The following is a 288,358-nucleotide window of genomic DNA, read 5'->3' on the forward strand; positions in this document are numbered from 1 at the left end:
ACAGAGGTAGTAAGCATCCAGCCAAAGGCACGAATGCTGGTCTAAGGTGAGATGTGATTTGGCATGCCCTGGCTCTGGGCTACACCCACTACACTGTACCAGGCCTCAAGCAGAGAGAGGAAATGGACCAAGTTGATGTCACAAAGCCATTGCAGGGTGCTCCAGCATGAGAGGCAGGAAGTGTCCCCAGACCCACATTAATTTTACACTAGCTCTTGGGGGGCATCAACTTTTCTAATCTAGAGGCAGGGTGATGAGAAGGGCATGAGCTCTGAGGTCCGACAGACCTGGTTTTGAAACTTCCGTTTTCCTAGGCAAAGTTACTTAGCTTTTGGAGTCTTGGTTTCTTATCTACAAAAGGGGGCTTCTGTGACCTCTCCCAGCGTTTTGTGAAGATGAAAAAAAAATACGAGACCTGCTCAGCAGAATGCCTGGTGATGGAAGCACAGAAAGTGCCTTATTAACAAGGGCTATTTAAAGTGTTTCCTTGTTATAAGATGCAGGGAGAAAGCGTCAGGCATTTGGACAGTCATTCTGGCCTCCCTGGACACAGTTCATACATATGGAATAGTTAGTCTGGACTGGCTGAGGGCAGCTCCGTCCCTGAGCCAGTCTACCCTACAGATTCAGCAGACTGGTTGCTTCCTGCCCCCACACATGGCCAGCAATCTGAGTAAGTGCTTGGCTTACACAGTTTGAGTCAAGACGTGCTCTCTAAGACTGTGCGTGCCCACTTGTCATGATCATCCACCTGTTTCTGGAAAGCTTGCTTTTCCAGAACTCGGAGCCTAGCTCCTTGTACCAGATGAAATTCCCATTCAGCGCACCTCTCACTCCAGCTCCCTAGAAGGGCCCTGGAATCAACATCCTCTTCTGATACAGCCCTCAAAGGAGGGCTGCCAGCTTCTCACTTCTTTCATGGACCTCCTCCCATTGGAAAGCTCGAGCGTCTGCTCTGTAAGCTCAGATCAAAGTGTTCACCACAGGCTCAAGGTGGCATCAGAGACACTTAATAAATACTAACAACTCTGATGGCCTAAGATGATTACACGTGAGTCTGAGCTGGAATTCTGGCCTATAGCATTCTCTACTCAGCTGATACTGAATGAAATCAAGAATTCTTTTCAGAAGTACACTGAAAAATCCACGAGGGATAGAAAGGAAGGAAGATATCTCAGAATACAATCCAACAGGCACTGGGACATAGGCTTTGGGGGTACACTGCACATTCAACGTCATCAGCTTTTCTTCAATAGCTCTTCCAGAGAAAATAAAAACGATGTAACATAGTTTTCCCGCCCCATCACTAGCTGCCTCCTGGGTGCCACAGTGTTTTAGTGGTGGACGTCATTAACAAGCACTGAGAGGGAGCAGGTAACTGCTCCTGGGGACAAGTGAGAATGCACAGTGGTTACTCTATTACCCACTGGTACACCCTCCCACCACACACACATCCACATGGTGTCGGCAGCCTCCACTGCACGGTCTCTCTGCTCCTGTAGAAATTACAAGGGCCGAAGATGAAATCCCCACCTTTTGAAATGCATGGCAAGATAGATGATGGTGTGATGGAAGGAAAGAGTACACTGAGTGCCTTATCGATCTACCTGCCAGCCCATGAATGGTGGGTAATAAAAATTTATTGAAAATTAGAAAAAAAAAGCCACTTATTCTAATCTTTCTGAAAAACAGTATGGATGTTCCATATAAATAAATCTCTCCTTCCCCAAAACTAAACCACCATCCTCCCAACCAGCCAACCCCCCAAACAGCACAGATTTAAAAATCTTGCAATTTTATTTGCATATAAAGGCCGCTAGATATAGAATATCACAATAAATTTAAAGAAACAACTGCTTTCCTAAACTTCATTAACAAGATAACATAAAATAGAATAAAGCTCAACAGCATTTACAATGGGAAAACAGAAATGACTATTAGCGACAATATTTTGTGCTAGTGAAGATTGCATCGACACACAGTGCAAAATGGGGGAGGGGAGAGGAAGTAAGAAGACAATTCAGGGTATTTAAATATAAAGGACAACTAAGCCTTATTTTAGTTAGCTTCCATTGCATCCACTTATATGTCTACACGCCTGTAACTGTACCTAGATTTTCCTCAAGCTCTTTAAGACCTTGAGTTCTGAGAGACGGCATCAGCTCCGATGGACTTCTGATGCCCTGCTGTGAAGCATCGCTTTGCAGGTGTACCGTCCTTGGCAATAGTAAACTCCTAACTTAGCCAAATACACACAAAATATTTATATATAGAAACCCATATTGAAAAGGAGTCTGTAAGCTGGTTTTTTTTTTAACTGCATGAAATTCCTGCTCTTGACAGATTCCTTTTCCACATTTTTAAAGCTAAAATAATTTAAAAGAAACAAACAAACAATGAGACCTTGTATAGCCACAATAAGTATCTCACTAGCTAAGCCATCCTTTAAGTGAGGGCCATTTTCTTCCCTTGACACAGCTTTCTTTACAGTGAGAGCGTGAAGAGAAGTCTTTTCCACTCCTACTTTTGTTGAAATGATTGCAATAATTCCAGGCCACTGCTGCAAAATAGAAGCATTACCAGGAAAACAACAAGAACGACAATAAAACATCAAAAAAAAAAATACTTCAAACAATACTCTAAAACAGTTGTGCAAATTTGGGTAGTTTTTAAAACACTGCCTACCTGTTTCTCTTTTTCTTTCTTTTTCTTCTAGCTTAAAGCATATTAAAATAAGACTTTTATCACCTTTTAAAAAGAAAGCTGGGCTGTCCTTTGGCGAACACTAACAATTTACAATGGCGTGGCCTTTGAGACGACAGAAGTCATTTTACAAATTCACAATGCTCCTTTAATTTTGAATGGCTGCCGCATTTAAGAAAAATAATAATAAGGAGAAGCGCAATATCTAGCATCATTTGTGTCCCAGTAAGTTACAAAAAGAACTCACAGGATTTGGAAATAAACAAGTAAGAGAATGTAAGTTTATAATTAGAAAAATGGCAGTTTATAGACCTTCCCTCACATTCCAATTGGGCATTTAGAGCTTCAGGAACCCTGTGGGTTTGGAAGGTCAAATATAATTGGTGGGTTGGTTGGTTGAAAGCTGACTGTACACGTTGAGGCATTGATGTATGTTGTGTACCCATCGGTCATGATGCCGTAACCTGTGGAGAGAGAGAGAGAGTCGCACTTAACTGTAATATATACAAATGGAAGTGATTCAATGCAGGGCTGTCAGGCAAGGAAAACAAAAAAAATCTTTGCCAGGAGGCAGCGAGATGAAATTCAGGGGAGCCTCTGTAGATATAACAGCTTTCAGAATTTATTTTATTCTGCCTCCTGATTTTACTCTATTTTCTTTGAAGGGAGAATCCTTTACTTCAAAGAAAGTGATTCTTTTTTCCCTTATTTAACCACTAGATTTGTAAGGGAAAGTCTGTGACTTATTACTACTGAGAATAAAGAAAACACACCTTTCCCCTCTTTTTAAAATGTGATTCTCATTTCACAGCCCTGTACTAACTACTGAGTTCTAAGGAACAGAAGCAGTAACGTAAGAACCTCCTCAGGGGCACACGCACCCAAGCCTTGCATGGAATTTGGGACAGGTGAGTGGGGAAAGAATATGGCACTGGGGGTTGGGAGAGGTGGATGCTCAGCTTATGTATGAAATATCTCTACATGGCTTCAAAGAAAGTTAACAGTAAGTGATTTTATCTAACTCGAATTGTGTGGCTTTGATGCTTAGTTCCATTTCATTCAAAAGAGTCACGTAGGTCACATAGGACACTGCTTCCTAAGGTTTCCTGGACAGTGGATCAAGCAAAAACACTTCCTGTATGCAGTATAAGCCTTGTGTGACCAACTGGAAGAAAGCTAAGAAAGTTTCTCTGGGTCTTCAGTATGTATGTTCCTTTTATAATTTTTAATTTGTTGAAATTCTGTGTGTTTGCAAAGGTGCCCGCTTCCCTGGATGCCTTAAATTTGCCTTAGAGCCTCTGCAATTCAATCTGTAATTCTATGTTGGTACCAGGCTCTTATGGCATAGAAAGGTTTGTCTGTGAAAAAAGAAAATTACCAGGACTTATAGAAATAACTGATAAGGGTTCTTTTTTTTCCATTTGCTAAAATTTCTTCAGTAAGCCTGTGGAGAGCTTAATGAGGGTCAATGGAAAAATCTCTTAAGAAAAGAAAAGAGGCATTTAAAATGTGCACTGTTTAGTTCTGGGGTCATAAAGTCTTGTTATCTCTCTCTATCAAGAGGTTGGTATTTGCCCTCTCTCTGCCCTCTTCAGCTGTCTTAAGCGAATAAAAGTGAGACAAGTTTATTTGAATATGATCTCTTCCCTTTTAAGCAAGTTTATTATTTTGGGACTTCAGTGGAATTCCCCAATTGTCTGGCTAGTTTAAAGCTAAGTAATGATTTTAAAGAAAGGGATGAAATACAAACTCAGAGGCATGCTGCAGGAATTCAAACCTGATAGCTGCTCTCCAGAAATGCTGTTTAGACATGAGCTCCCATCTCCACCCAAATCCTGTATCATGCCTTAGGAAATGCCCTCCCTTCCATGGAGTACAGTTCAAAGAACGGGATGACATCCACGCTTGGGGAGCTGCACTCCTGCTTCCCAACCACTCGGCTGGTGCCTGCACTTGGAGGGAGCTGAATTTTCTCTGGCCTTAGTGGGGTGATTTTTCAGTATGCTTTTTATTCTCTGCCTCACCTGGAAGTGGGTGGATTTGCAGGCTTTGAAAAGCAAACTTTGTATTTTTTTGTTGCTTTTGTTGGGCACATGGACCTAAACACCTAGGTCTGTAGACTTGTAAACTTGTAAATAACTCTGGAGAGAACAGCTGTAAGCAGGGTACCCAGAATATGGTGGTATGTCCAGGTAAATGCACCTACAGCACACAAGCCAGTGCAATCGGGAGCATCCAGCAGGGCCTGAGAGTCCAGGGCCTGCTGGAAGCTGGCTTTTTGTTGTCCTAAGGGCCCAGTCACCCATGTCTAAAGGCAGGACAGATGAAGCCTTCAGCTCTGCAGGTTCCTGCGAGGCTTTCAGAGTCTCTGACCTCGACTCCAGCTCACCTTGGAAGGCAGAAAACAGCACCTGGGCCAGTTCCCATTTAGGGGAGATTTAATCATTGTGTTTAACCTCAGCTCCAGCTAATAGTGCTGATTTCTGAGAAGTCTAAAATGGTTTTCTGAGGTTAGTAAGGAAGTATCTACCTGCAAAAGGGCTGGTTCCTGCCATTTCTGTTATGTATATTTCATGGCATGTCCTGAGTTATTTTTCAAAGAATGCCTTGTCTCCCTGGGTCTGTGTGTGCATTCCGTATTTCTTTATCCCACAGTATTTATAGGTAGGAAGAGGCCACAGAAGTTATGTAGTCTCACAATTAAGCCATTTCTTCCATCTTAAAGAGACCATTTGTCCTTTTTTACCTCATGGCTGCTCTACAGTGGTGGTTACCAGCTCAGCAGAGCCCTGAGATGCCAGAAGTTGCCTGGGGGAGTTCTGGGTTTTCGTGTGATGTGGGCCAGACTGGCTCCTGCTCTCTACTCTGCTTAAAAGAGAGCAGCTCCAAATAAAATATTTATCAGTTTTATATGTAGATGTTTCTTCTAACAATTCATTTTACAAAAGGGTTCCACTGGTAAAAAGAGTCTGAAAACCACGGCTCCGTTATTTCCAGGGAACTGAGGTCTCTGTAGAACGAGATCATGGGCAATGACACAACATCCTATGAACCCCTTTCTTCTGGTCTTACCTTCATGGATTCCACCAAATACATGGAGTTTGGGCCGGACTCGCCTCTGGACTGTGTTTAAAAGCTCCACACAGCCCACCCTTTGAAGCTCCTTTGGAACCCAGTCTCGAAAACCTAAGGGCAAAATGCAATCAATACTCTTAATTTTCTTCCTTCAGGTAAGGTTTCATTTAGACTTTCAGGAAACCATAACTCACAGAAGGTTTATTACATTATCTGTAATCCTAGCCTCTCCATTAAAGCTCACAATGGCTTTTAAGGAACTTTTCACTTGTCACTTTGTCTTCTTTAGGTTCTTGAAATTTTTTTTTTTGGTTTCCATTTTTTTTTTATTTCCTGTTAATTAACATCTTTTTTTTTTTTTCTGTAAGGAATTTGATTTATTCAGCCCCAGGTTTCAAATCTTCTTCATGAGCTCAGTGACATTTATTCCCGGCAGTCCCATAATATTTCTTTTTCTCTCAGTTCAGTTACTTTCTCTCTCTCTCTTTCTCTCTTTTATTATATCTTTCTTACAGTGGTTTTATTTCCAAGATGGTCCAAAGAAGGTCTAGGAGAAGCTGCCTGTAAATTGGACACAAAGAACTTTGCTTTCCTTAGATACATGAATTCTTCACCCTGGGTGGTTCCTGATGACCGAAGCTTGGGGACCCCAAGTTTGTCTCATTTCCTCTCTAGCAAATGACCTCATGGTGGTATCCAGTAAGCTGGGGCTAACTGACCATCTTTAGAGTAAAAGCCACTTAGTTCTATGCTTAATGCAGAAAACCCATAAAAACTGACATCAATTATAGCAAAAGTCAGCTCTCTAGATGATTATGCCTCTAAATGGAATCTATCTGCCTCAGCAGGATGGGGTGTAAAGAAGGTAGGTGGGACAAAAGGCTAAATCATAATCAGTGGGAATCCACTTCATAGCCCCATTAGGTGACTACTACTATTTAGAAATGATTTGGGAGAAAGGGACACAAAAACTTATTCCACTTTGTTTAGTGAAATCGTAGAAATGAAGGTTCGTTATCTCTGTAGACATGTTAGCTGGGGTGTGAAATTGGTCAGAGAGTTTGGGAAGAAAATAACATGAAAGTGGGGGTCCTATAAAAATCCAATGAGGGATTTGAAAACTTTGTTAATTAGAGGAAAAAATCCTTAATCCCCAGTGACTGGCTTCCCTTCCCAGCAGTAGAGGATTGAAGGCCAATCCCCCCCCACTCCAATCAAGCATTTTCATAAGAATCCTAACATTGGTACTGATTAAAGTTGACTTTACCTTATGAAAACTTTGCCTGACTTTTTGTTTTAGAACTTGGCATAGAACTTATTCTGCCATATGTCCAGCCACTCTCTGGATCACTCCATCTTCACTACAAAGGAGGGATAGTAGCCTCCCTAATAAGAGTTTCTGGGGTGTCTGAATTCTTTGGAGGCTGGAACTCAGGCTTAACTATTACAGCCACTTGCTGTTGTACTAACATTAATGATTTGATGAGTCTGTGAATCAACTGTTCTGTTCAAAGTTCCAGTACAAATAAAATTGTAGTCATGTAAATGCTGAGGCTATCCAAGTCCTGTTTACAATAAACAGCCTGAAGGAATCATGCCTGCTCCCAAGGTGGCTGCCCAGGGAAAGGATCAAGTTGGCTGGGATGCTACCTCGGCAGGGTCTCCAAGTAACTCAGCCTGATCAGAACATTTAGCTAGCAATTAATGGTGTGGTCCCTAATGATCACAAAATAGGGAAATTAATTATGACTGGATAAAGGTTGTTGATAAGTACAATCTTTCAGAACATGTGATGGATTGTACAGAGTAGGGAAAGAAACACTGGGGATGGTGATTCTGAAGTGTTGAAAAAGTCAGGAACTACTGATCTTGTGCACATCTGTACAATTGTCCTACCTGCAGCTGAACTGGTTCTTCTTCTCTTGCTTCCCCCTGTCATTAAGATGTGCTACCACGGCTCATGCCCTGGTCCCTTCTGCTGTTTCTATATGAAACCAGAGCACTTCCCTTATAAGGGAAGGAAAGCAACCCTAAGTGGCTTGGAGGGGAAAATATCTCCACTGATTAAATGCACATTAGGGGATGCTGGTTAGATTTTATATTTTTCAGGCTGACAGAGGAAGGAAGTGGCATGAGAAAACAACCCCAAACCACAGAAAAAAATCATGAAACTCATTTATTTTTGTATTAAGTGTTTTTCCCCTCTCTCCGAACCAGATGATCAAGAAAACTTTGCTAGTCCTATACATTAAAAAGTGTGTTAAGAGGGTAGATTTCACGTTATGTGTTTTTTTACCCAATTTAAAAAAAAAGAGAGAAAGAAAACTCTCCGATTAAAAATGAAACAACTGAATTTTCTGAGTACACCCTGGTTTCACAGGAAGGGTCCTGGCATAATAGATACCCCGTATAGATGGGGGATCAAGGTGGTAGTCCTGTATGAAAAATGTTCTGTGCCTCAGCTAAATAGATAACAAGTTCAGAATTATTAGAAGAAATTGTATAATCATCTAATAATCAAATAATCCATAATCTGGGTAACTAAAGGCAGCTTTGAAGCACACCGGCACAGGCTCAATGTGGCTGTAAGATGAGTATCTGTAAATAACTTTCAATGTTAAGTCCTTACTTAACACCTTAAGTTAACAAACAAAGAAAAAAAAAAGGATTCTTTTCTCATATAATCGGCTCAAATGTTAAACTTTAAAGATCTCCCAGATTCCACTATTATATGGAAAGGGAAAATAAGTTTCTTTGACCAGAAGTTTCCATCATTCCATTGCCATTCAAAAGCCCTGCAATTGGGATGTCTGTGTCTTCTTTCCCTTCCTTAGCCCACCTTCTTCACTCCAAAATGAAGACAGTTCTTCAAATAAACTATCTGGCTCAAGAGGCTGTGGTGCTCCAAACTCATTTGATTTTTCCTGACTTGAATAAATAAAAAAAATTTAATTTCAAGAACACTTGTAGGCCCAGCAGAACTGCTGAGTTTAATTACTATACTGGTTTCTTTAAAGACATTGACTTTCCTTTTTTTATTCACTTTTTTTTTTTGAGGAAAATGATTATGTCCCTGAAGCATTATGCTCAGGGAAAAAAAGGCATTTCATATGAAAAAGGACAACCTTTGCTTCACTTACCTAGAGGAGGTCCGTGTGTCATGAGTATGTCGATGCCCTCAGGGATGAGATTCCACTTGTCCAGCAGAGACTGACCTCTGGGTAGGTTAAAGCCCCATCCATTAAACCACGGGGTCCTTTGGGGGAGATAATGCACATGGTATTAGGCCCGCAAAGCCATGTTTCTGCTCTGCAATATTTCTCTCTCGCACATTCCCCCACGGTTTACATTGCTCTCTTCTCTTTTTGATGGTTGGCCCTGGCAGCAGGATGCTTTTTTGTTGACTGCTTCAAAACCAAGGCATTTGAAACCAAGTGTGGAGCCTGTGAATTGTTCAACTAGAAAGGGGCGCAAGAGCCTTTACAGTGGAGACTTTCCCAGCAGACCTGTATCAAAATCTTAACAATGCTTTGCTTCCCCCAAATCTCAGTGCTTCCTAAGATGCTAGGCCTGGATCCAAAGCACTTCCACCCTTCCTATAATGTCTCAGCAAAGAAATTCCATCAATCCTCCTTTCTCCCCTGACCTTGGAACTACTACTTCCCTAGAAAGATTCTTACTAAAGTCCTTGGAGAGAAGCACAAGTACTCTGAAGGCAGAAACTTCTACCTGACGTTGTTCTGAATACCCTTGACTGAGAATGCTAAGAAAGTATGGGCTCTGAAAAGTGAGAAGGGATGCAAGAACAAAAAGCAAACGTGAACTTCTCTTCCTGTCACCAAAGGGAAGAGTTGGGGGATGTCCCTGGTCACTCTGAATCTTCTCGTGACAGTGACTGTGGGTATTATACTCTCACAGGAACCTCCGCTCCGGGAATGAGTTTCTGAGGTCAGCGTCGCATGTGGAAATGAATGGGGTCTCTGTCCATCCAGTGAGCATTGCTAATTGGCACTGACAATGTCCCTACCACTTATAGTAATGGGAGAATGATCAATTTTTCTCTACAAACACTACAAGCTAAATCACATCAGAACAAAGCAGTCCCCAGGGCCGTTCTATTCCCAGGCTTTTATGTATAATAACCATTATTTTTTGAAACCAGCTCTTTTACTCAGTAGGAAAATTTGGATTTGCTACAGCATAAATGCAAAAGACAAGTTGGTCAACTTTGTGGCTAAGCCCAACTCTCCTCTACAACTTAAGCTGCTCTTCTATGCCTGCTGAAAAGAGGTTATCCAGTGTACCAGGTAACCTGGTCAGGCACAGATAAACCAATGGGGTGCATTCTTATTTAAAGCCAGTCGTGGGCCAGATTAGTAAGACTCTCTCTGGACCCTGAACTCAGGCACACCAACCCAGCATCCTTCCAGTGGAGGCCAGGTACCATGAAGGCCAGAGAGGGAGGGATTGCAGATGAAAACCATGTGAAAATCCTCCTTACAGATGAGAACTGCACTTACCACTGTGCTGGTTAAGAGAGAAAGTTCTAGAGATAAGAGATTATGTAGCCCCAGCTAGAAAAAGAGAAACCAAGAAAGTATCTGACTTGATTCCTATGACCACTTATCAAATTTCTAAGCCAACCTCCAGGGGCTCACTTGTAATAACAACAATAGTAGAATAAGAACAGTAATTATTAAAGCTATTAATTATTGAGTGCTTACTCTGTGTCAAGGTGCTATTCTAAACATTTTCTTTGTATTAACACATTTAAGCTCTAAGCTCATAAGGTGGGTACTACTACTAACCCCATTTTAAAGATGGGGAAACAAAGGCACAAAGGCGTCATGGGTTTCTCTCTAGGATCCTGAGTCTTGAGAACTACGTAAGCCTGGAATTGCCCAGGAACTTATTAGCCAACACGCAAATAACCTATGCTTCTGAGAATCAAACCATCACAAAGAAAGCGGACCTGAGAAACAGTGCCCCTTGAAGGCCAAGGGGATCTGCTTGTGCTTAAGTCAATCTCACTTTTCCTTCCAAGAATATAAACCCATTAAATCCCTTTTATTGGCTTGAGTTAGGTCCTATTTCTGCAGCTGGAAGGGCCCCAGTATATACAATTCTTGTACTTAGTGTAAAAGGGACCTATGTACTTAGAATAGGCAATAATGTGCCCCCCACCCCCACCCCACCAAAGATGTCCGTGTCCTAATCCCTGAAACCTGTAAATATATTACCTCACATGGCAAAGGGGAATGAAGGATGCTGATGGAGTTCAGGAGCTAATCGGCAGACCTTAAAATAGAGAGATTATTCTGTGTTACATGGTGGGCCCAGTGTAGTTACATGGGTCCCTAAGAGTATAGGAGGAGGGCAGAGCAGAGACAGGAGTGATGTGGTGGAAGGCCTCGATCTGTTGCTGGCTTTGAAGGTAAAGGAAGAGAAACAGCCCAGGACCATGCAGAGCCTCTGGAAGCTAGTAAAGGTAACGGAAGAAAATGAATTTTCTGAGCCTCCAGAAAGGAACACAGCGCTGCTGACGACACCTGGATTTTAGCCCAGGGAGACTCGTGTTAGGCTTCTGACCAACAGACTGTAAGGTAATAAATACGTGTTTTCGTAAGCCACTAAATTGGTGTTGATTTGTTACAGCAGCAACAACAAATGGATGCAGTACCTAGAATGTCTGCGCTGGCTGTAAATGCAGGGCCTGTGAGTGGCACTGGGCCTTACCTGGTACCCAGCATATGTTCAATCAGCGCAGGCTTTCCACAGCCAAACGCAATGCATTGGGTTTCCTCTGAGGGAAAGGCAGTGTTTTCTCAACCCCGTCTGCCGGGGAGACACCAGGCCTCACGGGCTGGGGAGAATGCCAGGTGGACCCATTCAGAGTCCAGTTGGTCTATCACGCTGTCTCTTGTCTACTAGGACTCCCGCCTCCCCGCCTCCAGGTTCTTAAGCATTTCCATCTGAGTCTAACATAGATCTTTCTCAGGTTGAGATGCCTCTCCTTCCCCTTCATTTTACAATGACCCTTTCCCAAGATGTGTCTTCAAAGTAAGAAGAAAAAAAAAATTGGCACATTCAGAACCTAATGAAAGCTCAGTGAGCATGTTGGCATGAGAGAGAGAAAAATAAGCAAAAACATCTGTTTTCCTAGATTTTGAAAACAAGCTTCTGGGCCTATGGTTCCTGTCTGAATGGCAAATAAAGAAGGGTTTGAAAGAGTCCCAAGCACACCCAAGTGGTTGGTACAATGAGGGGCTCTGATTTCACTGCCAGAATCTGTCTGAGGGCAGTCAGCCTCTGGACCCCCAGGGTACCCCAGGGACTTCCAGAGTCCAAAGAATAGGACTTAATTTTTTTCAGTCTTCCTGGTTTTCTCCCACAGAATTTTCTCTTAGAAACCCACAGTTCTATTCCCCTGGAAATGTTCATTATTGTAAGTGCTCTGTAAAAGATTAAGACAAGCCCATTTTCTATAGATACTCTAATTTCATTTGGTTAATGTTAAGCTTGTGACAAAATCCAGAAGTTTTCATGTTAAGGGCAAATTAAAAAAATATCTGGCTTTTATTTTGGCTCAAACCTGCATGTGTATGAGAGGGAGACAGAGGTTAAGTTATAGGAAAAGGAACACATATCAAATCCCAGATTTACCTAGGGGTTTACACGGGGATTTTACATAGACTAATACATTTAATTCCTCATGACAATTCTTCAGTTAGGTATTATTAGCTCCATTTTTAGATAAAAAAGGCTGAAGGTCTGTAACATCAAGTACCTCGTCCATGTTGCCCAGACTGGTGAGTAGTGGAGCCCAAATTTGAACCCAGATCTACTGTCTCCAAAGCCTGTGTTCTTCCCGCACAATGCTGAGCTGAAACATTTTAACCCAGTTTTGGTTTTGGCTCTCACATACGTGAAGTAAAAGTTGGGCTGCTCCATACAGTCTCTTGGCTGTGTGCTCCACAACTCCAGAAGATGCTGTGGCTCTGTGTGACTGAGGTGGCCATTAGTAAAAACAGAATGTGAACAATCTTACTATGGCTTTTCTGGGATGTTTTTTCTGTTTTCTCCAGATCCTCCAGACAAGGCCTTTTCCAGAAGACAGTGGCCAGGCAATCAAAGCATGACACAGAAAATGGGGGCATACAGAAGTTGGGAGACCCATGTGCTAGTTCTCATTCATGCATCAATTCACTAACTCACAGGAACCTTTGACAAGAAAGAACCCTCAGGTGGCTAGTTTCTTCATCTGAGAAATGAATTGAGTAGAAATGATTCGATTTGTAGATTTCAGGATTGCTTGTAGGTTGCAGAAAACTGCAGAGTGCCTTACCCAGAACAATCAGGGGCACTCTCACTCGGGGGCTGGGAGGAATGGCTCTGAACCTGCTCACTCACCCAGCCCCTCTTCCCTTCTGACCTTGTCTCTGCATCCAGCTGGTAAAACTTGGCACTTGATCTGTGATCTAGAAATCCTAACATTCTTTAATTCCGTGCAGACCCTCAATGTTCCGGGTAAATGCTGCAAATTGCTCTCTATGAATTACCTAAATTGCGTGTAAGGAATCAAGTCCAGTGTGAGAAGAATAACTGCACAGAGTGGAGACTGAGTGTGTCAGTATCGATGAATAACGCTTTATCCAGTTGAGTTTCAACCTGAAACATGAAACCCCAGCAATAAGTCCATCAGGGGTTCACTGGAAAATATGTGCACAGTCAACCTCCAGAGCCCCACAATGGATTTTGTTCTGTAGGGGGTGGGGGGCGAGGGGAGTGAGCAGGAGGGAAGAATCCAAGGGAACAATGTCTATTGCCTCAGCCAGGGACTTAATAATTAGCTGTGACTAACAAATACCACATGGGAACCAAGTTGTAAGAAAATGTCCCACAAAGCACCCTACTGCCAGTAGGCCAACTGGAGCCAGTAACCCATCCTCTGACAGAGAGGGAGTAGAAAACGGAGGAGGGGAGCATGTCAGCTGCTGCAAGCCACTAGACAGAGACTCACATGGATGGAAGCCGGGGATGTTGTCAAGGTACCCTTCCCCTTGCTGAAATTAGGGGTGCTTGGCCTCTGGGCTGCAAGTCAGGGGCAGGAAGAAGGGAGTTAGCATAGACAGAACTGGCTCTGAACAATGTCAATACAAAACAGGTTTTCTATATGGAAGCAGGGTGAGATGAAATCAGTGCACAGGGCATCTGTGTTTGCAGTACACAGTGCAGTCGTGGTGCGGGCAGAAGGAAGCTGCCAGACCATAAATCTGAGGTTTGGACAGGTGAATGGCTGTTTACTCTCCTACCAACTTCAGTGTGGGCTGGGCGCACCCCAGGAAAGCAGGATTTGGTAAAGAGAAGTTGCTACTTGTTCCACTCTGACCTGCTGCCCATGTTCACAGCCCTGGTGCTGGTCAGTGCCTACAAACCCCCGGGGACAGAGGGTCCTGAACTGGCTGTGTCACAAAAACGTGGGATTCTTGTTAATCACAGTCCCTGACACGCGAAGATGCAGGCTGGGAAGGCCCACCGACATTCTGTGTAGAAGCCGTGAAGTAGAAAGCGCACTTCGGGTTTCTGGGAAAGTTAGCCATTTCATGTTTTGGAGGAGGTAGGTAGGAGCATGGATTACGAAGTCAAACAGATCCATGTTCAAGTCCCAGGTCTGCTACTTACTGGCTTCTCTAAGCCTCAGTCTCCTCACCTTTTAAACAGAAACAGAACATCTGCCTATGTGGATCAAGTAAGATAATTTATGTAAATTTTTGGTAGAATACTGGTACAAAGTGCTAATGTGCAGTTTTTAATTTATATATGATATATATTAACAATATATGTGTACACACACACACACACACACACACATACATACACATACACAGTTGCTCATGTTATTTTTCCTCTAGAATTTCCTAAGCTACAGCTCATCAAATCATAGACCCTCCTGCTCCAGACTTTTGAAAAGTCTCCAATGAACAGGCAAGCATTACTAGATGGCTAGATAGAGCCTGATTTCCTCTGGCTGATTACTTATTAAAAGGCACTTCCTCAGCTCACTTTTGAGTGGAAGTTTTTCAAAAAGGCACTCGCTCGCTTGCTTGCTCAGTCTTGCAAAGACAATCCTGTGGCATGTGAGAGCACAGGGCAAAACGGTTAGTCAAGGCTACTTAACTGGCTAGTACAGGTGGTTAGATTTTGACAGGGTCTTAAATTGGGCAAGTTTGAGGAAGAGGGTTACTTTGGGTCCTGGGATATTAATAACAGGGACTCAGAGAGGTTCACTGGAGGAATCGACAAGCTACTGATGAACAGCCATCACTACTGCCTGGCACCTCCATTAAGCAAAATTCAAAAGCCAGGCACCAGTTTCCGCAAATGCTTTATTTTCTATATGGTGGTGCTTCAGAATCACAGACCTCCTCATGCCTGGCATTCCCACCTGCCATTGCCCCTCCGACTGCACCTCACACCAGATCCAAGAGAAGCTATTAAACCACTGCTGGTTAAAATCATACCGCACTTCACAGCCCTTTCACATGCTATGAAGCTGTCACAGTAATTCTTGATCTCTAGCTCACCTGACAGCTCAGCCCTCCCCTGACTGCAAAGCTTCCCGTCAGTTAGAAAGAGCAGTTTCGCTGGCACCAGATGTGTCATCCTGAGTACCCAGATGAAAGGCAGCCACCTGCCCTGCTCCCCTCTTTGCCTCCTTTCCTCTTCTTAGCTCTGGAGTTTAAGAAGCCAGGCTTCTCCCCTCAAGTACCTCCACTTGGCAGCCTGGAAGTTACTCTTCTGTGCAATTAAAAAGATATCTTGCATTAATCCATGGAGGAACTTTGCATCTTGTGCAGCAAAGAGACACATGTGCCAATTGACATGGCTGGGAGGGAGGCACAACTTAACTTCAGGGCAAGATTTACAGCCCTGTGCAGCTGCCTGAGAAGCAGCCTGCCTTGCCCAAACCATGGGCTCAGCTGCCTCTGAAGGGCAGTGCTGGCTTCTTTCAAACCAGCTGTCTAGTCCCATCTCTTCACTGTGTCTTTCATTCTGAGGTCCTTGGAATGAAAAGAGAGACTGTTTTGATAAAGGGCAGGCCTGAGTGGACAATGCAGTCTGTGTGCTGTGGGCAGGATAGGAACAAACCATACCTGAGGGAGTCACCTGAGGCCATGAGAGCCATGGGCAGGGGCTTCGCAAACCAAGGCAGTTCACACTGCAGTCTTCACAAACATGCCAACTGTGTCCCTTGGGTAACCAGGAAGGAACAATTAAGCCTCTGTTACCCATTTTCTTTTCCCTTGCTGGAGAGGAGATGGTGTAAGCAGAGTTTGCTTTAGGAACCAATAGAAAAGAAACAACTATGACCTGTTTTCAAACCTGGTATGTCTTGATTTATTAAAAATAATGTTACAGTGTCTGCCCTGGCCTTCCAAGCATACCTGCATTTAATCTTATAAACAAGTTCATAGCAGGAAGAGGAAGATTTTTCAATCTATTTCCTTCTCATAGGGCCATGAGAAAGACTATGCCCATCAATCACGCAAAGCGTCTGTCAGGGTACAGGACTTCGGCTTCGTGGGCAGGCTGAGGGCATGTGGGACACACCCGGGTGCTGCCGGGAAGGGGCTTTTTGTTCTGTGGCTGAGAAATCAGAGGGCCAGCCCCAGGGGACCCTGGCCAGAGGATGGGTCCTGAACTGAGCAGTCCCGATGGGACCTGCATTCATGTCTAACCCCCGCAGGGAAAACTACTCAGAGAGGGCTATCCCAGCATCCATCACCCAGGTTGGAAAGAAAAAGGGAGGCTCAGTAGATGGAGAGAAGTAAAAAAAGAAAAGCAGCATCCACCTTTGTTTCTCTGGAGTTTTTTTTTATTGTGCTAAACTATATATATCATGAAATTTACCATTTTAACCATTTTAAAGTATATAATTCAGTAATAGTATTAAGTATACTTACAATGTTGTGCAACCATCATACTATTCAGCTCCAGAACTTTTTCAAAATCCAAAATAGAAGTTCTATACCCATCAAACAATAGCCCCCATTCCTAACCTCCTCCCAGCCCCTGGGAGCCACTATTCTACTTGTTGTCCCTGTGAATATGACTACTCAGGTGCCTTGTGTCAGTGGGATCATACCCTATTTGTCCTTTTGGGCTTGGTTTACTTCACTAAACATAATGTGTTCAAGGTTCATCCACACTGTAGCATGTGTCAGGAAGTCACTCCTTTTAATGGCTGAATAATATTCTGCTGTAAGGGTATACAACATAAATTTTTTCATCTAGGGTTTCTGAAGGTCTAGGATATTCCAGGCACTCAGCCAGGCTACAGGGAGAAATGGATGATAAATTTGGGTCCCTTTTGTCATGAAGTGTGCAAGTTTCTGGTTGAAAGCCCAGTAAGAATGGGCTCAGTCTGGTACTTCTGGGGAATCTACTAAATTCAATAGCTATAATCCAGATGCATGTTTCAAGCCATGTTCTGGCCAGGTAGGTGCTGGGAACACAAAATAGAACTCAGCTCACCATTTCCTACATAAAGTTGCCTTGGACATAAGTCTTTAAACTCTGGCTTTTATTTCTAATTAACCTAATTTCAAAGTAACTTGGGAGCCATCAGAATGATCTGAGAATGAACCCAGCAATTCTAAGTGAAGACTGGGGAGGCCAGCAGATGACCTAGAGCACATGTGACAGAACTTTTCTGGGGTGGGGGATCTCTTCTCCTTCCATTTCCTCCTGCACACTCCATAATGAAGTTCTGTAGCTGAAACCAGGACCCCAAGACACAAAACCCCATCCTACTAGCGACTGAGTGTGCAAGGGTGGCATATGCCACAGGCCTGGTTGGCTGCAAAGCACTGGACGAATAGGACAGGGGAGGAGGTAGGAAGACCGCCAAGTATTCAGGCAACTTGGCAGAGAACACCTGACCCGCCCTCTCCCCCATTCCTCCCCTGTAAACACATCACAGAAACCTAGCAGTAGACAGTGTTTCTCTAAAAGATTTCCCAGAAGAATAAGAGAGAGAGGAAAGGTGGGTTCAGGATTAGCAAGATTTTGTCTTGTTACCTAGTAAACTCTTAAGAGTTGATGTTAACAGACAGGGGCAGACTGATGAAATCTGTGCTCTCAAATAGAGGATGGTAATATAATTTTATTTAGTTTAGATGTGTCTGTGTGTGTATGTGCTGTTACATTTATGTTGCTAGTACTGGTTTCTTTTTATGTTAACCTCATCTTCCACAGCACCAGGGGGTATAGCTGGGAGGACTGCGCTGGTGAGAAAGCTACCACCAGAAAAACAGACCTGAAAAGAGTATGGGGTAAGTGGCCAATGAAATACTATGCAGCCATTCATTCAATACAGCAAGGAAGCCTAGGAGCTCACTGACTTCAGTCCGGTTCACCACGCACCCCCAGCACCTGGCACAGAGTAAATGCTTTAAGTATTTGTCAGCTGAGTTAAGAATGAGTGTTCAGGAAGAGTTTGTGAACTTCATGAGAAAATGTGTATTCCTTGATGGTCAATGTTTTGAAAAGCAAAGTATTAATTTGCATGTCAGTATGAATCCAAGTATGTAAAAAAATGCTTTAAAAAGAAGAACCAGACCAACAAATTGAATGGTTATCTTGGGGGCAGGAGGAGGATTAGGGATGATTTTTTGTCCATTTGTCTATCATTTTCTACTTTTTCTATGCTAGTATATATCATTTGGAAAAAAAGAATTATTCAGTGTAAAAATCTCCATACACCCCAATGCAAGCTGCTTGTGGATGAAGAGATTTGAATAATTCATTGTCTACTTTGAGAGTCTACTCTTTGACTGCAAGGCAGTTTCCCCAGGGGGATGGAGAAATTGGTGGATTTGGTTTTTTTTTTTTCTCAGACAACTGAGAAGGCTTGTCTTCTTTCTCTCCCCTCCCCATTATCATATCTGGGCCTAGAAAGTTGTCTTCAGCAGCAAAAGCCTTTTATTCATTCAAGTAACTCAATACATGTTTGCTGAGTACCTAAACTACATGCCAGGTACCACTCTGTTGGTGATGGTTCATCATTCATTTTACTGAGGAATTTCAGTTTAAAGGTAGATGACATTATAGATCTGCATAGTACTTTCCTTATGACAAATCATTCTCATATTTATTAATTCACAAAAACCCCAAATGGTGGGCAAGGTATGGATTTTGAGAAAACAGTATACAGAAATAGGAATTTTTGTGACTTGCTCACAGTCACCTGCAACTGAGATGGCATGAACATAACTTTGCTGTATAATGATTACACACATAGGGTTAAAAGTTAGATGGGTCTGAGTTCAAATTCTGACTGCTTTCTACTTAGCAGTGTGGACCCTGGGCAAGGTTCTTCCATCTGATCTGTTTTCCCCTCTATAATGTGGAGATAATACTGCCAATAATACCAAATTGTGAGGATTAGATGTGATACAATAGGTAATGCACTTAGCAGAGTGTTTACCCTAAAGAATTAAATGATAGCTTTGTCATCATCATTATGAATGCTACTATTATAAACAGTAATATCATCAACCCTTTGATTTTTGTTTTCTAGTTTATCTTCATATCAGCACAAAGTATACCTGTACTGCTGTCACTCAGATTGAGTACGTGTCTAGAAATTGAGTAGATCCATCTTAAAGCAATGAGTGATGTCATTCAAATACAGGAGGGCCAGTTTCAGATAATGAGAAGGCAGTGACTTGGAGTTACAAGACATGGGTTTCAGTTCTAGCTACTCCAGCTTACTTGCCTTATAACCCTGGGCAACGAACTTGTGTTTCCTTAACTGTGCAATGGGGATAACAGTTCCTATGAATTTTGTAAGGCTGCCAACAAAGGCCTGTATAAGCAAGTTGCAACTAAAGGGACAGTGCCTTCTGATGACATGTCTTCTAATTCCCATGTCACTGGCTGTCTGTGTTGCCTGTGTGTGCTGTTTGAAAAGCTCCCAGGAGACAGAATAAGTGACAAGCAGGTCAGATGTAACTTACAGTGCTGGCTCCTGTGTATCTACCATTTTGGCTCTAAATGACCAGTTTCAGTCCAGGCCGATTTAGTCAAGTGAGAAAAGTGTAACTGCACACTGGAGTACCCACAAGCAGAGGGATGAGTGAGAAGCTTAAGCTGCCCCCTCAGTTCAGAGGTTAAAGCAAGCAGACAGACCCTGGTGTCTCCCTCACTGTGCCAGCCAACCATATATTATTAATTGGGCTCAGCAAACATAACCGAGCATCTTTCACAGCAAGGCTCTATCTGGCAAGGTGCTCCAGGGAGATCTAAATACAACACGGGACCATCCCAGCCTGCCATCTGGTTGGGATAACGAGCCAGTCATGGGCCAAATTTTCTCCTCTCTCTCTGTCCATTAAAATTCTACAGAACCCTTAAGGCTCAACTCATACTGTCCCCAAGAAGCTTTCTCCATCGCCTCAGCACTATGTTTAATTGTCATCTGTGGAATTTATTGTACTCTGCATTATTACTGGGTTGTGTGTGTGTATGTGTGTGTTTTAACTTACTCCCCATCTCATTCCAACAAACATTTGAGTCAAAATTATGTTACGGGTATGTGTGTCTTCCCCAATGGACTGTGAACCATGCCCTATGCATACTGGTGTTCCCAAGACCCAGCACAGTGCCTGATGCATAACAGATGTGAAGAAAATATTCATAATAATGAAAAAAGCAAGAGAGTTCAGAATAGGCATTACTGAGCACTCAAAACATGACTTGTCTGAATCGAGATCTATTATAGTTGTGAAATACACCCCATATTTTAGATACTTAACAAAAAAGAAAAATGTAAAAATACCTTACTTTTACACTGGTTACTTGTTGTGATGATAGTATTTTGGCTATGCTGACTTAAAAAAATATATTACTAAAATGACTTTCACTTTTTTCCACTTTTTAATGAGGCATATGTAAAAATTACATATTTGGTTCATGTTATATTTATTGGACAACACTGTCACAGGCCACACAAAATGTTTATACTATGATTCAGAAATCCTTGTTTAGGGATTATATCCAAATGAAATAATGCAAAGTAAGTAAAAATACTACACATAAAGTTGTTCACTGCAGTGTTATTTATAAGAAGAGCAAAATATTGGAAACAAGTTCAGCTGACCCTTGAATAACACCAGTTTGAACTATGTGGGTGTTTATATTCAAAATTTTTTTCAATAAAATAAATCAGAATTTTTGTTGGAGATTTGCAACAATTTGAAAAAATATTTTCTTCTCTCTAACTTACTTTATTGTAAGAATGCAGTATATAATACATAAACATACCAAATATGTGTAATTGTTAAGTGTTAAGACTTCAGGTCAACAGTAGCGTATTAGCAGTTAAGTTTTGTGGGAATCAAAATCACATGCAGATTTTTGACTGCATGGGAGTCAGCGTCCCTAACCGCTGTGTTGTTCAAGAGTCAATCATAAATCTTAGACTCTGCATAAAAATAAGAATGGTTAAGAAAATTACTGTCTTTGGAATTACAACAAAATGTATATTATGCAAGCACTAGGTAGCAACACAGATTTTAAAGACATAACATGGCTTGAGCATGCCCCAGTGCAGGATCTGAATCCACGCATGATCTGCACATAGGCCCATTCTTTAATTTGATCATCATACATTTGCTGAGCTATTCCTGCACCCCAGGTTCTGGATTATGGGGTGATCAGAAGTGGAGATGAAAAGGGGTGGGGAGACAGCCAGGTAAACAGACAACTGTGTGTGCAAATGGAAAGCTATACCAGGTGAAAAGGCCATCTGAAGGTCACATGTAAGCATTCCTGGTATTAGCAGGGACTGGGAAAAATGTGAATAAAAACAAGAAAGCCATTCTTTTGGTCAGGGTTTCCTTGGATTCCCAAGCTTCCCTGGATTTTTACCATGAAGCAGCAGAATGCATCTGACAGCCCCTGGCCCTGAGCAGGTGTGCACTGCTGACTCAAAGGGCACCAGGCAGCCCTTCAAGCCTGGCTCTGGGGCCTGGCCTGTGTCCTGACCGGTACAAGCACCTCGCAGGCACCTCCCTTCATCTCCCCTCTGTAAAATGTAGTAATTAAAGTATCTACCTCACTGATACAATGTTGAGAAAAATGTAATGATCTATGTGAAGTTCTTAGCAGGGTGCTTCTCCACATAATCTACATTAAATAAATGTTATCTTTATTAGTATTGTACAGATTAGAGGAATAGCGTGAAATAATTGATGAGGAAGATAAAGTAGAAGGGTAGGACCCCACCTGCTCCCAACACAACGTTTTAGTGGTACTGGTTCACTTACTTTGAGTTTCTAGAATCTTTTATAGCCCGAATTTACTCAACCAAGGTTTCTTCTTCATTTTTTCTAATGCCTTGAAGGATGATGAAATTATAAATGCTCTATATAATGTGATAGTGGGATAATTTAGCCAGAGAATTATTTAGGTCTGCTGTCTCTCACTCTGCAGCATAACTCTGATATGAGCCAGACTGCAGACTCTCATTTCAAATCCCACATATTTTTCCTCTAGCACATTACTCATTCGATTCCAATCTACTCAGTCAGAATATTGAGCACAATTTATCAGTCTCTAGGTGACCTCCCATTAGCCAAAAACAAACCCAGGTCAATTGTTGCTTCTTAAAGAGTTACCGACAAACATTTCAATTTTCTGATACTCCGTCTTGGCCTTTCTCTAATAAAGAGACTAAGCAAGTTTGTGTGAAAACATACTCTTTGTTTTATACATAGAACAGTGTTCAAGGTGTTTTAGCTGGTGTCTGCTAAAAACAAAGAGGGTTATGGTTCAGATCTTTATACCTTTCAAAACAAAAACAAAAACAAAAGAGCCTGAGCTTAACTAAATGTATTTCTATTGGGAAAGGTATCTTTATGTGAGCCAGGGCTGCTTTTTTTAAATGAAATTCCCCAGAAATTAGATTTCCTGTGTTTATGCAAGGTGTGCCTATGTCAATAATGACACGATAGTGTTTTGGTTTTTTTTAACATATGCCCCAGAATAAACACAAGTAAATGTTATACTTACATCCTACAAAGTAATCACACAATTCCTCTTGGAAAATTGCTTACTTTGAGGAGTGTAATAACCATGTCCAAGCATGAATTCTAGGTCTTCTGTTCCCGAATCATCAGCATTACTTTGAAGCTGACCCCACTGGTCCCCAAACGGTGAATTGTGTTCCAAATGTCCCTAGGTTGCCTGGTTGGCACTTGTCACAGGTCATGGTGGGGGAACAATGCCTGATTTCCAGTCAAGTCTCCAGGAGCAAAGCTAATTCACATGACAACTAACATACACAATGAAGATGACAGTGTTGGAGCCCCACCGCTGCTGAGAACAATGGACCTGAAGACAGGCCTACTTTTCAGGGCTGGGTGCCCGGGACACATCTCTTCTTGCCCTGGTGGAATAGGGGCTCCCCAGTCTCCAGTTCCATGGTAGGCCTGGGGCCAGGGGCAGGACACTACAAATTGGACTGAAGTGAACTGGTGTACCTTCCCAGGGCAGGATTTCTCATACTCTGTCTAATAGATCTGATCTGCTTAGACTGTTGTGGGTCACAAAGGGTTCTGTGGTTAAATAAGTTGGAGAAATGACACTGCATTTCCCTTCCACTTTGGGAGTATAAAGAGAACATTACCACAGTAAAGACTTTGAGAAACCCTGCAGAAAAGAAATCTGTTTAACTTGACATAACTGAACATGTTCCAAATATATTAGATCCTTATGAATCCTGCCCCACCTTTTTCTATAATGCCTATTAACAATAGTTAACATTAAAATGAGGCTTATGCTGTGGCAGGTACCGATGTAAGCACTTGAAATCATACAGGAAACCATTTAATGCCCATGATATCTCTCTGAGGTAGAAGTTAAGGTTAACCTTATTTTAGAGATGTGGAAACTGAGGCAAAGAGTGGTTAAGGATTTCCAGAGGCACACAGAGACCTGTACTTCATCATCATGCCAAAATAAACCCTGGAAACCATCTCCTTGAAAGTTACTTTAGGAAACACTGTCTAATAGGCAGGTCCAAGCCTGATCCAAATGGTCCCTGTCACCCCCTTCTCACCCTTGGTCCCTCACTCTCATGTCCCTGCCCATGAGTTTTTCGAAGCTAAAATTTTGGAAATTTTCTAAAGGTTGCAAGTTTCTCTCTTTTGCAACAAAGAAAGACAAAGTCAATAATGGGTCTTTTTTTCACAGAAGATTGCAGAAAGATTCATCCACACTTCAGAGGAAATCAGGCTTACTTCACTCTGTGTTGGTTTCCTGTTATTGGCTGCTATAACAAACTACCAAAAACTCAGTGGCTTAATACAACTCAAATTTATTGTCTTTCAGGTCTGGCAGTCAGAAGTACAAAATCAATCTCACTAGACTAAAATTAAGCTGTTGGCAGGGTTGGTTCCTTTCAGAGGCTGTAGGAGAGAATATTTCCTCGCCTGTGTCAGCTTCTAGAGGCTGCCACATTCTTGGCTTCTGGCTCTGCATTACTCTGACTTCTGCTTCTGTAGTCACATCTCCTTCTCTCACTGTGACCCTCCTGCTTCTCTCTTATAAGGACCCTTGTGATTATATTGGTCCCACCCAGATAATCCAGGATTATTTGCCCATTTCTCAAGGCCCTTAGTCATAACTGCAAAATCAATTTTGCTTTGTAAATTAACATTCGCAAGGTTAGGGATTAGAATGTGGACCTTTCTGGGGAGTCCATTATTCTGGCCACCACACCGGCATTCCACTGTTGACCTGAAGAGCAGATGGGCAGAAACCTGGAACTGGCGGGAGTGGGAAGGAGGAGAGGAAGTTTCCAGGGACCCCAACTTCCACTGTAAGGGGAGGCGGAAGAGATCATGGGGCTTCTCCCTCACCTGCCCCTTTATCATTGTCAGCTCAGCTATCATGGTCCCTGAACAAGGCAGATGAGATGCAAATGGTAGGGATGGCTGTAATTCTCATACCATGTGTATTTACCCCCAAGAGGCATAGTTCTATATTGGGGATGCCTGAATCCATAGGTCATCCTGATTTATCATCCTAGAGCAAAATTTTCCTTAAAGGTGGTTAGATTTTAAAAATTGAAATAACTTCTTTTCATATTAATACAAGCCCTGTTATATTTCTGGTTCTGCTTCAAAACAACACTCTTGAAATCTTCCTGGCTGTCAGGGGGCATGGAGGTAACACAGTCTACCTCCGAGGATAATAGTGATGTATATGTAAATGAATACCTATGAAATGCACTGGTCAGTGTGGGCGCGCAGGAAGCTAAATGTCACTGTTAGGTTTCAATTTGGTTGTCGTTCCCCCCCCCCCACTACCAATGCAGTTATGTAGTCACTTTCCAGGTGCTTTCCATGTACTAGCTGCTATTAGCTTCACAACAATCCTATGAGATAAAAGTATTATTTTCCTCATTTTACAGATGATCAAATGAGAAGAGGTCTACAGTGTTTAAACCACTTGATGGGGTCACACATCTGACTGTTTGGGATCCAAACTGTTTACTCCAGAGCCCGCAGCTTCAGCGTTTTCATTTCTTCTTACCATATGCTGCTCAGGCTCTTCTGGGACCGGCGGAGCATGTCACAGTCCTGGATTAGGCCAGGGCTAGCAGACCTTCTGAGCAAGCTCCTAAGGGGCTCTTGTGGGTAGGCTCTCTGAGTTACTAACTCTGTGAAGAACAGATTTCTGCTTGCTTCCTTGTTGGTGGCAGCATTTTAGAAAGTGAGGGAAATGGAATTTGTATCCCCCACTTTTCCCTGTCACCTTTACTCTTTTTCTGGTGACACACCCTCTCTTGTGTGAAATGCCCATAGTCTCTAGCTCATCAAGCAGCTTCTTCTCAAAGCCTTCGAATGAAGAGCATCAAAAGTGGTGCTGACTTTTTCAACAACTGGGCATTTCTAGGAGTCAGATTTTTGCTGTCTCTCCTTAAGACAGAAAAAACTTTAACCTGTGGCAGTGACGTTCATTCACAGTGATTCTCGTTTGGAAGAACACCTAATATACACAGGCTTTGTGCCACTTCTGAGGATTCTGGTCAAGCATACCACTGGGAGAAACCTCCACACAGGTAAAGAACAGGAGGCTTTGGGAGTCCATGAGCAGTGACACTACTGACCAGCAAAGGCTGACCACCCATCATTCCTATCTTGGCCCTACACTGGAGTCTTTCTTGGTTTTGTGAGCTAGAAGTAACTGGAGGATTGGATTTCCAGCTCTACCTCTATGGACAGCTGTCAATCCATAGGGAATAAACGTGCAAATGGCTGAGTGGGGATTTGGTCTCAGGTCAGCCTGTCTGTAAACTTCAGGTTTTTTTTTTTTCCCCTGAGAAGATGCAGGGCAAAGGAGCTTGGGAAAGCAGGTTCAGCATAGCACAGTAGGAAGACACTGTGGTTTTAGAAGACACTGGATTTTAAGCCTGTCTTGGAATTATACACAGTTGTGTCATCTGAGCTAAGTTACTAATAAACTCCTTCATGCAACTGTTCCTTATTTGCCCATAAGTGGATAGACGGCTGAGGTTTGGCATATTTTTTCCTCCCACTAACTCACAACATAACCTGCCAACCTGAGATAACAGAGCTTGGTACCTAAATCACTTCATTTCCTTTAGTGTCTGTCTCACTGTCAAAGCTGTAAGTTCCATGAGGGAAGGCATTTTTGGCTTTGCAGTATCTCACATGGGGCCTGCCCCTTAAAAAGCACATGATAAATACTTATGGAATGCAAGAAAAATTCTGGAGAGGTAGCATGGTGTAGTGCAGGGGTTCTCAAACTTGAGAGTGCATCCGAATCCCCGAAAGGCCCACCTCAAAGTTCCATAGGTCTAGGGTGGGACCTGAGAATGTGCATTCTCTAACAAGGTCTCCAGAGCTGGTGCCAGGACCAGAGTCAAGGAAGCACTGGCATCTGTGGCAGGCATCCTTAGTTCACATCCTGGCTTTGAATTTACCTCTCTGTGCATCTCTCATTTATTAAGTTACACATAACAACAAAACATACCTTGCAAGATTCCAGTATGTAAAACATTTTGAGCAGGGCCTGATCTTTTAGAAACCTTGGGTTGGCTGTTATTATCAGGAGATTTTTTCTCCTGCTTTGATGTTTTAGTCTGTGTTTATGTTAGTTTTTCCAACAATGAAACTGAGTATGTGTGATCTGGAAATCCTGGATCTCACCCCTATACTCTGGACACAGCTGGGGCTCAGATTTTTCCCATTAAGATCTATGTGGTTTGGGTCCTTGCTGAGTAACAGAATGAGATTTCTCAGTTAATAAGTCAATGTACCTTTCGGTTTCTAAGATGAGCACTTATATTTCCCCAATCAGGCAACACATAGGTTCCAGCAATAATTAAAGACGTCACCTCCTGCCTAGAGTGTGGCCAGGACGGTCATCTCTGGATGGCCAAGGCTGAAATGAAGAGCACTCTCTGAGACCACCTGTGCTGGCTGTGGGAGGTGCAGAGAGCTTCCTCCAGTTAAGCAGAAGGAAATTAGCAGTGGAACAAATTAAAACAACAATCAGATTTAAGTGGCCTCTATCAGGAAATTAACTTTAATGGATATTGTCATCACCAGGCCTACCTCAGAGCTGCTGGGCTCCCAGTGTTGGTATGCAATAAAGAACTAGTGCCTAAACACTGAGTTACCCACCCACAACTCAGAATGGATTCTCTTTTTACTACCTTATGTTTGCTTTTATATGTTCTTTTCCCTGTTCATTCAAGCTTTTCCATGATTCTATTAAACTGATTACACACCTCTGCAAATGATTGCACATCTTACCTGAGACAGAAGCTCAAATGGGGTCTGGGAGATGGATTCCTTGTTTTGTCATTTGCTTTTAAGTGCTTTCTGAAAGCTTCTCTTTTCCCCATCAAATTCCAATCCAAGAATAACAGGAAGCTTGGAAGGGACTGCTTTCTAAATCCTTTCCTTATAGGAGAATAAGAAGCTGCCTTGTTATATAGGCATGGCTCTGTGATCTGGGGCTCTTCTGCATCAACACTTACTTGAATTCTAGACTGAGTCTAGGCTCCCTCCCTGCCTTCCCCTACCCAGCTGACCTGTGAGCAACCTTCCTTCTTCACTGAAAACGCGTCTAGATTTTTGCCCTGAAATTTAGGCCTAGGGTTCAGATGTCATCTTCACTTGCTACTTCAGGATTCAGAGATCAAGATCAAGATCAAAAGATCAGTGCAAGGGAAGCAGGTAGAGGGAACCTAACCTCATGAGAGAACCCTCTGACTTGTTAACAAAATAAGCTTCCAGGACCAAGGAACAGGAATCTTGGGGGAAACAGAGCCAAGGGGCCTGGCCACCCAGTCCACCTGATAGCAGCACATGATTGGGAAAAGCATGGACTCTGGAGCTGGACAACTGGATTTGAATCCTTCTTCCACCACTTACTAGCTGGGTGGACTCGGCAAATTTCCCCATGCCTCAGTTTCCACATTCATGTATTCTTATACATCAAGGGATTATCACGAAATTTAGTTAAAACATGTAAAAGACAGTGCCTTACATTAAGTGCTAGGTGTTTGTTAAATGAGGAAATATATTAAGCCCTACTATGTGTCAGAGCTGATCAAGACATGGTTCATGGTCCAGTAAAGGAGACAGAATTGAGAAGAAATAAGTATGTGAGATCATGTGGAATGATGAGCTCTAGGTGAAATATAATTATAACAAGTTTCCTTTTATTCAACACCTACTAGGTGCTTTCCACATTTGTCCTCTATCTAATCTCTGTAAGAGTTCTGCAAGGTCTGTATTACAGTCTCAAGTTATCTATGAAGAGTAAGATTAAGAAAATTTAAGTAAATTGCTGACCAAAGAGTTACAGCCAAGTGGCAGATCTGGGATTTGGACCCCAAGACTTCAACATTCACGCTCTTTACCCAGACGAGATAAAGGGATAGGATGCTTAGGAAACCATGAGCCATGTGCCAAGCATCCCCACTAGACACTGGGGTGGGGGGCAACAGAGCAGGAGACTAGGTTTTTGGTTTTTTTTTTACCCCACAGATAACTGTGTGGCACTGAGGAAATCACCAAACTCCCTTGTGCTTCAGCTTGTTCAGGTGTTAGATGGTACTGATCTCGGGTTCCTACCTACACAGCCTCTGAGTTGTTGGGAGATCAACAGAGATAACCAGGGTAGCCCTCGGAAGCATGGAGAGTGAAAGAAAAGTTAGATACTCCAACTCCGAACAGGACAGCACAACAGCCTTCGCTGACGGATCTGCCACCATATCTTTCTTGAGCTCTTACCATGTGGGGCTGTCTCCTCACCCAGACCAACAGCTCTTCGAGGGCAGGGACAGCATCTTGCCCTCTTCCGGTGGTGTTACCATGGCATTTTCCCTTTGTTAGCCACAGAGAAGAAACCCACTAAACAGGTGTTGGCAAACAAGACTCTATACAGGAAAAAGACTGAAGTAGAAAGTGACAGAAGTGGCTGACATTCTAACAGAAGGATGTGGCATTTGGCGGAACAAGGCAAGTAGGACTAGAACAAACAAACGGGAAGGGATGGGGCCTGGTCTCGACATATCCTGGTTCAGATAAACTCAGGTTAGGCCCTTGTACTTCCAGATTCAGAAAAGAACAAACCCTTCAAACCTCTGAAGGCTTGCCAATCACTAATTATATGCCAATTATTCTATTTTGGGCTTTTGCTAATGAGATCTGGGAAGTGTCTTAATTACCCAAAATTATGAAAATAATTTCCAACTTGACTCTAGGGCTAGTTTTACTCCACTTAGGAAGAAAAATATAAATGAATGTACACAGGGTTATTTTTCATTAAGAAATCATCTGAATTTGCTTGAACTCTAAGCTCCTGTTAAAAACACAAATCTATACCTTTAATGTTTGAAGGTTCACTATTATGTTCAATAGATGGCTGGCACATTTGGGTAATTTTCAGAAAGAGGTGAGCTCTTTAAACTGTGGTGCCCTAGAAACCCCAGTCATTGTTGAAAGAGGAGAAAGAGAATAATACTCTGTGCTCAAGGAGGGGGCCTGTGTGTGGCATAGTGTAGAAGAGTAGAGATGACAAGAGGAAGCTGTAAGCTTATTATATTCTTTCCCTCAAGAGTTTCCTCCTAAAGCCCAAGTAAATAGGAATTTCCTCAGATAATACTACATCTTATTCATATATATCTTTGTAATTTACAACGTGTTTTGGTGATGTCACAAGGGAAGGAAGTTTAGTATGGAAGGTAAAAGCGTAATTCTTGGTACTACTTGTTAACTGTATTGCCTTAAGCAAGCTCCTTAACATCTTTTGCCTCTGTTTCCTTGTGTATAAATTGAGGCATTAATTGTAGCACCGCACAGGGTTAATTAGAGGTAATATATATGAAAAGCCTTCAACATACCCTAGACTAGGAGGGGTCAGGTCCTTTTTTATATGTCTTTATTCTTTTGGGTCCTGTGGGCCAAGCCTGGCTTGCTGAATTTATTTTTGCAAATGAAGTTTTATTGGGACATAGCCCTACCTACTCATTTGTGTATTGTCTGTGGCTGCTTCCATGCTGCAATAGCAGAGGACACCTAACAGATACTCTACAAGCTGCAGAGTCTAGTGTATATACTGTAGGGCCCTTTACAGAAGAAGCCTCACTACTCCTGTTCAATGCTCTAGATCCCTGAGTGAGTGATAGCTATTAGGGCCTAGTAGAGTGGGCACTGTTGCAGCATTTTATAGATAAATGAAGGAAAGCTCAATACATAGCAAAGCTAGTAAATGCCAGGCCAAGACTAGGCCCCAACTGTCTAACTCCATGCCCAGGGTTTTTTTCCACCACACTCTCCTGATGCACTCCTATTACTCAATAAACGGTCAGGGCTGAGTTGGCACTGCCAGCAAATCAGTGGCCGAAGCCTTTGACTTGTGTATGAAGTATGCCTACTTTTAAGTCCTGTCAACTCAGAATCACCATAAGGATGCATCCAGAGGATGCTAAGAAATCCCACTACAACCACATTTCCAAAGTGTGTTATGCGGAATGCTAATAGGTCTTGGGTTAAAAGCAGGGCTGAAGCCAAACACACTGGTGAAGAGCTGAGTTAAAGTAAAGAGGTTTCTTTACTGCAGGACCTAGAGCCATCAGTGTTGTAGCGCACACTGTGACTCTCCAAGAGGACATTGTGAGCAGCACTTTCCAAATCAATCCCCCCACCTCTGCCCTCATTCCATTAATTGACCAGCAGGTCTTGTGGTCTTCAGAATGCTCTTTAGGAAATACTGCTTTCTGGTCTCAGAAATAGTATTCCCCCATTTCTAGGAGGGACTATACCACCCCATACTCAGATGACATATTTTCTAATTAATTAAAAGAAATTAAAACCAAAGAACTGCCCTTTTAATTACAGCTATAGCATTTACTGACCAACTAGTTCCCAGGAGTTATCACTAGAAACACATGCTTTCCATTGCTGCTGAGGGAAGATTCAAGTAGCAGTTTATGCTCCTTTTAATCTTCCCAGACATACATAATTCAGGGTTGACCATGAGACAATCGAGATCATCTGCTCCATGTGGAAAATCAGAAATGGAACAAGAGATTACATTTTTATACAACATTTGCCACAATCACCCTTAGAAGCATCTACAATGTACAAAATTCTTAAAATTGACTAAAATCTTGCAGTAATCACTTAATTATGCTTCCAAAAACTGTTCCCTCATTCTAGGAGCCTGGCAACAGATCTTTGATTCTGTGGTTTAGTCTCATATTTCTCTCCCATTCTGTCCTTTAATTCAATCCCAACTATGAAAGTGGGAAACACTTCTAAAGGGTTGGTACCCAGCACCACGCCTGCATTTTTTCTTGGTCCCCTTTCTTTTTCACATTCTATTTCCCCATTCCTGAGACCCAGTGGGAACAAGTGCTGCAGCTCCATCAGAGCCTTCAGAGCCCCACCCCCAGCTAGGACAGGCAGCCCTCTTATTCCCAGCTCATCACTGCAAAACACTCAGGTTGAATCGCTTGTTTACTGGAGCGTCTGTCCCATGTGGCATGTCTTCTGGACCACAGTATCTTTACAACATGGCCGAGTGCCTGGCACCTAGTAGATTTAAAATAAATATTTGTGTTTGATGATCTCTGGCTCACTGGTATAATGGTTCAAAGAGGGCAAGAAGGGAGAACTTCATATACGTTCAAGATACCTAATTTAAGTAGAAATGTAAAAATTGGTGGGACATTGTAGAAGGAGGTGGGAAGAATCTGAAAAACAGAGAAACCCCCTCAAGCACAGTAGTTTAAGAAGAAAATCTTGAGACTCTAGGAGGAGAGAAAGTAGAGTCATCTTCAGACAGAAAGATTCTGGGGACGTTTTCGAAAAAAAAGGAATGGAGCCCAGCAATTTAAGATCTAGGATGCAGGGGTACTTAATTAGTCACATGAAATGCATGAGTGTGGCAGGATTGTCTCTGGCAGGAAAAGAGTCTAGAGAAGCATTTGCTGGCTGCCTACTATGTGTGAAGAAGTCAGTCAGGGCAGCAGGGGCAAAGGGGAAGAGATGACACACCGCTCCACATCCAACCCATTTCACAGGAACCAGATAGGAAAATATTTTTAAACAACGTGGTGAGTGTTGACATTCATTCATTAATTCATTCACGTGGCCATGCAACAAAAGTCACTAAGTGCTCACTCTGAGCTTAGGCTGAAGCGACCACCTCCACCTGCGAGGGACATGCAACGTGACATTTCAGCTGACGATTCATTAGGGCTTCATTAAAAACAAAAGTTATCACTACGAAGCTTTGATTTTAATCTGCTGTGGATCAATCACATGAGAAATTTCTCGGAGGCAATATTAATATATCCCTTTGCTCACAGAAACACAAAGTCTCCAGAAACCAATCCTCCCCACCTGCTTCCCTATTCACTCTGCTGGGGACCCAATAGGAAATGATCTATTTTGAAAAGTCACAAATTAGAAACAGCATCTATGATGAGAAGATAGTAAAGATAAGAGGGGTTACCATTAATGAGAGGTCTTCTGTGTCAAGCACGAGGCAGACAGGCTGCTTTACATGCTAGAGCTTACGATTACTACTTTTAAGTATCAGTATCATCTATTTTCAGCTGATGCACCTGAGACTTACAAAGTCAAATAACCTGTCCAAGGTCACCCAGTACAGGTGGGAAGCAAGCTTGGCTCAGCCTGACTTTAGGGTCAGTGTCCTGTCACAGAGCTCCTTTCACAGGATAGGATGGAAGGGAGAAAAAGGGGCACAAGGTGGGAAGGGAAAGAGAAGGTTGAGGAGAGACAGGGTGAAAGGAGGCAGACGAGAGAGAGGCTAAACATGTCCACAAGGTGATGTGGTAAAGTGGAAAGTACCCAGACTTTGTAGCCAGCCAGATCTGGTTCAAGTATTGGCTCTGCAGGGAATGTAGGGAACAGGTAACACTTTACATGCCTGGTAATAGTAGGCACCTTCTGTCTCAAGAGGATAACCAGTACCTAGTATGATGGGGTCCTGCCTGTGTGAAAAAGCATGAATCAGTGACATTTCTCATTAGAAGAAAGACTGCCTAAGTAAATAGTGAACTCTCGTAAGCAGGAATGAGCCCACCTTATGCTTCTGCTTAGCATCTGCGTGCTTGGAACTGTGCATTGCTCTCAGACTACATTTTATATGTGGATGAATGCAACTGCTAAGGGCGCAAGATTTTTCTGGAAAAGGCACTACTTTCAAAGCAGAATAAACGGCGTTTTGTGTTCTTGTTGGCTTCTGAGAGTTAAAGTAAAAGCAATATTTTGAAAGAAATTTGATTAAAGCTTTGGTGATGAATTCAAACACAGGTGCAAAAACAAATGGCTATTTACTGGGAAAGTCAAAAGGAAACCAAACAAGATAGAATCAAGGTGTTAGGTGAAAAGTATGCCCTTAAAGTGCAGAAAGGTGGAATATATGAAATTGAGAGAGGCAACTGATGAGAGGCATGATTTGCATTCCACCTGCATTGCCAAGTAATAAAAATAAAGCCACGTGCTTGGGGCAGAACTGTCACTTCCAATTGCTCCAAATTGTTTTGCTTGTCTTACAAAGTGCTTCAAACATATCAAATGCACTTGCCTTCCTGAAGAAGTGGTCCATAACAAGATTGGAAATTAATAGTGGTTTCTGAATTACTCTCAAACAGATGAAATGCCATTTTTTTTTAAGTGGGACACATTTTTCCAAGATGACCTAACTCCATAATGGCTAATCCATTACAAATAAACATTCCAAATAAATTCACCTCAGGCTGGCACAAAAATAAAACGCACATTTACTGGGATCCCAAATAACATTACAAGTTAAAAAAATAAATAAATCCAGTCATTTTAGAAAGCTATTGGTTGTAATTTTGCTCCATTCTACTTTTCCTTTTGGCTTTATGTCTGTATTTTTAGGCTGTGCTGGTTTGTTGGGGTTTTCCCCACTTGTTTAATTTACTCTCATTAAAAAAATGTTTAAACTATTCAGTAGCATGTTGAAGTATTAAAAAATCTTAGATGCAACTCATGACAGCATTCATTTCTTAAATTCCGATAGCTGTGTATGACAGGGAACCAATCCTACCTTAATTAAATAAATTTCAGCATGTCCTCTGACTTTGTCAGGATTTTTGGGAGTCAGTGATCACCACATTGGGATCAAAGAACAGGACACACAGCAATTTCCTAAAAGCAACTATATTAATTTTTTTCCCCTCTTTGGGAATTGTGAAATTAAGTTTGGGGGAGATGAACAGTCCCTCTAAAGCTTCTGTCTTCTCTTTCTCTCTCAGGTTCCCCTGATAACACTTAGCCTAGGTATTCAGTCTTTGCCCGAGTGACCTGTGACAAAGAGAAAATACAGAGAGCAAAAAGCAGGCTGTCCCCATAAGACGCCTGGTGGGAGTATTCAATAGATGAGGAAGGGCTCTGGGTGTGTAGGCTGGCATAATGGGAATACTGCTCAACCCCTTCATATCATACATAGGAACGAAGGCTCAAATGCTGGGATGGTGTGTCAGAAGAACTTTGACTAATACATAGAACGAAACTCCATACTTTCTAACTCCAAAACCAAACATCCTTCTACCCCACTACTGGACTGAGAACAGGGACCCAAGTTCTGGTCCAATCTGTCACTAACTACATATTCTTATTGTGGTGAAATACATATAACGTACAATTTACCATTGCAGCCTTTTTAAATACATAGTTCTATGGCATTAATTATATTCACACTGTTGTGTAAGCATCACCACCTTCCACACTCAGATTTTTTTTTTATCTTCCTCAACTGAAAGTCTGTAACCATTAAATGGTAACTCCTGATTCCTCCCTCCCCTATCTCTGGCAAACACCATTCTATTTCCCACCTCTCTACATCTAACTACTCTAAGCACTTCATATAAACAGAAGCACATAATACAATCTTTGTCTTTCTGTCTGGCTTGTTTCATTTAGTATTAAGTTTTCAAGATGCATCTATGTTATAGCATGTGTCAGAAAGTCCTTCCTTTTTAAGGCTGAATAATATTTCATTGTATGTGCATTTGTTTATTCATTCATCTGTTGAGGAATACTTGGCTTGCTCCCACACTTTGGTGATTGTAAATAATGCTGCTATGAGCATAGATGTACAAGTATCTGCTTGAGCTAACATAACCTCTAATCAAGCAATTTCTCCCTTCATAAGCATCACTATTATCATCTCCAGAATGATGGTGGAGGGATATGTACTTTCTTGAGCATCCCATTTTCTACTGATACGATCATTTCTCATGAACCATCCAGTGTTTCACTAAGCTGGTTGCAGACAGCTGTCAACCCAACCCAAATTTAGTTCGATACAAAATGAATAGCTTTGCAGTCAAGGTCAAAGGTTTCAAGTTCCTTCCTGGCCCTGGGAAATCCAAGACTACAGAAAACGGGATATGCTAGGGGATACTGGCAAGTTCCCTCTCCCACTCTCTCCTCCTATTGTTTCACTCACTGAGAATCATCCTGAGCAAAGACTCCTAATTGAGCTCAACCTCACAACTATTTCCTGAGTGCCTAAGCAAGCAGGGAGCTCTGTGCTAGGTATTCACTGGCTTGATCTTGGCATCACTAAAACTGCATTTTTTTGGAGGACACTGATGGGTGGGATGTTTTTTAAAGTGCTAGCTGTTATGTGGGGTGACTTAAGAAGAACAACTTACTATGAATGAAAAAAAAACAACTCAACAACAATATAAGTAAGGAGAAGAAACAAACAACTTTTCATCTTCTGGCACCTTTGTCCACATCTGCTTGCCTGTGGCAGCCTCCACACTCTGCCAGGCTGTTCCATTTTTTCTTGCAGGCAGGATTTAAAATATCTACAGAGCCTGCTAGGCAAAGCAATTAGAGAGCCCTTTGTATATTTCAATCTGGCTAATGGCTTCCCAAGCCATTCCCTCTCTGAAGAAGTGCCTAACAGCAAAGCAGCCAGGGAGCCCCCCTCCGACTACACATTCCCGTAATGGAAACAAGCAGCCCAATTTGTTTGCCAAGACGGTCAGAGCCTCCCCACCACGCCAAGTTCCCATCTAAAATGACTTTTGATGTCCAAGTTGCTGATTTCTCTGAAAAAAGTGACTTACAATAGAAATGTGGACATTTAACTCAAGTGCTCTTTTGTAATGGTTTTGCATTAGTGTTCTGAGGCAAAGCAGCCACAAAGTGAACGTATGTGTTTTCTAACAGGGAGAGATGGGAGGAGGGGAAGAAAATCTGTTGAAAACAAAGGGTCATTTTATTTGATAACGTGAAAAGAGCACTAGATTTGTACTCTGTGAACTGGGCTGCATAAACAAAGGGTCGTTCTGGGCAGACAGGGTGCTGTTTGTCAGGTGGGCTGTCCCCGCCCTGGGGCACCTGGCAGCAGGTCCGATTTGTATGTGACAGAGTCCACTGGACCAGAAGCCGTTCTTCTGGGCTGCTACACGCCATGGAATTTTATACAAGTTCGGAACTTGTGACAGTCTGCTTTGATAAAAATCCCAAACCCACAGTAGCCCATTATGTGGGCAAACTATTCATTTTATATTCACCTCCTTGTCGTGCTAGTGCAGAGGTCATCTAAAGAGGAGGCCTAATTAATCAAACTGTCAGAGGCAATGAGGAGGAGCATGTTAATAGGACTTTTATTTCACCCAGGAAAGCGGCAGCCTGACAGGGACCAGAAAATACGGCCTTGGTGTTGCTGTTTATTAGTAATTCTGAGATCAGTGGTAATGGGAGCCAAGCAGTGTGTGGCTGATAAAGTGCAGGGTGTCCAGAAGCAGCAGCAACTCAGAATTAGACTGACAAGAGCCAGCATGCGCTGGATATTGATAGCTGATAAATAGGAAGCCCAGCGCAGAGGGCATGTCCAGGAGGCTGGCACAGCCAAGGAGGGTGTGTGCAGTCAGGTGGAGGCAAGGGAGGAAAAAGGCAGAGTTTAGGTCCTGTCCTTTGCGGAGAGCTTAAGGGTTTGCTTCAAAACAAGCCTTTGCATCAGTCAACAGCATTCTTCAGAGCTGCTCTGCACCAATCCTGCACCAGGTGCTGGGGAAACCAGGATGTAGGAGACACCATCCCTAAAGGCTACAGGGAAATGGATTAAATTAATTTAGACAACTTTCTTCAGCAAGCATGAAATGCCAGGGGTCAACCTTTTTGTTTTTAGAAGGCATTCCCTGACAGTCCAATAAAGCATTTCCCCATCAATTTTTTAACTCCCTCTTTTTGTTTTCTTCATGGCATTTATTCTAATTCATAAGTGGATTTATTTGTTTTACTCATCTGTTTACTTGCTTGTTCTTCAGGCTCTCTGGTTGGACTTTAAGGTTACCACAGCAGAATCTGTGCCTATTTTATGCCTAATATATACCCATTGTCAAGCACAGCGCCTGGCAAGTGATAGGTGCTCCATAAACATTTGTGGAATGAATGAATGAGGGACTGCCCTTAAGTACAGCCCAAAATGAAATGAAACAGAATATCATGAATCTTAAAGTTCTGATGTGTTCAATTATGATCTCATCACTTCACTCCCAAATATTCATTGAGCATCTCTTACTGTCAGCTCTGTCTTTCTCCTCCTGAGGCCGGCTCAGGCTGGAAGATTCTCTCTTGTCAGACCTGCAGATTCAGCTAACAAGAAAGTATTGACCCTACCTTCATGGGGCTCTACTGTCTCACTTCTTGTCCAGATCAGAATAAACAATAAATACAATGGCTGAAACACTGTCAGTGGTAATAGGGGTCAGATTATTCTGCTATTTCAGGCTGCACTAAGTAATTTGCACATATGATCTATGTTCACCAACTCTCTTATATATTAAATGCTGTTTTTTGTGGCACTTTACAGATGAAAATCTGAGCTCTGGTGAGGTGAAGGGAGCTACCAATGAGCAGCAGTGGGCAAATGGGGGAGCTGGGATTTGACAACAGCGAAATCTGACTCCAAAGCCTAGATTTGTGGGATCAGCAATAGGGTCAGGCACTTCTGAAACACCCAGAAAACAGACACAGAAAAATGATAGCTACAGATACTATGGATGTGAACTTTCTGCCATCATGTTCTGCACCAGGGTTGGGCAGCCAAGAGTTTAATGGCATATCTCATAACGGGGATTTTCAGTGTGCAAAGAATTTCTATATAAAATGACACAATTCACTCTCAGACAAACTCTGCAAGAGGGCAGAATGAGAATATTGGCTCCTTTCCTCAGAAGAGGTAACAAGCTTGGAGAAAGTCTGGCTCAGGACCACATAGCTGGTAAGCAGTAGAGATGAGTCCTGAACCTGGTCTCATAGGCATTTTGGCTTCCCAAGATTATATTTTCATTTTTGCATTTAAAGGACTCATAAACTATCCTGATGGGTCCCTGGAAAATAATCTGTGGGTAGCGCGGTATTGTAAGACAAGAGAGTGGCAGCTTAGCATGGTAGGAGAGTCCCCCGGGCTTGTCATTCCAGCCTCGGCACTAACCAGCTGTGGGGGTCTGAGCAAACTCCTTCCCCTCTCTGGGCCTCCACTTCTTGTCTTGAAAGGCGGAGATGGGGATCTTGATGGCATGATCTATGTTACTTTGTAGCTCTGAAACCCAGTGTGAAACTCCATCTCATCCCCTGGTTCCTTCCCCCCCTTTTTTTTTGGCTTTCTTTTTTCATCTTTTAGCCACTTTGAGGACATTTGGGAATTTGATGTGACAGTGGTTGGCCGTCATGACTAAGGACCTTGGCTGTAAAGTCTCAGAAACACCATTTCACTGCTGACCTGACCCACATGCAGTGTGATTTTGGGGCTCAGAGTGAGGGAGGTAGTCTTTGCCAGCAGGCAGCATGTGTTATGATGGATAAAGGGGGCTCTGAATGCTCAATGTCCTCATATTTAGCATTTAAACCTAGCTGACTCTCAGGGACTTTGCTACTAAGGATTCTTTACCTTAGGACCAGAAATTTACTCTATTTAGAATCTTACCAGGGACCCCCTAAGGCCCCCAAACTCCATGGGGGATGCTGTTATTTTAATATGAAAAGCCTGTTATCACAAATGTCTGTTCAACTTTCAGTTACTTATATGTTCTAACAATGTCAGAGCAAACTTCAAAAGAACACCATTGCTTTGTACAGTGGGTCTCATTATCACAGGATTCAAAGGGGTAGGGTGGGACATTTCCAGCCACCTGACTGAGGGCTGCAGTGGGAGATCCAGCTGGAGATCTGGAGGCAGGAGACCTGTGCCCTAGTTCCTTCTCGCCACGTAACTCATGTAATCATGGGCAAGTCGTTTAACCTTGATTTCTTAAATTGAAAGTGGAATCACACCAATTAAGCCTGCCTCAGAGGAACTCGGGGAGTAGAAGGGAGCCATGAGATGCTTCCCATTTCCTGCCTCCTCTCATTTTGCCCTTTCTGCTCATTCAGTGCTGCTCAAAACCACCTCAACTGGTTACTATAGGACAAAAGCAGAAATTGTGTTGTCTCACCTCTCAGTTTAAAAAATCTTCAAAAGCTTTTCACTGCTTAGGAATAAACCTGGAATTCCTGAGCTCCTCTGGAGTCCTGATCTGCACTCTGTGCTCTGGCAGCACTGACCCCTCTGTGCCTTTTAGCCTAAAACCTCAGTCTTCCAGTCTTATTTCTTGTTCTGGAAGGCCTTCTCTGCTTAGCATAGTCCAGTGGCCATGGTTGGGTCACTCTTCGAGGTCTGGCTTAAAGATAATAATGCCTAGGGGTCTATGAATCTGTCCTGGCGTGAGTCTCTTCTTCTCTGTTCCTACAGCACTCCATGAGGGCTTTCATTCAGGTAGCTTTTGCAATACTGGAAATAAGGAAGTATCTATGTCTTACGCCCTCATTTTACCAGTATTTCTCTTGTGGTCCTTGCATCAGGATTACCTGTGGTGCTTGTCAAAGTGAAGATGCTTGGGTTCCACTCAAACTCATCAAATCACAACTCCTAGAGGTGGGGGATGACTTGGGCACCCTGAAGTCTGAGACTCACTTGTGTGTGAGCTCTCACCTGGCAGGCATCACATCTGATGTACACCGTGGGTCTCCAAAGCACAGTACCCTACGTGTAACAGGCCTCAACAAACATCTGTGAATGAGTAACTAACTTATGCTCTGGTGACAGGCAAGTGGAGTTCTTGTCCTGAGGGTTTGACTTGAAGATGAATTCTAGAAACACATTTTGTCCAGCAGTGTGGGGCTACACGAACCTGTTAGGAAGGAAGGGCTGAGAGAGCATGGCCATGTTTCTTTGCCAACGTTATTTTATGTGGCTCTGCTAAAAGGGTGGTGGGAACTTACAACAAATGCAGGGTCTGGGAAAGAAGGGCTTTAGAGGGCCTCTGCAGATGGAAACACAGCAGAGTCAACCCTCCTGGCTGAGGAGGCCCAGCATGTGCCACGCCTGGTCCGCTTGCGGCTTCTTGGTGAAGTCAGCAGGCATTCCCTGCAAGTATGTACAACCCAGTTACATGCTCTGGGCACTGAAGGGAAACAGTCCTTTGAGCTTCTTTTTCTACTCTTAATATTAATATTAAATAAATATAAAAGGCTGAACTCCCAGCAGCAAAAATTAAGCCTCTGGTGATCACCAAAATAGAAGCAATGGAGTCTCTAGGACATTTCCATTGAGAAGAAATTTGGGGTCCAAGCCTAAAAGGGGTACGATTGCCATGTCAAGCTGCAGACTCAGTATGGGAAGCCACCACACCCCTAAGGTATTCCAGGTCCAGAACGACTTGGAACCGCAGAGGTGAATGAACTGCCTCTCTTACCCAATGACCCTCAGGCATCCCTTAATTTAGTCTTCTTCAAAACAATCTCTTTGAATTGAGGCTTTGCAGGGGCCCTAGCAAAATGAAGATGGAGACCACTTTATTTTATTTCTGGGACAATCAAATTTCTCTCCAACAGGGCAATTTTGAGACTGGCTATTTTTGTAAATAGTGTACTGCAGCCCCAACAGCAATGCTGCAGAACCCTCACACTTGTTTCTAGCTGCGTATGGGGACATTTTCACTGAATTCGTTTCCTTAGATGTTAGGAAAGTAACCGATTTTCCCTTCTTATGGGGAAAATTGAGTGCACCAAAATTTCTGGTCATTTTCTACAGTTTGCTCTCTGATTTTGAAATGGCAGATTTCACTGGACACTGATAAGACCAAGCAAAGAGGATGTTTTCTTCTATTCAGGTTCCCCACTTGGCTCAAAAGGGCAGATGCCCTTCTGCTATGTCTTTAACTTAATTATTCCCTTCAAAGGCTGACCAGGAATCTCAGACTTGGTCTCTCTGTGACTGGCTTTGCCCTCCCTAAGGTGGGGCTGGGAGAGCATCTGAATAGTATTTGCATCCACAGGAGTCAACAGGGAAACTCTGGGGCTCTCCAGGCCGCTGTAGTACACAGAAGAGGTCAAGGAGTGTCATTTCTTTCCCAAAGAGGTCATCCCAATCTTGTCTCCGTGCCTGCCACATACCTTTGTTTCACGCATTTCTTTGAGCAAGCAATAACTTCTTCAAAAGACTCCTTTTAAGGGGAAGGGGCTTCTTTTTATCTTGGCAAGGAGACTATCGTTGCTTGAAAACAAAAGGAATCTGCACCTTAATCCTGATGACATTGCTATAGGAACCTTATTTACAGTATGACAAAAACCCGTTCCATTCTTACAGCCTCATTAAATCTAAGCCTCATTTAACTAGTAGGACATTTTTACAATGGGTTTACTGGCGTACTGTGATAAATGGCTGTCTAACATCCTTCAACAATAGCCGGGCTGCAGCCATAACCACGATGTGTATAAACACAGCATCATTTTAACAATGCACAGTGCTGAATAGCAGGAAATGAAGGCAAACATTTTCCCTGAGCGTTTTTGTATGTGTTGGTGGGGTTAGAGGGTGGGAGGGTAGGGGTAGGAAAAATTCACTAGAGGGGAAATTTGTAAAAAAATTTTTTTTTTATAAGTTTAATGTTTCTGCTGAGGAGAGCAAAGATGACCTTTGAAACTCATGACCCAGTTTAAAAAAACATGTTCCCTGAAATTTGATTATTTAATCCCTGGAAGATAAAAAGGGTTGGCAATAGAATGAAAATAACCCTGTCCTCTCTTAAAAAAAATCCTGTATTTGAAAAATGAACAGAATGGCTTGTGAATATATACAGCTCACCCTTCTGGAAGATGAAGTCCAGCTTGCTTATTCAAGAATATGGGTTAGGTTGCTGGGCAAATTAAAACAACCAGTGCCAGGCCAGATCCTGGAGACGGAAGCTCTATTTTTCTTGTTAAATAAATTTTGTGTGTTTTCTCTGTGATAGAGAACCTAACCATCACATTCATATTGAAGACTGTTGGGACCTCTTCCGGGTACCTGTGGGTGCCAAAGGGTGGAGACGCATAAGGTTTCCTAAATTAGGGGAGAAATTTAAACGTACTCAACACATTTAGACCCTACCTGGATTTTCACTGGCCTCTGATTTAATTTCACACCAAATGCTATTGCATAACTGGACAGAGCAAAGCCCCTAGTATTTACACTGGAGACTATGGTCTGACATTCTGTCTAAAAGAAATTTCCCAGTTGTCCCAGGCAGTTTTTACCTTGTTTCTACGCTAGCAGTTTGAAATGTCACTACATATGGCTGCAATGACAGGTGAGCAAAAGCCAAACTGGTGTGGCTGGCGTTCGGAGCAGAGGCCTGGGAACCAGCCTCTCAGGTCCTCAGCCCCACTCCTCGCACGGGTGCTGGCCCACGCTCGGTCCCATCGTGGCACTGCAAAGGGGAGCCCAAAAGCTCTGCCAGTGACCTCAGGAGGCTACTTAGGAGGCACTGTGGACAATTACCCCTGAAAAGAAGGACTATTGATCTCTCTTTGCCTCATTCCCTCCCTGTGCTTGAAGAATAGAAGCCTGCTTTTGGAATGAATTTTGGCAACAGTTCTATTTTTATTATTAGAATATACATGCAAAACAAACAAACAAACAAACAAACCCCTATCTTTCCATAAAACTAGTTATAGTAGTATTAAAAAAATAAAAAGCTGAATACACATCCTTTGGGGGCTCCAGGGCCTTGTGTTTTCTTCTTTTTTAATACCAAAAGGCAGCTTCCACAGCCCACGCTTTCCTCCCCATATGGGATGGGAGATAATCAGATGGCATGGCTGTGTGCTTCATCAACAGTGCAAATCAATTAAGCACTGCAATCCCCCCAGGAAGCTGCCTCTTTGCAGATCGGCCTGGCCCCACCTGATGAGGTATGGGAACTCCCCACTCACAGTGTAAAGGTTCCTCACCTGGCCAGACCTGCCAATATCAGAACAGCCTTTGAGCATATCTAGAACTTAATGTGCCAGTTTTTGATGGTGACAAACTGATGCTCTGACCAAACTGTGACTCAGTTTCCCCACTGTAGCAAAGATAGGCTGCTGGTCTCCCATCCTGAGCTCAAAGCCTGTATGTCTTACCTTTGAAGTAGAGTATCATTTGTAAGGACCTAAAACTCTCTCCAGACATAACTTCGGCTGTTCTTTGTAAGTACTGTTTCTCCATAGAAAACCTGCACTAGTACGAATAATTGAGGAGACCTCGTAGCAGTTCCTTTAGTTTTGCTTCTTATTCCCAGTTGTGAAGAGCAAATAAGGAATCTGGAGAAAATTCACTGGGAGAACAGTCAGCTCAGGAAAACATCAAAGTCCCTGTGAATATCTGAGGAGCTGTCTGACCTGGGGAGTAAGGTTTGGAGGGATATGGGTTTAACCACAGGTTTGAGGAGGACATACAGCCTTCCTTGATGAATGGCACATCAGCCAAGAGGCACAAAAGCATGGCGGTGTGAGAGGAAGGGGCCCAGCTAGCACCCAGCCAGCAAAATCAATCCCGACCATTTACGGGGTGACAGGTGTTCTGGCCACATTCCTTGTGCTTCTTGAGCAGTTAAGCTGAGAGTGGATGAATTAATTCATTCTCATTCTCTCTCTTTCTCTCTCTCTCTCTCGTGTATGTGTGTGTGTGTGTATGTGTAGTAAAGGACTGTTGTACAGGTACTGGAGGACTATCAACTTTAAGGAATGTGCAATCACAATATTCTATAATCCTAAAAATCAAATGGAAATAGGAATGAAAAAGAAATGGCCTAGTCTTCACTTCCAATTTTTTTTAGCCCACCTTGTTTCATAGGCACAGCACATCTACTTTGAGCCTTTCCAGGTTCTTGGACAGTGTCATACAGTTTCATATATAAAACCCTTCTCACCAGCACTCTTTGCAGGAAGTTTAGGCCCTTAAAGCACTATGTGAGTAGTAATTATTCATGCTCAGCCACATTACTAGCAATATGAACAAACACTGTTTAGACTGACAGATACATAGCAACAGGAACTAATTCACACCTGGGAAAAAGTGATCTATACCCCTGTTAAAAATTAATACTCATCTAGAGGAGTAAGCTGTAGTAAAAAGAAAATTCAGTTCCTGGTAGGGGTCAATTTTCTTCTTGGTCTTTGTTTAATAAATTTTCTCCTCTGTCCTTTAATGAGAGGGAGTTCACTCATCTCATTTCAGTCTGCCTGTGAAAAAGACTCATCAGCATTTGTGGAGTAAACCAACATGCTTTGAGAATGGGCACCCAGGCCTGCTCCCTGGAGATGTTCTAAAGGAATGCTGAGAACAAGAAAAAGTAGGAACCAGGTGAGGGTTTTTGTCTTGGTCTGGAAGAGGATTCCCTCAGGGGCTGGATCCTTACTGATGATGTAAACCTATGAAAAGAAAGCTCAGGAGTTTCTCACTCATATGTTAGTCTGGCATTTTGACCTAATGCTTCAAGACAGTCTTTTCTTTTTAAATTTCTGAAAGCCAATATCCTCCTCAAATCACATGCGAAGCTTAAAATTACCCTTTAGTATTTTCAAATGTTTGCCCTAAGTTTGTAAAGTTTCAAAACCTAATAATATCAGAAAGTAAATAAAAGTCCATAGAAGAAAGCTAGCGTTACTCAGTGCCCACTAAATTCCAGGAATCTTTACATATGTGGTCGCATTCAATCAGCAAACCAGCTATTTTACAACCTTTATACTGATGAGGCTCAGAAAGGTAATATAAGTTGCTCAGGGTTCCTCCAGTTAGTAAACGATGGAACCAAGCAGGGTTTAAACACAGCTCTAAGTCCAAAAGCTATGCTCTTCCCAATACACCAGATGATCACAATTAAATTTACAGGATATGCTGTCTTGGCATTTTGGAGTGAGTAGCAAGAGCCATCTGAGGTTAACTTTTGGACCGCCATATTCATCTGTGGGTCTTAATTCATGTTTGGGTTTCCCCAGAATCTATGCGCTCAGAGTAAGGGCACAATTTGATGACACAAATGAACGACTCTGCATTGAATTCCTGATTTCCAAATGTCCAAGGAAGCCTCTGATGCCACAGCGCCTAATGCCTATGGCAAATTCCTGGAATGTAAGAAGTGAAGCCCTTTCCACAGCACACTGCACCACAGTGCAGGGAGCCCCAGCTTGAGAACTAATGCCCTGGGCTCTTGTTCTGGCTGTTCCAAGGCAGCACCTCCCATCTGCTTCTCAGTCTGTTTTGTCTTGTGCTAAATGAGAGAGGAAGATTCTATAAAATCAGCAGTCCTTTCCAGTTCCAAGCATGAGAAAATGTTTTGGAATTGAAAGAGAGAACAGTAAAATACAAAGTAAGGATCCATTAAATAGTAGAGATGGAAAGAACCTAAGAGATCAATTAGTACAATATTTCACTTTCTGCCTGAAGAAGTAAAGACCGAAGGGACAGGGTGTATGCAAATTCACACACCGAGGAAGTGACCCATGTATGTCACTGAGGTTCTGTGAGTTTCATGTCAACGGTCCTTCTGTACATAGCAGAATGAGCTTTAAATGAACCACATAATTAAGGGGAAAATATTTCAAAGTCAGTAAAAATCACAAATATACATATCACAACCAACACAGTTTCTGACTTAACTGGATTTTTATCTATTTTGCCCTCCACTTCTACAGCAAAGAGGTCAAAAGATGTCCCCATCAACAGTTAATTCATAAGGAGTGACTCTGGAATAAATACTCAGTCGACTCAAATACCTATAGCTTCAAAGCCAGGTGTTCTCACATTTTCGTGGTCATAAAAATCAGCCTGCTAAATCACACTGCTGAAGTGCAGATCTCCTGCATCCCTACCAATGGCTCGGATTTGTGTCCAGCCAGGGTCCAGGCACTGGATTAGCAAGAACTGAGATCAAGGCTGAGACCTATTCAGGAACCACATGTTCTAAAGCTGGATGAGTGGGGCCAATAAAATTTTGTTAATTATGGTCACCTGGAGGCACTAGCCAACACTGACTTAAAATTCCTAGGGCAATTTTGAACACGTATTAAAATACAAGTGTTTTCTGTTTAATCCTCAACAATTTAAAACTTACCTAAATACTCCCTCTATTAAAGATGCCTAATTTACTAGGCAACTTTCTGTGTACAATGTTAACACATTCATAAATCCAATTCCCTAAAGTGAGATTTTTTTTTGGAGTGTGGGCTATCTACTTTGAAATAGACCAAGTCACTATGGAAACTCTAATTTTACAATAAGAAAACCCACAAACATCCCAGGAGAGAAAATAAAAAGCTAAACTATGGCTTTGGAAACATTGCATCTTTGAGTTTTTTTCTGCAATTGGAAATGTCCAAGTCTTCTTACAAAAGAAGCTGTGGCAGGCCCTTTAGGTCACATTCTAAGGAGAGGCCTTGACAAGGCAATCATAAAATATTCAGTACAGCTGTTTTCAAATCCACAAGTTTCATACAGAAGCTCTTTCTCTGGGTCCTATTATTCCAGATGTATCATGAGACTTACATGAAATTGGAAGTAAGTAATTAAATTCACCCCAAACCTTGCTCTACATGTAGTTAGAGTGGATGACATATATCAGTATCAAACACTTCTATCTCTCTGGAAATCCTGAGCAGACCCATATATTGTGACAATTAGTTTTGCCTAAGGGTGGCAACTGTTTACAGAAAGCCAGGCTGACACTCTTTTTCCAGAAATGAAAGGACATGGTTTGAACTGTCTAGAGGCACACAGCAAGCAGCAAGGAGCCTATCTGAGAGTCAGCCTGGCATCTGTTCAACTTTGCAGCCCACATGGATACTGGCGTAGGAAAGAGAAAACACTGGAGGTTTGGCCATTACAGAGGCACACAGGACATTTCGCACTTGCCACAGCAAGGCCAGGTGTGCCCTAAAATGAAACAGTGATGGACAGACAAGAGTTTCATATGCTGCTTACAGCATTTTCAGTTTAAATCCAGAGGATCCTGTAGTCTTTGTGAAAGCTGGATTTCATCCTCTGCCTTTGTTATGCCACAGTTTCCACTTTTTAATTCTTATATTCTTTTTATACATTTCTACTTTTCTTGGCCACAATATAAATGTGGAGTAAAATTCCTCCCATACCCCCAAAATGGAGAAAAACCTTTTCGGATAAGAATCAGTAGTCTACCAGTCCCATATTTGTGGGTGGAGGTGGGGTAGAGCAAGGAATTATGTCCGCTAAAAGGAACCTGAGAGACTGTAGGTGGGAATGGAAAATGGTGCAGCCACTGTGGTAACTAGTATGACGATTCCTCATGATATTAAACAGAATTATTATATAATCCAGCAATTCCACTCCTGGCTATACACCTCAAAGAAGAGACTCATTCAGGTATCTGTGCATCCATGCTCAGAGAAGCTTTATTCACAATATTCAATAGCTGGGAGCAACCTAAGTGCTTATCAATGGATGAATGAATAAGTCAAATGAATATATATAATGGAATATTATTCAGCCTTAAAAAGGGAGGAAACTGGCACATATTAAACAACGTGCATGCTGAGGATGTTAAGTGAAAAAGTCAGACACAGAAGGACACATACTACATGATTCTACTCACATGAGGCAAGTAGAATAGCCAAATTCACTAGATGCAAAGTAGAATGATAGTTGTCAGGGCCTGTAGGGATGGTAAATGGCAACTATTGTTTAATGGGTACAGAGTTGCAGTGCAGGATGATGGAAAAGTACGGTGATAGTAGTGGGTAATGACTGCACAACAATGTAAGAATATTTAATGCCACTGAACTGTACCCTTAAAAATGGTTACAATGATAAATTTCATGTTATGTATATTTTACCACACACACACACAAAAGATAGGAAAATGGTGATGTTACATCAGAGATACTATTGAATGGAATTTGGTTAGCATTTCATTTGTGCTGCAACAAAACTGAGAGCCAGAAAGTCTACCCTTGCTGGAGTGGAAAGAATGCTTTAACTTCTGCAAAAGTACAAAATCCAGCACCCTGAGGCAGGCATCTGATGATTAGGACCTCAAAGAAGAGAAAGTTTTCCTTGGGAGTTGACTATAATGGCTAAATCTTCTTTATGAAGAGTAAATGTTCTTTTGGCCTTCACATATTTAAGCAAAAATCATTTGACAATTTAATCTCTAGAATTTTTCCCAAGTCCTATTTCAGATTCTGAAGGTAAGCACCATATATTTGATATCACACATGGAAACTTAGCTATATTTCAGGAGATTATTCTGTGTAAACATTCAAGCAGAGATTCTGGGCACTCACTGTCTTGCACAAATTCATCGCTTCAACTTATCAATTATAATTCAACAAGTTTGTATGCTTCTTTCAAGTATTGTCAGACTCAGAGATATGAAAAGTGGGGGTTTCTGGGGGACCAGGGGAAACACTGTGGTTACCCATACAGTGATGTGTGCTAAACAACTCGGACAGCTTTGCCTGATTCTGGGCACCCTTTGAGAACTGCAAACTGAAAGCTGACATCTAACCCCTGTTCTTCATTACCCCGTTTTCCAGGCTTAATGTCCCTGTTACCAGGGAGTAACCAAAGTTACAAATATTCCTTTCATTTAACAATAAACTGAAAACAGTGAAAGCAGAATGCAAAAAAAGCTATAAGCACAGACCCCAGCATGAATTCATTCATGTTATTCTATGACCCATACAGAAAGAAAGAAGAAATCACCTGTAACCTACAGATTCAACTTGGATATGAAGGAATAACAAGACTTTAATATATGTTCTGCATAAAAATCACTGCATAGATAATGAAAATAACTTAATGTAATGATACCAAGGGTCCTTTAAGAGTATGTTCAGAAATATTAAAAGGAAAGGGGAAATTAGTCTCTAAGTATTATTTTAAACAATGACTTCCTTCATTTGGGGGGAAAAAATTCTGTTTCTATTTCTGGCCCTCAATCTATTTTCTTGGACTGAATCTCCAAGAGAAGTTTACTAACGTCCAAATAATTGCAAACAAGAGTCCAATAATATCCCATTCCCATCCATTCTAACTTACAGATAACTGATTTAAAATAAAATAAAATAGCCAGTATGTTTAATTGATGGAAACTTAAAAATATAGATGTATTTATTACCCACATCTCAAAAAATATGGAAAAGGGCACAGTCCCTATCATCTGGTATTTATTTGATGGATGGAAAGTTTAATATGAAATCTAAAAAGGCACATATGAAGAGATTTTAAATCTGGAAAGAAAAGGGTCATACAGAAGGGAGCCGGTTGGGGGAAAATGACTTAACTGTTGGAGAGATGAAAGATGGACTTGCTCAAAGAACCTGTGGTTTAGAAAAAAAGGAAATAAATTGGTAAGAATAGTTGAGTGACTTTGGAATGGAATCTTTCAATTTTTATTCAAATTGTAAACTTATAAAAGAGAGAGGACGTTAAAAATCCCTAATACCTTTTCTTTGAACAGAAACACCTCATTTTATTCCAATTCCCAGATATGCATTATTTTACAAATTAAATGTTTGTGGCAACCCTGCATTGAAAAGTCTATTGGCACCATTCTTCCAACAGCATTTGCTCACTTTGTGTCTCTGTGCATCATATTTTGGTAATTCTTGCCATACTTGAAACTTTTTCAAATTATATTTCAAATATAATTATTATATTTATTATGGTGATCTGTGATCTTGGATATTACTATTTGTTTGGGAGTGCCATGAACCGTGCCCATATGCAACAGTGAACCTAATAAATGTATGTGTTCTTACTGCTCCACTGACTGACCATCTCTCTCCCTCTCCTCTGGCCTCCCTATCCCCTGAGACTCAAAAAAATTGAAATTAGGTCAATTAATAACCCTACAATGACCTTTAAGTGTTCAAGTGAAAGGAAGAATCACGTGTCTCTCACTTTATATCAAAAGCTAGGAACGATTAAGCTTAGTAAGGAAGGCAGGTTGAAAGCCAAGATAGGCCAAAAGCTAATCCTTTTGGGCCAGTTAGCCAAGGTGTGAACACAAAGGTAAAACTTCTGAGGAAAATTAGAAGTGCTACTCCAGGGAACATGTGAATGGTAAAAGCACAACAGTCTTACTGCTGATACAGAGAAAGTTTTAGTGGTCTTAAGTAGAAGACCAAATCAGGAACAACATTCCCTTATATCAAAGCCTAATCCAGAGCAAGGCCATACTTCTCTAATTCTATGAAGGCTGAGAGGTGAGGAAGCTGCAGAAGAAAAACTTGAGAGCTAGTGGAGGTTGGTTCATGAGGTTTAAGGAAAGAAGCCATCTCTAGAGCCGGTAAGTGCAGGTGAAGCACAAATGCTGATGTAAAAGCTGCAGCAAGTTCCCCAGGAGATCTAGCTGAGAGAATCAATGAAGGCAGCCACACTAAATGCCACCAAACAAATCAGTGTAGATGAAACAGCCTTCTGTTGCAAGAAGATGCCATCTAGGCATCTTTTATAGCTAGTGAGAAGTCAATGCCTGACTTCAAAGCTTCCAGGGGCAGGCTGACTCTGTTAGGGGCTAATGCTGCAGGTGACTGTAAGTTGAAAACAATGCTTATCTACTGTCCTGAAAATCCTTGGGCCCTTAGTAATTATGCCAAATCTCTTCTGCCTGTGCTCTGTAAATAAGGAACAATAAAGGCTGGATTTGTTTATGACACGGTTTACTAACTATTCTAAGCCCACTATTGAGACCTACTTCTCAGAAAAAGATTCCTTTCAAATATTACTGCTCATTGACAATGCACCTGGTCACCCAAGAGCTCTGATGGACATGGACAATAAGGTTAATATTTTCATGCCTGCTAACATAATATCCATTCCACAGCTCATTGATCAAGGAGTCATTTCAAGTCTTATTATTGAAGAAACACATTTTGTAAGGTTATAGCTGCCATAGATAGTATGATTCTTCTGATGGTTCTTGGCAAAGCCAATTGCAAACCTTCTGGAAAGGGTCACCATTCTAAATGCCATTAAGAACATTCATGATTCATGGAAAGAGGTCAGAATATCAACATTAACAAGAGTTTGGAAGAAGTTAATTTCACCCTTACTGATGACTTTGAAGGGTTCAAGACTGCACTTGTGGAAATAGCAAGAGAACTAGAGTTATAAGTAGACCCTGAAGATGGGACTGAATTGCCTGCATCTCATGACACAATTGAATGGATGAGGAGTTGCTTCTTATGGATGGGCAAAGAAAGTGGGTTCTTGAGATGGAGTCTATTCCCGGTGAAGATGCTATGAAAACTGTTGAAATGACAAAAAAGGATTTAGAAAATTGCATAAACTTAGTTGATAAAGCAGCAGCAGGGTTAGACTCCAATTCTGAAAGCAGTTCTTCCATGGTTGAAATGCTCTCCAACAGCACTGCATGCTAAGAGAAATTGTTCATGAAAGGGAGAGTCAACTGATGTGGCCAACTTCACTGTTGCCTTATTTTAAGAAATTACCACAGCCACCCCAACCTTCAACAATGAAAGGATGCTAAAGCACAAATATACACAAGACACTCATAAAATGCACACACACTTTAATATCTATTACATTTCATTAAAAGTATTTTTAAAGACCAAAATGTAGGATGAACATAAATTCAGAATAAAGGATAGCTTTTCCCAAGAAAAGGAAGTTGATCACATACAGTGAAAACACAATACACATACATTCTTTTTTCCTCACTTTGTCATGCTAATACTGTGAAAGTTAACTTTCAGTTTCTTGATGCACTTGAGTACAATAAACCATTTTGAAATAGCCTTTCCACTAATTCAGACTGGCTATTTCTCCATCATCTGGATAACTGTACTTTGTGCTACTAGGCAGTAACCTGTTAATCTGAGGCTATTTTGTCTATGAGTGGAGTCTCTGATCAAGATCAAAGAAAAATATAGGAATCTGCAAAGCTGTTTCTTATTGCTCATCTTCAATCAAATTTTGTAATTTAGAACTTTATAAAATTATCATTTTATCACTTACTTTATGTTTTAGTTTCGACTGGAAGAGCACAAGGGTTTAAAGGAAGCCAATCCTAATGCCCGTGAGACACTTGGGTAACTCTCAGGCTCTATGGTTCAATCCTACTCTGCTTAGGACTCAGCTTTGGTATTAAGCAAACAGTCTGATTCGCTGATTCCTATCTCTACTGCTAGCTATGTGAAGAGGCAAGTCACCTCTGGGTCTGGCTGTGTGGTCCACAGGATGAAGGTTTGTATACTTTCTTCATGAGGTTGTGAAGATGAAACAAAATGTTCAGCACAGTGTCTGTCTGGCACAGGGTAATTTATCAGTCAAACAGGAAGGGTGATACTATGTAGATTAGAAGGATCTCAAGTCTTCTGGCTGGAATTGCATTTATTGTTCATGTAGGTATGTTAACTGGGTGAAGCTGGAATATTAAAGCAACTGGGAACAGTGGTGGGGTCTGGCACACTGGAACATGCATGAATACCTTTAAACTCAGTTGTTTATTTATTTGCTTAAATCAAACACTCCACATGGAAAACAACAATTTGGGGTCCAAATGTAGCCTTAATTCCTTGTTTGTCGCCTTTGCCAGGCAGAATCTGAAGAGACAGCCAAGAATAGAGAATGTGAGACAGCCAAGAATAGAGAATGTGAGTGGATGGAGTATCTTTGAAAGCTACACTAAAGCTTGTAGTAACTATAATGTCCTCCCTAAAGTAGCCACTTGTGAACATGCCACTATTTTATTCCTGTGCACAGCACTTACTAGTACCTGATATTCTTCTTTTACATTAGAATTCTTTTTGGTCTGTCTATTTTTTTGCTAGAATGGAAGCTCTGTGAGAGCACAGACTTCACTCCTAAGCTTAGTAAAATGTTTTTCCGTACATACTTGTTGAATGACTAAAGGAAAGTTTTAATTATTTGGTCCTGTGAATTTCTACACAGAATCACTACTTTCAAATTAGGAATTTTAGGTTCTGAAATTTAACAGATTTATCTTCCTGTCTGAATAAGATCCCAGTTAGGACAGCAACATTTAGTATCCAGGTAATTCAATGAAGGTATTAACATTAATTTGAAGAATTAGTTTCAAAGGTGATAGAAAAGGAAGGAACTTGGATTTAGTAGCTGTAGGATGCCACTGTCTTTCATGGGGCCGTAATAACAAAGGCAAGAGGTTCTGTTGCCAGAAGTCATGACCAGGACAGCTGGGGCCATGACAGCCCACCCTGATGAAAGGGCTCTCGAGGGAAGTCAGACTCCAGAGCCGCGCCAGAGGCCAGCTGGCAAAGGAGCCTGAGAGTCCGAGCTGGCAGAGTTGGTCTGCCCTGTGACACAGAGAGGAGCAGTGGAAGGGTACGTAGTGGATCTGAACGCAAAGTGCAAAAGATCAGTGCAGCCTCTGACTTTTCAAACACTGATACTGAATGGGCAAGAATGCCAGCGGATCTAAGAATGGGCCAGCGGCCGAGTGGTGCTCTGTTATCTTCCCCGACTTCAAATACCTTTGTGAATTCAACTGAAACAATACTTTTGAGCCCCAAATACCTACTGAGTTTTTAGATAAAATGCATTTTGAAGAGATAATTATTAAGGCCTACATAACCATGTCATTCTTATTCTCTAATTCTTAGCTGAGTCTATTTGGTAAGAATGGGAAACCGTGTATAATACTATACCTACTTGAACACACTTCGAAGCCTCTGAATTGAAAGAGAGTGTGTGTAGTATTATAACAGATATTTCTAAGTATGCATACATATTTCAAATTTTTACCTTCACTCATGACAGAACAGTTAACAGCAATATTAATCTCTGCTTGGTTTTCCTCTCCCTTATTCCAAGAAGGCCTTTGTGTTCCTTTGCCTCAGGGTGTTTGTATACCACCATTTAAGCAGAAGTTCCCAGAAACATCTCCTACCCCCACCCTTCCTGGCTTTTGTTTTCACTGTGGGCAAGAAGCTAGGTCAACACGCTGAGGAGGGGAGCGAGCAGAGTGCCCTTGGGGACAGGGGTTGGGGTGAAGGTTGCCAGAAGCAGTCAAGTAGCAGGAGGGGGAACTCCTCTACAGGGCCAGTGGAAGGACTGTCTGGAGGGAGTAGTGAGGGCTGGCTGGAATTCCTGGCAAGGGGGTGGGGTGGGCGGGAGTGAGGAGTGACAAGCCCAGAGCAGGAACAGCCCTATAATGGCCTTCAGGAGGGCAAAAGGTCCCGCTCTCCCAGCTTGGGCAGCCATCTCTCAGGCCACCGCAGGGAAAACTGACACATCTTGCTTGCAAGAGACCCTGGAATGGCAACAAAGGACCCATGAGCAGTTAACCGAAGTCCAGAGGGCCTCGTCCAAATGGCCTGGATCTGTCTGGGAGCCAGGGTAGAGGGAGACTGAATCATGAATGAGATCTAATTTTTTCCTATACTAAGGGGGAAGGACTCAGATTTAGATTAATTTCAACCTAAAAGCAAGCAAATAAGATGACGTGAAATTTCTTGCATCTGTGTGTCACAGTGGAATAACATTCACACCTGCTACACATGTTTAAATGTTTAAAAACTCAAGTTGCTGGTGGAGAGGTACTGTTCCTGCCTTAGGCTTTCATCAGCAGATGCAGCTGTGAATTGCTGGGACTGCAAGGGGCTTGGTTATATTCGGAATCCTTACCTCAGTGATAGATGTGCTGATGGGATGACAGAAGCATGGTATGATGGCATGGAAGTCTCTTAGACCACGTGGAACAGACCAATCTCACACGCTACAGAGAAGGCAACAGAGCTCCCCAGAGGCCCCAGATTGAAGTCAAAGATGCCATCTATTACAACAGTGTTTCCCAAGCTTCAGTCCTCATGTACTGGAGTCATGATTCATTTGCCACATCTGTGTACCACCTGTACTAATATTTACTAAATATTTCTCTACATATGGACTCACTTTTATTACTTAACTTCATCCTTACCCTAAACAATAATATCCATGAAATAACAAGCTTGGTATGCTACATATATATCCACACACACACACTCTTCAATATGTATGCAATAAACACAAAATTACTCCAGAACAATGTTCATCTGTGCACCACCTAAGATTACGTCATGCTTTGTTAAGTGGCATAACTTCGCACAGTTTGGGAAATTGCAACATATGCATTCTGATCACATTTGATCCTCCCTTTGACAATCCCAGTTTCCAGACTTTGATAACCTTTTGATGGTGATTGGTCTGAATATAAAATGGTACTGAGAGAGTGTGAGGTAGGGGGAAGAAAGGAAGGGCAGAAGAGGTAGAAGAGATGAAATAATGAGTGAAGTAGAAAAACAGAGGAGAGAAAAGAAAGAGGAAGAACAGATGTCTGAAGAGAGATACAAACAAAAGTATCAATGGCACGGAAACCTGTGTATGTGTGTATGAGGATTGCATGTATGAGCAAGTCTGTTTATCAAAAACATGGTTATCTCATGAGGGGCGAAAATGCGTAAACAATCACACAAAGTTGCTTCCAAGCATTACCCTCGCAATAGGATGCATTTATACTACAATCCTCCAGATTCTCCCAGGGCTTCTTGGAGTTCACCCTGCCACTTGATCTTTACCTTTTCACTCTATGGAGACTTTGAGCTAGATGCACAGTTAGCCCTCCCTCTTCGCCTTTCCCACTTACCTTCCTCATCAGCTCAGGAAGAAATTTCTGCAAAACTCTTCCTCTGGTCACTCGTATCTCTGGGAACCAAATCCATTAAGATATTTTTGATCCTTACTCATGCTATTTTGAATGTCTGGTGCACAGGAAGGAACTGATAAAAATAGAATTACAATGCCCTTACTGCCAAAGTAGCAAAGGGGCTGATTAAGATTGATGTCTGAATAAATATATAATAGCAGGACCTACATTTTAATAGCTTTTGATTCAAGCAGAAAAGGAGTGCAGTTTTCACTGTATGTATACACATTTCTGTTCCCTTACCATGTACTTCTTAAAATATGGCCCCTCTTTTTTCATAATATCAGGCTAATGTTCATTGCACACTCAGTAGATGACAGGCATAGTTCTAGAAGTTTAATGCATCCGATTTCCACAACAGATGACCTAGTATGGATGCATGGATACTGTTATTCCTTTTTGACAGACAAGAAAATTCAGAATCCGAGACGTAGGAATAGTACAGCAGTGATCCAAGTCTGACTCTGTTTCTCCAAATAATTGTATTAGCAAGGGAGTTAGTTAATCTCTCTTTATCCCAGCCTTCTCTGTAGTTAGAGGTATCAAAGATGCAGGTTGCTGTGAGGACAAGAGGCAGGTTCCTTGTGTACTTCAGGCAGTGCCTGCCATAAAATAAGGCCTCAATGCAATGTGACCACCACCACCATCCTCATCATGATTATTCCTTTTCCATATTCTCCACTGATGAGGAGGAAAATTCTTTCCCTCTCTCTCTTTCTAATTATGAATCTGACAATATAAAATGAGCACATTTCAACTGAAGGGGCATGGACCCCTTTGACCTCTCCAAGGAAAGAACCGAGGGTTCATTGTCATTGTGTCCTGGAGGGTATCCAGAGAACTCCCTGGGGACCACCTTCAGTCCAGCTAGCACCATGTCCTAGCACCTAGCTAGCAACATTCAATATCGGTTTGCAGTTCCTTCAGCACAGAGAGTCTTGCTTGCCTGTGAGTGGTTATGCTAGTGTTGGGTGACTGAATTCTTATGGCTGTCTGTCTTAATGATTTTATCCACTTTTATTTTAGCATGTTCTTTAATGTAATTTTATTATTTAATTTCATTTAACATTTTACTTCCCAAGGATAAATAGAATGGCCTACCATGAAGTGGACAACTGGGTAGACAGTTCGTGATTCAAATACAAGACAATGTTCTCCCTTCAGTTATGCCCTACCCTATGGGTCCAGCATGGACCTTCCAGCAAGCCAGCCCCATGATGAGCAGCAGGCACCACTTAAAAGTAGACTGCCCACATTTTCATATCATATAGTCTTATTTAAATCATCTGTGCACTGAGTTACTTGTATCCATACTCCAAAAACCTCCCACCCCTCCCAGCTGAGGATTACTACTTTAGCCCAATGCTTGGACCCCAGTGCCTAGTTTCGATAGCTCCTTTTCCTTGTTTCTTCCCCTTCCTCATTTGCCTCAAGTCATCCTGTAGAAGTCTAGAACCTCTAAGACTACATGAATATGACTTCAAGGACAATGAAAGGATGCGCCACCTAAGAAGGATGCCTACACCTATATCCTAGGCAAGTAATCAAACATCTCTCACAATAAGTGCCCTTTGGAAAGACTTTCAGTCAATGGTCCATTATCGGGTTCCTGGAATCATTTAACACCAATCAGCAAACCAGAAATATAATCTTAATTTGTCCCTTACCCTCAGCCCATCAGTCCTAAGTCTTTCGATTCTATCCTCTCAACCTTTCTTGAGTCCTTCTCCCTTCTCCATCTCCCTTGACAATGTTTTAAGGAAGACCCTCAACATCGTGTTTCTGGTCTAATTTCCTTCTCCACTACCTTCATTTTAGTCTACAGTGCTGCTAGTGTTCTTTCCAAAAGATAAAAAAGCCAAATAAGTCTCCTACATCAAACCTTTCCATGGCTTACCAGCACCAGAAAACAAAGACCAAAGTCTTATACCTGGTACATCACACCCTTTATGGCCTTCCTGTCCTACTACATCCTGCATTCTGAAGCAATGGAATTGTTTGCAGATCCTAAATTTCTAGTTGATTCTATTCATTGTACATGCAGCTCTTTCTGCCTGAAATATTCTCTTCCACCTTCTTCTTAGTCTTCCTGAAGGCTTTCCTTATCCACCCAAGCTGAATTGGGTGCTCATCATTTCTAGAGTAATCTTACAAAATTAGCTGTAGCACTTGTGACAGTCTGTCAACTTACCCTTTCTTCAGTAAGAGACTTACGAAGTCCTCTAGGGTCCATATTTCATTTTGTTCTATCATATACTCCTCAAAAAAGCCTTTTCATGTTTTGCATACAGCTTTTTGGTACTGCCACTAAGATGCAACCATAACTTTTTTTCATTAAACACTCTTACAATTAGTTTTTTTTTCAGCTGAGAATTGTGTCTCATTAGTAGGTTATGAAAGGAATTTAGTGACTATAATTAAAAAAATGAAATACACAATGAGATGCTACTTCACATTCATTTGGATGGCTGTTATAAAAAAACGTGTTAGCAAGAATATGGAGAAATTCCAACTCTTGTACATTGTTGGTGGGAATGGAAAATAGTGTAGCCACTGTGGAAAATGGTATGGCAATTTCTTAAAAAATTAAACACAGCATAATCCAACAATTCCAATTGTGGCTACATACCCAAAAGAACTGAAAGCAGAGACTTAAACAGATATTTGTACACCATGTTCACAGCAGCAGTATTCACAATAGCCAAACAATGGAAGCAACCCAAATGTCCTTTGACCAATGAATAGATAAACTAAATGTGGTATATACATAAAATGGGATATTATTCAGCCTTAGAAAGAAAGGAAATTCTGACACATGCTACAAAATTTCCATGAACTTAGAAGACATCACACTAGTGAAGTGAAGTAAGCCATCACAAAAGGACAAATATTATATGATTCCACTATTTTAGTTATGTTATATAAATAGTATTTCAATGTATGGATATATCATACTTGCTTATCTGTTCACTTATTGATGGATATATGGGTTGTTTCCTGGTTTTGGTTATTGTGAAAAAAAGTGGCTATGAACACTTGTGTGCAAATCTTTATGCAGACATATATTTTCTTTTGTTTTGGATAAATATCTAGAAGCAGAATGGCCAGGTTGTAATGGTAGATGTGGGTTACCTTTCCAAGGAATTGCCAAAAAGTTTTCCCAAGAGGCTATACCATTTCACATTCACATCTGCAGTATTTAAGAGTTCTGTTGCTCCATACTTGTCACTCCTGATACCATTAGTTTTTACAATTTTAGTCCTTCTAAAGGGTGTTTAACAGTATCCTATTGTGGCTCTTGTTTGTATGTCAGATATGACTAATGATGTTGAATATCTTTCTGTATGTATCAGATGTATGGCCATTAGTTTATGTCCCTTTTTGAACAGTCAATTCCAACTTTTGACTATTTTTTATTAGGGTGTTTGTCTTTTTATTCTTAGTTGCTAGCATCCTTTAGATAGTCTGGATACAGATTTACATAACTTTCAGATTTACGTATCAAGAATTTGATCTCCCAGATTGTGGGCAGCCTTTTTAATGGTATTTTAGGAATACCTTTGTAATGGTATCTTAGGAAAAGTTTTTAATTTTGATAAAGTACAATTTGTCATATTTTTTCTCTTAATGTTCAGTGTTTTTATGGGTCTTAAGAATCTTTGCCTACCTGACAACTGAATATATTTTTCTTAAGTTTTCTTCTAGAAGTTTTATAGGAATAGTTTTATATTTCAGTGTACAAATCTATTTTAAGTATTTATTTTTGCATATGGTGTGAGGTATAGGCAAAGTTTTCCATAGTGACATTTATTTGTCTACCATTTATTGAAGACTATTATTGTCTCTCCCTTTTAAATTTGCTTGATCTGTGTCAAAATTCATTTACCCAAGTACATGTAGGTCTGTTTCTGGACTCGTAAGTCTGGAAATCAGACATATTAATGTAAATCCAACACAACTTTTATGTTTTAAGTTGCTTTTGGTTATTTCTAGATCTTTTTCATTCCAAATAAATATTAGAATCAGATTATTTCCAAAAATCAAGAGCCTACGAAGATTTTGACTCAGTTGGTAGACTAAGTTGAATATACAGATAAATTTGAGAACTCAATGGTCTGCAAACATAGCATACCTTTAAGTCTTAATTTATTTCAGCAATACTGTGTAATTTCAGTGAAGAGATACTCCACATCTTTTCTTATTTTTACTCTTAGCATTTTGTTTTTGGTGCTCTTGTGATTAATATTTTTAAAAATTCATTTTCAATTTTATGCTGCGAGGACACAAACACACCATTGATTTTTGTACATTAGCCCTGTATACTGGAATTTTGCTGAACTCTTATTAACTTCTAGTCTTATATTAAGAATTTTGTTTTTGAAATTTGCTAAATTAACAACTATATCATATGCAAGAAAAGACTATTTTGCTTCTTCATACCATTTATCTGTCTATCTATCTATCTATCTATCTATCTATCTATCTATCTATCTATCTATCTATCTATTTATGTGCTTTATTAAGCTGTTTAGGACCTCCAAAAAACTGGTAAATAGAAAATGTATGCCCAGGAATCTTTATGTTGCTCCACTCTTAGTGTGAAAACATTTAATACTTACCATTACCCAGGATGCTACCTATAGGCTGTGGCCCTCTATTAGACTGATGAAGTCCCTTCTACTACTAATTGCTTAGAGTTTTTATTATGACTGAGTATTAAGTTTATTCAATGTTTCTTCTGTATCTGTTGAAATGATAAAGAAAACAAAAAACTAGGTACACTTAGTTTGCCTCTTTTATTCTGTTAATAGGGTAAATTACATCCATTATTTTATATTAAATCTATCTTGAATTATTGGAATAAACCCAAATTAGTTATAATACATTAATATTTCTGTATGATGTTGGATTTGATTTGCTAAATTCTGTCAAATATTTTTATGTCTGTTCTTGAGACATATTATTATGTAATTTTTTTGGTGAGGATGGACAATGTCTTAGATTTTGGTATTAATGTCATGCTGGCCATAAAATTAATTTGGGAAGTATTTCCTTTTCTAATTTCTGAAAGAGTTTGTACAAGATCTTGATATTTCTTCTTTGAATATTTGATACAATTCACAAGTAAAGCCATCTGGACCTGGAGTTTTCTTGTGAGAAGGTTTTTGAAAATGAATTCCATTTCATTGTTATATAAAAGGCTGTTTAATTTTTATGTTTTATTTTGCCTGTTTAGTAAATTGTATTCATGCTTTTAATTTGTCCATTTCATCTACATTTATTAGCATAAAGTTGTTCATAATGTTCTTATTTTTTAATGTTTCTAAGATCTGTACTTCTAACACCTCTTTCACTCTTGATATCAAGTGAAACATATTCTCTGTATTCTTGATTGTTTTAGCGTTATCAATTTTGCTGGTGTTTTCAAAGAACAAGTTTTAGCTTTGCCATTTTCTGTTTTCTGTTTCACTGATTTCTGGTCTTAGCTTTTGTAGACTCTTAATTTACCTACTTTGGAGTTGTTTTTGCTTCTGCTAGGCTCCTGAGATGAAACCTGAAGTAACTGGCTTTAAGGTCTTGATTTTTTTCTAATATAAACATTAGAGCTAGAAATTCTCCTCTATGCCATGCTTTGGCTGTACTCCACAAATAGTACTGTGTTGTATTTTTATTACTATTCAATTTGAAATCATTTCTAAATCTGGAGATCTTTTCTTTGACTTATTTAGAAGGATGTTGCTTAGTTTCCAAATATTTGGAGTTTTCAAATTTCTTGTTTTCATTGATTTCTAACTAAATTCCATTGTGCTGAGGAAATATATTCTGTACGATTTCAATCCTTTTAGATTCACTGAAATTTGTTTTATGGTCCAGCTTGTGGTATACCTTGGTGAAAGTACCATATGTACTTGAGAAGAGTGTATATCCTGCAGTTGTTGGGTAAAGGGTTCTACAAATATAAATTAGGTTAAGGTGATATGTAATATTGTTCAGATCCTCTGTTTTACTGATTTTTTTTTTGGACGAGTTTTACAATCAATTAATGACAAAGATGTGTTAAAATCATGATTGTGAAATAGTCTAATTTTTTTCTCTTTATTTGCTTTATGTATTTTATAAGTTCAGGGTTAACACATACACCTTTATGACTATTATGTCTTTCTGATGAATTGATTCTTCCATCATTATGAATCTGCTTTATCTATAGTAATACTCTTCTTAAAATCTATTTTATCTGATACTAACATAGCCATTTTAGCTTTCTTAAGCCTACCATTTTGCCTGATACATCTTTCCCATCCACTTATATCAACTTGTATATTTAAAGTGTGCCTTTTGTAAATAGCATATAGTTTTTTTCTAATCTATTCAGATAATCTCTGCCTTTTAGGTTTATTCAATTTAATTATTTATGTGAGTTAGAGGTAGGTCAACTCTTATTTTCTGTTTGTCCTCTTTGTTTTCTGTTTACACTTCTTGGCTTCTGTATTACTTAGGCTTTTAAAAAATAATTCCATCATATCAAGTGGCTTTTAAGCTATACTGCTTTACATTATATTTTCAGGGGTTGCTCTAGGGTTACATTATACATCCTTAACATTTAACAGCCTACTTAGAGTTAATATTGTACCATGTCACATAAAACATAAAAGTCTTGCAACTTGTAAGCCGCCTCACCTTGGTTACACAGTTGTCTATAAATGTCATGAGCACAAGATATTACAGTGTTCTAATAAATGCATATGTATTTTTTTTAAAAATCAGTGGGAAAAACAGGTTTTATATTTGCCCACATATTTTGGATGCTCTTCATTTTTCCTGAAGATCTGAGTTCCCCTCTAGTCTCTTTTGCCTAAGAATTTTTTTTAGCATTTCTTGTGGTGTGCATTTGGTAGCAATACATTTTCTTGATTTTCTTTAACTGAACATGTTGTTATTTTGCTTTTGGTCTTCAAGGACATTTTCGTTGGCTGTAGAATTATGGGTTCACATTTTTTTTCTTTCAGCTCTTTGAAGAAACCATTCCACTGTCTTCTGACCTTCCTGATGAGAAATCTGAAGTCATCTTAATCATTGTTCCCTATGTATACAGTGTAGTTTTTTATCTGGCTGCCTTAACTATTACCACATTATTTTTGGTCTTCAGCAATTTGACTATGTTATTCCTAGGCACAGTTTGCTTGGTATTTTCCCTGTTTGGGTTCACTGAGCTTCTTAATCTGTAAATTTATGTCTCTCACCAAATCTGGGGGCTATAAGGGCATTATTTCCTCATATAACTTTTTTGGTTCTATTCTTTCTCTCCTTTCCTATGGGTCTCAAATTAACCACATATTAGACTTTGCTATTATTCCACAGATCCCTGAAGCTGTTAATTTTTTTCAATAAATTTTCATATTGTCTTCTTTACATTGTATAATTTCTATTAATCTACCATCAAGTTCACTCACACTTTTCTCTATTAGTCCATCTGCTATTAGGCACCATGTAGTGAATGATGCATTCAAGTATTATATTTTTTCAGTTCCAAAATTTCCACTTGGTTCATTATTTTTTATTTCCCTTATGATATTTCCTATCTTTTTATTACTTACAAATATATTTTCTTTATCCTCACTTAGCATAATTATAATAGCTGCTTTAAAATGTTTACCTGATAATTTCTAATATCTGATTCATTTCAAAGTTGTCTTCTGTTGGTTGCCTTTTCCTTTGACAAAGGGTCACATTTTTGGCTCTTCACATGTCAAGTAATACAGGATATTTTAAAGTTATGTTGTGGAGACTCTAAATTCTGTTGTAATTCTCAGAAGAGTATTCATGATTTGTTCTAACAAGCAATGAACTTCATTGGAATCAAACTTTAAACTCTGTCACATCTATAGTGGGCAGTAGCTTAGATCTTAGCTCAGAAGGCTTTCAACTGGCCCATCATGCATAGCTTAGGAATCAGCCAGAGACTTGGGCAGCATTTATCATACACAGAATTTGGTGTTCCTCTTATGTGGCTCTCATTTTGCTGGCCTTCCCCCTCACTCTCTGGTGGGTCTGGTTCCTCTGAACTTCTTCAGATGGCTCCTCCTACCAAAAACAGTGCAGACTTTCTGTTGAATTTTAGCCACCCTGTGCCATAACTCTACTCAACTGTGGCTACTCTTAGGACAAGACCACAGAAATGGAAAACTCACTCTGTGCCAGCTGCTTCTTCCAAGTTTCTATTGCCCTCTAAAAATCTACCCACTTGTGTTTACTCTCCAAAGCCCTTAGGTAGTTATTTTTTGTTTTTCCAGAGTTTATAGTTATTTGTTGGAGGTTCAATCCATGAGGAGCTTATTCTACCATAACAAAAGCAGAACTCCGTATCTTTTTTATAAAGTTCAAAACCAATAACCACATATTGTTTAGATGTGTGTGTATATGTGTGGGTGTTAAGACAAATATAAATAAGCAAAAGAATGATAAAGACAAAATTCAAATTAATGTATACATGGAAAAGAAGGCAGAAGGATGAGAGGGGAAAACACATCGACAAATACACAGTATTGGACATGTTGCCAAGAACTCTTGGGCTGCATGTGGGCAAATGGATGTTCACTACATTATTCATAAATGGATAAATAACATGACACTAAGGGCTTGCACATACCAGAGATGGCAGTATGTTATGCACCAAGGACTTTAATTTTGTCTGTCTGAACACAAATGTTCAGAGTCCTCACCTTGATTCTAGACTTCTGAAAAGTCTCAATAACAACAAGATTCTGAGAAGCTCTAGTCTCAGGATCTATGAAATGACTAAGGATTTACAACATCCATTTACAGGTAAAATTTACTGATTATTCAATTTTAGGCACATCTTAGACACATGGTTAATAAAGAGAAAACTTCCTAAATTATGTTGTCATTTTGAATGAGAAGGATAAAAAGACAATTGTTTCTTTGTTCACAATAGCTGGTTCTTTGAGACAGGAAAAGTTCCTGAGTGTTTAAAAACAAGGAATAAGAAAGAGAGACTGAATGTAAGAAAGCTGAAGCATTTTCAAAGCAGGAGAAAACCAGCTTGCATGCCTACAGGCATATCCACATGTCAAGGACCAGTGGGACATTTTCCCACAGGAGACAGGACAAGAAGCCTCTCTGGTCTAGTGATCTTAAAGTAGGCTGAAAGGCACACCAGGGAATATCCGGAGGGAGGGAGCTCACACTGGCCCAAGAGGTGGAAAGAGTGATGCAGTGAGAGGGCTCTTTCCCACCTCTAATTTTATGACTCATTTAAAAGGAAGGAGAATTCAAACCGCTTCCAAATAAGATCACCGGAGACCTAGCTTGGAAGACTGGATCCGATGAGAAAGAAGTTTATAGAGATTTATTTTTCTGGTTGCTTATCCCATACCATGACAAAAGATACCTCCATCTGACTACTGTTTCATAGCAAATATAGGGTAAATTTTTAAACAAACAGAATAATTTCTCTGGGACCTGGGAACAGTAGGGAAGAATCTACAAACAGTATCACTGAAAAATAAAGGCTTTTCTTCCTGATAACAAAAACCTTGACAAATAACACCAACATTTTATTTCTCAAGATATTTATAGGAGCACAACAAACAGAAAGTTCATTTCTATGTGGTTTGATTTTTAAGGGGAGTATTCCCAAAGACAAACCTCTAAAGAAGAAAATAAAACACATTAGATTGTCTTTTTTCTTATTTGAAGCCATTAATAATAAATTGTCTGTATTTTCCCAAGTCAAGAAAAAAACACTTTTTGTTGTTTTCACTGAAACAGCCATAAACACACATTTAAAAAGCTATGCCTTATAAAAGTACATTTTTTACAAAAGCGGGCAGAAATTTGCCAAGTGCTTTAAAATTTATGCAGAACATCCTCTGGGGTGTGAGGAACTGGGGCCTCTCTATGGGGGAAGCTAACCCTGGTTACATGGCATGCTAGAGAAGCACCCAAGTTTGTCAGGAGCAGATGCTGATAAGGTATGTACCAAAGGAATCAGGTCTGGACTGTTTCAACTGGGAGGGTGTTGGAGTAATGTTGGTATTTAGCTGTGATCTAGAGGCCAATAAAGGGCAGGCTGGACAAAGCAGAGCCTAATGAAGCTGCTAGTGTCTGGGGTGAAGGAGCCACAAAGCCTTTCAAATTAGCAGCTGAATCCTGACACTCATTAGTGATTATATATGCAAGGGCTGCAACTTAAGCCCCAACCAGTGAAACAGCTCAATGCTCTGCATACACACAAAGGAAATAGTATGCACAAAAATAAAGAACTAGGGGCTTTTAAATGTCTTCCCTTTCACATTTTGACATTTTTCTTTTTCTTTACCTCCTTTTTTTTATATTAATGACAAGACTGCAGTGTGCTTACCTTCCAATTTAACACTAAAATAATTACCACTGTGACTAAAGCGAGACTTTTTTTTTAATCAAGGAAAGTCTAGTCAGAAATTGCTTCTGCTAAGTTCTGTACAAGACATAATATACTCTTGTTAACTAACAAAACCAATAAAGCAAGCCAGAGCAGTTATTAAAGTATCTTACAGCACTAAATTTATCACTGATGACAAATTTAATTTGGAACTCTGACAGTTTGCTCCTCACATTTACTTCAACAGATTTCTTTATTGTGGGGTGGGGAGGGGGGAATGCGGTCTTTTCACGAGTAATGACTGCTGAGATGTACTAGAAATTTTTAGAAACGTAGAAGATGACTGCCCATAGAGAACTGTTGTCTTTCCCACAGCGTCGTTGTCACTGGGAAAAGTTATGCATTAACATTCTTTTCCAGTGATTCTATCCTTTGTACATTAGAGTTAGAAGAATTTCTGAAACGGTGATAATGAGCACTTTATGAAGCAATTTATAATCATCACTTAGTTAACCCATACTCTGTGTCTCCTCAGTGAGGTCAGTGCTTCTCCCTTGATAATAAAGGTAAGAAAATTGAGATACAGTTTCCCCTATCTTACAGGTAGAATAATTTTAATCTGTGGCAAGGTCGTTTGGTACAAGGGAGGAGGAAGATAAAGAAATTCACAAAATTGTGTTAGGTCTTCCTGTAATTACTCACTACTGCAGCTAAAAGGATGATATTCCCATTTTAAGTATCCAAAGAGAATTAGATTTCAAATATACATAAAATTATTATTAATAGGCAACTTTTGCTCAACCTTTGCTGGACTATGTAATATGAATAATTTATTTTCTGTTCCAGTCAACTGCACTACATAGTTTATTATACACTAAAACCAGGCTACACAAGTTATATTTTCTATAAACTTTTTCTTCTTCTAGAATAACACTTGTACGATTCTACATTAGCATTTGCTTGTTGTCAGTTCCAGTGATAGTTTCTTTCTGGACAATGCCATCAGCATATAAAACCCAAATTTCACTGCCTGGTTCCGTTTTAAGGCAAATTTAGCAGCTTGAACCACAGTCTGACAAGGAGAATGCATTAAGCTCTGGAACAAAAGCATCCAAGTCGACCTGTTTTGCAGACTGATTAATAGAAACAAGCTCCAAGGACTAATCACAAGTCGAGCCCCGTTTTGCAGATTAATAGAACAAAGACACACGAGAGAAGGCGAGGTTACAGCACTGGAATATAAATAAGCAAAGGTAGGCACTGGGCTTTCCTCTGCCTGAGTCACGTCCTGTCAAGCAGGCCTCACAGAGCCCAGTCCCAGAGGGTCATTTTCAGGGACAAGTCAAAATGCAGCCCCACAGAGGTCTGGGGTCTGTCAGTCACCTCAGCCCCAAAGGGGTCACCTAGGTTCCACCTTCTTCGTGGAGATTCTGATTTAAAAGAGGAAACAAATTTTTTCAGCAGAACCAAGCATGGGTCTGGGGACTGTCAGGGACACCCTCCTCAGGCAGGCAGACCACAGCACTTGTTGATCAGCACAGACATTTCCACCTCCCCACCTTTTGCAAGGGCCTGTCACACAGGTAATCTGTGAAGTGTGTGTGTACGTGCAGGTCCACAAATACACATGAATTATGTCCAAAAGAGCAGCAGAAAGTTGGAATAAGAGAGTCAATTTCCAAATTACCACTTAGACACAGGTGGCCTTTTTCCTGACTGTGAAAATATAATTTATCCACTAAAAATGTACAAAATCCCAGGAAAGTAGAAAGTAAATAAAGGAAAAAAAGAACAATCGTTAAGAGGAAATCCTGTCATATTTGTGGTATATTTCGCATATGATTTTTATACTATTATGATCCATCTGTATTGTAATCTCTTTTGGTGGAGATATGGCTCTTGAAATGTTTACTGCTAAATATAAGAAGAAAAATATACCATTGATCTCTGATGGCTGATGCTAATTCTTAAGTGACTAAACCCAGGTGAATGCATGAACTTGCACTGAAGTTGTACAATTTTCATATACGTAGATCTGGTTAGCTGAAGAAAATCTACACAGCTTAGGACACAATCTATAGAAATTGAGATGTCTATGTTTTGCATGATTTCCATCCATGTGATTTTCTGCAGTAACTGTTTTCCTTCTGTCTTTTTTCTGTGTGTGTGTATTCTTATTTGTAGAAATTAAAAAGACAAAAGCTTTTTTAGTCTCATTTGGAAGAATATTTGATTTAATGAACAAAGAGAAAGGATTTTCTCTGGACTATTTGTACTCTGCTTTATCAATAATCCAATTATTCTGTTTACTGCAGAAATCAACAAAGTAAAAACACATTTATAAAGAAAATCATAAATATCAACAGTTAAAAATCTCAGAACTGACTTGACAGCACAGTTAAGCCTGTGGTTTACAGGTTAGCCAAACTTCAAAATTTCCAAAGACGTAATCCTGTTAATCCTGTTTCTTGGGCTTTTCAGAACAGAGTTTGAACTCTGCAGAAATTCCTATAGCAAATAACCTTAAAACCCAATACACCCTCTTTGGTATCAGATTTTCCCCTTAATAGCAATATTGAACGGTACATACAATAGATTTGAATGGAGAAAGGCACACACTACCCTGCCAGGGCCTTAGCTTTTCCTGGGCCTGCCTCTCAAGCTGCTGGGCAAGCCAGCAACCACATGGAATTGGCCTCCGGTAAGAGCTATTTAAAAGCACAAAGGTCAGGGCCAGCATTTGATACACACTCTTAGGTTTCCCATTTTTCTTACTTTTTCTGCTGGACCTACAGGTAAGTACTTCTTACAGAATTCTATCTTTATAAGAGGGAGAGACTGAATTTGGGTAAGAAAAGAAACCTCTTTACTATTTCATCTGAAAAAACTGGAATCAGTAAAGAATGTTTATTAACAAAGATATCATAAGCATTGCCTAAAATCCTCATTCTCAAATGCTTCCTATTAATTAATTAATTTAAACAATGTAAAAGCAAATCCCACAAATTGGATATGTTAAATTTCTTTTCCCAATTTTTTCCTTAAGTCTTAATACCAAAGGAAAAAAAAATAGTGGGGAGGTGGCAAGTAACAGCCCAACAGCATATTTTCAACTAGTTTTGCCATCAGCAATTTTTTATTAGGTTTCCGTGTCGCTTCCTTTATTTTTTTCTGAAAAGATCAAAGCCAGAAAGGTTTTTTCTATTGATTCTTGATTCAAAATAAAAATAGAGACCCAACTACAGCTAGTAATTTGAGGCTGGACTTTCAAATCATTAAGACAATAAAACCAATTTTCTTCTAGTTTCTGTCTTCAATAATCCTTTTTCTAGAACCATGTACTCCAAGCCACCTGCCATTTCTCATGAAGCCTCATGTGCCATGGAAAGTCAATACATCTTATTTGGATTCAGTGTTAAGATCAGTATGTCCCATAATTTCAGAACATACAGTAGCTTGAAATGTAGTGAGAAAAAACAGTAATCTCTAGACATTAAGACAGGTGGGCATCAGAGGCACTTAGTTTTATGTGCCATCATTTTGTACATAATATATAAAAGATGTGCATAACCAATTTTAGGGAAGAAGAGAAAATCAATGTGTTGATTCTGACCTTTTTTTCCTTTACAAACATATCACTGGTTTTACTTAGTTTTCAATGTTGATTTACTGTTGGTTTATATGAAATTTTAGCACCATTTTTTTAAAGGTATCATTGATATACAATCTAATGCTCAGGTTTCAAATGGTCAACCCTGTGGTTACCTCATTCCCCCCCTATTATCAAGTCCCCACTACATACCCCATTACAGTCACCAACCATCAGCATAGTAAGATGCTAAGAGTCACTACTTGTCTTCTCTGTTCTATAGCCCCACCTCTTTTTAAATGCGGTCCACCCTAAACCCACTATGCCAAACATGACACCTGAAAATATGTAAATTACCCAATAAATATCACCAGCACCTTCAGATGCTGTCTTGGGAAATTTGATCTTGAGAGGAATCTGATTTTGGCTAGTTCTTAATCACTTCCTCTAATTTGCCTTTACATACCAGGTGCTTCTGTTTGTGGCCTTTCATTTTTTACTGCTTCATACTGGATTTCATACTTGGACATTATTCATCATAGTTACTATATTTACACTTTAACCAAGCAGATCTTTTCTAATATTTGAGCAAAACAGTCTTTCTCTGTCCTCTCCTGTTAATGCAGATTTGTAACTCATCTTTTCTGCTCTTTACAAAATGCATACACATTCCAGCAACCCCAGAGGCTTTCAAATTTGCCACTAACTTCCCATTTGAGCAGCCCTCACGGAACATTCCACATTCAATTTATACTCTCCATCCAAGATTACCTTTATTTTTCCTGGGTGAAAATGCACTACCAAGCGTTGCTCATACATCTAAAATGATACTCCATGTAAGTGACCTTAAAAGTGCCCCATATGTCTTCATTTAACAGACATCTATTCACTCTTCCACGTCTTTTCGCCAAATGTAGCCGATCTATGGGGTTCCTTTCCTAAACAGTTTCCACTTATTCAGCTCATAAGCAACTTGCCATGCAGAGAAATTATATAATATTTGCTTTTTAAAATTCTCTCACATCCTTGTGCATGCACATGTGCACACGTGCACACACACACACACACACACACACACACACACACACACACACACAGGTGTAACCATCCTCCTAGACTAAGTTTCATTTTCACCTCATGTTGCCCTTTCTGCTTCTCCCCTTCTATCTTGGTATACACATACCAAAAACGAAAAGAAATATAAAAATAGCAAAAGGACAAGAAGATAAAAATCAAACAAAAACACAAAAAAATGAACAGCCATTACGACACTACACAATTGTCACTTTTCAGGAAAGAAAATGCTGAGCATTTTCTGAATGCCATGATCTTAACATACATCATCACATTTTAATCCCATGAAAAATATACTGACTACTGAAAACAATAAATACTTTGGGGCTGACTTCCAGTTCTGCTACTTAGGAAGTGAGTGTTCCCAAGTGAGTTAATTAATTTCTCTAACCTTCAATTCTACCATCTCCCAAATGGAGGTAGTATAACTTTATAGGGTTGCTGTGAGGCTTAGACACAATATTCCGTAAGATACCTGTAAGTGGGTGATGCTCAATAAATAGTAGTTATTATTTGCATACCCATTGACAGATGATCAAACTGAGACTAAGCTTGCTGGGGAGAGCTGTTTCTAAAGGTCAAAGCCTGAGGCTTCTATACTTCACATTCCATGCCCTCTTAGGTAGATAGGGCAGGGTTGCACCTGTTTAAGCTACATCCAGTCTGGGAGTCAGACTTTCTCCTGGGTATGTCTTCCTGCTGGGAGGTCCTGCTGGAAGTTTATTAACCTGAAGAAACGATGGTTTAAACAAGACTAAGGTGTCAGCGAGAAGAGCTCAGGCCAATTTCAACGAAGTCTGCTCTGTCAGAGAGTTGTCCTGAGCAAAACTTGGTTTGGCCTGTCACCCAACAAGCTCCCATGGGCTCATAGGTGAATTCTTAGAAGGTTAAGTGACACTGTACCTTGATAAGCTCTTGCAGAGCAGCCTGAAATAGCAGAGGGCTTCTCCCCTGTGGGCACAGAGCAACACGGTTTGATTATCATGCCTCTTCTGTGAAACAACTTTGGCAGCATACAGACTTACCAGAAGGGGCGGACAGGGCACCCTGAGGCCATGCATATGTGGTGGCAACCTCCTAACAGTGTGCTCCAGAGCCCATGTCACTTCCTCACAGATCATAGGGAGGACTACAGGAACCCATGTAGTTGCCTGCACTTAAAAATTCAGTGAGCACATCTGAGCCATGGGGAGACATGTGCTGCAGGAAGGCAGAGCAGCTGTAGAGACTGGAACCAGGTAAATGTGGCTCTGTCAGTGTGACCCTGTGGACTCACTATCTGGTAATATCTAGAGAAAGTCACGTTACACTCACAATTCAGAATATAAAGTGAGAAAGCCATATTTGTCAAGCAGCTTGAAAATAAATGGGACAAAATCTGCATGAGTTTAATTCACCTCTAAGAATTCAACCTTTGAGAATTCAAGCACTGAGAAAAAAAGATTGCAACCTATTTGAAAATACTATCAAATTTGATAATTTGATAATTCTAATGTTCAGAGGACGTTCTGCAGGCCCACCTGGTCTAGCTTCCTACCAAACTTACACTTTACACTGACTACATTTACTTCAGCTTGAAGAGATAGTCTCTAAATCTAACAGAAACTTCTGGTGCTGCACACAACATGGGGATAGGGTATCCAATGTAAAGAAATGACAATCAAGAACCTGTTGACACTTTTCTTTGAAAACCCTCACTGCCTCCGAGTTAGGTTGTCCATCTGCTGCCATTTCTCACCTTTGTTAAACCATGCTCACCTGAAGACAGGCTAAGCTCTCAATGCTCCTGAATGTTCAGGAAGGATCTAGATTAAGTTCATGAAGCTAATTGACACAGTTTAGTGCTTTGGTTCATTTTTATCTACCATCTCTAGTCCTCATGTAGGGCTAGATTCATAGCTATGCTTGATCTTGTATTGGAAATATTTTCTTTCCTTTTGCAACTGTGTGCCTCACCTGTGTGGACCTTCAATCCACCAGCCACAAAGACGTCTCTAACAATACCACCCTTATTCATTCATTCACTCAGGAGACAACGGACCGAGCATCCACTATATTCCAGACCAGGCTTGTCTCCAGTATGTAAAGAGAACAAAACTGACAGGGTTCCTGCCCTCATGGGGCTTCTAGAAACTGTATAATCTCCTTCCATCCACAAGAGACAGCTCTGGGTTTAAAAAGGAGGCTGTCAGTGTAACATAAGAGAATGAAAGAGCACCCAAGCAGTCAGCCAGCTGGGTCTCAGCGTGAAGGTCCAGGTCTTCTCTGGAACATGGTGCATGGGTTCATGCCAGGCCTGACCAGCAGGGGCCCACTGCCAGCACCTCCTTCTTGGTGTGTATGACCAAGGCTGCTATCTCTCTCAGCTGCTACTTGATGTTTCAGTGGAAAAAAGCCACATGCACCTCATACTTGCCTGCCTGCCCCCTCTTCCCCACTGTGTGGGCAAGGACATGGAAGTTGTCTCTGTGGAGCAAAGGACCAGGTGGAGCTGATCCAAGTCTTATGATACACAGAGACACAGATTTTTCATTTTTAAAATCCTAGGCTTTGAAGCACATCATGCAAAAGATGCTGGATCATTCCTTTGCTCTGTCCTCTCAACATTCCTCTTCCCCCTATAAGCACCTCACCACTGAATCTTGAGAGCTACTGAAGAGTGTTGGCCTGAATTTCTGGCCCTTTTTGCAGCTAGATGGAAATGGCTAAGTCTTCCAAGTGGCCACTTCCTGAGTTGCCTCGGATCAAGGCGTAGAGGGACATATGTGGTTACTAGGATATCCTGGTTTAGTCTAAAGAGCTCAGCAGGGGGAGGCTGGATTTCAGTCCTATTTCTCCCCAAGCTAACTCTGACTTTGGGCAAGTCACCTTCTCTGTCAAAAACTATCTTGGTCTCCTCTGTCAAAGGGTGGCAATACTGAGCAGCACCTGACATAGAAGCACTTGTACATGCTGGATGTTATTGGTATTATTATCAATCCATACTGTGCTTATTTGAATTGTTTAGGGTTGTTGTTTTAATCTACATTTTAATTATTTAGAATCATTGTGAAGCCCAAATGAGATAACATACATGAAAATTCCCTGAGTGAAGTATACTATGTCCAAATATAAGTTTAATTATTGCCATTTGCTAACTGAGTTTGGCTCTCAGAACGCACAGGCAAACATTTAGATTTGCCAATGGCTGAGATTAAGCATAACTGAAGGCACACAGACACCTCCATGTTCTTCTACACACCTTCTGCCTTCTTCTACACAACCACCAGACAGAGGCCCAACAGGCTTTAAAGGTCTGGACGGAGCTGGTAGAAAGGGAGGAGTTGGATCCAACATCACAAGCTGTGCATAAATCGCCTATCAAAATAGTATTTACCGATACGGCTACCAACGGGAGGTAGGAAGCAAAGTGATCGGTTTTGCTTTCTCCTTTTTCAAATAAACAGGGCAGTTGTTAAACCAGAAGTGAATCTGATCCCGGGCGGCTTTAAGAGCAGTCAGCTGCTTTCTGAAACCGGCAAAAATGTAAACAGAGCCTGTAACTCTAGAGCGGGGCAGAACACCCATAGGTTTCCTACGGGACAGTCTGTGGGCCCCGCGCCAAGAAAAATGAAATGTTAGCCCAGGCCTTTAAACAAAATCATGTAAAAGCAGAGTGCGTATTTGTTTAACACACACACACAGACCTTTTTCTGTGCCAATACCTTTCTGAACCCTCCTGAATAAAAGCCGGAATCCCTGAGAACGGGGTACAGAACCAGTGTTGTTTGTATAGTCCTGTTCTTTAGTGTGAAAGGACTTTCTTGCTGAGGGAAGAGATGTTTCTTTCTTTTTTTTCTTCTTTTTTGGCCCACGTTAATTACAAAGCATGACTGTGAAAATAAAATAAATGAGAGCCCATTCCTCCTATCACCATATCTGAATTCTATCATATGAGTTGCCAATTGGTTTTCTAATCCTCTCCACTCAATATCTGCTGTTAATTTGTTCCCTATTTCAAGAACTTGAAGACTGTCAGCAAAATACATGATGCATTACAAAACTTATAATTGGAAATAAAAACATCTGAAGCTTCTCTGACAGGGCAAACATGAAGTACTACTGCACTGGTAAGAACAAGGAAACGTGAGCAACCTTTTAGCTATTTCTGCCCAAACACTATTATAAATGCTGCAGAGAGAAGAGTCAACACTTAACTTCCACTTTGAAAAATGCTGAGAAAATTGCATCTAAATGAATGAATGAACTCAACCTCTTTGTGATCCGAAATGAGCAGAAGAGAGGAAGCAAAAAAAAAATCCTGCTCACTCTTCCTTTGAAAATGCAGCTCAATGGGCTTTCTCTTGCTATTTCAGCCATTTTGGAATTACACTGCCCAGGCCCGATCTAATTCTCCTGCTGCAGAAGTTAGGGCACTTCCTCCACAGTTACTAAATCTGACAAATTACACCTGGGTCTACTCTAACACGAAAAAGTGTGCTCTTTGTTCCTGGCCCCTTGGTCACCACAGAGATCAAATTCCTGGACATAGGAAAGCCCCACTCATATTCATTAAAAGCCATGGGAGACCAGCTCTGCATTTCTGTTCAGAAGGGGAACAAGGTACAGGCTGTCACTGAACAAAACACTGCTCACTCAGGTCGGAACAACATGGACTTTTTATTTTTTGCAGCTTAGCTGCTGATCAATTAGTGCCTAGATTTTTATTTTAAACAGCATCTTAGTAACAACAGATCAACTGAAAACAGAAAAAAGAAGGAGCTGGTCAATTTTTAAATGCCAAGTTCCACAGGTGAGTTTACCAAAACCTGCTTACACTGAAATGCTCAGTACAGATCTAGTAACCAAAAATACAAAGATGATTTCAAAATTTCAATCTCCTCTATCCTGGCCAGATAAGCAGTTACCCCAGTGGCTAATATTTGACAGATCAGAATTTTGGCTCCTCTTTCTAACCATACTCAGCCTTTGGGAAAGACAGAGCTGAGGGTGATCACAAAGAGGAAATTAGGAACTACCTTGATGGCAGAGAATCAACATGAGGGATACAAGGAATTCACAGCTTTCCTTTTGTGAGAGCAAACTCCTAGACAGACCTAACTGCCTAGCAACATAAGACCCTCCCAAGAGAGAGAGAAAAGCATAACAGAAGTTCAGAGAAACTGTGACTGAACTGTTACCCCCACGGATACATCATCCTTGATTCCTTTGAAGATTTTTGGAAGAACAAGATGGTGAAGGAATATATATAGAAGCCACAGAACCTGACATAAGGTCTCTGGAGGCAGGGATGCCTCTGGAGAGTCACCAACTCTTGTCTTCTTTCCAAGAGAGCACCTATCTTTCTTCCAGGGCAAAGAATCCCCTAACCACTTCTTCAGTATAGGCTGCTGAATGTTCCCAGACTCACCAAACCACATCCAGATCCTCCTCCTTGGGGATCTAGTAAGTACCACTGCATACTCCACTTGCAGACACACAGGAATGCTCTGCAGTGACAAATCTTCCACATATAAATCCTTATTCAATTGTAAATTAGGAGACACTGCTTCAATTCTCCCTGTTCTTCAGGAAGCTTTCAGCTGTGGTATAAGTTGTAAAGTATAATGACTGTGGACTAATATTCCTTTTTTTATAGTGAAACCAACTCACAATCCATACTTTTAAAAATACATGAGTTACAGCCATCTCCTTGGTTTAGAACAATCACTTTTGAGAAACCTGTAACAGGATGGAAATCCTTGGTATCAAGGTTCTCATTTTGATTTCCATTCTTAAATTAAAACCACTAGCAATATCAGCAACTCGGAACTTAATATTTCCTCCACAAAAGTCATTGGGAAAGCATGGAAATCAAACTTAAATCAATTTGCATCATTTTGGGATTGGAATATCTAATGGATTACTAAGCAGGCATTCATCTATGCGTGAATCTCAGGGATGGAAAAATCTCAATTCCTTAAGGGAGAAAAGTGGTAGCTTTGGTATAAATCCCCCAAAACCTTGCTTCTAGTCACATCCATAATAGCAAAAGAGGTTAGAAAGTTTACAAGATATTCAAATAATCAAGCATGCCCACAAACATGTATACTCTTAATAAAGATTCCAACTTTGGTGACCATTTAAGTGAGTGGCATATGAGAGAAACTAGGGCAGACCTCATTGCCCCATTTTACAAACAGAAGTTAAATGATCTGCCTAGTGTCACCCAATCAGCAGAGGCTGAACTAGGGCTGGAACCTACCCCAACAGACTCCTAGTGCGGCAGTCTTCATTGGGAAGGTGGACAAAGGAATAAAGTAAATTGGAAAAGCCAATCCCACTACATCAGTAACAGCTAAGACTTACCAAAATGTTACTTTAAGCCACGAAGTCTTCTACACGCTGTGGATGCATTAACTCATTTATCCTCATGACAGTTATGTGAGGGAAGTCATGTTGCTCAAACAGAGGCATGGAGATGTTCAGACACTCACCCCAGGTCCCAGGACTGAATACAGGGTAGAGCTGGGAAAAATCTGTTCTTCCTGAACGGAAATGCTAATGTAGGCATTCCGCAATCAATGTTCAGATTATCAGCAGTCCTGGAAATATTCATTTTAACAAAATATCTTCACAGTGAAATACAAACTACTGATTCCTCCAAAATATGTAATGAAATGGAAATTTTCTTTTTGTCAACCTCTATATCCTTAGGCCAAACACAAAGTACCAACAATTTTTAATGTGTGGGACAAATTCCATTCCAAGATTTCCCTCACTGTAAAGAGGTGCGAGACAAGAAATAGTTCACACTTTCTGGAAATCCCAATAAATTTTGTGTAAAGACAATTTCAGGATAGTATTTCAGAAGACTAATGCTGCCTACTTTCTTGACTTTAGCACCTGCTCCAACATGAAAATAAAAAAAATTGCTGAATGATATCAATCCAGTTCAGACACAAACTTTGTCTAAAGTTTGTACTGCCACCAAAAGGCAGATTATGCCCCATCACATCACGTATTTGAGTTACTATGTTTTTTGATTTCTTCAGATGCTGCAGACCTGCCTCAGGATCCAAAGTTCATCCCTCGTCCATCCCAGCCATAATCTGGCTCAGCCAAGCCCTTTCCTAAAAAGATTTGAACCTGTGCAGATAATGGGGGCCATTTGTGAGCTGTCACCATGTCAGCAGCTATCAATCTGGGGGTCTCTGAGAGCCCTGCTTGTTTGGGAATGGCCTTAAATATCCTGTGCCCTTTGGAGATTTTTCAAAATTCGTCTTGTTATTAAGCAAATGATCTCAACTCTATGAAGAGCTTCTCTGTCAATCAGAGGTCATTCCTCAACTACTACATAGCGATTAAGGAGAGCTGTGAAACTGGAAAAGCTTTCTCTCTTCTGCCCTTTACTCAGAAATGCTAATATCGATATCCTACATTGCCCTGAGATCAGTTTTCAGATTACTGTTTGACAGAACTAATTTCTGTTTATTCTCTTGCCCTTTACCATCTTCTCACAGATAAAATAATTGATTGACGAACATTCATAAAGCTGGATATAACCACTGCAGAGTACCACCGATTAGCACACCACCACCACCACCCCAGTCATATCACATTCCCTGCAGCCAGACTCGGGTGAGGATACGACTTAATATCGGTGTGATTCCAGCAGCTACTTAACCTTTCTGTGCCTCCATTTCCTCAGCAGCCAAATAAGAATCCTAACAATGCCCATCTCTGAAAAGTATTTGGAAGAAAATGAGAAATATAAAGGACTTAGAACAGTGTCTGACATACAGCAAACACTCAATTAAGAGTTCATGGTCATTGTCAGGTTGATTTTTAACAGAAATATACTTCCTGTATCCACTTATCAGTCCTTCTGGATATCAAGTAGTAAAGCTAGGAAAACCATGATCAGCTGTTGAGAAAATATCTTAACTTTCAATTCTGCAGAGGACAGCCCAAACTGTTGAGTGGGGTGGCTAATCATCTGAATTCACTCTGCTCGTCCGCTTCCAGCCTTATCCACAATGCCTCCAGCAGGACTGGGATATTTTTCTAGGTTGGGTGAGTAAAGGATAAGTTCTTCCACTCTATACACACAGTGCTTGCAGAAAGTAAATAAATAAATAAGTGACCCAAGACACCTCTAATATTGACCTTCTGGTCTAAAACCCCCAATTTTAAGATGAAAAATCTGGCTCTGGAAGCTAACTGACTTGTTCAAGTTCACATAAATACAGAACCAGGGCCAGAAAAAATGTCAATTATTATTTTAAGCAAACCACCAGACACTCTTCTCAATCCACGGCAAATGTCACCTAATTCAAACTTCATAATATCCTGTGCCCTTTGGAGATGTTTCAAAATTCATCTTGTTATTGAGCAAATGATCTCAACTCTATGAAGAGCTTCTCTGCCAATCAGAGTTCATTCCTCAACTAACTTAACCTTTCTGTGCCTTCATTTCCTCAGCTGTCAAATAAGAATCCTAACAATGCCCATCTTTGAAAAGTATTTGGAAGAAAATGAGAAATATAAAGGACTTAGAACAGTGTCTGACATACAGCAAACACTCAATTAAGAGTTCACCATCTCCATGTTAGCAATGCAGAGGCCAAGGCCCAATGTCTGTGAATAAACTTCAAAACCAGAAGCCTGACAATGAATAAAGCCTTGATCAAAATGCTTCCTGCTTGCTCCCAAGAATACCCACCTGCTTCAAGTTTTCTAGAGCTCAGTGTTGAGAGTTCTAGCACTGATCTCTCAACCCATACCTTTCAAATTGTGCATCAGTGTCATCTGGGAAGCTTTAAGAATAAAGATCACTAAGCTCCACCTCAGGGAGAATCAGAAACTAAGCGGACTGTGGCTTCAAAATCTGCATTTCTTCAGAGTTGGTGAGACAATTCTGATGTGTAGCAAGATTTCACAAACCCTGATCTAAGCAAGATATTTTATGAGTGCTTCCAGTGTCAAACGAGAGGGAAATGGGTTACCTAAGGTTGATGGAATGTTCAGAGTAGCTGAATGTGTGTGACGGGAAACACGTGACCTTCCCCCAAACCCTATGTCCTGCAGACACACACACGCAGCCCCAGTCACAGAAAGACACACATGTCTGCCAAAGCCCGACTCACTCTGGTCTGGCCTGAAGAAATCTGCATCGCAGTGAAAAGCACAAGCAGGACCAGAAGATGTGTTATGTTGGCAGCAGAGCAGTGGCGTCTCTCTCTGCACTTTTCCTTTTCATTTAAAGTTCCCAAGTATGAGCCATGATTTTTGAGTGCTGAGCTAAAAAAGGGAGGGCAGGACTGTTGGAACGAACACTTACCAAGGTGCACCGTATATCCTGAATCCCTTCACTGTCACCTCCGAGTCTTGTAAGTAAATACTGTTTGTCAGGAGGGACTGCACGTTGTCAAAGTCCTCTGGTTTCAATTTGGACACAGAGGGGAAACGATAGTAGTCCTGTTTAACAAGGTCTGCCATGAATTCCTTGTCAAATGTCAGTTCATGATTCCCAGCAATCACTATTTTATATTCATATGGCAGGTTTCCTGAAATAAAAAAAAGAGCACCAATTAGCATGTTCATTTCCCATCACGAAGTACAACAGCCGAGACTGCGTGATTAACAGTCAGCATGCCCAGATGAAATAGCTCACATATTCCTTTAGATTTCCATGGGAACCAAAATTTATGACTACTCCTATACGCTAACAAAAATGACAATAAACTGGAGATAGGAAGCCGCTAAGAAGCTAGAAGCTACTAAGAAGACATTAAGTTTTTTAGTTTCGTTTCTCTCTACTATATGCTACAGATACACTGTGATGAGTCCACACTGTGATGAATCCATACTTTATAATTATCCAGCAACCAGCAGCACTTTAATCAAGATACTTAAAAAAGGTCTGCACTTGGTATGGGCCTCAAAAGAAAGCCGGCCAACTATTCTAACAACTCAGATAACTGCTAGATTTTTAGTATATTCTTTATACAAAAGATGTAGCATAGCCAAGCAGTCCACAATTAACATAAATGAAAGGAACTACATAGTACAATTTCATATTGCAAGTTAAAGTTTACCTTTTGGCCTGTGAATAAAAAGGCCATTAATAATGGCCCCCCAATTAGAAGGCTAACTTTCTTCCCATTGGGATGGGAGAAGAAACTGTAAAGCTTAACCCCCTTTTAATATTTATGGTATGAAAATGTGAGTTCTTGGTGTGTGCTTTTTATGCAAAAGTTTCCTGATCGAAATGAGATAGTTCTGGGAAGAAGAATGAAAGTTATAAAGGAAAACCCAAACACCAGACTTCTGCATAGATTTATAATGTTTGAATAAAGTACAGATCATACATACTAATAACTCACTGTGATGCTATAAGAACCAAAATCCAAAGGGAGATAGTGCCGGGCAGCTGTCCCCATCCTGAAATTAATGCCCTTTTCTTTTCTTTGTCATTACCCACCCTTCAAGCCTCACTGCTAGGCTGCTGCTCATTTTATTTAATTTTATTTCATTTTGAGGGAGAAAAGGGTGGGACAATGGTGCCTATAATTCCAGCTTCCTAAGACTCCTGGGTCCAATGCGAAATTAGTGTTTCCTGTTATTCCAGGAAGAATGAAAATTACCACTAGCAGGAAATTGGATACACTTGTTGTAAGAGCTGGTACTTACCAGCGAGCCAGAGTCAATGATTTAATTAATGAGGCTCAGTGGGGAAGAGAATTATTTTGAGGGAGAGACAAGTTTTGTCATAGGTCCACAAAATGAAAGGAACTACATAGTACAATTTTTTGTACACCCGGATTTGAGCAATGCAAACTGCAGATTACACTGCAAAGTCCGCAGTCTCAGCAATGCACCACAAATGTATTTGCTAATACCGAAGCAATCTTTAATAATGCCAGAAGATGCTTTGCAATGCTACTGGGTTTTTCTTTAGCTTTCAATTTTTAGGTTTCTAACAGTAATGAAATTGCATATGTAGCATTTGGGTTAATGCGGAGGCTAAAGGGAGAGATGAAAATAACACTGCAGAAAGATGAAACCAAAAACGCTGCCGCCAAGCATCAATAGATACATCCTTGTCCAGCAGCCCACAATGTTGTGTGACATGCCTTTGGCCTCAGTTATTTTTGCAAGTCTGCGGTGAAGAGCTCATAGAAAATAGGAAGCCTCTCCCCAGTGCATGTGAACGGGAGTTTATAACACGCACAAGCATAACGCAAGAAGTGTGCTGTACATCGCAATTTCCTGCACTTCAAATACAGATGAAAGATGTATCAACAGGCTACAAATTCCCAACACTGCACACACACAGGAAATTTGTGAGATGCCCCCAACTCCGGCATCATGTCTCTGTGACCCCATTGGCCTGATACTGAGCCCCCAGCTTCATCTGTGCTCCCAAGGCTGGAACAGGCTGAACTGCTTTCCTGGGCAGTAATCTGTTCCAAAGCAGGTCCTACATATGCGGATCTTTGAGCAACTTTATTTGTTCAAGTGATGTGGTAGCTGCCTTATTTGCCTTTAATCATTCATGACGACAGACTCTCTTCTTTTATGTGCCATGGCTCTTGCAAGAGGGCTTGCCTTCTCACTTGTTCCGTTTTTGAGCATTGGTTCAGGGGTGGCATGGGTGAGATGGGGAAACAAGACAAAAGAGGTACATTTTTCTACTTCAGGCCAGCTCTTCCAAAAAAAAAAAAAATAGAACTGTTGCAAAACAAATCTTCCTCAGGAAGACAGGCCTCTTCAGTGTCTTTTAAATCAAATTTTGGAGACTCAGCATAAAGAAGTAGCCACCGAAATCAACAGCCACAAAACCAGTGATGATATTTACACATTGCCAACAAACGCATCTCCTCCTGAGAATCCAATCGTAGTTTCCACTTCCATCATCTGTTACCTATGTTATGAGATTGTCTGACACATTTTCTCTTTTGCTGAACTGACCTTTCATCTATAATCTGCCAACCTTTATGTTTTATATGAAAAGTAAAAGCAGGGCAGCTGACAAATCTCCTGTTACTTGATGGCATTAGTTTTTTTTCCCAGATAAGATTAATTTGGAAGGCTCTGCAGTCAAGCTCCAAACTTTTTGGTATTCAAACAGCATCATTTAAAAATTGTCAGACAAAGGGGTGCCTGCCTTTATCCATTCTATTCAGATTAGATCATTGAAGCTGGCCTGCCTGAATAAAAACCAAAGCCATACACAGTTATTTTAACATGGAAAAATTCTTGCTTTGAGTGACCTAAAGAACTCCAAAAACTAACCAGTTCCATGCTTCCCAAGATGTAGTGTTATGTTCTGGTGACATATAAGATTATTTTTCATGGAATGCAGATAAACTTTTGACAAAATGTCAGATGGTTTTGTATGTTTTAAAGATACATATTTGGAAAAAATGCAGTGTAATGGCAAATAATGAAATATGGCTTCCTTTTTCTATCTTTCATTTCTATTTTAATTTTTTTCTGTCAACGTTTACATATAAAATAAGAGATGATTTAGGGAAAACTATTGTGCAAATAATAGTACAGATAATTCACAGTTACAGCAAAGTGATGACTATATCAAGTGAATGAATGACTTGTGAGAAACTAGTCCATCAGTTCAGGTTAGAGCTACAGATCATGAGAGACACCATATGCTCTTGAGGCAGTAATTAAGTCTTATTCTATTGGGTACCTTCTACTGTATCTGTATTGCTGACTAGTATCACAAAAATAAATGCTCACTGAAAAAATAAAGGATAATGCAAGCCAGCTAGGTCCTCACTGCTACTCCACGTTCTAATTATCCCAAACTCCTGCCACAACCTATACCATAAGCAGCAGTCACACAACTTTTCCAGGTTCCTAGGTGGCTCCCAGGCTCCTTTTTACTCCCCACTTAGCATCCAATATGTCCTCTAACCCCAAGAGAGGCTCTCTTCACTTCCTTGTCTTCACTTTCCCATCACTCTGTCTTTCTGCATCTTCTCCTCTTTCTAATATCAGCCTCATAATTACATCCCAACCACCACCACTGGCACTTTTAACTTTCCAGACATCTCTGTTTGATAGTTTGGGTCTCTCTCACTTTATTTAATCCTCCTCCTTAGTGAGTTTGTGTTTATCCACCCCAAGAAAACAAAAATAGGCAGTCCTTCTCTGTCTCTCTCTCTCTCACACACATACACACACACACACACACACACACACACACACATACAGACACACACCTACCTCACGTATGTCCCTAACCTTGCTTCTTCAAGATACTTCACTATTTCACTTTCAAAATTCTGGAAAGAGAATTTCAGAAGCTTGCAGCTGGTAGGCAAATTCATCCCACAGATGTATTATAGTTGGTCCTCAACACAGTATTTTGGGTTTTTTTGACTGAACTAACACTTAGAAATCAGGTAATGCCATGGAAAATACTCCAGATTTCTAGCCCCCTTTGGAAAATGAAAAGATCAGGTAATATTGTCCTCTAGTTTGCCGCAGACCTCCCCACTCCCTATTCCTTCTCCCACCTAGCCCCACTTACCATGTTTGTGCTGCTTGATGGTCCATTAGTAGAACTGGCAATTCAGAGACAAAATGGTTACTCAAAATTTACCCAGTGCAACCTAGCTTCTCTTTCCATTCTCTCCCAAAAGCTTCCCTGGAATATTGACAATAACCTAGTAGCCAAAGCAAAGACTTTTACTCAGTTCTCATCTCCACTGATCTCACTGCGGTGTCATCCTGTCCCTCCAAGTAACGATCCCCTTGACTGCCGATGCTGCCCTCCCTCCCCAGTCTTCCTCTCCTTCTCTGACACTTCCATGCTCTCTAGTCTTCCTCGGCTCCGTTTACCTCTCATCTCATTCTCAGGTGACTCTCCCTCTTCATTTTACTTTCAGGGATTTTATTTAATATTTCCTTACTCTATGCCTCACGTTTCTATTCCTTGTGATCCAAGTTTTAAACTATTACAATTTAAACTGTGGAGGCGGCAATGAGATTAAGGGCAGGGACTTGACAGGCTTTGCCATATGTCAGCTGCATGACCTTGGACAGAGTCCTTATGCTCTCTAAAGTGTGCTAGCAGAACAGGGATATGACTGCACCCACCTCACAGGCTGTGTTCAAGACAAAATGATATAAGGTTTCTAAAGTATATGCATGGTGTGGCGTAAAGAATCAGGGCATGTTAATTATTTTTTACGCCATTTTGTAGTTTTGCTTTTTGCATGTGACTTGTCTCCGCCTAGACGAAAGGTCCTTAAAGGCATGGATTGTGGCTTGTGGTTCCTTTTTGACCCAAAGTACCCAGTTTAATACCTTCTAAAGGGCAGGCACACAATTAGTATCTATTCAATGAGTGAAGGAATGAGTGAACTTCTGTACAATTCACCAGGAACTTCTTTAGAATTTCAGGAACCAAACTTGTCATCTTGAGTCATAACAAAATTTAAATCAATGTCACATTGTCTTCCAAGTTTAAGCCCTCCTGAAGTGTCCTATTCTTTGTCCCCAAATCCAGTCTAGCCAAATAATCTCCAATAAACTGCTTTTAGCTGCAGTTTCCTCAAATATAAATAAAGGAACAATAATAATACCATTAAGGTTTGGTGCACATTAAACAAGATATTACATGTACAGAACCTGCAATTTCTAATACTTCATAATCACTCAATAGATATTAGCTGTTTTATAATAATTATTATAATGATTGCCTTTCCCAGTTGCCATCCAATAAAATATTGGTTTATCCACAAATTGGATCACTCCTGATCACGACGGCCCAGTGCCACCGCTCTCAAAGAGAAGCATCTGAAGATGCATCCAAAGGAAACTGGCAGAAACTGGTATGGTCCAATGTGTCCCTCAAATTAATCAAAGTATTACTAGAGTCACTGAGGCATCTGGATCTAGAAGGAATGGTGGGTGGGCCTATGAGGTCTTCAGCCTGCACACAGTGCAAACCCAGCTGCCTCTAGCAAGATGATTCTAATCTTGCAAATGTGTGCTCTCTACACATCACTTCTGTCCTCCTTCTGTTTTCCAGTTACTCGTCTCTCCTAATTACTGAATACTAAAGATTTGCCAAGATCAACCTCTCATTCACAAATACATAGTGTAACCTGTGATAAATAACATGTTCTATTTCTCTTAAGAGTGACTACTCATTTGGAAATACAGGTTTCCCCTCCTAGCCAAAAGTAAAGTGTTGAAACTTCTTGTAAACTGAAAAGGCATAAAGTAAAGAGTATTCCCTGTTTTCCATTAGTTTGTGTTATGTCACTTTGCTTTTATGGAAGACCTGCATTAGAATGGTAACAGATTTTTCCATAGAAGTGAAAATCCTCTTTGGATGTCTTTTGGTTAGCAAAAATAGGTACTAATATACACCTTTCATATGAACTTTCAGAAAGCGGGTGATATCTGTATCCCTAATATCTTCATTGAATTAGATGGGAGTACTCTTCCATGAGCGTGTAGAGAAGAATATAGTAACTAGAAAAGTTTTAGATCTTCAGCTACACACATGTCCGATGAATCCATAATAATTTTAAAGCAGACACACAGCAAGTTTTGTCAAGGTCAACCTCCCATCCTTACTGAACTCTGGATATTTAATGTGTCACTTAAAGTGGCTCCAGTGAATCATAGCACATGAACCCAGAAGGATCCTCAGGACAGCTTGATGTAGTAATTTGAAAGCTATGCTGTGTGAACCTCCCTGGGGCTGGAGCAGGACAATGTGAGGAAAGAGACAAGGTCAGAAGGGAGGGACTAGCTCCTATGTTCAACACAGCAGCACTGTTTTCCTTTATTTCACAATTTGGGGGGAAAGACTTCACTTGAAGAAAGTTATCCTTGGCTTAAAATTTTAAAAAACAAAAACCGTCAATTTATCCAACTCCAAATGATAAGAAACATAGTGCCAGAGGGGTATTGCCACTTGCTAAGCAAAGCCACAGGCCAAGTTGGTGGCGCAAGTGGGACAAGAACAGCTCTTTTGCCTCCTGTGCTAGTATTCTTCCAGATGATTCTAAATTTTTAACAGCCTTACGAAGTTCGACTCAAGAAGTAGCTCTTATGTGAGTCCTCATACTGTTCTTCCATCTATGGTGACTTTGCTCTAGTTCTAAGCGGCTGTGGACCTTTTTGTTTGTTCCATGAAATAGAACTTCCTCATTCCAGATGCTTCTCTGGCTGTGTCATGGATTTCTCCTCCAGGGGATATGAAGCAGTGTAAGCCTTATCCTATGTCCACATACATCCCGGCTCAAATAAAGCATTCCCCAAATCCTACTGCAACTGTGGGTATAATTTCTTATCCACTAGCTCCCAGAAGAATTTGGGAACCTACCCAAGGAAGGGAAGGTCACAGACTTGGGAAGGAGATGAAATAAAGCTCCTCTGCCTAACTTTACACAGAGACTCAAAATGTAAAAACTTGTTGGCAATATTATGAAAATTAAAATGAGACTTTGCTAGGAGAACAGAAGTCCAAGGTAATAAACTCAAATGCCCCCAGGAACCAGAGAGGGAAAACAAAAATGTCAAATTGGACTCTGTAGAAGTAATAGAGAATGGTAAGGGCTAGGACACATGTGGAAAACCATTTAGAAACAGACATACATAAGTACTGCTCAGCCAAACAAGATGCTTTGCTAGCTTGCCCATCCACCACACCAGTAAAAGGTAATGACCCTCAAAATTAAGTACTATGCAATTGCAACCTGTTTTCTGCTATAAATAATTACACTATGTATTCCTTTAGAAAACTCAACATCAGGTCACATCAAAATGCACAGTCAATTCCAGAATAGTCACTTTTCTTGGAAATCTGTCTGCCACCCACTAGAAGATGGCTTTTGCCTGCCCCATTGTCTTCACTCTTCAAAAATGGGGAGAATGGTGAACAGAGCCAACCTGGCCATCAGATTTGGCTAATGCCAAATACTGCCTTTCCATGCCCCACTTTTTAAATCAGGGATCTGATAAGTAAGGCTAATTGACTGCTATCTTCTATTTCTTTATACTAAGACCAAGGAGAAAAAACCTAGAGTACAACAGCAGTTCTTTGTGAAGGACAGAATCCCAAAGCAAACGTGGCTTACTGGGCTTCCTGGATAAAAGAAAACCTGGTTACACAAAGGTGACAAGTTTCAAGATCTCCAATCCCTGTGCTCGCTACTCTCCATATTCTAAATTACAGACTTTGAAAATATATGAGAAAAGCAAAAATGTCTGTGGCGTAATACTCACTTTAAATAAAGCCCACTATGTAGCAAGAATAAAACAAAACAGAGATGACACGCCAGGAGAGTGTGCTATAGCTAGCTCCCAGATGCCCAGGAAAATCAATTCACAAGGCATAACCTTCAGGTTTACGTTCCCTTGCCCATGTGCTAAAGAAATACTAACTGAGAATAAAGCAGGTATATAGTTGGATCTACTATCATGGGACTGTTTCTAAACAAAAGTGATATATTGCAATTCAATCACATTCCTGAAACCTTCAGCTCGCACAGGTCAGTGCCAGGGGCCTATTTTAAAACATTGTTCCCTAATGCCAGTGTTATAAAGGGATCTTTTTATACCCCCACGGTGGATAAAACAAGGCATTTTTTTCTGTTTAAAATTAGTATTATATTTTTAATAGTATGACTCCAGCAGAGAGGAAAAGTGTTTAAACTCTTAAAATCTCTTCATTCCACTGAGGACTGAATAAGAGTAACTTGGGCTTGAAAATTGGCCAAGCAGACAATTTTGCAGGGAGATGAAAGAGAAAAAATCGTACAGATGGCTAAGAGATGAAAGAACCATGAGGCTCTGGGATGAACTAAGGAGATATGCCACCTAAGTTCCTTTCTTTATGATCAGTGGAGCAAAAAGCAGAGAAGGGAGCTGAGTCCAGCCTAGGTGGCAGGGTGAGGACTCTGTCAGCTGGAGTAGGTGGAGCCTACCTTTCCCTGTTGTACTCCCAACATCTGGAAAAATGCTTGGCACTGAGTTGGTGCCCACCGCCTACTCGTGAAATCAATGAATGGACCTCCAGCAGTCCCGTTTGGCTCCATGGTTTGCACTCACTTGCCTCAGCTGCAAAGCCACCAGAAACATTCAAGCAGGGCAAGCTCTGTCTCTGACCTCAGTCTGTCCCCCGTCAGGCTCCATTAATTTGCACAAGTCCTGACAGCTCTAACGTTAATACTCACACTTGCTGATGGAGCCACACAGCAGGTGCAGACTGCTACCTTCTCCTCTGAAACTCATGCATTAGGGTTTCTTCCATGCTTGCAATGGGAAACCAAGTCTAAGAAATATTAAACACAGAAAACTATATTAAAATAATGTCAGGGCTGCCCTGGGAACCCAGGAGAAAGTAAGGAATGCTGAGTGAAAGCCCAGTGCTCTGCTGCAAAAATTAGAGCTGGTGTAAAAATCACAGCTGAAATGCGCCCACCTTTTCTGCAGCCTCCTCCATAAAAAGAATCCCAAGGAACCAAGAGATGTTCTGAGCCTTAATCCATATAAAGCAGACAGAAGTCCACCCCCCAGCCAGGAAAACTGACCCCTTGTGGACCTGAGTAGTAACTGGCATATGGCACTGATGGTAACACAACTAAGAAGTGTAAACCACAAGGGAGCAGGCTGTTAGTACCCATAATTACTAGAGACCTGAAAACAACTCAGAGATTTGATTGTTGCTCAGAGGCGATTTGTCTGCACACATCCCTGTCTCAACTATCACCTTATTTCAATGTAACTTTTTGTAACTTAGATACACACACCCTTACACTCATTCACACCCAAGTACAAGGTAGTAAAAATGAATGGCAATATATACTTTGTTTCTCAACTGAGTATCTTTAAGTTGTTACCCAGACCAATATGGCATGTTGTACATGTGAAGATGTGGTAGTAACTGTCCACTGAAGCACAAATTGTATTTGAATATTACCATCTGGATGGACAACTAGAATTATAGGTCATCATTTCACTGTTTATTTTGTCCAACCTCCTCCTTACCAATGAGGGCCTTGGCTTGTTGAGAAAGATTTATACCCCATGTAAGACATTTGACCTGAACAATCAGACTATCTCCTAAAGATCCATCAATCTACTTCCTTAAGCTTCAGAAAACTTGAACCAAATCACGGTTCCTCCAGAGAGTCATAAGAACTCATTAAGACATTGTCAAGATTCATCATGACTAGCTACCATGTGCATGTGTTTTATCAAACGTACTGGAATGTAGGACATATAGCAAGATGGAAATCATGGGATTTGGAGTGAGACAGATTTGAGACCAAATTTCTGATTCTATCACTTATTACTGGTGCAATTCAAGCCCAAACATGCTATTTAGTTTTTATAATGCTTATTAAAAAAAAATGAGGATAATTGTACCGCCTACATTACTGACGGGATATGCAGATTGAGTGAGATCAGTAAAGGACTATGCACACCTGACACATTAAAGGATGATTATTATTATCATTATCTTTATCCTGCCTTCTGTTTTGTGTTGTAACTTCACTCAGGACAAGGGGCCCATCTCCTATTTCCTACCATCCTGAAAGACTATTCAATAAATATCCTCAATAAAGAATAAACAAATAGTGTTGACTGACAAAGTCTATGGTGAGCTGAATAATACATGCCTTTAAAAAGCAACTGAGAAAAAGATGTTCTTTCCAGCAATAATTATAATAAAACAAGTGACAATTATTCTACTGAATAATTATAATTAGAGGAACAAACACAAACCCTATGTGTTTACATTTAAACCATTAAGTACAGTGAAAATCAAACTAAGAATGACACAGGCATAAAAGCCATAGTCTTTAAAAGAAAACAATTTTAGAGGCTTTTTAGATTCCCTCTCTACCTTAACTTGCAAATAGTAATAAAAAATCTTTTTGTAACAACTACTATTACTTCTGCATGCTGAAATAGCATCTGGGCAGATGAATGCAGGATTTCAGAGTACAGGGATTCCAAAGGGTTGGTCCACAGAAGCAGAACAGAGAGTTGACAGTGGAAATAAAAATCTTTGCCTTAACAGTGCCACTGGGGCTAGATGAAAATGGTCTTCTAGAACTTGATTAAAACTAAATTGAAAAATAACATATTTGGCTAATATTACATTAGACTAAAATATAGAAATGAACCCTAATACTCTCAAAATCTAATAAAAAAAAACCATCTCAATTTCCAAACTTTCAAAAGCATCTTCTTTAAATGCATCACAGATCAATTTACATGGTACTTTTGCCAATAAGCAAAACCAAATCACAGGCTCCAATTGGCTTATATTGGAAAATATGAGAGCAAATGCTAGAAAATGCAATTACTGCAAACAAACTCCATTTTCTTCTCTCTGAAGGGAATTTCAGAGAATATTCCACTGCCATCAAATAATATTTCTGAAGGCATCAATACACAATTCTATTTTCTTTTCAGAGTCCCCACTCACTGTATAATCGAATCCACTCTACAGACTATCTTGAAATTTAGAGAAGAGCCTACGAAAGGGGATATTACCTTGTGCACACAATCCTATGTCAATTTTAATAATCTGTACTCTGGACAGGAAACCACATAGAACAAAATTTAGGGTCCAATAAAATTGACTTTTCCCATTTTATAACTCAAAATTTTAATGAAGCATTTCAAGGGTAAAATTTTAAAGAAATCTCTCAGGACAGGTTATTTTGATCAATAGTGACAGCAAAGAGATGGGAGGCCACATTCATTTCCTCTCCCAGATTTGCTTCACCCCCATCCTTTAACTGGCAAAATTTTCTAATAAAATGTTCAGATAATCAGAAGCTACAAAGACTTTTGGTAGGGGAATCATGAAGTCTCCTATTGGTAAGGTTTCGGTTTCATTCAAACACCAGTTCAACACTCTCTGATCTCTTCCCTGGGGAACAGCTTTGCAGCCTTATGTCCCAAGCCTCCCTTCTGGGATGAAGTAGTACAAAGCAGTATAATCCCTCAGGAAGAAAGGCTTTCTGAGAAGTCCTCCATCATGGCCTTTGTGGTTTAAGGTTACAGTAAGTGGAGCTGGAGGTCTGTTACACTTTCCACATTTTTATTCCTTACCCATATTTTATGGTCTGGATGTTTGTGTACCCCCAATATTTACATGTTGAAATCCTAATCCCCAATGTGATGACATTTAAAGGTGAGGCTTTTTGGAGGTGATGACATCATAAGAGCATCTCCCCCATGAATGGGATTAGTGCCTTTATAAATTAGACCTCAGAGCTTCTTAGTCCCTTCCACCATGTTAAGAACAGAGTGAGGGCACCATCTGTGAACCAGGGAGAGGGCCCTGACCAGAACTCAACCATGCTGGCAGCTTGACCTTAGACTTCTAGCCTTCTGAACTGTGAGAAATAAATTTCTGTTGTGTGTAATCCAACAGTCTATGGTATTTTGTTATAGCAACTGGAGTGGACTAAGACATCATAGTTTTCTAGTTTCTAGAGATCTAGCCCCCAGCATCTTAAAATGATAGTTCAAGAGACATATTTGTCTTCACAAACCCAAATTTTCTCATAAAAATTATTACTCAAAGAATTAGGTGTTCCTTTAAGCTCTCCTTTAAATAGTTCAATTAAATATTTTAAGGAATTCAGGTAATCCGGCCACTGTTGAAGGCAAACCTTGTACACTTTGTATGCTGAACACTGCTCTCAGCAAGACAGTAAAATGGAAAAAAAGAAAAAAAGAGCAGAGGTGGTCTTGTTCTGTGAGGGTCCCTGCTCCTGAACATTTGAAGTCAGGTGAATGCATACTGATTTATCCTCAAATTGCTTGTTAAAATACACGGCCATTTCTCTCCCTTATCATACACATCCATGTGCTCTGACAAGCCATGGATTTCCCCTACCTTTTGATTCACCTCTTTTTATGGGCTGAACTATATCCCTTAAAATTCCTATGTTGAATCCCTTACTTCCAGTACCTCCAGTATGTGACTCTATTTGAAGATAGGTTCTATAAAGAGGTAATTAAGATAAAACGAGGCCATAGGATGGGCCCTAATCCAATCTGACTGGTGTCCTTGGAAGAAAATACATGGACACAAAGAGAGGCACCCAGAGTATGAACACAAAGGACAGGCCATGTGAACACACCGCAGGCAGGCAGCCAACTGCAAGCCAAAGTGAGAGGCTTCAGGAGGAGCCACACTTACTGACCTTGATCTTGGACTTCAAGTCTCCAGAATATTGCCTAAGCCACCCTCTCTGTGGTATTTTGTTGTGACAGCCCTAACGAACTAATATACCCTCCTTTAAGATTTTGCCTGATCTCTCCTTCACATGAAGGTTAGGTGATTTTATCAGAATGCAGATCTCATCATATTCCCTCCACACACTTACATCCACTCACCTGAAAGTCCTCCTCGAATCCCTATTACCACCTAGAGGCAAAGACCAGACTCCCTGCGTGGTGTGCACAACTCTCCATGGTCTGGCCCCTGTGAGCCACTTACCTCAGGATCTGTGGTTGTCAAGTGCTTGCAGTTCCTAGAATGACAATCTGTCTACAGAGCTCATCTTCTATGTGACTATGGCCTCAGGAGGGTCTGACTGTGTTCTATCTACCTATGCATTCCTAGCAGGCTTCAATAATTGTTTATCAAATGAATAAATGGGTTAAGAAATAATTTAATACTAGCTAAGAATCATGTGGATATGAGGACCGAATATCTCAAATGTGGATTCCAGATGGCCTAAAAGTGTGATAATCCTAAAAAAAATCCTATTTTTATTTTATCCCAAGATAGTACCAAATATATACATCCTGAGGTATACCATTCATTTGCAACTAAGAAACTAAATCTGATTTAAAAATCTATTATAAAGGAACTTCTCCTTTGGAGAAGGCAGACGGAGGCAGAGACTGGCATGCACAATGCAAGGACTCAATTTTGTTGAATGAGTGATCTAACGAATGGACAAATAAATGAGTGAATGAGCTGTACACATCACATGAATAATGTGTTTCAATTTCAAGAGAGAAGGGAATTGTAAATGTTGCATGGTTAATGTTACTCATTTAAAGATTTTTCCAGCCTTTGTTTCCAGGACCGGGTAGTTAGGAGGAGATAATCGATAGTGGAGTTAATGGAATAGCCATTCATTACTTGGGGAAGGTGCCTGAATCTCTTCTCTGTTGTATCCTTCCTTCTGAAAGTTTTTGCCCCTAGGCCTCTCAAGCATATCACTGATGTTTTGACAGCTGGCTTTGCAGAGGCCACTCTTTACAAATGAGCCTACTTGGGCCAGAGAGGACAAGTGTGTGCATCTTCTCAGGCCCCCAAGACACTGGGTCAGATCAAAGAATCCATGCTAACATACTTGCAGGGCCAGCTTTTTCCTTTCGCTCCTAACAGAAAAACCAAGAAGCAGCAGGGTGCTCCTGACCTTTTATTCTCTAATTGCAGGCTCACTAAAATTCCAACCTAGGAGAGACCTCAGAGATCAGGTCATTCCTTCCATGGAATGGGAAACCAAGACCCAACTTAACTGTGAGTTTGCTAAATGACTTTCCTAAGGTCACCTAGTGAGATAGGTGCAAGGTGCTGCTCTTGATTTTGCAGACCAGTCCTTTCCTCCTCATCATATCATATAATTATGGAGTCTGAATTTTTGAATCAGTGATGGCTTAAGTGATTTGCTTTATAGATCAGGAAGTTTACTGAAGACTGTGCCTATAATCATGAATCTTAACTCCTAAAATCAAACCTCCACTACCTACAAGGACCATCCAAAAACTCCCAAGCTTATGGTTATAAATTTTTTATTTCATAGACACTCAGAACTGCTCAAAGTTATTGTTGGGATACTCCTTCCTGTTCTCTTTTAAACCTCTCTATGATAGTTGAAAACATTTTATTTCATTTGACCCAGGAAAGCATGTATTTAGCGACCTTAACTGTGAGCTTAAATCACAGAGTAACTTAAAATAATAGAAACTACCTCTCTGGAGTTACCTTCCAAACTTTTCTTTTGTCTCTACACCATTACTCAGACACCTTTGATGAAACTCAATGGAAAAGATCTTCCATGAGGCCAACACCTCAATTTTTACTGATTTTTTCTTTTTCCATCAGTAGCTAAGGGACTATATACTGGCTTACTCTCAGCCAATATGGCACCTCTTTTCCATATCAAATAGCAAGGTGGTTTTTCAAGGTTCTAAGCAAAAGATTTTCTAGTGATATCTTCTTTTAATGCATAGGGTCATCTCAAATACAGTATTTCATTTCTGCATATCTCTGAAATTCCGGCGTTTTAGCTAGGTTTGTTCTCAGTGAAAGTTAAGGCCAGTATCACACTGATTCTTACTTAAATGATGAAAATGAAGGTCAAACTTTTTGAGAAACACTACTTTTATTTTTTACAAAAATGAATTCATCTGAAGTGTTTTGGAGGGAAACTGGAGATTAGATACATTAGTAGGGAAATGTATTTTTGCAGGGTCTACCTTAATTCTCCATAACTAAGAACTCCAACCACTTCTATTTAAACCCATCCAAAGTTTGTAAAGTTAATTCCTTACTAGGAAGGTATGGCCAGATTTCAATTCTTTGGGTTATTAAACTGTTCTTAGTTTTTCACTCTCTCATGTGACATTTCACTTTTAACTCTATGTTCTCAGATTCACTCGTTTTTGCTGTTTCCTTTTGCTTGGCTGTTTTAAAGCCCTTGCAAAGTCAGGTCACAACCTAATTTTCTAATCCTGCAGCCTTGAGGAAAAGAAATCCTACTAGATCCCATTAAATCTCATTAGATCCTTTACCCTCTCAAAAGTCAGGATGAGATTTGATAATGAAATAGAATGCCCATGGAATGATCACAGTCTTCCGTCAACATTAACAATTATTTCCTGGGGCCCTAAGGGCCCTAACACAGGCAGTATGTTTGGTGCTGGCTTGGAATATAATTATGCACAAAACAGAAATGGGCCTGTTCAGCCCTTAAGGAGCTTATTCTCAGCTGGGAACAACAGACAATAAAGAAGTAAATACCTACTAACATAACTCAGATTACAGTTAAGTGCTAGGAAGAAAATTAGCATAACAGAGGAATACCTATTGAGATACGGTGATCAAAGAAGGTGCCTTTGAGGGGCATCCATTAACATTTTCAGTCTGCCCAGTCCTTTATGAACCATCAGTAAAGATATGCAAGCTGTCCTTGATAATGTGTGACATAATATAAGAAGGCAGGAATCACGCCGGTGATCATGCAGGATGCGTGCACACAAGCACACAAACACATCCAGAGGTATCTGGAACAGTGTACGTGGTTCCTTTAAAAATCTTAAATTTCATGAGAACACTCACATACTGCCATCTTCTATTGTTGATTAGCTGAAAATTAACCAGAGAATATTTTTTCAAAACCTACTGTTTTGACTGAAAATCTTTCTAAGATGTGTTTATTCACCTTCCTGCTTCAGTAAGGCAAGCATACTAAGGGTCTGATGTTTAAACAACATGCAGGTGGTAAAAATGTACAAGACAGGAATAAATGTGCATAGATCCTGAAGTTAGTTATTGTTGAAATCTGGGAGTGGTCAGCAACATTTCCACAAAGTTGATTTCCTTATTTTCTTAGGTTCTATCTTTGTCTCCTTAAAATTCCATTATAGGAAATTAGGTTTTGAGTAGTTGAGGTTTACCACAGCACAATGGCTTTCCAGGATCAAATGCCAGTGGCCAGTGCCACCCTGGCAAGAAGGGGATGGAGGCCTTGGTCCTACTTCCATGTTAGTCCAGAGACAAAGGGAGTCCTCAGTCCACCCACGGTTCAGGCTAATTGTCTATAAAGAGAATTGTGCTCAAAGCCATTAGAACTAAACTGTGGTACCGCTTGTTCTTGTTCTTGCTTTCGTTTTCTTTTTGCCGGGCCCTCACTGCTGCGCCTGTCTCTTTTACAGAGGGTTTAGCAGGGGATCCTTGATATCCTTCATCAGTAGGTTCAGGTTCTGACCAAGTGTTTGTCTTTCCATCTCTTGATGACCAATTGATGGTGACAACTGATTAATTTAAATTGTTGAAAGAATACTTCCCTTGTTATCTTCAAGAATCTGGACATGCCCACTCTAGATGAGTAAGAGGGAAAAAGATTAAGCTACTTTGAACAGACAGCCATGAAACGTAATACTCAATTACGGGTTCAGCCTCTCAAAGCATTGGGCTCTGACTATGTAAGAAGAATCTGTGATATTCTCTCTAGACATGACTTCTACTGGAAAGGGACCTAGGTGACTAGAAGCCAATCCTCCCATCTAATATATGGGGCCTGGTGGTTGTTCTATGGGAAGGGCAAGAGATGAAACCAAAGAAGGAAGGAGAGAGGGAGGGAGGGAGGGGCAGGGAGGAAGGAAGGAAAGAGAAAAAGGATCAAAGGAAAAGAGAAAAGTGAAAAATTTCAAGATGAAAATATAAACAGGTGATAAGCACAGTATTTTAAAGTGTTACCCATGGGTGCCTCAGTCACTGGCATTGCCATGCCGCGGTGGATGTCTCCTGACTTAACAGTAAGTCATATGGAATTAATTCCACTGTAGGAAAACAGCAGGCTACTCTCTCCAAGGTGGCATCCAAACATACTTCATTACTGGACTCATAAAGCAGATACTGTTGATTACCTATGCAGATCCTCACCCCAGCTTTCTACAATTGCAGAGCCCCCAGTTTCATTCATGTATTCATCGTCCACTGGGAAGCCATGTGCTCGAGAAAGGTGGGCCTATTCTTAGACCCAGGTGAGTGGATCTTGATTAATCAGTAATTCTATATCCCTTGCCAGTGACTGGTTTAAGACGGTGCATGTCACCCAATCCTAGTGAATGACAGGAGGGGCAGTCTGCTGAAGGGCCTTGGGGAAAAGTCACTGCCTGTTCAAAGAGCAAATGGCCTTTTTTTTGCCATTGAACATTGTCAGGTCTTCATGACATGCCTAGAATTTCAATAGGCACAGTCCACAACCTTAGTGGCAAGCCTAATAATACATGGGAATAGGTGGAATACTGAAAGAAACAGTCCCTTCCTTACCAGATCCTGAAAAATGCTTTGCTTCTAGTCTTCTTGCTATATGAGAATAAATCCCTGTTGTTTAAAATAGAAGCCATTTTGTTTCTTGCAGCCACAAGCCAGCTAACTGATTTAAATATGTTTATACTTCCACATGCTTAATTAATAATATTTCTCCCAAACAAGGCTATTTGTATAACTTTACTCCCCCTTACAACAGCCTGGTAAGAGACCCTGATTTGTGATTTGCTGCCTCTGGCAAGAATGCTCTGAGTTCCTCTAAAGAACATCAAATGATGATGACAACTGTGAGGCTTAGAACCAACACATATAACACTTAACCTTTCTTGGGCACTGTCCTGAAAAACTTTATATGTTCCTACTTAATCCTTACAACAACTGTATGAAATAAAAACTGTTATCCCTTTTTTACAGATGAGGTAACAAACACACAGAGGTCACAATGGAAGAGAATGGCCTATTGTTAAGGGTGATGACAGCTTGCAGTATATACTCTGGAACATGACCATCAATACTGTTATAAGCAAGAATAGTGTTTGTGAACTGGCAGAAAAGCCACAGAAGAGCTCATTAAAGCTCTAATTATTCAAACCCACCAACAGAGAATCTGATTTAATCCATCTGAGCAAGATTTCAGCAATCTGATTTTTAACCGTCTGCCTGGGACATTCTGATAAGCAGTCAGTTTTAGAAGACTGGAAGTTAGAATGAAAGAAAACTAGAAAACTGAGCTGCCCAAGATTTGGGAGACATAGTAGGATAAACTGAGTTGCTCTATTAACCCCTTTTCAAGTAGGTATGCAAAACACTTCAAAAGTTAACTGCCATCAGAGTAGCTGGACAACCTTAATTCTTCACAGCTTAGGGTCACAAACCAAAGTTAATATGCTTCCTAAATCCTACAGGACATATTTGCATGTGTACTCATCTTCTTGACTGCCTGACTCATATACTACCCCCAGCTTCCCTCAGATACATGCCAAGAACCTTCTGGAACAGACACAGAACAGCCTATAATGTGGAAGAAATTTAAAAATCCCACCAAGCCAAGGTCACAGTCACTTCAGGAACTTTCTAATAGAGATACCAGAAAGTTTGGATTGGCCATAAGAGTTAAAATAAAGCAGGGCCACATTTTCACAAGGGCAATTTTCTGTCTACAATAGTCAGAGAGCATGCATGTGACCAAAGACAAATGACACGAAACCAGAAACCACCAGCCCATCCTACACCATTGCAGGCATTAGTAATCAGTCATAACATCTTCCCACTCAGTCTGTATGTGGCCTGAAGACCCTTCTTAACAAAGTGCTTTAGGGCTGAAACTCCTTAAGAACATGAATAAAAATTATCTCGATTAGAAGAAAAATGTGGAAATAAATAGTGTGCATTCATTTCCCACTCTTTTTGTGCATCCCAGTCTCATTATTACGATTTCTGCAACTCCTTATTTCTCATTCCTAAGGGGCACTTGGATAAATGCTTGCTGAATTTGATTTAGTTTTTTTCTACTACTTTGGCCAAAGAAGTTAGCATTTCCCTAACAGGAATAATAAACTTAGCAGAGCCCATGAAGCACCAGAATCCAAACAGTTAATTATCAAGTCACCAAGATGGGAGCAAGTAGCAGGAGGCTGCCCATTTTTCTTGTAATAAAGAAAATAAAGACAGTAATTCTAAGAACATTTATTAACCCCCCAGTATGGGTAATTGCCATCAGATGTGGGTCTGTCAGTCTTGCATTAACATAAGCTAGTGCCTCTTGGTTTTCAATGGCACAGTAATGTCCATGATACCGCAGATAAATGCTAACGCTGGAGTTTTGAGAACCAAGCCCTGTGTCCAGCAAATGCTTTTAAAAGAATTTCACTCTCAATGGTTCCCTGCCCAGAAGAAATTTATTTTATGTTTAAAAAAAAAAGTAAGAAAGAAAACAAGGAGGCATTCAATTGAGCAAGCATTTTCTTAACTCATCTTAAGATAATCTCCTGCATTCACCAACAATTTCTCCAGTGGGTGGAACCACAGAAAAAAGACTTTGTATGGTTTGGCTTTAAGCTTCATTCTATATTGGTGTGTGACTTAAAATAATGGAATGGTGATAAAACAAAAAAAGAAAGGCTTTATAATAGTCAGGACACGCCGACCAATTTTAAATTGAATTACACAGCCTGCTAATCTTTATGATGGGATAAAATTTCTTTCAACATTATGCATTATACTAAAATTTGCAGTGCTTCCCCCCACCCCACTGCTTGAGTGAGAGCCACCCCCACACCTCCCCAGTGATAAAGCTGCTCAACTCCAAAGGCATTGTTCCTGCTGACTGGGAAAGCAGGGCAAGGCTTGGGCAAGATTTCATTTTTATAGCTGTTGTTAGGTGGTGTGCATCTATATTTCACACCAGGGTATACACAAACAGTATTATGAACACGGGGCATATTTTCCTAATCCCACAAGCACGCATTTTTAAAAAGGAGAGATTCAAACACACACATATGGTGAGCGAGATTTTCTCAGCCAACAACATGGAGGAGCTTTGTTAAATTTTAGAAACGGATGTGTAGAACACTGCACTTGGCGCGGCAGGCACACCTCAGGCTCTCTGAACTATTCAAGTCTAGAAGCGGCAGTAACCCGCCCAAGTGTGAGCCCAACTGGCTGTGGGCTGTGTTCATGATCATTTGGTGTGTTTCTCTCCCTCCTTCGGTGACGAAGAAGGGACCTAGGCGAGGGGAAAGAGCTTGTTCTAGAAGCATGGACAACCTCACACTTCAACCCCGTGAGCCCTGACAAAGAGAACGGGAGAGGCTTTGACAAGTTTCCTGACCCTTCTTCCTCCTGTCATGGGAAAGCGAGTCGCCAAATGTACCTTCTGAGAGCCATTACAAAATATTTCTGGGAGACACAGCCCTTTTTAACACTTAAACTCCTCCATGATACCTTGGACTATGGAATCTTACTCTGTGAATCATTTTGGCTTATTTATAATAAAAATGAAAGACATAGCCACTACACTGACCTATGAACAAATTCATGTTCCCCATCACTGAACTACATCTATGACTTTTTTTAAACATTGCAAGGCAGGCAGAAGATTGCAGGTAAGAATAAAACCTTAGATGTGAAAACTACTAAAACAGCAAACAGCTAATTATGAGTTACAGAACAACTACCAGACATCATACATAGTTTCTATTTCAGGTTTTTCTAGAAATCCTTGACATTTTTTTAACTGGCAGCCTCTAGTCTCTCTGAGACACACACTGCCTGCTGCCCACCCTGCACTGACCCGTGACAGTCACAACCATCCCTGGTGACTCCGTGCACTTTGGCTCCCATGTGCAGTGTCCCAAAGCCACCTTCATGATCCCCAGACTAGTTGATGCCACCTGTAATTTTAACCACGATTATCTAATGTAATTATATATTAATTAAAATGACTAAATCTGAGCGTTAAAAGATGGCATAAATTTGCTGTTGCATAAGGAGTATGTGACACTTTAAAAAGTGAGGGCAAAAGAATACTAAAACTCTAGAACTGTTCTGTACTCATTTGTTTTGCAAGCATCTTCATGTTCTCACTCGGCAATAATAAACTAAACTAAAATGGAAGTGTAATAAAGATGAAACACTTTAGATAAAGATGGTGAAGTGTATGTGAGAGGTACACAAGAAAGACAATACTGATCTCCAATCACTACGCCCATATTCAAAGAAAAGGCTTAGGCACTACCTCAGAAGACTGGCCAAAAATATATGCTTCAAGTTAAAATACAAAGATTTAGCTACATGTTTGTCACTGTTCTGCATTACTGCATGAGCTGACTTTTTGATTACATGTACATTTTCCAGTCCCTGTCACATGGGAGAAGAGGGCCTTATCTGGAGTAGGAGCTGCATCTGCACATAGTTGCAAAGAGAGAAGTCATGCCTTGCACCACCTCTATACATGGCCTTTTCAAAGAACAAAACATCCAGAAGCAAAAGCTTTACCTGCACTACAAGAGACAGATGTGTGGTTTTGGTTTCTACCTATTCTTAGAGAAGCCAAGTCTCTTCACTCTCACAGTGCTCAAGAGTCAAATACACAGACTCAATTTATGATGCATATATAAGCCATTCTTACGCTTTGTGTTTATATTGCTTTCTTAATCCAGACTCTCTTTGAAAGTGAATCCCTTTAAAAGGATTCACAAAATGAAGGATATGAAAACATGAAAGTATCAGTTTGGTTTCCTAAATCCCCAAGACACTTACAAATTACAGCTAACTAACCCACCATTCCTCCTAGTAGCATCAGTCTTTCCACTGCGATCACCATCAGTGCCACTAGGACTATTACTGTACACTCCTGTTTGATTATCGACTCCAAGTTCAGGCGGAAAAGGGAAACAAATGCACAGGGCTTTGATAAGACTGTGGGCAAGGAATCACAAATGACTGTAATGCGAAATAATTTAGAGTTAGTATGTAAAGAACTACTCAACCTTGTTCTCAACATTTTACAGAGGAGCCAAAACTCAGAAGGTAATGTGTTTTACAGTCAGAAGTCTGTTCTCACAGTCAAGTTTAGTTTCCTCAAAATAAAAAGAAAGGTCACCTCCCAACCTTATTTTCAAACAAAGGAGAAAGATATGAAGTAGAGATTATATGAGATTCAGATAAATGGCAGGGAATGGGGAGATCCCACAGTTTAATACAACTTTATCCTGAAAGTAGAAAGAAAAAATTTCTTTGTTTTTTCCTGCACCTGAAATTTCAATAGAATTAAGAAACACTGGGGGGGAAAACAGTTTTTCAGAGTTTCATAATGCACATAAAACTTGCTGCAATAACATCTAAATCTGGTAGATCAATAATGCATGGTATAGTTAGCTGCTTAATTATTCATTTTGGATGTACCAAGTAGAGTTTTAAAACAAATTCCAGATGTGAAAAGAGCTAGGAAATATCAGCAGTGTAATCAAAACTATAAGTCATTTTTTCCTCAATGTAGTTCTTTTCTGGAATACTGCAAAAATCTCTAATTTTCAAAATTAGCAAGAGACATTTTGACTAAGAATATACATATATATATAATTTTTACAATTCTGAGTGTTTTCTGGACTATTACAAATGCTAAAATCAAATGCCCTAAGTACCCATTTCAAAATTCTGTATGTAAAAATGTCATACTTCACACTACCAAAAGGTCACAAGGTGACAAACAGAAGTCAATGTTGGCATAAGAACATTAACAAAAGATACGTAATCAGGAGTAAAAGAAGTAAACAAAAGGGATGCTCATTTGGGGAACAAATCAAAATGGAAGACTAAGTGAAGTCTGCTATATATGGCTGCAAAGGTCATGGACTGCACAAGAGTAGCAGCCAAGGGGGTGAATGTGTGCCACTCAATAAGCATGTACCCACCAGGTCCGGGGGACACCTCTTCACACTTTGTAAAAGCTCCTTATGAACTAGCAGCAGCCCTGATAACATATTGGAAGAACTGAAATACTTACACATGAAAATGCAAAACTATTCCCATTTCCTGCCCCGTGTAATAAACAAAGCCCAGTGTAGGGATCTAATGGTGAGTTTCAAAATGAATACTCTCTTGTAGGCCAAATTATGATTGCCTATGACCAACTGTCTTTGTAGGACACCTTCAATCCACAGCCCTGGAATATGCCTCCAAGGTTCCACAAAAACTAACAGCCAGGCCAGAAACACACAGAGAATCTGAGTGTGCAAGTTTTCAGCCAGATTATCAAGGCTCTATTGATTTCACTACGTTGTACATTCTGGTTAACAGTCTAGCAACCTTTCATTAAACCAACCTAGTTTATTTGACATTCATTAAAAATTTCACTAATTTTTAAAATTAACTAATATACCACTCTTGGAGTATCTCTTGGAGCAAAAAGATATGTTAGGTAACCTAAGGTAAATATATTTTCTGGTCTTTGCCAGTACAATGTTAAAAACTAAGAACAAAAGAAATGTGACATCATCAATTTCCCACTGCCCTAAGTCCCTAGGATCCTGGAGTCCCACCCTTCCTGTACACTGGGGAAGAATGTAAGATTCAGAGCATAGGTACTGCTTCTTAGAGCTACGTGAGCTGGGATACAGTAAGTGCAGCATCAGTAGCTTCAGATCAAGAATGACTTCTTTGTGTATTTGCTTTGAGGACTAATTGAGTTAACAATTGTGTCTGCAAAACACATATGAAGCATAGCATCTGGTCACTTTATATACAGCTCTTCATATAATTATTACAGAATGTTATTTGTATTCTATAGTATTAGATATTATATAATAATATGTATTATTATAGAAATGTTGGTATAAATATACTAATTTTATAGGACCAAGATCAAAAGGGTAAGAAAGAAACAGTATTTTGATTTACTTTGATTTGGTTTGATTTTGAAAACTGATTGCAGTGCACGATTCTGGATTGGATCCTAGCATAGAAAAAAGTGCTCTAAAGGACATTTTAGGACAACTAGCAGAATGTGGGAAAAGTCTGTAGATTAACACCAGAATTGTATCCAAACTGAATATCTGATTTTGAAAACTAGTGGGTTAATGTCAATGAATATCCATGTTCTTAGGAAAGACTCACTGAAATATTTAGGGTAAAGGGGCAAGATGCTTGTACCTTACTCTTGAATGCTTCAGAAAAAATATATAGAGATAGATCTATAGAAAGACCAAGAGAGAGAGAGAATGATAAAAAGCAAATGTGGCAAAACATCAACAGTTATGGAATCTGGGTGCAGGGTATATGGAAGTTCACTTTATTATTCTTGCAACTTTTCCAAAACTTGAAATTAGATTCAAAACAAGAAGGATAAAAATATTAATTGAAAAATAATTAATGAACTGGGGCCACCCACTGTTGTCAGAAGGGCTTCTGCCCATGGTCTGTGTGGACTCTACTCCAGTTTCCCTTCCATAGGCTAGTGGCCTGCCCTGTGTGCAGGAACAGACGTACTTAATTACGTGAACAGTGCTATAATTACGTCCTCTTCTCTTTCATCTTCTTTTCATGACTCCAAGTCAGCATGTGTAGGGTGAGCTAATGATTTGCTGTGTATCTCTGATGAGTACTATATTATTTGCATCATAATATTTTCATTTCTTCTCCTTGCACATAATGCCATGCTGACAGCAAGGTCAGTTAAGTTACTGTAAGGGATTTTTAATGAAAACCATTATAAATTTAAAATAACTGTGTTTAAGGCATTTAACAGTCACTAGGGTCAAGTGATTATAGCGGTTACAAGACCCATGGGACATGTTCACACCAAAACAAAGTGAATAAATTACCTCAGCTGGTGCATGTAATCACTAAGTGACCACAGGGGTCAGGCAGAGTGGAACCCTGAAGACTTTCACGCAAAACCAATAATGAAAATTTATCAGTCAAAGGGGGGAAGGGGGAATGTTAAGAATTAGTGAATGGAGCAATAGACTGGAAGCAAAACTGACTGCATGCAGCTTGAAGGGCCAGGAAAATGACATTCAAAAACCCAGGGAACAGCAGGAAAAAGATTACAAGAAACAATATGCAGGCAGGCTGGAATGAGGTGGGAGAGATAATATGGAAGTGATCTATGTCATATCAGCAACTTCAAAGCTAAACTAAGCACCAAGTTGGTGTGAGGATGACTACCCTTACCTAGAAACCTGTGGTGGGGTCAGCAAATGCATTTGGACAGTGAGGGGTACAATGCTAACAATAAAATGACCATCTCTCACATTTACATGGCACTTGACATCTTCTGGTGATGTCCCTCAAATTCACCCTCACAACTCTGTGACTACTGCTCCTTGTAGAGAAGAGGAGACTAAAAGTCAGGAAGGCTGTACATTTTGTTCGTGGATGTACAACAAGGAACTGAATAAAACAAAATATTTATTGAAGAGTCCCTATTTGCCCAAGACTCCTCTGGGCATGTGCTCTCAGGAGACTCATAATTGACAGAAGAGACCAGAAGCGCTGTAAGTAATGTGTGCAGATGTCTGAGCATGGTATGCAGGGGAGGAACAGATGAAGACTAATTGGGAAGGCAGGGCAAGTTTCACAGCACAGCTTATCTTTGAAGTGGGCCTTGAACAAACAAGAGTTCACAGAAAAAGTGGAACAAAATTGGCAGGCAGGCAATGGGGAAAAATATTCAGTTATTTGGCAAAAATTTATTGAGCACTTACTAAGCACACAGCACCATGCTTGCAAACTCATCAAGAGAAACACGCCCCCTGTTCTCACGGAGCTTGCTTTCATTCATCCCTCTGTTTACACAATAGACATGTTCTGAGCAGCTCCTGTGTGTCAGGCACTGTTGTAGGTAAAGAGGATACTGTGGTAAAGGGGACAAGTCCAAACTCTTATGGTGCCTGCCTTCCACAGAGGCAGACTGACAGTAAGTCTAAGACACAGAAGTAGAAAAATAAGATCACACCAAGGGCATGGCATTTCAACAAAGAAACACAGACCAAGGACATGGTTAAGTCCATTGGTTCAAGGCAGGAACAACCTTGGACCAGAATGTCATTATGGTTGGAGGAGAGGGAACAAAGGAGACAATAAAAAACATAAGCGCAAAGAGCTAAGGAGAGGGCGGAGAGATGTATAATGGGGAGTAAAGCTGGATGGGTAGATTGGACCAGCTCATGAAGAGCTTTAAATGTCACAATACACTTTATTCCACTGGCTAATGTTTCCTAAAATACATTTCACAAAATATCAGTCTGATGCCATGTCCCATGGAGAAAGAATCCCGAGCCTCTGTTTCTGCAGCTGTAAAAACAGTAACAGTATCAATGAACCTGAGTGTTATGAGGATGAAATGAGCTAATTCTTAGAAAGGGAAAGCAATATGAGTGCTCAGTAAGTGTTCGTTATTATTACTATGTGATTCCAGGAAGGACAAATGGCACACTGAGCCTTGGCAATTTCTCTAGGCACAATAGTGGTCCAAAAGACACGCAGGAAATAAAACTGACAGAACATAGTTATAGGGAAAAAAAGGTTTAGGTGCCTTGGTTCATGGTAATGTAAATCAGAGGGGGAATTCAGGAGGATGGGCAACATATGGAGGCCATCAATTCAGTCTGAGATACACTGGTTCTGAGGTCTCTGTGTACCTTCCACCATCGATGGCAAAAGACCTAGTCTCCACGAAAATGCAAGTATCTGGAGAGGGTGATAAAATCAGTGCTCCATTCCATAAACAAAACCTCAAAGACTGGGAATACTCTCCCAGGTTCTGATATGCAGGATTAGCATAGGTTAAGAAATGGCATCACGCCCAGCCAGAAGACAAAACCTCCAGTACTAGGCCCTCCATTAATAAATCTGTGCAAAATTGGGTGAAATGTTTAGACTCTGAGTTCTAGTTGCTTCATATATAACATGGGGGAAATAATACTGATAATCAGTGGCTGGACGCCAAATGCAATGATCCAGTCTTGTCCCCTTCTGCATTCTCAGTGCCTGCCACAAAGCAGGACCTGAGCCTTAGAAGACAGAATGTATGCAAGTAATCTCTTGAGGATGAAGTCCCTTCATGTTCTGGGACACAGGGATCCTGCTCCAGAATTTAGGATTACATAGTTTAGGGACTTCACCTGTCCTTGGACAAGATGATTTGGAGAAGTTGGTGATTTTTTGTTTCCAAAGAGCTCCATTTTCATTTTCTTTCTTTAAATAGCAATATGATTTTCATACAGTAAAATGTGAAAAGACTCACCCTTTTCAGGATATGATTACCTGTTTTTTTCCATTAAGCCAGTAAAGGTTATGTGTGTTCTTGTCCATGTCTATTTCTTTAAGAACTGGGAATTTTTCTTAAGCAGGAAGCTTAAGAATTGAAAATTGGAGGAGGGGAGTCAAGGTCCAGTGACTTTAGCTGTCCTCCAAGTCCTTGCTTTGACTGCCAGTATGACCCCAGTCTGTCCTTTCACCTTTCTGGATTTCCACCCATCCATCAGCAAAACATGGATAACACTATCTGCCCATATCAACTTCCCTGGACCATTACAAGCATTAATGATCCAATATACTCAAAGGTACTGAGTTGGAAGAAAGACTGTCATATAAACTAGAGGCATTATAATTAATGTAACTTCAGAAAATGGCTGGCCATAACAAAGAGGGTGAGGTCCATGTGGATCACAAAGGACCTAGTCATCATATCCTCAGGTCATTAATGATTCCTTCTAATGGAGCAAAATCCAATCTTACTTATTTGAGCATATTCAACTGTCCTCTGTTTGGGTTCATTTTTTTTCCCCAAGAACTTTACTTAGTTCTATATTAAGTACAATTTTAAAATTATAGTTTGAACTATAATTTTAGAGTGAATTTTGTCCTTTTTGGCAAAATGTTTTTATATATGAGTTAGATTATGAAGTAATTCCACTTAGGAAAAAGATTCTTCAATGTCAGAAAGGACAAGGAGATAATAAACATGAACCAACTGTTATTTGGATTAAACAAATACTCCTGTACTATTGCAAATGAGAAAACAGGACACCTACATTCACATGATGGAATATATAGGCAACTCATAGACACTTCTGAAATTCTAAAATCTAAGAAAGGAAAAAAAACACTAAATCGCTTAAAATAGAGAAGCAATTAAATAAATTATAACTCCAGGATGATAACTGGGCAAACCAAATTATGAATCAAGAACTAGAAAGCATCAGATACTAGAAAGTATCTGATATTGTTTTTGTAAGCAAGCTAATGATTAAGAAACTCCCTTGATATTAAGCTGTAAATAAGAATCAGGTATGAAATGAAATGAGCTAATTCTTAGAATTCTTAGAAAGGGACTCTAAAGAATTCTCTTGCACCTTCTACTCTGTGAATCATGGGAAAAGTCCTCTTATTTGCCCTTTGTAAAGCCTCCCACCTTTACCTCTTTATTAGATGAGTATTAAATAGTCATAAAGTTATAGCACTATAAACACTCCAATGAGGCTCCCCTCTCAAATCTCTGAAGCTTTTCTTTGGGAACTGATAACACTTTACTAGAGAACAGTTACCATTATGTCACACCTTTGTTTTGTTTTTATCTATCTTTTAATTGAGGCATAATCAATATAAAACATTGTGTTATTTTCAGGTATATAACATAATGATTTGATATTTCTGTGTATTGAAGAATGATCACCTCAATATAAATCTAGTTAACATCCATGACCACACACAGTTACATAATTTTTTCTTGTGGTGACAACTTTTAAGATCTACTGTCTAAAGCAACTTTCAATATAAAATACTTACTTAACCACACTATAATGTATAGTATTATACTATACTATACTGCAAAATGCCATAGAACTATACTATATCACATGGTATTAACTTCAGTCACCATGTTGTACATTACATCCCCATGATTTATTAAGCTTCCATTATGTCACATCATTGTTTTTATTCAAAATAGTTTATCTCAACTTGCCCACTTCACAAGCTCCACTTCCTAATAGTTCTGTATTGTTTAAAAAAATTAGAAGCCTCAAATGTGCAAACTGCCTGGGAAGCATTATGTCTAAGAGTTTAAAAAATACATAGAAATCCACCATTGGTAACCTGGCTAAAGCCTGGAGTGCTGGAGTTCGGGAGGCAGGATCTAGTGAGCAGGAATGGTTTCCAAAAGGGGGATGGTGATGCTAGAGGGGAGAATGGGTGGCCAGATTAAAGATCAGGGACAGGCAGAATATGACAGAAGACTGAAGAGAGGGCAGGGAAAAGGGAAGCCTGGCCCCCCTCAGGTGTGTGGTTCAGAAGTGTGAGAGTCTCAGAATTGTGTGTTGGGTCTGGGGTGCTTGGAAGGGAGATGGGTCCAGCTTTCTGGTGACCAGGCAGGACTATGGTGCTCAGCCTTTTCTCTACAACAGATAGTGGGCAGTGGCCAGCAGGTCACTGTGGCACAGAGACTGTAAAGCCACTTTCCTGGAAGTTCTGCTCTCCAAGGGAGTAAGAGGAACTCACCAATGGTACAGGAGGAATCATGGCACGTGCACCTGGGTAATATAATAGGAGCACGCAGGTAACATTTACTGAACATTCACCATGTACACATTGGGTATCCATTAACTCATTTAACCTCACAACAATCTTTGCAGGTTAGATACACTAAGAATGGATAATTCTCCTTTCATAGATAAATGAATCAAAGATCACAGAATTAACAATATTGAAACCAGGATTTAAACACAGGCAGAGTAAATCCTGTACTCACACTCTTATACCACACTGTCTTTCCATGCATCAGTACACACACACACACACATTGATACCCCACACAACAGGATACACACCAGCTGTTAACAGTGTTATCTGTGAATTGCAGGATCTTCTAGTGATCTTAACTTGTTTTTCTGTACTGTTATTTTTATTTTTTCATGAGTATGTAAGCTTTCACAATTAGAATAAAAGTTTGTAGTCATTTTTAAAAAGCCCATAAAGGGTGACGATTTCCTGCCACTGAGGATATTCAAATATTACATGACACCAACACGCAAATACTACTCAGAGTGTTAGGGAGAAATTCCAGTTTTTACAGGGGAAATTTGACAATATATAATCAAACCTCTTTTTTAAAGTACATGTCATTTGCAACAACAATTCAACTTCTAGAAAGATATTCTACAAACATAATTAAGGGTGTTTGAAAAGAGAGAGCAAGAAGGATGTTCATCACACTTGTAAAGATAATAATAAAAGAATGAAAACAGCCTAAGTGTCAGAGATCTGGCTAAATCAGGGACTGCACCTATACAACAGTTGCTACACTGACGCACAGCTTGATGTGTTAAATTTTTTAAAGTTAAGGATAATATGCCTAGCTTTATTAATTTTTAAAAATAGTGATTAAACAGAAAGGCTTTAAAGAGTAAAGATTTGCTGCTACTGAAGATATGCAGAGCAGAAATATAAAGTAGAAAAATTTCTCAAACACTATACACCAAATATTAATTATAGTCTGGAGACAGGATTACAGAAAGTATATTTTCTACTTTGCACATGGTCAACTACTTGAATTTTTATAATGTATGTGTATCTTATATTGAAAATATTCCTTTTTTAGAAAAAAGTATTTTAGCCATATTTACTAATACAGAAAGTTGTTTATGATATATTGGATCATGATATATAGGATGAAAAACAGACTAAAAATAGTATTACTGTGAGATCTCTATTTTGGTAAAAAATGTGCTTGTGTGCACACATGTATGTGTATGTATACATATGTATCAAAGAAAACATTCTATAATGATGCACACTCAAATGTTTACAGTGGTTATCTCTGGCCATGGGCAATTTTATTTTCTTCTCTCACTTATCTCCACTTTCTAAAATATCAGGAATGAACGAGTGTTATGTATTTTAGGAATAAAATAAATAGCCCAGGCTATGAAAGCTTTTCCTAAAGACCAGCTCCAAGCCTTTGGGCCAATAGTAATATCTCTAGAAAAGGAACACTGTCTTCGAATATGACTATCCTGAGAGGGGCAAAATCGATTTCTATGTATACAATGTGGGATGTTACAGTCACACTCCATTATAACCATGCCTAACACAATGCTCCTACAAAATGAACAGCCCTTTTCTTAAGATTTTCCTTGGCAGTATTTTCATTTGTTCTGAAGGCTTGGAGAAATTAAAGCTCAGAGCTATTTAATGACAACCAAGACCACAGAAAAGCCATAATTAAAAGTTCATGGCATTAGTGCTATGTTGAGGGATTTTTACTAACTAACTAGATTGTCATATATAAACTTTGGGCTGAAAGAACAGGCCACCCAAGAATCCTGTCTTTCTAATTATAATATAGGAAACAGAACAACAAACCCTTTTTAAGTATTTCTGCACAGCATCTAAAAATCACTAATAGCCAACTGGATGTTATAAAAACTTTGAGGAGAAAAGGAAAAAAAAAAGGAAGGGAAGAGAAAGATATTTTACATACTGTACTGCATAGTTTTAAAGTTTGGGCCAAAAGTGCAGGAAGAAAAAAGTGCTTACCTTTTATGTTCATTCATTCACTCAGTCATTCAACAACCATTTGTGTGCACTTTTTCCCAGGCCCTGTACTAGGAACTGGGTACATGGAAAGTGCTCATTAGGCACATGCTGTTGTCAAGTAGGGGAGAGACAAGTAAACAATTACATAATAACCATGGGAAGGGCTGCACAGGTGTCTAACCAACACGTTAAGGGAAGCAACCAAATCTGAAAAAGAGTTGTAAAGGGTGAATGAGTTTTCCTGGAGGAGAAGGTCATTCCAGGAAGTAGAAACAGAGTTTGCAAAGGGAAAGACATATGCATTTGGGGAAGAAATTTGGTGTAGGTGTAACTTAAAGTTGGAAATAAGAAGGGGGCTATGCAGTCAAATGGTAAGATATGCTAATGTCCATTTGTGTAGTATTGGGCAAATGTGCAATATTCTGAGGAAAGCTACCAAAAACAGTCTGAAGATGAGAGGACAACAGGGATGAAATCAAGTGAAGAATAAAGAACAGTAAAGAGTATCAGTGATGTACAGGTCAGAACATAGGCACAAAGTAAAGGGAGACCACACATTGCCCAATGCCTCACAAAATGTACCTTCAGGCACATCAGTGGTTCAGAATTTACTAGCAATAAAATTAACATTTTTTAACTGGAAAGTTTATTTTTAAGCCAGGTCTGTGATTAGGATGAATTCTGCTAAGATAAAAAAGAAAATCCCACAGTGGTTAAGTGGCTAGGGTTCCAGTTCAGCTCAGCAAAGTCTATTTATTTGTGACATACCTGTAACATAACTGAGCTAACATATTAATAGAACTATAGGATTTAACTATCACTTTGTAAAGTATTCCTTTAGGAAAGATTTATCTATGCCTCTTTCCCACAACTCTGCAGTCCCTGGCAATAAGCAGCTACAGGCTCTCTGTCCCTGGGTGGTTCACTTAAGAGAGTCCCATGGGCAGCAGCTGGGTGGGGAGAGGACAGGTTGTTGGTGAGATGAGGACTGGGGTGTCTGATCAGCCAGCCTGGAGAAGTGAAAAACAGCGATTCTGGTGGCCCCCTCAGGGTGGCATAGCCAGAGATTTAAAGTTTCATTCCCAACCCATGGCTGAAATTTCAGAGAAAAGTGGCCGTGGGGACATCAGCAGCAGCTATTAGAACACAGCTGGTTATTTGAAATTCAAGTGTTTACAAGTGGCAGAGACCTGCCTACAGAAGACAAGATTTTCAGGCTCTAGTCAGTGGCTATTCATTTCAAGGACTGACATGCATGCAATGAAATGCTAATGTCACACTGTAATTTAGACTACCCTTGGAACTTAGGTGACTGGCTGTGTCTTCAGTAACCTTTATGGATATTTACTTTCTTGTAAATCACCATCATTAGAACTGTCTACACCAAATGCTTCTCCACCTCACAACACCCTCCCAAAAGGCCAGCTCATGTAATGAGGCTGTGTCGCAAAACCCCCTTCAGCATGAAGTAAACCCACCTTATACCCTGAGCACACTCATACGTGAGGGTGTGTGTATCATGGGAGGCAGTTATTCAAAGAATCACCACTTTACCCAGGATTATGGTCCCTCCAACAGGCATCCCAACCCCTAGACTGGGAATAAAGACAGGAGAATACACTTGGGTAGTGGAATCTAATGGACCCAAGTTCAAATCCTGAGGTCACCTCCTCATTGTGTCATTTTAGATAGGTTCACTTCACCAAGGCTCAGTTTCCTCATAAATAAAAAAGAAGGGGCTAATAGCTTAGTGGTAAGTCACAGAAGCTACTTCACAAGTTATTGTGAGGACTGCATGAAATGACGCGTGTAATTGGGTGCAGGAAGACACCACAGACAATATGTGTTAGTTCAAACTCCCCTCCCCATCCAAGTTCCAGTCCCAACGTGGCCATTATTTATCTGAGTGATTGTGGGCAATTCATTTAATCTCTCCAGCCTTGGTTTCCCCTTCTGTCATTAGGAGATGGGACCTTTGAGGCCTTCTATCATCCGAACATTCGGTCCAATTGGCATAGTTGTTTTCAGCCTCTGCCCATACTTTTGGTGCCCCTTATTACACTTGAAATCCTTCTTTAAATCCACAGTGCCAGTCCCTGCTAGTTTCTGTTCTTGAATTCTATGCTGCAGGTCTGTCTCCTTCTACACTGTTTGTTGAAAGTTGTCTATAGGCCAGGGACTGTGTAAAAAATGGCGCAGCTTTATACAGAGTATATTCTCACAATGGCTGGAGGGGTCTATTATTATGATGATGATGTCCATGTTACTAATGAGGAAATCAGAGCTCAGGAGTTTAAACAATTTACCAAAGGTAGGGCATTCAAAGCTGGCTCTTCCCACCTGCCTGTAATCACTACATACTATTCTACCTTTCCAACCTTTGACTGTATCTAGTTTGATTTCTATCTTCTTATGACCCTATGCTGTGCAAGCTTGTCTCATAAATTACTTTGTATCAATAACTTTGTGTGTTACACCTGCCAGATGGCATATGTACAGATTAATCAGGACTCATCATCTCTGAATGAACAGGAGACCTATGATGGGCTCCTCAGGTCCTGCAGCTGGTACATCAAGGTGAGAGACAGGCAGGGCTGAAATGCATCTTTCAAATAACAGCACATGGTCAAACAGCTACTGCACTGCCACATGAAGGCTACTGCCATTTCAGCCTAAAATCTGCAAGCTGCTATAAGCTTACTTGTAATATCACAGAATGACATTTTTCAAAAAGGGGCTCACACTTTGGATTTACTAGTCAAGTGAACTTGAGTGGATTTCCTAGCTTCTTCTCTGTCAAATGAGTTGGGTAAGTTAACTCACCTGAGCTACAGGTTCTTCCTCTATAAAATGGGATAACATTAGCACCCTTAGAGGGCTGATACAGGGATAGAAGAGTGCCTGGCCTATAGGAGAAACAGATTAGCCTGTTGTGGGAGTCAAAGAGCTTGGGGATGATCAGTTGTTTCCAATAATCAAGGTAGTGTAAACTAGAGGGGAAAGACGGGAATCAATCAGAGGGGTCATTGGATTCTAACTGAATTGCCAAATCCATGAGGACCCATGCTAGTGAGAGCGGGATGCCCTATTATGGCAAAAGCCTTAAGCCCATCTGCCCCTTTCTGCTCTGCTAGGCTACCTAGCAGCTACTGCTAGAGGCACTTCTTTCAGGTGAGAGGTTCCCATCTGAGCCAAGTGGTAGAGTGTAATCACACACCATCTCTCATCCTCAGAGCGGCCAAGAGGTTGCCAGGGTAACTGAGCTATTCCGGGCCTTCCCTTTGGGATCCCGACCTCTCTATCTGTATCCATGGGCTCCTATCAGTCTCACATTCTGTGCCTCCTGCTGAAACCTCTTCTTCCTGCCTCACAAGATCAGAGGGGAAATAGAAAGACAAGGAACTGACCGTGCAGTTGGATCTTAGCATTTTATTACCTTATCATTTTATTTCCTTAGTTACAGCACATTTCCATTTAAAGAGTACTTTCCCTTATAAAATCTCCCAGTGCTTACTTCTAATCTACTAAATAATTCCTCTGACCTCTTCTTGTTTTTACCCTTTAAATATCTGTTGATGGTTCATTCACCACATTCCTCATTCAGTTATTAATGGCCCACAAAAACTTACTGGCAGCTATCATTTACTGATTAATCTGCACAACAATTCAGAAAGACAGGTAGTATTAATCCTTAGTTCTGCAGAGGGAAACCAAGGGGAAAAGAGAGGTTAACTCAGTTGTCCAAGGTCAGTGGCTAAACAAGATTATAACCAGGACCTGTCGAGTCTTGAGTCTTCTATCCCTGTAAACACTTCCCACAGTGGTATTCCCTCTCTTTACAAACCAACATTGGCAATGCAGCTAGATCATTTCTGTGTTGAGATTTCAGTTGTCACAGAACAGTTTAAAGCTGTCAAAATTCAACCCAAAATAATTTTGCCTGCTAATAGTTCATAAATAAAAGCTGTTAAAATAAAGAGATAATAGTACTTGAAAGCAAATTTCACAGCAGCAAAAGAAAAATGAAAAGATCTGATAGAGACCCAGCTCTATCACAGAGAGACTCTTAACTTCTCTGCATCTCGAAGTCATCTGCGAAAGTGAGACAATGCTGAATAATATTTAAGATATCTTGCTCTTTTAAATGAAATGACTGAGTATCTTGAAACAGACTAAAATATAAATCTCCAATCTCCAATGCTGGCAAGATTGTGGTAAAATTGGTATACTCATTCACTGTTAATGAAGTACACAGCTACAATCCCCTTGGAAAGCAAGATGCAAACATACAGCCAAAACCATAAAGACTGTCACATCCTTTCACTTAGTAATTAACATATAGTTTTTAATCCTAATAAATAAGTCAATGGAAGCAAAAAAGACATATACAACAGAAATGTACATTTTAGTTGTAGCTATCAGAGGAAAAATTATCAATTTAAATATTCATTTTATCAAATAAAAGCATAGAACAATATAAATACCATATTTATAATAAAAGGGGTAAATATGAAATGTATGCAAAATCATTTAAAATCTTACCAATTCTATTAAGTGAAAATAGTCAAAAGTAAAGGAGCAAGTATGTACTATGATTTCAACTACATAAAATGTGGATAGATGCAAGGTCACAGGAAGACTCAAAACAGTTACGTTATTAGGCTTTTAAAAAATATTTTAACTTTTTAATGAATATTTTTCTAATGTTTTTGCATTAGTACATTTTTTCATTTAATCAGTAATTTAAAAATTTTCAAACCCTGCTTTAGTTTAACAGAAAGCGAATTTTAAAGTTTCTGCCTAAATCTTCCGAGTGATTTTTGTTGGCTGACAAATTATTTGTGACATTATTCGTCCGGAGTGATTTCCGCTCTCTACTATGTAATTCTTTCGTGTCTGTAGAGATTCTAAAATCTCAGAACCCTGCTCTTCTTTCCCTCCCCTAAGAAGATTCTTAAAAAGCTCTGTCATCTAATCTAGCTTTTAATAACCCCATGATTGCCTTGTAACGCTAATATTTGACAACTGCCTGGCCTGGGAGGCAACATTTCTGACCTGTGTGGGTGCCTCCGCAGTAACCACAAAGTTGCCATTGTCCTTCCCAGTGTATAGGGTGGTTGCACATTCCAAGTTTTGGGAGCTTTACAGCAGGACATCTTCTCTTTTCAGGAGTCTTAGGGCACCCTTCCGGGTCGCTGAGGAAAGCTACCGTGTTAGGACCCTCCCTGTATATAAGGACTTGCATATCCTCTTTCATTTTAGAAATGCTCTCTTCCTACTAGGTCATTGGTACATCTTTGCTCGTAATATCTGGGAAAGATGGCAGAGCCAATGAATTAAAAATATGATTCTAGGTCTCACGTGTGCCAATGAATGCCCTCATTAAAGCAGAATGAGTGAGATGAGATCGGTTTCAAAGCTTTCCATCCCTCTGCCCCAGAGCCGCGGAGGCCAGGCACTGAAAGGATGCAGTAAAATTAAATATCTAAAAATTCATCTTTAATTAACAGAATTGGATTAAAGCTAGACACCACCACATATCATACGAGAAATGGCTGAGCTGGTTTCCAAGTGCTCTAATTCAATTAGGACGCAGTGAGTGACACTCGGACGGGAAAGGTTAATTGGGGGCGTCAGAACGCAATCATTCCTTACCTAACCAGTCATTAAACTTCTTAACCTCTGAGGGCAGTCCCAGCTCGGTGAAATCGCCTGTGTGGAGAAGGATGTCCCCATAAGGCATCTGGATACCATCTGTTCTGGAGTGTGTGTCTGAGATGCAGACAAACCGCGTGTGGCCCGCTGGTTTTGGAGTGTCATATGGGATGGGGTCGACCCTAAAGTAGACATAACAGATCCCATAACAGTTAAATATATTAGAACCCTTGTAATTGTCATCGCATATACATATCGATTGTTATCCGTGAACTCACCCAGAGAAACTGATGCAAAGGCAGAAGTCCCATTGTAAAAAGGGACACTTGGGTACAAAGAAGACAGCATTACCCATCTAAACCCCACTGGGCGAATTCAGAAAGTCTTACTTACCTGGCAGGAGAATTAAAAGGAAAGAATATATTACATGTAGAGTTGGAAATAACCCAGGAAACTGATAAAGTGATTAATGGTGAAGTGTAGGGATATGAACCCCAACTGGGGAAGCAAAATTATGCTATTTCCTCTCTCATCATGCTCCAACTGATCCCACTACTCATTAGGAAATGGATAACTAATTTTTTCCTTCTTAAACATGCATAACTTAAGCAATGAAGTAATTTACAGAGAACACTCTGCACATGCTTTGCCAACCGAGATGTGGAGAGAAACAGGTATTTAACTTCCTTTCCTCAATCATTCAACACCTGCATCTTCTTGTTTTTGCCAAGAGACTAACAAATCAAATCGTGGGGTGGGGAGGTGATACCAAAATAACAGGGCTTAAAAGAAAGCATTGGATGTTAAAAGGATTTTGTCAAGCTCCTTCTTTACCACCATGAATTATCTCCGTCCCAGTTACACCTTAGGTTACTTGGAACCTCAGATGCCTGGGGCAAAGATTTTATTCAGTGCAAATAGTAAGCCTTTTAATGGGTGCATATGTGTCTACATATACATTAATATATGTATAGTTTTAGTGACCTAAGCGCTGTGAAATTACACTAGGGCATGAGAATCAAAAGGCAAAATGATCAACCCGAAGCAAAGAAAATGAAACAGAACATTCTCATTTAATTGAGTGTAACAAAGTGTGCTAAATAAACTTGGTAAAGAAATGCAAATTTGGCTCTTCAAGCATACAGTTTTAATTATTTAAGGGGTTTGTAGCAGAGTTAAGGATGCTTTAACTGTATTAACTTTACACTGACAGCTTCCTTTAATTTCTCCATAGGAATGTACACTTGCTTTGGATTATGGGTGAAGAGAAGCAGTTATAAATACACAGAGAAGGTCACAAGAGAAGCAAATAGGCAATGTGGAGATTAGAGTGTGAAATATTAAATAAGGAACAGTATTTCAGTATCCAGCCCCATCCCTGATAGTTAACATGCAACAAAAAACACAGGATTCCTTACGCATGTTACCTCTACAAGGCTTTGTTTAATTGTTCTTTCTTTTTTTCCACTTTTTGAAAAGAAACAGTCTGTTTTAACAATGGCAATTCTATGAGGGAAATAAAGACATCAATATAAAACCTGGATAGTCTTGCATTTCTTTAAATGGTTAATTTTTAAATTTTACTTTCGTCAGAGAAGGAAAGAAAGGAAGAAGAAAAGGGATTTAGAAGAGAGAAAGGACGAAGGAGGGAGGCAGGGACTGTGAATTGGTTAATGCAGTGGGTCTAACTGGTAACCCAAAAAGAAAGTTTAAACTTCTGAAAAAATTATTGGATTTTTCCTGTAAAGGCTAGACTTTAATAATGCTGTTACCATGGGGAAAATTTACTAATCCTCTGAGATCTTATGAGTAACCTGGAAATCCTCCTCATTATATCCAATGTTGACTTTTTTTTTTTTACATGTAAAAATGTCTGGTGTCTTCCTCCTTTCTGTCACTGAGACTGTATGATACTGTCTCAGTGGTTCCAATCTTATCAATATCTCACGTCTTCTAAAAGTAGTATTCCTAGAGAATGAATGACTGTTTCCTGCTGTAGCAGACTGAGTCACCCTCTGAAAGTGATAGGTAATATTCTATTCCTAGACCCAAAGTTAGGATGCTCACTAGAGTAGAACTGTGCACATTTATACTTAATTCACCAACATTTGAATGAAAATAAATCAATTGACCAATTGGACTTCTAAATATATAAATAAATTCAATTATATACATGTTTGTATTTGCCAGTTCTCATCCTAATGGTAAGTAATAAACAGACACAGCCCGCATTTCTTCCTTTCTGTAACCCAGTTAAGCTACAGGCACAAGTACTATGTCAAAATCCTTCATGAGTCCATCTGAACTTACTGGAGGGACATACGTCATAGCCATCACTTTAAATTCATTAAACAGGAATTAGCACAGATATAAACCCCTCACTGTGAATAGGCCCCCTATATCTATGAATCTACTCAGTTTAGAGAAGCAAAAGATTATGCGGTACAGAATTTGCTTCCCATCTTAGCTCTTTATTGGGCAATTGCTTTGTGAGACCTTTGGAACACCAGTCAATTTTGAACAGCTTCAACCTCCTTCTCCATACTACAACCTCTTCCAGAAAAACATTTACATGTCCAACAGAATTAACAGTGAAATAAAGACCAAAGAACAGAAAAATACTGTGGACAGGGAAAAGGGAAAAAATGTGTCTTCTCAGCTTTGAGCTGAAATAATGAGTCAGAAGTACACAAGAAGATTGGTGGAGAAGGCTCACCCATCACCACCACTAATTTGATGTCCTTGAGGAGAATCAGTAGACATGTGGGAGAGATGTGAAGGACTGATTCAAGGGAGAGGCTTGGGGAAGGAGGATGCAGAATTTACCTACATCTCCTGAAACACAGATACCGATGTCCTTTATTACCCATGGAACTAAGAACAAGATGAGATGGTTTCAGGAGACAAGACAGAATAGTATATCAGAGCCACACTGTGGGATAACATGACAAATATCACCTGGGGTTCATAGAAGGGAAGACATTTCCACCCAAAAACATTCAGAGTTGAAAATAAAATGTCCAGTAGAATAAGCAAGTTACTGCAGATATTGTTAAAGCTGAGACAATCTTAAGGAAGCCACTATTTCCAAACTGGGCATTTGGTAAATGTTTTGAAAATGAAGGTCAAGATAGCCAAATATTTTCACTGTAAAAGCATGTCTAAGGGAGACCCTGAAGGCTATTAGAAGATCTACCTTTTCACATTGTGTGAGGACCCTCACACTACATTTTCCCTCTTACTTGACAACTTTACAGCTTACTGTTTCTGCTGCTGGCTTCTCCAGTGACCTGGCATTTCCCCTACAGCACCATGTCAAATATCCTAGCAAGTGAATATCTTACCAAGGCAATCTAACCCCCAGAGCCAGACTAAAATATCAGAGTGAGATCTGCATGTACCTTTGAGTACACCCAGGGAAAAACAAGATAACGTGGGAAGATGAGAAGAAAACACAGCATTTAAAATCCCAGAGCTGGACAAAACCTTAGGTGGCACTGGCTTGCATCTCCTTTAGCCCTTCCTATCTAGCTCACATAAACTTGCTTTCAAGGTTTCCAAAGAAGAGGAGACGCTCAATCTCTACCCACCCCAGGGCAGCCCATTTTGGTTTTTGATAGCTCTACTTGTTAGAAAGTTTCTGATCCATTGTCTGTATATCTGAGAAAGCTTGAATGTAGTCCAAAGAAACTTGGCCTGGAGCCTCATGACTGAGTAACAATTTTGGCTGAGTTATTTGCATTGGGTAAGTTGTTTCATTCTTTTGGGTTTTATTTTTATTCTCATCTGTAAAATGGGAATAATAATGAATCATCTGCTATGTTGCTATGAAGATATAAATTGTCAAGTACTGGGTCTGGCATACAGAACAGGCTCAGAATGTAGAGAAGCAGAATGATATATGAATGAAGCATGTTTGGCTATACAGCCAGACTTTCTGGCTTCAAATCCCACTCTGCATTTATTAACAGTCTGATACCAAGCAAGTCACTTCTCTCTTATGCCTTGGTTTCCTCACCAGCAAAATGGATATAAAAATACTACCTACCTCAGAGGACTGCTGTAAGGATGAAAAGGGGTAATTTAGAACAATGTAGTAGACACATAGTAGACAATAAACACGAGAGTATGTTTTTAATATTTAGCAGTATTTTTGCTGTTAGTCGTAGTAGATCCTTTAGCTTCCCTGACCTCCATCTCTCCTTCTGTCATGAGGAAATAATAAGAGCTACCGGGCAAGGATTTTGTGAGAATTAAAGATCACATACACAACACCTAGCCCAGTACTGGGCATGCAGGCCACAATCAATAAATGCATCTATTTCCTTCCTGTCACTTCTGCGTTAATCCCAGTTCTGCACTCTGAAATAACAGAGAATAAGAATTCAGTCTGTTTCCCTTTGACAGTTCTTCAAAGACTAAGGACATGTGTCATAGGCCCCAGAAATCTCTCCAGTAGTTGAAGAGCCACAATTTCTTCAACTTTTCCTTGTGTGATAGGATTTTGAGTGCCTCAGAATCCTGGTGATCTCCTCCTAGATACAATTTGATTGGTCAGAATACCTCTATTTTTAGTGTCAGAATTCATGGACCAGTGAGCTGTTTATCAGAGACGAATGCTATCAGAGGTGATGGAGAGATGACACTCTGGTGGACTTCCGTAGAGGAGGTCTGAGCTATCATCTTAAAACGTTTTATAGTCCAGTCTTCAAGCTTTGTGCCAAGCCTGAATGAAATCTTGTTCTGGAAGCTCATCAAATGTTTATATATCTCACTGCATATTCAAACAAATAAACCATTCTCATTTATTCAGTCTTGACAGAGTAGAGTTTTTACCCACAAAAAATATGACAATATTATTACTTCCATGATGGAATACTCTTCTTGTCATATCTGTTATTTTTCCCACTAACAAATTCATACAGTGTTGTAAGCCTCATTGATAGATCTTCAGAAAAGCTGTTATTGTGTGGTTTGTTATGACATGGATTTCTTCTTTAGATCACATGTGCAGTAAAAGCCTTGTGTACACAATTAGCCTATAATTCAGTGTGAGAATAGAATACTACCCTTACAAAGTGTTTTAACAGGAATTCAATGTATTTATAAACCCCCATTCCATTTGAAAATCTTGATGTGCTTATGCATTCCACTGATTTTTATCTCTAAAACCTTTTCCAATGTGACATTAAAACTTTTATTTTTACTCAGAAAATTTAGATGGCATGAAAGCTAAAATTACATTTGTGATCTTACACCATTCACCCTGCACATACTGTTTGATGTATATAACAAAGATAAAGATATGCAAAACCCACCAGCAAAACAATGAAAAATAAATACCAGGCTTAATTAGAATCACAGAAATTTTCTATTCAAAGAGAATTCAGAGATTATTGAATCCTGCATTTAATTCTTTGAATATCTGTCGTCTTACTCATGAACACTGTTACTTAAATCTTGTTAAGTGTCTTACAGTTTTTATATTTTTTTTTAGTTTTGCCCCAAATGTATCATTTACGGAGTTGTGAATCGGATATGCAGATTTTATTTTTCAGCTACACATTAAAATAAATACATAACTATTCTAGTCTTTGTTCTTTAAGTGCGAAATGAGGGGCAGAACCAAATGATCTCCCAAATGATTAGCTGCATAGTTTCTAAGTCACTATTAATTTCTGCAAGATTTTAGAAACAATTCAGTCTCTTAAGTAGCTTAAAACACATCTTTTTAAGAGAAGATTCCAGGCAATGCAAACATAAATGTAGTCCAGATCCATCCAGATATGAAAATTAACAAGACTTTACACATAAAGAAAAGTGAAACTGTAATTTAGGACTATAGCTACAGCTTTCAGGTATATTTAGTGTAAAAGAAAACAAAGAAGCCAGAATTCCAGTTACCACAAGAAAACAAAAATCAAAGCATATGTGACTTCACTAACAGCTTCAGAAACAGGGCTGTTCTCATATTCCTAAAATTGAGCTGGAGAAATTCTAGTTTAGCCATTATGCCCAGAACAGTAACTGCTGAAACACAGCAAGGAAGAACCAGATGTATAAATATATTCGCATTTGTACCAAGGGCACTGCTTTCCTTTAACTGCTGAACTGCTGTATCAACACTGTTCTAACACCAATTAATTATAGCTAACAAAGCCCACTGCATGGAGCATGTCTGGTCTATTTTCCCCTAGTACAAAAGTATAGCGCTGACATTCGGTGAATTTTAAGTGGTAACAATTTAATTCTTTGAACACTGCATGCAGTATGAATTCATGGATGGTCCTTCTACTAGTCCCATTTGAGGCATTTCGGTGCCATCAGGCCAGCTACTGTGTGACCCACTGATGCATACTGTTCAGTCATAAATAACCCACTGGAGATGTACTGTCCACAGTTAAATGTTTCCCACTTTTTTAACCTAACAACCAAGTTAATAGGCTTACATTTGTAGGTACTAGCCTTGCACTTGAGAAAAGAAGGTATATGACACTGTACTGAGGGACTATTACTCCACACAGTGAATCAGGTAGTCAGTCAACAACTATTTCTTAAGCACCTACCTGTATGCCAAGTGCATTGGTAGGTTCTGGGAGAACAAACAAGCAACAGGGTGGTTCCTGAAGTTGATCCATTAATTCATTATTCAACAAATGCTTACTGGCATGCTTGGTTTCTGCTCAGTCATTTAGTTATTTCACAAGCACTTACTGGGGACCTTCTATGGACCACAGATTGTGCTAGGTGCTTGGGAGACATCTATAGCCATGTCCAAGATGGCCCTTGTGATATGTAAACGGTTGATCTATGAAACAAATGGGCAACGTGTTATAATTAAGAATATGTGAGGTGCTGTAAGGTAAAGAAAAAAATGCCGACCAGTGCTTTTGGGGTAGGAAGGACAGGAGACATTACAGTGGGCAAGCGAGGAAATCAATTTCAAATGCCTGGGACAAAGGATCTCAGGCTCAGAGAGAAGAGGCCTCAGTGGCCTGAAGCTGGCACTTGAATTGTGATTTAAACAGAACAAGACTTGGAAAATCAAGTTGGGGCTGTCCAGGCAATAGCACGAGCAGTATGGAAGCACTCAGCAGTCAAGGGACTTGGGAGTAAAGAGGCAAGGCTGGAGCTGAGACATTGTGACAGTGAGCAGAGGAAGGTCAGAAAAGCTGGTGGGACTGGGGGCCAGACACAGAGAGCCAGACTGTGGGACCTGAGCCAGCCTCAGAGGCCATGCAAAGGTAACACCCTCTGAAGGGTACAGGCAGCCACAAAGAGAGCTGGCTTTTAGGAAAACTAATGTGGCTCCTGCAGAATGTGAGGGTGGTTAGGGTCAGGGTGGGAGGCACAGGAGGGAAGGAAATAAACTGCCAAAATTGAGGCATATGATGGCCAGGCCAGGCCCAGTTAAAATGAGAAGAGGAGATCCAAAGGAAAGGCTGTAGGAACCATCATCATGAGTACATCATAAATGAGGGTGTAGTCGTCAAACAGGCATCACAACATCCTACACTACTAAATTGCCTGTAACTCCATCAAGCCCCATTTTTGCTACTGATTTGGTGCTATGACTGAATTTTTATGTCCTCCCCTAAAATTCAAATGTTAAGGTCCTAATCCCCAATAGGATCACATTTGGAAGTGGAGCCTTTGGGAAATAATCGGGTCATGAGGGTGGGGCCCTCATGAATGGGATTAGTGGCCTTTATAAAAAGAGACAAGAGAAAGCTCTCTCTCTCTCTTCCTCTAGCACATGACAAAGCAAGAAGGTGATCACCTACAAACCAGGAAGTGAGCTCTCACCAGAAACCAAATTGACTGGCACCTTGATCAAGGACTCCTAACCTCCAGAACTGTGAGAAATAAATGTTTACTGTTCAAGCCACCCAGTCTCCAGACATCTGGATGATTTTTTGGCTGAAAATAACAACAATAATGATGAGGAGCAGTAGCAACAGCTTTCACATAATCCTTACAGCAGGAAGGTCCTGTCTTGCCCCCATTTTACAAATGAGGAGATATATTCAAAAAGATTAAGCAATTTGGCAAAGGCACAGGGCTAGGAGGTGGCTCTGCCCCAAGCTAACCGTTCAGTCTGTGCTCTGTCTGTCATCCTTCAGCTGTATATCCTCCCCTTACACAATGCAACACACCCAGAGATAAGACCACATCATCCTAAAATGGGGCACAAATTACAATTACAACCTAAAGAACAAAATATGGGTCATTTTGAAACACTGGTCTACCTGAAACATGTTTTCATATGGCTCCATCCAATGGTAAGAACCTTAAGGGACATAAAAAACACAGCATTTAATTTTTTAATTGTTCGGGGGACATGCATGAGGAGGTGCTGGGCCTCAATGGTTAAACAAGACTTTTTTTTAAACTAAAACTCTGCCAAAGGAGAACAAATTCTACTGTCTTTCTCCACCTTTCCAACTCATCAAAGACAAGTTTTCCAAGGCTTAATGTCTCACAAGCAGTTGTTAATGGAAAGCATTGTTTAGTTAATTGTGCTTATCAGAAGTGCAGGTAAGTTCATGTTTGCATGGCTAATGGGCCTTGTTTAAAGTGTGTGGCCATTTCAGTTGGGTTTTAATGGTCTGTAATGTGTTTTTCCAACTTTGGGCTGAGTTGACTGACTGACACAGAAAAAGCCATCATGCCTAAGGCAAAAAGACTATCTTTGCCACATATGGGACATGATGTTGGTTCATTTTAAATATATGCTTATTTGTAAGGCACTTTACATGATGTCAACATGTGGCAATCTTTCAAAATTAATCCCATGTAAATATTTTCAGACTCAATAGATGTTACTCTGGAGGCTATTTCATGACAATGAGGAGAACCATTTTTACCCAACATCTTTATCCCTTGCTGAAGTAGCTGGTCCACTCTTGGACTATAAAAATGGCATAGTTGCCACACAACAAAAGAACCCATGAAGGACTGTTAGGCAGAAAGACAGAAATGAGTGGGATGAAAAGGAGAGAGGGCCCCCCAAAACTGACTCAAAGAGTGGATTAGATAGAGCCAGGGAGCCAGAAATCACTCAGAGAGATAATCAGATGTAGCCACAGGGTCCAAGAGTGACTCAGGAAATGTCCAGGGTCTCCCCAGATAAGACACACACACGACAGCCCATGTCCTCGTTTCACCAATCCGAACAAGCCTAGAGATCTAAGAGCTGTCAATCAAGGACTTCTCTGCCCTGCCAGAACCACATAAAAGGAGCCTCAGAATGAGCAGCCCGGGCTGTCTCATCTTAGGCAGGTCCATTCTGTTACTCTGTACAGAGTGCATTAAAACTTACTTTGCTTTCTCACTACACTTTTCTTAATATATCTGACTTCCCTGCGACACTGAGCCCAGTTCCTTCCTTACAAGAAAGGCTACTGTCTTCCCTCTCTGAGAATGAATACTTAGTACCTTGGTAGAGTACTTAATAGTTTACATTTTCCCATGATTATCACTGGTTTGGTGTATTCAAGGTACAGACCTGGTAGGTGATTTGCCCATGATCACACAGCCAGTATGTGAGTTAAAAATAGAACCACATGTAGGGGGTCTGACTGCAATTCCAGTGGTTGATCGGACTTTGAATAACAGAGACTTGCCCTCTACTGTGTTATAACTTCTGATTAGCACTAGCCAAACTCTGCCTGGATCTCCCTGGTGGGTGATACTGACAAAGTCTACCAATAGGTATGAATAGAAATCTGTCCTCCACCCCAAACTTTTGGATTTGCCATTTTATTCATTTAGTCTGGGGATCAGCAAACTACAGCCCAGAGGCAAAATCCAGCCCAATGCATGTTGTTATAGAGAAAATTTTACTGTAACACAACCACACTCATTTGTTTAAAGATTGTCTATGGCTGCTTTTAAGCTATAACACCAGAGTTTCACAGTTGAGAGAGATGCCATTAAACTTGCAAAGCCTAACATATTTATTATCTAGAATTTATAGGAAAGAGATTTTGTCACTCAACAAACATTAAGCAACAACAATATGTTAGATCTTTTATTACTAATAATAACACCTAATGCTTAGCACTATCTATTATGTGCCAGGAGCTTTTCCTATATAATTATATTTAATCCTCTCAATATCTTGCATGGTGTGTGTGTGTGTGTGTGTGTGTGTGTATGCACATGCACTTTTTTGTTTTCCAAAGTTTATTTAAAGCCACATAATAAGCTTGGGACTATGGATTTGCAGTCTGTTTAAACCATAAGTGTATGCCCTTTGCTAAGCCCTACTGTTTCTCAGAGGTGTAGAGGAAAAAAATTAAGACTCTGGAATATGCATTCTTTCAATGGAATGCTAAAGGTTCTGGCATTATCTGATCCCATAGGGATATAGGACTTAGTCTTTAGACTAGTTTACAACTTTGTAACGTGAAGATAAGTGAAAGTAATGCAAACAATTCTTATCTACAGATGCAAATAAGCCAAGGAGGTTCAGCTGATGCTCCTTCCGGTTTTGCATCCATTTGTAAATTCATTTCAATATTCCTTTATTCCATATAAATGCTTGGTTCTCTTGTGAACCTGTTACAACAAATTTCTGGATTCTTTCATTTATTAATGAGTTATATAAAATTTTTGATAAGTATTCATTTTATATCTGTGTAAGAGTCAGAATTTTTTAGAATTATTCTTTTACATAGGATACCACAATTCCATTTTTACCATCTTGAACCTCACATTTTTTGGGGGGAAGGCATGTATTCCAAAATGTAATCAATGTGACCATAAATTATATATTTAACTATCTAAGTCTGGAAGGGAGAATAAGAGAGAACCAAGTGATTAAGAGGTCACTGCAGGGGTCATTTCTGTAATTTAAAGCATCAGCCAGACCTGGGTTTGGACCATGGCTCTGCCTCTGCCTAGCTTTGAGACCCTACACAAGTTAGTAAACTCTTCTAAGCCCCAGTTATCTCATCTATAAACTGGGGACGATAATACTAGTTGCCTCATAGAGGTTACACAAATATTAAATAACTAGTGTATATGAGGAACAGTGCATTTTTAAGTGCTCAGTAAGTGTTAGCCATCATTATTGAGATCCTATATGAGAAATACTGATGAAAGGAATTAATTCTCTTTGGGGACAGGAAAGTCTTCACAAAGTGGGTATATTTTATCTGGGTCTTGAGGGCTGTAATAGGAGTTCACCAAGCAGAGAGCTAGCATAATGTCGTTTGACATAAAACGAACAGTATTAAAAAAAAAGAAAGAGGTATGAAGGTGAGGAAGGTGAGTCAGAGAGCCAAATTTACAAGAAGGTAATTCCCCAGTGGACACTGCATTTATAAGATGACCTGAATTTCCTGAAGTTGGTAAAGCCTGTAACTCTACTTCACAGTTATACAAGGATTGTTAAAACCAAGGAGGAATGCACCATCCAGATACCATTTCACAAAATCCAGACACCAAATCATCATGACCTCAGTTATGACTATTCACCTGGTTTAGATACCCATCAGGAACCAATGTCTATTTTATTCTCAACATTATAAACACCACAAAAATTATTATCCAAGGATGACTGAGCTCAAAGGACAGACAACATTTTATAGAGGCCAAACTGTATACAACATACTTTAACAGTTAGCTTATACTCAGTGCACACGCATACATATATGTACAGCCTCTCCTATACATCCATGAAAGTAACACACAAACCCAGTTATACACTGGTTCTCATCCTGGCCTGATCTGGTTTATTTCAGTGCCTGATTATATGTCATTCTACATTTTTTTATTGGTCTCATGAGAGTTCACATATAAAATCACCCTGCTCTTTTTCAAATCAGTGACTTTCCTGGATCCTTTGGATAAGGGGAATAAACAGTAATTATCAGTTCTGTGTCAACATTTGCTAAAAGTTTATTGGAAAGTCTTCATCCACCAGGTCGGCATAATTCTGCTCACTCCTTTTCACTCCTGCATACACTCATCCAAATGCTAAACCCTAGCGGGCCCATTATCTGAAGTGCGCATTCCGCAAAATTGCCTGTTGTAGTGCCCCACAGGTCTGCTAAGACTCAGGCATGTCAGCTATCTCTTTCTGCTACAGCAATGATGGATAAGATGAAAAGAGGTAAGACCACTTTAGTTTTCTGGCAGGAAGGTAACTTCCTTAAAAAGCCTTCTCCTTTTTGGGAAAAAAAAGAAAAAAAAAAACCTTACGGGTACTCTCTGTGCCCGCCTATCAAATATCCTCCCACCCCCAGTGTCTGGAGGGTCTGCGGTGTGATTGTTTCAAGCTCTCTTCCCCCTGAAGAGGTGAACACGTGACCACTGCCATCCATAAAGGCTGAAGTGAGTGTACTTAGCTAAAGGGCATCGCAATAATTTTTCTCTTCCACGTGAGAAAGTTAGCCTTGAAAATTCCCTGGCTCGCTGCCTGTTTTTAAATCATCTTTTAGGGAGGGGTAGTCAAGGAGGCATGTTAAGTTTAAACCCAACCCCTTCTCACTCCCATATCAATTGCTTTAAAAAAGAACAACAACAGTAATAATTATTAAAAGATGGTAACCCCTATCAAGCTTTCAGTTGCTTTCAGGGCAGTGCTAAAGACTTGATATTTTAATTTAATGCCTCCAAATGGCCATGGCAGGAAAGCAGTCCTGGCTGATAGATTAAATTTTTTCAGTCTGGGCTGGCACTGTTCTGTACAGAAACATGATTCTTATTGGAATCTAGGGTGAATGGTGGCCTGAGAAAGGCACTGAAAAGATTTATAACCCCCAACCCAAATCAGCTTCTGATTCCAAAGAAATTATTGTTTTTCCCACCCATGTTACACCATGTCACCATACTAGATACAGTGAGAGGTATGAACCCATTTCAACAAATACAGCTGGACTAGAATGTAATTTCTCTTTGTCCTGACCCTTCATGTTTGTTTGCTACAAGACCCATGGTAGGGTTCCCATGATGACCCTGTACAGGGGATGCGAGAACAGCCAGGAATTTGAATGAGTTTGCCAAAGTGAAACTTCCCTGAGCATTGTGGCAATTTAGCACACAGCTAATTTTGATAAGCACTTGGCCTAAGGGGTATGGACTAGCTCACACCTATCTACACTTGATGTTTCCACAGCTTGCCAGACAGGCTCTGTTATTCCTTTTCTCACTGCAGAGTGAAACAATCAACCTCAGCCAAGCCTATCAGAGAGTTCCCTAATAACCAAAGGCACAACCCTTACCTGGGAAAGGGTGCAATAAGACCTCACACAAGGTCCTTTTGGGGACTGAGCCTTTCCTGATGAAAGGCCGCAAACTGGGCCAATCTGTGAATAACACTGCTAGGTTTCTGGGTTAAAGCTTTTCTTCCAGAGAGATGGACTATAACTTATTCAACTTGTTCTCTGAAAACTGGACTCCCATGGGAAAATTTCAGTTACAATTTAAGTCAACTATATTGTCCCTTCTGATAAACTCTGGTTTCCTTCATCTTTAACGTGGACATTGATACAACCCTTCACACTTTTTCAAGAAGCTGCTTCATATATAACTTATTTCATTTTCACCTTACAGGCAAAAAGGTCAGTGTTATTTCCATTGAGTCTAAGATCCAGAAGGGTTGAGTGACTTGCTCATGGCCAATGTGAGCAGTAAAAATGGATCCAGATTCCATGCTTTCCAATTCTCAGTAATAAAATCAATGACTCCCATCAATGAATGCTATTTACTGTGCAGCAAGCACTGTGACACACACTTCATGAATATTGCCTCCTCTATCCCTTCCCCTAAGATGGGTGTGATTAACCCCATTTTACAGAACAGAAATGCTGGATTTCTAAGTTAAATAATATCCCTGACTTCAGAGATGCCCTAAATGGGGAGACTCAATTATGAAGGGAGTCTTTCTGATTCCTGGCTCATCCACTCCTACACTGCCTCAGTCCTACACAATTTCCTGAGCAAATCCAATGTTAAATTGAAGAAATACCAGTTTTCTCCAGATCTGCAGATTTCAAACATTAGGTCTTATTTTTAATATTTAATAAATAATAAACTTTTGAAATTCTAGTTTTGTCCACTTTGATGCTGTCTAATAGAAAACACTCTAAAACCTATAAAGTGCTATATTTGGTCAAGTGTTTTTACTGGTCCAAAGATCATTTGTTTCCATCTCTTCATCCATTTAAATGAAAACAGATAGTTCAATATAAATTCTTGCATGAAATTTACTAGAATTTCCAGGAATCTTTATGAATATAAGTTCTTGAGACAAAGAGACAAATATACAAACTGAGAACCTCTGGAAAGTGGGCAAGTTATTGAACCTTACATGTCAGTTTTCTCACACTTGAGGTAAAAATACTCACCTTACAGTGATGTTGTCAGAAAGTAATAGGAACACAGTGAGCCCAGTGTAAGGGATTGATAATTACCATAATTATCATTGTTCTGCCATTTTTTCTGTCTCTGAAAAGTTTCTCAAGATTGCCCTAATATCACTAGGTAGACAAAACCTGAATACTCTCCTTAGTGAAGCATTCTAAATACGGCTCTCTTCTATACAGATAATAAAGTGTCTGCACCCTAAGTGGGAAAGAACATGCCATTTTGTTAACTTGTAAGTCAATTCTGTCATTTAAAATTATTATTCAGCTGTTACTACTAAAACTGTCAAGTCCTATATCACCTCAGGGCTCATGTCAAATTCATGTTATCAAGGCAATTTCCCTGCCTCAAAGGTGAGTTTCCCCAAAATATGAGAAATAACTATTTTACTGTGAAAAAAACACAATAAAACTTTTTTCCTCTTAACTATAACATATATGCATACTAAGGCTACAGGTAACTAACACTAGTAAAATTAGGAATTTGTATATGAACAGCAAAGAAATACGAAACCATGGCCATCTTCCCAGAGACAGCTACTAGTCACATTTGGGGATTTTTCCATTTCATCCTTTCACTATGCAGTTTTAAAAACATAACTGGGATCATCCTGCATTCAGAATGTTATATTCTGGAATTTTCTTGTTCCACTTAAACCATTATAACATCAGTATTTTCAACGTTAGCTGCAGACTCTTTATAAACATTTTCAGTGGCTGCAGGATATTTTATGGGTTAGTTTTGTCATCATTTTCTTAACTGTTTCCTCTTGCTGTACTCCCCCAAAAGCCTTTTAAGCTGTCAAACCCAGACAAGATTCCTAGACATACAGCCTTAACAATGGGGCCTGCGTGTGGCCGAGAACTGAGCTGTTTTGAGAACTGGCTACATAACTTCTCGCCCTGAGTGAGAAGCACCATGAGTGAACTCCAAATGCCACTAGTTCTGGACAACAATTATAGCAACTCCTTTAAGATAAATAAAATAAGGTTCTCCACAGTCCTGGTCACCCACAGTGAGCACAAAGGAGAGCTCAGACACCTCCCACCTTTGCAGCGTGTGCTCCAAAGCAAACACAGCACAGATGCAAGTATCTCCTTTTCTCCTCTTCCCCTATACAGTTTATTTTCAAAAATCACTGTTCCATCACCACTCAACATCATTTACTGCCAATTGCAGCATAAAATCTACTTTCTAAAGCAATGTACCATGTTTTATTGTGTTTTCTTGGAAGGAAGGGAGGAAGGGAGGGAGGAAAGAAGGGAGGACGGGAGGAAGGAAGTGGCGAGGAAGGAAGGAACTTCACCAAGCAAACTAAGACAAGGGCTATGTGGAAAAAGAAATGTAGATCTTGTTTACATAGTCACAGAATGGAACAATGAAGTTAGGAAACACCATTATCAATGCTCACTACATGCTCATGCATGACCATCATATTAAGATCCAAAACTCAGTGTCATTCCCTTTAATTTGGGAAAGATTGTACAGTCTCAAAAAAACAACTTGTGAGTTACATTTGCATTTCCACTGTTGAAACAAACAGATTTTTGTTTAAAACAGTTAGAGGTTAAGCAAAGAGAAGACAGCATTTGTGAATTTCTACGCACTGTAATGGGGATTTTGTATCTCTTCACTGTGCCTGTTAAAAACAAGATTGAGAAGCAGGAAAGGAATTACTTCAAGTTGAAAGTCAGCATCGCCTCCTAGGAAAGAATGGGCTTTGTCACAAGAAGAGCTGGGCTTGAATTCTGATTAAAGCCTCATGAAGAAGGGATAACTAGCCACTTCAAAGGGTTGAGTATTAAATATGCTAATACAACTCCAAGCACCACCTCTGGCACAGAGCAAGTACGCTTACCTTGCAAGGATATCAGCATTATTGACAAGAGATCTACAGTGCAAGGTGGAAGATGCAGACTAATGCTCAGGTAGTCAGACTGCACGACAACTTCTGAGTGTAAATAATGCCAAACATAGGACCAGAGATTAAGAAACTGACGAATGCGACGAATGCTGCTTTTTGCTTAACCTCACTAAGCAAACTAAGAATGAGACAAAGCACACCTTTCCGAGACCTCCTGACTAGTCTTGGGGCAGCCTGTCCGGCTAAAGGGTCCTCCAGGGACTTTGTGAATTTCCCAACTACTTCAGAGCCAGGTTTCCTGCCCCCATGTTTTCTATCCTGAGCTTCACAGCTTCATGCCTACCACTCAGCACAGTTCCAGGCCAGGCTTCTGAATGGACCCTGACCATCCCTGACCAACCCTGCCTATAACGGCATTTGGAAAATCCTAATCCATGCCTCAAGCAGCAGTTAAGAACAAGCAATTCTGACCTCTACCTTTGCTCTGCCTTTCACTACACTTCTAGGAAATGGGCTATTGCTTCCTCCTGCTACTAAACCTTTATAAACTACCTCAGTTTCACGAACTGCAATTTGCTCTAGCCCTGCTCCTTGAAGGCTAGGCTCCTATTTCAAAATTTCTGCCCCCAAACTCAAGAATAGCCACTAGAGGTCCACCAAGTGCCGCCACACCTTCTTTGGTTTGGAATATCCCCGCATTTGTCTGCCCTTATGCCTGACGCCACACGCTAGCCTCCCGGACACCAGTACACAGCTTCACCAGTCATGCAATCCTTTCAGGACCTGCAGCTCACACCAGCCCTAAATGCAGACAGTCTTCGGGACTCCACAGCAATGCCAGGCTGGGTGCTTCTCCTAGATGCCACTGTGTACGAGAGCATTATCATCGCCTACTTAACTCATACCAGAGCACAAACCGTTCTCACTCAACTGAAAATTCTTTTTATGTTGGACTTTTCTTCTTTGCCCCCATAAGGACAACCTCAATCCAGGTCCTCTGCATTGGTCATGTAGCTATAACTCACATCACTTGGGAGCCCTGTCACTCCAAACACCTCAATATATTGTCAGTCTCTTGCTTTAAAAAATATCAGAAGATATACTGATTCACAGGTTTCTTGCACAAGGAAGCAGTCTGGGGGACCTACTTTACATTCTACAAATAAGAAAACGAGGCTCAGATATTGAGATATCTGTCAGATATCAAAGCATGAATCAGCAGCAAGTCTGAAACTAGACGGTCCCAGACCTAGACTCTCTCAGGCCACTGACATTTTTAAATGAGTATGTCTATAAACTAGTGAGAGAAAGAATTCCTTGCAAATTTCTAGCTTCTTTAGAATCTCAAATTCTTCATTCTAGTCAGTATAGGGCCATCTCCACATCCTTATTTCATATATCCATAATAATGTGTTCTTTGAGGAAATCTCTTCCTTCCATAGGCCCCCCAAATGTAACTCAAAGACAGAGAAAAACCTTTTCCTTCTTAAATTTTTACTCAGTTATGGGCATTTAGCTGAATGGGTTAATAGTCTTGAGTGTTGTCTCTGGAATTCCATGATCTGAGAGTATAATGTTTACATGTGTAACTCTCTCCTACACTATCACCCAATCTCAGTGGTCATAGAGTGAAAAGCCCAGGAACTAATCCAAGGAATGCTGAGTAACTTCAGACTAAAACCTTAGAATGCTTGAAATGCAAGAATCCTTGGAGAGCATTTGCTCCAACTGGTATTAGCTCCATTTCACAGATGAGAGAACTGAGGCCCATGCCATTTGTTTCTCAAACCAATATGCTTTTCTTCATGGATTCCGCTGGCCTCCTAATAATGAATTTTTCCATATATGAGTTTGTATCTGAGTGAAAAAGTCATCCTAAATCATGCTTCTCTATAGAACCTCAATCAGTGGCACTATTCCAGAAATATGTTTATGATCTGGATTGTATTTACTTCATGCTTTTTCATGACTGCAATGCCACATGGTTTTATCATGAGCATTTTTTGGAAAATAAAAGAAAGCAGTCAAATTCCAATCTTTAATCCATGGGCCTGTCGTTGCCTCCTTGACAGACCAGCAGGATCCAAAGGCCCAGGCAAACGTGTGTTTCACCGATCAAGCCTCTGGACAGCGTCTGCTGATCTTAGCTTTCTTATTTGCAAAATGGGATATGGTGAGAATTTAAAAATAATGTACCAAGGCACTTAGCAAGTAGCATGGTACACAGCAAACACTCAATAGATGGTAGTCATTATTCTATTATAGATACAGTCTCTATGGATTTTGCCTTATCCTGCCTTGCTTGCCTCTTTTTTAAACGGTCTCCTTGGTCTAACTCAGGCTGTATGACCTGTAGTCCAGAAGATCTATGATGTCATCAAGGAGAGAGAAAAGGAGCTTCTCAAAAGAAGAGTTTAACCAAGATAAGAAAATAAAATGAGGAAAAAACCATCAGAATGGAAAAATAATCTAAGTAATATGGGGTAGTTTTATACTCCAGGCTATGAAAATTTTTTTCAAGGCTGATATTGGATGATGTATTGAACCAATTTCATCCATAATAAATTTATGAGATTATCATTTCAATCTGTTGAACAGTCCCAGACCCAGGCAGTTTGCTTGCCTGGAACACAGCATGAATTTAATAAATATTTGAATGAATGAGTGAATAAAAGAATGACCATGACAAATACGCAAATATGGTATCAAAAAATAGGTATCAAAACTAAGAGAGTTGTATTTGCCATTTTATTAATAAAGCTAAATGACTTTTAGAATAATATCTCTATCTGATTAGAGGTATCAATCCAAACCTTTTGTTGGAAACAATGTATAATTTTGTATAATCAAAATGCAAAAATTCAAATAAATTTTTGGAAATGTATGTATATTTTCACTTATTCATGACTACTGATAGCCCAAAAGCAGCTATTATGTCAAGACAAGTTATTAGCTTTCACAACAGTATAAATAAACAGTGCTGTAATTCATGTTCATTTGGAAATGTTCTTTCCTAATTATTGTGAGATTTAACACACATACATAATCAGATAATCTATTAGGATTGTTAGTTTCCTTAAAAAAAAAGAAAGAATGGGTACTTGTTAGGTAACCAATCAGTCAACATCTCTAATCAGCCATCTATCTTGGTCACCTAAACAGCAGAATGAGCAATTATTTCAGTCTCTAAGTTGATAGGCCATATTTCCCAAATATACAGGATCATTTGCATCAACTTTCTAGCAATCAATCCTGTACTCCTGTGGACAAGTAGAAGTTGCTGTCATACTCTGTATATGAGATTTCTTCACAGTAATGCTCATGAGGGGTCTAACTAAAGAAGACATTTAGCATGGTGAGTCTAAATAGCCCTATAGCCAGAGCCGGAAAGTCAAAGGTTAGAAATCACAAATGAATTTTATCCCTTGGGCACAATGAACCGGTACTGTAAGGGTCTCACCAGGAAGGTATGAATGAGGATGTGTGAAGATGATTTCCATAACTGGAAAATACACAGAACTCTTTCCTTAGGTGTCCATGGGCTGGCTCCAAAGACAACCCTAAAAAAAGAGATGGTCTCAGAACTGTTCTCAGCAAGGCAGGTATTGCAGGAAGAGGTGGTACCAACACCAAACAGAATACACACACACACACACACACACACACACACACACACACACACACACACACACACACATTCACGTGTATATATGTATGTATGCATTTTTTAAATGATTTTATTTATGCTGGTAAGGTTATGAAAAGAAAATGAAAAATCTGGGTCAGTAGTTTATGGTCACACTTCAAGCCCAATAATCTTTCTCAGGTGAAACATTTAGGATCATCCATTATCTTTCTCTTTCCTTCAAAGCAAGGCTGCTCCCCAGTAAGACCTGCTTGCTTACAGGTGCTTTGTTAGCAGCTTCCCCCAGGCATTTCTTCCTCTTTCTTTTGTTTCCTTCCTTCTTTCCTCCCTCCTTCCCAGTTTCCTTTCTTCTTTTTCTTTTTTCTTTTTTTCTAGCTTGGAACACACCAGAATTTGAAGAGAAAAAAAACCTGAAAGCATAAAAATGCTTTACAGTCACAATCAATTCTTTTCAAATAGTTAGCAAACCTGGTCCTCCTCATCTGGAAAATTACAGCCAAAAGAAGGATCTAGTTTCAAAGTGCAGCTGTTCATTTGAAGTGGGAGAGGGATGTTAATTTTTTCAATGAGAAAACGGTGATGGAGTAGAAAATAAAGATATCTTTAAAGCTAGACTAAAAAAAAAGATTATTTTAACTCAAGAAGGTCATCAATTTGGAAATATTATCCAGAGAATTTTCAAATCACAGAGAGGAGTTTTCAAGAAATCTTCAGTGACTACAAATGAAAAGTATGCTTCAGAGACCAGTTTAAGTAAAAGTCACAGTAGTCACATACACAACTCTAACCCCTGCATCATAGTAGGGAGGCCACAGGGATCCCAGTGCATACAATTATCTTCCTTGTAAACCACACAGCAAAGGCAACAAGGGTCTCTGCAATTTTTACTAATAAAAGTTTATTGTATATTGTGATAATATTTCAATTCTTAGGACTTTAGAATATCATTTTGCAGACTGAAACAAAGAAATGATCTTTAACGCTATATCTGATACTGGTCAGACAAATACGTTTCCTTCATGAGAATGCATCGAGTAGAACACAGTTAATTTGCACACTGCTCTGTATGTACGTTATGCTTCAATTAAAAGTTTACTAATTGAAAAGAAGTTATACTCAATCCTCTCCTTCCATATAAAATGGATCCATTTTTTTATTAAAGTATCATTGATATACAATCTTATGATGGTTTCACATACACAAAACACTGGTTCAACATTCACCCCTATTATCAAGACCTCACCCTCTCCACTGAGGTCACTGTCTATCCACGTAGTGAGATGTTAAGAGTCATTAATTGTCTTCTCCATGCTCTACTACCATCCCAGTGGCCTACCTCTATTGAGATTGTGAATTATTCTGCCCCTTAATCCCCTTTTCCCTCCCTCCCTGACTACTCTTTCCAAACCCTTCCCTTTGGCAACCACTAGTCCTTTCTCAGTGTCTCTGAGTCTACCGCTTTTTTTGTTGAAATAGATATATTTTTTTAAGTAATATAAGAACACAAAACTGCAGATCTCCTTCAAAGTCTTACTGAAAACCATAACCTATTTTAGAATGTTCATTATTCTTTTGAGTTTAGTATCTTTAAGTCTTCTCTTCTGAAGAAAAGAAACCCTACCTTCTTTTTCATTTGCCACTCATCACATTTAATTCTTCCCATTTCTCTCCGCTGATCCATCTCCAAATAACCAAAGATCATCATTTGTTATCAACCACCTTCAGTTTGTTGGTATATCACTATAGCTGACATGCCTTTTCTTTGTGAAATCAGTCTTCACATTTAACAAAGAGTATTATCAGCAATATGGCTGCCTCCTGCCTTGTGGGGTTCTATCAATAATGTAGTTAATAAACAGAGGTTTTGTGGATAACCACACTGTTATAGGTTACCTAAGAACGCCTATCTTTCCTTTGACTTCCATGTTAAAAATTCATGAATTAAGAAAACCGCAGTGGAGGGGAAGGGTGATTTGTGAAATACAGCATTCTCATTTGTCACTGCAATTACTGACTTCTGAAGTCAGTGATCATTATTGTTGTGTTCATTTATTTATTTCCAAGAAAACAATCAAAGGAAATCTCAGAATGACTTTTCAGACATCCACCTTAAAGATACCTTTCAAAGAGCCAATTAAGATATGTAATTAATACTAGTCACTAAAAAAATGGTGACTAAATGAAGTTTTTGTTTTTGTTTTTGTTTTATGTAAACCATTTTCTGTAGCCAATTGCCTGAAAAGCTTCAGATTGCTTTATACTTCCAACCAACAGTGACTGGCATTTACTCTTAGTAAGCAGAAGTTGCCACAAACAACAGAAAGCCATTAGCAGTCACTTGCTACACGACATGAGATAGTCTTAAAACTCCCATTTACCCCCCACTGAACCAATATCTTAGCTCATTCTAGAGAACACAAACAAGTGTTTCTCCAGCAACTAACGTAAGTGAAAATATGAGCCCTAGCTCTGTAGAATGCACAAATTTGGTAACAAAGGAAAATGAAAGCAAGCACCCTAATACTAACTCAAGACACTTTAGTTGGAGAAAAACAGCCTGCATCCCATAACATTTTATGATACCAAATGAGATGCAGGCAATGTAATTTCACTTATGTGATTCACTTACAAGCAATGCAAATGCAATCTTGCTGATTACACTTAAAACAAAAGACTGAATTTACTTATTTATAGAGCAGACCCAGAGTCATGCAAAAATCATGCTACCCCCACCCGGTATGGAACAGAAAAAAAAAACAATCTACCTGAAAACCTTTTCATCTCCTCAGAAAGAAAAATGATGTTACCTTGAACCTGGGTTGACCCAATATGCTTAATAATGTGGCTTCTTGGTGCCCTCAATAGAAAACAAGGTCAACTGGGTGAGTAATGTTAGCTAAGGTGTTCAACCCACATACAAACAATGTCCAGTGTTTTATTTGGTTTTTAGATAGCCATCAGAAATGTTCAGTAAGCGCTCCCATCTATGTTTAATTTTAAGCCTTTACTTATCTGTGGGTGTATGTGTATGTGCACATATACACATATTTCTATACAGACAATAGAAACGTATAATTTCTATAGTGAAATGTAGCCTGCTACGAACCAATATATTCACTAGCTGGACTCCTCACAATGTATATTTTATGAACTTCTCTGCCTAGTAACTTGGGTCTTGAGGATTCCAGAACAAGTAATTTTAATCGTCACCAACAACTAGAGGTTTACTAGGTAATTTTCCTATTATGAAGTTCAACAGTTAGAACTCAGTGTGAAGGTTGCTGCCAAATGCCATCTCTGAACTTGCCAGGAAAGCAACAGAGATGGAAAAATTCTCCTACCTTCTGTGATGCTCAGTTGTTAAAATCTAACAGGTACTTCTGGCTCAATACCAGCACCTGAACCAATGCCCAGATGCCAGCCATTGCGCCAACATCCTAAGCATTCGGCTAGGGTCATACTGATGGCTAGATGTGTAGCACCCTAGGCAAAGAGGATTACAGCCAAGCCCAACAGGGACCCAGCTGCAGTTTTAACATAGGCAAGTTTGAGGTGATACCTTACACCTGTCACAGAGCATTTTCCAAGAAAGAAATTGCATGTGGCTGGATATGCTCTTTAATGAAGAAGACACACTTGAATGGTCTACCAAGTGATGCCAAGATCAGTTATGGATAACAGAAGCAATTTTCTGTGCAATAACACTGTTTTTGGACAGAGACATCATTTCCAAATAGTAACCTCTGAGAATATCTCAAAAATGGACGTGCCTTGAAAGTTACCCTCCATCTTTGGTATTCAATTATAGTCAGGTCTCAAAACTATAGTCAAAGTGAACTTTGTAAAATTTATTGTGTTGAAGCATCCAACCTTCCATCTTCATGTCTCTAAATGGAAAAGACCTAGAAGCATATAGGTTTGCTAATTTCCACACAGCACAAAGCAGAGGTCCAGAAACCATTTAACGTGTTTGAAATGTAAGTCATTACCCAAGTCCATGGCATATGGTCACACATTTCTCCACTCCCACATACCAGCAAAAATGCAACTGCTGTCCATATGTGCAGAGTCTCTGAGTAAGAAATGGCAGTGATTCCCAGAGTTCCGGGGTCCAGAAGATGCTGCCAGACTTGAGAGGAACAAAGGGGCACAAGAGTGGTAAGAACAGGAGGAGATACTATGAAACAAAAGGAATGTGTAATCTTCCAGGGCAGAAAATAGCTGCTCCTGTTTGATTCATACTGCTTTCCATTACAGCATGCCGCCTACAGGGAGCCTACCTTCTTTCATGTTTGAGACAAGAATCAGATCTGAAAACATTTTGACAATCCTGGGATTTGTCTACAGGGTAAACCAGGTAATAAAATTGTAAAGCAATTTAATAGAATTAAATCGATACTCCAAAAAAGGCTTTACTCAGGATATATCATCTGCCCCAAACTGTAAGTTCTTTAAAGACCTTCTGTTCACAAGGGTCATAAAGACTGTACTGCAAACCAGAAGTCCTGTGTGACCTTCATCAGATCCATGTCTAGAAAAGTACACCTAGATAACCTATTAATAATAATGCATACGTGGTTATTTTATCAAAAATTATTTAATCCAGGTGCATTTGATTGTCTCCTAATAGGCAAATTACCCCCAGCAGAAAAGGATGTGTGGTTTATAATTCTGTTATTCTGACTGCTAGACCCAAGAAGACATTCATTTATTCATTTCTGCACCAATAACTATTTGTTTATTGCAGCAGACACTGTGCTATGCCCTGGGGATAAAAATATGAGGCAAAACAGCCACCGTCTCACTGACTCCATGCTACTTCTAGTAAATACTGATAAATTCATTAATTGAAACATTTTCAAGGATACCAAACTTCTCCCAGACTTCCCACTCATCTTGCTCATCATCTCCCTTTCCAGTATATGGTGGTCAAGGCTCCCATCAAGCCAAACAACTCCTTCTGTTACGTAAATATTTTAGAGGGTCTCACTTCCAAGTAAATGCATTAGTGGGCTGCAGAATTGCAAAAGAGGCCTCCATCACTTAATGCCAAAATATGAACCCTACCAAGAAACCATCCTTCGGATATAGATGAGTGAGTGACAGGAGGCGGCAGGGACACTTCCAGCAAACTCTAAGGAGGAACACTGAAGCAAGCAAGGCTGGCAGTAACTAGTGCTTGGGTGAGCAAAGCAATAGCAAGGATGACCTTCTAGCAAGGATGGGAAGATTTTAAGTTCAGAGAGAATTTACCACAAGGACAAAATGACAGAAGAAATACATACTGTTGATTGATTTGTTGAAGATGTATTTAATTACTGGGCCAATGGACCCTGCAGAGAATTCAAGATCAGCCAGCATCAGCCCTGCCCTGACAGAGCTTCCAGCCCAGAGGGAAATGATATTTTAGCTATCACCTTGTATTTATAACTGCAAATTTCAAAATGGAGGAAAAGGGTGCTGGCACCTTATGTATTTAAGCCATGTGATGCTGTGTAAGACTGCTCTTTTAATCTTTCTCCCATATGCTCCTTGTTCCGGGATTAGGCTCTGAGAGGTAACTGGGAAAAGAAGATGTTAATGTCTCTTTTACACAATGACAGGGAAACTGCTTCCTTCTTGCTATTTCTTACTCTTTCCCCCCAACCTCATGGTTATTTCCCTGGGTGGACCAGAAAAATACCCATCAACTAAATATTTTACATTTTTAATGGCTTTGGCCAATTCACCCGAGTAGTCCTTCCCTGACTTTGCCTGCCCTCAGCATCAAGTGTGCATGTCTACTCAAGTGCACATAAGCTCATGAACTCAGTGTCAATGTCATTGACCCTAGTTGCACAGGGAGGCATTCTGCTCTAATGATGATAACACCAACATGAGCAAACACTTAGATAGGACTTACTGTGTCCAGGAAAAGTTCTAGAAGCAACTCAATTGATTTAACACCCACAACAGCTCTATGAGATAGGTATTAATTTGTCCTCTCATTTACAGATGAAAACACAGATAGGCCAAGTAACTTGCCCAAAGTCACACAGCTAATAAGAAGCCAACCGAGACTTAAACCTGGGCAATCTGATTCTAGAGTCCCTGTTCTTCAACACTGAACACTTGCTTCTCTATCTCTTCACACAGGGAAGCTCAGGAATATATTCCAGACCTTCAGTCATTTATACCAAAACTATTATATGTTAAACATAACTACATTTTTTTAATTTACTGAGCAATCATACTGATTTTTAAAATCTAACCAAAAGGAGGACAAGAACAGTGGAAACAAACACCTTCAATTCTATGTGCACTGAACACATTTGTGACCTCCTAATCTGACTCTATGTGAGCAAACGAGATACATAAATCTGAGTAGACTGGTTGATCATATAAACAATTCAGGGCCTTATCATGCCTCTCTGAACTGACTTCAATTTATCAAAAATGTGGGAGCAGGTTATATATGGCACCCTCCATTAACTGAAACACACCAATAAATTTCCAAAATGTAGGGCTCAGCACCAAAATATATATATATATGAGTGGAGAAATCCCCACATATATTGCAGAACTCCATGCAGCCTGTGTCTCTTCTGTGCAGCCTGGAATCATGCATAATGCAACACCGCAACTGCTCACAGCAGGCGCGCACCAGATAATTTACACTTGTTTTTATGGACACGAGGAACTGATCTTTGAAGCTGTCCCTAATGAGATTCCGCTGGCCCTAACAGCATCCTGAGAGAGTGTTCCGGTTTTCTACTTGGCATCCGGTGCATATTTATAATGCAGAATACAAGCTCATTTAAATTGCACGTGTGGATTTTGGTGTCTTCCCTATTTTAAAGACAGATTTTCATCTACTCAGGAGCACTGACTCCTCAATTCCAAACCATACTTTACCTAAACAATGTCACCACCAGGCACTACAGCACCTTATCAGAAAGGCAGCCCTATCAACCCGCTTCTACCTGCAGGGCAAAAAGCTCCCCCAGTTCTAGTGCAGCGCTCAAGTTCAGAAACTCAATTAGGTCCTCAGCCAAAGGGCATTTCCAGAAAGTGGAATTACGCAACAACACGTTCCCCAGCAGACACTGTCATGGGGACAGTTAGGGACAAAATGTAGTCAGTCACCTAAATAAAAAACTTCCTCCTGCAAAGTGCTTGCGATGCAAGCCTCTCTTCCTTATTCTCTCCCCTTCTTTTAGTTCTGCTCTGTGTAAAATTCTTTCTTCAGCTTGGTTCTTTATACAGGCTTTTTTTTTAGTTATTTGATTTTCAAGAGGTTTATGGTTTAGTCACCCATAATTAGAACTGCATTACATATGTACTTTGAATTTCATTTGTCTTTCCCTTTACGTCAAATTTTAAAAACGTTTTCAATCGCTATAAAACAATGTTTTCATGATGGTGCTCCCTGTACTTAGCCTAAATCACAGATTTCTGTCAAAATAGTTATTCTCTAAGAGCTTGGAGAGTTTACTATTTCAAAGAAAATGTGAAATTGCTAAAAAAAAAAAAAAAAACATAAGAGTACAGAATGAAAGCAGTTCACCTTATGAAAAATGCATGCGTCCCACAACAGATGACCCATTTTCATGGTCTTCACTTCAGGCAAACTCCACATATTAGGGGAAGTTGTCAGTCAGACTCCTGCTAACCAGACTGAAATATATCCTAACTAATTTCATGCTTCCAACCAATTGGTGAATCCACAGGATCAATAAACGAGCATTTTGTAAGAAGTTAAAACAAGAGAATTTCTAAAATGCCTCAGTTTTTAAGTTAGAGAGCAATACAGAAACCCAAATCTTTAGGGTCAAGTTGGAAGTGAAACTGATGTTTTTCCTATGTTAGAAATGAGAGTTTACTACTGTCAACGTACATGTCAACTGAAAACAGGATAGATAATAGCATTAGTGTAGGAGTATCAGAAATACTCACTCTGAGCTTCATCCAGCTCCACCCTGAAAAAAACAGGGGAGACTTACATAAGTTACCCTTTTTAAAGCCAAGTATACCATCAAGTCTAAATACATGTGGTCAAAATGAATGGATGATTACAGGAGCATGAACTTCTTGAGAAAGCACATAGTAAGAGAACAGTGAAACCTTGCAAACTCAACTTTCATTCATTCATTCAAGTATTTGTACAGTGTCATGTAGAATGTGCTTGTGATAGTGCTGTAGACAGAGGCAGGCAAAAAATAAATAGTTGCTGCCTTCATAGAGCTTACAACCTAGCCTAGTGGCAAAGAGTCATTCCACAAGCAACCACAAAATACATTTATGATGAGTGCAAACAAGGGAAAAAGCATTGCTTGTGAGTACTCTGAGTAGAGATCTTCCTTGACGTAAACTAGGGTTACGTCCTCATACACCCACCAAAAGCTGGAATATCCTAAGTTGAAAATGCATTCAACACACTTAACCTACCAAACACCATAGCTTAGCCTAGCCTGCCTTAAATGTGCTTGGAATACTTCCGTTACTCTACAGTGGGCCAAGATTATCTAACACAAAGCCTATTTTATAATAAAGTGTAAAGTGAAAAGCAGAATGGTTGTATGGATACGGAATGGTTGTCAGCGTTTCGGTTGTTGATCGCATGGCTGACAGGGAGCTCACTGCCCTAGCCGCTGGCCAGCACCATGAGACAGGATCCTACCCAAGATAGTAGAGTACATCCCTAGCCTGGGAAAAGATCAACGTTCAAAAGTTGAAGTAGGGTTCCTTCTGAAGGCGTATAGATTCCGCACCACCGTGAAGTCAAAAACTCGTAAGCAGGATCATTGTAAGTCAGCGACCATCTGTACTCATAAAGGGTTCCCCTAATCCAGACAGAGGGTAGGTGCTCCCCTAAGGAAGAGACAAAGGCGGAGGGAGAACACAGCATTAGGGAGGGGGGCTCTCAACATTATTCCGAGCCTCAAAGCTTAGGGTAGTGTACCAGCCTACTGCTCTCCCGCACCTCTCAATACCTCTCCATTTGGAAAAATTGAACAAAAAATTCAGGAAATGTGCCTAGAAAGTTGGATTTACAATGTATCTTCCCTTCAATGTCAGCACCAAATCCAGATGGACTGAGGACCTGGGGGAAAATCGGTGGACAGATCACCAAAGTTGGCACTAACTGCTGCCAAATGTCTGGCTGGCACCAATGTAGAGGCTAAATTGGCCATAAAAACCTTACTGTAATCGTTGCTCCGCTCAAAGGAAATCATTGTGCGATCCATACTGAGGCTCACCCAGAGGCCAGTCTTAGGGAGAGGCCTTGAATTTTGAGCTTAACTTGATCGCGTGGTTTAGGGCGAGAGTTTCATGTTTCAGATGTGCTGTCAGGTAATCTGATCCCATCTGAGTTTTGATGGCTTCTAAAATATCCAATGTGTTAAATCCTTTTCCCAGCCTCCCCCAGAACAGTCTGAGGGTACTTCTTTCCTGCCTCTATTCTCCTCCCCCATGGCCACTTATTCTCATCTTCAAACTATTACTGAGTCAGAAAACACTAATTTTAATACTCATTTGTTATTCCTAAATCTGACTGGAATCTGTGTTCTAAACTAGCATACACACACCTACTGTACTCCCTTTAAAACACACTGAGAGGGATTAAAAGGATAATGGAAGTAGAATATGGAGAAGTAGAGCTTTATTTCAGGGACAAGACTATTATCATGGCTCTTGATAAGCCTGGGAAGAACATTTCCTGGTTCTGTAGAAACCCAAGGCAGGAGAGCCAAGCAAATCCCAAAACTCTGGATAAAAGGCACATCTCTGAGAGTTACACTGTCCCAGGCAGCATGCTGGGAGCTGAGCTAAGTGTTTATTAAGTCTGTGCCCCTGGCTATCAGTAGGTTAACAGAGACTCAATCTTTCTCTTCCATCCAGTGTGGGAATCCCCTGGGAGATAGCACAACCCTAAAAACTTGAAAATGAGGGAAAAACAAAAAACCCACAAAAACTTCTCAACAATAAAACAAACATACCAAACTTAAGGGCAACAAAAAAGTTATGGTGATGATGGGTCATGTGTGGCCATTAAAACTCTGTGGAAGCTCAAGTGTTAATGTCTTACAGTCAAGTCATGATAAACAGCATTATTAATAATAATACCTTCCATGCACTCAGCACTGAGATACTGCGCTAAGTGCTTTCCTAAGCACTAAGCATCATCCAGTACAACCCTCACCAAGATCTACTGAAGCATATGCATTACTACTATTCCCATAGTAAAGATGAGACCCTAGTAGTGGATGATATAAGTGAACACATGTAAAGGGACACCAGGGTGGAGAGACACATAGGATTCTGGATACACTTTTTTTTTTTTTAATGTTTCAAGTTATTTCATTTTTGTCTTTTTAAGTGTGCCTAGATTTCTGCTTACCAACAGCCACTATACTCCCCTCCAAAATACAGGCATTCATTCTTCCTTTCTCATGTTCTTCTGTTTACAGCTTCACTAAGATATTAAGTCCAGCAGTGGCTCCTGCAGCCCTTGGTACCGCACCTCACAGAACAGCACTGTTTGTTTATAAGGTGACACAACCTTCCCTGCAGAGTGTGGGCGCATGATGAAAATCCACTAATGGCCAGAGCGCTCATTTTAATTCCACACTTAACAAAATAAACACCTCATAAAGGCAGGTAAGCAAAAGCTACTTTTCACTCTGGACTGCTTTGTCTTAATAACCTTTGAAAGGGAGGAACCAACTGCAAGAAACAGACTCCCGCACATGCAAAACCCAATTATGGCACAAAGAGATTGCCATAAAAGCAGAACTCCTTATGTAAAGTTAATTATTTTCCTTGAATAGGAGTAGCTCTCACAAATACAGACCACTGCTAAATTGCAACGGTTTTTTTTTTGCTGCAAATTTTGGATGCATTAGTGGGATCTAACCCAGCCTGTCTGAAAAACAGGGCATTTGCTTTCCCTGAAACCAGTTCTCAAAAGGGCTGATTTTTTTCCCTCTTTTGTCCACAGAAAACGAAGCTCCACTTACATGTTAGAGAAAATACTTCAAAACCTTCCCTTTTTTCTCTAAGTGCAGAATTTATGGTAACAGATAATTAACAACAAATGACAAACAATCTGAGCAGTAAAGGTCCCAGTTTGGTTGCCAAGATGATGGTATCAAATTCCAAGATAAACAGTGGAGCGTGCCGGCTGCCATTAACGTTGTGGAGGGGTCGAGATGGGGAGATGCAAAACAGACAAGCAATCGCCACCAAGGGGCACAAAGTGTAGCAAACAACCTCCCACGGGGTCATTATTTCCCTTCTGAATTCTCTGGAGTGTCAGTGGACAAGGGGGTAGGTAAGGGGTTCACTCCACTGTACTGAAGAGGATACCCAAGCCTTTATATTTCCACACTGGGGAAAACATTAGATTCTTCTTTGAACTGCATTATGGAAAATTAGGAATTAATATCCTTTAGGAGTTAACACCTCCTCCTTCCTGGTCTGTTTTTTCTTCCTGAAGACCCATCCTGCCCCACCTTCTCTTCTCTAAGTTGGGTGAGTCAAAATAGGTTTCAGTGTTACCAGCTGTATCCAAAATGTGAGGGTTAAGAACAAAATGAAAACAAGTTAACCCGGTAAAAGGCAGAACTTGAGCACAACATATGGCAAGTTTCCTAGCTACTAACAGATGGCGAACCTTGGGAAATCGCAATTTCAGATACTCTTACATTTCTCAAAAGCCAGTTCATAGTTCACTAGGTGTCATATGGATTTTTTTTTTTAATATTGAAACACAAACCTAAAGTTTTGAATTACCTAAAAAGGCCTAACAAATTGTTCCTTCTTAGAGATCAAAAGAGGCCAATCAATCAAAATTTGCTATTTTGATATTTTCAAGTACTGGATTCACTGCTATGTAGGGCTGGCATGCATAACTACAAAAAGTTAACGTGCAATTTATCTTATCTCCCTGTTGATGGATGTTTATGGATGTTGATGCTCTTGTGGTATTAAAGTCAAGCCCAAGGCAGGAACATCTTAATTATAAGAAAGAGTGACCTAATGAATATATCTGTTTGTCTCTGTCTCTCTCTCACTTGCTTTTTGCTCTCTCTCTCCTCCTTTCACACATACCCCATTTTTTCTCTTCTCCATAAAACATGTATCTCCTTATATTCCTTGCCTACCCAAGCAGGACCAGTATGCAAAAGCCAGTAATTTTAAAAAAAAAGGAATATATTAAATATACAGTGGAGCCAAGAGCAATGGGTATTATATTTGTGATTTTTTTTAAAGTGTCTAATACAGTCTGATAGTCTTCTGTGGTTATCTTTGAAGTCTTCAGGCAAAACAAAATGAAACAAAAGGAAGAAAATTTTTCCAAGGCTCAGGATTAAAACAGAGCTGGTAAAACATCTATGTCAAAGCAAAAGGCTAAATCAGGAATTTAGGGAAACCTGCTGAGGTGGGTGACTTAAGGGGGACTTAATTTTTTTCTTGAATTCAGATTTAAGACTTTGTGCAAAACAAATTTTAAACTAAGTGTACGATATGTAAACGAATTGAAACTTGGTCTGTGGCCCAAATACCTAAAACCGAATACCACAAGTAAGCCTATTTTCTTAGCCAATCAGTATAAATGCCAAAAAAGCCCACCGCAAGATGGGAGAAAGCATTTTTCCAATCTAAGAATTATCAAATCTTTGAGCTGAAAGGTTTCAGAGACTGTCTACACAAAGGAATAAATGGGTTTAAGGAGAGTCTATATTACAGTGTAGGGCCCTGAAATCTTTTAAGGAAGTTACTAACAACAGAGGAACTTCAAAATTGGTTTAATTCTCACTTAGAATTTTAAAGCTCCATAGTATCAGCTACTGAAAATTTGCCTGTGTTCTTTATTAAATGATACTTGTTTTTTGATTTCTGACTTCAACTAGTGTCAAAAGCCATTCTACTTAATATTAAAAACTACACAAAATTTGAACCAACTAGAAGGGTTTATATTCTGGGTTTTTGGTAAAGAAAACAGTGAGAAGACTACAAAAATGCATTTTCATACTTGCATACATTTTATCCTCCTACAGGGAGAGAAACTGAAGGAAAAAAATCTTCAAAGCAAAACAGAACAAAAATATGCAAACCCAAATACTGAAAGGGCCAATAAATCCAACAGTTTCCTCTTTGCAGAGTTAGTGTTTTTACATAGACAAAGCCTCCAAGTGTAATTTTAAATTTGAAAAAAAAAGCAGACTAATATGGTGGTCTGCACAAGTATGGTAGTTTTGTCCATACTGATATTGAAATTATAGCCTGATCGTGTCTGGACAGCTACTGAAACATCTAAGTAACTCAAGTATATTTAAGTCAGTCCAAAAGGAGAGGTCATCTGACAGTTTCCCAGCTTTAGTATATCTCTATCGATTGACTGTGGCTACACTTGCCCTATGTATCTTTCTTTACCTCTATATATGCAGGTAAGTATTTCAGAATTTGAAATTCAAGTGTACCACGGTGGATAGGATCTGCTTTATTTGTCAGAATTCTTCACCCTCCAACAGAATCAAGTAATCAAAAGACAAGCAAACAAGAAATACTACACACTTATACAACATACATCAAGGGTTCTAAGAACAAATCCATCTGAATAAAAAAAACCCTTATTTTAGGTTGCATTTTAAATGCTCAAATGCAAACAAAGAAATCTATAGAATAGGAAAAAAAAGTCAGTTATAAGACAAAGTCAAACTGTCATGGACCACAAGACCAATACCCTCAGGGAGAGTATAGGAAAAAGAACTTACTTTAAGAAAGAAATGAGAGAGGAAAAGAAAAATACCCTGTGTTTTTATATGAGCGCAAACCGAAAGGGCCATTCAGCATCTCCATGACGAATTTCAGATTGGAAACATTAACAAAAATTATGGTCATGCTAATGCGCAGGCCAGTGATAAATTTGTAATGAGAATGAGAAAGTGGCTTACCAAGAGGAAAATGTTTAGAATTATTTTCAAACAGCTAATGCAGCCCAGCCCTGCAGCGAAAGGACGAACTTCCATCTTGTTAGTGAAGTGCAGTGTTGCAGCGCCACAGACATTCACTCATTCATTCACAGTACTCCTTCCCGTGTCAGAGTTAGAGGAGTCATTTTCTCTTCTTCCCCCATCGCCGCCCCATGATGCCCCACTATTATAACTGTTCCCTACAGAATATCACTACGATAAGGGATTTGCATTCTTAATTTCAAATAGACCAAAGAAGAGGTAAGAAATAGGAGAAATCCTAGACAGTTGCAGAGGGAGGGAATGGTGCTACCGGGCCTCAAGTCCACAAGCTGGTGAGGACCCTAAAATTCATAAAGGCCCAACTTACTAACAGTCACAGACCTTGGTCCTGATCAAGACAGGACAGGAAGGCAGGTTCCTTGAAACACTGTTAAGTAGCCTACTACAGCAAGCTGTTTAGTTATGACTCTGTACACTCTGCTGGTTTCCAAAAATGAGTATCAACATAAAAAATGTCTCTTCTTAAGAAAATATCCCTTCATGTATAAAACTAAGAAGTCGGCCGCATCCTTGGCACAGCTCTCTTCTTCCCATTTGATTGAGATGAATTACACTGAACCGATGCACAGCCTTTGGTCTGTTCCCTGATTACAATGTAACATAGAAGAAGGTGCCACCCAAGGATGCTCTAGGCTCAAAGAAAATATATTTACATTCAAGCGAGCCTTTAATGCATATCTGGTAGACAAAGCAGAACAATCTTGTAGACAAATTACATTTTTATCATTCTTTTAAAAAATATTTTTATCTATAAAAATATTATAGTCGTTCTAAAAAAGTTCAAATTACATAGAATTATGTAAAATACAAAGTCAAAATACACTTTTCTGTATTTTTTTTTAACCAAATGGGAACATGCTATGAAGCTCTTCTATAACTTTGTTTTTGCATCTAAAATAAACATTTACTTCCTACCACGTAAGAATGAAACTTCAGATCACAACAAAATCCTGTAAGAATGTGGCATGGAATGATCACCCTGATACTCTTGAGAGCTTCAAATCATTTTCTATTATCAATGCCCAGGTAAACACCAGCAGATGCTATACAGTGAACAAAGTAACAAGAACACAGATTTGTCAGGTTTTATACACCAAACAGCTCGGAAAGGAAGATGTTAACACTTAACCCAGGTTCAAGTGGATCTTATCATGTAGATAAGACCATAAATATTATCACAGCATCTACTTATCAAATGGTATCTTTCAGGTACTATACATCATATACATCATCTCACCTAAGGCTCACAACCATCCTAAAGGGTCACTAAACCCATTTTACAGGTTAGAAGACTGAGGTTCAGTGATTTGTTCACTTATCATCCAGCCAAGATATGAACTGGTGGGACCAGCACTTTGAGATCTCTGATATCAGACCATATTCTCAACTACCATGTGAATATTATCCTCATTCCCCAGCCCAAACTGTGCCCTTTGCACTCAATCTTGGTTATTAGGGTTAACTCTTAATGCTTCTGTTTTAACCACAGCCATAGGTGGGGAGCCTAAGAAAATGATGGGGTTACAAGGGTCTGAGACAAGCCCAAGTGGAAGAAGGCCACTGTAATTCCACAGAGAACCAGGCAACACTCAAGCTTACAGGATTCCTTCCCTCCTTGGACTGTCACTCAGTTAATGATTTTGACAAATACTAAGAAGTCAGGACACCTGCCAGCGCTGAGAACTAAAAAATCCCACCCAAAAAAGTTGGCTGATCATGACTCCTTGAGGAAGACATAACAAAACTTACGAGTGATTTTTCTTATTCATTCACTTATTTATACTCCGTGATTTTTTAAAATGAATTGACAGAGCTTAGAATAAAAAGTACAGAATAAATAAAACAATCATTAATGATAACAGATAGCATTTACTAAGTATAGACTATGTACTAAGCACTCTTCTAAGAACTTGACATGTAATAATTGTTTTTAACCTTCCCAGCAACCTTTTGAGATAGGTGCTACTTGTATCATTCACATTTTACAAATGGAGAAAGATAACAGAAAAGTCTCCGCTGCTGGTTACAAAGCCAGTGAACAGAGCAGCCAGATTTAAATTCCAACAATCTGATTCCACCAGAGAAGTCAACCACTGTGCTACACTGCCTCCCAAAAATAAGTGTAAAAGGACAAGAGCCAAGTAATATTCCAGCGGTGTGGACAACCAAAGGCACAGACAAGTCAAGTGACTAAAACTGAAAATGAAATTTCATTTGGACTTCCTAGCAATCATCCTTAAAGCAATCCGGCAGGGACTAACTTCAGCAGGGTGAGCAACCATCCTGGTTTGCGTAGGACCGAGGGATCTCCCCAAACATGGCACTCTCTGTGGAGAAACAAGCACCCTGCTAAAAAGGTTTTGTAGTATTTTTTTAGGTATCAGATAATTAAAAACATACAAAATCTCCATGGTATTTTCAAACCTATACTGGTTCCTTTAGCACCTCTTCCCACCATCATTAAAAATACTAAAAAAATTTCTCAACATTCTGCTTGGAAAAGATTATGGAGTCATAGGAAAATGAAAGCCTGGTAATTGTTGGCTTTCAATCATCACATCTATCAGTATTGCTCAAGAGTGTAAGTGGGAAGGGCACACAAATTCTGGGTTAAATCCTGCCCTGCCAAATCCAGCTATGCTTTAATTTTCTTTCCCAAGGTCATACAGGACTGCTTTTTTTAAAAAAAGAAATCTTGCCTGTGTCACAGGCACACACAGGCCAGTGGCCCTTAGAAAGCTTGGTGGCAGCCTCGTCAGAACTCACAGGAGAAACCAAGCCAAGACCAAGTAGTAAACCTCTTAAAAAGCCAGTTGAAATGACAACTCTGAAATCAGTGATGAGCTTGATGAACATGGGGACTGGGTCTTATGTACCCATGTTTATTTGTAAAACCTTGCAAATGAAAGTTGTCTTAATTGCAATCATAATCTTAGTATGTCAGAGGTGAAAAGATCCACAACTATTATTTGGTGCAACTGTTTAACAGATGAGTAAAATGAAAGGAAGGAAATTGCCCAAGGTGGGTCACAAAGCTGAGGTGAGACTAACTGAATTAAATGGGAAGTGAGCTATTCCCTAACTAAGGTGAGAAACCACAAGATAGGTTATATGATAAAAAATAAGGGATCATTAAGGAACCAAGGTTGTAACTCCACCCCAGGTGATCCATCACAGGTCTTCACAGACCTCAGTTCTAAGTGAAAAAGGAAAGCAAATGTTTTAAGAATCCCATGCAAAAAAAAAAAAAAAGCAACTATTTAAGTGAAAAAGACAAAATATCTTTAGGGAGAGGAGCATAGCTTTGCCATGACATGTTGGAAATTTCAAAAAAAAATGAAGAGATTAGACTAAATACTTCATGCACATTTTCCAGCCAATTTAAGTTTCTATTTAGACTAAGGGCAATCTTTTCTGTAAATAAACAGAAGTATAATATGATTGCATTAACCAACATACATGAACACCTAGTATGGGCCAGTCACTGTGCTAAAGGGACAAGCACAAAAACATAAAGCCAAGGAAAAGGGAAGCCAGCATCTTGACAATCCACATGCACCTCATAAAACACATGACATTAGGACAGGCCGGAAGAATTCCAGTGAAAATCTCCACATCTCAAACACAAGTTCTCATCTCAGTGCACAGTTAAATCAATTGATCCATCCATCAATCAGTATTTCTGAACACTTGTTACCTGTACAATCCCTGCCTTTAAGAAACGAATGATGTAATAGGGAGGGAGGGAGGGAGGCAGGGAGAGGGAGAGACTAAGAAAAAGGGACAGAGGGAAATACTAATAGAGGTGGTATGGTCTGAAGTAATGCTAAGGGACTAGGGGTGTCACGGCAGGGTCGGGGGAGGGGGTCACAGTCACTTTGGACTGGGAGAGACAGAAGAGGTTTCACAGATGTAGGGGCCCTGAACTGGCTCTGAGACATTTGATGAGCGGAGCATAAAAGTGAGTGTCTCAGCTGTGTGGAAGCAGGAACCTAGACGGAAAGGCCCAAGGTATGCTCAGATGATAGTGAGCCAACTTAGGTGGCTGGAACAAAGGGGCCAGATAGGAAGGTCTTAGTGGGTGATGAAGGGGAAAAGGCAAGCTGCAACCAGATCATGGCATAATCCTATACTTCGAGGTAGGAAGTCTGGCAAAGGGTTACACAGCTGTCTAGGCTGCCATTGCAAACCCTTTTTTTCAAGCCTTTTTTTTTTCAGAAAAGGCATAATTTGATCCTTTGAATTTTTCATGGCTAGATCTAAGCAGATCAGTTCTAAGGTTACATGATTTTTAAAATATCTTTGTACATTCATAGTTCACCAGTGGAATCTTATGGCCACAAACATGGAGACTAAGCTGAAATTCCCTATCATTTTCCAAGGAATCTGAGAGCAAAACATACTTTTTTCTTTTTTTTTGCTTGGAGGTTATAGAATCCATAAAGTTCTTTGAAATTCTTAAGTACAAAATGTTACAGTAGCAAAACACAACTAAAAGTATCCTAAATCCAGCTTACACAAATTCTATAACATATTTGAAGAAATAGAAATTATTAGAAATAAGAGTACAAGGAATATTTCAAGTGAACACGTAGTTATTGCTCAGAAAAGCCATTTTAACAAAGAGAAATCTTATTCACTTCAAAAACTTTTCTTTAAAATCATGTTAGTAATGCTTCATACTCTTGAATATATTCTGATTTAAAGAATGTATAGTAATAGTTTAGCACTAACCATTTACAAGGGTTTCTTTCTCTTTTTTTTTTTCCAGAAATCTCATCATGGGTTAATGGAGTGGCTCTACAGAATATACTTGCAAAGTAACATCCTAGAATTTACACTAACATTCAGGCAGTCAAGAGAAAGATCTTTTTATTTGGTTAGTGTTTCTAAATTAGGGGGGTGTTTGTGTTTGTGTGTGTATCGGGGGGTGGGGAGCAGGCTATTTTTTTAAAAGCCCAAATAAAACAATTAGTGAAAAAAGAGCTTGTGACTTGGGCATGCCCCGAGTTCAGTTTTGCTCAGAAAGGCAAAAACACAGGCAACAGAATCCTAACCTCCTTTCTCTCTTGACTATACAATAGTTTTCAAAGAGGTTTAGTCCTACTATGAAAGACTCATGTTAGACATTGGAAGGGTCTAGTAGAGAATGAGCACCAGGCATTGAATAAACAAGGGAGATGGTGACCTTTTGCCCCTTCTGCTGAAAGCCGGGCACATCCTGAAGCAGAGGAACAGAAAAAAGCTGGTATGCATCCAGGTGCTGCAAAAATCCTGGCCTCTGGATTTTTTCTCCCACACTTTGTTCCTTAAACAGTTTAAACAGGCACCATGACTTCAATAGTATTAAGGAGTGAGAGAAAAGTACAATTCCTGGAACCAACTGTTCCACTGTCCCTCAATCCTTTGTTCCCTGTATTGTTTGAGTCCCGCAGTATGCAGCACACGTTCCACAAGCAACAGGCAAGACAATGGACTTAGCAGTGGCTGGACAATTAGCATCAATTAGGCCTATTTTCCAGCTGAATGTGAAGGGGTAGTGGGGGTGAGGTGTGGGGGAAAAATTACTTAAATTTTATAGAAATACTTCATCATGGGGGCAAGTGGTATAATGTAAAGCAAATTGAACTAGGGGTTCAAGAGACACTGCCAAAATTACCTGTGTGATATTAGGCAAATACCTTAACCTCTCTGTTATTATCTACAACATGTAGGCAACCTACTACCCACCCCTCAGAGGTTCACAAGATCTAATGTCCAAGTGTGGTTGAAAGTTCTCTGAAAATCTGAAATCTTACACAGATGTAGGCTATTCCTCCAAGCTCTGTTTGGAACCACATACAGTCATCTGTTTTCCAGACCATACACCTTTTATTCTCCCTGGCAGAAGCCGTTAGTGACTTTCTTAATTTATTTCTATTTTCTTGATTGCTAATTTTTTTAAGTTCATGAGTGATACTTACATATGTACATGTGGCGGCTGGAATCTGCTCTGGTTGATGTTGTAGTGGGTGAATGCCTGGGTGGGGTTTGAGCTGTACTCATCCACCGTTATGGTAACTTTGCCTTGAGAAGGAATCCCATGTGCCATCCTTCCTCCTTATAGGCATGAGCAATTCACAACTTTCCGGAGCAAAGGATGGGAGCAGGCATGGTGTGTTTCAGCCAACTTCTAAACCCAAGGATCTCCTCATCAATACCACCGTGTGTTTCTGTAAAAAGGAAAATTATAAAATGAGAACAAAGAAAAAGAGGGTGTTCTAAAAGATGTCCAATGTGACACCTGGACATGAAATTGGTTCAAGAAAAATGTTAATTTGTGCTGTTGCCTCATGGATACAATCTTTGCCAGCTCCACTCTGCATGTACTTCAGAGTGGACATTACACTCCGTATGACACTGCTAGCTGCTAACAAGTCATCTCACTGGCATTCAAACTCAGATTTCCTCTTTAATTATAATTATGGCACTTAACATGAATTACAGAAGGGGCATATCCATAGTTGCCATGGTGTCTAACTATAAACGGTTTGTGCTCAAATTGTAGAATCTTCCAAACCTTCCCTGCTAATTGGAATGTTTGGTTTGGACAAAGTTGGTGTTATATTAATAATGTGAAATCTCAGTACTTAACACAGACATATAACACAATGACAAATGTAAATTTAAAATGCTGTGCAAATAACAGATACTTGTGTCTAACTGTAACACATAATCTATGCACATATTACACACAATTTTTTCTTTCACAAGCAGCTCTCAATATATACACACACAGACACACACACACAAACACACACACACACACACACACACACACACACACATCCACTCCACTCAAAAATATTATGGTAAGGCAAATCCTTTTTGCTAAATGTAATATAATTTCTTTAAACACTGCAGTCACTCAGGGGGAAAGTCAGACACATCCAGCCTTGGACCACCACTTTGGATGTGGTCATTACTACCCCTCTTCAGGCAGTAAAGGAGGGCAGCCATTACATCTACCACCTCATTCTTGCTTGGTGCTATATAATTCTCAGTATTCGTTTCATACTTTTAAAAAATTATGCTTTAGTTTGATTCTTTTTATAAATGTCAATATATTATTTGCTGCACTGGGTTCAGAAATGAGGACATTTATGTTTATGGCAGGTGTGCAAAGACTGAGGACAGCAAATCCCTGCATCAAAGCTATTGCAATCGATCAGTGTAGCAAAGAAAACGGGTAGTCCTTGGGTAACCCTTGGGTAACCCACCCTCTTACTTTAAGTGCTCCACATCAGAATGCATTTGCCATGCGCACCATTAAGCTCCAGGAATCCTAGCTGCTATCTCAAATAAAAATATTTAGAATAATAAGATTAGATTTAAATTTGGCACAAAACACCTTAAATATCAAGCAAAAGGCAGATGGCCTGCCATAGGCCATTTATTTTATTATTTTACAACCCGGGGCTTGTGTAGTCCTCCATATGCTAGCTGAGCTAAGAAATTCCACAGTGTTCTACTCAAATCATTGCCTTCTTCATATTAGCAAAGCCAGCTAAATAACACCCACCTTGCCCATGTTCCTAATGTACAACTGCACTGCCAAGACATGAATCTCTGGCACTTTGGCATTCTAAGCAAAGTGTCACTTTGAGTTCTCTTTCTTCTTCCTGAATCATGGGAGGTGTGAGTCCTTTAAACACCAGTTAATAACTAGGCCAGTAGGATTAACTAAATTAAAATCTGTCCCTGCTCCTCTGATGTTAAGATAGCTCTAAGAACTGCTTACAAATCATAATGCAGCAGTTTTCATACCAAGTTTGCAGCTGTTTCCTTAATTTCCCCCACAATTATATTTTACTGTTATTTTGCATAACAGTAAAACACAACACCTGCTTCAAATTGCAGTCCTGTTCTAAGTACTGTAATTCTCTTTTGAGACACAAAGTACCAAGACACTACTGAAGCGCAAAACTGCATAATTGCGCCACGCTGAAAAGTAAATACAAATGAAAACATCTTCCTGTTATAGAAATGACTGTCATTAAAAAGAATGTTAGCCATCAAAGCACAGAGGAAAAAAATGCACATTTTCAGACTGTGAGAACTTAGTGTTTGCATAAATTAGAGAGTGGTGTAAAAATTACATGGCAATTCTTATGTGCCTGCCATCAATATCTATTGTGTGAAATATAGAACATTAAGAAGCAAAGGAAACAAAATTCATGTCCAGACCACCATGACCTCTCAGTAACAATCTCTGCACTTGGTGCCCAAAACAGTTCAAATATTTCTGGAGTAAACTCACTAATTAAACTAAGAAAAATGGCCTAGAGATAAAATATACAGAGCTATACATAAATATCTATGCAATGACTTACAGTAGTTACCATTAGACCCTCCCATTAGAAACTGAGAAGAGAGGGAACTTAGAAGGTGATCAATTCACAATCCTAAATGATCCACGGTATCCTAAAGTCAACGTAGCCTTGCCTTTTCTACCAAGTGAACATCTGTGCCTCTTTGCACCTTTGCTCCAGCAAGACAAATGTTCTATTTTCATCAGCACACACTGGCCTCTGTAACTCTGAAGGGCTAAATGGGTGGCTGACACCTCATTTGAACTCATCTTTACCATGTCCTCTTTCAAATATTTTATCGAAACAGTGCACCTGCAGAATCTTTCTTCTTTAATCTGGAGTCCTTTGAAGAAACTGTCAGACTGAGGCAGAGAGCTTCAAAACTTTCACAGAAATCTTTGCAGACAAGTCAAGAAAAGGCTTATTTTTTAAATGCTATGTTCACCTCCACTCACTAAATGTGCATTGGCTAAAAATATTAAACACCAACACACAGAAAGACTTTTTCTTATGGTCCTTTCCTCTAACCTGAGAAATTCAGAAAAAACTTGAAACAAGACAGAATGATACACTGTGTAAAACTATCAAGAAGCTGCACCACTTTGAGTCACATACTTAGGACTAAAACCTTCCAAATGATCAGATTTTGGAGCACCTTATCCTCATCACACTTACATTATTTTTTGCATGCAATATTTAAATAGATCAGTATTCTCTTTTTAAATTTTCATTTTATACTTCAACACACTTGCTCCACAAAACAAAGGACTCCAGTACAAAATACCATAAATCCTCAAGAAAAATCTAAAAGGGACTGACTGCCAAATATTCATGCTGGTGATGGTTTGATTTTCTCTTAAAAGAAAGAAATCATGTGAGCACATTTTGCATTTCCTAGACAGCAGTCACTTCTCCTCTTAAGCTGTGCAACTTGTAATGTTCTTTTTAGGAATCTAGTTGTAAAACCTTTTAAGGTCTGCTGGCAATGAAAGGACTAAAAGCTGAGGAATTAAATAACTGTCTCCACCTCCTAGACACCGTAAGTCCAATTTACCAAAAGCAACAATTCACCAAAAAGTTTCAAAGCAACAGCCCATGACCTCTCCACCCGAGCAACGCATAACATAGCCTATGAGAAAGGAGCCTGTGATTTCCTCATTTAAACAAGGATGCTCATTTTATTCCCTAGCCCTAAGAAGATTGCCCGACCGCCTCGCCAAACTTGGGAACATCCCCTCTCCAACTCGCCAAATTCTGCTCTCTGCGCCCTCAGCCGCACAGACGCAGAGCTTTCTCAACTCAAGCTCCTACTCTTTCACGTCCACCTCCAGCTACTCATCCCCGTATCCCAGAGCGATACGCACAAGCGTTCCCGGCGGCTTTTCAGCTAGGTGTTTTTAGAGGGATGCACAAACTTCCACGTGCCTCTGGCCACAGAGCGCCCTCCCTCCCGCCGCACTTACACCTGAACTTGTCTCCAGCACTGCGGACACCCGGCTGGCACATTCTTTCGGAGAGGAAGAGCAGGACTTTGCTCCCGCGCCTCTGGCAACGAGTAGAGTCTATATATGGTGGGGCGGGGGGCGCGGAATTCTCTACTTTGGATTGGTTTGTTTGTTTTAAATCTAGGGTGGGCAGTTAGAGGCGGGGGGCTTCAGCAAATACACACACACACACACTCTCTCCCTCTCTCTTGCCCTGCCCTCCGCGGCTCGCGGCCGCTGGTCCAGACTACAGCTCCCTCTTCCTTTCTGGAGCACCAGCTCGCCTTCCTCGCTCAGTCCCGCGTTGCCACCGCCGTCACCTCCTCTGCGGCGGTCGCTGCTGGCACTGCTGGCGCTCGCGGCCCCGGGCTACGCTGGGCGCCTTGCTTTCTCTCCCTCTCCCCCAGCCCCGGCTGATTGATGACCACCGACGGCCAATGGGTCTGACACAGTGCCATTGCTGGAGCATCGCAGCCCCACGCCCCCGACGTCAGCCTCCAGGGCGCGTTGGCAACCCCAAACCCTCTGAGCGGAGCCCGCGCCCGGAGCCGCCACCGCCGCCTCCCTGAAGCTGCCGGGCTGCTTCCCTGGAGCGGCGGAGAAAGGAAGGGGGGTTGGGGGGGGGAGAGCCTGCGAGCGTTGGATGGGGGTGTGGAAGCCACATATTCCTCCCCCCAACCTCCACTTTGGAAATCTTTTCTTTCACTTAAAGTTTTGTTTTTTTACACTCTGACCTGTTTGTTTGCTTGCAGCATCTCAAATCAATTACATTTTTCATGACCCGCATTTGCACTTAATTTGGGGTGTTGGAGGAAAGAGATAAGTACCTGTGTGGTAAATCTACCCTCCGGGGGCATCCTTTATTTTATTGCTGGTGGATTCTAACCCCCTCCCTAGTCTCCAGAAAAATGCCCTCTTCACCTCGTAGGCCGCAAAACCCCGGAATTCAAAAGCTTTACAAAGATAACCCTGTTACATGTAAATAGCAAAGAAACTCCTGCCTCTCTCGGGAAGAAATCTGGAGGCAACGGTTACTTTTTGTCGCCGCCCGTCCCCGGCCGGCCGCCCGGTGCCTGTCGCTGGCTCGCTCCGCGGACTGCGATAGTGAAGACGGGAGGCGGCGGGGACAGCGAGGCTCGGGCGCGGGGACAGGGTGAGAAAAAGCCCCACGCGAGAGCGGCGCGCGCGGGCGGCCCCGGGGGTGGCCGCAGAGCGCAGCCGGAGCACAAAGCTGCGCGACGCCTTGCCGGTCACCGCACCTCGCTCGGGTCGCCGCGGGTGTCCGGGGCTCGGGCCAACACAATGCACCCGGGCCTAGGCCGGGGCGGCTCGAACACATAACCCCGGGACTTTCTAGTAAACAGCTCGCCGTGTCCTCATCCCCACCCCCATCCTCGCAGCCAGGCTTTCGCCGCTGCCCCTCGTGGACACCCCCCTCCCCTCTAAGAAATCCCGGCGGAGAAGGGGGCGGGGAGGTGAGGACCCTGAAGGTCGGGGGCCGAGGACGGGGGAGGGCGGGGAGAGGAGCAGAGGGGCAAGATGGGGAGTGGAAGGGAGACAGCTCCTAAAAGAGAAAAAGAGAATTCGCTTTCGCTCGGGGACTGAAAATAAGCCCTCTTTGGGTTCAGAATTGCCCGGGAAGGGCCCGCTCCTGCCGAATGTCAGGGACACGGGGGCAGCCGCGGTCCGCAGCCTCCGATCCCCCGCACGCGCCTCTGACAAGGAACCTCTCACCCGGGCTCCGCTTTGTGTGTGCATTTTTTTTTCCCTTCCTCTCGCGCGCAGCACCGGGCGCCGGGCCGCCTCCTCCCCCTCCCCCGCCCTCCGCCTCCTTTCCCGGGGCAGATTACCTTTCCCGGGCTGCGCTCTGGGTCCCGGGGATGCCTTCAGCGCCGGGCGAGCAGGCGATCCATCGCCGAGCGGCCGGAGCCTGCGGGCGGCGCGCGGGGGCGACGAGGGGCGCGGGCGGGCCAGAACCTTCGACCCCGGAGGTCCCGCCGCGGGCTGGGGCCGGGGGCCGGGGCCGCGGCGCCAGAGGAAGGCGGGTGGGGGGAGAAGGACGCGAGCAGCCTCGATACGGGGAGAGAGCGAACGAGGGGGCGAGGAGAGGGAGCGAGGGCGCGGCGAGCCGGAGGGAGGCGAGCGGTGCAGTGACAGGGACTGCCACTGGGGTCAAAGGAGCACAGCTCCAGGAAGCAGGGCGGCCGAGGCGCAGCTCCGTGCGCGCTCCCCGGCGGGACCCCGCGCCCCCGCGTGCCCCTCCTGCAGCTTCAGCAGGCTCGAACCCCCACCGGCGCCCCAAAGCCCCGGGGTTGCAAGGGGAGGAGGCAGGGGGCTGAGGGCGAGGCCGGCAGCCTGCTGGTGCTCCTGGGTCAAGCAGGCAGCAGGAAGCCGAGCTGCAAGTTCATCATCATGAGGGTGTTCAGCATAAAAATGATAGGGGACCTAGGAGGGGGATGCTAGAGAGCCCCCGAGAAAATAAAGGGAGTTTTCCCTCTAAATGGGCGTCATCTCCAAAGAGTACTCCCAGGTCCCCCACCCACAGACCTGCCTAGTACTGTCTGCTGTCCTGGCACAGTTCCAGGACGCAGAGCTCTCGCAGGGAGCTGGGGGAACCGCTCAGGCTGAGTTCAGACCTAAGGAGGAGACCCTGCGTCCCCTCCCATCTGCTGAGCTTAGGCTTTCCTTGGGGAGAGCTGTGTTCCCTTTCTCAAGCCTTTCAACTCTCCAGATACACACACACACACACACACACACACACACCTTTTCTTTCTGCGATGTTGAGAAAGAAAAGGCCACCCGGCTGATAATTTTTTCACCTCCATGAATTAAGGCAGGTTCAGTATAGGGAGGTGAGGCGAGGCAAAGAAGCTAATTGTTTTCATTTTTGTCTTTGGGGCTGATGTTACCCAAAACATAGGCACTTCAAAAACATCTTAAAAATGAGTTAGTCCACTTTTTCTGTGTTACTTTGGATAATGAAGAAGAGGTTTTCAGAATTGTATGCAAACAACATAAGGAAAAGAAAAGTCGCTGAAATGCTAGAATACAGAAGACAAGGAAGAGAAGGCTTTTAGAAAACTTGGTTGGCAGAGCTGTCTGTAAAAGAGGAGGTGGCCATGTGATGTTATGCCATTGTCAGAGCTCAAAGATTTGGACAGCAACCAGAACTAATTCCTTTCCAGGAGTCAGGCTCAAAAATCTAGGCATTCTCCAAAGGGAAATCCAATGGATATGTGTGAGAGAGAGAAGGGTGCTAAGTACACTGTGTGACAACCGGCTAGACATCCTGGCTGAAATTATATCCCCTAAAAACAAAAGGAGCCATTTCAACCTGGTCTGTGGCCTCTGTGCTGACACTAATTGGTTTCCAGGGTCTGGAGAGGAAGAAAGAGAGGCTGGTAGGAGCCCCAATAAACAAAGATCAAATGGAATTCACTTGAAAATATTTCCCCGTTACAAGTAGCTTTCCTGGCACTTGAATTTTAAGTCACCTATGTCTTATGCCTGAACTGAAATGAAGGGGAAAATGGTCTTGTTAATATATTTATTTTGTTGCGCAGTATGCCCCGAGTGCCGGTACTTGTCAAATATGCTGGGATGAAGGGGACAGTGATTCTCCTTGCCCAGTGCAAATCACAGCAAGTGACACTGACATTAAAGAATGCCAACGATGGAGTGGGGGGCACCTTTAAATTTTGCTTTTGTTTTCCAGCCCAGCAGTGAACACTGACTGGAATCATGTTTTTGAAGAAACGCTCAGTTCTGTTGTCCTTACTCTTTGAGTTAGCAGTACGCACCTCTTATCTACATGGCTTCAGTTTTTAGGCCGATTTGGGCTGATTTAATAAGTAAAACAAAAAAAATCCAGCCAAATAATTTCTGTGGTTTTCTTCTCTTTTTTTTAAAATAATTGGTCATCAATAAAACAACCAAATTAGTTTGCATATGATCATGAATCTAAGCAGTGCACACAGATAATAAATAACACATTCTACTTTTGCAGCACATTTTACAGGATATTTAATGGCATAAACAATCAAGTGAGTGACCCTTTACTAAGTTGATGAAATAACTTTGTATTATTTTACTGAGTGGGAAAAAATTGAGGCAAAAAAGAAAAAAAGCTTAAAGTTGTAGTATAGGAAGAAGTCAACCTCTACTGTGTCCCTGCTTGATCAGTTATCCACTGAGAGAAATACTAACCAAACTGTATTTGAGTTATGAATTTTTATTTCCATTAGGCTACGGAAGTAAAAAAGCTGAAGAAATGCAAGTAAATTTAAATAATAAATCAGGAACAAAAGGAACTCACTTTTGAAATAATACTCATTGCATGGATTTGAACATACTGCATTTTGTTAAATCGTATTTCCACCAATATAACTACCTACACTAAAAGCTTGTTTCAAAGTTATTGGATGTGAACCATGTCTGTCCCTGACATCAGCTTTGAAACATGGAGCCTCATGATACCAAATTTGAAGTACTATAGACTGGAACTTTGTTTTTTTAAGATAAGTGAGCCTATAAGCTCCATTTGTGTTGTTGTTAAATTCAATTTTTATTGTTTATAATGGGAAGCAAAGGATAAAAATCAAATGTCAAGTTTATGATTGCCTCTATGCAAATACAACAATTTTTTAATGGGATGTAAATCTGGAGCCTTTCTCCAGTGATTTCATCGAAGGAACTGGCATATATGCTTCCTGATAGCCTGCTGTGATATCTTTTAAAATATCTTTTCAGAATGCATTTAGGGAGGAAAATGAAAGACAGGAGTGTGGGAGAACTTTAGGTGGAAGCTTGGAAACTGAATGCTACTTCCCTTGAAAATGTAATACTTTAAGTTGTTTTCCATTCTCCCTATGAGAACACGTTTTCTAATACTTGGTTCAATCTTGTGGTTCTTCTCTAGAAAAATTTTCATTGAAACAATTGTATTTCATTGAGTAATATCAAAAATCTGAGCCAAAAAACACCTTCATTTTATTCCAAGTCCTGACAGCTTTTGTATTTTTTGACTTGTTCCAAATGTTTTCATCGTAACCTCCCCAAGTTTAAGAACTATACCCCATGTTCCTTGTGTCCTTAAGTGCTATACATATGGTACAAACTTGGAGATGTTTGTTAAATGACTATATGGCTCAATAAGTGAAAAAGTGAGTGAGAGAGTGAAGAGTGAGTGAGGGATCTACACAATGAAGGAAAATCCATACCAGATATGGAGTGACAGGAGTGATGACAGGGGACCAGTGTCAAGGGTAAGAGCCAAGGACTTCCTATGCAGTAGTCCAAATTGTACATTTAAAGAAGTTCGCTAATGTCTTTGGAAACATGCAAAAACATGTAAGACTCTTTCAGAAATTGACTTTCTCATAGAGAAACTGAAGATTGTTACATATCATGTCCATTTAAAGACAGCCTTCTTTTTAACTACAGTAAGATGCAAAAACAAAGGAAAAGAATCATGAGCAAAATTTGTGTCTTAAACTTTATAGAGATAATATACCAAGATTAAGTCTCAAAAGAAGCTTATTGTGATTAATCTGATTCTTTGATGGATCCTTTTAAGTCCTCAAAGTAAATATATAAATAATTTTTTTGTCCTTTGTATTTAAAATATCCTTTTGGTTAGCCAGTAAAATTGTTTATGGTCAACAAAGGTTCAGGAAACACTAGAACTGATGAAACTGTATTTCATAAAATAAGTTTATAGATATTATCTTAGAAAAGCTAAATTTGATCCAGCTTTGCCAGCAGCTTAAATAATAAACATGGACATCTTAAAATTTTGTAACACACTCACTAATTCTTACCATACTTAGTAGCCAATATCTAGGATGTATCAACAAATCAGAAAAGTATGATTTATGCAGTAATAATTCTGATAATTAATTTGAAAAATTTGAACAAGAGACTGAGCATGTGTTAGTGCATTTTCCATCTTAATAGACTTGTATGATCTCTGTTATCAGTTAAAGTCTGCGGAGTCTTTCCCATGTCATGGTCCCAATTCTGGAAAAATGGTGGAATTTGGTGGTACTTGGGATATGCTTTTCAGAATTGGAAGTGCATTCTCATTGAAGTAAAAGCCAAAGTAATCTCTTTTGAAAGATGGGCAGTGTGGAAAACCCACAATAACCTGATTAAAGAAAATGTATGTGGGGATTTTCGAGTTTAAAAATTCAATTTGGCAAGCTAATATAAGATATATCAATATTTTGAGTAAGCAATATATAATATAATTTTCCTTCTCAGCAAAAATAAATGAATGAGCACATTTTTAAAAAACTGAGTTTGAAAGACCAGCAGAATTTAAAACCCATTCCTCTCTGTGTTATTAATGTAATGGTTTGATTATGCAACAAATATTTTTTAATCTCTGCTCTTTGCTAGACAGTTGATGACCTAATGATGCAAAAAAGCAGATTTTTCCCCCACATTAGGGAGTATGCAATCTCATGGGCCTGGGGACAGACTGACTTTAATCACACAAATAAATAAAAATTATATCCATGAAAAGGAGGGGCACCTACTGCAAAGAAAACATACAACAATGGGGAATTTTTCTCCTCTGAGGTTGAGTGAAGACTTCCCTGATGGAGGAAAGGAATACCAGGATGTCACATGATAAGAGCAGCAGTGTGGCAAGGGGCAGAGTGAGGAACTGCATGGTGCCGGGGAGATGGGTCTAGATCTGGATCTGCAGGCAGGGCCCAGAACTGCAGGGCCAAGTCAAGGACATTCTAAAAGTCACAGCTAAGGCCCTATTCAAGATGTTGGACTTTATCCTGAGGGCAACTGGAAACTACTTAAGGATCTTAAGTAGAAAGGCTAACATGATTAGATTTGTATTTTGAAAAGGTCACTCTTCCTCCAGTGTGGGAAACGGATTTTTAGGGGGGACTAGAATGAACACTGGGAGGCCATTCGGGAACTACTGCAGATATTGGGTTGGAGATGATGGTAGCCTTCAGCAGGACGGTTTAGAGGAAATGAGACATGGAGATATACAAGTGGATTCAAGAGATCTGTATAAATCTTATATAATCAAGACAAAGATTGCCAGAATTTTGAAATCCTGGCTGAAGTCATGGTATTACCCAGCCAGAGAGGCTAAGAGCCCTACTTACCTAACTGCTTCCATTCTTAAATCAGTCATTCCACTCACAGGCCAGCCTTGCAGAGTCTCCAAGCCATCTTCATTCCACCCTATACCTTTGGGAATCTCATCTTGACCTGAAAAACTGCAGTATTAAATACAACACTGATATAAAAAACACCTAATCTAACTTTTCAAACATAACAGGTGCTAACACTTTATCCCTCAATCAATGTCACACACCTATTTTTGGCCCACATATGGATTTATGCTTATTTGGTATGAATTACAAATTGTAAATATATTTCTTTAATCTGTAGCATTTTTAGATGCTATGTCAGGTCCATGTCTATCCTCATCAGCTCATAGTCCAAACAATATTCTAAGGAATTCTTAACAAGTGGTTGTTTTTTAAGTGAAATCTTCAGAAGAACAGATATGCTTTCAGAGGAAATACATAGACGCAGACTACAAGTAAGATACTATTTTTTCATGTGAACCCAACCTGTTGTGACAAACCCATTGTACTTAAGATTTTTTTCCTTTGTTTTTGTTATGTCCTTTCTTTTCTTTTCTTTTTAATTAAGGTATTATTGATATACAATGAAGATATTCTAGTTTCTGGGTTCCTTATTGTTCTAAATTAAGTCACTGCTTCCCTGCTTAGCAATTCAGACTGCCAAGAAAAGATGCACTGGAAATATATACAAACACTGTAGCACTTTTATAATGGCATCATGTTTTCTAACCTCACCCCTTCCTTGGTATTTCTACATTTTGAAAGTTCCATCAGTTTCTTCTTCTGCCGTCATGACTCCCCATAGTTACCATGTGTAACCGAGGTAAAATCTGAACACAAGAGCATAGCCGAGTAGTCAAAATACAGGGCATGGAGTTTACTAGATGCTAAACAAAAGGAAGGTTTATTGCAAGGTAGCTAAAAAAAAAAATCATAGCACTATATCAAAATCCCTATTTTATGCTCAATACAGAAGGAACTTTGAACATTTTTTTCTTTCCAACTGTTTTCCTTTTTTATTCATTGTTATGTGAAAGTTGAAAAATAAAGACAAGCAAACAGAAAAATATTATTCAGATATATGCACTGCTGTCATTTTGTTACATATTTTTCAATTCAACAATTTTTACAAAAATGAAATTAAATTGGAAAGGCAGTATAAGTGTATAGCATCATAGTGAAGCACAAAGCGAGGTTGGAATCCCATCTCTGCCTCTTACTGCCTGTGTGACCCTAAGATGCTTGAATCGTCTGCACCTGGTTTCCTCATTTGTAAAAAGGAGATATTAAAAGTTCCTGTTTCATTGAGTTGTTTACAAAGGTTAAATTAGTTAACGTTTTTTTAATATCTTAGAATAATGCCTAACACTTACCAAGCAATTGTTATACAGTTTTGTAATCCACTTCAAAATCTTTTTAATACAAAAGTAATACACAGCCATTATAAATAAGTTAAATACAAAGTACATTCAGAAGTGTTAACAGTTCTCTTTCTCCCTCATGTCCCATCACCTATGCAACCTATTCTTTCAACTGCATACAATACTATGAACATCTTTTCCTGTCTTTAAACATCTTTCTATTGCTCTATAGTTTAGAACATTCATTAGAAGAAGTGCTATGTATGTTACAACTTCAGAATACCAATAGTCCACATTATATTTCAGGATACTGCACACATATTATAATCAGAGAGATTACTTTAAAAGACATTCCCTTAAGGATTCAGTAGTCCTAAAAGTAAAATATAGTAAGAAAATCCTTCTGATATTCCTATTTATGGGAATGATTGCTCTTTGAAAGACCACAAGATTTGTGTTTAGTTTATTGTCATTTTATTAATTCTCTCTTCTTTTTTTGGAAGAATGAGCAATATTCTAAAAAAGAAAGTAAGATTTTATGTTTTGCTAGCTGCAGTCAGTGGTTATTTATGCTTTTTAAATTCATATGCAAGACAAATACACTGATAGTTTGTTGAGAAGTGATGACTAATTGATATTTAAACTTTACCACTAATTGTTGATATAACACTTACTTGCGTACTTCAGAGTTGTCTAGAATACTTAATGGGCCCTAATCTGTAACATTCATCTGACAATGGGAGGTTCAAATGTGTTGGCAATGACATGGGAAATTTGTAGAATTTAAGAGAGTGAGGATTTAAGAATTCTTTGGGACTGGGCAGTTCTTTGGCAAATTGTATGGCTGCTGCTTTTCCACCAGCTGGGATATGAAGTATATGGAAGTGTATGCAGTCAGGGTTTATTTTATAATAAGACCTGCACCTCAAAATTAAATAATCTGTGGTGATCCTCAACCTTTACCACATACACATGCTAATCTAGTTAAACAAATATGTATGTGCTTGAGTGTTAAGAGGTTGGCCTGGTGGATTCTAAGATTCTCATTTTAGAAAAGGCTGTACTAAGAGAAAAAGAAAAGGGTTCTACAGCAGCTATTATCTGGTTTCTGAATTTGCTGCTGTCAAACTGGTCCTTGCATGTCTTTGAGGCCCATGGAAATTGATGGTGAAAGTGCCTAGTGTAACTAGAAATATAATTTGATGAAAACTGATGCAGTGAACTGTTAGAAACTGCTACACCAGTGTCATCAAACAGTGTTTCAAAAATAGTGAAACAGAACTACCAGCTCTTTCTGAGTACTATGGGGTAAAATGAGAAAAGCACATGGTATATACAAAAAGTTTAAATGTATGAGGTAATACTCTTTTTAATTGCTATTATTACAAAGACCACTCCAAAAGTATACACCCAGACTCCTTTCCATTTATCTCCAAGTAGACAATGACATCACGTCTCTTCAAAATTATTCAGACTCAGGAGATGGAATTGGCTCATTCAATAGGGAATGCCATGTTTGGTGTTGGCACAGTCCTTAAAACTTCTCTCCACATTATCCCCAAACTGAAAGCACATCTGATGGTGGCCAAATGATTTTTTAAAAATCCCCTCTAGACTTGAAGCACTCAGAAAATCATGAAGAACAAAAATAGATCTGTACTATAAGGTATAATCATAAAATGTCATAGAAGAAGAAAACTTAAAAAGTAAAAAACACTCCAGCCATCTGAAGCCTAGCAGTTCACGAAGTTATTAGAAGTCATTTCATAAGGGCTGAGTTTGAGGAAAAGTCAGAGGTTGCTTTGTTCTTGAGTGAATGAAATCAAACCCTACCCCAGCTCTATAGAAAGGCAACACTGGTCTGCCTTTTTCTTGCTTGGTATATACCACTAAACACACATAAATGACTTATGTTCAGAAAAGTCTGTGATTCTGTTCATATTAATCCATGTCTCAGGCTGGCAAAATGCCTAAGTACAATCAAAGAGGGGGGTAAAAGCCTGCCTTTTCAAACAGGCTAGAAAATTTGTACTAAAAGATGACAGGGCAATGGAGACAGCTGGAAAAATTGGAGCTGGGGCTCTGATTTTTGTGCCAGTGTTACACCTAATGCAGAGGGAATGCAGATGGTAAATTGAGAGTTATGTATGTTGTTTAGTTCCACAGCACTGTACTTACACAGAGGTAGAAATATGACATTTAAAAAGTAATAACATACTATAACACAAAAAAGCCTTGCTGTTGCAAAGAATTAATATATCAGAATCCAGCAACAAGTTGCTAATAAAAATAATAAAATAAGAACAAGAAACATACAATAAAAATAAAGAGTAAAATGATGGCTCCAAAATTAGTCCATAGAAAAGTCCTTTAATAATCATTTCTTTGAAAAAACAGTCTTAACAAGTGTTTTTAAATAAATAGAATTTTCTGCAAGATGGCTTAAAATGCTTCAGTCACCAGAGGCTTTCAAATCAAAGGTTTTAGGACACTTGAGCTTCCAAACAGAATGCGTATGATTTTTCTTGGGTTTTAGTAGTGGTTTTTTTTTTTCATAATGGAGAATAAAAAACCAAAGTGTTCAATGTAATTCTCCGTATCATCTCTATTTGAACAGACCTTTTCATTCAAGGTGCTATTCAGTATTATTTTGTTAGGATGAAGTGTGTCATCCATAACTGAAATGTCTATAAAATGAAGATCACTGAAAGTTTTATTGAGATGTGTTGAAGGTCTCTCTGGTCCATGCTGATTCAGGCTGTGTTTTCAGACTCTGACATTCTGTGGCCTTTGACAGGCATGAAGAAAAGCAAGACCAAAACAGTTCTCACAACACAGCCGGTGCTCACAAAGAACGACCCACAGAGATGTCTGTCACTGAAAAGAGTGGCCTCTGGAAGAGAACCAAAAGAGGAAAAAGGGTGGAAATGGAGTGTGTGTGTGTGTGTGTGTGTGTGTGTGTGTGTGTGTGTGTGTCTATGTCTGTGGGGGAGGTTAGGGGAGAGAGAGAGAATGAGATTGAGAAATTGAGAGTAGATGAAAAATATATTTGAAACTGAAAGATAAAAATTAAATTGAAAAAAAAACCAGTGGCTAAATCACAGGCATATATTTTCTTTTTTTATCTCCACCAATATCATAATTATAAGAGTTTGAAAGTATAGGTGGTCAATCACACAGTTACCTTTGAAAGAAAATCCTCTAGAACTTCCTGGCATTTTAGGGAAATTGGCTAATAAGTTCCAAAAGGAGGAATGGAATTTTCCTAGAAACAACAACCTTATTCTGTTACTTCATTATTTATTTTAACATTTTCTTCTTTAGTAAACCAACATCCTAGTCTACATATTAATTGTATCGTTGCTGTTTTTCTAACTTGTTTTTTGACATTCATGTGGTCTTAAGATAAAATTCTTTTCTTCTTAGGGTGATATTTTGATGACCAGCTGATAATATTTATTGGAACATACATTTTTATTTAAAATGTGTACACGTGCTCTGGAGCTTTTTAAAAAAGGATTAAAGTACTCTAAATACATATATACACAAACTCATGCACCCCTAATATGTAAATTCTTGAAACAAGTCTGGTTAAGATAAAAATCATAAGCTAATATGTAGCTAGGCTTCTATCCTGCCTTTCTCTCTGCACTTTTCTCTTTTTTTTCTGGTTTTCCAAATAAACAGCAGCCCCTAAGGGCTCTTTGAACTCACTAGAGTGTTTAGTGCCAGCAATCACTGGTTCATGTAGCTTATCTTTTCTTGGTATTTCTATGCGATTTAATAGTTCCAACCTGGCCGAGGGAATGAAAACTTCTAGGTCTGTTTCTGGAAGCGTTACACTCCCCGTTGCCATCTGTGATAAACCAAATAACCTCTCTCTGCCTCAGCCATTTTCTTATAATCGTGTCTGTTTTGCAGCAATGGAGTGAAGCTTGACAAAATAGTTAGCGTCATTCACCAGTGAAGCAAAGCCTTCTTCTGAGTCACTAGGTGTGTCTAGTAATTAATGAGTGAATAAGTACCAACCTCTTGATGGTGTTATTAATTAAATATCCAACATTAAAGTGGCATTTAATTGCCAAGGGATTAATAAAGTAGAACCTTACTCTACTAGATTGAGATTCTTTAGTTATAAGTAATAAACTCTGACCGTGCCTAAGATCAGCAATGGGGAACTTACTGCAAAGTAACAGGATTACATCATTTGGAAGGTAGTGGACTAAATTTTCCAAAAATGATGGCACTAATGTATATTCTGTCCTACATGTTCTTCTTATAATGTGATGTTAACTGCACTCTGTTGAGAGGTGGGAGGGTTTATGTTCTTTCCCCTTGAATGTGGGTAGAATTTTACAGTGCTTCAATCAAGAATGCAGCAGAAGTGAGACTACATGATTTTGAAGACAAGAAAAGAAATAGGGTTTCTATGTAGATCTCTCTTAAGGTGTGGATCTTTGGATCTCTGAGCTGCCACTTAAGAAGTCTGGCCACCCTAAAGCCACCATGCTGGACAGACCAAATAAAGACTTCAAGGAATGCCCCAGGAACCCCATCTGTTCTGGTCCCCAGCTGTTCCAGTCTTCTCTGACCAGATGCCAGACATGTGAGCAAGCCATCAAGCCCTGCCTAGAAGCCACAGCAGGCAAAAATGAGTAGAGGGGAAACAAGCTCTCCCTGCTGAGTAGTTCCCACGGTGGCTTGCCCAGACTGAAGTCTTGAGAAAAATAGATGCTGGAGTCAAGGAGAGAAGATGGAGAGAGCTGAGCACCGAGAACTAGAGAAATATCTTGTAGATCTGTGGTACTGCAACCAGAAGGACTCAGCCCCAGTGTTTCTTTAGTCCTTTATCACTTGCTTAAGAGTCAGGCCCAAAGAGTACAGCCACCGACTGAGATGAGACTGCAAGTCCACCTACTGCCTGTGTACAAATGATGCAGGAAAGACTTGGTTAAAAAAAAAAAAGCCCCTAGAAGCTGGGCAGGTCCTGGGATAACATCCCCACCGAGACTATGACATGGGGGGGAAAGAAATTCTCCAAGAAGAAATGGGTGTGTCTTTCAGGATGGCAAATGTATGACAGAAAGTCAAAACAATAAGTCCACTCAGACTGCATTTCATTCTACTCAGATAAACAATTTTCTGTATTTATAGTATCCTTGAATACAAATTAGTTGCAAGTAACTTGTATGTCTTGTCTTCTAAGGGTGTTATTGAATGAAGTCATTGAAATGATCTTTAAGATAAAGTAATTCACTGATGTTAAAGGATAGTTGGCTACTCCCTCCTTCGCTCCTTGTCTCCTTTCTTTCTTTTCCTTCTATATCCTTTCCTTCCCTCCCTCTCTCTTCCTTTCTTTTCTCTCTACCCACCTTCCTTCCTTCCTTCCTCCTTCCTTGATCTTTAATAATTTAGTTTTTAGCACCCAGTCTTTGAAATACTCACCAAGGGACATGCAAACTATAAAAATATGCATAACTGCCTTAAACCTTTTTTGAAATAAGCTGCAAAAATTAACAAATAATCAATAAAATACTAAAAAATTTCCAGGGCCATTGTGTCTCAAACTATAGTCTTTTCCACTTATATTTAATCTGTATCATATGTGGTGGCTCAGCACACACACATCTTAATCGTTTGCAACCAAATAAGCCACTCAGTTTCTTGAAAATCATGACTGACTGATTGCTTGACTGGATCAGAAGTTTATTTGACTGAATTGAAAGGCCACTGATACAGTAGCTCCATTGGATAGAAAATGTGAGGGATAATTTTTCCTTACTATAATCATTTATTCAAGTTTTAATTTGTTTGGTTTTAATTTGTTTTAGCTATATAACAGGAGACATTGTTCCCTTTTAAACAACAACACATGCAGTGGAAAAAAATGACTCTTCATCAGTGAGATTTTGCTGTGATTTTAAACAGGGGAAATAAAAACACTCTTTAAACCAGGATACCTTCTTTTCTATAGAAAAGACATTAGTAGAAGATGCATGATTTCCACAGGAATTGAAATCAGATTATATATATTTAAGTACAATATATACTGAAACAGTACATCATTGCTAAGATAGTTCACTATCATTTCCTTGAACATGCATAGAATTGACTTGGGAATACAACAACATATGAAGAATTCAATCCAAGCATGGAAGTCTTAGATAGTTTCAGGCTCCATGGATGAAATTATTTTACAGGTAGATAAATGGATACATAGATCTGAGAAACTGAGAAATCCAAAATCGTGTTTTGAGGTTTAAGTGATTGTTTTTCTCCTTCCTTTTTCTTCTTCTTTTTTTCTTCTTTTTTCTCCTTTTTCTGCTTCTTTTAAGCTCTATTTGGCCAATCTGAAATCTGGTGAAATCAAGAAAGAGGTTGGAGTGTGGAAAAGCAATGTAAAAGTGAAAAGACTGATGTCACTGCACAGTCTTTTATTGCTGTTTTGGTATTTTGTGAAAGCAAGATTTCTCCGCATCAGCACGAGTGATGGACGTTGGGACATTTCTTGTTGCAGGAGCTGTTTTGTACAGTGTAAGATGTTCAGCAGCATCACTGGCTTCTTCCCACTAGATACTTAAGTGTTCTTTTTTTTTTAAAGTACTATAAAATATACATGGCATAAAATTTGCCATTTTAGTCATTTTTAGGTGTGCATTTCACTGGCATTGAGTTCATTGGCATTGTTGTGCAAACATCACCAGCCTCCATCTCCAGAAATTTTTTATTTTTCCAAACTGAAACTTCATACCTAATAATAAATTGCATATCCCACCTCCCACCCTAGCCCCTGCTAACCTCCACTCTACTTTCAATCTCTATGAATTTGACTATTCTAGGTACCTCATATGATTGGAATCAAACAAGGTTTGTCTTTTTGTGCTTGTTTCCCTTCATATTCGTCTTCAAGGAGTATCCATGCATAGGTCAGAATTTGAATTTCCTTCCTTTTTAAAGATGAATGATATTCCAATGTGTGGATATACCACAATCTGGTTATTCATTCATCGGTCGATAAATGGGTTGGTTCTACCTTTTGGCTACTGTGAATAATATTGTTATAAATACAGGTATACAAACATTATTTGAGTTTCTGCTTTCAATTCCTTTGAGTATATAGACAGAAGTGGAAATGTTGGATCAGAAGTCTCCAGACATTGCCAAATGTCCCTTAGGGGAGCAAAATCATCCATGATTAAGAATCACTTGCTTAAAGGAACACACTTCTTTGAAAAATGGTATTTCCTGAGAGCAGAAGGTTTAGAAGGGGCAATAGAAGCTATCTTGTTGAGTGAATTATCTCTGCTTCATCCCTGGGACTTGTATTTGGTCACCAGCAGCACTTAGGAACTCAGTCACAGTCACCCATAAGGCCACCTCCGACTTACCCTATCAGTTCCTCTCCTTAATCTCTTTTAGTTCGCTGGCTCCTCATTGCGGTGCAAACATGTTCATGCTTCAATATTCTGTACCTTCTACCTATAGTCACCAGCAAACATCTTAATAATCTATAAAGCTTCAACTACCATTTATTATTTAATCAATTAATATCTGGAACTACTTTTTATACAATCACTTATTAAGTGATTTGCTAGATTCAATCATGTTTTCTCTTATCTTTCTTCTTGATACAATCATAGCAATATCCAATTTAACCTTCCCTAACTCTCCAGTTGATCATTTCTTCAACGAGTATTTATTGCACTGACTATGGATCATTGTGTAATAAATAATTTCACTGGCTTTTGTCTCTGGTTAATGGAAGATAATTTCCAAACCCTAGGAATTTTGCATATGACAAGTACATCTTTGTTATTTGTGATGTACTCCTCAGACAACAGTTGGAAGTTTATGCTAACAAGAAGACTCACAGAGGGCTCCTAGGTAGTTATGCTAATGAGATGAGTCAGAACAGGGCTGACCATTCCAGAAAGATCAACCATGTGATTAGACTTTGGGGCTTCGAGCCACATAATATGAGTTTGACATCTGGGGAGGGAAGTGGGGCTGGAAATTGAGTTACATAGGCAGTGTGATTCAATGAATCCTGCCTCCATAATGAAACCATGATAAAAACTCACAGTGAAGTTCCAGTGAGCTCCTGTGGCTGGCAAATACTCTGTGTATTGGCACACACTGGTGTGCTGAGAGGATAACATACATTCTGGGGGCAAGGAGACTTCGCACTGGGAGCTTCTCAGACATCAGCCTATGTACCTCTACTTTTGGCTGATTCTTTGCTATCCTTTGCTATAATAAAACTATAATCCTTAATTATAGTGTCTTCCTCAGTTCTGTGGGTTGTTCTAATGAATTATCAAACCTGAGAGGCTTGTGCGAAATTCCAAATTTTTGGTCAGATGGTCAGAAGTGAGAAGGGGTCTGGAGCCTCCCGAACTTGTGGCTGGCATCTGAAGGGAGGCCTGGCTTGCAGAGGGCTGTGCCCTTCATCTGTGAAGTTTGGCTTAACTCGAGGTAGGTAGTTTCAAAATTCATGATGGTCACTCTGGGGTGCTCTGCAATACCATGTTGAACAAAACATTGATTCCTCGTAGAGTAGAGAGAGATCAAACCAGAACCAGGCAACCGAACATAGGAACTCCTCTGGTGGCGAATGAGTTAAATTTCCAAAGACTGTTCAGAAGTCTATTTGCTCCAAAGTCCAAAATGATGCCATACAAGTCGTTAACATATGCACATCAATTAATGTTAGATTTCACTTTGTTTCCATCATAATCTTTTGCCACTAATTCGTAGCTTTCATCATTCTCACTGCTTGTACGTTCACTGGACATAATGAGATTAATAATGCTCATAAAAAATCTCAAAATTAAGCACAAACATAGCAAGCACTAGAGAAGTAATAAAAATCAAAACAAGATGACTAAGATTAAAACTACTGTACATGACCACTTCTGTCTTCAGCTGGTAAGCAGAAATGACTTGGTTTTGTTCCAGAGCAAAGCTTTGTTTACACAAATGTCTATGAATTTCTTAATTTGGACTTCACAAATATACTTACATACATATATATAGATACACAAGTGACTCATTTAGATGGAAGTTTAGGGAAGCTTCTCAATGATCTGAAGGTTGAGTAAAAATTAGAGAGACAGAGTGGAGAGAGTACCATTGAAGGGAGACATTTTAATAAGTCCAGAGATTCTAATGTAAGAAAGAATGTGGCACATTGGAGGCAAAGGATAGTCTATGTAAGGTGTGTGTCTGGTAGTAAGGAGGCAATTAAGTGAAAGAGTCTGCCTCAGCAAGCTGGTGCCAAGGCTCAGGTATCAGAGGGTGGCGATGGGTGATGATATGTTTGGGTAAATAGTAGAGCCAATACTGGAAAACATGTCAAACCAGTCATTCCCCTGGGATAGGAGCCTCCTGGGGAATATGGGTGTGTGTGTTGCTTGTTTGTATGCATGAATGACCTAGAGCTATAATAATTGGGGGTTAATAGGGAGACATCTGGCATGAATTAAATCAGGAACTATGAATACTTCTATAAATTATTTTAGTTAATATTAACAACACTGTGAGGTAGAGTTTATTATTATTAATCCATTTTAAATAAGAGAAGGAGTAAAGTTGAATGGTTAGACTGATATTTGAACTCAAGTAGTGTGGCTCCAGAGCCCTCTCAGGTAACCTGGTTCTCAAACACACACCCACCTTGGAGTGCCCCAGAGCAGGAGGTGCATTGTCTTCTCCACTCCACAGGGGGCCGCTTGTGAGAATGAAAAGGCCACAGCTGGATTTCCATACACACAGCCTTAAATCAGCAGAGCTGTGAATTGTTTCCATAGCCATCCCTGACCAGACATCCAGATCTGGGGCTAGTGGGGTAGGTGGTGATGTATGAAACCTCTGAGGGTTATAAATATATTTGGGGAATGAGTTTCTTTAGAAGACAGGGATTCGTCAAGTGAAAGGGATTTGGCTTCTGGAGATGTATTGGGATATAACCGCAAAGGGAAATTAATTTCAACTCATAGCTGAGAAAGTCTGAGTATTTAGGTTCTGTGGAGTCATCTGGATCATCACTGCTCTTCATTTCCGTGATGGTAACAACAGCAGCTCCCACCCTGGCCCTTCTGTCGGCAAGTTGAAGCCATTCCTCTGAACTGACTTCACTTCCTCTCTCTTTGTATTGATTTAGTACCAAAACTCCAAATTGAGCTTTGTCAGACTCACTTCCCTACATTTCCCCAAATTCTCCAAAGTATTCCTGCAGTGCTAGTCATGCTGACAGTCTTACTGGTCCCCAAGCTCCTCGTGCCTTCCCACTTATAAATGGATACACAAGTGACTCATTTAGATGGGAGTTCAGGGAAGCTTCCCAATGATCTGAAGGTTGAGTAAAAATTAGAGAGACAGAGTGGAGAGAGTACCATTGAAGGGAGACATTTTAATAAGTCCAGAGATTCTAATGTAAGAAAGAATATGGCACATTGGAGTGAACATTTAGCCAAAATAGTCCTACCCATTTTATGCCACTTTTAAAGCCTATATCTACATCGTTCCATGAAGCTACTCCTTGAAAGTCACTTCCATTCTACATTACCCATTGCCCCTGTGAAAAAATTTTTGCCCATGGTTGTGTTTGTCCCTTATTATATTTATATGCTGCTTTGGTTTTTCCCTAAATGTTTGGTACAGAGTTCTAAAGTGGGCACCACAAACTCTTGGTGGGCATGAGGAGATTCTAGGCAGTTCTACAGATGTACCTATAAATAGCATCATATCACACTGTGAAAAATGTATTCCCTCTTTGATTCTTTTTGAATAATTGGAATTAAGACAAGTAAAATTATCTGTTTTGTACTAGTCTATATTTAACACATCAACCTCCCTAAATAGGAATAAAAATCTCTTAGTATCTGGGTAGAATGTAATTAAAAAATTGCTTCCATTGTACTTATTTTTATAAATACCAATAGGGATAAACCATTCACTCTAATGATACAGCATTTTTAATAGATTTAAATAAAAATGAGCATAGATTTAAAAAAATGTACATGTGCCAAAAATCATAAAGTGATACATAAATGCCTGAGGTTTGGAAAATCCTGGCTTTATGAATATCAGTGCTATGTCCCCATCAATCAAATAATTCACCGTATGTCACGAGTGGACAACAGAAGGAACACTGATGTGGATACTGGGAAATACTCTGGCTTTGGTGATGAGGGCTTAATAGGGTAGTTCAGGGGTCATGTCATCTAGATCTGAGTCCTGGGTCTACCTGGAATGAATGTAGATGCTTGCTTAGATTTCTAGGTAGCACTGCTTAATAGAGTTTTCTGTGTTGCTCTGCTATTCCTACAACCTGAGGTGAACAATAGGCAGCCACTCTGGAGTGGAGCACTTGAAATTTGGCCCGCGTGAATGAATTTTACATTAAATTAAATTTATATGGTAACAGGTGGCTTGTGGCTACTTATTGGACAGTGCAGCCCCAAGACTCAGCTTTCTCATCTGTAAAATAAAGGTAAGGATAGTATTTGCCCCAGGGTATAGTTAGAATTTAATGAGATGCTGGACATCAAGTATTTAGCTTATACTTGGCACAGAAAAAGATACTGGCAATATTTAACGAGGTTGATAGGTAACTTGTTTTGTATCTCTGAAACTCAGTTGTTGCTTTTGTATTTTCCTTTAATTGTTTCTACGGGCTTTGGAGCACTACTGACTGCTCTGAGACCTGGTTCAGGTCTGCCCCAGGTCCCAAGGGCAGCGTGCACTGTAAGGGCTCGTTAACCAGGAGCAAAGGAGAGCTTTTGTTGGGGATAGATTTTCTTTTTAATTTTATTTGACCTCAGTTTCAAATTTCTTGGCATGTGAACATTTAAATGTCTAAGACACTAAAAAGAAAATTCAGGTTGACCGGAAGAAACTGAGAAAATTAAGAGTATTACTTTACACCAAAAGCGTCCTCAGTTGGATCTCGAAGCGAGTGTGGTGTGTTGAGTTCATTCTGTCATGTATTAAAGTTTCCAGTATTCTGATCTGACTGGACCAAATAGTCTCCCTTCCTCAAAAATAATGAAAGTTGCCAATTGCTGAGAGCCTCTGGCAGGCCTAGCACAATCATGGTTGCAATAATATTCCACAGCAGTCTTACAACGGACGTGCTGTTATTTCCTATTGTGAAGGTCAGGAAACTGAGCCGTGGAGAGATGAAGTGAGCAGTCCAAGGTCTCTCACCTAAACATAGAAGCTGGCCTACCTGATTCTAAAGCTTGCCGTCTTTCTCCAACAGCATATGGCATCTCTGCTGGTACATCTTAGAAAGTTAGATGTAATTACATGAACCAATTAGTTTATCATTTGGTTTCATCTAACCCCACAGAGTTCCCCTCCAAAGCTGTTGCCCAGGGTTATGATTTTGTTTTTATGTTTTGGAGGGTACTGCTGTGAAGGCTAGAAGAGAAGTTACTAAGATAGAGATATGGCTTTTATGGTTAACATTTCTTGACAACTAATAAGCCAGGATCTTAAGTGCTTTACCTGGACTATCACATTTAATCCTCTTACCCCAATTCAGTACCTGCTACTTTTAGACCCATTCCATTGACAAGATAACTGGGCACAGAGGGCAAACAACTTCTCTAAGATCACCCAAGTGACCCAAGCAGTGTGACAGCAACATCCAGGCTGTCACCCACCACCAGATGCTACCTGCTGGTCATGCTGATGTGAGGCCCGAGCATCAGTCAGGACTTGTATGCATGCACTGGACACAGGGATCTCTCCAGCAGCCTCCTTATCAGGACCAAGTCTTTTTGCTAACTCCCTCACAGTACTTTTATTCTTTGTGCCTGTCTGTCTCCAGCTGACTTTTGGTACTGCTGAACTGCAATTCCTTTTTTCCTCTGCTTATCTTTATTAGCGGGATACTTATGTAACATTAGGAAGTATGTGGGTTTTCTACCAAAAAGTTAAAAAAAAAAGTGTTCATTGATCAGAATAGTGAACTTTCAAAGCACCTGGAATGGAAAACTTATGTCAATTCAATCAGTAAAGAAATCCAAATCTCAGTCTTTCTTCATTTTGCCAGTATAGTTTTGAACTGGTAATAGGAAGAGCAGCTATGCTATATGGAAGGTCCAATATTTTATTTTCTGGTAAGAGAGTTTGGTTCAAAAAAAAATCTATGTAACTTTCTGCTTCCAGAAAAACTATAGTTCTTGGGACTACAGTATTTAAGGATATTAATGAGAAATATCCAAGGGAAACACTAATCATTTGAAGGGAGAAATGCATTTTCTGTGTCAAGGAAAAGATATTTCTGTGTTGTAAGTGGGCCAAATTATGAGAATTATTCACAGATTTTTTTTTATAGCACTTACCAGAGCAGTTAGTATAATCTATGCTCTATTGCATCATTGGTATGTTCAGGATTTGGCATTTAAGTATGATACATGCTAAATTGAAAATATCCACTTGTTAAAAAGAAAGAGTGAGAGAATCCTATAAGTGGTTTTTCACCTGTCAGAGGTTATCGGAAGCTGTAATTTAGGAAAAGTGAAAAGAAAAAATGTAGATTAATGCTACTTAGTGAACTTTCAACCTCCTTAGTGAGGTTTCCATTTGACAGGCAAAGAAATGACACACTTTGATAACAACAATCATGAGAATCCACTGTAGAAATGCTAAATAATTTTTAGAATTTGTATAGAATATGCAAAATTTGTAGGATTTGTATAGAATATGTACGGATGCAAAACCTCCCATCGAAACTTAATCAATAGTTTCTTTTCTTCCAATGCTGCCTGCCTAGAGAGGATGGAACAAAATAATAGTGAGTTGCATGCTACCCATCAAACTATCATTTGTAAGTTTATATGAGAATTTATCTTCATTCTAGCAACTGCTTTGGACACACACTATGAGGTTTTATAAAATAGGTCTCCATGTTTCTGTAAGCTCTGAGCTTTCACCAGGGAGGAAACAATACATAATCGACAATATGAATCATTTTTGTATTTGATGTCAACATTACAGGAAGTATGTTGATTTTAATAGGGTGAACCATATGAAATTGCCAATATCTGACTGTTTTTGGTCTACAAAATGTCAGTTTTCTATGGTTCAACCTAATAGTTTAAGATGTGAATAGACCACAAGGCAAAGATGTTATTTTTGTATTCTAACAATAACTAGAGTTACACTGGAATTTTTTCAGTTTACAGAAGGTATGGTGATTTGAACATTTTTATTTCATGGTTGTATTTTGAAGTGCTGGACTGAAGAAAACAAATAGAATTTAAAGCATTCTCTGACATTCTTAAATATCATATCATATTTGTTCAGCACAGCAGATGTTTTCAAAATTATTGTGAATAGATAATGCAAACATCTACTGATTGGGTTGAATGCTTCTTGGGGCAACCTGAACAGCAATTAAGTGGCAAACTGAAGCATAGGTAGTTTTTCCTCCTAGGATACTCTACAGCCATGAAAGAATCCCTTGCTTATATAACAATAATTAGGGAAAATAAAAAAGGAGATAAAAGTCCACCATACATTAGGAAATACTTAAGACCTTGGTTTCTCGATTTAGACATATGGGATTCACTCTAAGCTATACAGACTTCTCCAAGAGTGAAAATAAAGTGACTCATTAAAATTATTACTACTAAAAATCAAAGGCCAGCTAGTTCCCAGGAAGAACAATCAGCAAACTAGCGAATTATTTTCCCCCATTTTTTATTTCAGAATATTTCAAAACTACAGAAAAGTTACAAAATGTTATATTGATTATCCATATACTCACCTAGATTCACCAACTGTTCAATTGTTACTAGTTTGTTCTCTCTCTCCCTCAGTTGATCTATTCTGATAATCATAAATAAGCAAAGATATATTTTAAGGTTATTTTCAAGGATTTTTAAGTGCTCTTCCTGTCATGCGTGAATCTCCCTCTTACGCCCTTACACAATGTGTCAAAGATGCATAGAGTCTGTCCTTGGAAAATACCAAGTTACTTTAGGAATTCACTCCTAACCCAGCTCACTCCATCCCTTAGAGTTCTAAAGTTCATTCCTTCAAGAAAGGGAAGGCAAGAATGGTAATTTTATCATTTACTCACAGGACATGTAGGTGACAGCAATATATTCACTTGGAATCCTCAGCAACAAAATAAAGTTCTAACATATCAGTTTAAAGGGAAAAAGGATTACATTGCCTTCTGCCTATCAAGGCAAGGTCTAACTTTCACAGTAAAATTCTTTGGGGGAACTTATGTGTTCTTCTCCCCTGGTCTTGGGCTTCTTCTGGAATAGCCTGCTAATGACCTGCCTGCCTCTCGTTTCTCCCTCCACTCTCAAACTCATTCTGCATACAGCTGCAGGGTCAGTCTTCTGTCATCCCTCTGGCCAGAAATTGTCACTGACGTCCTATGTCCAACAGGAGAGATTTCACACTTCTTAGTCTAAGACTGATATTCAGCAGTTATGACCTGGTATAACTGTAACAGTTGTTCAAATATTAAAATACTTCCATACCAGTTGGTAAAGAGAAATACTCTAAGTACTGATTCTATAAATTCCCTGATGATCTAGCCAAGTGGGAGCAATGGCACGGAGTAATGGGGCTTGGGAATGGTGCTGGCATGGTCAGGGGTTTGTGATTGTTTAGGGGACTTCAGTAATAGAGATGGTGCCATTGGCACGGCTTGTGCACTCCTGTCAGCTCCAGATCAAGATAGGTCTTGCCTTCAGACCACTCATCCAGTCCACTAAAATTGAATGAAGAGATAAAAAATCTGCTTGTGTCTCATTATCACTACTGCTCTAGTCTAGCCCAGTCCGCCATTAGCTTGGCCTTCACATTAATTCATCATCTTCCATTGACCAGCCAGAATGATCTTACTGGTTAAATCAAAACATGCCATGGCTGCTTACAGCTCCCTGGCTTCGCTGTGCAGTGTCTGAAGATCCTATTTCCTGATCATGTCCTGCAGTGCCGTAGGGGCCCTGCCTACTCTCTGAGCCCATCTGCTCCCACTGTCCCCTTGCCCTACTCACACTGGCCTGATTTCCATCCCTCACTTAAGCCAAACTTGTGGCCTTTAGCATTTGCTCTTCCTCTCTCAAAACAAACTACATACATTTTATTTTGTGACTGCCTTCTTTTCATGAGTAATGTCTTTATTCAAAGTCAGTTCCTCAGAAAAGCCTTGGACCAGTTTTGAAAGCTCTTAAATCCCCTACTCCCATCACTCTCTGCTCTATTACCATATTTTTTTTGTTGTATCCCAGGACACTTAAAATTATCCTATGTATCTCTTTGCTTACACATTTGTATTCTATCTTCCTCTACAGGACTCCTAGTTTCTAGAAGGCAGGGTCCTCTGTCTTGTCATTGCTTTATTCCAATACATAGAATAGTACTTGGCCTAACACATGTTTGTTGACTGACTAACTGTTTGATAAAATACTGAGCACAGTGCCTGGCACATACTAAATATTCAGTATCTGTTAGTTTTTTTTATCATCATAGTATTCTATTTAGTTATATATCTCTGGCTTCCTCCACTTTTTTGGCTCCATCTTTCTCACCTTTATGTACCAGTACCAGCAACATGCTTGGCACTAAACTGATTTTGTTCAATCTACTGTTTTTTATTATAATAAATGATAATCAATCTATTTACAGCTCAGACAGATTTCTTGGGGTAGCTTTATTCTTTTCTTTCTCTCGATTTTGACTTTGGGAAAAGAAAGAATCAGATTTCTTGCAAAGATTGGTTATAAATTTCCCAACTTCTGCATATTTCCTATAAAACAAATGTAAACTGGCAGCCTGGGGGTTCAATATAGCACTTGGATGCAATTTGTTTTGCTCAGCAGAATATTAAAGTTTTTTCAGAGCACATTTAAAAATCAAAAGAGCTCAGAGTACACTAGGAAAAAGAAATTATATTTTCAGTTTTTCATATAAAAAAAAGAAGATCTGGATATCATGAGCTCAATTTCATGCAACAGTTGGCTGGAGCATGCGCCCTTGGGGTTATTCTAGTCCTCACTTAGCCTTTCTGATTCATTTGTCACTTGCCAGGATCCCTGGAAGAATTTGAGTTTTTGATTCCTATTGTAAAAAAGTTTCCATACAGGGAATTTGATTTTTTTTACACTTATTCGATGGAATTAGACTTTTCTCAGCTCATCTAATCCAGGGACCTGGTTTCCTTTGATGCACTAAGAATTAAGGAATTTGAGAAAGGAAGTTAACATATATAACTGAGGGATAGGAGCAGGTAGGAAAGGGAAAAGAATGAGATATGAGACATTATAGGACAAGATATTTATATTCTTTTTGGATCCTCTTTTAAAAAAGAATATGCAATTATAAATTTTAAAAATTGCTGGTATCTTTTCCAGGGCATTAGAAGAGGCTGGAGCGAGGGGTGAGGGGGGAACCTGAGGTTTAAGAGTGATTTGCTCCATTGTAAATTCACCTCTGATTGAAGTGAGAAAAAAGATGGAAAGCTTTGCAAGCAATCATTTAGACATTAAACATGCGTTCTTACTAAAGTATCAGACTTGACACCAAAGATCAGTTCAGTAGGTCGACTGAGGCTGAAGCATGGGCTTTGTGCCAAAGCATAGTTGTTGTTTTTTAACTTTCCAAACTCCTTTTTTCTGGTGCCTAATCCTTTTCTTGGATTTAAGGATTCTGTAACCTGAGCTTCCCAGGCTCCCATGTCAACTGGCTTTGGTCAATGGGAGCCACTGGCTGCAGATGGGAGGGTCAGAGAGGGGAGAAACCAGGGTGTCTACCCTTCCCTCCCTGTCAGGGTGGCACCTGTGGAAGCAGCTGCGCCTTCTTGGTGGCTCAGGCTCCGGGTGGATGAACCTTCATAGATCCAGCTTCCAACAAAAGACTTTGGATCCTGGGCTCTGTTTACGAGCCTCCTCCTTTGTCTCTCCACCATAGGCATGGTGGACATTTCTGGTTGTTACTAGTTCCTTGGTGGCCTCATTGTTCCCCCTTTGGCTTTTTAGCATCTCTGTAACCCATGTAATCAATTCCCTGTATTTAAATCCCTGCATTGTTTTACTCCAAGTGTATTCTCTTTTTCTATTGGAATCTGACTACTGTGGGGATATTTTTGTCTAGTTTTACTACTACATTGTACTCATGCTTAATTATATAACCTTACTATTATTATAAACTGTGGTTTTTAATATAAAATTTCATAGTTTTGCCACCATATTCTTCACATCATGAAGTTAGTTTATCTGTTGACTTGTCTGTTTATTTGAAAATATCTTTAAATTACCAGCCTAGGATAAACTTTGGTTGTATAAAAAAGTGGTTTTCCTTGTGCAGATTTTACTCATAGAGTAAATCTTATGAATGAGCTGTTGAAATACCAAAGCAGGTCCCAAACATTATTCTTATAAAGTGTATGTACTTAGTATGGACCTAAGATAAGATATATATTAGATGCTGATATAAATAATGCTTGATTGTATAAAATATTTTTTATTATGTAAAATTTCAAACATACACAAAGTAAATAGAATTATAAATAAACTCCCATGTTACCATTATCCAGCTTCAACAATGATCAGCATTCTGACATTTCCATACTACCTGTATCTCCACGCCATTCCCACTATTCTGCAGTATGTAGCCTTTACAGATGGCCTCCGGCACTTAGTAATATGCATTTAAGTGTCCTCCATATCTTTCCCTGGCTTGATAGTTCTCTTTCTTTTTAATTAAAAAAAAATTTTTTTAGTGCTGAATGATGTTCCATTGTCTGAAGGGTTATTTATCCATTTACCTACTGAAGGATATTGTGGTTGCTTCCCAAGTTTAGACAATTAGGAATAAAGCTGTTACATATGTCTATGTGCAGGTTTGGGTGTAGACATAAATTTTCAACTTCTTTGAGTAAATACAGAGGAGCACAATTTCTGGAGTGGATTATTATTAACAATTGATCCCATTTTCTTTAATAGTTATAGGATTATTATTTAGATTGCCATTTCTTCTTTTTTTAAAAATTTTTTTATTAAGGTATTATTGACATATGCTCTTATGAAGGTTTCACATGAAAAAACAATGTGGTTACTACATTTACCCATATTACCAAGTCACCACCCATATCCCAGTGCAGTTACTGTCCATCAGTGCAGCAAGTTGCCAGAGATCCACTATGTGCCTTCTCTGTGCTACACTGTTTTCCCCATGACCCCCACACCATGTGTACTAAACATAATATCCCTCAATCCCCTTCTCCCTCCCTCCCCACCCACCCTCCCACACCCCTTTGGTAACCACTAGTTCCTTCTTGGACTTTCTGAGTCTGCTGCTATTTTGTTCCTTCAGTTTTGCTTCGTTGTTATACTCCACAAATGAGGGAAATCATTTGGCACTTGTCTTTCTCCACCTGGCTTATTTCACTATAGCATAATGTCCTCCAGCTCCATCCATGTTGTTGCAAATGGTAGGATTTGTTTCTTATGGCTGAATAGTATTCCATTGTTTATATATGTACCACATCTTCTTAATCCATTCATCTGCTGATGGACACTTAGGTTGCTTCCATATCTTGGCTATTATAAAAAGTGCTGTGATAAACATAGGAGTGCATATGTCTTTTTGAATCTGAGAAGTTGTATTATTTGGGAAAATTCCAAGGAGTGGGATTCCTGGGTCAAATGGTATTTCTATTTTTAGTTTTTTGAGGACCTCTGTATTGCTTTCCACAATGGTTGAACTAGCTTACATTCCCACCAGCAGTGTAAGAGGGTTCTCCTTTCTCTGCATCCTCACCAGCATTTGTTTTTCTTAGTCTTTTTGATGCTAGCCATCCTAACTGGTGTGAGGTGATATCTCATTGTGGTTTTAATTTGCATTTCCCTGATGATTAGTGATGTGGAGCATCTTTCCGTGTGCCTATTGGCCATCTGAATTTCTTCTCTGGAGAACTGTCTCTTCATATCCTCTGCCCATTTGTTAATCAGGTTATTTGCTTTTTGGGTGTTGAGGCATGTATAAGTTCTTTATATATTTTGGATGTTAACCCCTTGTCAGATATGTCATTTATAAATATATTCTCCCATACCATAGGATGCCTTTTTGTTTTGCTGACGGTGTCCTTTGCCACACAGAAACTTTTTAGTTTGATGTAGTGATTGTCATTTCTTCTTGCATAAGTTTCTGCAGACTATGCCTTTCAAGAATTGTTCCATTTTATATAGGTTGTCAAATTTGTGCATATAGAATTGTTCATAATATTCCTCTTTTTATCACTTTAATGTCCATGGGTCCTGTCTGAATGTTCTTTCATTCCTGATATTAGTAATTTGTGTCTTCTTTTCTTTTTTCTTAGTTAACCTGTCTAGACTCTTACCAATTTTATTGATCTTTTCAAAGAACCAGATTTTGGCTTCATTTCTCTTTTTTCCATTTTTCAATTGATTGATGCTGTAAATTTTATAATTTGTTTTTTTCTGCTTACTTTGGATTTAATTTGTTCTGCACTCTCTAGTTTCCTATAATAAAAACTCAGATTATTGATTTTAGATCTTTCTGCCTTTCCAATAGAGATTTAATGCTTTAAATTTCCCTTTATACACTGCATCCCACATAACTTTGATAAGTTGTATTTTTCATTTTCATTTAGTTAAAAATGTTTAAAAATTTTTCTTGAGATTCTTCTTTGACCCAGATGTAATTAAAGTGTGATGTTTAATCCCCAAATATTTTGAAATTCTCCACTATCTTTCTGTTATTGATTTCTAGTTTAATTCCATTGATGTCTAAAACCAGACATTGTATGATTTCTCTCCCTTTAAACTTGTTCAGGCCTATTTTATGGCCCAGAATGTGGTCTCTTTTGGTAAATGTTCCACAGGAGCTTCAGGAGAATCTATATTTTGCTCTTGTTAGATGAAGTAGTCGAGAGATGTTAATTATATCCAGTTGATTGATGATGCTGTTGAGTTTAACATGTCTTTACTGATTTTCTTTCTGTTGGATCTGCCCATTTCTGGTAGAGGGGTGTTGAAGTCTCCAACTATAATAGTGTACTCATCTATTTCTTTTTGCAGTTCTATCAGTTTTTGCCTCAGGTATTTTGATGCTCTGTTGTTAGGCACATACACATTAAGGATTGTTACATCTTCTCAGAGTATTGATCTCTTTAGCAAAATGCAACGACCCTCTTTTTTTTGGATAAATTTCTCTGCAGTCTGCTCTATCTGAAATTAATGTAGCTACTCCTGTTTTCTTTTGATTAGTGTTAGCATGGTACAGGCACACCTTAAGAGATATTGTAGGTTCAGTTCCAGACCACCACAATAAAGCGGATATTGCAATAAGGTACGTCAAATGAATTGTTTGGCTTTTCAGTGCATATAAAAGTATGTTTACATCATACTACAGTCTAATAAGTGTGCAATAGCATTATGTCTAAAAATCAATGTACATACTTTAATTTAAAAATACCTTATTGCTAAAAAAATGCTAACCATCATCTGAGATTTCCTTGAGTTATAATCTTTTTTCTGGTGGAGGGTCTTGCACTGATGCTGATGGGTGCTGATTTATAAGGGTAGTGGTTGCTGAAGGTTGGGGTGGCTGTGGCAATTTCTTAAGATAAGACAATGAAGTTTGCCTCATTGACTGACCCTTCTTCATCAACAATTTCTCTGCAGCATGTGATACCACTCAGTAACATTTTGCTCAAGTAGAACATCTTTCAAAATTGGAGTCAGTCCTTTCACACCCTGCTGCTGCTTTATCAACTAAGTTTGTGTAATATTCTAAATCCTGTTGTCATTTCAACAGTCAGCACAGCATTTTCACCAAATAGATTCCCTCTCAAGAAACCAGTTTCTTTCCTCATCCATAAGAAGCAACTCCTTCATCTGTTCACATTTTTTCATGAGATTGCAGCAGTTCAGTCACATCTTCAGGCTCTACTTCTAACTCTAGTACTTTTGCTAGTTCCACCACGTGCAGTTACTTCCTTCACTGAAGTCTTCCACCCCTCAAAATCATCCATGAAGGTTGGAATCAACTTCTATTAATGCTGAAATTTTAATCTCTTCCCATGAATCATGAATGTTCTGAATGGCATCTAGAATGGTGAATCCTCTCCAGAAGGTTTTCAACTGATTTTGCCAAGATCCATCAGAGGAATCACTATCTATGGTGCTATAGCCTTGCAAAATGTATTTCTTAAATAATAAAACTTGAAAGTTGAAATGATTCCTTTATCCATGCACTGCAGAATGTATGTTGTGAGAGCAGGCATGAAAACAACATTATTCTCATTGTATACATATAGCAGAGCTCTTGGGTGACCAGGTGCATTGTTAATAAGCAGTGATATTTTGAAAGGATTACATTACATTCTTCAGGATTTCAACTGCTCCCCAAAATAGTCTGTCAGCAAACTCAGATAGAATAAGGGTGCCCCTTTTATATCCCAAAATACTTGTGCATAACTGTGCCATATGCCAGCAGGTCTCAACTCTTGGATTTTTGAAGATGGAATTTTTGGCAGAATATTTGAAAGCATTAGCTCCTATCTATCAATATAACTGTGTTCATTGGATAGCACATCAGACTTGTGTTGCTATTTGAGAGGGATGTTTAACTCATTGATACATACACTCAGGAGGCAAATTTCCCATGCTTTTCAGTAAATACACAATTTCTCAACAGCTGTGGCTTAATATTGCATATTTTACTACTCAGTTTTATCCTGCAATACATTACATTTCATGAGCTCTTCAGCTACTCATTACACTCATTGTACATATCATACTTTGTAACAAATAAAATTTTCCAAGTGATCAAAATTTGGTGCGTTCTTGTGGGAGATTTTGAGTATACTAGTGTCATATCATATGGTCGAGAATCACAGTTAAGTCAGTGTTTTTTTTACTACTTATTATGATTATATGAATGGATTATTTGAATTGAGCATCAGAGACTATAAATATTAAGTCTATATTACAAGTAGAGAAATTTAAGGGACTTTAAAAACTATGCCATGCTCCAAATTTGGGTATGTAATTTTTAAGTCCCATGATTCTTTGATCTAAGCTACCATGAATTTTCAGAACTTTCATATACACTCTTTGCTAACATGCCACTCTTTCTTCCTTCATCCTGGTCTCTGTCTCTTTAATTTGACACAAACATCCCTTAGTTCTTCCCTAAAATTTCAGTATAAGTCAGAAGTTACATAAACCTTAGCAGGACAAACTTCAAAACATTAAACCTCTTTTTTTGATAAGCTGAGGGATATATTTTATGGGGTCTGCCCAGGAGAGTTCATTATTGCAAAGCTGGTTGTGGCACCCAAATAATTAACCTATAACGAACATATGTGTGAAATTACTGCCTTAAGCTTGTCTTGGTGATTGTTTACCATTCAATTAGTAGGATAAATAATTTACAACAAAATGTAGGCCTGGGATAACACCATTAGAACTGATAGGACTTGTTCATTAATTGTAAGAAATTAGATGGAACACAATTCCCCTAGTGCAAACTATCCTGTGGTGTAAACGGTGTGTTAGTTCTATAGTTGCGTGGAGAAATAGATAAAGATCCTGGAATTGCTCAGCTGATGCAGTATCTAATTGAGTAAGGTGTGTGTAAAGCATTGTGATAAATATACATGGAAGAAAGTGTGAGTGTCTGTGTGAAGCTTTAAAATGATTAGAAGAAAACAAATGAAAACAAAAAATTTTTTTTGGCTGAAAATTTCTTGCTCTCTTGGATAGCAAAAATAGAACTACTTTTCTTGTTTTCAGTTGATGGCAATGGTTCTTGAAGTTTTGTTGGTTTAAAATCAACAAGAGTACTATTCCCAAAGAAAATCCAATTCCGTATCTGCAGAGTGGGGCCTAAGAATATTCATTGTGAATAAGCACTGTAGGTGATTCCTATGCAAGTGGTTGGTGGACTAAATTTTAAGAAGCAGAGGTCTGTACAGTTTGATGGGTTTGACTACCTTGTCAGCGAGGTCCCTGTCTTGTTTACCTGTTACTCAGCTTGGTGCCTTTACTTAACAAGCATTATTTCTTTAAAGAGCACTTTGTGCCCAACTCGTGCGTCCAGTGCTCAGTAAGGCAGATGGAACTTTGATTGCTCGGGTGAAAGGAGCTGCTTTCAACACTTCACCTCTTAGCAAGTTCTCTTGAAGTGGCTCCTTCACAACAAGTTTAAGGTAGTATGTTGACGTCCTGGAAGGGACGATGATAAAAAGACATCAAAGAAAGCAGTCCAGACCAAGAGCTAGACTATTCAATATGTAATGGAAATAGTGCTCACATGGTAAATGTCTTAGTCCATCTGGGCTGCCACAGCAAAACACCAAGGACAGGGTGGCTTAAGCAACAGAAATTTATTTCTCACAGTTCTAGAGGCTGGGAAGTCCAAGATCAAGGCACCAATATGGTCTTGTTCTGGTGAGGGTCCTCTTTGCAGTCCATTGTGGGTGTCTTCTTGATGTGTTCTCACGTGGTGGAAGGGGGTATAAAGGGAAAACTCCCTTCTCTAGGGTTTCTCCTTTACTCTCACACAACTACCACACTCTCAACACTTCTGACACCAGATACATGTGTTTTTTTTCCCCACACCAAACAATTATCTGCAATATCAGCTGAGCATCCTGCAATCAGTTCAATTCTGATACTAATTAGAGTTAGCACAGACTACATAGGTTAAGGGTTCAGTCCCAAGAGACTGCCCCTTACTTTAGATGCCAATCGCAAGTAGTAGGTTCCCAGGTCACCCACAACATCTGTCTGACTTGGCTGCAAATCAGAGGTTCCCATGACCCTTGCTCCTTGGGTTGGATTATTTACTAGACAAGCTCATAGAACTCAGGGAAACACTTACCAGTTTATTATATAATAAACGATACAGATGAACAGCCAGAAGAAGAGATACATGAGGTCTGGGAGCATTCCTTGCTCAAGAGCTTCTGACCCACTGGAACTGGGCCACATACCACATAGATGTATTCATTAACTGGAAAACCCCCCTAACTATTTTTGAGATTTTTTAAGGGGGTTTCATTATGTAGGTACGATCGATCATTATCTCAATTTCCAGCCCCTGTCCCCTTCTGGAGGATAGAGGGTGGGGCTGAAAGTTCCAAGCTTCTAATCACGGTTTGTCTTCTGGTGACCAAACCCCATCCTGAAGCTATTCGGGGACCCACATGAGTCCTCTCATTAGAAAAAAAGACACTTTTATCACCCAGGAGAGTCCAAGGTCTTTAGGAGCTGTGCATCAGGAACCAGGATCAAAGACCAAATACAAGAAAAAAAGATGCTTCTAGCACTTATTATTTAGAAATTACATGGGTTTTAGAAGCTCTGTGCCAGGAACCAGGAGCAAACACTAATATATATCTTTTTTTCTATTATTTCACCAGGGACTAGACAGCTTTCTGGGGGCTCTTTTACAAAGGTACTGATTCCATTCATGAGGGTTCCACCTCATGACCTAAGCACCTTCCTGAGGTCCCACCTCCTGGTGCCATCAGATCAAGCATTAGGATTTCAACCTTCGAATCTTTGGGGAGACACAAACATTCAAGCCATAACAGCGACAGATGGGAAAGAGCCATGTTGCATCTTTATGTTTTGTTCCCATACAAGTTCTTAAAACCTGGCTAAGCCCACTCTGAGGGATGTTCTCCTGTTGGCAGAACCTGGGGTTACCCCAGCCTACTGGAGAATAACACATCATATACAGCACTGACCAGGTAGTTTTCAGTCTGATGTATTACATAAAAAAAATGCTTAAGTGAGCATGGAATGAGCCTTGCTAACGTAGCCCGAGGTGGTCGGGAGAATGCTGTTGAGGAATTTCTGTTCAAATTGACAATTGAAAAGTCAGTGGAATTTAGCTAAACCAAGGGTGTGGGAGTGGGGATCAGTGGGGAAGATTTTAATAGAAAGCAAACTGAATGTATGGTGGGGTGACTTTGAGGAAGTAACAAAAGCTGAAAAACCAGTAAAGCTGGATCCCTAGAGCGTGATGGGAGACAGACTGAAACAATAAACGGGTTAAACCAAGGAGAACTTTGCAAGTCACTGAAGTTTTAAGCTGAGTGACTATGCACTTAATACATACTGTGCTTGAATATCACAATAAACTTAAACTTGAGAAATGATCTCAAAATCCATAAATTTCCTTTCACTTTGATATGGCAAACTCTACTCATTTTCTGTCCCCCAACTTCTTACACTGTTCTTTGAACTCATTTTGTTTGACTCCAACGACATATACAGGCCCCAGGGAATGAATCAAAGCAGGTCTAAAAAATCATGTCTATTTTCCTCCTGTTTGCCAGCTACTTATTATCCCAGCCTCCCTGTTCATTTACTGGATGGAGGGAGAGATTCATTAGGGAAATATTATGCTGGACTTTGTTTCTCCTGAAAGGGGGAGATAATTCTAGAATTTAATAGCAGCAACCAAAATGGCCAACCAGGTGAATCAAATGACCCATTGAAATCTTTTTATTTTGCTTTGCCTGTGGTGGTTTAAGAGATAATTTTAAGGATACTAAACGTTTGTCCCTATGGATCAGCTTCCACCCTCCTTATGACAAAAACCTGAATGAATATTGCCAGAATCTGCAGTGCACCTCGTATTAAGGGATCCAAGTAGATCCCTCAAAACCTCTCCTCAGAATTAGTCAATATTCTATACCAAGAGGCCCTTCAAGACATAACTCCATAATAGAAGATAATAACGTTCAGGGCCTCATCATCCTCTGCCCTAATCCTTGCAATACTCCTAATCCTTGCAATACTCCTATTTTGCCTGTGAGGAAACCCAACAGCCTATTCAACCCTTTTGGAAAGACCCCTATCAGGTACTGTTAGCTAACTCTTGTGCCATCAAACTTTGAGGAATAGACACTTGAATCCAATTGGTGTTGCATCTAAAGAAAGCACCAAACCCTGACGAGACCTGTGCATCAACTGATGACCTGAAAGTAAAGATTTCCAGGAAGTGAAGCAGACAGCAGCTCACGGAGACAGTATTCCCAAGGTCTGTACACTTTTTCCCCCCCTGTTGTTTCTTACCTTATGTCTTCCCCTTTCTTTCTTGGCTTGATTTATTGCAAAAGGGAAACACCTTGCTGAATGTTGGGTCTGTCACCAGAAACTCCAATCTATTTATGATGTCAGAGATCCCTTGGTCTTCCCTTCTTAAATCTTTTTCATCTGAAGTAAATACAATGAGCTAATTTCTCTTTGCAAGGCTTTTAGAAATACACCTTTAGACTGAGAAGGTCCTTTATGGAATGTCTGCTCCTTATCTTATTCTGTATAATCATTTTTAAGCTTTATACCCATTGCCTACCAAACCTTTGTAGAAATTACATGCCCAATAGGGTGATGCTAGCCCAGAACTTTGAGATGATCTCCAATACTTGCCTCAGATGGGAAATGCCTGAGAGTTCCGCCTCCTACCCTTCCTTGTTACTCAAATATGGCCTAAATGATTTCCAAGCTATATACTTTCCCTCCAGTATGGGACATGACAACTGGGGAAAGTCTTTCCTCACATGGAGGGATGAAACCACTAAATATGAAAAACCTAACTCTTGATAGATGATGCTTTTGAAGAAAGAATTATTGATCAAAAAGAGAAAATGTGAAAATAAAGAAAGCTCATTTAAAATGGAGTCAGGAAGCCCTGAAGAGGGAGCTTCTACACACTACCACTCATCACAGGAAGCATACCTGGCATTCTCCAACAGGAAGAAGTTTACTGTACATACTGTACATACAAGAGGAAGGAAGAATTTCTTCTTGCCTAGCAATAGTCCAGCCAATGAGAACTCAACAAAATAGCCCCTTCCAGCTTCCTCTCTTCCTCTTTAAAGCAAGTCCCTCTCCTCCATTCCCCTCACTTGCCTGTGATTTCCTATAGTTTGCTTGTCCCAAATTGCAATTTGTTTTTTAAGGTCAACAATATTAATATAGAAGCAGAGGGTTCCAGGGATAGAAGAGAATGAAGATTACATGTGGATCAGCCTTTTTATATTAACAATAACTAATTTGAGTCTCAGAGAGGTGCTAGATTTCTGCAAAGTCAACACCCAAATTTAGTTCACCACTGAGATTACAATGTTATCTCCTGGTTCCTGGTTCAATAGTATTTCCTAAAACATAAAGCCTTGGAACAATTGAAATGATAGCTTTGAGAGGGGAAAAAAAAAGGCAGAGAATCAGCATGGTGAGCTTTCCCTGTGATGTAGGCTTTAACCACATTTCAAGTTCTAACATAATACAATTTAATAGGGAGAGCTGTGGACATTAAGAAGCAAAATTTGTATTTAAGAGGCTAGGATCATGACACATTAAAGTACTTTAAGGATTTTGTCAACAAATGCTAAGAGTAACTGATAGTTGTTATTACACAAGAACAAAGAAGTTGATTCTGGAATTAAAAGTGTTTTAGTGTCATTGTTGCTCCTGGAGAGCAGTAGGCACCTGGATTTCTTTTTTTTCTTCAGTGCAGCTTTATCCAAATAAAACACCGTGTGTTTCATCACCCATAATGTAAAGTGCCTGTCACTCCCTGAACATCATCATATGGTTGGTGGCCGGTAGATAATGGAGCACCGAGTGTCAAGGTGACTGGCTTTCAATGCACACAGAACTAAAAATTATAGACCTGTCATTCTAGAGGCAGGCCACAATTAGCTGTCTGTGCAACTTGAAATTTCCATTTTGCTAGCTAAGTAATCAGTTGACTGGACTTTTTCATTTTGGATGTATTTCTACACCTTTTTTGTGTGCTGGTCTTTCAAAATGTGAATTCTAAAGTAAAAAAAACAGTATTCTTAATCAGATGTATTCTTTTTAGAAACACCGACTTCCCAAACACCAATATGGTTTTAATAGTAACAACAATAACATAACAGAAAAATACAAGCCTTGGATATTTTATTTAGGGACAGTAAAAGTTCATGCTGAAAAATGAGACTTATGCTTGGGAATCCAGGGTTGAGAAGGTGAAACAGCAACTTGATAAGGTAGCAACTTGGTAAGGTCACCAGGTAAGAAGTAAAACTAGGACTAGAAGTCAAAACTTGGGAATTTCAGTCTTTGAAACACTAGCGCTCAAGTATCCATTTACCTATTTTCTGCCTAGACTTGATTTCTACGTCTATATCTGAGTTCTCTCTTTTCTCTCCCCTAGTCTTTTAGAGCTATGGAAAGGATGCCAAAGTGGGGTCTATTGGAAAAATGTATTGCAATTTCCATTCAGTTGCTTTAAGTGCAGCAAATTCCAGGACTTTACAATCTCAGATCAGATGCTAGACCACCTAGCTGAAAATGGAGCTTTACCTGCCTTGTCCCTTGCCCCCACCCACATTAGTCTCTCCCTCACTTGGATGATCCCTGTCTAAATTTAAATTGCCAAGCTGCAAGGATACAAGTGAAGTTGACAATCAATATGAATTAAGGAAAAGATCAAAAGTTTTTGAGTGAAATCCTCTCTGCAAGTCTTGGAAATCTCATGATTTTACTTAACTTTCCATCGTGGTTTTGATTATTGGGAATATTAGGCAAGGTTACATGAAATAGAAGAGATTTACCCAGCACAGTAAAAGAACGGTATTTGTACTGTATTGAAGTATGTCCTAACTAGAGTGTTGATGGTGACATATTGACTGTTTTATGGTTTTGAATGACTGAGTGTCATCTTTTACTGGGAATTGATTTTTGAGCCTTGGTGAAGGAGTGATTGAATTTGCAATTAGAGTCACTCTGTTGTGTAATTCAGATTATGCAAAGATCATTCTGAAATAGCAACTGAGATATAACCTAGGATTTGTGCATGGCTTCTCTTTAACTTCTTTCTCTTTCTCCCTCCCTCCCTGCCTCCCTCACTTCCTTCTTTTCTTTCTCTTCCTTTCTTTCTTTCTCTTTTTGTGTCTGTTCAGTTTTTAAAGGACCCAAAGATTTTTTTCATCTCTCTAGGAAAAAAAGACATAATCTAGGATTACAGGATCTGTTTTATAAGAATCTAAACCTAGCAATTGGTTGATATTCTGTCTCCCATTTAGAAAATAGTAAGCTTTGTCATCGATTCCTGATGATTTGCACAAAAAGGAAAGGCTTTTCAAAACCAAGATAGAATCTCTTTAATTCTGAAAGTGTCCATTTAAGAAATATAAACTGTGAAGATAAGCAGAGGCTATTTTTTCTAAAGGAAAGCACTTTCAAATGAACATAACAGCAAATGTGGACTTAATTAGATGAAGTCAGATGGGTATTAATTATTCACCTTTCCAGGGTGAGAATGTTGTTGCTAAAGAAATGAATGAAGGTAGGGTATTGGCTTCTTTCCTTTTCTTTCTGTTGCTGCTGCTCTGATTGAACCAGCTGAAGACATGACAGCAGGAGAGCAGAATGAAAATTTACGCTACCCTTCACAACTGTGAGTAGCTTGTCTTTGGAAAATGTACTATCCTCCATTGAAATAAAATATCAACTATCTGCTGCGAGACATAATAAACCTTCTTATGTTTTCTCTTTCAAAGTTGAAATAATTATATATACACATATCTGTTATATTCTCCTAATACTTCAAAAAGAGCTAAATAAAGTTTGTCCTCACTTTCAGAGTTCCATATGTCCTAGACTTGGGGATTGTAACCAAAGTGGCCAATAATTCAAATTGATGTTAATCACTCGGGGCTAGATTGGTTTCCTTTTGCACAGTCTCTTATAAAAGCATTTGTTAAGCATCCCTTATTCAGGTTTGATTGCACAATGCACATTGAGGCTACCAATGAATGAAATATACCTAAAACCAGAGCAGTAAAAGATCAGCACTTATCTGAGTATCAAAAAGGAGTTAGTGCCAAGTGACAAAAAGTGGGGTCAGAAAATACTCAGAGATAAGATTTAGAAAATTTGGCTCCTAGTCCCAACACTGATAGTTACTACTTATTAACTGCCTCTCAGTAGTGGTCAAAATATTTGTGATTGTTTATGTGTATGTTAGGTGGTTGCGAGACTGTGTGATGGGATGCAGTTGGAGGGAGTAGAGGCGGAAAGAAACTCACCAGCCTTGAATAGTGTTTCCAAGAAGTGACAGGACTGTTACCATGTCTAATTCTAGTCATACTCACACTCTATACAATTTTGATTCTTTAGGTAACCGCATATTAACTGCCTTTTATAGCTAAGGAATTGAAAACTCAGGAAGACAAAGTGACTTGGCCCAAACTGTACAGCCTGTCAATAGTAAAGCTGGAACCAGACTCTAAGCCTCTTACTTCCTGTGTAAGGTACTTTTTTCCTCTCAGTGAGTTTTAATCATGTGATTCTGAATACAAGCAATCTTTTCAAAGGAGCATTGCATGCCTATAGGTTGTTTCAAATTGCTCTTTTCAAAGTTGAAATAATTATATTAATAAGCCCATTATAAATTTTGATCCAGGATAGAATTTATTTATATGTTAAAACTATCTTTTAACTTCAGTGACTATAAAGGGAAAGAATGATAGATACAAAGAATGAGATTCCATTCTTTATTTAAAAGCATATTTTGTTGGGGAACAGGTATGTAAAGAACAGAATCAGAGTAAAAAAATACTGAATCAAGTTGTGCAATGGCTATTTAGGTAAAATTCCTTGATGAAGCCAGAAACCACTTGAAGAAATGTATATTTGTAGACACACAGCAGAAGTTTGCTTTAAACCTGAATCAGCAGATAATATTTTTAAAAGAAATATTCCTTTCGATAAAGTCCAGGCTTTAAGTGTCCTTTTCTTTGTGAGAGGAGTTAATTAGACCACAGTTTTCTTAAAAGATTGAAAGATTTATGAAAATTCCATGAAACACAAAAGAAAAATATTCTATTTCTACTAAATATAACAGACTTTTGTCTCTAAATTAAGAGATATGCTAATGCATCTCTGTAAATATATATATATATTTTTTATATTAGTTGTTACATTTACAAAAAGATAGGTGAGTCAGAAAGAAAAATGCTGTGCGAAAGGTTATAGATAAATTAATGAATAAATCAAACTCCAAAACAGTATAGCCCAAAAAATTCATTCTATTTCCTTTCCAGATCTCAGTTTATTACTATCTTACAACAGACTTTCTGCATATTATAACTCACTGATGCTGTGGCATTGTTTTTCAGCAGAAAAGTACCTTTTTACAGCAGAATAGAGGTCAACCAAATTTTATAGCTTGGTTAAACTATTTTTTGCAGATCACCAGAATTAAGCCATTACTATAAATTATCTTAAAATTATATGTACATAAAGATTGGCCATTTAATGAATGTATTATTCTTTGTTAAGATTATAGGTGGGCTCATATCCCACACTAAAGTGGTCATAAATAATGTAGTGACTGCTAAGTCAGGTTAATATTTAAAGCTCAGTTTTGTGGTGCATCTTGAATATGAACATTCTCAGTTTTCTAGTTAAAACATATACTCCCCCACCCAAAAGTCATGTAGCAGTAGTTTATCCCTCCTCCTCCCCCAACCAATGCATCTGGCTAAGTTTTGTGGAGCTTTTTTTTTTTCATGAAAATTATTCTGTCACATTATGTGCATGTATCTGTCACTGGATCTGAACTGCATGTGAATTATACCTTGAATAGATTCCTCGAACTGAGGAAGTGTAAATGTTCCCCTTCTGAATATTTTAGACTTGTATGAGTTCTCTAATATTTTTGTTTTTGTGCAAGACTGCTTGTAAGGCAGCCTGGAGTCTTGGATGCTGACAGCCTCCATTAGCATTAATGCTGTTCTCTTATCTCCCCTGCTCGCACCAGTCTCCCCCCTCGCTCTTTCTCGTCAGACGGTTCCCTGACATCGTTGACAAGACTGACACCACCAATCAGCTTCGACTCAGCAAGGTCACTGTTCAGACTTGACTCGTGATTGGCTGCTGCGCTTCAGCGTGTTATTACTGTCTGATTTGATCGGAGGTAGGGGGTGGTCTCCAATCAAACAGAGAAAAGGTCCTAGAGAAGGTAATTAAATCCTGTCAGAGGCAATTATCGGTTCCAGGGCCATGACTCTGGCCCTGAATGCAGATGATCTGAAACTGTATTCTTGTAGAAATTCAAGAGGGCTCCTGGCATGGTTCAGCTAGGCATAAAGGAAGCAGCAGGCTTTCTGCAAACAATGCAGCTCTGTATTTTGAACCTTTCTGCTTTTTTCCCCTTTGCCGGAGACTTCTGTTTTCAGTGATCAAAAATATTCCTTTTCGGGTCACATTCTAATTAATTGAATAGACAAGGTTTTCCTTTCTTGTACATAAATAATGACAAGTTTTACCGAAGAACTTCTGCTCCCAACACGGGCTGTAACGCACAGCCTTTATCAAAACAAACCAAAGCATTTCATGGAAGGACACCAATCAGCAGTTTATACCCAGGGAGAAAAAAATTTAAAACCTCTAACATGGATGTTCTGGGGAGGAGGACCCTGCCCTGTCTGTTTAGACCTTACCATGTGCATTTTGGGGTTTGCTGCTGTGACCAATCTTGAACTTTCTCCAAGGAAGGGATGGTAGTATGCGTTTAACAGTTAAAGTTCTCAAAGGACAGAGAGAAAACTACAGCAGATTTTATTAAGTGAGGGAAACGCTTTTCCATACCTGCTAAAAAATAGTTAAGAGAGTTACATTTTGAAACAGAGGCCTGGAAAATGAAAACAGAAAGAAAGAAATGTATTTTTAATTGGGAAGGGAAAGCAAAGATAAAGTCCATGGGTGCACTTTTGCTTCTATATAAATAGAAGACTTCAGTTTTGTTTTCTTTGATTTTTTTTCATTTGTTATTAAATAAGCTTTCCGATGTGGATTTTTGCCCCAAAACCTAGCCCTAAAAAGTAAACCTCTTTCCATGTCCTGAATAATATGAATTGTTCTCAATGGTATTAGTCAGTTTAGCATGAAAAATATTTGATCCAGTATGAAGACACATCATAAAGTTTCTGTATCCTCACACGATTGGCTTAACAGACTTTATGAAATATTGCATTCAATAAATGTCAACCTTCCAAATGGATAGCCTTGATTTCAACCTTTGTGTTTTGTGAGCAGGGGTATAATTTTTTTTCAAGAGTAAGATGTTCAAAACACCATTAAAACAATTTCTGTATTGTTGCTGATGAAACAGTTTAACCACTAGGGTTTCTCCCAGGGGAACAGTTAACTTTCTTCTAATCTTGGTTGTTTTCTTTGTTTGTAAAACACCATATTCCTTAATATGCCTGACTTTATTTGTTTTGTAGAAACAAACAGATGCTCTAATCAAAACATCATTTAAAAAAGGTAGTCTCTGCTACTAGTCCATTAATCAGGATGAGGTATCAGGCTGGGAAAGAAATTGGTGGAAGAAGATGTTAATAATAATGAAAACTGCTTTGGACACTGGTTGGCCGGATTAAAAAAAATCTCAAGTCTAAATCTGCACACATAACTGTGAAATGATGTTTAATTCATCCCATATTGTGTTTTTGGGACATCAAAGGCTTTGTCAAGTTCCCTAATAAAGATAAAATAGATATGTAGATAGAAGCAAACTGCTCACGAATCTGGCAGCATATTTTAGATCATTAAAACTAAGGTTTGCTGCTATTACAGAACTATTTTGCTTTTCCCCCATCTGAGTGACAACTCTTCCATTTTTGAGCAAGGTTATTTATTTTTATTAGACCAATCTTATTGTGTGGTTAGATTATTTCATTATTTTGTATTGTTGTATTTATTTTGTACTGAATCGCTAGCTGTTTTAATGAAGACACTTCTTCTGAAAGAAATCTTTATCTGAGAAGAAAAGAAACAGTTTTTGTAAGTACAATAAAAGAAATAAAAATGGAAATAGTTTCCCCTAATCATTAAAATTGGTGCTTCTGAAAGAGATAAAAAGGAAAGAGAGAAAAAAAAAAAACACTGGCCCACATGTACCTAGTTTTCTCAGTCCTCTGTACTCACAGCTTCATTGTCCTGTTGGTCCCAGATGCATCCTTCAAGCTCCCTCACTTGATTAGAAGCTACTTGAGGGCAGGGATTGTTCCCTATCCACCTGATACAACCAGAAAACCAATAAATAGGAGACTGTATCATTCCACAGACCTGTGTAGGACAACCATATGGCCCCCAGTGAGATGGGACTACTCCCAAACTGAGATCCTGGAAATCATCAGTAACTAGTATCATTATTTAATCAGAGAAGGGGGTTAACTTAAATATCCTTCTGGGTAGCAGCCCCTGATCTGATGGTTGTTACTTTTATTGAAATGTTTAATTTGTGCTCCAAATAAAGATGGGAGCTTCTTTATGCTATTACTTAATTCTGCTACCATTTAAGCACCAACCATCAGAACTACCTTAATGCAAAATATCTGAAGTTGTTAGAATTATAAAGGTAGGCTGCCTGCAGGATGTGTCTTTAAAAGATTTGCAAACAGAACTCTCCAGGGGATATTATTATGTTCAGTATTAAAATGTATTTTAAAATAGACAATGTTTATGCAAAACATGGAAGATAATTCACATGTATCTCCTTATGTTAAGTTGCTTTGGTCAGCCTTATTGGAATGGGAAGAGAGGATTTGCCTTTTAATTGGCCTTTTTCAGATTTCTGGTGAGATTCCTGCCATCATCAACTGCAAGGCATATACAACCCAAACAAAGCCCACTGGGGTACGTTTTCAGGATGGTGCATATGGGAACAATAATTTATGAAAAGTAATTGGAGCTGGGTATGCAATTCCCTGCCCAACACCAGAATAAATGTACCCCACTGATTATTAAGTGCACCGAAAATATTTGAGTAAATAAGATAAAAGCCATCTGCAGTTCTCTATATTTCTAAATTGGAATTTCCCAAAAGCAATGGAAAAAAAAAGAATGACATGAAAATCACTATTAAGTAATATGTACTAAGAATTATATATATATTTTTAAATGGGGTTGGCAGTGAAAAATAAGCTGGACCTTTCCACATAGGGAATGAAAAAATTAACTTACACTATTCTGTGCTGTTCCTATGAATTTGCTGTGTTGCAAGCTGCATAGTACCCCCTCAAGGGATTTGAAAACTTATCAGATTTTATTAATTTATTGGCTCTGCACTGAGGTGTATTGTAAACCAATTTTAAGTACTTCATTTTGGTATTTATTCAGTCCTTACTAAAAGAAGTAGGCTTCCTACAAACCCCAAGGGTTTCCATAATTAGTTTTATTATGCTTTTCCTCAACCTGAGGATATGAAATCTAAATACATTTAAATATTTTATTTGATGTTTCTTAATGGGTGTCTCCTTCATCCCTGATTTGCAAAATTAGGGCCATGTTCTTTCAGCAGCAGCATCAAGGTGATTGAAGAAGTATCTGCTCTTCCTATTTACAGTAGAGGCCAATTTTGCCCTTCTTCTGCAGACAAAACTCTGGAACTATGGGTGGTGGGTAGAAATGTTAATTTTAGAATGAGGGTGAAATTGACTGGCAAGGTCAGAGAATGGTGGGGAAGAGGAGGTCTGAAGAAAAAATGGGACTAAGGAAGGAGGGACTGCTGAGAGGCAGGTGAAGCAGGGGTGTAGGGAGAGAGAAGAAAAAGCAAACCTCCTTGGAATGGAAGTGGGGAGGGCCAACCAACCAGAAGTCATAATACTTGGTTCTAGATCGGGTTCTATCCTAATTAACCTCTAGGAATGTTAGCTGGATAGGTCCTGCTCACATCTGCTCCATTTCCTTCTGACTCCCCATGGTTACCAGATAAAATACAGGAGCTCAGTTAAATCTGAATGTCAGACAAATGATGAATAATGTTTTAGTAAGAATATGTTCCAAGCATTTTGTGGGACATACTTATACTACACAATTATTCCATGTTTATGTGAGATTCAAATTTTTCAGTACTTTCTTTGCTAAATCTGGCAACCCTACCCCCTGACCCTCAGTGATGTCAGGAGCCTAGTGTGGGCAGAGTCAGAGGCTCTCCAAACATGAGGTCAATGGCAGTGTCAGTATAGAAATGACCCCTTGGTTAGATTCTACTAAGAACTTGCTTCTTACCCCTGTCGTCTTTACATACCACTGAAAATTTTTCTCTTTCATGTTCTAATACCTGAAGTCCTCTGTCCATCAATAGCCTTCCTTTCCTTCTCCCAGTCCCTTGAACAACATCTTTATTTAAAGAGGACTGAGGATGAATGTAAACCCTGCTCTTCCTTGAGGATGTTACTTCCTTTGTCGCTGTCTTGAATGGAGACTGCTCTCTGTGAGATGCTCCAAGAACTATGGGGCAGGTAGGCAGGGGGGACATTCTCATTGCTACTCCCAAATCCCTTGCAAAACTCCTCTTGTTATTTGAGAGTCTATTACATCTCTCTATACCATTCTTTCCTCCTCTTCACTGGCAACTTCTCATCTCCTGTTCACTCTCCACAGGTGTTAAAGCCTCTGTCACCTATCTCACTTCCTTCCATAGGAATGTCTGTTATCCATGAGCATTTCAGCATCCACATACAAAGTCTTGCTGACATGCTGTGATAGATCATAAATGGTCATGAAATCTTTGTAGCTCTTGTCATCAAGAGGTGGAGTCCATCTCCCCATCCTTTCAATCTGTACTGACCTTGAGACTCTTTGGTCCAATTGAATAAGGCACATAGAACACTGACCTACTTCTGATCTAGGATCTTGAGAAGACTTACAACTTTCTGTCTCTGTTTCTCCCTCAGAACACTTCTACCTGAACAGGATGAGTACAGCCAATGGGAGACAGAGACCATGTGAAGCATAGATAAGCAGACCAGCTGAAATCCAACTACCTGGCAAGTGATTGAGGCCATTCTACATCATCCAGCCCCAGCACAGCTGCCAACCATAAAGGTCAGTGGTTTCCACCTAGACCAGAAGAGCCGCCCCAGCCTTTTTCTTTCTTTTTGGGATCATTAATATGCAGTTATATGAGCAACATTGTGGTTACTAGATTCCCTCCCATTATCAAGTCCCCACCACATGCCCCATTACAGTCACTGTCCATCAGTGTAGTAAGATGCTACAGAATCAATACTTGTCTTCTCTGTGTTGTACTGACTTCCTCATGCCCCAGCCCCTACATTATGTGTACTAATCATAATTCCCCTTTTTCCCCCTTATCCCTCCTTTCCCACCCATCCTCTCCAGTCCCTTTGCCTTTGGTAACTGTCAGTCCCTTCTTGGGTTCTGTGAGTCTGCTGCTGTTTTGTTCCTTCAGTTTTTTATTTGTTCTTATACTCCACAGATGTGTGAAATCATTTGATACTTGTCTTTCTCTGCCTGGCTTATTTCACTGAGCATAATACCCTCTAGCTCCATAAAAGTTGTTGCAAATGGTAGGATTTGTTTTCTTCTTATGGCTGAATAATATTCCATTGTGTGTATATACCACATCTTCTTTATCCATTCATCTACTGATGGACACTTAGGTTGCTTCCATTTCCTGGCTATTGTAAAAAGTGCTGCGATAAACATAGAAGTGCATATGGCTTTTTCAAACTGGTCTCCTGCATTCTTAGGGTAAATTGCTAGGAGTGGAATTCTTGGATCAAATGGTATTTCTATTTTTGGTTCTTTGAGTAACCTCCGTACTGCTTTCTACAATGGTTAAACTAATTTACATTCCCACCAGCAGTGTAGGAGGGTTCTCCTTTCTCCACATCCTCACTAACATTTGTTGTTGTTTGTCTTTTGGCTGCTGACCGTCCTAACGGGTGTGAGGTTATATTTCATTGTGGTTTTAATTTGCATTTCTCTGATGATTAGTGATGTGGAGCATCTTTTCATGTGCCTGTTGGCCATCTGAATTTCTTCTTTGGAGAAGTGTCTGTTCAGACCCTCTGCCCAGTTTTTATTTGGATTATTTGCTTTTTGTTTGTTGAAGTGCATGAGCTCTTTGTATATTTTGGAAGTCAACCCCCTATCAGATATGTCATTTATGAATATATTCTCCAATACTGTAGGATGTTTTTATGTTCTGCTGATGGTGTCCTTTGCTGTACAGAAGCTTTTTAGTTTGATATAGTCCCACTTGTTCATTTTTGCTTTTGTTTCCTTTACCCATGGAGATATGTTCATGAAGAAGTTGCTCATGTTTATATTCAAGAGTTTTATCTATGTTTTCTTCTAAGAGTTTTATAATTTCATGACTTACATTCAGGTCTTTGATCCATTTCGAGTTTACTTTTGGGTATGGAGTTAGACAGTGATCCAGTTTCATTCTCTTGCATGTAGCTGTCCAGTTTTGCCAATACCAGCTGTTGAAGAGGCTGTCATTTCCCCATTGTATATCCATGGCTCCTTTATCGTATATTAATAGACCATATATGCCTGGGTTAATATACAGACTCTATTCTGTTCCACTTGTCTATGGGTCTGTTCTTGTGCCAGTACAAATTGTCTTGATTACTGTGGCTTTGTAGTAGAGCTTGAAGTTGGAAAGCAAGATCCCCCCTGCTTTATTCTTCCTTTTCAGGATTCCTTTGGCTATTTGGGGTCTTTGGTGGTTCCATATGAATTTTAGAACTATTTGTTCCAGTTCACTGAAGAATGCTGTTGGTATTTTGATAAGGATTGCATTGAATCTGTAGATTGCTTTAGGCAGGATGGCCATTTGACAATATTAATTAAACCTACTCAAGAGCATGGGATGAATTTCCATTTATTAGTGTCTTCTTTAATTTCTCTTAAGAGTGTCTTGTAGTTTTCAGGGTATAGGTCTTTTACTTCCTTGGTTAGGTTTATTCCTAGATATTTTATTCTTTTTGATGCAGTTGTGAATGGAATTGTTTTACTGATTTCTCTTTCTGCTAGTTCATTGTTAGTGTATAGGAATGCAACAGATTTCTGTGTATTAATTTTGTATCCTGCAACTTTGCTGAATTCAGATATTAGTTCTAGTAGTTTGGGAGTGGATTCTTTAGGGTTTTTTATGTACAATATCATGTCATCTGCAAACAGGGACAGTTTGACTTCTTCCTTACCAATCTGGATGCCTTTTATTTCTTTGTTTTGTCTGATTGCCGTGGCTAGGCCCTCCTGTACTATGTTGAATAAAAGCAGGGAGAGTGGGCATCCTTGTCTTGTTCCTGATCTTAGAAGAAAAGCTTTCAACTTCTCACTGTTAAGTATGTTATTGACTGTGGGTTTGTCATGTACGGCCTTTATTATGCTGAGGTACTTGCCTTCTATACCCATTTTGTTGAGAGTTTTTATCATGAATGGATGTTGAATTTTGTCAAATGCTTTTTCAGCATCTGTGGAGATGATCATGTGGTTTTTGTCCTTTTTGTTGATGTGGTGGATGATGTTGATGGATTTTCGACCCAGCGTTTTTGACTGTCTGAGTCATCTCAGCCAACTCACAGAATATGAGCTAAATAAAAACTGTTTGTGGTTTTCTGTTATTAAGTTGTTGGGTGATTAAGCAGCAAAGTTTAGATGAATGTTTTGGTATGTGGCTCACCTTTTACTTCTTATATGTGAATTTTATCATTACCCTTGAGAAACTTTATCATCCATATAGAGATTTTACTGACATCCTTTCCTTAAGTGATTTTGCTTCTTCATCTTTCAATAAGTTTACCTTCATCTTAAAAAACAAATATAGCTAATGTTAATAGTTAGGATGTGGAGAAAAGGCAAAAAAGTAAGGGAGAGTAAGACTGAGTCTTCAGGTTGTGATCTATAGGGGTGAAATCTTTTTTGGATTGACAGCAGAACTGATGACAGTCAAGTGGGAAACCTTCTGTTAAAAGAGAGAGCAGTCTAGACAATTTTATCAAACTTCTCTGTCTAAAAAATATCTTCCCCCCAAATATGCTGTGGGTCATACTGCCCTGAATGAATCCCTGACAGAAATAATTAGATAATTGCCGTCAAGGTTTGGTTCAAATAGGTTGTAATTAAAGACTGTCTATAATTATGGTATCTCAAATAATCCAGCAATTATATGATAACAATGAATTTTTTTTCTTTTTAAATAATTGACACTTTGAGGTCTGAGGAAATAAAGTGCCAAGAGATATATTCCAATGGCTTCCCAGGATTAGGTGAAAATGGTGAACCCCAAGTGGTGGTAGATGTAAAAAGTAGGAAATAATATGAGAATGATGGGCAAGTGAAGGCAAATTTTTTGAGCTAGTGAGCAGGCACTAACAGTGGAGAAGGATGCTCAGAGAGAATGGGCACTGCTGGGCACGTCATCAACATCATGAAACAGTAAACTCAGCTCTCTGGGGCTCCCTTTCTCCTTTGTAGAATCAGTTGATAATACTAAAGCTGGAACAACAAATTTTTGACATGCTTCCTGCCACTTTTCCCTCTTATGGCCAGTTACACTTTGGTGATCCATTATATCCCACTGTCCTGGTCAGTGCGGCTGTGGTTTCTGAATCTTTCCCAGTTGAACAATCCAGGCAATTCCATTCATACACTAGAGGTGACATATGAGATGAAAACCTATTCCTGACATATGAGATGAAAACCCTAAACTAGATTATCTCAAACAACTTTTGCAGTATTAAAATTCTTTCATGCTTAATGTGGAAAAATCTCAATGCTTTGTTCCATCTCTGCCTAAGGAATAATACAAACTGTGGCATATTATAACCTGACCATTCATATCAAATTACCTCAAGTTCCAGAAAAAAGTCAATATAGATATTTGTTCTCCTCAATCTGTTTTTCAAAAACCTAAACAAAGAAAACCAAAAAAGACATTTAAATTTAATTTTACCAGGATGAAGGGGAAAACTGATTTTTGACCACATTATCAGATATATAGATTTCAAAGAACCAACATTCAATTTCATGAGCTTTTTTTTTCCTTTCCCATCTATGTCATATTGTAAATCCATTTTGAAGATACAGTGGCAGTTTTTTTGTTGTTGTTTTACTGGATTTTACTTAAAGAAGAATCCAAACATGGTCTTAAAAACAAAACAAAAGTCTCCTCAAAACATCAAACCAACCCTTCTCTTAAAGATCATCTGCATTTCTCCTCTTTGTTCTGACAGAAAGTGGCACTTCCCAAATTATGCTTCATGTTGGAAAATTGTAGAGCAGGGGTGACACCCAGTTTTTTAAAAAAACTTATTAACATATCTTGAATAATCTTACTCTCTGCTTATGATATGAAAGTTTGCAGAAATGCAGGCTAAATCATATTTTGAATTTTATTCCACCAAGCAATCATGAGTAAAGGCAATATTGAATATACGTTTAAATTATATTTACATTTGAAGAAAAATCTGTCTTGAACTCACACATTTTTGGGTCATTTTACACTTTAAAAATATGTTTTGTTCTCTTCACAAATATAATCAATACTCAATGTGGAAAACACAAAGGGAAAACGATGACTCATCTTTCTTCTGCCCCAAAATTGCCAGGCTTCTCATACTTTCATGTCCTTTAGCTACCCCCTTCTTTCCTTCTCTCTGACATCATGTAACATCATGAGGCATCTATTGTTTTTTACAGTCCTTTTTTAAACCATTAGCAACATACTGTGAGAATGCTTTCACATAAGTGTACATTCCTTCTCAATAATTTTTGTCTTGAGGTAAATCATACATACAGTGAAATACACTGCACAATTTGAGGCATTTTGCAAATGTATACAACCATGTAACCAACAATCTAGATATAAAACTATTCTACCTTCTAGTCAATTCCCAACACTAACCCTAAGATAACTTAATATTTAATTTTGCCTGTCTTTGAACTTATATGAAGAGAATCATACAGTATGTAGACTTTTGAATTTGACTTATTTTCCTCAACAAAGTGCTTTTGAGATCTGTCAGTTGCTGCATTAAGTAATTCAATCTTTTTATCATTAAGTAGAATATCCCTGTATCCAACAATTTGGTTAGGTTATCCATTCCATTCTCCTGTAGATGAACATTTGTGTTACTCTCATTTTTGGGCTATCTTGAGTAAAGCTATGGAAAACATTCTCATCCAAGTGTTTTTTGGACATATATGTGGCTTTCAAAGGGTGTGTAGTATACCACTAAATTTATATACTAGATATACCTTAACTCAACCCCTATTGTTGATCAGTAAATTATTTTCTGCTTTCACAATCATAAAGAATGCTAGGGGGTATAGCTCTGTGATTTTTTTTGCCCCTTTTTTATGATGATAAATGGTATACATCATAAAATTTGCCATTTAGCCATATTTAAGTGTACAGTTTTGTGGCATTACATACATTCATGTTGTGTAGTCATTATTGCTATCCATTTCCATAAATTTTGCATGATTCCCAGGCTGAAACTATACACTTTAAACAATAATTCCCTATTTATCCCACGCCCTCAGCCCCTGGGAACTTTGCACTTTCTGCTTATGAATAGACTATTCTAGGTACCCTATATAAGTGGAATAATCCAATATTTTTTCTATTGCATCTGTCTTATTTCATTTAGAATAATGTTTTCAAAGTTCATCTCTATTACAGCATGTGTCAGAATTTAATTCCTTTTCAAAGCTGAATAATATTCCATTATATGTATAAACCACATTTTGTCTACTCATCTATTGATGGACATTTGGGTGTTTCTCCTATTTTGGCTACAGTGAATAATGCTGCTATGGACATTGGTGTATAAATATCAGGTTAAGCTTCTGCTTTCAATTATTTTGTGTATATACCTGAAAGTGGAATTATTGGTTCATATGGTCATTCCAATTTTAATTTTTTGAGGAACCTCCAAACTATTTTCCACAGTGGTTACCATGTTACTCCCCACCCCCATGAAATGCATAAGGTTTCCAATTTCTCCTTACCTTATCAACACTTACTATTTTCTGTTTTTTGGGGTTTTTTTGTAATGGCTATCTAATGGGTATGAAGTAGTATCTCATTGTGATTTTGACTTTGTGAGTTTTTGTACCTAACTTTGAACATACCCCTGATTCTCTGTTTTGGTAAAGTTTCTAAAAACATAATTCTTGCATACAAAGTTATGTCCATTCTGAAGTTGCCTAATACACAGAGCCACGATTCATTCCAGAAAGGTTATGCTCTTTTTTATTCTATCAGCAATGATATGAATCCTTTGTAGTTTGGTTTTTCACTTCTTTTTAGACAAGTCTACATTATTCTAAATCATTTGCTTGATGGTTTCTAGCATTGGAGGATTTGACTTTCATTGTGGCAATTATTTTGGAAATGTGTTCCTATTTTGTGTACTAGTGATCACCAATGGTTGTGTTAATGGCCACTAATTAACTATTATCCATCAATAACTTGAAGCCCCTTATCAATTCACTATTATTCATCCATATTTTTAGACTGTGCCCATCTTGCTTTTCCTGTTCTCCAGTGTAATGCTTTGTCTTCTTAAGGGATCTTGTTAAATAATAGTACTCTCTTTATTTGCATATTTTATCAAATATTTAAACTCTTTCACCCACATTATCTTCCTCAAGTGTCATAGCAACCTTTCCAGGTAAGTAGGAAATGTACTGTTATTCTCACTATTATAGGTGAAGAAACAGATGCAGAGAAGTTAACAGTAAGGCCAGCTAGCTAGCTAGTGGCATAGGCAGCTCAGAAATAGTTTCTCAATTTCTATTCAAAGTTCTTTCTTGAACACTATACAGTCTTCCATAAATATATGAAAAGTATTTTTTAAACACCATATGAATAATATTTAATGCAAAAAAGTGATCTCAAGTAGAATTTGCCACTTTGTCAGGCTGAACATGCATTTTAATATAATGCTAGGATCTAATAAGGAAGAAATACAATTTCATCATTACACCAAAAAAAGGACATTTCAAAGCAAGCACAGTGGACAAATTAACATCATAGATGGATGATAATTTTATTTTCAATTACTCTGCGAGTTCTGTTTTCAATAATATTGTACAGTTGCAACTATCTAATGTATTTGGTGTCCAGTAAGACATTTGACTTTTAGGCCAGAAAAAATAAAAATTTCTGTGATGCTTTCTTAGTCATAAAAAAATGTATTAATATGAAATTTGTCATGCCTTTAAAAATTAAAGTAGGAAGTGAAAAAAATCCACATTTTAAAATTTTCATTCGCACAGTATGGACAAAGGCAAGAGTTTTCTAAACTCTGAGTCTAGATGCTTTCTATAGGAATGCTGGTGTGTACTGACTCAATTTTGGCTTTATACCTAAAAACCCTGAAGAGGCAAACAAATTCCTAGGTCATGGTTGTTAAAATATTAAACCATTCTCTTAAAAACATTTGCGAAATTCCAGTATATCAAATAGAGAAATATGGAGCAACCATAGTTAATGCATGGGTAACAGGAGGCTGATTCTCTTTGCACATCAAGATTTACTGACATACATCCATTCATTAGTGAGTATCTGCTATGCTTGGTCATGGGGACCCCTAGGAGGGCAAAAAGGAAAGAAGATCCCTAACCTTATGAAGCTTACAGTCTAATAGCAGAGACAGATATTAATCAGAAAATCATACCATTGAGTGTAAAACTACAGCTCTGCCTATAATGCCTAGAAAATGTACACAGTGCTATAATAAATTACAGTGGAGCACATAGACCAGTCGAAGAGATCAGGAAATATTCTCTAAGGGAGTGGTTCTTGGGCATGGATCTGAAAGATGAATAGAATAGAAATCAGCTAAGGAAACAGGAGAATTAAGGTATGCTAGGAAGGCGGAAACTATGTGCAAAGATCTGTGCCCAGAGGCTAGTAAGAGGAATTAAAAAATAAAAATGTGGTCCTGGATCATGGATAACAAAGGGATGTATAGAATGAGATGAGGTTAGAGGGGCAGGTAAAGGCCAAACCATTAGAGGGTGGCTGGCTGTACATTAAGGAATTTGTCGTCATAATAGCAATGGGATGTCAGGTACATGAGTTCATTTGCATTTTGAGAAGATCACTCTATTGCAGTATGTACGAACACTTTGCAAGAACTGACAGTGGATCTGAGTAGACAAGTCTGTGGCCTAGTGTCATGATCCAGGCAAAAGAGGGCAAGATCACAGTGGAGGAAAGGTGGAGGTGGGGATGGGCTAGAGTTGTTTAGGAAGTAAAATTTGCAGGACCGAGAATATTAGGGGAGAGTAGTAAGAGGGAGGAAGATGCCAACAGCAGGTTTCTGGCTGGTGTAATAAGTAGTGCAATTGATGGGGAGAGGTTCATTCCTTGAGCAAGGGTCAGTGAACTATGGCCTGTGGGCCAAATCCTGCTTCTTGCTTTTGAAAGTAAAATTTTACTGGAACAGACCATGCTTATTTGTTTATATATCATGTATGGCTGCTTTTGTCCTATAAACACAGAGTTGACTTTGGGCTTTGTTGACCCATGAACAACATGGGTTTGAACTGCATGGGTACACTCATGTGGATTTTTTTCGATAAATATATTGGGAGAAGTTTTTAGAGATTTGTGATAATATGAAAAAATGTTTTCTTTTTTTGTAGCTTACTTTATTGTAGGAATATACATATAAAATATGTAACATACAAAATGTGTATTAATCAACTATTTATGTTATCAGTAAGGCTTCCCGTCAACTGTAGGCTATTAGTAGTCAAGTTTTTGGGGAATCAGAAGTTATACATGGGTTTTCAACTTTGTAGGAGGTCAGTGTCCATAATCCCTGTGTTGTTCAAGGGTCAACTGTAGTTGTGACAGAGACTGGCTCTCAAAGCCTAAAATATTTATTATCTGGGTTTTTACAGGAAGTTTTCTGAGCTTGGCATTAGAGAGAATACTAGAAAAAAACATGAGATTGGTAAGAAGATAATGAGTGATTGGTACATGTGTGTTTGAAGTGATTTGTGGGCCAAGAGATGAGGTCAAGTAGGAAGTACAGATGGGTCTTTAGAGGTGGTATAAGTCAAGTGCATGAGGGTTGTAATGGAAGTCATGAATAGGGATGAGGCTAGCTAGGGGGAGATGAAAATGAGAAAAAGAAGATGCCTATGATAGAATCTGGGGAAATGCCATCATTTAAGGGCCAGGCAGAATGGTGGTTAGAGAGTGTGTGATGCCAAAGAATGTGCTATTACAGAAGCCAGGTGTATAAATTTCCTCTTGCTGCTGCAACAAATACCACAACTGGGTGGCTTAAAACAACAGTTATTTATTCTCTCACAGGTCAGGAGGACAGAGGTCTGAAGTCGAGGTGTGAGCAGTGTTGGTTCTTTCTTAGGGACTCAGGCAGAGAATGTGCTCATGACTGTTTCACAGCTTGCAGTGTTGCAGGTAATCCTTGGCATTCCTTGGCTTAGAGACACTTCAGTTCCATCTCCATCTCTGTTGGCACATGGAGTTCTCCTTATATGTCTCTGCCTCTGTGTCTTCTCTTAGAGACACCAGTCATATTGGATTAAGGGCTTTCCCTACTGCAGTATGACCTCATCTTAACTAATTACATCTGCAATTACCCTATTTCCAAATAAGGTCACACCAAGGTCTGCGGTGCACACAGATTTTAGGGGATCGCTATCCAAACCATGATACCAGAGGAAGAGGTAAGTTCCAAAAGGAGGCAGTATCAACAGCATCAGAGAGATCCAGAGAATGGGTTCAAACTTGTTCTGGTTTGTTGGAAAGTAGAGCCATGGAGACAAAATTTAAGTAGATGATACTTACATCTGAATGTATAGTTCTCTTCTTTTTCCTAGTCATCCTGGAGTTTTATTGATGACTTGTACTGCAGTCCATCTTTATCTTTGAGAGATGGCCCAGTTGGTGTCCCTCGAGTGGCCCAGGGGTCCTGACTCTGGAGCAATGTGAGAGTACAGACATCACCTTTGGAATTTCTCTTCTTGATCTCTGCAACCACTTGATTTCCCTTGGAGATCTTTCCTTAAAGCCCTCTTCTATTTAGAGTGCACAAGGGCTAATGGGATCACTAGCTGAGGTGAAACGGTTGCAGATGGTAATGTGAAGACTAATTTATTTTCAGAGGCTTTTAGGAATTCATGTGCTTTTAATGATAGCTTACTATAACCACAGATCCCTCATTTTCATTCATTTCAAGGAGAGGATACTGCCCATTATTAACAACAGAGGAAGATAGACCAGGCAGCTAATTGACCCAGCAAAGCTAACACAATTCTGGTGGGGTTATGAAAGCTGAAGAGTTTTACTATGCTCCTAGGACTTTTGTCTCATTTTTTTTTTTGAGAGGGCATCTCTCATATTTATTGATCAAATGGTTGTTAACAACAATAAAATTCTGTATAGGGGAGTCAATGCTCAATGCACAATCATTAATCCATCTCAAGCCTAATTCTCGTCAGTCTCCAATCTTCTGAAGCATAACGAACAAGTTCTTACATGGTGAACAGTACAAGGGCAGTCATCACAGAAACTTTCGGTTTTGATCACGCATTGTGAATTATAAACAATCAGGTCAAATATGAATATTCATTTGATTTTTATACTTGATTTATATGTGGATCCCACATTTCTCCCTTTATTATTGTTATTATTTTTATTTTTAATAAAATGCTAAGTGGTAGGTAGACGCAAGATAAAGGTAGAAAACATAGTTTAGTGTTGTAAGAGAGCTTAAGGCCAGAGCTCTCATCTGCTGAAAGCATCTATGCCTTCTACCACCATCTCCACTGACACTGGTTCTGCTACCCACATTTACGCTCTTTCTCTGATGAGTTTCAGGTTTATCCTTAGTCTTCTCATGTCTTGAAGCTGGGATTTTTCTGAGAGGTTTTCACAAGGGTTGTACTACCGGCTCTCAGAGGCCCCAGTTCATCCATGACTTGGCTCGGCTTTCCGCTCCACCCATCTCAGTCAGGAAAGCCCTAGGGCTCTGGCACCAACAGTCTGGTTCTGACATCCAGAAGGAGCTCTTCATGGTTTAGGAAGTAGCACATGATCATTCATAAGGGGATAAGTGTGGGTTTTGAAGTCAGGGATTGAATGTCAGCCTCTGATCATTTTTATCTTTTTAACTTAAAAAAAAATTCCACCAAGTATATTCCAAAAGTGGGAAAAACTGGAAAACTGGATAAGACAATGTTTATATCTAAAATGTACATAAACACTGGAAGATGACTGGTTAGCCAGAGACGGGTAAGATTCCTCAAGGGAGGACAACCTAAGACAGGCACAGTCGCAGGGGGGCCATCAGGTGAGAAATTGGGGATCAACAGTGGTGAAGCTTAGAACCTACCCCCCCTGTTCTGAGAGAAATCTTCAGCATCCGTGGATGTTTTATTGCCCTTGCCTAGCTTGGATTAACACATAGTCTACAGGCACACACCTGATCATCTACATTTGCTCTCTTACAACACTAAACTATGTTTTCTACCTTTATCTTGCGTCTACCTACCACTTAGCATTTTATTAAAACAAAACAAAATAAAATAATAATAATAATAATAATAATAATGGGAGAAATGTGGGATTCACATGTAAATCAAGTATAAAAATCAAATGAATATTCATATTTGACTTGATTGTTTATAGTTCACAATGCGTGATCAAAACTGAAAGTTTCTGTGATGACTGCCCTTGTACTTGTTCACCATGTAAGAACTTATTCACTATGTAAGAATTTGTTCACCATGTAAGAACTTGTTTGTTATGCTTCAGAAGATTGGAGACTGATGAGAATTAGGCTTGGGGTGGATTAATGATTGTGCATTGAGTCCCCTATACAGAATTTTATTGTTGTTAACAACCATTTAATCAATAAATATGAGAGATGCCCTCTCAAAAAATAAAATAAAATAAAATGTACATGAAAACATAGACTGCAGTATACAGACACAGTGCATGATCAGGTATTTTTATTTTAATAAGTATTATATACAATCATTGCAGAAAATTTGGAAAGTACAAAAAGGCCTGTGGCAGACGACTTTGTTTTTCTAAATCTCTGGGACCTCTCCTTACAAGAGGAGTGCAGTTCCTCCCTGTGAACACCGCATATGGCCGTGGGGCTTGCTTATATCAATAAAAGGTGAGGGAACTGACTTTTACCACCCTTGAGAAAAAAACCATTTGTTTTGACCTCTGTAATGAGATGGGAGCATCCTTATCCTTGACCCATGGATAAAACAGAAAAGAATGTAGAGCAGGCTATATCTAACCCATGGTAGACATGAAAATGAGAGACAAATTAAATTTAGGGATCATTTCTTGAAGCATAAGTGAACCTAAAGTGACTGATTTAGAACCAGGAAAGGGAGAGGGAATATTAATTATTATTTCCTTCATTAAAAATGATTAGTAGCTATTTTCAATGTGTATTTTTAATACATGAGATATGTCATATTTTCTCAAAAAACTTTTATAATTATTTCCCTGCTATTAAATATCTTTTAATTTTTCTTAATGATTACTTAATATCCCCTGTTCAAAAACACTTGTTGCAAACCACAAAAAGAGCATTTGTATCATTGTTATTTGTGTGAAAACACAGAGCCCTCCTCAGAATTCCTATATGTACTTATGTAGCCAAGTACCTAGAACCGTACCTGATATATATGCTGTCTAAACTATTTGCTCAAGAGAAGTAAAGAGGAGAAGAACAGAAAGGATAAAGTACTGTGGCAGAGATTCAGTGGGAGGCATGGGAAAAGTGTCAACCCCATAAACTACATTTTGTCTGGTTCCCTATTTCTTCTTGTAGTTAATCATTCATAGCTTCTCTGTCCATCTTTGTTATACCCCATTTCCTATTACCTTATGGATATTGGTAGGAAGACTTCAGAGAACTATGTGCTTAAAGTGACTGCTTTTTGTCACATAATTAACTAAATACTTTATTTATATTTTTATTCAATAAAATTTTTACTAAATAAATACCTATTATGTACCAGGTCATGTTTGAGGCTTGGCAGATAAAGCAGTGAATATGACAGACAAGATCTCTCCTTTATGGAACTTTATATTATGCAAGTGACAGAGGGGAGATAGAAAACAAACAAGTTAACAAATAAATGGACAAATGATTTTGTATACAGATGTGTTATAAAGAAAGTAAAACAGGGTCATCTAGAGAACAAGTGGGGAAGTGGAGAAGGGAGGGGATAGCTTCTGCCTGGATGGAGAGGAAAGGTCTTTCTCAGGAGGTGACTTTAGAGTTGATGGCTTGGATGACAAAACATATTCAGCTCTGGGAAGATGTGAGGCATGAGTGTGCCAGACAGAGGGAAACACAGGTGCAAAGGCCCTGAAGAAAGAATGAGCTTGACATTCTAGAGGAATAAAAAGGACAACGTGATGAATGAGGAGCGTAGGAGGAGATGAGGTGAGGAGGCTGACAGATCCCAGACTATATACAGTTTTAAAGAGCATGGTAGGGACTTTAGATTTATTCTAAGAGGGACGGAGGAAACAGCAGAAGTCTTCACACATTGAGCAAAATTGAACCACGCCTGATTTATGTTCTAAGATGTTCACTTAGCTGCTTTGGGAACATAGAGTGTGGGAGAATAAGAAAGGAAGCAGAGAGACAAGTTGGAAGCTGCTGCAGTTCTCTAGACAAACGATAATGAGGTCTTAGACTACAGTGGTGTTGGTGAAGATGAACAGAAGTGAACGAATCAGGAATGCATTTGGAAGCAGAGCCAGCAGAACTTGTGGTAGATTGTACATGTGTTGAGTTTCCTGTGTGTCTTGTGCAGTGTTACTGGGCGTAGGCACTGGTGTCAAAATGTTCTTGGAATCCTGGTTCCAGCACTCACAAGTTGTGTGATTTGGGGCAAATTACTACATTTCTGTATTTAAGTTTCTGCATCTGTCAGATACTTCAGAGGGTTGAATAAATGAGCTAATGCACAGGAAATGCTGAGCACAATACCTGGCCCATTGGCAGCATTTGAATAAACTTTAACTATTATTATTGTTAGAACTATGCAATCTATAGCATTTTGTTCAAAGACAAGTGTACTTAAATCACTTGGCTTGAAGTGGGTAGTGGAAAGAGGATGTGCAGCAAGTAATGCAGGAGGTTTATCTCAGGAGGTTCCTGTCTCCCAGAGGTATAGTTTCTGATTTGGTTGTAGACTGAATGGCTGGAGACATTCTCCTTCGCCAGTGATAATTCAGTGCAGGATATAAAAGCTGTTCAGGAAGAAGCATAATACTTTTTTCATCTTTGGTAATTCCCCCTAAGATCCCCCTTTTTATTCTAGCACATTATTCATCTGTAATACAAAGGAGATAATGTGGAAATTAAAGTGCTAATTTCAGCTGTTATGGGAATCAGGCCACAATGCGGGGATTAAGAGACAAAAGAACAGGACAAAAAAAAAGCCCTTCCCAGCCAGGTTGCTTTGCTTTGCGCCTGTGGATTTTTATGAACAATTTGCCCAGCATTGAATAGAAAATGTCCCCCTGTATCAGTAAATTTCTGAACACCATAGGGTTTCATGGCACCCACAGTAATACATTGGTTACATGTATTTCTTAACTGATCAACAGAAATACTGAAGGCAAGGTGAACATTACGTACTCTGCTTTATTGTTAGATTTCTGTGAACTAATAAGAAAATTTGCCATTTACTGAGTGTTGACCATGTACAAGGTGCTCTTTCTGACATAGCCTATTATATTTAATTCTTACTACAACCCTGTAAGTAGGTATTGTTTTCTCCATTTCGCTCAAAGAGGTGAAGTAACTGGTTCAAAGTTACAGTAAGTGTTAAAGCTGGGATATGAACCCGGATTCTGTGGTTTTAACCATTATATTATGATATCTGTATCTGTGAAATGTCTTATTGGACTTCATATAAACATATAGGTGCTTTATGTGAAATATAAACCCTTAACATAAAAACACATAGCTTTTATGGGAAAAAAGGCAAACAAATTTACATATCATAATTCAGAAAGAATAAGAAACCTTCTTTGTACTCACTTTTAGAACAGGTGTCTTACACAAAAGTTCCCCTTTGTCTATAGATTCAGTTCCCTTGATTTCAGTTGCCCATGGTCTGAAAGCAGATGGTCCTCCTCTGACATAGGTAGGCAGGTCACTAGTTGCCTAATACTCGGTCATAGTGCCTAGGTCATTCACCTCACTTCATCTCATCACTGGGCATTGTATCATCTCACATCATCACAAGAAGTAAAAGGATGACTACAGTAGGAAGGATATTTTTGAGAGAGAGAGAGAAAGGCCACATGTCCATAATAGTTATTACAGTATATTGTAATTGCTCTATTTCATCATTAGTTTTTGTTGTTAATCTCTTACTGTACCTAATCTATAAATTAAACTTTATCATAGGTGTGCATATATAAGAAAAAACATAGAATGTATAGGGTTCATGATCTGCAGTTTCGGGCATCTAATGGAGGTCTGAGAATGTATCCCCTTGGATATGGGGAACTACTATATTGTTCACCATACAATGTAAGCTTGACTGTGCATGACTTCCTTTTCTTCCTTTTTTTCTAAGTTAAAAATTATCTGTCTTGCAGTTTAAAGACAAGTCAGTGGGGGAAATAAACCCTGAAATATTAGATTCATGTATGACTTGGTTTTGTCTTTGAATTACTGTTCTAATCACGTCTGACCATGAACCTTGTCAATTTGACATTTTGTTTATTTCAGAGAGAAATAATATAGACCAAAGTCATAATGTCAGGAGTGTGTATAGAAATCCTCTCTAATCTATCTCATCCAAAGGAAAAGTGCAATGGTAATGCTTTTCACAGATTAACTCCTTCAGTTCATAAGTGGGAAATATCCTGTAGCTGCACTATCCAAAATGGTATCATTAGCCGTGTGGCTCCTGAACACTGAAGTATCATAAGTCTCAATTGGCAAGTGCTTGTAACAGTGAAATGCACACCAGATTATGAACACTTAGTATGAAAAAAAAAAGAATACAAACTATCTCAATAATCATATTTGTTGTTACATGTTGAAAGGATAATACCTGGAAAACAGTGAGTTAAATAAAACAGATAATGGAAAATAATTTCATTTGTTTCTTTTTGCATTTCTTAATGTGATTACTAAGGCATTTAACATGGCAGGCATAGCACACATTATTTTTCTCCTTGATAGAGTTGTTCTAAAGTCCCATATTTAATATATTTATCCTCAGATCCATTTTGGAGATTAATGGGTGAAGAATTCATGCCCTCAGATACTCAAGGAGTGAGTGTATAATGCTCCACTTCTGATATAATGTAAAATCAATACCAGATCCTCACTTAATTGCCAAGGGTAATAAACTCATGCTTAAGTTCCACAAAGGCAAATATCTTCTTGGGAACTCATCTGAATTATAGAAGGCACCCAGGCTCTGCAGTCATGCCAGCCTGATTTCAAGTATCAAATAGCCAGATGACCTTCAGTATTAGCCTGTATCATTCACATCCTCCCAACCATATCTCTTGTACCACTGTTGCCCTGGCCACTTCTGCTCTCGGCACAGGCTGTAGCTTTGCATGAGTGAAACAGGATGGATGGTGCCTTGCTACCTTCCACCCATAATGCCAGCTTCGTGCCCCAGGGCTTAGATGTGGGGCACCTATGGAAACATATGGCCTGTACATGCAAAACTGGGAGGGCAAATGAGTTAGCACCTGCAAGGGCTACCTTGACCAGTCAGGGTAAAGCAAATAAATTCTCCCTTTCCTAACCTAGGTGCACAGTGCTGTGACCCACTTCACAAACCTCCTCAGAAGGGTACGGCAGGGTCAAGCTCTGTCACTTTCAGGGATGGCCACCTTTATATGCATGCTGGTCCTGGCTCCTCCTTCTTTCCTGTTTCCTTCTCTGCGTCCTTCAGTCCTGCACCCTGGCTCACTTCCCAAATAAACTACCGGCGCACATGCCTTTGTGTCAGGCTCTGCTCTGGGAGACCTAGGTTAAGGCACATTGGGAAAGTGAGGTGCCTTTATGGATCTCAATTTTTCTCATAGGTATATTGGGGATAATAATACCTATTTCTAAGAAGTGTGGTGGAAATTAGAGGGAATATGTAAAGTTCCTAGCAGAAACCTTTGACAGCCATTATTATCTTCTCCCTTGACATTTCTTAAGGCACAATTCCACGTGAATGGCAAAATAGGATCCTTTAAATTTCTTTCACCTGAGTGCCAGGAAAGGCAATAGTTTTGAAAAGTCGTATTTTTCTGAGGAGGAGGGTCTCAACTTTACCATTCTAAGATAAGCCAAGTGCACTGGAAACAGCAATATATATATATATAGGAGGAAAAAGTCACTTCCTTAGTAAGGCAACCAATTTTGAAATGAAAAAGGGAAAGTGATGATGACTCTGTGGGACACAGGGTTCTGGCCTGGGGTCCGCTGCCCTCTCCTCTGTCTCTAAAGTCTGAATGTGAGAAGTATAAGCACAAGAGAGGTCCCACACACACAGTGAGTTTAAAAAGAAAGCAAAGTGCTCCTTTTAATTAAAAAAAAAAGTGTTTAGAGTTCAATGTACATTACATATTAGGCAATATACTCAAATGTGAAATATGTGTTTCATCCCTCTGCAAATGTTCATTTTTTACTAGGTAGACCCCCAGTCTGCAATTAATAGTGAAAAATTAGTTTTAGTCAATTCCAGGCAAACTCAGTTGATTTGTGGTTTCGCATTTCTTTATCTCCCTGAGATTGCATCTAAATTCAGAGGGGTATTGGGGCACCGTGTATCCTAAAGTCACTGGGGCAGGAGAAAAGAGGCCGTCTGGTCCTTGGCCACCATCTCTCCGTGCTAGCAGCTACTGACGCGTACATCAGCCTCCATGGTAGCTGGTTTTTCATTCCTAGTTGCTGGGCTGATATATAAATCTCCCGCTACATTCTCCTGAGTTTAACCCCTTTCCCCATGCCATACCCATGCTATTTCCAGGCACGTGAGGAACCCTTTGCTTTTGCCTGCGATACCTTGTGAAGCTGTGTCCGTCATCACACAGAGTTCAGCTGTGGTAGGCAGAACAAAGGCTTCTTGAAGATGTCCCCTGTCTGAAGCCCCAGAACCTGTGGAAATGTTATGCTTTGTGGCAAAAGGAAAGTAAGGTTGCAGATGCAATAAGGTGGCCCATCAGTTGAACTTGAAATGGGAAATTATCCTGGGCTATTCAGATGGATGCAATGTAATCATAAGGGAGCTTAAATGTGGTAGAAGGAGGCAGAAAAATCAGTGTCAGAGGGATTTGGTGTGAGAATCACTGAGTTCTGGCCATTGCTGGCTTTGAAAAGGGAGGAAAAGGCGTCAGGTGGGGAGGGGTTGTGCAAGTAAAGGAATGAGGGCAGCACCTCGGGGCTGGACAAGTGTCAGGAGCCTTCGGAAAGGAAGGCAGCCCTACAGACGCCGTGATTTTAGCCTGTTAAGGCCCATTTTGGACTTCTGACCTCGAACTTGAAGAGAATACATTTGTTTTAAGTCACTGTTTGTGGTCATTTGTTAAGGCGGCAGTAGGGAACTAATATACTAAGCTATTTTCATTTTCGTGCTCCTGCCAATGCCGACTGAACGGCCAGTCTACCCACATTGCTACTGTACTTAACCCTACACAGAAATGGGGCACACAGGCCTCCTCTGCTCTCAGAACATGAGACTCATCGGGAGAGTATTGTTTTGTCCTCTTGATGGCATCACCAGACTCTGAAGAAACCTATGCTTTGTACTTTCCCCTTTACTCTTGTTTGTTTCTCCAACTCTTTATCAACTCTGCACTGGGGGAAATACCCAACTCTGATGACTTACATATTTCTCCAGATCTTCTAGCTCTGCCAACACCTCTGCAGGGATCTGACTTGTTAGCTGTATTTTCCCTTCCCCAACACAGAGTCTAGAATCCCTTAGCAACTGTTTGGATGGAAGAAGTATCCAGATATTTAAAACAAAACAAACTGAAACAAAAGAACACCAGTTAATATAGAAAACAGTATTTTGTTGCAATATCATGCCAGTTATAATTTAAAGGTTTGGTTAAATTTTAAAGTTTTCATTTTCAATACAGTTTGTGTGTGTGTGTGTGTGTGTGTGTCCCTATACAATACACAGAGATGCACTCATTCTTTGCATCTATACACATTCACAGACGATGAAAGAAGAAGAGAGGAAAGACAGTAAGAGGCAGGAGGAAATAGAGAAATGGAAATTGAAAATGACAGAGAGAGAGGGAGGCAAATCAGCTTCCAAGAACCTGCTGAGAAGCTGGCCAGTGATGTGTGTGTGAGAGGAGGAATCAGAACCAGATCCCTGCTGAGGATCCAGAGGCTTCTCTGAGCTCTGCTCTGGGGAATTGTGACTCCCTCTTTCTGCCAAATCTCACAAATGCCTTGATTTTCATCTTTTCACCCAGATTTTCTACTTCTCTTCATTAATTGCTTTTCCATGGGTTTCTCAGGTTTAGTCCCATCACTAGAATTTTCTGGGTGTCCCATTGAAATTTCATAATATTTTTCAACCTTCATCAAAATTTTTTTGAGATATACTTATTTACTGAATCAAGCAAACAGAGATTTTTTCTTACTAAATATAAGTGCCAGAAATAATAGAAATGATCATAATGGATATAGAGCTATTTATCTCAGCATTTACCCCATATGCAAAGAATTCACAGCTCTTTAATAAAGAAAATTATGTTATTTATACAATATGACATGTAAGTGAAATATCTGCATAATATTTTTTATTTTACAGATAAGGAGTTCTCTCTCACCAAACTGATGATACATTATTATTATCATCCTTCCAGTTTTTTTGCAACTAAGGAAAATAAGTCTCAAACAAGTTCAGTGCTTTGATCCAAGTCATTTGAAGATGATGCTTGAACCTTGGTCTCTTAATTCCAAATCCTGTGATTAGTTTACCATACCATTTCACTGTACCATGTACTGAATGACTAAATGACTGTAAACTTTATTATGCATTGTATTTTATATGTTATTTTACAAGCTGTTAAAGGTATGTAATTCATTCAGTTGACATTATGTGTTTGGTAGCATTTCTCATAGAGGCTGGAACATTAGAATTAGTGTTATTCCGGAAGAGTTCACCTTTTCACATTTAATTGATAACAGGTGCTCTCTTTCACTGGGTGGAAGGACATTTTCAAAGTCTCTGGGTGCAAAATCTTCTAGTGTAAAGAAGTGTGGATTTTCCTATGTCAGAGAATAAACTCCAAGTCTGGCATAAAAAGAGAATGTAAAATCCACTGGTAAGATTGGGCCTATGAGCAACCATTTTTAAAATCAAGAGTTCCCTAATTTCAGCCTTCGTTGATTATGTGGAAGAAAAGAAAATTTTAGGAGAAAAAATATTGTCCTTAAAATTTGTACAAGATCATTTCACAATATGAAAAATAAAATTCTAAATTTTAAAAGCTAAAATAATTTTAATTTTATTTTAAAATGAGCTCTGAACACTGTGATCTGCAGACATCACTCACCCCGTGGAGGGAAATCTGTTACTGTCTTTAATGCTTTCTACACTAGAAAATTTCAGGACCCCAGCTCTGTCAGCTGCTAGATCTGTATCCTAGTCTAGTCCCAGCCCCAAACTAGCCATGAGACCATGAGTGTGTGACTTAATGTGTCTGAGACTCAGTTTCCTTATCTGGAATTTAATTCAATAACAATTTATAGTTACTGAGCAAGTGCATGACTAACTCTTACTGAATGCCTATCATGTTCCAGAATATTCTGAGTTCTTTATATATATTGTCTTTTTTAGCTTTTAAAACACCTTCTGAAGTAGGAGGTATTATTATAATTTCAAATTTACAGATGAGGAAACTGAGGCCCAGAGAGGTTAAGTCATTTGCCAAAGCTCACACAGCTATTGTCCCTTATAGTCACAAGAAAACTGAAGTGACTGTAGGCACCATCTCCTCATTTTGATCAGGGAGAAAAATCATTCCCAGAAATCTCAGCAGACAAACGAAAATTAGGTAACATGTCATCCATAAACCAATCACTAGTGAAGGAGAATGAGATTGTAATTTTGCTCTGGATTAACTGGTGTTAATTCCTAGGAGGGCGCTATCTCTGTGGGGGATGTCTGCTGCATAGACAAAGGACAGTGATTGTCAGAACAGTTAAAAGCCAATTCTCATGTTCATGGAATTTATAAACCTCCCCTTTGCCTCTTTCAGCCCCTACATCCAACTCTCACCAAGTGCTAATCAGACTACCTTGCAGATCTGCAAGCATATTAAAGCTCTCCAGTGACTCACAAATGAAGTCTGATCTTAGGAAGATTTAAATGTCCTGTCCTGCCTTGGTTTTCTTTGCCTTTACCTCTCCAGGGCCAATATTCCTTCTCCACCTGTGTTAAAGCCACTGCAGAAAATTACTTGAAGTTCTCTGTAAACACAAGATTGCTTCACATTTGTCTTTTTATCTTATACTATTACTTCCCCTTGGACTACCCTTCTTTCTTTTCTTGCTTCCCTGGAGAACAACATTGTGTATCAGTTAGTGGGAATGGAAACTTTGGGAGCAGAAGAATCCATGTAGGAGAGAATTAGTATTGTTTAAGTGAAAGGTCATCAGGTTAGGGTGGTGTCAGTGGGCTTGAAAAGGGGGTCTATATGTAAAAGAATTTGCTGAAGTAAAACTGACAGGTAGAAGGAAGGCGTCAAACATGGAAGCTTTACAGGGTGGTGTGACCAACTAACCAAGAGAGGGGAACACAGGAAGGTCAGTTCCGCTTTACACATCTTGCGACTGAAGTGATAGTGGTGCTGTTATGAAGAGACGTCCATCAAGGGCAGGGAGTTGAGAACGTGAAGCTTTAGAGAGAAGTTTGACCCCAAGACTTCAGAGTCATAAGCGCCCACGTGAGAGATGGAGCCAGTTTTCTGGTTTTCCTCTCCTCACAGAGAGGATGTTGGGAAGTGGGCATGTGAAAAGATGTGGAAGTGGGCAGGAAATATGAATGTATCTTCAGAGAGGCTATGGAATAAGATTCATTGCACCAGAATTAAAACTAAGATTAGAGAATGCCAAGTTCCAGTTGGAAAGTCAAGTGCAAAGTAGCTTAAAGGCAAGAAAGGTGGCTTATAAACAACAAATCTTTATTTCTCACAGCTCTGGAGGCTGGGGAGCCCAGTACCACAGTGCTGGGAGATCTGGTGCCTGGTGGGAGCTTGTTTCCTAGAAGGATGTTAACCTGACAAAAGTGGAAAGAGTTAGGGAGCTCTGGATTTTCTTTATGAGTGCACAATTTCCATTCATAAGGGCTCCACCTCATGACCTAAACACCTCCCCAAAGCCCCACCTCCTAATACCATTTCACTGGGCATTAGGTTTCAACTTATGAGGTTTGGGGGGATTCAGACACTCAGTCCATAGTAAAGAGTGAGCTAACAAGAGAGTGAGTGCAGAAATTTGTGGGAAAAGATTTCCAGTTGCCTCTCTGGCAGGGCTGCATTATGATTTTTGTAGGCATAGGTTGGCATATCTGTCTTCATGGGCTCTTTCTTCCAAAAAAAAATGTCAAATATTGTATTTTGTGGCTATATTAGGAGACAAATGTAATCCAGGTTGGGTTGATTATTATGCATTCATTGTTTTTATATACATTTTCTTCTTCTGATTATAAAAGAAAATGAAAAAATCTTGTGGACCCCTAAAGGTATTGCAGGCCCTTGGCACTGTGCCTTCTTGCCTAGTGGATGTCAGCCCCACTGCCAGGAACACCCTTCTGCTTTTCCTGACTGTGCTCTAAGTCCCATCATGGACCCTCCTCCTCCATGAAGCCCTGCTTGACTGGAGCTCCTTCAATAGTTACTGCCTATCTGACTTATTTTGCAATTAGTGTATTGCCCATTCCATTATCATTTATCTTTTATGTATGAGTCCTTTTACTCCAAATAGATTTTAGGTTGCTCGGGGCAGGGACCATGTTTCATGCCTCTTCCTCTCTCTGGCATTTACCACATTCACTAGTAGTAACCATTTGCTGAGCACAGCCTGTGTGTCAGGCATTGTTGGGCTATTCATATGGTATTACCCTCACTTTCCAGATAAGGAGAATGAAGCTTATGGAAGAAAAGTGACTTGTTCCTAGCCTCACATCCAGACCCAGAATTTCCATCTGAGTTTCCCTGGTTCTAAAGCCAAGCATCTCTCCACTCAATGATGCTGCCTCCACATGTGGGTGGTGGTGGAGATGATGCGAAAGATGAATCAGCAGAACAGAAAAAAAGGAAGGGAAATGCAGGTGAAGAAAAGAGCAGCAGGCATTGAAATTCTGTATAATAGAGCATATTTAAAGCAAGTGCTGTTTAGATATTTTCCATAGCTTCCTTGAAACCTTTCTTCTAAGCATTTTAACAAAAAGAGGTTCCTAGGTACCACTATGACAATGGAATGGGCAACCTAAAACTGGTGTGAGGAATCCCTCCCTTCACATGGTGAAGATTTCAATGTCATGCCTTCTTTTTAAATCAGAAGATTTCTTTCCAAGGACAATATGTTCAGGCACTATTCTTCCTCTGATACATCATAATCAGGCTCTATTCTCCATCTGATATGTTATAATCATGTTCCACATTTCAGCCAAGGTTGGGCCTGTCAGAGGCAGACCCAATAACATCTGTTTGGTAATTCCAAATTTGGAGCAACACTAGTTAACCACAGACAAACCCAACCCCAATATGTTGATAGCTGATACACTCTCACAACATTTCAGAGAGAAACCTATGGTTTTGTCATTTTCTTTTGACACCATACTGCATGAGTTTTTAGTCAAGGTTTCTTTAGCTGTTTTCCTACCACTGCTTCCATGTGTGCAGTTTGTCCATTTAAAACCTTATCTGGTGCTCGCTCCAGAGGATGGCGGGGTGAGTAGACCAGTGGAAATCTCCTCCCAAAAACACATAGAGCTATGAAAATATAACAAAGAAAAATCTTCCTAAAATAGAGACCACAAGACACAGGACAACATACAGACCACATCCACACCTGCAAGAACCCAGCGCCTTGCGAAGGGGGTTAGATACAAGCCCCGGCCCAGCGGGACCCGAGCGCCCCTCCCCCTGGCTCACGGCCGGTGGAAAGAAACCGGAGCGGTTTTTTTTTGGCGAGTGCTTTTTGGAAGCCTTAAAGGGATGGGCCCCCGTTGCTAGGGAGGCAGGCTGGCGGGACCGGTGAGCAGGTGCCTGGGACCGGCGCCTGAGGACAAAGAATATCCCGCATTTCTCCCTGCGGGACCGGCGGGCGGGTGCCTGAGACCGGCGCCTGAGGACAAAGAATATCCCGCGTTTTTCCCTGTGGGACCGGTGGGCGGGTGCCTGAGACCGGCACCTGAGGACGGGGGAAATCGCGTGTTTTTCCCCTTTTTTTCTCTCTTTTTGGCGAGTGCTTTTTGGAAGCCTTAAAGGGACAGGGACCCTGGTGCTAGGGAGGCAGGGCGGCGGGACTGGTGAGCGGGTGCCTGGAAACAGCGCCTGAGGACAAAGAATATCGAGCGTTCTTTCCCTGTGGGACCGGTGGGTGGGTGCTTTTTGGAAGCCTTGAAAGGACAGGGACCCTGGTGCTAGGGAGACAGGGCAGCAGGACCAGTGAGCATGTGCCTGGGACCGGCACCTGAGGACGAAAAAAAAAAAAAATCGCGTGTTTTTTCCTTTTTTTTTCTTTCTGTTCCCTCTCTCATTGTTGCTGTTGTTGTTTTGGTTTGGAGAGTGCTTTTTGGAAGTCTTAAAGGGGCAGGAAAGGTCACTTAGACCAGAGGCAGGGAATCTGGGGATCACTGGGCACTCTAACCCCCTGGGCAGCAGGGAGGACAGAGACCCCTTACGGAGATAAATAGCCTCCCGGCCGCTCCCCCTCCAACGGGGCTCCACCATTTTGGAGGAACAGCCCCAGCCAGGCCAAGCCCACAGCAACAGCGGAGATAAACCCCATAGCAACTGGGCAGGAAGCAGAAGCCCTGTCTGCGCACAGCTGCTGAGCACAAGCCACTAGAGGTCGCTATTCTCCCAGGAGAAGGCCACAAACCAACAAGAAGGGAAGCACTTCCAGCGGTCACTTGTACCAGCTCTGCAAACTATCTCTATCACCATGAAAAGGCAAAACTACAGGCAGACAAAGATCACAGAGACAACACCTGAGAGGGAGACAGACCTAAATAGTCCTCCTGAAAAAGAATTCAAAATAAAAATCATGAACATGCTGACAGAGATGCAGAGAAAAATGCAAGAGCAGTGGGATGAGATGCAGAGAAAAATGCAAGAGCAGTGGGATGAAGTCCGGAAGGAGATCACAGATGTCAGGAAGGAGATCACAGAAGTGAAACAATCCCTGGAAGGATTTATAAGCAGAATGGATAAGATGCAAGAGGCCATTGAAGGAATAGAAGCCAGAGAACAGGAACATATAGAAGCTGACATAGAGAGAGATAAAAGGATCTCCAGGAATGAAACAACACTAAGAGAAATATGGGACCAAGCCAAAAGGAATAATATTCGTATTATAGGGATACCAGAAGAAGAAGAAAGAGGAAAAGGTATAGAAAGTCTCTTTGAAGAAATAATTGCTGAAAACTTCCCCAAACTGGAGGAGGAAATAATCGAACAGACCATGGAATTACACAGAACTCCAAACAGAAAGGATCCAAGGAGGACAACACCAAGACACATAGTAATTAAAATGGCAAGGATCAAGGACAAGGAAAGAGTTTTAAAGGCAGCTAGAGAGAAAAAGGTCACTTATAAAGGAAAACCCATCAGGCTAACATCAGACTTCTCGACAGAAACCCTACAGGCCAGAAGAGAATGGCATGATATACTTAATGCAATGAAACAGAAGGGCCTTGAACCAAGGATACTGTATCCAGCACGACTATCATTTAAATATGATGGCGGGATTAAACAATTCCCAGACAAGCAAAAGCTGAGGGAATTTGCTTCCCACAAACCACCTCTACAGGGCATCCTACAGGGACTGCTCTAGATGGGAGCACCCCTAAAAAGAGCACAGAACAAAACACACAACATATGAAGAATGGAGGAGGAGGAATAAGAAGGGAGAGAAGAAAAGAATCTCCAGACAGTGTATATAACAGCTCAATAAGCGAGCTAAGTTAGGCAGTAAGATACTAAAGAAGCTAACCTTGAACCTTTGGTAACCACGAATCTAAAGCCTGCAATGGCAATAAGTACATATCTCTCAATAGTCACCCTAAATGTAAATGGACTTAATGCACCAATCAAAAGACATAGAGTAATAGAATGGATAAAAAAGCAAGACCCATGTATATGCTGCTTACAAGAAACTCACCTTAAACCCAAAGATAAGCATAGACTAAAAGTCAAGGGATGGAAAAACATATTTCAGGCAAACAACAGTGAGAAGAAAGCAGGGGTTGCAGTACTAATATCAGACAAAATAGACTTCAAAACAAAGAAAGTAACAAGAGATAAAGAAGGATACTACATAATGATAAAGGGCTCAGTCCAACAAGAGGATATAACCATTCTAAATATATATGCACCCAATACAGGAGCACCAGCATATGTGAAGCAAATACTAACAGAACTAAAGAGGGAAATAGACTGCAATGCATTCATTGTAGGAGACTTCAACACACCACTCACCCCAAAGGATAGATCCACCGGGCAGAAAATAAGTAAAGACACACAGGCACTGAACAACACACTAGAACAGATGGACCTAATAGACATCTATAGAACTCTACATCCAAAAGCAATAGGATATACATTCTTCTCAAGTGCACATGGAACATTCTCCAGAATAGACCACATACTAGCTCACAAAAAGAGCCAGTGTAAATTCCAAAATATTGAAATTCTACCAACCAATTTTTCAGACCACAAAGGTATGAAAGTAGAAATAAATTCTACAAAGAAAACAAAAAAGGTTCACAAACACATGGAGGCTTAACAACATGCTACTAAATAATCAATGGATCAATGAACAAATCAAAATAGAAATCAAGGAATATATAGAAACAAATGACAACAACAACACTAAGCCCCAACTTCTGTGGGACGCAGCGAAAGCAGTCTTAAGAAGAAAGTATATAGCAATCCAGGCACACTTGAAGAAGGAAGAACAATCCCAAATGAATAGTCTAACATCACAATTATTAAAACTGGAAAAAGAAGAACAAATGAGGCCTAAAGTCAGCAGAAGGAGGGACATAATAAAGATCAGAGAAGAAATAAACAAAATTGAGAAGAATAAAACAATAGCAAAAATCAACGAAACCAAGAGCTGGTTCTTTGAGAAAATAAACAAAATAGATAAGCCTCTAGCCCAACTTATTAAGAGAAAAAGAGAGTCAACACAAATCAACATAATCAGAAATGAGAATGGAAAAATCACGACAGACTCCACAGAAATACAAAGAATTATTAAAGACTACTATGAAAACCTATATGCCAACAAGCTGGAAAACCTAGAAGAAATGGACAACTTCCTAGAAAAATACAACCTCCCAAGACTGACCAAGGAAGAAACACAAAAGTTAAATAAACCAATTACAAGCAAAGAAATTGAAACAGTAATAAAAAAACTACCCATGAACAAAACCCCGGGGCCGGACGGATTTACCTCGGAATTTTATCAGACACACAGAGAAGACATAATACCCATTCTCCTTAAAGTGTTCCACAAAATAGAAGAAGAGGGAATACTCCCAAACTCATTCTATGAGGCCAACATGACCCTAATACCAAAACCAGGCAAAGACCCCACCAAAAAAGAAAATTACAGACCAATATCCCTGATGAATGTAGATGCAAAAATACTCAATAAAATATTAGCAAACAGAATTCAACAGTATATCAAAAGGATCATACATCATGACCAAGTGGGGTTCATCCCAGGGATGCAAAGATGGTACAACATTCGAAAATACATCAACATCATCCACCACATCAATAAAAAGAAAGACAAAAACCACATGATCATCTCCATAGATGCTGAAAAAGCATTTGACAAAATTCAACATCCATTCATGATAAAAACTCTCAGCAAAATGGGAATAGAGGGCAAGTACCTCAACATAATAAAGGCCATATATGATAAACCCACAGCCAGCATTATACTGAACAGCGAGAAGCTGAAAGCATTTCCTCTGAGATCGGGAACCAGACAGGGATGCCCACTCTCCCCACTGTTATTTAACATAGTACTGGAGGTCCTAGCCACGGCAATCAGACAAAACAAAGAAATACAAGGAATCCAGATTGGTAAAGAAGAAGTTAAACTGTCACTATTTGCAGATGATATGATACTGTACATAAAAAACCCTAAAGACTCCACTCCAAAACTACTAGAACTGATATCGGAATACAGCAAAGTTGCAGGATACAAAATTAACACACAGAAATCTGTAGCTTTCCTATACACTAACAACGAATCAATAGAAAGAGAAATCAGGAAAACAATTCCATTCACCATTGCATCAAAAAGAATAAAATACCTAGGAATAAACCTAACCAAAGAAGTGAAAGACTTATACTCTGAAAACTACAAGTTACTCTTAAGAGAAATTAAAGGGGACACTAATAAATGGAAACTCATCCCATGCTCATGGCTAGGAAGAATTAATATCGTCAAAATGGCCATCCTGCCCAAAGCAATATACAGATTTGATGCAATCCCTCTCAAATTACCAGCAACATTCTTCAATGAATTGGAACAAATAATTCAAAAATTCATAAGGAAACACCAAAGACCCCGAATAGCCAAAGCAATCCTGAAAAAGAAGAATAAAGTAGGGGGGATCTCACTCCCCAACTTCAAGCTCTACTACAAAGCCATAGTAATCAAGACAATTTGGTACTGGCACAAGAACAGAGCCACAGACCAGTGGAACAGATTAGAGACCCCAGAAATTAACCCAAACATATATGGTCAATTAATATTTGATAAAGGAGCCATGGACATACAATGGCAAAATGACAGTCTCTTCAACAGATGGTGCTGGCAAAACTGGACAGCTACATGTAGTAGAATGAAACTGGACCATTGTCTAACCCCATATACAAAGGTAAACTCAAAATGGATCAAAGACCTGAATGTAAGTCATGAAACCATTAAACTCTTGGAAAAAAACATAGGCAAAAACCTCTTAGACATAAACATGAGTGATCTCTTCTTGAACATATCTCCCCGGGCAAGGAAAACAACAGCAAAAATGAGCAAGTGGGACTACATTAAGCTGAAAAGCTTCTGTACAGCGAAAGACACCATCAATAGAACAAAAAGGAACCCTACAGTATGGGAGAATATATTTGAAAATGACAGATCCGATAAAGGCTTGACATCCAGAATATATAAAAAGCTCACACGCCTCAACAAACAATAAACAAATAACCCAATTAAAAAATGGGCAGAGGAACTGAACAGACAGTTCTCCAAAAAAGAAATACAGATGGCCAAGAGACACATGAAAAGATGCTCCACATCGCTAATTATCAGAGAAATGCAAATTAAAACTACAATGAGGTATCACCTCACACCAGTAAGGATAGCTGCCATCCAATAGACAAACAACAACAAATGTTGGCAAGGCTGTGGAGAAAGGTCTACACTCCTGGTGGGAATGTAAATTAGTTCAACCATTGTGGAAAGCAGTATGGAGGTGCATCAAAATGCTCAAAACAGACCTACCATTTGACCCAGGAATTCCACTCCTAGGAATTTACCCTAAGAACGCAGCAATCAAGTTTGAGAAAGACAGATTCACCCCTATGTTTATCGCAGCACTATTTACAATAGCCAAGAATTGGAAGCAACCTAAATGTCCATCGGTAGATGAATGAATAAAGAAGATGTGGTACATATACACAATGGAATACTACTCAGCCATAAGAAGTGGAAAAATCCAACCATTTGCAGCAACATGGATGGAGCTGGAGAGTATTATGCTCAGTGAAATAAGCCAAGTGGAGAAAGAGAAATACCAAATGATTTCACTCATCTGAGGAGTATAGGAACAAAGGAAAAACTGAAGGAACAAAACAGCAGTGGAATTACAGAACCCAAAAATGGACTAACAGGTACCAAAGGGAAAGGAACTGGGGAGGATGGGTGGGCAGGGAGGGATAAGGGGGGGGAAGAAGAAGGGGGGTATTAAGATTAGCATGCATGGGGGGGAGGGAGAAAGGGGAGGGTGGGCTGCACAACACAGAGAGGACAAGTAGTGACTCTACAACATTTTGCTAAGCTGATGGACAGTAACCGTAATGTGGTTGTTAGGGAGGACCTGATATAGGGGAGAGCATAGTAAACATAGTATTCTTCATGTAAGTGTAGATTAAAAATTAAAAAAAGAAAAAAAAAAAAGAAAGAAAGAAAAGGGGGATTACTCCTTGACAGGATAAAAGTATTGGTAAATCAAAGATCAACGCATGCTTTAAATATCCTTAATGTTGATCACTTAAAGGGTGTCAGATGATCAGCTATGGAGGTACTCTTTTCTGATAATATTCCTTTCTCTTAATTAAAAAAAAAACAAAAAATGCAGTTACTGTGTGCTGACCTCCAATGAGTTCTGCACAGTGGTATAGAGGGCATGTCAAAGTGTGGGCAAAGGGTCTGTTTGTTTCTATGCAGAAGATCAAGGCCTAGCTTGGATACCCAGAAAATGAACTAAGATACGATATGAGGAGGAGCTTCCGGCATCAGCACCCTCTGGAGGACTTGTGCCGGGGGATGATCATCAAAAAACCTCCACAGGGATCCGGACGATGCTGCGGTTGTGGCTGCATCCAGCCCACCGTCTCCTGGACTTGCCATAGGAATGAGGAGGGAGATGTCTAGGCTGGCATGTGCATACAGTGAGACAACGAATTTGACCGGATCTGTACTGTTGGAACTCAACCAGGAGTTGGGAGGGGTGCAAGTTGTAGCACTCCAAAATCTCATGACTATAGACTATCTATGGTTAAAAGAACATATGGGATGTGAACAGATCCCAGAAATGGGCTGCTTTAATTTGTCTGATGGTTCAAGTATAGTTGGACAATATTCATCATATCATAGATAAATTTTCACAAATGCCTAGGGTGCCTAAATGGTTTTCTTGGCTTCACTGGAGATGGATGGTAATTATAGATTTGCTTTGTTTATGTCACCGTATTCCTATTATGTTAATATGTGTGTGCAAATTAGTTAGTAGTTTAAAACCTATACATACTTAAGGTACTATACAAGAAGATATGTGGAAGAAATAATCAATCCTCCCATGTTTCCTTCATATGCTACATCTATAGCTTTTCTTCTTCCTTCCTAATTACAACCCTTAAATAGAATTCGTGCCTCATATCGAATTTACTGAGTATCATAATTCCTCCAGGTGGTAAAGATACCTCAAGACAAGTGCTGGGCATAGAAGCCACAGGGCATAAACCTGCAAAGAAGTAAAAAGCTAACCTTTGCAAACAATATGGCTTCTCTCTCACTTACCAACTTTACATTTCCCTGTATGGCCCCGGAAGATGACTGGTTAGCAAGAGACGGGTAAGATTCCTCAAGGGAGGAACAACCTAAGACAGGCACAGTCGCAGGGGGGCCATCAGGTGAGAATTTGGGGATCAACAGAGGTGAGGCTCAGAACCTCACCCCCCCTGCTTTGAGAGAAATCTTCTGCATCCGTGGATGTCTTGCTACCCTTGTCTAGCCTGGATTAATACTTAGTCCATAGGCACACACCTGATCATCTGATCATCTACATTTGCCCTCTTACAGCACTAAACTATGTTTTCTACCTTTATCTTGCATCTACCTACCACTTCAGCATTTTATTAAAAATAAAAATAATAATAATAGGAGAAATGTGGGATCAACATATAAATCAAGTACAAAAATCAAATGAATATTCATATTTGACCTGATTGTTTATAGGTCATAATGCATGATCAAAACCGAAAGTTTCTGTGATGAATGCCCTTGTACTGTTCACCATGTAAGAATTTATTCACTATATAAGAATTCGTTCACCATGTAAGAACTTGTTCGTTATGCTTCAGAAGATTGGAGACTGACGAGAATTAGGCTTGAGATGGATTAATGATTGTACATTGAGCGTTGACCCCCCTACACTGAATTTTATTGTTGTTAACAACCATTTGATCAATAAATATGAGAGATGCCCTCTCAAAAAAAAAAAAAAAACGTTATCTGGAGAAGATGAGAAACTACAGAAACAGAGAAGAGGAAGATGGTTTTTGCATATGCAAAGTCTGGTGTTGTGGAAAGATTATGAGCTCTGGATGCAAGCATCCTGGCCTTGAATCTTGGCTCTACCGCTTAAAGCTAGTGTGGCCCCAGGAGGGTCACCTAATTATGTTTGTTCATCGGTAAAATGGTGAAAAGAAGTATATGCCTTGTTTGGTTAGCTGTGAGGATAGGAGATTAACTATGGAAAATACTTAGCATAACACTAGCATGTAGTAGGTGTTCAGTAAATGCTAGCTTAATAATCTTAGTATTATTGCTACCATTTCTGACTGATGTTGCAGGCCCATGTAGGAAAGTTAAGATGAAAACAGTTCTTGAATTGACTCACTTGGGCCCTTAGATAGTATGGGCTTTTTGTGTTGCCAAAATAGCCAGGGAAATATCAGTATGTAATCACATTAAAATGTTTCATGTGGGGAAAAATAAATGCTCCCTTAACTTGATTTTACTCATTTATTTTTTCAGTAAACATTAAACTATAATCAGACCCTTGGAACTGGGAACATCTTATGGCAATTAGAGGTTCATGAGTAATGACTGAGGTCTTTAGGGAAAGAGATGCTATCAACATGCAGCCCATTCTTTCCTCTGCAACCTAAAGCCCCTTTTGTTACAACAAGCATTTTGTTATACACTTTTATTTACCTGAAATGAAACTTGCAGATAAAGTAACCTCACTATGCACAGGATTTTTTTTAAATGCCCTAATTATAAAGGAAAAACATCAAGGGAATGTAATACATAATGTAAAATGCTTGGGCACAATTACGCTGGAGAACTTATGAAATTGTCAGATGCTTAGAATAACCTTCATTGTGATAACTACAAATACAGATCAACTATCAGTGGCTGAATTGGCAACGCAGATACCAAGAATTACATTACATCACTGATGTTATTTTTTGAAATGGTGAATGACTCTTGCTAAAGCTCCAAATAAAGCAAAGTACACTCTTCCTGTGATTTACAGAATTGCATTTCTGAAAAGTTCATTGGATATTAAAACTATGCAAAAATATTTTGTGTCATATGTAATGTGGGCCTAGGCTCTAGGCCAAGATAATTGTAATAAGTTTTTCATTGACATGAATGTCTGAAGGGACATACCAAACTTGTCTAGAACTTAGGGTACTTTTCAGTATGTGGGCTTGTCTGCCCTTAGAACATCTAGCATCCCTGACCTTTTATCATTTACAGGCCAGTAGTATTCACCAATCACTGGGACCAAATAAAATATCCCTATTAATTTTTCAAGACATTCCCTAGGGGGCAGTCCTGCCCCCACTAAGAATACTGCGTTGGTCATACTAAGTACTTGGAATTCTCTAATAGCCAGCCTTTGCTTATTCTCTTCCTTCTGCATGGGATGCCCTTCCTCTACTTGGCCTTGCTACTATTTACTCATCCCCAAAGACCCCTAAGATGTCAAGCAGGAAGTCATCTGTAAAGTGCCAGTTCCTTTTCCTTTGTGTTCCCATAAGATCATCTGCTTAGGGTTTTCATGACTTTCATTGTACCATATTGTCTGTCTTCATTTCTATTTTCCATCATTATTCTAAGAGCTCCTGAGAACAGCACCAATCAATCATTTTATCTATCTTTATGTTTTTATTTGCTTATTTTAAAATTTTGTGTCTTTATCCTTAGTACCTAAGTCATGACTGCCACTCATGGAGGTTAAATGGGTGGACAAAGGTTTGAAAGGATCAATAAATGAATGACAGTGTTTATACTAAATATGTATTATCTACTTTTTTAAGGTACTGTGATTGGCTCAGGGGGAGACAGACTGGAGGTAGATCCTGCTCTCAAGTTGTTAATAGTTAAGGAGGGGACTTAGATCACTCATGATCATTTTAAAAAACCAAGTGTAAGTACAGCATGCTAATTAGAAATGGGTTGAAAGTAATCTACATGGCGTCATCTACTTTATTTGGAAATGGTGGAGAAAGAAAGGCTTTGTAAAGCCCCAAGTTTAGGAATCATTAGTGTTATTTCAGGTGGGTTAGCTAGGTTATTCTGATATGGTGCAGAACCGCACAGGATTGTTTTTAAATAGCAGTTTTCATACTTGGGGTATTTTAAAGTGCTTTACAGAGTAATGAGTTAAACGCTGGTAGTGAGAAACTAAGTATGCTAATAGAGAAAGCCATTATGCACTTGACAGTAGCTCAAATGGGACTGTGGAAATAGAAGTTTTATTGATATTGGCCAGGATTTGGGATTAATCCTTGCTCCTTTTGAAAATTGCCATGGGATCTTTAAATTGCACTTGGATGGCCACTGTGTTTAATAAGATTGTTTTCTGGAGCTGAAACTCAACCAAAAGGTTTTGCACAGACATTCTACAAATAAGGCACATTTGGAGACAGTGATGTTTTCCGTATTGAATTTGGATTCTGAGAGGTTTTTCATACAAGAGGAACCAGGAAAAAAAGAATCCCAGTGACCCTTCCCTACCTTTCGGAAGTGACCTCACTGGAGGTCCCGAAATACTCAGATAATTGCATTCTAACTTTGCCTTTGCTCTTCAGGGTTCTGGCTGAGACTGATGTGGAGGTGCCAAAAATCTACTGAGAAAGCCTGTTCATGAACAATTTCCATACCACTTTTAACAGACTTGCAAGGTTAAGAAGATCTGAATAAATATGCAAACTTTATGATATCAAATGGAATAATTTCACATGCCTTTGGCTTTTTAGGTATTTGTGTGATATTCCATTTCAATTTGATCCAAATATAAGCGAAAATTTAACTAGAAAGAGTGAAGCAGTTTAAAATTTTTAATACATTATATCATCTATTAAGTAATATGAAATTAATACCATTATTGGTGTGATCAAGAGAGCGCCACTGTAAGCCTGCAAAGAAATCTACAACTTAAATGGTATAGGTTAAACTGATCACCTAATAAAATTCATTAAAGTTTTGTTTGGAATTTGCTGAAAACTGTGTCACTGTAATTCACCATTTGTTCAATAAATGAATTGATTGGATACCTATGCCCCTTAAATAGTGATCTGTTAAGAAAGGAATCTTGGTAAAGACTCTGAAAATGGATGTTTATTTAGTTCAGATTTTAGAGTTAGCAATACAGAGACCAGATATGTATATCCATATTCAAATTCTAATCTCCAAACTACTAGCTTCTAGTTATGATCTCTTTTGATATCTTACAGAGGTTTAATATGCCAAAATCTTCACTTTGGAATTTGCTTTACTCTCAAACCTTTCAAGTCCATGCAGAATACTTCAACCAAGGGAAATACTCAAGGGCAAATGCAAAGGAACTGTGTTAAGTGTAAGTGTCTGTGTTACTTCTGCCATTGAAGGCAAAACAAAAACAAGCAATACATTAAGTAAAAGTTACCTGAGTTTGACTACAAATGGGCTTGCCCTCTTCAGCATAAGTAAAAGGTTGCACTTGGCATTAAGCCTGAGGGTTCCCATTAGGATTTAGGGTTCCCATTAGGTTAGCGCCAATGTGGGTTTTAGAAATGGGAGATGGGTAAGAGGCAGATGCTTCCCAGATCTCAACATTTCAATGAAAGCCTGAAGGCTTCTAGGGGTGGGAGCAAGTAAGTAATATAACTATTAGAAATGTAATAGATCTTTCAAGAACACAGGAAATATTTGAAAGATAAGTCTTTTTCTTTTTAGCCATGTTTTGCCTTTCTCAATAATGGCAAGAACACAGATTTAGGACATAACCTAGTTCTCATAATCTTACGTCAGCTCTTAACCCTGCCTTCCTGCTTGGCAAGGTCTAAACCTGTTAAACTTGCCACTGTATTCCCAATGCCTAGTACATCGAGTCTAAGTGTCCCTTAAGTATTTTTTGAATGAATGAAATTGTTTTTGGAAAAATTGCTTTTGGTTATGACTTGTCTTGGTGTCAGCATCTTCATTTGTAAAGAGAACAAGGTGGGTTAAATAACCTCCTTGTCCCCTTTCAGTCTGGAACAGTTTCTTACTTACAGGACATGTTAAAAACACAATTTCCAGGACCCAACTAAGTCAAAGTCTCTCAGGATGGAACCTTGGCATCTGCCTTTTTAATGTTTTACAGATGCTTCTTAAGCCCAGTAAATTCATTCTAGTGCCAGGCAGTACCTTAAAATAGGTTTAGAAGTAGAAGCTTTGACCACACCCAAAGTATCTACATACAAAGGCCAAGTGGAGAGCAGAGGTGATCATTTAGAAAATTTGGTTCTCTTATTTTTAACACTCTTGCCTCAGAGAAATGCGTTTTTTATATACGGCCTTTCCAGAGAATTTCCTCCTTTCTTAATAGAAGTAGATGAGAATGCAGTATTTCCAGATTTGGTTGAAAAGCTATAACTTTAAAATAAAACAAGCTCCACTTTTTTTTTCTTCATGAAGATATAATTTTCAAGCTGTTAATCTTTCCATTTGCAGATACACTACTAAACTGGGTTTTGAAACATTATACTTCCAACACAGAAAAATTTATTCAACTGACAGTTAAAAATATAATTGGCTTTCTCAATATTCAAACAAATCAATCTCCTAAATGTTAATTGACATATACTTTTCTGATAAGTGTTTTCTTTTAAAAAAGTGTCATTTTTTAAATCCTAAATTTGAAAGTTAGCTTTTGTACATATGCATTCTTCATATTGAAGTAGAAAAGACAACTTGTTTTACTCAAATTTCTACCAACCACAGAAAGTACCAATGAGACACGATTAAGCAAACAACTTTAAGTCCTTTCATTGACATTTCTGAAGGCCAAAATTAACAGCTGGATTTACGATGCTCAATTGCTTCTTTGTTCTTCCCAACTTTGTACTGTTGATGAGGTATAGACTGATATGACTCAAGAGAAGCCAAAACAAAGATCCTCGGTTTATGTATCTGAACTCCAGTCAAAGTCAAATAGGTACGCTGTTATGGTAGACCCAAGAGCCAGATTTTTCAGACATCACTCAGGCAGAACTCGTGCTGGACTCCCTCTCATTCGGGAGAGTTGTCCAAACCAAACATAGCCTGTCGTTTCCAGTTTTTTTCCATCGATGTGCACAGTTTCCAACTGCGGAAATAGAGAGACAATTTACTTGACTTCATGTCAGATGTCAGGCCTGCTGACCTTCAAGGAAAGCTGAGCTTGACAATGGTGAACATTGCCCAGAGTATGCAAGTCTGTGGTCTGGTCTAAAATATTTGCCCCTCTGCCAGAAATACAGATGGAGACCTAAAATAGGAACATTTTAAAGGTTTAAATTTAAACAGTATGCTTTAACGGACACATTATACTAAAACATTTTTTCTTTAATTCAGAGCAATCATGTGTTTAAGTTGTAGGTTACAGAGTATTAAGCTGATTGAGAAGATGTGTCATGCCTCACTACCCCCTCCTATTTCAAAATATATTGTTGATTTTCAGGGTGTACTGTGAAGATAAAAAAGCAAAGTGCAAAAGAGATACTGGTTTCTAAGCACCATTCTGTAATGAGAGGAACAAAGTCTCCTGGGAGACATGGTTGATTCCAGGGCTCAGTCAAAAAAAAATGCAAGGTGAACCTGGACATCTATGGTACCAGCATATAAGGAAATGATCAATAAAAGCGGGGAACTATTGAAATTGTTCTTCTGTTCAAGAGCCAACTGAAGGAACTGCTAACAGTCAAAGCTGAAAGTTACCAAAATGTGTTCTCCTTAATATTTACTAACTATAAAAGAAAAAATAGTAAGTTTACCATGGTGAAATGCAACAGATGCCAACTTAACCAAGTGATGAAGCTCAACATTACTAACACTAAAGACATATCAATATCCTGAACATTTAATATGATGCACTGAAAAGAATGCAACATCATTTCTGTGATATTCTTGCCAAAAGTGCATAACCTCACTCCAATCACAAAAAAATTAGACAAACACAAGTTTTTAACAAAAACTGTAACCAAATATTAGATAAATTATCTGATCAACACTGCTCAAAATTTCAGTCATGAAAGATAAGAAAAAACCCTAAGGAACTGTTACAGAATGCAGGCAACTGAGAAGAAATAAGAACTAAATGCAATGTGGTATCTCCTGGATGAAATCTTGGAACTGAAAAACAACATTAATGGGAAAAACAGTGAAATTCAAATAAGGTCTGTAGCTTAGTCAATCGTGTTACACCAATGTTAATTTCCTGGTTCTGATCCCTGTCCTGTGGTTATGGCATATGTTGACAGCAGAAGCTGAATGAGGGTTATATTGAAACTCTCTATGCTATTGTTGCAACTTTTCTCCACGATTGAAAATAAAGAGTTAAAAAATATATAATGTGATCAGTGCAAATTGTTTCAAAGACAACTTTTGGAGGAATTCTTTTTAAAGTTTTTGTAGTTCTTGTATAGTCCAGACTATCATAGCCTGAGAAGATTTATACCATCTGGCCATTTCTTACCTCTCCTGTGTAATTGCCAATTCTGTGCTACCCACACTGGCTTTCTTTTTGTTCCTTGAGCAGGCCAAATGAATTCTGAGCCACACACACACACACACACACACACACACACACACACACACACACACACAGAGTCTTCTGATCTTAAAATTGTTCTTTCTCATTTTTTAGCAGTATATACTTATCAGCTTTCTATGCTATGGGAGTTATATGAAGTCTTACTTCTCCCTTATGTTTGATGGCTGATCCATTACCTGTGACTTAACTGTGGATCTGCTTCCATGTTTTCTTCATCCTATGATCCAAGGGACAAAAAGCAAACCCAATCTGGAATAGACCAAACTCGTGGCAGAGGGAACAGAATGAGCAAGTGGATGAAATCAAACGTTTCTTCTCAGTGGAGCTGACATGCTGTTGTTGTTTGCGCTCGTGTCTCGTTGGTCAGAGCGAATGAGATGGCCGGGACTGATGTCACTGTGGTAGAGAGGGAAACTCCTTAGAGAAGACACTGCAAGTCATGTAGTGGGGATGTGTAGTCTTACAGGGAAGAGGATGGGAATTTGGGAACAAAAATGCAATCTACCATAAGACTCAGCTCACAGGAAACTTTCTCAAAGGAACTTGCTTGTACCACCCATACCACAGGTCATCCCTCCTCCCCAGGTTACTTCATATTCTATTCTTTTGTTTTATTTTCTCATTACTTTCTGAAATCACCTTACTTTGTAAAGGTTTCCTCTTATTATTGGTTTCTCCCACTAGAATCTAAGTTCTATGAGAGCAGAAAACTTACCTAAATTGTTCACAGCACTATCCAACAATTCCTGGCCCTTACTTAAGTCCTCATAAGTATTTCCTGGTTAAAAAGAAGGCACATCCTAGAGTTCCTTAATTTCCATGTTTTCATGTATGTATCATTGTCTTGCCAATGGGTTTCAGCCCTGGGCAACTTCGCTACGGATTCAATGTGACTAAAGAAATTGACAGCAAAGCGTTCTTGGGGTGAAAGGGTTATACCCAACTTTATTTCCAGGTGGCAGGTCAGTCACTAGAATCCCATTGACTCACAGCAAGTGAGTCTGCATGCAGAAAGCCAGTCTCTGTCTATGGACCCCTCTGTTCTCACAGCCTTCCTCTGGGCCTCTCTGCACAGTCGTCCCGCACAGCCATCTTCTGAGCTTTTGTCCTTGGCTCTACCACCACTCCAGCCTCTGCCCTCCTCTCCTGCAGCCTTGCAGCCATGCCACCATGTTGCACCCAGAGCACTGGGTGGAGCTCTTCATATAGAGTCAACAGCCATTTATTGCCCACAGGTGTGCAGTGAGCTGGTCAACCAGGGCCAGGTGAGAATTCTGGCCACAGGAACTCTCATTTTATCCACAGTCATATACAGTGTCTCACTACTAGTAGGCACCAATAAATATTTGTTACATAAATAAATGAACACATATTTATATTGAATAAATATAAAAATGAGAAAATACATATTTGTATACACATTTTTTTAAATGGATAAGACTACAATTAAGAGAAAGGAATCTCCCTATTAAGAAGGGACATTTTGTGCTTGGAGTTTTTTTCTCCAAGCACACATGGATGAGGTAGATGAGATTCGATTTTTCTCATATAGTTCCAACTACCTTCATCTATGAATAAAATGTTTGAGGATTCAGTCTGCCAAATGCAGAGCAGGTCCTCCAAACAGACAAATAAGAAATTTGTTCTGTGAGTGGAGCATCAGCAGAACAGGGGCTGGAGCAAAGGAGACAGCCGGCACAGACACACGGGTGTTTTGATTTTTCAAGTACTTTTATCATCCTTCTATTGGTAAGAGCTGCCTTTGGTTGCTCATTTTAATAATGGCATGTCTGCAAAATTCTCTGTTCATCTTGCCTTGCCATAAGAGCTGTGAAATTTCCATACCATTCCCCTGTTGGAGTTGCCACCTTTCCCCCAAAAGGGCAAAATTATGTTTTAGTTTGCCTTCAATGGGTATGACACTATAACGGTTGTTTGTTTAGTAATAACAGTTTGCAGGCCCAAAGGGTTCACAGACCTGCTCAGATGTAGCTTTATGTGTAGTTAGAGTTGGTGCTACAATTACAAAAATTTTAGGTAGACTTTGCCTTCCCTGATTATAGATTTCTACTATTAATAGTTCATTTCTGTGGCTTTGGATTAGATGGCCCAAGATATGAAGGCTGCTTTCAGTCATAACTATTTTAATATGAAAAAGATTTTGATTCTTTGCTTAAAGAAGTTTTAATGGGATTCCAGGAAAAAGGACCAGAACGCGATATCCTTAATGGGAAAGGGACAAGGAGAAGCATCACAGTAGAACTATGAAGCAGGAAGGTTCATGTTTATTTCCCAAGTTTACCTTGAGCTGGCTTTGACCTCAGAGTAAATTACTCACTATTGTAGCCATAAACTTGCACACTGCTATTGCACAAACTGAATTAAGATGAGGTCTGAGATGAACCCTGTTCAAGGATGTTCAGTTATGGGAATTTATCAATGGGCCAGTCATTACAGTGGTCCTTCAGGTCCATATTTCATAACAGAGAGGCCATTAGAGTGAGTTTCTAGAATATTTACTCTTTCAATCTTTTTCAAATGCAGAGTTTAGTTATTCCAAACAATAAAACCTATTTACAGTAGTGTGCTGATGAATTGTAAATCTTCGTAATGAAATACAGTCTGAGATTTAATCTTTAGTCTGCTATGTATAGTTGAGCACTATCCTTAACCACTCTAAGCTTCAGTTTCTTCATCTGGAAAATGGTTAAGTTAATAGTATCTCAGAGCAGGTTGCAAGGATCAAATGAAAACTTTAATATGTGCTTTTGGGATATCATCAGTTGTTGGTCAAAAAGATATAACTCAAACCAAATCAAATATATGGGGGTGTTTATTAATTCATGAAATAGGGAATTGAAAGTACAAGGCTGACTTAGGCATGGTTGGATGGGGGCATTCAGTGCATATATTCAAAATCTACTTCTTCTCCAACTGTTGGCTTTGCTTGACTTTGGTTTGGCTTTTTTCTCAAATATTTTCTGTTCATGTGTTGGCAAAGATGATCATTGACAGCAAGCTCCAAACTTACCTCTTAGCAAATACAGTGAAAAGAGTACCTCTCTTTCCATGGTTTCAGCCAAAGTCCTAGACTGAATCTCCTTTCAGGGTCCTGGGTCATGTCCTCCAGGCTAAGACCAGGGTTCTGAAATTAATGCTGCAGCCAGTTTATGCCAGCCCCACCCAAAACAACCTGGACAGAAAAGTGGGTAAGGGATACTCCTCGAAATAAAAAAGTGTGGAGCTTTGCATTACTATAAGAAAAATTGGGGGAAGTCAGAACAACAGTTGACCACTACAGTATTTAAGGCATTCAGCACAGTGCCTGATGCAGATCAAGCCATCCATGATTGTTTGCTGTTATTAATGTCATCAATTTCCCAGAGAAGGGAATAGGTGGTGACCTTAGGCAGAGAATATCAGGGGAAAATCTGGTTGACTTAAAGTTAAACAAGTATGTGAAATCTGAGAACATGACCAATTCTTCTTGAAGTTTCTGTTTCCAGTAATCAGCACAGTAGATGGCACATAATAGGTCCTCATAAAATGTGGGAATTGTCCAATGAGGGAATACATGTCAGGAATCATGCTATGCACTTCCCATCCATGATCTGTTATAATAGCAACAGGACGAAATTGCTTCTTCATTATGTTGTCCCAGCAGTCTCTCTTCTTCTTACAGGCTTGTTGTAGGGTGCTTTAAACTTGAAAGTGCATGTGAATCACCCAGGGATCTTGTTAAAATACTGATTCTGACTCAGTGAGTCTAGGATGGGGCCTGAGATTTTGCATTTTTAACATGACCCCAGGAGGTGTCTTTACAGCTGGTCTACAGACCACCTTTTGAATATCTTGGCTCTAAACTATTTCCAAGTAGGAGCCGACAGAAAGCTTCTCCCAACAGTCATTCAATTCCACTGTTCACTAGAGAACTTGCTGTAGGGTGTTCATGTAGCTTACCATTTCTTTCGTAGCAAGGAGGCAAAGAGGAAAGAAAAGAAAATTTATGCTAAGAGTAATCTCCCTGGGAAAACAGAAAAACCATGCAAAATATACCTCTGAAGAAGTAGATGAATCAGTTTTCAACTTTTACAATTGCTCAATATTTATTGAACAAATAGATACTCTTTATGGAATATGAACTCTGTACCTGGGCATTATGTTTTATACCTGTTTCACCTAATCTCACAACACTCCTGTGATACTGTAAATAGTGCCCCCAGTTGGCAGATGGGGAAAATCATTCTCAGTGAAGTGAAAGCCACCCAGCTATACAATGGGTTAAAGTAATTTATTCTTCAGTCTCTCTCCTAATCTTTATTTTATTTTATCATACAGAATACCCTTGGAATGTTAGAGAATGCACTCATGGCTATTAATATTGGCACCATGATTTTTAACCCTTTCCTGATATCCTTGAGTACTTTATGGTGTGCAGAGCACCTTGGCAGTTATTTATTTCCTTGTCTGATTTGTCCACTCTAAGATAGAAGTTAACCTCAAAATAAAATATTGAAGCTACCTCTGATGGGTGTGTCAGAAGGTGCATGTTCATGAACAAGAATATGGTCACTTGGACCATATGAATCAGAGGAGGGATTTCATTATCATGTTGATGGGCCTGGAATGACTGTAGCACAGATTACAAGCATTGGTGTGAGCAAGACCTGGACTTGGTACCTGTTTCAATCACTGGCCAACTGTGGGACCACAAGAAAATGATTTAACTTTTGTTCTGCTTCTATTTCCTCATGTGGAAAATGTGGATGATACTGCAGTCCCTGTACCACAGGATTGTTGTGAAAATTAAGTTTAATTATGCAAGTGAGGAGCTTAGCTCAGTGCCTGGTCTTAATTAGTAAACACTGAAATTTTAACAAAAATTATAAAGGGCTCTGAACATCACCAAATATGTCTCACTAAAGATCAATATTATGTACTGTTTCTTTTGGTCATTATCTCATTTTAATGCATTCATTATTATCCTCAGTCTTTCCCCAATCAACTCTATTTCTAGGATCTTGAATTCTTAGCCTTGCCTGAGGTTCATAATTGCTTCCTTCTGTTTAGGCAGCTGTAAGAAGTTCACATGAAAATAGTCTCCTTCCTCTCTGTAACCATGACATTGAACATGCATTTTCCCTCTTTAACAATTACATGGAGGTCACATAACCTACTTGTAGAACTGGAATAACAGATCTAGACTAATAGAATTTTGCCATTGACAGATCCTTATAGGTGATCTTTGGGTAGATGAATCAGACAGACATATTTGCAAATCTAACACAACCAAACAGTAAGATTTCAATGGATCTAGACATAGGAATCCAATGAAAAAACAGAGTTACTCTAATGTATGGCTGGCTTCTCCAAAGCATGTCCAGGACACCAGGTGCATGCTCCGGAACTAGTGGCTGATATGGAAGTTCATGGGGAGATGTGGTTATGCAAAATTCACCCACGCGGGCAAGCTACTGAAATAGACAAGCATCTACCTAAAAATTCACTTTCAAAGAAAGAAGAAGAGCTAAGATCCAGCATCTCTTCCATCTAATTTTTGAAATTCCTTAACTTCTGCCTCTTAGAGAGTGGTCAGAAATAATTAAAATTGCCAGTTTAACTTCATTTCCCTAGGGGCTTAGCTTTAGGACTGAGCATATTGAATTGTTAATTATTCAGTTATTGGACCATTTGATTTCCAGTTATATTTGGGACCACCTTAAGTGTGTGGCTCATCTATCATGCTTGCTATTCAGGTAGGCATATGAGAAAAATTTCTACCCATAATCTAGGCTTCATATGTCACAGCAATTTGACCATTTAATTCTTTCTTTTTAGTAATAAAGTAAAATTAATATTTATCCAATGATCAAGTAGGCCTTGTTTACTGTGGAATATCTGAAAAATATAAAGAAGTCACAAAGAACAAAATAAATACCACTGAAAATTGTATCCTTCATAAATAACCACCACTAACATTGGTGTTTACTTTTCCTCATCTATTTTTTTTGTGTATCTGTGTGTATAGCTTCAAATCATATTGTATAAATCACTTTGGAATCTGCTTTTTTGTGCTTAATATTATGTGAAGAACCATATTTGAACATCACTCACTATATAGTTCATGGAAAAATCAGTTTTCTTATTTTTGTTTTTACCTTGTGACCCCCTTCACTCATTAAAAAAATTTTTTTAAATCTACATCATAATTTCTTTTTAAGAATGTACCATAATTTATATAATAATTTCTCTATTATTAAATGCACAATACACTTCATATTTTTCATTCCTATAGATCTGGTATTGGCAAAAGTTTGTGATAGAGGGCCCAAAGGAATATATTTTCAACTTTGTGGACTGCAATGTCTATGTAGCAACTCTGCTGTTGTAGAAATAGTCATAAACAATAGTAAATGAATAGTAGTGGCTGTGTTCTAATAAAACTTTATTTCTCAAAACAGGTGGCTGCTGCGTTGTAGTTTGTCCAACTTTGAAATAGACGATGCTGAGATAAACATCCTTGCATATGACATCAATAATTGTTTCTATAGAATAAATTTTTAGAAATGGAATTATGGATGGAAGGATAAACTTGTTTTTAAGAGTAAAATGTTTTTAATGAACTTGCTATATATTATTAAATTTCTTTCCCAAAATATTGCAAAATTGTACTTCTAAGTGAGAATAAAAGTACTGATTTCTCTGTGCACTCACCAACAGATCACAATCATAAAAAAGTTGATTTCATAAATACAAATTAGTGATACCTTACTATTTTGATCTGTTATTTTAATTACTATGTTTAAAGTATACCTGAATATTTATTGGATATTTATACCTATTTCCTGTGTTTTCAAAATGTTTTGTGACATATAGGGAGTTTTTATTGCATGTTATTTAACTTTTTCTTAAAACTGAACAGTAAAAGTACTCTATAACACCAAATTGATTCAGGAGCTTAATACAATAAAAGTTTATTCTGTACTTGCGATGAAGTCCAATGTAGGTGTTTAGTGACTCTGCTGTGTGGAGTCATCCAAGGACAGAAGCTAACAGAAACTGCTATTTATGCATTGTTTCCCTTGCATATTGAAACCCAGCTTGCAGTTGGGGAATCACAGTGTAGAAAAGGTGAGCCTTCTCTTAACTGTGGAAAGGGATTCAGTGCTTGCACTCACTTCCCACTGGCGATCACATCACATAGCCTTACCCAGGAGGGAGGCAGAAATGCAGGTCAGCCCTGTGTCCAGGAAGAGAAGATGGGTTTGGTAAGCATCTAGCCAGTTTTACTAGATAATTGAAATTTGAATTCCAGATTTCAGGACTTTTATTTTTGTCCTTTTAATATTTGTGGAAAAGAACACTATCTTTTATGGAGAATTTTGGCTAAGGAACACAAATATATAATGTATATACTTCTACAAAAAAAAATAAGGAGCCAAAGTAAAACTATAAATACTTTTTTTGATTCCTTACACTAAAAATATTAAAGCATATCTCTGTATTTGTAACTGGTCCCATACCATTATACAGTACCCCAAATTTGCACACATTTTACTAATCTTCTCAAGAATAAGACTTAGCCATTGGCTAACCTCACCGAGTAAAGCCAAATAGAAAAGCAGTAGGTTAAATAGCAAAGAGAGTAGCACATCGAAGAGAACTCAAATATATGTGAAAACACTTTCTGCAATTAATTACGATTAAATAAAAATTAATAAAGTCACACTTGACATGCTAATACTAATACAGTCTTAGATCATTTATGTATAAGATCAGAATGAGAAAACTTTAAATTTCTTTCTTAGATAAATAAGATTGCAAGTGGAAATTGTGCGCCTGTTTCTTTGATGCTTATGTATAGGCTTCTCACTGAAAAATCTCAAAAGCATCAGACCACTGTATCCTTCTCATTTTAGGATGTTTATTCTCATACAGGATAACCCAGTCAGAAAAGCACAGTGAAGTGAGGGGGCTGCTCAGTGAAGGCAGTTCAACACCAGAAATTCCAAAAGAATAGATTACACTGTCTGTCTCCAAACTCTTCAAAGAAGACCATAATTGTGCCTTTTATATCTTACCCCGTGCTCCAACTGCAGAATTCCTCAACTCCCAGGAGGCGCCCCATAGAGACGCTGTGCTGTTTGATTTGGCACTATTCACAAACCTTGGCAGATGATCAAATAGAGGGCACAGAAGTGCAGGAAAAGCCTTAAGAAACTGTCTTCACTGTTGTCGTTACTGCCGTCATGAATTGAAATCTCAATGGTAAGTATAAAGAAGCCAAAGATATTAACCGAGTGTGTGTAACTCCAATTTCGATGTTTAACACACCTCGGCATGGAGAAGGCATGCAAATTTACAGATTTGGGTGCTTTAGCTTGAGTTCTATTTGTCTCAATTTCCAAACGAACTTACTTAAAATAATTAAATATGTTTTTTCCCTGTAAATCTGGGACTGTGTAGGCATGATGAATGGGCAAATTTTGGCTTGGAACTCAAAGGATCTGAGTCCTAGGCCTGGTGCTACCAGTTCCTAGCTTTGTAGCCTTTGACAAGTTGCTGCACTTCTTTGAGCCTTGGTTCATGTGTCTTAAATAAGTACTGCCCAGCACACTTCACTGGATTTATGCTGAAAGCAAATGAAAATTATATTTAGGATGGTATAAAAATAGTATATAGAAAACATTTGGTAAAATGTAAAGAGCAATAATACTGTTGTGACAAATTATTAGTATAATTAATTAGAAATTTGCAGAAATATTGTAAGACATCATTAAGGGACAGGTATTTTGAGTAATCTATTTTCCAGTGAAAGAACATAATCCAGAAGCATACTACTAGACTGTTTCTGAATTTAAAATTTAAATCTGAAGGAAGCCATTGCAAGAAAGAAAGAGAGAGAAAGGAAAGGATGAAAAGAAGAAAGAAAGAAGCACAAAATTGAGAGAAATTATGCAAACTATGGAAATGGTTACCAAATAGTGGAATTTCTAAGTCAGATGATTCTTAAAAATGGATCAATTATAAATTTAAGAGACTTTTTAGGAATGGATTTGGTGATCTTTGGACAGATTCTCTCAGCCTATTCAATCATAAAACATATACTCTTCTGGTTGTGTTCCCTACTTTATTCTAAGGGCACAAAGTAGGTTCTCATTAAATATTTGTGGAATGAATGGGTTGATGATGAATTTATTAGCTCAGTTTTCTGTGCTATTTATTGTGCCCATTGCTACAGGTGAAAAAATTCTATAGATACAGTTTCTACTCTGTGGGAGCTCTGTGCCTTGCTAGGGAAATAGGTGAATAAATATGTAATAATATACTGCATGGTCCCATAATCCTGCACTTACTGATTTTTTTGGAAAATAATCACAATAATAAATAACATAAATATGATAATAAAATATAAATTAAAATATATAAGTATATAAATTATATAAAATGTATGTATATTTACATGGATCTATTGAAGTTTCATTGCTCCAGGTTTCCTTAAGAGGCCTACCCTCAAGGCTATCTTTGGTACCAAATGAACTGGTATCTGTACCAGCACCGTAGCATACGTAGCTCCTCAGGGCCACCTACATATTTATAAGTGGCTGTGCCTCAGACTAACAGGCACTCAATATTCAAAAGCACTCTGTACAGAGAAAAGACCAAAGGCGGTATGGGAGAGGCATCTGTCCCTGCTGAATGCACCAAGCTATATGACTCTAAGAGCACAGTGTCAAAGCAGTGCAGTGTAAATGTGACTTGTCATGAAGTTATCTTTTGTGAAAGAGATGTTGCCATTCAAAAACACATAAAGCCCCAGCTTGCTTCAAATAGTGCATACATATTACATCTTCAGATTCCCACAACTAAATCAAATTAGGGGTGAGGTGTAAAGGCTGACTCAGAAAAGCTTAATTTCTACGCATTCTGCGTTATGAGGTAAAGGGAGAAAGGTTTATGCTTCCATAACTTCTGGGTTTAAAGAGTAAAAGAGGGTTATTCGTCCTGCTTAATTTCTCAAGAGGCTTACTTTGGTTTAGTTTTTATTATTTGTGCTGTTCAGTGTACACATAACACAGAAGAATTCAGAAAGGAATGTCTGATGCCAAGTCTAGGATTTGAAATAGATGAATTATTTTATCAAACTCATCTGGACATTTTAATGATTTAGAGCTTGTACAAAGAGATTCGCTAAAGCATTGTTGGCAGTACTGAAAAACTGGAAACAACCTGGTCCATCAAGAGAGGAACAACTAAGTGAGCTATGGCTTAGTCACGGCAGTGGGGTATACCTACAGTATAGTTACATAAGCAGGGCAGAGAGCTGCAGAAACAGCGGTGCAGGCTTTTCACAGCACAACTCCATAATGGCTGTGCGTGAATGGCAGCCCTGCTGCGGCCACTGTTGCAGTATCTTAAAAGAATGAGATAGGTCAAAATGTACTCATATGGATGGACTTCCAAGACATACTGTTGAGTGAAAGAAAGTTTCAGAGAAGTATACATACACGCTGTTTTTTTAGTTAGCATCCACTTGAAAAACAATACTCAGTGTGTGTGTATACATGTAAAATCCAAAATCTCTAAAGAGACTAAACTCATAGCAGTAATTACTTGAAGGGGGAGGGTAAGAGACCAAGATGGAGGCAACCATCAAAGTACTCTCTCCATATATATAAAGTCGTAATTTTGAATAATATAAATGGGAACTTAGAAGAAATTTTTGAAGGGGAATTTAAATGAAAATTATGGAGCAGCTTAAACTCACATTGTGATTATCAGTTTATTATTTTATCTTTATTATGACACTGTGCTCTTAGAGTCATATAGCTTGGTGCATTCAGCAGGGACAGATGCCTCCCCCATGCCGCCTTTGGTCTTTTCTCTGTACAGAGTGCTTTTGAATATTGAGGGCCTGTTAGTCTGAGGCACAGCCACTTGTAAACCTGTAGGTGGCCCTGAGGAGCTACGTGTGCTACGGTGCTGGTACAGGTACCAGTTCGTTTGGTACCAAAGATAGCCTTGAGGGTAGGCCTCTTAAGAGAGCAATGAAACTGACGTAATGAAATTGCCAAGTGTTAGAAGTGGCATGACTTTAAAAGGGGAGAAAATGGACACGAGCCTCCTGTTGTCATTTAGCTGTGATTTGTGGTATTGATTCTGGCCTTTGGCTGGATCTTGAACTAAGTACAACAGAGGTCCAAGTGCCTTGACCTCAGTGGAATTTTTTCTCCATCTCTGAAGGAGCCGGCTTCCTGTCAGTGAAGACAGGGTGGTGGAGCACAGGCTGGGGAGAGAAGGCTGGAGTGGGAGCAACAGAAGCTGTGCCCCAGGCTGGAGGCGAAAGGCCACCTTCGCCTGGTGGGACCAGATGACTCTGCCTCCCCGAGAGGGCCTTGACCACCTGACCCCAGCTGCAGTTTTGTCTCAGGATGTTCAGTAGAGGATTACAAGGCCGTAGGCAAGTCTTCTCACTGCGGCCAGACTCGCTGGCACTGGCTCTGCGGCTGGGGCAGCCTGCCTGACTGTTTGGCAGGGTGAAAGTGCTCATTCCTGCTCTGCTTTGCAGAAATACGTATGACTCAATTTGCTCCCCCACTTAGAGTTACTGAACTCTCAACCTGGAAAGGATCATAAATATTACCTATCAAAATGTTCACCTGAAAGATGAGGGCAGCCTTCCCCAAAGTGGGTAAGTGGCTTCTGAGGCTCTGTCAGTCTGAATTTAGGGATTCCAGAAAATGATTTCCCTTTGGGCAATCTGACAATTCCTGACCCTTGCTCTTCCTCCTCCTAATTCTCCTCACCCCGTCCTCACCATCCTCATCATCTTGGGTTTCCGTGAACGTGCGCTCTTGACCTTCTGTTCAGTAGACACAGTTCCAGCATCATGTGTCCTTGTTACATAATGAAAAGAGCTCCAGATTTGGAAACAGATACACTGGGATTTAAAAACAGACTCAACCCTTTACTTTCCTTTGAACCACCTTGAAAGCCTCTTCATTCCTCCAAGCCTGCTCACTCGTCTCTAAATCAGAGATAACAGTACCTGCTTCACAGTTCCCCAGTGGCTTGAATGGGAGTGATACCTTTAGTGTCTCATGCTTGGTGCATGGCCTGGTCCTCCGTAAATGGGACCTGAGACCACTGTTAGTATTGCTATTATTCTTATTATTTCCAGGAGGCTTGGATTTGAGTCCTGGCTCTGTGATCTAAGCTTGGGAAATCAGGACCTCTCTGAGAGCCTTATGTGTAAACTGGGGAGTTGGGCCAGGTTCTTCCTACAATGCAACGATACCGAGGTTCTCCAGCTTTGCTGTACATTCCAATCACCTGGAGTTCCATGCCTAGAGATTCTGATTCAGTACGTCTGGGAGGGGCCAACAATCTGCAACTTAAACATGGATTTCAAATCTTAGTTTTCTTTTGTTATAACTGGGAAAAGCAATAATATCCGTGTAGTAGGTTAATGGTGAAAGGCAAATAAAGTCATGCCTGTTGAACAGTCAGCATTCTTTCTGGCACTTGATAATTACCCAATAAATCACCAATTGCTCTTATTCCTCTTTTCCTTTGTCACTTTGTATAGCACGTATTCCCAGTTGGTACACTAAATATGGCTCATAAACAGGACTTTCCCATATGTGAATTAGATGCAAATATTTAAAAATTAGATTTCTAGAGTCTCTTGAAATGCCAAGAGATCTGGCAACACCAACTTTACAACAATTCACAGTGGTTGTCCCTCAACACTGCTCCCTATTTGAACCAGACCTCCCTTGCTCTGCTTTACTTATTTACATTTCTTGTTTGTCCCCTGTGGGTATTTGGGTTTGTAGGTTCTTATTTAAGATCTACTCTATCCAGAGTTTTAGGAGAGCCAAGAGACTATCCTATCATGGTGTTATTCCAGTTATTTTAGAGCAATTAGCCAGCTGTCCCTCGGCAGAGCACACCCCCTGTCAAGGCTCCCTCTGAACCTGGCAAATACAATGGAGAGACTAGTTGGGCTTTACAACTTTGATGATTAGTGGCATAACTTGGGATGAGTTCCAAGGGGCAGCATTATGACAGTCTAATGAAATACTTTGCTGGGGAACCTAACCTAAGCTGAGATGTTGCCTAACAGAATCAAAGCGGGGTTCAAAGTCAGCTGCTGCCTTTATGACACACTAAACACTTGGCAGAGAAAGTTCTTTGGGTTGGGACCACATAAAAGAAATGAAGGCAAGTGAAGGGTGGTTGAAGAGAACAGATGGACTTGGACATCTTATACCATCGGAGGGATGCTGTGACTTCCAAAGGTACCTGCTTGGACGCTCTGAAAGTTATCATCATCTTTGTACTTTTTTTTTTCTCTAGCCGCGGGTGTCACACATGAAAAAAAAAATGAGGCAAGAAAGGGCTTTATACAAAGGTACTGAGGCCACATTTGTCAAACCCAGAATCCCATACAGATTTGGGAACGATGTTTCAAGCTGAGCTCAAAACTTTCAACTCTCAAAAGTGCTACTTACCCCAAGTAAAAGGCAATTTTCCAGCTCAAAGAAAGGCAGTTCTGCAAGGTTCAGGAAAAAAGGTCAGAAGACTCCTTGTACATCAATCAGCTCCTGGAAAACAACATGTCAATGAGTTAAGTGAACACGAATCAGGCACATATGGATTGAATTTCCCTTGAAATACTCCTGGGGTCCAAGTATAAGGGGTGGAGTGGAGGAGGGGTGAAAATTCCTAAGAAAATCTGATGTATTTTTCTGAAGACCCCAAACACTGGAAAATGCTTCCACAATGTCGACTGGCCAGCCTGTGAGTCCTGCTGGCCTGAATCAAGGTTAAGGCCAGCTGACCTTTGTTTCTGGAGATGAGAATGTATCTTAGGCCCATATGACAGTCCAGACTTCCCTGCCTTGATTTAAACTCTATTCTATGGCGTGGGGATAGGGAGCTCTCATAGAGAGTGGCTTTGAAGTTCTAGGGAAGGGAAATAGATTTATTTCAGAGAAAAAATGAACTGTAAGAAACATTCGAAGTTACCAGCCATTACTGCCAGTAGCCTATGTTTCTAAGCAAGTAAATCAATCCTTCTGTTCTTTCTTCGTACCTGAAATCATAAGAAAAGCAACTGAGAATTCATATAGATGTGAGGGAGGAAAGCAAGTGTAAGAGAACTTTCCGAAGACCGCTCCACATGGACGTGTGTGGTGTGGTGGAAATAGGCTTTATAAATAGAGGTTCTTACTAAGAAAGGGAACAATACAGGCATTAAAGTCTATTCTAACCCCAAACGCTAAACAATAAATATAAGTAAATAACATTCAGATTTTGCATCCCATATAAGGTTCATATACGTCAAGACTAGTTAAATCTGATTTTATGGGAAATTATGAGAATTTAGTGTTGACAATAACAAGCTAGTTCCTTAGTATCCACATGGGACCTAAAATTGATTAGTACCAAATTCTTTCCCCAGAAAGCTTACAGAAAACTTTCCATAAAACTTAAACTGGGAATCATACATTTTGAACTCTTTAGAGAGGAAAACTGTTGAGAAACAATATGTTCATTTTTGTTTTCTAGGGGTTTCTGCAGTTGGACTATAATTCTGTTTAGGAAAAGCACCAACCTAAGAACCTGGTGATAGAGGGAACCATTATGGCCTTTTTTTCCCCTTTTTTTTTTTTTTTTTTTTAAAGGCAGGAGGTAATCAGAGGTAAATGTTAATGGGATTTTTTTTTTAAACAAATGATGCACTGACAAGAGAGAATTTTTTCACAATTGTCAAATTGTGTAGACAGTGTTCAAATGGCTCATTCATTATCAGCAGCACCACCACGTTGAAAACAGACTTTTTCGAGTCTGCAGTTGATTGATGTACATTACTCATATCAGGCTAATGGCACTTTATTTTCCAACGGTAGCAAGTAATGAGTGACCTTGAGTGCATATTGTTTTCCTGAAAGGGTTTGCTGCTCTGCTTCCTCCATAAGCACCCCAAGGAAACAAGGCCTCTGTATTGGTGTTTTGCAGCAAACCTCATTTCTTTCATGGCTTTCTGTAAAAGAATTTGATACAGGGATAGAAGCTAACCTCAGTGAGTAAATGAAATATTGATCCAGGTTCCTCTGGCCTTGCCTTCACCTTGTCCCAGGGCGGTGAGTTACTGACTTTTCCGTTTTGGCTGTAATAGGAATTATTACAACAGGTCTGTGCAAGTAATTACTTGGCATGGTAAAAAAGGAGAGTCCATCATATATTTCTGTAGAGACGTTAGTTTCCATCAGCCCAGCAGTCTGCTTCTTTGGCTCTGTCTTTCCTACTCTTGATTCAATTCTTTTAACCATCATTAATCACACTCCTTGTCAGCAGAAGTTTATCAAAAGTATTAAGTGAGCAAGGTTGCCTGGCCTCCTTAAAAAAAAATCAGCCAACACGGGGCAGTAAATTTCAAAATACGGAAGGTTGGTTCCGTGATATATATGAGTGTCTCTTCAGCTAGAATGAGCCGTTTGTTTTAGTGATAGATATTGTAGTTTGAGCTGTGATAGAATCCTTCTCAAGTTTATATGTCGTGGGCTATCGTTTATGAGAGACCATGTGTTTCTAAATGGTGAAGGTCATGGCTGATGGCAAAAGTAAAAGCAGTGGTGATTCATTAAAAATAGTTAATAGGGCCTGCAGCTGACAGGGATAAATGGGAACATGTGGCTTGCCAACCCCCCAGCACCTAAACTGACATTGTTTCTTCAGTTCCAGGGCCACTTCCAAGGGCCACACAGCTGTAAGCCAATAGACAGACAGTAGGCCACATCGCCTCTTGTTAATAACAGATGCAGAAAAATGTTTTGGAAACACAACTGCAGAGGATCCATTGAAACTGGTTTCCCTCCAGTTTGGCTGTGGCTAATATTTATTTTTTGCTGATCACAAATATATTCATTATATGAAATTCAAATATCATAGAAACACATGATGTAGAAAAACGAAAATTATCTCTATTATATCTGAAATGTTTAAGTTCTTTTTAAAAATGATCTGAACAAAATATGGCATCATGTTAGGATCTGATAAAGCTGAGAGGTAGTTCCATGTGTGTTTCTTATGTCAGTCTGTATTCTATCTCTGTCTGTTTGAAATAGTCACAACTACATTTCTTTTTCCTTTTTCACAACTAAAACGAAGCCTCTCCCACTGAAGCCTATCACACAGAGAGAATCAGTTTTATCAGTTTGTGTGTATCCCTCCATAAATATAGTAAGTTGCATATATGTGGTAAAGAATACATTCAATATAGTAATAAATGAACATTTAATATTTATTTAAATATTCAATAATGTTATAACACAGGCTTGCAAATTGCTTTAAGAAAATTCTAATATTTAAATGAGAATATTTGATTAAAGTAATGGATTCGTTCATTCATTCAGAATATATATGGAATGTTACCCTCTAGCAAAATATATGCAAACCTTGAAAGGAGCAAGGGGTCAGAGGTCTACTTCCAGTTTGCATTCAGCATTTATTTAATAAATGCTTCTGCTCCTGGTCCTAATATAACAAACATTCTCCTTCCTTGCAAGACTTCTTGGCTAATTGGGAGACCCCTAAGAACTAGAGAACAGAAAAGGTTTTGCTGATAAAGATCAATAGAGTTTGATGATCCATTTAAGAAGTGTAAATCAACAGATGTGTAGAAGTGGATGCAGCCCTTAGGCAATTTCCAAATGAGCAAGTATGGATTTTCTATACATTACTTCTAATGAAGAAGGTTTTAAAAACAAAATTGTATGGAGTTTTGTTGGGTTTTCATTATTTGGATTTTTGTTTTGTTTTGTTTTGTTTTTCCCCTCTAACTTGAAAAGTCACTGAAAAATGGCACAATGTTTTGAAATAATATTGGGAGATAAACATCTTCACTTTTTACTGTAGATAGACCCATTTTCCCTAGAAAAACAAATCATATGGGACAGCTAGCTGGAAAGTGATGGCTGCTTATGCATGGGAAGTGGTACTAACCCAGCAGCATTGGGGAAACAGTTCCTGAATTCATTAGACAAGATGCAGAGCAAAAAACTAAACAAAAACAGAAAAACAAATGACAATATTTTATGTATGGATATAAGTTAGACAGAAAAAACAAGTGGAATAAAAAAGAAGCTGGTCTTTGACTTCTTCACTTGCAACCAGAGCCTTTTGTCTGCCCTGCCTGCAGAATCGAGTTGGTAAGTCCAGGCTGCTCTGCCAGCATCTGCAGCCTAGATAGCCATCCTCACTGGAGAACATCAGTCTCATAGAAAGAACCATCCATTTTCATGATTTGAAAAGGCACAGGTAATCCCACAACACAAAGAGGTTGGGATTTTGCAAATTTAGTCCTCAACCTAAACTTGAGCTCTCCCGTTTGTTGACAATTTAGGTTTCGGGGTCCTATCATTACAGCAAACTGTCTGGGGCCACAGTGGTCATCCAGAGGAAAGAACAGCCTGACAAATTAGTATGTTTACGGAGAAAAGCACTTAGCATTAAATCAGCTAAAGAGGACCTGGGAAATGTGTTGTGCTTAATTCAAGTCCAAGTGGCTCAAGGCAGAGAGGACAATTTGGATACAATCATCTTGAAGAAGACATTCACAGTGGTTACAAATTGACTTTTTATGGCGAAACGAAGACTGTTTCTAACCTATTGCACTGATATTATATTTAGTTAATATTTTATGAAAGAAAAGTCCTCCCATTAGAGGTAGAAAATTGCTTTATAATTATAATACTTCACAGAACAGACCGTTGGCCTCGTTTTATGGCAAAAGCACAAAATACAGCTGCCTTTCCCATATAACTTCTTTGCAAAGTCCTCGTGGTAAGTGACTTTACCTCCCATGAATTTTTTAATTTCAAATATTAGTTTTAATTTGAACAGAAGATCATGTTGTATATTTATTTGGTAGGGGCTAATGAAATATTGATGTAGAAATTTCACTAAAGCAGGTTGGGGCACACTAGGGACCAGAGGTGAGCAAGTATCTCCATTTTCCCTGCTCTGGTCTGACTCCATGCCACTCTGACAGTGATTACAAGCGATTAAATATGATGGCTATTTGGGAATCATGACTGTAATGAATTGGTGGGTGGAACAGCATAAAATTTTCATCAAAGAGTATTGACTGAATGGGAATGGAGATCTGGCTATTTTCTCTTCCCCCTTCTTTTTCTGCTTTCTCCATAATCTTCTATGAAAAGTAACAGCTAGTTCCTAGCCGACAAGGAACATGTTGTATTTATTTTTGTATTCCAGAGAATGTCACATGGTTGGCGCTAAAGTGTTGCCATGAGAAAGCCTCCCTTTGATTGAAGTATGCTGTGCAGCAGAAGCAGTCATTGTCCTGAGGTGCCTGTTGGCAATTCTTACTCCTGTGGACCCATGGAGTCTGCAGGCACCTGGAACTCTCCACCTTGGGGCTTTCTCTGGCCACTGGGGCATGCTCCTCCCATGGGGTGTGGGGGTTTCAGAGGGTTGGGGATATGGCCAGCTGGGATGGACCTGGGGAATTAGTGCCCCAAGAGCAAATCTCAACCAGTGATGAATGTGAGTTGGGGAATAAATATCCCTGCTTCTCACCCCTCAGGTTGTATTCTACAACTTAAAGTTGTATTCTACAGACTTTTCCAGAAGTCCCAGCAGGACTGGTTTACAATTATCAGGTTGTGAGCAATCTGCTCACCAAGATTACCTGTTGTCTATTCCATCCTTCCTTGTTTCACTTCCACATGCCCCTACTAGTGCTTCCAAGGGTCACATCTCAAATAAACTACTTCCAGGTGGTGCTTCTGGGAGACCTGACCTAAGGTGTACTGCTATCCTGGGCCACAAGGATGATCAATTGATAAGAATTAACGAATAGTCTTCTGTGTGCCTAACCTTGTGTCATGTACCAGGGGCTATTCAACCACTTAAGATATTTACTCTTACACTCCTCAGAAATCCCTCGCAAATTAGCTTGGAAAATAAGACATGCACATTTAAAATAGTCAGTGGACCAGACAGCATTACACAGGGCTATAATAAAGTCTAAAATGTGATTTACAGTTAATTGGAGACAAAGGAATTAGAGCAAGGTTCACATGTGCTGTCTGGATGGAAGTCATAAAAAGGTTGTTTTTTGGGGGGTGGATAGGCTAATGGGAGCTGGACAACTGTGTACTTAGTGGACAGGATAAGTAGATAGCCACACTTAGTGTTCTGCATGCAGAGGGGGCTCAATAAATGCTGTGTGGGTGGAAAAATGAGCAGGCAAAAGAATTACTTATCTAAGCTCAAATGAACTATGCTATGTACTCCCCCCACTAAACTTTTGATCTATATTATATAAATGCATAAATGTAATCATCTCTTACATGCTGGGATTTTATTTTAAGTATTTGCCTTCCCACTTTTTATCTCTTCCATATTCCACCTACATAACTGGTCTCTCCCCCTCAGGAGAGCTGTCATTTCTTGCTGGGTGACCATAGGCAAGTTATTTAATCTCTTTAGTCTCAGGTTCCTGATCTTTAAAATAGCAGGAGTTTGACTTGACCCCAAGGAGTGGTTTATTTGGCTGGTGTCTCCCCCATCCCCAGACAAATAGAGTCCCAACCTCTCTCTGTTGTCCTGTGCTCGAACCCCTCTTACATACTTTAACTGCTGAGCTCCTAAAATTATTGGAGTTTGCTGACACTGGATTAGGTGACATATAAAATTTTATTGCAATCAGGAGTGTTTGGACCTAAAACTGTGTGGCCTTGAAGAAGTCACCCTCTCTGAGACTCAATTTCTATTTTCAAAAAACGAGGCTGTTGCTTTTGTACTAGACACAATTATGTAAAGCACTTGGCTTACAAATGCTCAGCAAATTGTACATCTTTCTCATAAACTGTGGAATTTACATAAAATAAAATGCTTGCATTTTAAGGACACAGCTTGATGAGTCTTGAGTCATGTACTCCAGTCAACATATGGAACATCTCTTTCACCTCAAAATGTTCTGTCGTGCCTTTTTGCAGTCAATCTACCCCTGAACTCCTGGCTCCAGGCAAGCCCTGATCTGTTTTCTGTCACTATAGATTAGATGTATTTTTTTCTAGAGTTTTATGTAAATACAATCATATAGCATGTTCTCTTTTGTGTCTGGTTTCTTTTGCTGAGAATGTTTTTGTGATTCATTCATAAAATGTGTGTGTATTAGTGATTGTTTCCTTTTAATAAATGGTAGATCTTATTTTACTAATTTAGCAATATCTTCTTTCTTTCTAAAAGCCTTTGGACATTATCATATTTTATAGATATAACTATGGATGGGTGAATTAAAAGTGGATTTAAATGAAAACTAGATGAAATACTATTCAATTCCTTTTCTAAAGAATTTATCAATAATAATAATAACTAATATTTATTAAATACTTATTTTGTAACAGGCACAGAACAGAAAATAGGTGTATCTTTTGCTGTGTAACAAGTTACCCCAAATTTATTATTATCTCAATGTTTCTGTGGATCAGGGGATTCAGAATGTGCTTAGGTTGATGATTCTGGCTCAAGATCTCTTAGGAGATGACATGTTGATGTTGACCAGAGCTGCCATCTTTTAAAGGCGTGACTGGAACTGGAGGATCAGCTTCTTAGGTGGTTCACTTATGTGGCAAGCAAGTTGGCGCCCGCTATTGGCAGGCAGTCTCAGTTTCTCCCCATGTGGATCTCTCCGGAGGGCTGCTTGAGTGTCTTCTCAACATGGATCACTTCCCCCAGAATGAGTGATCCAGGAGAGGAGTAAGCTGCAATGTCTTTTATAACCTACCCTCAAAAATCACATACTATATTTCCCCAAATCCTATTGGTTGCACAAGTTGGTCTTAGGCAGTGTGGGAGGGGACAGATGTGTCATCAAAAAAGATATGCTGAACCCTGGCACCTGTGAACTGACCTTCTTTGGAAATAAGTTCTTTGTAGATGTAAGCAAGTTAAGATGAGATTTGCTGGATATGGCAGGCCTTAAACCCAATAACTAGTATCCTAATAAGAAGAGGGAGATTTGGAGACCAACACCTAGGGAAGAAGATCATGTGGAGACAGAGATTACAGTGATTCACCTACAAGCCAAGGAGTACCAGAGATCATCAACAACGACCGGAACCTAGAAGAGGCAAGGAAGGATTCTTCCCTGAGCCTTCAGAGGAAGTATGGCCCCGCCACCACTTTGATTTGTCACTTAGACCTTCCAGAACTATGAGAACATAAATTCCCATTGTTTTGAAGCCACCTGGTTTTTGTAATATGTTACAGAAGCTCTAGGACAGTAGAGCAGGTACTAAAAAATGGCATGAATCCGGAGGTAGGGATTATTGAGGGCTATGTTGGAGGCTGGTCACCACAGGAGGGGAGAACTGGCTTTGATACAGTGATCAGGGAATGTGATAAAATTTAGGCTGATACCTGAAGAATGAGAAAAGCCAATGAGGGGAAAGGTCAGAGATGAGTATTTCAAGCACCTTGTGAAGATCTAAGGGGAGGAAGCACTTGGTGTGATTAAGTAAAGCAGAGGAGGCCAATCTTGGCTGCTCCCCACTGGATAAAGGAAACACACAAATAGGCTGGAAATAGGAGCAGAGGCCAGACTATGTTGGGCTCACAGACCATTGGAGGGAGTTTAGATTTTATTCAAAGGGCAATAGGAAGTGCTTTAAGCAGAGAGTGGCATGCTTTTGATTTAAGAAGATGACTTTAGCTGCTATGTGGACCATAGATGGAAGAGAGGCAAGAATGAAGGGAAAAGACCAATTAGGAAACTACCGCAGGTGCTCACAGAGAAGTCCAAGGAGCCGGCTGAGGGAGAGGGAATGAAGATGAAAGGAAGTAGGTAGATTATTAGATATGTAAATCGGTGCTTCAAGTACAGGACTTACTCATTAGTTTGGAATAGGATAAACAACTCATTCCATTCCCTCTACGTGGAGTGTCCTTCGATCTGACTTCCATGAAGCCTTCTGTTTCAGGAAGATGCTACTGCACTCTGCTGCCTCTGCTGCCTTCACTCCCATAGCATCCTGCATGCCTCTCTTTGTTCTTATCCCACTAGTTAATTATCTACCCCTCCATGTTTCATATATCCCATTCACCATGAGCCTCTTGAGATAAAAAAACAAATCTAATTCTTATTTTATATCTATGTTTTATCCTAGCACTATCTCTGGCACATTGCAGAGACTCAATGTGTCTCAAATGAATAATAGAGATTGGGGAGGGATACTGGACAGTGATTGGTAGATAGAATCATTTCTGATGAACATCAATATATCATGCTTTCTTCCTAAATTAGAATCAAAGAACCCCAAAGCCATACCAGAAATGACAGAAATGTGGTTCATATTTTCTATATCATTCATTTGACAAATACTTCCTGAATGCCTATTTCATGCCTCTCATGGTTGTTAAGTGTAGGGCTCATCACAGGAAACAGGATCAACAAGGCCTGGATTCTCACAGATATTACATTCTTTTGAGAAGAGACAAGCAATATCAAAATGCACAAAAACGTGAATAAGGTGACTGCTGATGGCAACAAGGGCTGTGAAGAAAATAAAACAAGGGTGATACGATTGAGACTGAGTGGCAGTGTCTGACAGGTGATTAGAGAAGACTTCTGTGAGCCAGCCATGTGCAAATCTGGGAGAAAAGTTTTCCGGTCAGACAGACCCTGACTGCAAAGACCCAGAGTGGGAATCATCACAATGTGATTGAGGGAAAAAGGTGCCAGTTTTATTTTATGCCCTAAGTTCTATTTCCAAATGTTTCTTTATATTTAAGAAAATGAAAACAAATAAAATTGTTGGTATATTTTAGAACAGATTAAAAATTTCATTAAAACCCTGCTATATATATATATATATATACACACACACACACACACATACATATATACATATATGTATATATAATATGCACTCACACATATATATTATCTATGTATTTATTAAATTTATTTAATATATATTGCCATTAAATTTGTTTTAAAAAAATGTAATGGCTATATAGCATTTCAGTATGGTTGCAACTATAGTTTAATCAAATCTCTATGATACAAACACAGATAAACAAACCTCTGCAGTAAATATCTTTAGTTCTAGATATTTTACACATATGTGATTATTTTTCTTGGAACAGATTCTTAGAAGAGAAATGGCTGAGTTAAATAAAGTTTAATCCACATGACCTATTCACCTTTCAGAAAGTTTGTAATCGTTTACCACCCCACCAGCTGTGTAGAGGCAAGTGGGCTCCCTTAGTGGCCAAACTGGAGGTTTGATGCCTACTTAGAGTTGGCTGGGTTTATATCATGTAAGGAAAAGGCTTGTGCAAGTTACTCCCCAGCAAAGCCACAAATGTGATTGAAGCTACTGTCATTCAGGTTGTCTACAGAGGCAGCCCTCCTTTAGCAATAGTTTCTGTAATCACTGGGGCTGTACGTGCAGCCCTGAGCATTTGAAGTAGCTCAAAATCAGCCAGATTTTGATTGGGCAAAATGAAAGGAACCCCACATGGTTGTTTCTGATTTAACTATGAATTTTCTTCAAGCTTCTTACCTAGACAAGGTCTAAGAGCACCCAAGCTTTGCCAAACTGATCACAAACAGTATAGGAAATAGCCAGCCTATGCCAAAAACATCTCTGAAGTTTTAAAGGAGCAGGACAACATTGCTAAACACACCAGTTTCTGCTCTTCATGACTATCTCAACAGAGCACTGGGGCATTCACTGCCCTTGCTGAAAAGAGTCAACATGAAAACTGTAGGTATGACTGGGAAAAAGTAATCTAAGTGCAGTACTCCTGGAAGTTTAAAAATGTACAGTCATCATTTAAATTCTTTCTTTCAATCACAGAAATTTATAACTGGGAGAATTTTGAGATAACATCTTGACTTTTGATTTCCTACCTTTCAACAAGTGAAGCCTCAATTTTAATGTAAAGATATTTTTAGGAATCTTGATTTGGTAGTATTAACTCTTTGAGTTTATTGTTTGAGAATATACATCATGTCAAAGAGTCTAGAAATTTAGAAATACTTTTTAAGCTTATTGTAATATTCCAGAAACAAACCTACACATCTCTAAAATAGAAGCATGGATATAAGCAAAACATATTTATTCAGTCTGCAGTACTGCACGGATTGCTTGCAATGAGCCTGGAGCCCATTTCTTGCTCCCTTTCCACCTCAAGAGTGTGGGGACTGCAGATTGGGAAATACTGAGTTCCTAATTTTACCAATGAGAAAAATAAAGTGCATTAAAATCTTTTGAATTATGCAAATCGCAGCTAGAAAGGAGCTAGAAATGGAACCAGAGTGCCTGATTTTTCTTCTAAGGCTTTTTCCGGGGCTGAGTTGGAACCACAGTGAAACCATTTATTACCAGAGCGAACGTGGGCAGATCACTTAACCTCACTAAGCCTCATTACCTTCATGTGTGAAATGAATATTAAATTATAGAATTCATGTGGGTGCTTCACACTGCCTGATCTAAAACAAGTGCTTTGTATACATTGACTACTATTATTATTATGTTGATTATTTCCATTTCCACAATATCTCTGCTTCAGGGTTTGTGATAAATTAAAGAGCCCCAAACCTTCTTTACAGTTTCCCTGCCAGGACTCTTTGCTTATCAGTTCTTTAATTACCTGAAGCAACTCCATATAACTCAAGGCTGCAAAGAAATCTTAATTTAGGCAGTGAGAGGGAAGCAGTTCCTTCTCCGTAACTTACAAACTAACCTTGCCTGCTGGGTATTTACATAAGAATATGGACTTATTTGTCAAGAAACTGTGGGAATAAATTTCCTTTAACTCTTCTCCTACAATTATGTGCCAGGCATTTCCATCATTTGCACCTATCTCTTTGCAAAGTGATATTCAAAGTTTGTTTTTAAAAAGTGAAGCCTTGTATGTCTTGACTTGCAGGATCATGAACTCTGCTGAAAAAAATACTATTATTTCTACTTAGGAAAACTGGTCTGTGTACTGGGTTTTCATTAACTACATTGTTAAAGTAACAAACAAACATAAAACAGCAACATCCTGATTTCTCCACAGTAGTAGAACAGAGAGATATTCAGAGATCCTATTTTTTCTTCTCCTGTCTTTTTTGCTGTTACAATCATTAGTACTACAGTACAATAAAAATGTTACCCAAAAACAAGTTATAGCAGTAGCTCAGAATTTTGTTATATTTTGCAAAGGACTACAATGAGGTTATTTTCAAACTGCTTTTCTACATGCACAAATAATAATACATCTGGTGCTTTTCTTTTTGTACCATATGTGCAGATCACAAATGATCATCTAAGTTAGACAAGTGCTTGTCCAAATCAAAAATAGGCATAAGAGAGAGTTTTCACTGTACTTGGATGTAAATCTTGAACCAAACTGACACCATTTTGGCTAAAACCTTCTTGGATCTCCTATAATAAAAATTGTTTGCCAACATAGGCCATGAGGAACTTTAGAGTGAGAGAGTCAAAAACTGAGTCAAGGGAAATAGAGAGAGAAAGGGCCGAGTGAGAGCTCATAGAGAAAATGTCCCAGCTGTGCATTCGCAGGACAAAGGCTGGGCCTTGGCTCAAACGCAGATGCTCTGATCTCAGAATAATCACTTAACCTCTTTGAACATTTTTCCTCATTTATAAAGTAGGGGTATTAATAATCTCAGCCAGTTTTACCTCTCAGAGTTGTGGTAAGACTCAAAGCAGATGCTGAGGGTAAAAGGGTTTTCTAAATTATAAATGTTCACAGAATTATGTAAGTAAAGTCATAGCCATTTAAAATTCTCTCTGACTTTGTTTTCACGTTCTAAGGAAGAAGTTTGGTAGAACATAAAAGTAGACTCAAAATAATTCCTTTTATTTTTGCACATAGTGAAGTATGTGTCATCTGAGAGAGAAATAAAACAATGCTTTTATTCTTGCATCATAAAAAAACAAAAATAGGATCTCCTGTCTCTGCGTATTGTGATCTAATCATACTTTGCTGTATTTCATTTCCTCTATAGTGGACATTCTTATCTGACTCTCAAAGGTTAGGGTCATGATGTTGAAACTCTATATTCACTTTTATCTCCCAGCTCTCCAACAATCTGCTTGATGTAATCACTATTGGGACTGCCTTGTCTGTTCTCTAAAATATTTTTCTGTTAATCATTAGGTAATTCAATTGAGATAGTAATTGCTTCTTAAAAGTAACTGAATGTATACTGTTTCCTTTTTGATGTATATTAATACCCATATGACATATTTCATCTTTTTGTGTATATCCTGAAAGGAAAGGAGCGACACATAGCAGCAATTCACCGGAGAGTTCTGCTTTATTAGGGAAAGGTGCTGGGTTATATAGGAAGGGGCATGAATTGATTGAGGTATCACTTCTACAGGGCTGGTGGCTGTTGGCTAGGTGCTGGGATTGGGAGGGGGGCGAGAGGTGATTGGGCTTCAGGTGGCGCCGGCGGGAACTGAGGACCCCGAAGAGAAGCCGGAAGTTTGCCATCTTACTGGTGGGGACCCTTCATTCCCCCCTTTCTCCTCTATGGGTTTGTGGACGTTGCTTTCTCTCTGGCTGCTTCCTGCTGAACAGGGGCAGAGAAGGGAGTGAGGGCTTGAGGATTGGGAGGAAAGGGTTGATAGGACTCCCCGCAGTAAGGACGAGTAGATGTGGACTTCTTCAGGTTTGGAAATCAATGAAGGTTCCCTGTAACCATAGGTTGAGGACCTGTTGATTCCAATGGTGCCAAGAGGATATGGGTGTCAGGAGCCAGGTGTCTGCGGCCATTGTTTCCAGGAACAGTTTCCAGTGGAGAAAGGGGTCCATCTCAGTGTGTGGTGAGGAGGTTACCTGAGGGAGAGGGATCTTCTGTGGCCAGAAGCTGGTAGTTCTTGAGTAAAAGCTGGTTGAAAGCTTGATTAGAGATTTTTCCGACTTGGGATTTGATGAACTTTATTATACAGGGTAAGAAGAGACAGGCGAGAAGAATGATTATTATGGGGTCTGCAATGGGCCAGAGCTAGGTGAAGAGGGGGTTTGTTAGTATTGAAGAGAATGGGTTGGAATTGGAAGCAGAGTGGAGGCTGGAGGCAAGGTCGGTGAGTTTGGTAATGTTAGTTTCTACAATGCCGGAATAGCAGCACTCTTCCCAGAGGAAGACGCAGGTGCCGCCCTTCTTGGCTGTAAGCAGATCCAGGGCCCGCCGGTTTTGAAGGGTGACTTTAGCTAGTGAAGTGACCTGTCTTTGGAGAGAGGCTAGAGAATCGGCAGTGGATGTCAGGGCTCCCTCAAGTTTGGCGTTGAGATCTCTAACTGCCTATAGAGAGTGACCCAAGGCTTCTCCCGAAAACCCTGCCCCAATGGCTGAGGTGATCAAAGAGCTACTGACCATGATGGGAAGGAAAGCAGCTCTTTTTGTGCGAGAGGGCAAGGGAGGTTGGAGCTCAAGAAATTCTGCCATGCTGTAAAGTGTAAGCTGTGGGATTAGGGTGACGAGAATGCAGGGTGTATCGGAGTTGGGAGGCAGTGAGTTGAAAAGACTGCCATTACACCAAAAGAGGGGTGTAGATAGAGAGGCAGTGAAGTGCACTGGAGGGGGGTGGAGTTGGGCCTACACAGTGGTGGATGGTGAGATTATCTGCGTATTCTGGTTCCCATAGGGGTATGTCTGCCAGGGGGCAGAGGGGTTGTCCTTCTGCATGGAAGGAGTAGTTGGAAATATTAAGGGGCATGGCGGCCAGCAGTGGGCGCTGTAGTGATGCGCACAAGAAACAATTGGCAGTGTTAAGGGTGTGGTTGAGAAAGATGGTGGTGTCCTGAATGAGCTGTAATGAAGAGTAGGAGAAATGGGAAGCGGGGTGGGGATAAGAAGATGAAGAGGCGCCGTCAAGAGTTTGGATAATGACTTTTTTGGAATATCTGATATCTGATGCAACTTGAGAGATCTGGGAATGAGAGGGAACATACTTTTGAGGGATATGAAGGGTACCGTGGGGGTCGAGGACCCCCCCCCATAGTAAACTGAGGCTGTGACTCTGGCAGCCCATCGAGAGTCCCAGGGATCTGGGACTGATAAGGAGAATGAGCCGTTGGGATATTTCATGAAACGGTTGGAGGAGTAATACTGTGGGTACTGAAAGTTACCCATGTAGTGAATGGCTCAAGACTAGTAGGGACATCTCCTGTAGGTGTCTGGCCATCACCTGCAATAGGCTTGTTTTTGGTCATAGAGGAAGCAGAGGTAGGGAGAATAAGGGTAGCTGCTAGTGGACACTTCGGTAGAGGGAGGAAAGTGGAGGTATAAAGGCTCAGAGCAGCTTTTCAGAGGGCAGTCTGGTGTGGCAATGAGGGCAGTAACTTTTGTTTAATGCTGTGTGTAAGTCTGTCTGACTTTGAATCGCCATACAAAGGAGGCTGGGGTGTCGGGGAAGATAATAGGAATGAGGGAAAAAAGTGAGACAGCAGTAAAGGAGGAAAAAGTCATGATTCGGGTATGGATGGCAAAGGGGGTGAACGGGATTTTGGAGGAAAGAGGACAGTAAGGTCAGGAGTCTGGAGGGAGGGAGAGTCTGTAAACTTTTGTAGGTTAAGAGATCTTTTAGTTGATGTGGAGTCAGAATGGTAAGGGGTGCCCTGAATGTCAGTTTATGAGCTTCCTTCTGCAAGAGCTGTCTAGCGGCTAATGCTCGTAGGCAGGGGGCCCATCCCTGAACTGTGGGGTCTAATTGCTTGGAGAGATAAGCTACTGGGGCAAAGGATGGGCCATAATATTGGCTTAGGACTTCTAGAGCTTGACTGGACCTCTCATGAATGTATAATGAGAAGGGCTTCGAAAAATCAGGAAGATGGAGAGCTGGGGCTTCCACAAGGGCTTGACAGAGCTTAATGAAGGAGTGTCGGGGTGAGGAGGATAATGGTTTTTTAGGGGGGCTCTTCCTGAGGTCGTATAGGGGTCTTGCTAACAGGGAGCAGGGAGAAGTTAGGGATCTATGCTCTAAAATATCTAGCTAGGCTTAGAAAGGAAAGGATTTCTGTTTTGGTTTTGGGAATGGGCAGGTCAGAGAGGAGCTATTTTCTGTCTAAGGTAATGAACTTTCTTTGTTGAGATAGAAGGAATCTGAGGTAAGTGACAGAAGGGGAAGAGATTTGAGCTTTAACGGGGGATACTCGGTAACTTCTGGAAGCTAGAAGGTTAAGTATGGAGGCAGTGTCAAGTTGAGACTGTTCCCACGAGAGACTGCAGAGTAGAAGATTGTCTATGTATTGTAATAAGGTGGACTTGGAGTGATCATGATGAAACTGTTTGAGGTCCTGAGCTAGGACCTGTCCGTCCAGGTGAAGATGAAAAAATCTTGGGAGCAGGGGTCTAGAGGGAGAGAAAAATGGGTCCTTGAGATCTAGGACTGAGAAGTGGGATGCTGAGGCAGGGATCTGCGATAAAAGGCTGTATGGATTTGGAACTAAGGGATGGATAGGGACAACGGCTATGTTGATGAGGCGAAGGTCTTGGACAAGGCGGAAAGATCTGTTGGTTTTTTTAACAGCTAATATGGGGGTATTAAATGGGAGTGAGTGGGTCTGAGGTAATTTTTGTTTAAGAGATCTTGAATGATGGGTTGGAGGCCTATGAGGGCTGAAGTAGTTAGGGGGTATTGGGCCTGACAGATATACTGAGAGGGGTCACGTAATTTGATAGAGGCAGGGGGACATAGGGCCACGGAGGGGCTTGTAATGTCCCAAACTTTGGGATTTACAGGGTGTATGAGGGCAGAACCGGAGCTTTCATTGGGTAGAGGGGGGTCGTCGGCTATGAGGGCCATCAGAAAGGGAGTACTGGGGGCTGTGGGAGTGGATATAGTTATGGAAACGTGGAGAAGGGAAAGGATGTCTCGTCCTAGTAAAGGGATGGGACACTGGGGCATAACCAGGAAGGAGTGGGAGAAAGGTATGGGATTGTCTTGGATTGTGCATAAAAGGGTGGGTGGGGGGTTTAATGGGAAAATCTGTTTACCTCCTACCCCGACTATAGGAGTAATGGCTGGCGTGGTAGGGCCCCAGTATTCTCACAAGACTGAGAAGGTGGCTCCTGTATCTAGGAGGAAGGAGATGGGGCGACCGTCTACTGTTAAAGTAACCCTGGGCTCCTGTTTGGTGATGGAAATGGTCGGGCGAGAAGCCCCCGGGCCCCATCAATCTTCTTCTGCCAGCCCCACTACAGCGGGCTTAGGATGGGGGTTGTTGGTCCAGCCTCCCTTCAGGTGGTTGGGCAATCAGACCCCCAGTGGCCCTTTTTGTGGCATCTGGGGCATGGGGTGGTAGGAGATCTGGGGGAGGGGCACGCCCTTGACCAATGTACCTCTATTCCGCACTTGAAACAAGCTCCTGGGGGGTGCTTGTCTGTAGAGGGGCGCCCAGGTTGTGGTTTTATCAGCTGGGCCAACATCTGGAAATTGGCCTGATCAGCCTTTTGTTTACCGCGTTCTTTCTCCTCCTTCCGGTTATGGAAGACTTTAAAGGCTACTGTTAGGATCTCAGTCTGTGGGGTAGTGGGGCCCTGTTCTAACTTTTTGAGTTTAGCTTTAATGTCGGGGTAGCTTTGAGCTAGGAAGTATGTCATAAGGACATGTCTTCCTTTAGGTGTTTCTGGGTCTAGGCTGGTATACTGTAATAGGGCTTGAGTGAGTCTAAGAACTCAGAGGGGGTTTCATCTCTCTTTTGAATTATGTCTTGGAGCTTTTGAAAATTGACTACTTTATGAGCTGCCTTTTTCAGACCTGCTATTAAGCAGGAGGCAAAAATATTTCGAGAGCAGAGACTCATGGCAGTGTTATAATCTCAGTGTGGGTCTTGTTCAGGGACAGCAGTGGGGCCAGGGGGATAGGTGGGGTCAGTCTTGTGGAGTATTGGCCAGGAGCATGAAAATGTCATGATGTGTGAGGCTGTAAGACTGGAGGGTCCATTGAAACTCCCTGATGTATGTCGTGGGATCAGTGGAAAAGGAACTTAGGCGTTTCTCTAGTTGGGCTAAATCTCCTAAGGAGAAAGGGATGTGAACGCGCATGATGCCTTCGGATCTTGCTACTTCCCAGAGGGGGGCGATAATTTTGGGAGGCCCTCGGGACCAAGTCTGAGGGGGACTGAAGGGTTCTGGCTCAGTCTGTGGGGGAGTGACATGGTCTAGCCATGCCTAGTCAAGCAGGTCCTGAAGTGCAGAAGGGGGCAAAGAAAATAAAGATAGAATCGGACCCATGTGTCACCAGCTAGCAGCCCAGCTGCTTGCCTCTGCTGCTTTAGTTGGGCTTAAACTCATGACTCTGAGGTTAAGAGTCCCATGCTCTGCTAATTGAGCTACAGCAGGGCTCCAGTTAATTGCTTATGGAATGTGTTGTTTTCTATTCCTGCCACATCGGCAAGTGGGGGAAGGGCATAGCTAGAAGCAGGGGCGGTGTTTCTACACATCTTTAAGGTCTCCCTATTTTCAGAGTGAGGAGTCTTGGCAAGATATGTTTTTGTGGACAGATAACTTCTAAGGACTGCACCGGTTTTTGTTTAGCTTGTGCTTTCCCATGCTGCGTTCAGACATGGGGGGAGGTGCTTTCCCATTCTCTCTACAAACATGTGAGAAGACAAAGGCGGTCCCTAACAGGGGAGAAACAGGTGATGAGGGCAAAGATGGAGGAGGCCCCCGGGACCTAGTTAAAGGGGGGTGCTGAAAAGCTCAGGCTTAATCTGCGGGGGACGAAGGCGGAGGAGGTGAAATGGGGGAGGAGATGGTGGGGGAGGAAGGGAGAAGGGCTGTTGTAGGAGAAGAAGGGGAAGGGAGTGAACGGGAGGCTTCTGCGGAGGCGGCGGCTTGCAGGCTAGGAGAACTTGGGAGGGGTGGGGGGAGGAGGAGGAGGCGGAAAGCTTCGATATAGGGAATCTCCCATTTTTTCAGGCGCTGGCAGTAGTTAAAAAGATCGCGAGTGATGTTAGGATCAAGAGTTCCCCCTGCGGGCCATTGGTTGTTATTGTCTAGGGGGTATGTCAGCCAATCTTGGGAGCAATATTTACGGAGAAGTTTTGGTTTTATATCAGGCATCAGAGAGAGGGTAGCCAGATGCTTAAGCAGGCATTCAAGAGGTGAACCTTCAGGGAGGGATGAGGAGGCTCCCATGGCTAAAGGACAGAGAAGGAGACAAACAGGGGAAGACGAACGGAGATCCTCGGACTGGAAGCAGACCACAAGGAGACAAAGGGCGTCCCCGATGATCCTTGGTGGTCTGCGGAAACTCGTATATGAGTCGGAATTTCTTAGGAATTGTGGGTCGTCACACAGACTTCCCTAAGAAGGCAGAGTGCCAGAATCATGAGGTACCTAGTGCTAGGCGTTTTCGGCAGACGGAGCAAAAGGAGGAGGGGGGGAAAAGGGATCGTTCTCATCCACAAAGGAGTCACCTCGTTTATGGCTGTTGGAGGCGGGGGTGCCTGAGAGTCGGCCGCAGCCGTGAAGGCCTGAGGCGGGGATTTATGACTGTCGGAGGAGGGGCCTGAGGGTCCGCCGCAGCTGTAAAGGCTTGAGGTGGGGATTTATGGCTGTTGGAGGAGGGGCCTGAGGGTCCGCCGCAGCCGTGAAGGCCTGAGGTGGGGAGAGTTCCCTCCTCATCCCCGAGCGTCAGGGCCTTGCTGGACGATCACGGTCAATGGCACTGCGATAGCTCGGAGAAGAGTGGCCCACCCCGGGGAAATTTTGCTTAAAAACTTTCAGCACTGATGGAAGGGACGGTGAATGTGTTTATGACTGTCGGAGGAGGGGCCTGAGCATCCGCTGCAGCCGTAAAGGCTTGAGGTGGGGATTTATGGCTGTTGGAGGGGTCCTGAGGGTCCGCCGCAGCCGTGAAGGCCTGAGGCGGGGAGAGTTCCCTCCTCTTCCCCGAGCGTCAGGGCCTTGCCGGTCGACGATCACGGTCAATGGCACTGCAATAGCTCGGCGAAGAGTGGCCCACTCCGGGGGGAAAACTTACCTAAAGGCCAGAGAGGAGTGGTGAGTGTGATGAGCCAGCGCTGGAAAAAGAGGATGAGGGCAAGCTGCTGCTGGTGTCGGGGGGAAGACGGGGCCCAGTTGGGGTGTCCCGTCTCCCGGGTTTCGGCACCAATGAAAGGAAAGGAGCGACACATAGCAGCAATTCACCAGAGAGTTCCGCTTTATTAGGGAAAGGTGCTGGGTTATATAGGAAGGGGCATGAATTGATTGAGGTGTCACTTCTACGGGGCTGGTGGCTGTTGGCTCGGTGCTGGGATTGGGAGGGGGGCGAGAGGTGATTGGGCTTCAGGTGGCGCCGGCGGGAACTGAGGACCCCCAAAGAGAAGCTGGAAGTTTGCCATCTTACTGGTGGGGACCCTTCATATCCCCCTGTCACATTTTTGAAATAATCAACTTCAAAAACATAACTTTTTACATAAACTTTTAACACAAATGATCTAACCAATACCATAATAAAATGTTATTTGTTAATTTTAAACTACTGATCAACTTTAAAACAAAAAAAAAGCTTTTCATACATATGCTCCGGCTGGGGATCAGGCACAGTAAGAAACATTTCTTTGACAAGAGTTGGGGCGTTTGGAGAGGGGAATGTTATATATTCTTTTTAGGCAAATCTAAATCTCTGCACATTCACTGCTGTCATAAGTTAAGTTTAATTTAAATCTCTGGTTAATATCAGGGGTCCCTTAGCTCTAGGACACATGTTACTTTCTGAACATCGTTTTAGAAAGATTCAAGCGCCAATATGCTCACAATAGAGCAAAATGAAGGACTGGAGAGTAAAACCTTATAGATGCATTCCACAACAAAACACAGATACAGTGTGTTTTCTTAGGGATGCTTGCGTGTGTTTAACCCACTCTACTAGCAGCCGACGTGTCTGGTCTAGCACTCATATGTTATAACCCAGCATGAACAGCTGAAATCATCACCATGTGATTGACTGGTGAGTCAGGCCACACTTGTTTCTTTTAAGAAGAATGGTGCCTGTATGTAAAAATCATGAAGCATACACTGTTGGGTGTACTTGGGGGCTTATTCGTTATTCTGTTTGGTGGACTGATGATGTAAAAGAATAAAGAGTTATTGTTCACATTTCCGTGGGATTTGACTCCAGCACATTTAAAGGCAGTTTTTGTACCATGGAAAAGAAGATTTGATACTGTACTGCTCCTAAAGTAAATATACTTAATTTGATCTAAATAACATGGGCCTCTACCATTATTTTTTTATCCTGGTATTTTTTTCTTGTTATTAAAATCTGATACTGCTTTGTTATAGTTTCCACCCCAGCTCAGGGTCTCATGCTCATTATATACTGTCTCTGAGTTCTGGGACAAAGGTCATTTAAAGAAGGAAATATCATGTTAAGTAAAATTGGGAAGAAAATTTGAATATGGCAATAACCACTACAAATCTGTTATAAATATAATGAGTTTCAACTACTATTTCTCTATAGAAAAATTCAATACATTGAACAAAATTCTTCAGAGAACTTCTATTTCATAAGACATTGTCATTCAATTTCTTATTGATTTATCTGCTTTTTGAAATATGATTGCTTACTGACATATGGACTCTCACTGAAGCCACAAGCCAATTACATATCTCTTCAAATAGATTTATTTAATGGCAGGATTGGGATGGGAAAATAGGAATACAATTTTAAATTCATTGGGAAAACAGACTAAAAGGCATGTAAGCATGAAGTCAGTTGTGACAAGATAAAAGAAGGGAGGTGAATTATATTTTTTATAGAATGGAATGTAAAAATTGGACTGCATAATGAGATATATGTAATGGTAAAACTGTGGCAATAAATTAACACCAATTGCCATTTGCTGAACACTTTCTATGTGTAGGCACATGTTAAATATCATCTTTATCTTGTATACAGGTGCAGCCAGAGGTGAGCCTATTTGAGTTATAATAATTTAACTTCTTGAGGCATTTTATTTTATACCCTTTCCGTAGCATGTTAGGTATTCATATCAGCTGCATTTACAGAAACTGACATGGGTTCTGTGTAGCCCATAAAATGCTGAGTGCTGGGAGGATACCATGACTTCTCTACCGTTCTGAAGTTAGGTCTTATGATGTTCTTCCTCCAAGAGACTACTAGTTTAATATCTCTGACAATACAATACATTAAGCTCTATAAATTTGATCATTTTCATGATTTTCTTTTGTTAACTGTTAAGTCTTGTTTATTGTTTTGTCTCTGTATTGAAATTGAGTTACTTAAACTCAGTTTATAAGTGATTGTGTAAGTATAATCAAATGAATATGGTGCACTAGAGATATAGAAGAGCTGGAGGAGAAAAAATGGCCAAGCTATAAAATAATTAATGAAGGCAATGCCTTATTAAGTCATATAATGATAAGCAATATTAACTATTGAAGAAATTGTGTCTACTACTATGGGTTTTGTTATTTGGCATACATGGTGAAAATGTTAGAGTTTGGGAACATATAACTTAATTTTTTTTAAATCAGGTGGGATTCCATGATTATTTCTGGTACTGGACCCTTTAAAAGGTTTTGCAGGTACAAATTCTGTGAAGTAAGTATAATTATCTTCATTTTGCCATATCAGAAAATAAATCATAAAAAAGTTTAGTGCTTGTTCCTAATATTTCCATATATCTGGATAAGTGATGAAGTTGAAGTATAAACCTAGTTTTGTGCACCTCCAAAAGCTAATGTTTTCAATCCTATGATCAGAGGAACAATGCTTGTTTAACAAACTTGCTTGCCATGTAAGAATTTGTAACTTCTTCCAAGAGTTATGCCATTATTTAGAATAATTTTGAAGTTGTCATTGAGTCCTATTTTTGGAGGCTGTTTGTGAAATTCACAGAATAATGTTTCAGTATTTTACAGTCATCTTTGAACACAACTTGGCCATTTAGCAGGTTGACAAGAGCTTCTGCTGACTGCTTGCAAAACTCCCCAAAGGACCAAGACTCGGCACCAATATTAGTTTTAAAAGAATAATGGCAGGCTCCAGGAGGAGTCTCTAAAATAGCTTGAACTATGACAGTATTGTTGCTTCCCAATTAAAAAGTCATCATCCAGTGCTTTAATTGGTTGTTCTGTATGTCTGTTAAAAAAATAGTTTCTCAATTATAGATACAAAGATCTTAGCATTTGGAGACTATGTGATTCAGAAAATATAATGTAGGTAGGTGAAGGAGAATTTGATTTTGCCAGAAAATTTTTCTGAAGGGTAAATTCCAGGAAACAATGGAATAATACATACAAAGTGCTAGGGGAAAAAGAACTATCAACCTAGAGTTCTATACCCAGATTAATTATCATTTAAGTAGACCATGGATCAGGTTAGGGGATAGAAACTGAGAGCAGCAAGATCCTACTAAGAAATAGCTAGTGATGCACAGGCCAATTAAAGGAACTATTTCTAAGGGACATCCTGAGATCCTACCAGTCACAAATATATCCTGTCATTTGTGATGAGTTATTGGTTTGAAATATTATCTATGTTCGCTTTATCTTCACTCTACCTTCTTTACCTATTTCCCATTTCAGGCAGACACTCACTAACTGAATTTTTGATTCTGTGCTTATTGCTTCAGGAAAAGATGTGGAAAATCACCTACCAAACACTGTTCATCCTGAATTTTGTTTCTAGAAGACTAAGACTGAGATCAAAGATTCATAGGCATAGACCAAACAAATGGACAACATTTGAGAATATGAAAGAGAAGTTATCTAAGTCTTAAAAAAGACATCTCACCAAGTCTCTCTACAGTGCATTCCTTCCCCTATGACTTTCCATGCAAGGAGAACTAGAGGTGGGAAAAAGAAACATTTAGGAAAGTTTAGGTGACTCAAGGTTAGAGTGGAACTCCACTTTGCTTCCTAAAAGAAGTAAATACGGCACAAGTCCTCAGAAAAGTTTGTGGAACTCAATGTCAGAAATAAACAGTGTCCTTTCTAGACAATATCATTTAATGGGCAATAGCTATGGTGGTGTAAGTAGAGGAACCATAGGCAGCCTTATAAAAAAGTCCTTGAGGACAACAAGAATAACAACCAAAAAAATAAGGAAAGAAAAGCAAAGACTTGTTGCACCCAAAGAATTAGCTTTGCGCAATAGACATCTCAGTGGTAATCTCTGTGGACATAAGACCTACTAGTATGGCAGAACACTTGCTCCAAAATCTTGGTACCACATGTCATTGTAGAACTGTGGACTAACCCGGCTTGGGCTTTAGAAAGAGGAGTGTGTAGGTGGTTGATGAAGTGAGCAGGAAAGGGGGGAGAAAAACCAGAGGAATAGAGGTTTCATCTTTGTCTGAGAATGAAACAAATAGAATTATAGAAAATGAATGTAATTGTTCTTGAATATTTGAGTTTGCCTGGTGGAATTCATATCTCTTACACACTGCCACCTGTCCAAGGGAGCCTTTCCTGGAGCTCAACTGATACCTTGTTCACATTAAAAATAATTATGGGTTTAAAGATGTAATACCATTCATAATATAACTGATTTATTTTCGTATTCAAATCCCACAATTTTGGACTTCAAGAAAACATGGTAGTATGAGCTGACAGGGACAAAGTATCCCCTTCCTATTAAAATTACTTACAAATGATGAATTAAATATAACCCATACTTGATTTTTTTTGGAATCATTAATCTATAATTACATAAGGAACATTATGTTTACTAGGCTCCCCCCTTCACCAAGTCCCCCCCCACAAACCCCATTACAGTCACTGTCCATCAGCATAGTGAGATGCTGTAGAATCCCTACTTGTCTTCTCTGTGTTGCACAGCCCTCCCTGTGCCCACCCCCCACATTATACATGCTAATCATAATGCCCCTTTTCTTTTTCCCCACCCTCCCATACCTGATTTTTAAAGAAACAATTGAAACCCCCAGGTGCCAGAAATAAAAGTGAATGGTGAATTTTTTGATGCAGACAACTGACAGAAGCTTAGGGCTCCTGAATGTGGCACCTGCGGTTTGGATGCTCTGGGCGATATTGGAGAAACAGGGCAGGAAGCTGGTAGTGAATATTCTCAATAATTCCTGGAGCTTTGAAGAATCTTCAAATCTGGAAAAAGGGACTAGAATAACTCTATCTACTAAACAAAGAATGCAACTTTCTGGATCAAGAGGCTTACCTGGGTGAGAAGAAAGAAGCTATGTCTCAAAGGCAGAACTCTCAGTTCTGCACCTCACCCTGGTATGTTGTACGTATACACTGTGCTTTCAAAGTGAAAGAAAACTGAGACAAAATTTAAAAAATTTTAAGGCCAGGAATGTTATTACAGAGGTCTGGTGGAAGTTATAAAACATTTTTAGGCACACTTTCAAGGAGCAGGATTCACGGGACTCCTATTTACAAATAAACAATGACAACAATCACCTCAAAAGATGAGCTCACAATAAAAAAATGTGAAATGAGATGTATGTATTATGAAATAGAGCCAGTAAATGGGGCAAACAAAAGAATTACCACTTCTAAAATAAAAACTGATAAAATCACCCCAAAACATTTTTGAATTGAAATCAAATGCTTACAGAATATTTGCAAAAAAAAAAAAAAAAAAAAAAAAAGGATACACAGGGAACTGGCAAGAGTTTGCTTCTGAGAAAGGAAACCTAGGGAATAGTGTCAGGAGTAGAAAGGGCACACTGTCTCTTAATAATGTTTACATTTTTATGGTAAATGCATTTAAAAATATTTTTTTTAACCAAACAGGTTGGTGTAACAATGTTATGAGACGAAATAGACTTTCATGAAAAAATAGATTATTTCTGATAATTAGATTCTTTTTAACACTGGAGTTAAACACTGGGACTGTACTATTTCTGAGTGCCTCCAAAAACATAATTTCAAAAAGAAAAGATAGACAAATGAACTTTCATAACTTATTTTCAAAATTGTGTCTCTAGAAATCTATAAGTGAAATAAGCAAAAATCAATTAAAGTTACAGAAAATTTGAAGAACATGAGTAGTTTCTTTGATCTAATGGGCATGTATAGATTCTGTGCTCAACAGTCAAAGATTATGTGCTCTTCTTAAGGCCATCTGCACATACAAAAGTCGTTCAGTAATCCTTAGTAAAGGAATATCAACAGATATTGATGAATCATTATCCTATAGATCACATTCTATGGTGTAATAAAATCAGAAGTCAATTACAAAAAGAAGGACAAAAACAAATTTGACAAGCTGGATAATATGATTTAAATCATTCATGAGTTAACACATCCCAATGGAGTTTATGAAATATTTGGAACTGAATGATAATGAAATCTTGCATATCTAAGCCACCTGCATGCAGCTAGGACTTAAAGGGAAGATTGTAAGCTTAAGCACATGTGCTTTAAAACAAGAGACATTAAAGGTGAGTGAAGCAATTAGCTCAAAGTTAGAAGAAAAGAGCAGTGTGTACTTGAATTAAATGGAAGGAAACAATAAGTACAGAAAATAACAAAAAATAAACAAAAGAAAGAGAATATGAGATCAGAAAGTTAAAAGCTGGGTCTTTGTAAAGACCAATGTAGTATATAAACTGAAGAGACAGTACCTAGAAGAACAATATTAGGAATGAAAGAAAGAAGACAATTTTTGACACACTGAAGATGGTAAAACCATAAGAAAAAATCATCGAACAACTTTATTCTAGTAAGATTGAAATTTTAGATAAAGCAGATAAATTACCAGAAAAAAACAATGAATTACCAAAATTCAATCAAGAAGAAAGAAATTATTGGAATGTACATATAATCCTTGAAAAACTAAGTTAATGAGAATTTTATTCACCAAAAAATAAGTATCGGCCCAGACAGATACTTTCAATATTGGCACATAATCATCACCTTATATGAATTATTCCAAAGATTAGAATGAAAGGGAAAGTTGCCCATCTATTCCATAACTTGTCTATCAAAAAGATCTTTCAAAATTGGACAAAAATACTGTTTAATGGGAAAAGCATAGACTTATCTTACCAATGAACACAGATGCTAATATAATATTAGCAGGTTAAATGCAATATTATATTTAAAATCCATGATGACCAAATAGGGTCTACTTCAAGAATACGAAGATGGTTGTCATCAAAACTTTGTCAGTTAGAACTGTGTTCAGTTTCAAGTAATAGGAAACTTAGCTAGAACGGCTTGAGCAAATAGGCACTTACCTTACTCATTCAACAAGAAATCTGGAGGTAGACGGTTGCTAATGTTGGCTCAGTAGCTCATCAGTATCAGGACCAATAACCTATGATTCTTTAGCCTTTTTTCATTGTCAGACAAGGTCTGCTGACAACTCCAGCCCTGGACCCAGGCTCATGAGGGGAAGGAGGAAAGGTGAAGGGATCTGTTTGCCTTGCTGTCTTCTTTCATTTTCTCTGAAGCCCTGGCCAAATTCCACTTACAGGTCATCAGCCAGACTTGCCAGAAACCTACTTCTCCTGAAATGGAGGGTGCAATACTAATGATGAGCATAATCAGAATTAGCCTTCACCATTGCTGCCCTGAGCAAAACCATAATTCTGCTGGCAAGAAAAAGGGAGAAAAAACAGTATTATGTCAGTAAGAAAAAGGAGAAGTATTGTATACTGTGTCTGGGTGCATGTGCCTTAAATGCCTAGCAAAGAAATTCATTTATTAACTGATTAAAGGAGAAGATTCATATAGCCATCTCCTTTGTGGAAAAAAATGTATTTGTAAAATAATAAAAACTCAGTGTACTGGAAACATTTGGAAACTTCTTTAACACATTAAAGAGCACATAACAAAAACCTCTAGTAAACATCAGACTTAATGCTGAAACTTTAGAAATATTCTCTTTAAAGTGAGTAACAAGACAAGGATGTCCATTATCTCTGATATGGCAGGGGATAAATAAATTACAGTCTATTCATTCATTCAGTGAGATGCTATTCATCACTTACAATGAATGCACTAGATCTTTATCTACCAACACGGATGCATTGCAAATGTATATAAAAATCTCAAGTAGCCAAAGGATATACTGTACGATGCCATCACTGTAAGAGTTGAAAACCTAGAAAATATTGCTACATATTTTTTATGAACATCTGCATTTGTAGTAAAAGTAGAAGCCACCACACCCCTTCATCT

At 39.6% G+C, this 288,358-nt stretch overlaps 1 protein-coding gene and 1 long non-coding RNA gene across 4 annotated transcripts; one reads left to right on the forward strand and one right to left on the reverse strand.

Annotated features, from left to right (window-relative positions):
* Positions 1–1,778: 1,778 nt before the first annotated feature.
* Positions 1,779–164,230, reverse strand: MPPED2 (metallophosphoesterase domain containing 2). 3 transcript variants are annotated; one of them, XM_037012136.2, is made up of 7 exons: positions 163,821–164,230; positions 158,099–158,347; positions 118,229–118,410; positions 80,780–81,005; positions 8,919–9,034; positions 5,776–5,889; positions 1,779–3,167 (listed from the first exon to the last, which is right to left on the reverse strand). In XM_037012136.2, the coding sequence occupies exons 2-7, from the start codon at positions 158,224–158,226 to the stop codon at positions 3,049–3,051; spliced, it is 885 nt and encodes a 294-aa protein (XP_036868031.1). In that variant the 5' UTR covers positions 158,227–158,347; positions 163,821–164,230; the 3' UTR covers positions 1,779–3,048. The 3 variants fall into 3 exon arrangements, with proteins under 3 accessions (XP_036868031.1, XP_073072457.1, XP_017536569.2); XM_073216356.1 differs by lacking the exon at positions 163,821–164,230 and adding an exon at positions 161,950–162,609; XM_017681080.3 differs by lacking the exon at positions 163,821–164,230 and adding an exon at positions 146,050–146,072 and having other exon boundaries at positions 158,099–158,217.
* A 39,141-nt stretch (positions 164,231–203,371) lies between these two features.
* LOC140844270 (uncharacterized) lies at positions 203,372–228,724 on the forward strand. The gene is made up of 3 exons (XR_012122419.1): positions 203,372–203,491; positions 208,215–208,365; positions 228,133–228,724. It is a non-coding gene; the product is annotated as an uncharacterized lncRNA (long non-coding RNA).
* The last annotated feature ends 59,634 nt before the right edge of the window (positions 228,725–288,358 follow it).

The sequence above is a fragment of the Manis javanica genome, chromosome 11 (genome assembly GCF_040802235.1).
Source record: "Manis javanica isolate MJ-LG chromosome 11, MJ_LKY, whole genome shotgun sequence".
NCBI lineage: Eukaryota > Metazoa > Chordata > Mammalia > Pholidota > Manidae > Manis > Manis javanica.

Bases quoted from the DNA above. Each gene is read 5' to 3' on its own strand.
- MPPED2 (XM_037012136.2), bottom strand. From the start codon at position 158,226: ATGGCACATGGGATTCCTTCTCAAGGCAAAGTTACCATAACGGTGGAT. The intron at 81,006-118,228 runs GTAAGGAATGAT...TTTTTATTTCAG, and splicing joins GAAGTTTAATGACTGGTTAG to GAAACCTGCCATATGAATAT. The intron at 3,168-5,775 runs GTAAGACCAGAA...CTCTCTCCACAG, and splicing joins ATTTGGTGGAATCCATGAAG to GTTACGGCATCATGACCGAT.